Below are 218,963 nucleotides of genomic sequence, written 5' to 3'. Positions count from 1 at the left end.
GCCAGGGCCTTATAGTTTCTGCCAAGTGCCAAGTAAAGGGAAATCTGTTCTCACTGTGAAAGATGGTGTTTGGAGTCACATGGGCAAGTTACATGTCCATCACCCCCACCCATATTCTAGTTAGAACATTCACAAAAAGTCCATAAAGTGGAGACAGGCGTTTTCCAAGGTCCATCATGAGCTAAGTGTTCCTTAATGGGCCATTCAACTTGACTTGTCCCTTCATGTGCTGGCTAAATCCCTTGTGGGCGTTACCACAAGAGCAAACACATAGTAAACATCGTTAATATTCATAACTTCAGATACCAGGATGAATACACATGCATAGAAATAACCTAATCATAAGTACCAGCTATTTCACCTGCATGACTATTCCCAAAAGAGATTCTGAAAAATCACACCACGTACCTGAGAGCCTATGTTCCAGCCCCAGCCCCGCTGGAGTTTTGTTTTCTGTTATGTTCCAACAGAAACGGAGCCAGTGGCATGACTCCATTTGGCTTAACAGGGCGAGGTTAATTTTTAGCTGTTCATGTGTGACTGCACCTTTGGTCAGGTGAATGGGCTGCCATGTTCCTTTGCAGTTAACTTTTTAATGTTCATAAACCTGGTATGTGGTGAGGTGGTTTAAAGCATAACACAGGCTTTTAAGTTTGCAAATCTGTGACCCTCTGCCTCTTTGAGATTTTATTAATTATTATTATTATTTGCTGGTCATAATGTGGGAGGGTCTCCTCTCTGCCCTCTGCTCATGAGGTTATGTATGTGTCTTGTAGCACTTGTCTGAACACCAACTGGAAGGATTTTTTTTTTTCAGTAAGTGTGGACTGATTCTTTTCTCTTAGAAGGCATGTCATTTTTTTCAGGTTCATACTGATTAACACAGAAAACAGGTGGGGCTGTTAAACTTTCTTCAAATTCCATAGAAAATTAAGGTCAGCTCTAAAGGTAAGCCATTGTTTAAGTTTGTTAGCATATGCATTGTGCTGTTAAAGCCGTATAAAGAATGAATGCCCTCTCTAGCCGTGTTCTGCTCCTTTAAGGAGCAGAGTGCAGCCCCACCCCTGGAGCCCCAAGTCTTTCCGGTACCCCATACCCCCTAAAAATCTCTTGCCAGTACTGAGTACTGGAGAGTACCACCCTACTTGTAGTGCCAATCTTTAAAAAAGGGAAGAAGGAGGATCCTGGGAACTACAGGCCAGTCAGCCTCACTTCAGTCCCCAGAAAAATCATGGAGCAGGTCCTCAAAGAATCAATCCTGAAGCACTTACATGAGAGGAAAGTGATCAGGAACAGTCAGCATGGATTCACCAAGGGAAGGTCATGCCTGACTAATCTAATCGCCTTCTATGATGAGATTACTGGTTCTGTGGATGAAGGGAAAGCAGTGGATGTATTGTTTCTTGTCTTTAGCAAAGCTTTTGACACGGTCTCCCACAGTATTCTTGTCAGCAAGTTAAAGAAGTATGGGCTGGATGAATGCACTATAAGGTGGGTAGAAAGTTGGCTAGATTGTCGGGCTCAACGGGTAGTGATCAATGGCTCCATGTCTAGTTGGCAGCCGGTGTCAAGTGGAGTGCCCCAGGGGTCGGTCCTGCGGCCAGTTTTGTTCAATATCTTCATAAATGATCTGGAGGATGGTGTGGATTGCACTCTCAGCAAATTTGCGGATGATACTAAACTGGGAGGAGTGGTAGATACGCTGGAGGGCAGGGATAGGATACAGAGGGACCTAGACAAATTGGAGGATTGGGCCAAAAGAAATCTGATGAGGTTCAATAAGGATAAGTGCAGGGTCCTGCACTTAGGACGGAAGAACCCAATGCACAGCTACAGACTAGGGACCGAATGGCTAGGCAGCAGTTCTGCAGAAAAGGACCTAGGGGTGACAGTGGACGAGAAGCTGGATATGAGTCAGCAGTGTGCCCTTGTTGCCAAGAAGGCCAATGGCATTTTGGGATGTATAAGTAGGGGCATAGCGAGCGGATCGAGGGACGTGATCGTCCCCCTCTATTCGACATTGGTGAGGCCTCATCTGGAGTACTGTGTCCAGTTTTGGGCCCCACACTACAAGAAGGATGTGGATAAATTGGAGAGAGTCCAGCGAAGGGCAACAAAAATGATTAGGGGTCTGGAACACATGACTTATGAGGAGAGGCTGAGGGAACTGGGATTGTTTAGTCTGCAGAAGAGAAGAATGAGGGGGGATTTGATAGCTGCTTTCAACTACCTGAGAGGTGGTTCCAGAGAGGATGGTTCTAGACTATTCTCAGTGGGAGGAGAGGAGAGGACAAGGAGTAATGGTCTCAAGTTGCAGTGGGGGAGGTTTAGGTTGGATATTAGGAAAAACTTTTTCACTAGGAGGGTGGTGAAACACTGGAATGCGTTACCTAGGGAGGTGGTGGAATCTCCTTCCTTAGAAGTTTTTAAGGTTAGGCTTGACAAAGCCCTGGCTGGGATGATTTAATTAGGGATTGGTCCTGCTTTGAGCAGGGGGTTGGACTAGATGACCTCCTGAGGTCCCTTCCAACCCTGATATTCTATGATTCTATGATTCTATGATACTTGCACTACTGCCAGGAACAAAAACAAAGTATAGAAGAGGCGCCCAATGGGGATGTCAAGAGATGCTCCTGCACTGGGACTGAAGTGGGGTCCGAGGGCTCTGTGCTTTGGGCTGACCCAGATGGACCAGGCTGTAACTCTCTGTTCTCTGGCTAACCAAGGACTTGCCATGCTATGTTCCAGACAGCTAATAAACCCTGCTGCTTTCACCATGCTGGCTGAGAGTCACTGCACATGCTGAAGATGGGGGTGCAGTGCTCCCTTTGGGTGTTCAAGTCTCTCTCAGGTGTTCAACGCAGGCGGACTCGCGGAACGGAGCTCACAGTGTGACACAGGGATGCTCCGAGGTTCGGTGGCTTCCCCTAGTGAGAGTGTGTCCCTAAAGTGGGTCTGGTGCACTGAAGGAGTCCTTACAGGGACTGTTCCGGAGCTATGACAAAGGGCAGAGACACTGTTTAAATGAAACCTAAATAGCAAAGTTACTGCTTTCACCTGCCTTGTTATTATAGCCGTGGAGGATCTACAGAGCTCCAACTTCCTTCTTGGCTTCATCAGGAGCATTCAACTCCACCACCTGAATCAACACTCAGCCACAGTATGCAAATAATCAGTAATAATGCGGTAATGTCAGGCCTGTCACGTACTAGTGCATCAACCTGGAGTTTCCTGGCTGGACTGGAAGAGGCTGTTTTGAAGGGCAATACATTGGTATTTGTACATTAAGGTATTCTATGATTCTATTTTATGATTCTAAGGTACCTAAAACATGAACTAGATCTGACCCTATTTAGTGTTTTTGCTGGAAACCCTCTGCCCAGCTTCTGCATACGTGGCTGGAGAGTTCTGGTATTTGTAAGTAGTGTTTGCTTTTATTGGGTGGCTCCACTCTGTATAAATATTAGATTTGCGATTGGTGCAACAGAGAAATAGCTCTGTCTCTCTGGTCAGAAGCTTCTGATGCTGAAATCTGCAGTTAGACCCCTCAGCGACACTGGAACGAGGGACCAGGTGAGTCCTGAGCCTTCCCCTTAGTATGTTCCTCAGTGATGTCACGTAGCAGTAGTTGCAATATAGCAACAGGACAAATAGTAGCTTTAAAAAGCCCAAGACATTGTTGGTTTCTCTACATCTGTAAAATGAGGATAATGCTACTGAGCTGCTCTGTAAAGTGTTCTGAGATCCATTCATGAACAGCGCTGGGCATTATTATTACACAGCATCAGCATGGGTCCGTCTGGCTCCCCAGCACACATGAGCCTCAGTGGGCTTATCCTCAGAGCACCCAGTGAAGTAGGGACAGTTCTCACCCATTTTACAGCTGGGGAGCTGAGCCCAGAGAGAGCTCATCACCTGCCCGAGGAGTGAGTGACAGAGAGGGGAATTGAACCCAGCTCTCCTGATCTGAGCCTTAACAAGCCGCCCTCTCGCATTGGGTAGCTGTGTGGCAGGGCCCTTTGGCTGGGCTCGTGACGGTGCGGCCGGGCTGTGGGCATGCAGGTTCCACAGCATGAGTGAAATGTGCGGGCACCAGTTCTGCTGCAAAGCAAAGGGAGAGACTCCTAGAAAAAGGCCTGAGCTGGGACTTGGGTTCTGATCCCCTCGCTTCCCTTCTCTGGACCTGATCCCAGCGCTGACTGGAGCCAGTCTGAGGCATTCCATTGACTTCAATGGGCTTCAGGTCAGGCTCTATCTGCCTCAGTTTTCCCATCTGCAAAATGATATAACGAGACCTGTCCACCCTACAGGGGCGATGCGAGGCTCCGTTAGCAGAGGGAGTGCAGGGTCAGGGCTTGCTCTGTACACATGATGAGACTTGGATTCCTCCCGGCACCCCGTGAAGCACTCCCCCGGTGCTCCCCTCCCAGCACAGCTCCCCTGAGCTTCCCACCCCACAAGCCCACCACTGAGCCATCGCTGAGCCCTCAGTGCGTTCTGAAAATGAAAACTGCTCCAAGGATGTCACTGCAAGGCCATCCCCACTCTGGCAAAACCCCATTGAACTCAAGGGCTGCAGGCTGTTTTAGTGCCATGGGCAGGTTATGCAGAGAGCCAACGTTGCCCACAGCCTTGGGAGCAGGAGATCTGGGGAGGAGCCACCCCCGCCATCTGTTCTGTGACACTAACTAGCACCAGCCTGGCTATTAACCAGATGATTTACTGTTTTTCCTGCTGCAAAGTCAACAATGAAGCAACTCGCTCTCCTGCTGCTGCTCATCTCAGTGACCAGGGTGGCCCCTTGCTGTAAGTGGCTGTTTAGTTTTCCTCTTCTGGGAAATAATTCTCCCAAACTCTGACCCTGCCTCTCGGGTGATACGTGCAGGGGACGAGCTGGACGGGGTTGCTACAGGGAAGCCTTTGCTGATACACAATTGAGGCAATAACAACCCTAACTGGCAAGCAGCCTCCGTCCACCTGCTCCAGTGAATTTCTTCTGTCCATATCCTGGAGCCCAGGTTTGCAGAGGAGGGCACATAAAAGGTATTACTTTTATTACTCTGTGTTACGGTCATGCCTACGTGCCCCAGTCCTGGACCAGGCCCCTGTGGTGCCAGGCGCTGTACAAACCCAGAACAGCCCCTAATGGCTGACAATCTAAGTATAAAACGTTTCACTCTGAAGCCATTCTGGCCCCATACATAATAATAGAGAAAACTCCTAACTAACCCCAAGTCACCCCCTGTGCAGCCAAGAGCGTGGGTGCTGCTGAACTGAAACTTGCCATCCGTGACCTGCTGGACAACTGGAAAGACACGTCCTGCTCCCAGAGTGGCCAGAGCTACCAGAGCCTGCCCTGCAGCTGCAAGGAAATTAAAGCCACGTGGGACGAGGCTGGAGGTGAGTGCGGAGGCAACATCCCCAGACCTGCAGAAGCTGCTTTGCCTCTGCTGGGTGCCTGCTCCAGACGCAGCGTAAAGGCCACAGCTGGGTCCAGTCAGTTCAGATGCACCCGCGCAGCTCTGTGCTGGGAGCAGGAGCACCTGTCTGCCTGTGGGCAAAGTGGGGAACCGCATTACCAGGGCTGGCTGTGAGACACTCGGCAAGCTCTGCCAGCCCCATTTGCAGCTGACAGCTCCCTTCTGCTCCAGCCTGTCTGCCTTGCCAGCAAACTCCTCAGGGCTCTCCCAGCCTAAACCTCGCCTAGCCAGTAACTCAGTAAACTCCGGCCCCTGAGCTCTGTGGAGACGTCTCTCCGCAGTGCACGGCCCCTAGCACTGCACAGGACAGGAACTATCTTGACTGGAGCCAACAAGCACCTCAGTTCAGTCAAAGCACGGGGTTGGGTTAGATAAACAGTCAAACCAGTTGACTGGAGTAAAGCGAGAGAGGTTTTAAATGAATTCCTGTAGACGGGCTCCAGACAGAAAGGGCTCCCAACAAACAAAAGTAAAACTACACTTTCTAACGGCAAAGACGTAACTTCACAAGGTTTGTTCCAGGCGTTTCCCGACCAAACTTCCTTTCCCAGCAGTGGTTGGCTACTTCTTAGTCAGGATCCCCATGAGTCCCAGGTTCTGCTTTTCCTTGTCTCCTCAGGTGAAGGAAACTTCAATTTATAGCCCAATAAGCCTTTGAAATGGATCCGGCCAGTGTTCCTGTTCCTGCTGGGGCAGGTGCCAGGCTGTCTTTGCCCCGCTGGTGATTTTTACAATGCAAACGAGTGACACGAGACCTCAGCTGTCTGCCAGCGCCCTGCTGCTTAGGCCCCTGCCACGCACAGCAGCTGCCGGCAGAGAAAAGCTTATCAGGGCTCCTGCTGCCTTATCAGGGTCCAGCTGGTCTCCCCTGGCAGAGAATTTCAGAGGCACAAGTGGCACAGAGGCACCCAACTCCCATTGCCCAGTGTGTGCCTCTGAAAATCTCCCCTCCCCTTCCCCCATGGACCGTGGTGTGAGTCTCAGCTGGAGGAAGGGCGTGCAGGACTCAGACAGGGAGGACAGAGGCTGCTTTTGGGGCTGAGCCCCTCCAGCACCAGGTGACATCCAGGCCAGGGCAGGTGCTCAGCCCCTTTGACAGTCCGGGCGTAGCCAGTGGGAGGCAGACTCTTTGCCTGGCTCAGTTCCACCCATCGTGCAGCCCCCAGATCGAGTCATGGCAGGCTCAGGCCCAAAGGAGGGACATAGCGTGGGGACATGGACAGCAGGAGGGGCAGGGGGCTCTGAGTGAGGCCTGGGTCCTTTCCTTAGTACAAATTGCCCCTGGGCCTGATTCTCAGTTACACTTAGGCCTGGTCTGCGCATGGCATCGCAGGTGTCACTGTGTCAGGCCGGGGGATGGTTTTTCCTGATATATTGATACCAATCCTGGCCCAGTGTGAACACAGTTATACTGGGAGAAAGATGCCTTAGACATGGAGAGTCTATTTCCCTTCCCCTAGCCCAGTATAAACCCCCTTTAAGCCAGTATAAATTGTGTCCACACTAAGGAGTTGTAGCACTGTAACTACTCCGGGATCATGAAAGTGCTTCAGCTCGTGTGTGGAAAGGCTCAGGCCCCATCACCCTGTCCTTTTGGAGTTCCTTTAATTTGCATTCACTTCCCGCTGCCAAGGGGGCTTTAGCGTCCCTGGGAATCGGGCTGCTCTGCTCCCGGGTGCAGGGGCACATCCTGTTCCAGTGACTATGGGTTTGCGTCCTGCTGCAGTGCACTAGAAGCTCCTCACCTGGGCGTGTTTCCCATTTAATGGCTGGCTCCGAGGGGGCCTTTCCCCGGCCCTGGCTGACCAGCTCGGTGCTCCCCCTTCCCACCCCGCTCCCTGCAGACGGGATTTACACCCTGCGCACCGAGAATGGCGAGACCTACCAGACCTTCTGCGACATGACCACCAAGGGGGGCGGCTGGACCCTGGTGGCCAGCGTGCATGAGAACAACGCCTATGGCAAGTGCACCACGGGCGATCGCTGGTCCAGCCAGCAGGGGAGCAACAGCAACTACCCAGAGGGAGAGGGCAACTGGGCCAATTACAACACCTTCGGCTCTGCGGTGGGCTCCACCAGTGATGACTATAAGGTGGGATCCCCTTCTCCATGGCCAATAGCTCCCTGCTGGGGAGAGAGGGTGTGTTAGTGGTTGAATGCACATGGGGAGGTGGGGGACACCGGCATGGGGGTTATATGGAGGGATGGCCCAGTGGTCAAGGCACTAGCATAAGGCTTGGTAGCCCTGGGCTCCATTCCCTGCCCTGCCACAGGCCCCCTGTGTGACCTAGGGCAAGTCACCTCGTCTCTGTGCCTCAGTTTTCCCCCGTACAATGGGGGAAGGTGTTTCTTTGCCTCACAGGGCGGGTGTCACAATAAATATACCACAGCTGGTGATGTGCCCCGGTCATGGGGGGTCTGGATAAGTACCAGGGTTGAGAGGTTTCAACTGGGTCCTCACTTTTCAGAACCCCGGTTATTACGATCTGCAATCCCAGGACCTGTCCGTGTGGCATGTAACCAACAAGACACCCCTGAAAGAATGGAAGAACAGGTCCATCCTGAGGTACCACACTGAGACTGGCTTCCTGTCCTCAGAGGGGGGAAACCTCTTCAAACTCTACCAGGTGATGGTTCTGGGCTGGGGGCTTTGGAGGGGCGTGTGCAGGAGGGGCTGGGTGGCTCTGCTGGCCCCAGTGTAGATGGAGGAGCTGGGGTGGGCAAACCCTCAACACTCTATAAACGCTCCATGCTGGGGGACTAGGGGCTGATAATGGGACAAGGAGCCTTCCCCTCGGCACAGGCCTTTGGAATCTGACTGTGACCTTGGTATGAGATGAGCTGGCTGGTCTCAGACAACTGCTGGTGTTCACGTCTCAAACCCGCCACCCCCTTGGCACTGACGTGCTGACAGACACAGCAGAGAGGCTGAACGGTCCACGGAGACTGACCTCACCTCACACCCTGGAGATGGGGGGCCAGTGAACACAGGTGCTCTGGTGCTAGACCAAGCCCTCGACCCAACTTTGAGCCCTTTGGGGTTCAGGCGTCCTAGCAGGGGTATTTGCTCAGTGCCAGGATGGTGGGCAATGGGGCTTGACAGATGGTGATTCTCACCTATTATCACTTACTGCCCACATTGTGCCAGCCCCTAGCAGACTCCCGAGAGACCAGGGCCCCACTGTGCGAGGGGCTGCATGGACCCAGAACAGAACAACAGTCCCTGCCTCAAACAGGCTGCGATAAATCCACCCCAAATGGCACCTTGACATGCCAGAATTCCCTGCCCACTGCTGGGATCACTGCTGTGCCCCAGGGCTGGTCCGTGTGAGCAGCAGCAGCCGTGACAGAACAAATCACCCAGCGAGCATGTGTCAGTCAAGGCTGCCTTGTTTGTGCTGGAGCTGCCCTGACACAGGGATGGAAACTAACACTGGATGCTTGCTGTGCAGGGATTTCCCTACACCCCCGCTGTGGGGGTGTTTACCCCTCCTGAATTTCCCCAACACGCCTCCTGCCCCCAGTTTTGTGAACTAGTTACATGCAGTGTTGTCAATTTAGTGATTGTTTGGAAATGTGAATTGAAATTGAAACATTAATACACATTTTAAAAGCATATACAGTGTATGATAAAATACGTGTATCTGAAAAATTATAATAGATTTGAAATGTATGAACACAGACTAGCTTCCTTATATAGCTGTTGTTTTTATGGCCATGTCAGTGCATTCATTTTGGTGATGTTGGCCAACCTAATAATTTCAAATTATGATTTGTAAACAAAAGTCTAAATGAGCTCTCCCTACAGCTAGTGATGAGCTGGGCAGAAAGGCTTCCGGACCAGATTGTATTTACATTCACACTTAATCTACCCAGGTATCCAGCAAACAGAGCTGTGTTGCCCAAGAGATAGATTTTGCATGGGGTTGGGTTACAAATCACTTGAATGAGGGGGGTAAAGAAATGTTGTTATTCTTATTGTCTGAGTAAAGGGCAGTAGAACTGTACTTAGCCTCTGCCGATTGAGGGCATCAAGAGAGAGGGTGGGGACAGGTGTTTTGCTTGATGGTCTGCCTGAGTCACAAGTACTGTTTGATCTTCCCCTCTCCACTGTTTAAAGACAGAGCTGATTAGGCTCTATAGAGAGTCTTTTGTTCTGTTAAGTGATCACTACAGCTGAAATCACTGAGAATCAGGTCTAAGTGCTTAGACCTGCTGTGGGACAGTGTTTCTGTGGAAGAGATGGCCCAGTCTGCTCTAGCAGAGAGCTTCCCCCACTGAGAGCTCAGCTGAATCACTGAGAGCCGGGTGGAACCTCAAGAGACCAACTCGCAGAGGTCACAGTGGCAGGTGGCAGCAGAAGGTGACGGGGCAGGGCCATTGGCAACAGAGCGATGGAGCCAACGGTGGCACAACGAACACCAGTGGCCATGGCCAGAGCGAACAGTGAGCAGCTGGAGGAACGAGCAAGGTGCCTTCTTGCCCCCCACCTGGGAGGTGAACTCACGTGAAAGCAGCTCTGAACGCTGAGTCTCCACTGGCCAACCGGTGAGTGTTCATGAGGCTGTTAAGAATGCTGGGGACACAACACAGTTCATGCGAACAAACATGGCCGCGGCCTCCTACCGTCTATTTAGGCAAGAGATGCCGCACGCTGCAGACTGGAGGCCGATGGTAAGTGCATGGTCGCTTGTTCATCCGGAAGTTGAACACTGGCTCCGAACAAGACCAGCAAACGCTCACTATCTTTCTGCAAGAAACTCAACAGACGGGCTAGAAGCCTGCGGTGCAACAATCAAAGACTCAACAGCTGAAAAAGTGAAGAACTCTCTCACCACATTCAAAAAATTTGCATACATGGCTGATGAATGCACCAGTGCAAATGGTCACCAAGTATTAAGTCATTGTGTACGTTATCTTGATGTCAGGGGTAGGGCGGTAGATGCATTTCTAGATGTTCGAGTTACAGAAGACACATTGGCTGTGTCTGTGACAGCCCACATCTTAGAAGAGTTATGCTTGTCAGTTGGACCCCAAACAGATGGCTACTTGTGCATTTGATGGAGCTGCAAACTTCTCTGGAAGACATGGTGGAGCACAAGCTTTGCTCAGAGAAAGGTGTAACCCTAGTCCCTGCTGTCCACACTGCAGAGGCCATCTACTCCAAGTAGCGCTAATACGAGCTGCAGACCCTTCAAAAGACATTTAAAAAAACTATACATTTAATGTCTTTATTATATTCTTTTTTCAGCAAGAGTCCAAAAAGACTGAATATCTTGGAAAATATAGAAGATACACTGGGACTGAAGTTCAAATTAGTCTAACCTGGGAAAACCCTCTGGCTTTCTCATGAGCGATCCTTGGCTGTTGTCTTCAAATTACTCCAGCCATTATTACTGGCTTTGGAAAGTATCTACCAAGATTGGGGAAGCGATAGCTCAGTGGTTTGAGCAGTGGCCTGCTAAGCCCAGAGTTGTGAATTCAGTCCTTGAGGGGGCCATTTAGGGATCTGGGAAAAAAATTGGGGATTGATCCTGCTTTGAGCAGGGGGTTGAACTAGATGGACCTCCTGAGGTCCCTTCCAACCCTGATATTCTATGGGATGGATCTAAGTAGTGAGGTTGGTGGATTACTTTTGCTTCTACGTTCAGAGAAGACTATTGCCATTCTCTCTCTTGTAAGTCTACTGTTGAAACCTCTTGGGTCATTAAACAATGCCATCCAGGCATTTGCTACAACAGTAGTAGATCTTTGTCCAGCAATAGAAGCTACATTTGGATCAATCAGAGAGCTATCCATTGAAAAACTACTGGAAGAAGCAAAGACTTCAGTTCAGAAGTTGACTAATGAAGGCATTTATATTGAATCCTTAAGTGAAGAGGACAAGAAGTGTTTGTTAAGACAACTGAAAAAGTACACAGACTTGATTCTTAAATCTACAACAGCAACTTCTAGATTCTACTCAACCTCTTTGGAGCTTTTACAGATCCCTGTCCTATAAAACACGGACAGTTGAGTGGAGTGAGGCACGACCAGCAATGGGGCTGCCATGTGCTCACGACAGAACAGAGAATTTGAACAAAGAGTAGAATATCATACGAGAAATGAATGAAGATTTGACTTCAACTTCTTTTTTATCATCACTAGTGGCTTGACCCGATCTTTATGTTATGTTTCCTGGGCTGAAAGAAGTAGGAATTCATCTCTTGCTACGCCCAGTCACAACAGCTACAGTTGAGCGTTCTCTTTCATCATTGAATAGAATTTTGTGTTTTGAAAGAACTCGCCTTCTGCCTGATCACGTGATTGAAGTAATGAGCATATCAATTGAAGGAATGGAAGTACCAGACACACGAGAAGCCACCAAAGATGAATGCATTGCATTCAAGAAGTTCATTAACAGAGTTGTGCAAAATTATAACAAGAAATCAAGAAGGATGTAGTCGTAGTGCTTCATAGAAGGCTTGAATAGCCAACTTTAATTTGTGTGACGATTTTAAAATCTAATAAAATGGTCATGAAACAGTTTTTACTATGGTGCCATACAGCCCACCTTCACCCTCATGGTCTCACCCCTCATCGGCCCTGACTCCCCTCCCCCCCGTACATTTGAAACGCACACCTCTAATTTCAATTCCTGGGGGAAACACTGTCACTGCGTTTGTGTCTTCCAGAAATACCCAGTGAAATACGGCGCTGGTGTCTGCAAGACCAACAATGGCCCCGTCGTGCCCGTCATCTACGACTATGGCGATGCCCAGAAAACTGCCAACTATTACTCTCCAAACGGCCAAAGTAAGTCTGGCAGTGAGCGTGCGGGTTCTGCCTCTCCCGCCGCACAGCCCTGCCCTGGGCTTAAATTCTCATTCCTGGAGGAATTCTGTGCAAAAAATTAAAAATTCCGCACACAATATTTTAAAATTCTGCACATTTTACTTATCACGCCCGTTTCAATTATTTTGGCAATTTATTTAAAAAAACCTGTCAGCAAGTATGTCTGTAACAATACAGAAACACGAACATTTCCCCCATGAGTAGAGACTCAAAGAAACCCCTATGACAACCCAGATCCTGCTTCTCTACCTCCTGTCCCCCAGAGCCCAACCGGGGGGACAGACAGTCAAACCCCCTTCCTCCCAGAGCATAGCCGCAGGCCCCCCCAGCCAGTATACCCGAACCCCCCACCATTCACAGCCCAGCTGTAGGGCCCCCCCAGCCCAGGCACCCGCCCCCCCTCCTCCTCAGAGCCCAGGGATCCAAAGGGAGACACAAGCTAATGCTGGGTCCCAGGCAGGGCTTGCACAGAGTTTCCTGGGCGCTGTCTCCTTCCCTTAGCTGCTGGGAACCCTCTAGCTCTCTCCCCCTGCCCTGGCAGTGTCTTTTGTGGGCGAGCTGGGCTAGGCTGGATCCAGCAGCCCCTACTGGTGGCCAGCAGCACTGCAGCCCATTTCTGTGAGGGAAAGGAATTTTTGCTCAAAAAACATTAATTTCTGCAAAATTCTGCATTGCACAGTGCCACAGCATTCCCCGAGGAGTATTTCCCGGAGCCTCCCCCACCACAACATGCTATAAAAGCTCCAGGGGGGTTGAAAATAATTACCAGGGCTCTGCCCTGGACAGCTCCTTCTGAATTTAATCCCTGGGCCTGTTGTTCCAGTCTGGATGATCGTTTTAGAGAAGTGATACTCAGACCTCACAGATTCAGGAGTCAAATTAGTGATCAACATTACCCAAAAGAGCCACAGGGGTGTGAATTCATTGTTTCCTTTATTATACTACTATTCATATTTCAACAGTATGAAAGGCAAAATATTTATATATTATTCTCACAGCAAAGAAGTTAATAACGTAGTGCCAATTGACAACTTAACTGGTTAATAACACAGTAAAAGCCTCCTGACTGGTTAATGACTCAGACGGGTTAATAATTAAATCACACAGCGTTTTAATATCAGGTGCTGCCAAGAGCCACAGGAGATGTGTTAAAGAGCTACTGGCCGCTGGCGAGCTGCAGTCGGAGTATCACCGATTTAAAGAAGGGGAAAACAATGAAACAAGAGAGAGCAAATGGAAAATCCCCAGGAGAGAGCATGGTGTGTGTTCCCCACTTTAACTTGCTACATGGCAACTGCACACAAAACAGCTCTTAGGAAGGTAAAGGTGCCCTGCAAGTGACAGAGCTGTGACCAGCCCAGCTGAGATTGGTAATTCCTGATCATCTCTGGGTCTGGAGTTCCTGATCCTTAGTCCCCGGGCATTCCCAGTTCACACACAGGGATTTACAGAAGGGGACTGACTGAGATCGGCGCACTGTTCCTTCTCTCTGCCTCTCCATAGCAAACAATGGTCCTGACCTGCTCTTTTCTGTCACCAGCTGAATTCATCCCCGGCTACATCCAGTTCCGCGTGTTTAACACTGAGAAGGCGGCCATGGCTCTGTGTGCTGGGGTGAAAGTCACCGGCTGTAACACCGAGCATGTGAGTATCTGGCCAGCGTGGGGGTTAGCTGGGGAGCAAAGGCCCAGCTGATCAGCCTTGGGGCTGCCGAGTGTCACTGCTAGAGCTGGCCGGCTGCACAAGAACTGCTTTTAGCTCGGCACTGGCGCAGGGTAGGTCCAGTTTGTGCCCCCTGTGCCAGCAGGGACAGCTGTACCCGTGGAGGCAATCATCCCCCAGGACAGGCCAAGGGGGTGGATGATAAATCTCTCCTCTGGGGAGACTTGCTGGGAGGGAACAGCTCACAGGAGCTCTGATGTCAGAAGCTGCTGTGGGCACTTTGCACCACTGGGAAGTCTTCCCAGGTGTAATTTCTGCCAGCAGGAGGCCTGCAGCCAAAGCATCTGCCATGGGTAGCCAAGAGTGAATCAAACCCACTCACCGTCTGCTCCTGACCTGTTATACCAATAAATTAAAAACCAGCAGGATCTTATTAAAGGGGAAAAGGCAAAATACCACATTTATTGTGAATACAGTAAGAGTCATAGTAAGCAATTAGTTATAGCTATAACATTCCATTCAATCTCATATTTATTCACACATTCATTCATACACACACACAGACACACACACACACAGGTTCTGTAAGGTTATCATAGTTACCAGCCCTAGAGTTGCTCATGCCAAGCCACTGGCCAGGTGGCCTGGACATGAGGAGGGAGCAGGGCCTTGTCAGATGCACATCTGATGCTCCTGGAAGTTGGTTTGCAGAATCAGACCCCAAAGTTCTCACTTTCTAGAGTCCATTTTTATAGGCATTTCTTCCTATGCCAGTCTATGGGAATTGCTTCATCATGCTGTTGCTGAATCAATCAGCAGATGTCACATTCCTGACGGCTCCGTGCTGCCAGATGTTTTCTTGTTCTTTGGTTCTCCCATTCTTGAGGCTGTTGGGTGGATTCCAGTCTGCCCTCCGGGGATCCTCTGGTTATTTCCACTTGACGCCTTCTTCAGCCGATGGACACTGCATTCTTAGGCTGGCACCTCCCTGATCATTCAGTTATTATCCACACCAAGCATCCATCCACATACATCATCTATCTCTATTTTAATCACAATTGTTAACAAAGCGAGATGAATACAATAAAAGGGCGGCGAGTCTCTGGGCGCTGTTTCTGTTGTTACAGAGTATTGCTTTGAGACTCTCTCTGTGTGAGTGGTTGTTGTTACAAAGAATTGCTTTGAGAACAGACTCTGTCTTAGAATGTGCTAACACAATTAGCAGCTTGCAAGTTTCACACATAGAGGGAGAGAAACAGTACCAAAAACCAAGAGACCTCTTAATTAGTAATACCCTGGAATTTAAACAATGGGGAATCAAACTCATTTGTGATTTTAATACAGAACTTCTTTAATATGATCCAACACACCCACAGAGGTCCATGGGGCTCGGAGGTGTAGCTGGGGCCCTACCAAATTCATGCTCATGAAAAATGCGTCATGGACCGTGAAATTGGATCTCCCCCGTGAAAGCTGATCTTGTGTGGGCTTTTACCCTGTACTATGCAGATTTCACGGGGGAGACCAGCATTGCTCAAATTGGGGGTCCAGACCCAAAAAGGGAATTGCAGAGGGTCACAAGGTTATTTAAGGGGGGTCCCAGTCTTGTGCTGTATCTACTCGGCCATGCTGCCTCCCCAGCTCAAGACTTGATTTCTGTTCTAGGGTGTGATACACACCAATGCAGCCCCTTCCCCAGCAGCCCCTTCTCTGGTGCCTTCACAGATCCACAGATACAAGGCCACAAGGGTCAGTATGATGGATCTCCTAGTCTGACTTTCTGCATAGCACATGCCAGAGAACCTCCCGCAGGGATTCTTTCATCAGGCTTTCTGGCCCTTGCCAACCTTCCCAGTGCAAGTCTCCCCCAAACTCCAATGGTAAGGGATAAATTGTGAGCAACTTGGGGAATGGGCCATGTTTTTGTTCTGTGTTTGTACAGCACCTAGCACCAGAGAGCCTACCCAGGACTGGGACTCCGAAGCAGTACTGCAATGCAAATAATAAATAACAACAACAAAACCCAATGGTCTAAACTGGCCCTGCCCCTTGTGCAAATGTTCACACCAGTACAAAGGGAGTGGCAAACGCTGGCATCTGGGAGCACTTTGAACCCACTTTGCACAAGGGTAAATGACTGCACAAGAGTCAGGGCAATGGAGGCTCTGGTCCCAAGAGTTAGGAAGGGATTTAAACCCTCATGCTTCAAGGCATTAGCTGACCTCTGACTGCAGGGAGTCAGGAGGTAACTTTCTCTGTGGGCAGATTATTTGCCAACTGGCTATAGCAGGGTTCCTTGTACCTTCCTCTGAAGCAGCTGGCACTGGCCTGGAGACAGGAGAGCAGCTGGATGGGCCCCTGCTCTGCTCCTGCCTGGCAACTCCTGTTCTTTCCCCAGCACTGCATAGGTGGAGGAGGGTTCTTCCCAGAAGGGAACCCGATTCAGTGCGGCGATTTCCCTGCCTTTGACTGGAACGGCTACGGAACCCATCAGCACTGGAGCGTATCCAAGGAGATGATTGAATCCGCAGTGCTGCTGTTCTACCGCTGAGTCCGGAAAGGCTGGCGTGACCCAGTGAAGGATGCTACTTGGCTCCAGCCAAAGCTGCTCCCTGGGAGGAGAATTATGGCCTCAGCTGTAGACATCTGTGATGCAAATAAAGAATGTGAAGTGGGCTGGGGTCTCAGCGTGATTTACTCCCCTTGAGACACAGAGGGGGCTGAGAGGTTCTGAGCTGTCACTCTTCTTGGGGCTGGATTCTGCCATCCCCTGCCTTCAGAGCGGGGCCTGAGGCTGCAATTCACAACAATCAGCTCAGCAGAGGTGAGGTCAGTTCAGCATCTGCGGCCCTGTTCTCTGCCGGGCCATGGCTGAGTTAGGCAGTGACCAGCCAGCTTTCAGAAAGCAAAGTCCCGTTTATTCACAACAAAAGCATTTCCGAGCAAACATCTCTGAACCCAGTAAACGACATATCCGAGGTCTAGCTCAGCTGGTGGTCACCACTGCCCCCAGGGTGACCATGTCAGGTTTTTAAGTACTTCAGATCCTGCCACAGGTCCTGTCTGGTCACCAATTCAAGTCAGTTCTTGGACCCTCCTTTGATCAGGCTGATCTTTTATACAGTATAATTACTTTTTTTTTCTTATGCCTCTTGAACCAGGTCAGACCAGTCAATGATATTCCCCAGGTGGGCCAAACTTCACAAGCCTTGTTACTGGCATTGTTTCTGTGTTGGAGATTTGTATTAATTACCCACCTGATGTCTTTGTTTCCTTGGGAAAAAACTTTTATTTCATCCATGGAGCCAGGAATACAATCACTAGCCAGCCCCTACATGTACCGATCACACGGATAAAGTTGATACAAAAGTCTTTGAATAGTCCCTGTCTTTGTAGTTCTGCATCTGTCACAGACGTACTTTCTCAAGGTCATCCAGCAATCCACTGACAGAGCCAGGAATAGACCGAAAGTCTCCCAGTCCAATGCTCCATCTACTAGGCTATGCTCCCTCCCCTTGCTATAGGTGGGGCTGGTTGCGCACCCAATTATTATTGCCTCACACTGCCCACGACAAGACCCTGTTCTCAGCTCCATCTAACTTTGCCAGACTTCAACCCTTTGGGCTGGAGTTTTCCATGCCAGCTGTCTGCCTCATGGCAGATTTTTTTTTTTTTTATCATTACTATTTTCAGCCAAATGGTTCAGCAGTTTGTGAGACCAAGAACATTGTTTTCCCCACGTGATGCCATTCTAACAACATTTTAGCTGAACTGCTCTAGCCCGCCATGGAGTGGAGCTGGGATGGTCTTTGGGTCAGGGATGTGCCTTTTGCCAGCCTGGTGAAAATCAGCCCAAAGTCGGCCAGAGTATAAGCCTTTGGGAAAACTGCACTTCACAGGTGCTCAGTAGAAGCTTCTTTGATTGTGACCACTAAATTCCCTGAAGATTCCCCTGAGGCAATCAGAGTCCAGACACTCCAAGAAGAGAAAAGAAGGTTTAAACTCCCAAAATAAGTAGTTAAATTCCTCTGATTGTATACACTGTTACTAGACTATAAAAACATACCAAGGAAGATGTGACCCGGGGTGCCTAGGGTAGCCCTCACTGAAAATGCCAAGGTCAGGGCAGGCTGCAAAAAGGAGAGCTGATTCTCCCAAAACTGGTGGGTAACACTGTAGTTATATTCACCAACCATCACAAACTGTGCTCCTGATCCCCGCCACTGGTTATCAAGAAGCTGAAAAAGAAATCACGCAGCCCCCTTTATTGCATCCCACTTGTCTGGCTTCCTATCAGCACATGGGTCCAGCACAGTGAGAAGTTATTTCAAACCTCTGCTCACTATAGAAAATGTTCTTCTGACCTACAGGGCCAGTCACATTACCAGGTCAATGTTAGTTTGGATCTTACCCAAAATACCACACTGCCAGCCAATCCTTTAGTACCTAGAACTAAAGGTTTATTATAAAGAAAAAAGAAAGAACAGGAAGAGTGTTGTTCAATAGTAAAGCAGTCACATACATACAGAGACTTCAAAGTCCATATATCAGGTTCTTAGCAGTATTGGTGAGTTTGATGGCTTGAATCCTTGACACCTCTGGAATCATCCAAAACTTGGATGGGTCATTCAGTCCTTTGTTAGGAGCTTCATTTTGCAGAGAAGTGAGTCCAGAGGTGAGAAGCAGGATTGAAGACAAAATGGAGATGATGCAGTTGCCTTTTTATATCCGTTGCCACGCAGCTTGTACTTCCTTTGTCCCAAACAACAACTCATAGCACATGACATGGAAAAACCTTGGAGTCCCCTGTGCATAGGCATGCCCCTACAAGTCCTGCTGACTCTAAGGTGTAGGCCCTGCTTCTTTCAATGGGTTCTTTGTACAGCTGATGACCCTTGACGGGCCATTGAACAGGCTAGGCAGTGATGATGCCAATCTGTCTGGGGGTGTCACCCAGAAACACAGCACAAGTTTTGAAATACAGATATACCCTGTATATCTATGACTCACAATGCAAAGCTGATACAAACATATAAACTATCATACTTGGCAAATCGCACATTTCCACTGACATCTTACACAGCATATCTGGCATGATTCATTGCAATTTAATAATATTGGTATTAATAATAATATAAAGTGTCTCACATATTCCATACAGCATCACATAAGGTCTTTTATGAAAGCATGTAATGTTCTAAATTCAATAATTATCATGAGATATGTACATAGACTGTGATTCTGAATCAATGTATTTGTGTCCAGAGAAAATTGTTCATAATCTGTGCGATGAATTCAACTACACCTCACTGCAGGTGGGTGAGCAGTCAAACAGGAGGTGTTGATCATCGTAGTAGTGGAAATCTGGCTACAGGTTTTGCATCTGTTGTTTGGGCAGGGGCTGGTGCTGCTTTGAGTTGGGGGGTCCTGGTCTGTGGAGAGTTTGCTTCTGATGATGAGCTTGGCAAAGTTGGGAATGTTTAAAGGCAGAAGAAGGGGTTGGGAATGATTTCTTTCAGGATGTGCTCCCCATCAAGGACAGGTTGTAACTGTTTGATGATACGCCATATACGTTTCAGTGTAGCGTGGTAGGTGACAACCCGGGGTGTGTAGTCATTGGGGCAGTTTTCTGTATTGAAGCAGGTTCTCTCAGGGTAGCTGGATGGTCCATTCCATGATGAGATTGACTTTGCTGGTGGAGTGTCCTTGTTTGGTGAAGGTGGTTTTAAGTGTGTTAAGGTGTCTATGCCGGACGTTCTCTCAGAGCATGTCCTGTGGTGTCTGAGGGCCTGGCTGTAGAGGGCTGGATGGCTTTCTCTGCCTTTGAATCGAGAACTGCCCCCATGAACTGCACTGACTAAGAGGGAACGAGATTTGACTTGTTGAGGTGGAGCCTGAGGCCCGCCAACAAAGGAATCATTTCAAGACTCCCCACAGCTGCCAGCGCAAACATACAGCATGTGCCCAGCTTTATGAGTTGAGCCAACAACCACTTGGATAGTTCCACAGCCCTCATGGTGGCCAGAAAATGCTGTGCTCTTTCAGAAGATCATCCACACAATGAGGTCATGATCAGTCTCAATGATTCCGCTGTCACCATGGTGAGGGATCTCTTTAGCACCAGAGAGCCCAGCAGAGAGCAGAGCTGAAGACATGAGCCCTGGACAACAAACCCCAGAAAGGAGAAGGCCCAGCAGGGATCAGATTCCAGGAAGCAGAAAACCAAGGGAGAGTCCAGGAAGGGGAGAGTGCAGCGGAGCCAGAGACAGAAGGGCAAAAAGACCAGAGGAGCTGGAGTCTGGGAAGCAGCACAGAATGAATCCTAGCTTGGTCATTTTCCCATCAAGGACAACCAGATTCACCCTCATGGCTAAGACAGGGGTAGGGCATGGAGACGCTAGCACTGCCATGGAAACAAACACACCGTGATGTCTCAGCATGCTGGCACTGTGGTGACTGAGTGGTCACGATGCCTGATTACAATCCTGAAAGTTGTGGGTTTGGCACTTGCTCAGTCTCACAATGAAAGGCCACCGCTAGCTCACCCAGCTGCAAAAAGGGTACCAATCCATCGGGTTGGGCACCCAAAGGCAGCTGGACTTGATCCTGGCACGTCCCTCTCATGTGTACCGTTGGCTATGAAACAGAGATGTCACAACTGCACCTGCCTGCTAAGCTATTGGCTTGGGGGAACTTTAATCCTGGGACTGTAACTTCCAGTGCAATACTGACATAAACTCATGGGAAACCCAAGCCCGCGACTGACCAAAACGGAAATGGACACTGGGGCAAGGACCCCAGTATTTCCAGATCCAACAAAGACAAAAGGCAATGGAGAAAATGAAAAGGAGGAAAGAACGTGTCACAGCCTGACTCAACAATCCAGATCCACACCTTCCACTGGGAAATGTCTGACCCAATAGTGCAAGAGCTGGGGATCCCAGATCAGTCTCATTAGCCACCTGCGGATCCTCCAGCAACAACTGGCTATCATTTTATGGAAGACAATCATCCTCCAATGCCAAGGGATCTCTGATGGTGACAAATTTGCCTTTCTCACATGGCTCTGCTGGTGACTCAGCCAGCCTTGCCAGGCCCTGTTATCACCAAACATGACAGCAGGTGGCGCCACACATCCAACTGAGTTACCTGAGTGCTTTACCTAAGCCACTCTTAGATCAATAATGGAGCACCAGCCAATTTCCAGTTCCCCAGCCTTACACCCCTGCTGGAGTATACAGCCAGTATTATACTGTCTTGCACTGCACAGGGATCTGTACAACGCAAGCTCATTAATATAGTTCGCTTCCCCCTCAATGTGGGAAAGATATGCACTAAGCCTTTGCTAGCTGAGCTGAGATTTTCCCAAACACTTCACTCAAAATCCCACTGATTCAGATAAAACATAAAACAAGTTCATTAACTACAGAAAGATTTTAAGTGATTAGAAGTGATAACAAACAGATCAAAGCAGATTATCTAGTAATTACCCAGATTACCAGTCCTTTTCATACAAAAATGATGGCAGCCTCTGCGTCTATGTCGATTGCTGAGCCCTAAATCACATAACAGCCCAGAACTGTTACCCACTACCCCTAAACACTGAGTTATTAGACTGCGTGGGGGTCACCCACATATTCATTGAACTGAATCTCTGGGGAGTTTACAGTTGTCATAAATGTAAAGGGAAGGGTAACCACCTTTCTGTATACAGTGCTATAAAATCCCTCCTGGCCAGAGGCAAAGTCCTTTTACCCGTAAAGGATTAAGAAGCTCAGGTAACCTGGCTGGCACCTGACCCAAATTGACCAATGAGGGGACAAGATACTTTCAAATCTGGAGAGGGGGAAAAGGCTTTTGTCTGTCTGTGTGATACCTTTGCCGGAAACAGATCAAGGATGCAAGCCCTCCAACTCCTGTAAAGTTAGTAAATAATCTAGCTAGAAAATGCATTAGGTTTTCTTTGTTTTGGCTTGTGAAATTCGCTGTGCTGGAGGAAATGTGTATTCCTGGTTTTGTGTCTTTTTGTAACTTAAAGTTTTGCCTAGAGGGATTCTCTATGTTTTGAATCTGACCGCCTGTAAGATTATCTTCCATTCTGATCTTACAGAGTTGTTCTCTTATCTTTTTTTTTTTGTTCTTTTAATAAAGTTCTGTTTTTTAAGAATCTGCTTGGGTTTTTTGGGTCTTAAAAATTCAAGGCTGGTTTGTGCTCATCTTGTTTATTCTCAAGCCTCCCCAGGAAAGGGGGTGTAAGGGCTTGGGGGGGATATTTTGGGGAAATAGGAACTCCAAGTGGTCCTTTCCCTGTTCTTTGTTTAAATCACTTGGTGGTGGCAGCATACTGTTCAAGGACAAAGGAAAATTTGTGACTTGGGAAAGTTTTAACCTAAGCTGGTAAAAATAAGCTTAGGGTGTCTTTCATGCGGGTCCCCACATCTGTACCCTAGAGTTCAGAGTGGGGAAGGAACCCTGACAACAGTCTTGTCCATATCCAAGAGGGGGATGAATGGAAAACTGCCTTTCAGACCTGCTATGGCCACTTTGAATATTTAGTCATGCCACTTTGACTGACTAATGCCTCAGCAATGTTCCAGCACTACATTACCAATGTGTAGGGCTGTGATTTTGTCATGGAGGTCATGGAATCCGTGACTCCCAGAGACCTCCGTGACTTGAGCCCCCAGTGCCTGGGAGCTGTAGGCTCCCCTGCCACCCATGGTGGCTGGGAACTGTGGGGGCCCCAAGCTCCCAGCCACAGAGGGCAGCAGGGGTGCCCCAGAGCTCCCAACCAGGATGAGGGACAGGGGTGCCCCACAGCTCCCAAATGGCAGGGAGACCCTGAGCTCTTGGCCACCATGGGCAGCAGGGCCCCCAGGAGCTCCCAGCCACTGCAGGCGGTGGGAGACTCTGGAGCTCTTGGGCTCTCACAGTCAGCGGTGGTGGTGCCCTGGAGCTCTGAGCCACCACAGGTGGCAGGGGTGTCCTGAGCTGGGAGCCACAGGCAGTGGGGAAATCTTGCAACTCTGAGCCAGGCCCCCCTGGTGATGTGGGGAGCCAGTAGCTCCCCATTTTGCCATGCATATTTTTAGTAAAAGTCACAAATAGGTCACGGGCTTCAGTGAATTTTTATTTATTGCCCATGACCTGTCCGTGACATTTACTAAAAATATGCATGACAAAATCTTAGCCTTAATGATGCGCTATAAGACCTACTGGGTCAGTTAGACGATATATTGATCTTCTCAGATGATCTGGTCAACACACCAATCACAGCCTTACAGTTCTGGAGAGACTATGATACCCAGTCTCTATGCTAAACTTGAGAAGTTCACATCCAGTCAGACCTCAGCTGAGTTCCTGGGTATCATCCTGTCCCTGGAAGGAATCAAGATGGATCCATGCAAGGTCCAGGCTGTCTGTGACTGGGCAGCCCCCTGCAATGTGTGTGACCCTACAATGTTTTTTAGGCTTCACAAACTTTTACCGGAGGTTCATCTTGAATTTTTCAAAATAAGCTGAGCCCCTCTCTGCTCTGTTCTGGAAGAACGGCCAGTTCCACTGGTTGCCCAAGGCCCAGCACACATTCAAGCAGCTAAAGTTTGCTTTCACTACTTCTCCAGTATTGGTCCACCCAGACATGATGCAAGTTTTCATTGTGGAAGCCAATGCCCCCAGCACAGCTATTTTGGGCAGTCCTCTTCCAGAAGCATGGACGCAAGCAATGCAGCCCATCGCCTACTATTCACCCCTGTTGAGTAAAACTATGAGATCTTGGACAAAGAGCTATTTGCAATTAAGACTGCCTTTGAAGAGAGGCAACAGTACTTGGAAGGGGACCATCATCTAGTCCAAGTGTTTACTGATCACAACAAACTAGATTGTCTGCAGGGCCAAGGCCCTAAACCAACAACAGCTCCAGTGGGCCCTGTTCTTCTCCCCATTCAACTTTATCTTGACCTATCACCCTAGACCTAAAAATGCCAAGCCTGATGTCTCATCCCAGAGATATGGCTCCAACCCACAAGGCCCCAGACCAGAACTAGCCCACATTCTCAAGTTCCATAATTTCCTCATTGCGACTCACTGCCAGGATCTGCTCACGCTCATCCACTCTGCTTATGTCTCTTGAACTCCATCCAACAAGATGGCCATTATCGACTGAGAACCACACGGCAACCAGGAGCGGATCACATTCATAAGGGACTACATCAGTGAGACCTGTGAGAATGGCGACTCTTCAACTCTGCCATGACTCTGCCCTGGCAGGACACTTAAGGCAATACAAAACCCAATGATTAATGTCCCGGTTCTTCTGGTAGTCCCATCTGTGCCCCACAACAGAGACTTTGTCTCTTCCTGCAAGTTTGTGCCCACATGAAGATCCCATGCCAAAACACCTCTGGTCTCCCCCAACCTCTGGACACCCCATCTTAGTCATGGGAGGCCCATTTCCTTGGATTTTGTGGTGGAACTGCCAGAATCCAGTGATTTGATGACTATCCTTACAGTGGTGGATTGCTTTTCCAAAAAGACGTACTTCATTCCCTGCCTGGGTTTACCCTCTGCAGAGGAAATGGCCCAGCTCCAGATAAACAATGTAATCTGTTTTCATGGCTTCCCAGATCATGTCACCTCTGACTGGGGTCCCCAGTTTACTGCCCACTTCTGGCATGAGCCCCCTACATATATTAGGAGTCTATGTGCACCTGTCCTCTGCCTACCATCCTCAGTCAAATGGCCAAATGGAAAGAATCAACCAGATCCTAGAGCAATATTTAGGATGTTACACCAACCATCACTAGGGTGACTGGTCTTCACTGTTACCATACCCCAAATTCTCATATAATAATGCAGACCAGGCATCCACAGGCCATAGCCCCTTCTTTGTCAACTATGGGTACCCCCACTCATTTCACCCATAACTACTCACATCCTCCTCCAATCCATCAGCCTTGGACCTAGTGCACCACATCCAAGAGGAAGTGAAGGAACACCTGGAGAAGGAAAGGAGGACTACAAAAAGCACAGAGACAAGAATATAAAACAAGGCCCCAACTACTCTGTAGGACAATAAAATGGCTTTCTTCTGAACACCTCTGCATGGACAGACCCACTCAGAAACTAGACTGCTGGTTTCTTCGCTCATAGTTGGTTAGTTGAGAAATCAACCTGATCACCTTCGGGCTCCGGCTCCTTCAATCCCTCAGAGTCCACCTTGTATGCCACACTTAGAATCATAGAATCATAGAATATCAGGGTTGGAAGGGACCCCAGAAGGTCATCTAGTCCAACCCCCTGCTCGAAGCAGGACCAATTCCCAGTTAAATCATCCCAGCCAGGGCTTTGTCAAGCCTGACCTTAAAAACCCCTAAGGAAGGAGATTCTACCACCTCCCTAGGTAACGCATTCCAGTGTTTCACCACCCTCTTAGTGAAAAAGTTTTTCCTAATATCCAACCTAAACCTCCCCCACTGCAACTTGAGACCATTACTCCTCGTTCTGTCATCTGCTACCATTGAGAACAGTCTAGAGCCATCCTCTTTGGAACCCCCTTTCAGGTAGTTGAAAGCAGCTATCAAATCCCCCCTCATTCTTCTCTTCTGCAGACTAAACAATCCCAGCTCCCTCAGCCTCTCCTCATAACTCATGTGTTCCAGTCCCCTAATCATTTTTGTTGCCACTTCATTTCTAAAATCCTACACTGAGAACACATTTCCCCAAAGAGCCCAATCACCGCCCCCATCAGCACAAGTACAAGGTCTGGAGGAATACGTTGTTTGCAAAGTCCTTGGTTCTAAGATCAAAGAGGGCAAAGTATGGTACCTGACTGACTGGAAAGGTTACAACCCAGAGGAATACACTTGGAGCCAGCAAAAAAGCGTTCAAGCTCCTCTCATAGGAGCCACTGTAAGAAGCCTGGGCCCACATCACTCTGAGGGGAAAGGGAGGAGGTGGTGTCACGACCCAGGGGTCTCAAATCTTGGTCCACAGGAACAGCCTGTGATGGAATACACCTTTGTATTCACACCCTACACACTAGTGTAATCAACTTTGTACAAGGTATAACTTGTAATGTATCATTTGATGTGACTTGTAATGTGCCAGTGGTCAGTATTGTTCTGATAAAATATTTTTGGCAACATTGTATGTGAAGTTAACAGATTCCCCTGTATGGTATTCAAAACTCACGTAACACCAAACTGGTCAAACAGGCCTGTCTTGAACAAAGCAGGGTGTGTTTGCCTTAATTTTCATTTAAGCAGTAAACAGAGTCATCAGGGAGGAAGAAATAAAAAAGGAAGCTCAAACAGGTGGAAAAAACAGCAGGGAAAATCCTTCCACATCCTTTTTTCTCTCCTAATTCCCAACTGGAAATGTTTTTCAAAGGGGTGCTTGAAACTACAAAAAGGAGCAAACACTCCAAGATACCCCTTTCCCTCTCCCTGCCCATCGCATTCTCTGCACCTGAGAAGACAAAAGGAAACAGCCATTGGAGTTTGGGGGAAGGATCCTGACCAGAAGACTTTTCTCAATAATCTTGCTGGAAGCCTGTGGTGAGAATTTTTGCTTGGATCTAACATAGTTTGCTAAGTTCGGTACTAGTGAGCATTTTATCTTTATTTTTTTTGTAACCATTTCTGACTTTTATGCCTCATGTCTTGTACTCACTCAAAATCTGTCTCGTAGTTAAAATCTGTCTCAGTGCAAGTGCTGGAGGAACCAACTAGGGGCAGAGCTCTTCTTGACCTGCTGCTCAGAAACCGGGAAGAATTAGTAGGGGAAGCTAAAGTGGTTGGGTACCTGGGAGGCAGTGACCATGAGATGGTCGAGTTCAGGATCCTGACACAAGGAAGAAAGGAAAGCAGAAGAATACGGACCCTGGACTTCAGAAAAGCAGACTTTGACTCCCTCAGGGAACTGATGGGCAAGATCCCCTGGGAGAAAAACATGAGGGGGAAAGGAGTCCAGGAGAGCTGGCTGTATTTTAAAGAATCCTTATTGAGGTTACAGGGACAAACCATCCCGATGTGTAGAAAGAATAGTAAATATGGCAGGCGACCAGTTTGGCTTAACAGTGAAATCCTTGCTGATCTTAAATACAAAAAAGAAGCTTACAAGAAGTGGAAGATTGGACAAATGACCAGGGAAGAGTATAAAAATATTGCTCGGGCATGCAGGAGTGATATCAGGAACGCCAAATCACACTTGGAATTGCAGCTAGCAAGAGATGTTCAGAATAACAAGAAGGGTTTCCTCAAGTATGTTAGCAACAAGAAGAAAGTCAAGGAAAGTGTGGGCCCCTTACTGAATGAGGGAGGCAACCTAGTGACAGAGGATGTGGAAAAAGCTAATGTACTCAATGCTTTTTTTGCCCCTGTCTTCACGAACAAGGTCAGCTCCCAGACTACTGCACTGGGCAGCACAGCATGGGGAGGAGGTGACCAGCCCTCTGTGGAGAAAGAAGTGGTTTGGGACTATTTAGAAAAGCTGGACGAGCACAAGTCCATGGGGCCGGATGTGTTGCAGCCGAGAGTGCTAAAGGAGCTGGCGGATGTGATTGCAGAGCCACTGACCACTGAAAACTCATGGCGATCGGGGGAAGTCCCGGATGACTGGAAAAAGGCTAATATAGTGCCCATCTTTAAAAAAGGGAAGAAGGAGGATTCTGGGAACTACAGGCCAGTCAGCCTCACCTCAGTCCCTGGAAAAATCATGGAGCATGTCCTCAAGGAATCAATTCTGAAGCACTTAGAGGAGAGGAAAGTGATCAGGAACAGTCAGCATGGATTCGCCAAGGGCAAGTCATGCCTGACTAATCTAATTGCCTTCTATGACGAGATAACTGGCTCTGTGGATGAGGGGAAAGCAATGGACATGTTGTTCCTTGACTTTAGCAAAGCTTTGGACACTGTCTCCCACAATATTCTTGCCAGCAAGTTAAAGAAGTATGGGCTGGATGAATGGACTATAAGGTGGATAGAAAGCTGGCTAGATTGTCAGGCTCAATGGGTAGTGATCAATGACTCCATGTCTAGTTGGCAGCCGGTATCAGTGGAGTGCCCCAAGGGTCGGTCCTGGGGCTGGTTTTGTTCAATATCTTCATAAATGATCTGGAGGATGGTGTGGATTGCACCCTCAGCAAGTTTGCAGATGACACTAAACTGGGAGGAGAGGTAGATATGCTGGAGGGTAGGGATAGGATACAGAGGGACCTAGACAAATTGGAGGATGGGGCCAAAAGAAATCTGATGAGGTTCAACAAGGACAAGTGCAGAGTCCTGCACTTAGAACAGAAGAATCCCATGCAGACTAGGGACTGAATGGCTAGGCAGCAGTTCTGCAGAAAAGGACCTAGGGGTTACAGTGGACTAGAAGCTGGATATGAATCAACAGTGTGCCCTTGTTGCCAAGAAGGCCAATGGCATTTTGGGATGTATACGTAGGGGCATTGCCAGCAGATCGAGGGATGTGATCGTTCCCCTCTATTCGACATTGGTGAGGCCTCATCTGGAGTACTGTGTCCAGGTTTGGGCCCCACACTACAAGTAGTATGTGGAAAAATTGGAAAGAGTCCAGTGGAGGGCAACAAAAATGATTAGGGGACTGGAACACATGAGTTATGAGGAGAGGCTGAGGGAACTGGGTATGTTTAGTCTACGGAAGAGAAGAATGAGGGGGGATTTGATAGCTGCTTTCAACTACCTGAAAGGGGGTTCCAAAGAGGATGGCTCTAGACTGTTCTCAGAGGTAGCAGATGACAGAACAAGGAGTAATGGTCTCAAGTTGCAGTGGGGGAGATTTAGGTTGGATATTAGGAAAAACTTTTTCACTAGGAGGGTGGTGAAACACTGGAATGCGTTACCTAGGGAGGTGGTGGAACCTCCTTCCTTAGAAGTTTTTAAGGTCAGGCTTGACAAAGCCCTGGCTGGGATGATTTAATTAGGGATCGGTCCTGCTTTGAGCAGGGGGTTGGACTCGATGACCTCCTGAGGTCCCTTCCAACCCTGATATTCTATGATTCTATGATAATAAACTTGTTTTACTATTTTATTTAGTCCAGTGTGTATAACTTGAAGTGTCTGGGAAACTCTATATAAATGGGTATATTATTCCCTTAAAGGAATACCAGCCTTAATATGTTTGTACTGTCCAGGAGAGTGCTGGCAGCGCAGGACATACATTTCTAGGGGAAAATCTAGGATTTGGGGCATGTTGGGGCCACCCTGCAGTATAACCGAGGCTGGTGAGAGCGAGGGTGTAGCAGACAGTCAGGCATGGTTTGCATGCTGGAAGTACCAGTTTGTACTATTACAGCAAGGCATTGTAAAGCACCCAAGGTTGCAAGGCAGGGATGACACAGTCCCCCACTCTGGACTGCACCCTGGTATGTCACACAGCCACACCCTAGCTCTTCACCTGGCCCCACTAAAGTCAGCAGCAGGAACAGGAAGCTGTCTGAACTGGGCTTGTTCCTGCTCCTGGCATCCCGACCCAGCTTGAATCCTAGCCTATGACTTGTGGCTCCCAACCTCCAGTTTGTCCCCTGCCTCTGATCCCCTGGTAGCCTGACCCGGCCTGACTCTGACTCTTGACTCTTGGTTCTGATCTCCAGTTTGTCTCCTGCTTCTGAGCTCTTGGCATCCTGATGTAGCTGACTCTTGACTCCTGTCTCGTGACTGTGTGCTCTGGCTCTGGCCATTAGGTCTGGCTGCCCACAACTCAGCCGTGACAGCCAGACTAGATGATCAGGTCAGGATCAGGAAAACATTTTTGAACTAGTTAAAGTTGGTTATGATTCCCAACCCTCAGGTGACAGAATCTGTGTCTGTCTCTTGTAGGTGTATATCTGGCCCCTATCACTGCAGTATCTGAGCCCTCACCACTTTCAGGATATTTATAATCACAGTCTGCCTGTGAGGTAGGGGAGGGCTATTATAGGTTAGGGGAATGAGGCCCAGAGAGGCTGTGTCTTTGTCTTTTCTGCCAAACGAGGTATTTTTGTTACAGGGCGATAACTAACGAGCCTCAGTTCTCATTGTAAAACCCTAGTGGAGACAAGGCACAGGCAGATTTTACTGTGACATAGCTGGGTGAGGTCAGCACTCCATGCTTCATCTGGGTTCGCCCTTGTGACGGACTGAATCACAGAAACCCCTTTGGGAGTGCCACCTGATGTGCCTAGACTACCTCTGAGCCCCATTTCCCTGCCAGCTTGGGACTTCAGTACCTTGCCTTGTTTGAGCCAGACACACTTGCCTGCCGCAAACACAGATCCAAGTCTGAACCACATCCCCTTACAAGCTGCAGCTTAACTAAAAACAGCTTAAGAAGTGCTCCTGTCTCCAGCACTCAGATACCCAGCTCCCAATGGTGTCCAAACCCGAAATAAATCCATTTTACCCTATATAAAGCATATATAGAATAAACTCATAAATTGTTTGCCCTCTGTAACATGGATAGAGAAATATGCACAGCTGTTTGCTCCCCCAGGTATTAATATTTGCTCTGGGTTAATTAATAAGTAAAGAGTGATTTTATTAAATATAAAAAGTAGGATTTAAGTGGTTCGAAGTAATAACAGACAGAACAAAGTAAATTACCAAGCAAAATAAAATAAAACACGCAAGTCTAAGTCTAATACAGTAGAAAACTGAATACAGATAAAATCTCACCCTTAGAGATGTTTCAGTAAGCTTCTTTCACAGACTGGATGCCTTCCTAGTCTGGCCCAATCCTTTCCCCTGGTACAGTCCTTGTTCCAGCTCAGGTGGTAGCTAGGGGATTTCTCATGATTGCAGCCCCTTCTGTTCTGTTCCAGCCCCTTATATATCTTTTGCACAAGGCAGGAATCCTTTGTCCCTCTCTGGGTTCCCACCCCTCCTTCTAAATGGAAAAGCACCAGGTTAAAGATGGATTCCAGTTCAGGTGACATGATCACATGTAAGACTTCATTACCCACTTGATGAGAGTGAGAATGGCTACCCTACCTCTGTAGCCCAAGAGATGGGTGGAGGTCCCCCCTGGACTGTCTCTGAGGGAAGTCACACCTAGAGTGATCAATAGATACTTTACCAAGGTGATCAATTTTGGCTGCTTGGGGTTAAAATTCACTCAAATCTTAGGTGCAAGAATAATGAAATGTTGTTATCCTTATTGTATGAGTAAATCAAAACAAAGAGGTAAAGTCCTCATGGATTATTTTGCTTTGAAATGACTTTTTGTTTAGAAATTTATTTTATTATAGTATACATTATTATATCTCAAATAGAACATTCAAAACTGAAACAAAACAATTTGATTTTATAGAAATGAAATGTTTCAATTGATCCAAAATGATTTTTTCTTTTTTTGAAAAATTTGGCTCATGGCAAACACTGGAATTGACCAGTTCACCTTGTTCTGGAACAAAACCCAATTTTGAAAGGTCAGAATTTCCTGCAAAACGGGGATTCTGGTTCTTGTGCAGCTCCACATGTTGCAGAATTCGTGGAGGTACGGCTAAGTTTGTGCTGCCACCAAGTGGCACTTTTATCACATCCCACTGAACGTCAGAGCTGGCTGGGGGTTGAGCTGTTCATAACAAATACAATTTCAAAGTATAATTTATAACCTTCAGCAACTGCTCTGAACAAATGCAACAAGAGAACCCAGATCTAGATCTCAGTTACCCTTGTTTAAATCCAGAATGATCCCACTGGAGTCCATGGAATTTTTCTGGATTTATACCTGAGTAACTGAGATCCAAACCTGACCAGCCTTGGGGTGAAAATCGATTAGAGATTGGGGATCATGCAGACAACTTTCCTTCAAAAAGGTTAATTTTTTCACAAAACAAACTTGATTTTCTTTCAACTACCTCTCCTAGTCTGTCGCTCTGTTGATCTATCTAGGAGTATTCAGCTGTGGAGAAGAATGTACCAAGACAGGCTGGGATCTCAGTGACACCAGCGTGAACAGGGGTGATTTCACACCTTTGCACCTGTGTAACTGAAGGCTGGGCAACTCTCAGTTTTTGTATCGATTTAATTCTATTGGTTTAGAAATTGATCAAGTTAACTCTGTGCACTCCCTGGTGCAGAGATGGACAGAGCCGTCTGAAGGTGCTTCCCATTATGGTTTATTACTCAGAGAAGCTGATGCAAGGGTGTTTATAATGGGGTAACTGCATCCACACCAGGGGGTTGCATGCATTAAATTGCATCCGTTTCTAAATGGAACTAGTTAAAGCGATACAAATGCGGGGTGGAGCCAGCTCTGAGGTCAGACACTGGCCCAGAGAGGCTCTGTCTGAGACTTCGCACTTTTGTTCCTGGGTACCTCGTGGAGGGGCTGGGGTCAGACAGCAGAAAGCTGCTCATCTTCCCTTCCAAGGCCCTTCACAGCCACCTACCTGTCGTCTCGCACACACTGTCGAGATATGGTCTCATAGGCAGTGGGTGTAAGAGGCCAGGGGAGACTAAGCCTCCCCAAAGAGCCTGCCCGCTGCCTTTGGAATGCGCCCCCTCTGAAAGGGTGGGAGCCCTGGCCTTGGCCCCGGCCGCGCTCTGCCCCGAGGCCCTGGTCCTGCTCATCCTCTTCCCCGAGGCGCCACCTCTTCCTGCCCCTGTTCCGCCCACATGGGAGCCTCATGGCAGCAGGTGAGGAGGTGCATGCAAGTGGTGAGTAACCAGCTGGCCGGTCAACCGGCAGGCAGGGGGGCCTGGGATATGGGGCAAAGAGATGTGAGCAGCAGGCGGCGGGGCCAGAGGAGTGGGAAAACAGGGGCAAGCGATGGGTTGGGGTGAAGAGGTGCGAGTGGCAGGCGGGAGCCTCGGGGAAGGGGCCGAATAGGGCCAAAGGCGGCGCATGGGTGGGGCGTCTGGGGGAGCAGACTGAGTGGGGGTGGGCCTCGGGGCGTGGCCACAGTCTCGATGCTCTCAGCCTCCCCAAATGAAGGAGTTACATGCCATCCACATGTGGACTCCTGCCTCTCATCAGCCCGTGCTGCCAGCCTCCAGCGTCCACTGGCTCCATCTTCAAACAAGCCCCTTGGTGCTTTCCCCAGCCTGCCCCTCCTGCTTGAGGGGAGGAGGAGGAGCTCCCTGAGTATCCGCACAGCCCCTTCATCATCCTCGTTCCTCCGCTTTGCCCTGATTCCTGCAGAAATCTCACCAACCCTCAGGCGGCTGGTGAGCGGAGACTGCTGCCCCTCACCCTGACCAGTTCTGTGTCATTGCTTCTGTGCGCTCCCCCATCTGTCTGTATCTACCTGTTGTCTCTTGCCCTAGACACAGACTGTGCATGGCTCAAGGCAGGGACCATCTCTCTGTTCAGCATTTGTGCAGCAACTGGCACCGTGGGGTCCAGGCCATGACTTGGGCACCTTGGCACTATGGTAATACAACAACAAGAGACTCACGTAGGGCAGAAGTCCCCAGACAGACACCTCACATGGGTGGGCTCTGCCCAAGGGACACTGCCAGCGGTGGATTCACTTGGACAGGTTGGCGGGCAGGGGGGACATGGGAGCAGAGATCACAGCCCTGGAGCCTCTGAGCTCAGGCGTGAGGTGGGGCAGGGGGAGTTGTATTGGGGAGGGGGTGATTGTTGGGGGACCACCTCCTTCTCAGCTGGGGTTTGTGCAGGGCAGGCTTTGTGCATGCTCACCAGATCCGTCCCCACAGGCAAGGTACAGCCTGGCCTGAGGGTCTCTTCGGCACCTAAGCACTGAACTGCTCAGCCGTGTCAGGGCTGCGGCAGCTGGGCCGCCCATCAGCAGCCGTGCAGAAGTAAGGGTAGCGTGATATTGACTGTTGAGGCACAGAAAGGGATTCTGCTTGCACTTCAGAAACTTCAGGGACACATCTTGCAAACACTTTCATGGCTACTTGATGAGCCATCAACCACTGCTGAGAAAGATACGCTCTACAGAGAAACATGCATGAGCCTAACAGGAAGAAGCGCAGTAGGAAAGGACTGACTGCATGTAAAAAGGTACATTTAAATTTGATTTACATTTATTTTTGAGGCACTTACACTTGTTATTTATAAATGTGAGTGTGACTGGTTTCCTGGGGTACAACCTGGACTATGAGCCCTCTGTCTTACCAGCCTGGGCTCCCTCTCACACTGTGATGCTGTTGCTAAGTCACAAACCTCTGTCAGGTACTGCCCTTATGCAACCTTTCACAGGCAAGGACACACCCAACAGAATGCTTCTCCCTGCCATTCATGAACCAACAATAGAGAGGCTCCAGCCAATTCCCCCCAGCCTTGCACCCAGAACTCTACCATCTTGCGCTAATCAGAAGTCTGACCAGTGTAAATTCATTAAGTTCGCCACTTCTACAAAGGAAAGTGGGCGTGCACCAGCCTTTGAAACCTGAGCAGATCCCAAGCACGTCAACCCAAACACACTGTTTTAGGTAAAATATAAAACAGATTTATTAACTACAGAAAGATAGATTTTAAGTGATCACAAGTAGTGAGCATAGAGATCAGAGTTGGTTACTTAAGAAATAAAATAAATTTCCAGTCTAAGTTCTATAAACTAAACAGGATTTGAGTCAAGCAGTGTCTCACCCAGATAGATAGTACAAGGAGGTTACAAATCTTCAGTACACAGCCTGGAACTCTTCTCCACCCGGGACCACCTCCCCAGTTCAAAGTCTTTGTTCTCCAGATGTATTTCCAGGTGTTGAGTTGTGGGGGGAGTGCCAAAGAGCCACAGTAATATGTCAGCAGCCCCCCATAGGCTCCTGCTCCCAGCGCCTCCTGCCCACTGACAGCCCCGCTGATCAGCACCTCACCCTCCCTCCTCGCATCTCCTGATCAGCTGTTTCATGGTGTGCCGGAGGATCTGGGGGGGAGGGAGAAGAACGAGGGCATGGCAGGCTCAAGGGAGGGAGTGGGAAGGGGTGAAGTGGGGGCAGGGCCTGTGGCAGAGCCAGGGGTTGAGCAGTGAGCACCCCCCAGCACATTGGAAAGTTGGCACCTGTAGCTCCAGTCCTGGAGTTGGTGCCTATACATGGAGCTGCATATTAACTTCTGAAGAGCTGCATGTGGCTCCGGAGCCACAGGTTGGCCACCCCTGGTCTAGGTGCTCCCTCTGAGAAGTCTCCATTGTGTACTGTTCCTGGGATAGTTGTGGGAATGTGGATTCCCTTTCATGGGCCATCAGCACGTCTGGCTCCTCCACTGTTGCACCTCACAGGCTGTTTGTGGGTGTTCCCAACCTCACAATATATTTCACTAACACACACATAGCAAAATATCATAACTCCACATACAGTGATAGCACATACAATCCAACAGGATATTAATGTTCAACAGATCAAAACTTTTAAAATGACCTCACAAGTCATACTTTATAAAGAACATAACATAATTGTATGACAGTGGTGAGTATGGGGGTTCCAGGGTGCTGCTTCAAGGTACAGATTCTCACAGTTAGATATTCAAAATAGAAAGAAACTGTACAATAGAAACTGTACCCCTCTTCCCGTCAACTCCCCTCCTCCCCTCAGCAGAGTCCTCTATTTGGAAACTTGAAATGTGGTAACCTTAGACAGTGGGATTTCCCAGCATACTCAGCACTGGCCTCACATTGCTTCTTGGAGTATGGTGGGAGGTGGGGGAGGGTGCGGCAAATGCTGGGCACTTTGGGAAATCCCCCATGGAAAGCATGGAGGAATCATAGAATCATAGAATATCAGGGTTGGAAGGGACCTCAGGAGGTCATCTAGTCCAACCCCCTGCTCAAAGCAGGACCAATCCCCAATTAAATCCCCAATTAAACCAATTAAAAGGAGGGGCTGCCTTTTGCATTCCAGCTTTTAATACAAATTGCTGAGAATCCGGGTCTGGATCCAGAGTGCCCCAGCATCTGGGGTATTAGACTTGGGGCATTGGGCTGGGTGAGCCCTACTCACATGCAGGCCCTCATTTGGCATGGGATCACTGAGATACATGCTGCACTGTGTGCGTTAGCTGCAGTAGAGTATCAGCTAGCGGAATAGGGATCTACCTCCAGCCCACACCAACGAACGTCACCTGGCCCTGGGGACGAGCCTTCATGGAACTCTGTTTAGGTCAAGGCTGAGAGGGAGGCTGGCCTTGTCCTTGGGGGGGGGGGGGGCTGGGACATGGTAGCCCTGAGGGCAGTTCCCAGCTCTGCCACAGATGCTGTGTGTGACTTTCAGTAATTCACGTGGCCCCACTTCCTCAGCTGCAAAGTCTCTGGTGAGACTATGAGCTCTTTAGAGAAAGGGAAGGGGAAGTGGTCAGTGGTATGTGGGGGAGAGCCTGGGTTTGAAAGAGATTTTCTGTCAGAATTGCATAGTGAGGAGTGTTGCTAAGTGCTGAAGGCTGGGATGCCATTGTCTCAGTAACACCGTTCAGGCTGCTCAGTGCTTCTGTGCTAACAACAGCGAAGGCATACTGCTCATTCAGCAGAACAGCCGTGTTAGTCTGTATTCGCAAAAAGAAAAGGAGTACTTGTGGCACCTTAGAGACTAACCAATTTATTTGAGCATGAGCTCACGAAAGCTCATGCTCAAATAAATTGGTTAGTCTCTAAGGTGCCACAAGTACTCCTTTTCTTTTTGCTCATTCAGCAGACCTTGATGCTACTCATAAAGAACGACCAGCAGCACGGTTCGGTGACAAAGGCAGCTGGCCAGGGTTATTGCCCTCAAGGCACAGTCATAGCGCCCTGGCTCCGTGGTTACAGGTACACTAACACATGAGTGCCCAGTGGCAAGGAGCAGCTCAGTCAGCAGCGGGAGTCTCTGCTGTCCCCTCGGCCACAAGAAGGGTAAAGGTGAGGTACCCCAACATTTATAGACTGAGACAAACAACTGAGATAAACAACTTACTTACCACCTGAAGTATTCCATGACATCTGTTTGTTACCTCCCCTTGTTCCTGATATCTTGGATAAAACGTCCCTATTCAGTATTCTGTCGAACCATCTGATCTTGTACTAGACTGGGGTGACTCTGTACTAGCCAGAATACATTTACATAAATATCTAGTGCATAATACACTAGCAACAACTTTGTCAAGTTCAAGTGCTGGATGCTCATCTGCTTTAATACATGGCCTGACTTTGGTTCACAGCCTCTGGTTCAGGCCTCAGATCTTGCACCAGGCCCAGTGCTCCAGGCTCGATCTCTCTACTACATCCCCTGCTCTTTGTCTTTTTATGGGGAGGATCTTTACCCATTGTGATGGGTTGTCACCCACCAGGGTGCAGTCTGGGAGCCGTGGGAACCGCTTTACCCATCTTCTCACGCAGTTTTGCTGGCCCTTTTCTCACACTTCTTTGCTGGTGACACAGAGCCAGCCTCTCCAGGTCCTGTTATCACCCAACATGACAGCAGCTGGGGCCACACACCCAATTGAAAAGGAGTACTTGTGGCACCTTAGAGACTAACCAATTTATTTGAGCATGAGCTTTCGTGAGCTACAGCTCACTTCATCGGATGCATACCGTGGAAACTGCAGCAGACTTTATATACACACAGAGATCATGAAACAATACCTCCTCCCACCCCACTGTCCTGCTGGTAATAGCTTCAGCAGGACAGTGGGGTGGGAGGAGGTATTGTTTCATATTCTCTGTGTGTATATAAAGTCTGCTGCAGTTTCCATGGTATGCATCCGATGAAGTGAGCTGTAGCTCACGAAAGCTCATGCTCAAATAAATTGGTTAGTCTCTAAGGTGCCACAAGTACTCCTTTTCTTTTTGCGAATACAGACTAACACGGCTGTTACTCTGAACACCCAATTGAATTACCTGAGTCTAGGGGCTCAGGCCCTCAGGCCGGGCAGAGCACAAACAGTCTGATGTCCTAGCTCTGTCAGATGTCGGACAAACACAAGCCTCTTGGCCTAAAGTGGGGAGGCTGGCACCCCAGGGGTGGGGTTGGCAGCAGGAGGAAGGGAGACCCAGGCCCAGCCTACTCCACTGGGTCCCAGCCTAGTATCCTAACAGTAGTGGAGTAAGCCATTGGCCTTCTTGGCAACAAGGGCCCACTGCTGACCCATATCCATCTTCTCGTCCTCTGTAATCCCCAGGTCCTTTACTGCAGAACTGCTGTTTAGCCAGTCGGTCCCCAGCCTGTAGTGGTGCATGGGATTCTTCCTTCCTAAGTGCAGGACTCTGCACGTGTCCTTGTTGAAACTCATCAGATTTATTTTGGCCCAATCCTCCAATTTGTCTAGGTCACTCTGGACCCTATCCCTACCCTCCAGCGTATCTACCTCTCCCCCCAGTTTAGTGTCATCTGTGAACTTTCTGAGGGTGCAATTAATCCCATCATCCAGATCATTAATAAAGATGTTGAACAAAACCAGCCCCAGGACCAACCCCTGGGGCACTCCACTTGATACCGGCTGCCAGCTAGACATCGAGCTGTTGATCACAACCCATTGAGCTCGACAATCTAGCCAGCTCTCTATCCACATGATAGTCCATTCATCCAATCCATACTTCTTTAACTTGCTGGCAAGAATACTGTGGGAGACCATACCAAAAGCTTTGCTAAAGTCAAGATATATCACATCCACCGCTTACCCCATATCCACAGAGCCAGTTATCTCATCATAGAAGGCAATCAGGTTGGTCAGGCATGACTTGCCCTTGCTGAATCCATGTTGACTGTTCCTGATCACTTTCCTCTCCTCCAAGTGCTTAAAATGGTTTCCTTGAGGACCTGCTCCATGATTTTGCTGGAGACTGAAGTGAGGCTGACCGGTCTGTAGTTCCCATGGTTCTCTTTCTTCCCTTTTTTAAATATGGGCACTATATTTGCCTTTTTCCAATCCAACCTCCCCCAATTGCCACACATTTTCAAAGATAATAGCCAATGGCTCTGCAGTCACATCAGCCAACTCCCTCAGCACCCTTGCATGCATTAGAACTGGACCCATGGACTTGTTCATGTCCAGCTTTTCTAAATAGACGTTAACCTGTTCTTTCACCTCTGAGGGCTGCTCACCTCCTCCCCATACTGTGTTGCACAGTGTAGCAGTCTGGGAGCTGACCTTGTCTGTGAAGACCGAGGCAAAAAAAGCATTGAGTACTTCAGCTTTTCCACATCATCTGTCACTAGGTTGCCTCCCCCTTTCAGTAAGGGTCCCACACTTTCCCTTACCTCTTTCTTGTTGCTAACATACCTGTAGAAACCCTTCTTGTTACCCTTCACATCCCTTGCTAACTGCAACTCCAGTTGTGCCCTGGCCTTACTGATTACACCCCTGCACGCCCGAGCAATATTTTTATACTCCTCCCTAGTCATCTATCCAAATTTCCACTTCTTGTAAGCTTCCTTTTTGAGTTTAAGCTCACCGAAGATTTCACTGTTAAGCCAAGCTGGTCACCTGCCATATTTGCTATTCTTTTTGCACATTGGGATGGTTTGTTCCTGCGCCCTCAATAAGGGTTCTTTAAAATACAGCCAGCTCTCCTGGACTCCTTTCCCCTTCATATTAGCCTCCCAGGGGATCCTGCATATCAGTTCACTGAGGAAGTCAAAGTCTGCTTTTCCGAAGTCCAGGGTCCGTATTTTGCTACTCTCCTTTCTTCCCTTTTTCAGGATCCTGAACTTGACCATCTCATGGTTACTGCTACCCAGGTTGCCACCCACTTCTACTTCCCCTACCAGTTCTTTCCTGTTTGTGAGCAGCAGGTCAAGGGAAGATGACCCCTAGTTGGTTCCTCCAGCACTTGTACCAGAAAGTTGTCTCCAACACTCTCCAAAAACTTCCTGAATTTACTTTGCTGAGTCAGCGGCATATTAACGCCTAGGCCGACAAGGCCTCGGCCTAGGGTGGCAAATTTCCAGGGGCGGCAAATTTATAATAGCAGCCAGAGGCTGCTTCTCCTGGTGCCGGTTTGCGCCCTCCGCCCCCGGCCTCACCCCAACTCCACCCCTTCCCCACCCCCATTCCCTGCCCCCTCCCTGCCCCTATTGGTCCCCTTCCTCAAATCCCTGCCTTGGCCCCGCCTCCTCTCCTGAGCGCGCCGCGTTCCCGCCCTTCCCCCCTCCTACACGAAGCTGTTTTGCACACAAGCACTGGCAGGGAGCGGGGGGAAGCAGGACCCGGCGGCACGCTCAGGGGAGAAGGCGGAGCGGAGGCAAGCTGGGTGGGGGGGTCGGCAATTATTTCTGAGCCTAGGGGTGGCAAAATCATTAATCTGCCACTGTGCTGAGTAATATACATTTAAACAACAGTTAAACCTAGTCCAGCTAGTGGTTTCTATAATATCTCTGTAGATGATTGCATACTCAATTGTCCATATATGGTAGACTGAAATGAAGTGAGCTGTAGCTCACGAAAGCTCATGCTCAAATAAATTGGTTAGTCTCTAAGGTGCCACAAGTACTCCTTTTCTTTTTGAAATTAGTTGACCCGTCTGTTACATATAAAGCAGTTCATTTTTCTTTCCTGATGCCTGGGTGTTTCTTTATTGTGTACTGATAGCTTCTGGTGTCTGTGGTCTGTGGGATGCACCCTTAAACAGCTTATGGTTAACAGCATAAAGTTTTTGCTTGTTTGCTTTAATTTCTCTGGTTCCAATAACCCACATTTGACATACAGATTAATTTAGCTTGTTTACACTGTAATAGGGACAAACGTCTTCTATAACACAAGCTATGTTTCTATTCTGATTTTTCCCAATTTTTAGCTCAAATATAATTGTTACAGATGCTTTTGCAGGTTTTGCGTAGACATTCATTTTTACTTCCTTAGCATGGCGCATTACTTATTTTTATACTAAATGTAGTGCTTAACCACTAAAATAGATGCTTGCACTCTTCTGTGAGAAGGTGTATTGCTTTCCCCTGCTGAGCACTGTTTTAGCAAAACAGTTACTGTAGTAACAGAAGTTTTTACCCAAGCTTTTTAAAGTTAATTTGCTAGTCATACCAATTCAACTTTTGTTAACTGTTTGGAAGCATACTTTAACAACCACTACTTCCATTTAATATAACATAAAAGAAAAAAAGTATAAAAATTAAACCAAAATGCATTTTAAATGCAGGTCTATGCACACACTTTGAGGGTACTAAACTTTCATAGCATTTGGTTTTGTCTGGGAGACAAAACTGGTTGAAACTGTTTGGTTAACTTTAACATTTTGCAACATAACCAAACACAGTATATATATTGTTCTATTTTTAAACATTTTTCTATAACATTTTATAACTATATTTTAATATTTAATAAGGGCTCAAACAAGTTTATAAAAACCCTAAAAAGAAACTGACATTTTGTTACTATTAACTTTGCATTAATATTAAGGTTTCCCCTTACATTATTTCCTTTTAAAAAAAGGAGGACTTGTGGCACCTTAGAGACGAACAACTTTATTTGAGCATAAGCTTTCGTGAGCTACAGCTCACCTCATCGGATGCATTCATTTTTTTTTTCCACTGAATGCATCCGATGAAGTGAGCTGTAGCCCACGAAAGCTTATGCTCAAATAAAGTTGTTAGTCTCTAAGGTGCCACAAGTCCTCCTTTTCTTTTTGCGAATACAGACTAACATGGCTGCTACTCTGAAACCTGTCATTATTTCCTTTTGTGATGCATGGCTAGAAAGGGTTAAATAGCTTGCAGGCTGAATGACCTAAAGACCACCTTTAAAGTCATGTTAGAAAGATATGCAAATGATAATTAGGGCCATTCATGCTAAATAGGCTAGAACTTTGAAATGCAAACCTATATTGTTAGAAGTAATACAAATTGTGTGTATCTTAGATGCTGCCCCTAAACAGACAGTTCCTGTCTGTCACTATAATTATTGATTCAGAGATCAAAAGGGAATATTAACATTTGGATAAATCTTGGGTAAAATAATGTCATTGTCCATATGTCTCTTTGAAGTTTGTAATAGACTGCCTAATGGATAAATTGCCCTATGTTAATTTGTGTAACTAATTACTGGAGGTGTTTAGAAAGCAAAAGGTTACATCAAAAGCCTATTGTTTAACCAGGACTGTGTGGTTAAGTGGATGCTAGGACACTGTATAAAAAGACCCTGATCCTGTTCATCTCAGATCTGCTTAGGCTTCTTCAGGGGAAGTTTGAGTCACAAGACTGAGGTCCCAGTTATGCTGGTACACCCTGAATATGAGATTTGGATGTTGGACTATAACCTATGAACTGAATTCTAAAGGAACTCTTTGCAACTACAAAGCTCATCATCTCTGCTGTGAATCTGAACCTCAGTGAATTGAACTCATGTCTGTCTGTATATTTCAGAGGAACAGCCGTGTTAGTCTGTATTCGCAAAAAGAAAAGGAGTACTTGTGGCACCTTAGAGACTAACCAATTTATTTGAGCATGAGCTTTCGTGAGCCACAGCTCACTTCATCAGATGTGTACCGTGGAAACTGCAGCAGACTTTATATACACACAGAGAATATGAAACAATACCTCCTCCCACCCCACTGTCCTGCTGGTAATAGCTTATCTAAAGTGATCAGCAGGTGGGCCATTTCCAGCACAAATCCAGGTTTTCTCACCCTCCACCCCCCCACACAAATTCACTCTCCTGCTGGTGCTAGCCCATCCAAAGTGACAACTCTTTACATAATCAAGTCGGGCTATTTCCTGCATAGATCCAGGTTTTCTCACTTCCCCCCCACCCCCATACACACACAAACTCACTCTCCTGCTGGTAATAGCTCATCTAAACTGACCACTCTCCAAGTTTAAATCCAAGTTAAACCAGAATATCTGGGGGGGGGGGGGGGGTAGGAAAAAACAAGAGGAAACAGGCCACCCCGCATAACGACCCAGCCACTCCCAGTCTCCATCCAAGCCCAAATTAATAGCATCCAATTTGCAAATGAATTCCAACTCAGCAGTTTCTCGCTGGAGTCTGGATTCGAAGTTTTTTTGTTTTAAGATAGCGACCTTCATGTCTGTGATTGCGTGACCAGAGAGACCGAAGCGTTCTCCGACCGGTTCACGAATGTTACAATTCTTGACATCTGATCTGCGTCCATCTATTCTTCTACGCAGAGACTGTCCAGCTTGACCAACATACATGGCAGAGGGGCATCGCCGGCACACGACGGCATATACCACATTGGTGGATGCGCAGGTGAACGAGCCCCCGACAGCGCGGCTGATGTTATTAGGCCCTGTGATGGTGTCCCCCGAACAGACACGTGGGCACAATTGGCAACGGGCCCTGCCGCAAGGATAAGTTCCTGGGTCAGTGGTTCTGTTGTGTGGCATGTGGCTGTTGGTGAGTATTTGCTTCAGGTTGCGGGGCTGTCTGTAGGCAAGGACTGGCCTGTCTCCCAAGACTTGTGAGAGTGTTGGGTCATCCCCCAGGATAGGCCGTAGATCCTCAATAATGCGTTGGAGGGGTTCCAGCTGGGGGCCGAAGGTGACCGCCAGTGGCGCCCTGTTATCTTCCTTGCTAGGCCCGTCCTGCAGTAGGTAACCTCTGGGAACTCTTCTGGCTCCACCAATCTGCCTCTCCACTTCCGCAGGTGGGCACTGTAGTCGCAAGAAAGCCTGACAGAGATCCTGTAGGTGCCCGTCTCCGTCTGAGGGGCTGGAGCAAATGCGGTTGTATTGCAGAGCTTGGCTGTAACCGATGGATCGTGTGGTGTGGTCAGGGTGAAAGCTGGAGGCATGCAGGTAGGAATAGCGGTCAGTAGGTTTCCGGTATAGGGTGGTGTTTATGTGGCCATTGTTTATTAGCACTGTAGTGTCCAGGAAGTGGATCTCTTGTGTGGACTGGACCAGGCTGAGGTTGGTGGTGGGATGGAAATTGTTGAAATCATGGTGGAATTCCTCAAGGGCTTCTTTTCCATGGGTCCAGATGATGAAGATGTCATCAATATAGCGCAAGTAGAGTAGGGGCGCAAGTAGAGTAGGGGCTTTAGGGGACGAGAGCTGAGGAAGCGTTCTAAATCAGCCATAAAAATGTTGGCATACTGTGGGGCCATGCGGGTACCCATAGCAGTGCCGCTGATCTGAAGGTATACAGGTTTCGACCTTCAGGAGGAGTCCAAAGATGGACTACAGGCTGTCAGGAACACTATCCCCGATAATGTCACGGCTAACCTGGTGGCTGAACTTTGTGACTTTGTCCTTACCCATAACTATTTCACATTTGGGGACAATGTATACCTTCAGATCAGCGGCACTGCTGATCTGGGGTACCCGCATGGCCCCACAGTATGCCAACATTTTTATGGCTGATTTAGAACAACGCTTCCTCAGCTCTCGTCCCCTAAAGCCCCTACTCTACTTGCGCTATATTGATGACATCTTCATCATCTGGACCCATGGAAAAGAAGCCCTTGAGGAATTCCACCATGATTTCAACAATTTCCATCCCACCACCAACCTCAGCCTGGTCCAGTCCACACAAGAGATCCACTTCCTGGACACTACAGTGCTAATAAACAATGGCCACATAAACACCACCCTATACCGGAAACCTACTGACCGCTATTCCTACCTGCATGCCTCCAGCTTTCACCCTGACCACACCACACGATCCATCGTCTACAGCCAAGCTCCGCAATACAACCGCATTTGCTCCAGCCCCTCGGACGGAGACGGGCACCTACAGGATCTCTGTCAGGCTTTCTTGCGACTACAGTGCCCACCTGCGGAAGTGGAGAGGCAGATTGGTGGAGCCAGAAGAGTTCCCAGAGGTTACCTACTGCAGGACGGGCCTAGCAAGGAAGATAACAGGGCGCCACTGGCGGTCACCTTCGGCCCCCAGCTGGAACCCCTCCAACGCATTATTGAGGATCTACGGCCTATCCTGGGGGATGACCCAACACTCTCACAAGTCTTGGGAGACAGGCCAGTCCTTGCCTACAGACAGCCCCGCAACCTGAAGCAAATACTCACCAACAGCCACATGCCACACAACAGAACCACTGACCCAGGAACTTATCCTTGCGGCAGGGCCCGTTGCCAATTGTGCCCACGTGTCTGTTCGGGGGACACCATCACAGGGCCTAATAACATCAGCCGCGCTGTCGGGGGCTCGTTCACCTGCGCATCCACCAATGTGGTATATGCCGTCGTGTGCCGGCGATGCCCCTCTGCCATGTACGTTGGTCAAGCTGGACAGTCTCTGCGTAGAAGAATAGATGGACGCAGGTCAGATGTCAAGAATTGTAACATTCGTGAACCGGTCGGAGAACGCTTCGGTCTCTCTGGTCACGCAATCACAGACATGAAGGTCGCTATCTTAAAACAAAAAAACTTCGAATCCAGACTCCAGCGAGAAACTGCTGAGTTGGAATTCATTTGCAAATTGGATGCTATTAATTTGGGCTTGGATGGAGACTGGGAGTGGCTGGGTCGTTATGCGGGGTGGCCTGTTTCCTCTTGTTTTTTCCTACCCCCCCCCCCCCAGATATTCTGGTTTAACTTGGATTTAAACTTGGAGAGTGGTCAGTTTAGATGAGCTATTACCAGCAGGAGAGTGAGTTTGTGTGTGTATGGGGGTGGGGGGGAAGTGAGAAAACCTGGATCTATGCAGGAAATAGCCCGACTTGATTATGTAAAGAGTTGTCACTTTGGATGGGCTAGCACCAGCAGGAGAGTGAATTTGTGTGGGGGGGTGGAGGGTGAGAAAACCTGGATTTGTGCTGGAAATGGCCCACCTGCTGATCACTTTAGATAAGCTATTACCAGCAGGACAGTGGGGTGGGAGGAGGTATTGTTTCATATTCTCTGTGTGTATATAAAGTCTGCTGCAGTTTCCACGGTACACATCTGATGAAGTGAGCTGTGGCTCACGAAAGCTCATGCTCAAATAAATTGGTTAGTCTCTAAGGTGCCACAAGTACTCCTTTTCTTTTTGTCTGTATATTGATCTTTTAACTGTACTCTCTCTCTCTCTCTTTTGTTTTTTAATAAATTTTAGTTTTGTTAATAAGAACTGGCTGTAGCGTGTCTTTGGGTAAGATCTGAAACATTCATTAACCTGGGAGGTGACGTGTCCAATCCTTTGGGGTTGGTACAACCTTTTCTTTTATATGATGAAATAAGATTTACAGAAATTTTCATCATATTTGATGTGGGTACCTGGATGGAGGCAGGAGGCTGGATCACTTTAAGGGAACTGTGCTGTTTGGACTTCTGAGTAACCAGGAAGATAATAAAGAAGCTGTTTTATGCTGGCTTGGTAAATCTAAGTATTGGAATATCCACCAGCTTTATGGGAATTGTCTGCCCCATTCTTTGCAGTTCACCCTAATTGAGTGACCATAGCTGGGTCCCCCCCCAGGTCACACCAAAAAAATAGTCACATGACACACTCAGCATACAACACAGGACAACGTAATACGTACATACAAAACAAACACAATTATTTTAATAATGCTATTAAATTGCACAGAGAAAAGCCCATATGTCAAATATTAGTCAGTGGTTAGGATTAGAAGCAGAGTTAACATTTCTGTTACTTGGCATGTCGTAACTAGAACTTTTAACTTTTAAAACAAAGAGAGAACAGAAGTAGGAGGTGTGGGGGGAAGAGCAACCTAGGAAGAGAGGGAGACCTGAGCAGAGGGAGGTGAATTTACTCTGTCAAGTTTTATCTTAAACCACAGACAGCAGCAGCAAATTTAGCAAACTGAGAAAGGATATAAAAGAAAATGTAACTGGTAGCTAAAAATATTTGAGAAAGAAGGTTACATTATTAGCTCTAAGCAGAGGCGTGGGGCTCTGTGGTTTAAGCCGTTGGGAACTCATACCTCTGGTTTTTATCCTGGCTCTGAGAGGAGAGTGGCAATTTTTACCTCCTCTTGCAAAACCTGAATTTGTTCCTCCAGTGTCTGTTGCTTTTGTTGCTTTTTCTAACTTTTTTGTTTGTTTCTGTTACTTGCCCTGCCAATGTTGGGATGTGTTGTCTTAACCATTTAACAGCCCTGGCCACAGTTTGCAATATTGTCCATTTCTTACTGTTGTTATTTTTCAGGATGACGGTCTTTGCCCTAGCCTTAGAGATTCCAGTCCATGTTTCCCCACTTTGTTTTTTAAACTCACATGGACCTTTTTCTTTCCATTACCCAGCATGTCTAAAACTTATTAAAATCTGTGCATTGAAGGGAGGGAAATAGGGGATTCCCTAGCTCATAATTTTCTGTCATGTTAGGTTACAATCCCTACAGAGGGCAGCTTGTCACCTACTGGCTCAGTGGTCAGGGTCACCGGTGTTGCTAAGTGCTGAAGGCTGGGATGTTGTTGCTTTGGTAACGCCGTTCAGGCTGCTCAGTGCTTTTGTGCTAACAGCAGCGAAGGCAGCCTGCTCGTTCAGCAGACCTCGATGCTACTCATAAAGAATGACCAGCAGCACGGTTCGGTGACAAAGGCAGCTGGCCAGGTTTATTTCCCTCAAGGCACAGTCATAGCGCCCTGGCTCCGTGGTTACACGTACACTAACACATGAGTGCCCAGTGGCAAGGAGCAGCTCAGTCAGCAGCGGGAGTCTCTGCTGTCCCCTTGGCCACACAAAGGGTTAAGGCGAGGTACCCCAACATTTATAGACTGAGACAAACAGCTGGGATAAACAACTAATGTACCACCTGACGTGTTCCATGACATCTGTTTGTTACCTCCCATGGTTCCTGATGTCTTGGACAAAACCACCCTATTCAGTGTTCTGTCAAACCATCTGATCTTGTACTAGCCTGGGGTGCAATATATTTACATAAATATCTAGTGCCTAGAATACTAGCAACAACTCTGCCAAGTTCATGTACTGGATGCAGATCTGCTTTAATACATGGCCTGACTTTGGTTCACAGCCTCAGGTCTTGCACCAGGACGCGTGCACCAGGCTCTCTCTCTCTATTACAAAGGGAGGGGTGCTCAGAGGTAGCTTGGGACCCCCTTTGGGATGCAGACCCCCGTGCTGGCTCTGCGCCCCCTAGTTCTGATGGGGAGGGGGAAGGGAGTGAATTAAAACACTCACTTTCTGCAAGTTTCTGCTAGGACCAAACAGATGTTCACAGAGCAGCACTCCGCTCCCACAGTGGCAGTTCTGCTTCGGCCCCCAGGAAATCCCTTGATTTGCATAGTTGTGATTCACCCAGCTGTGTTATGGCCTGAACAGCACCCAGCCCTGATTGCACAGGGGCCAGCGACTTGTCACTCTTGGTGCTTAAGGTCAGTGGTGGCTGGTGATAGAGGAGGGGCGTGCATGGAGGCAGGCAGATATGTGCCTACGGAGACTAACTGGGGTTGGGCTCCAGTCTCTTTGGGGACATAGGTTTCAACCCCACAGCCGCCTAGGTAGGGAGTGTAGCCTAGCAGTTAGGCACTAGACTGGGACTCAGGAGCTGGGAGTTCAACCCCAGTTCTGCCACTGCTCCGCTGGGTGACCCTGGGCAAGGCCGCTTCCCCCTCTGTGCCTCAGCTGGCCCATCTGTAAAAGGGGGGTAAAGGTTTGGGATCTAGCGAGGAGACACCCTCTGTTCAAATGGGGGGCTGTTGGAAAGAAATGGGGCCAAACTGCATTTTCAGTGTTTCATTTTTAACACCATTTGCCTCTTTGTTTTGACCAGCCTCCCGTGTTTGCTCCTCACTTGAACTAGCGTGGCTGAGTGCTGCTCGCTCCCCTGGGGGTGACTCAGGAGCGACTCCACGGCCAGTCCCGGGAGTAAACCCAGCAAGAGCGAGATCGGAGTCAGGCCTGTAACGGGCTGACTGGGAACCCAACATAGTTACTGGCATTACAGATGGGCAGACGAGCTGGGCAGGCCGGGAGTGTCGGGGTGTGGGTGGCGGTTGGGGAGCCAGTGGGGATGCAGATTCTCTTGGGTCATGTGCAGGGTCAGCAGCTAAACGCTGGCAATGTGCAGAAAGACCAGAGGGAGACGAGTATCAGGGGACAGCCGTGTTAGTCTGTAGCCACAAAAACAACAAGGAGTCCGGTGGCACCATAAAGACTAACAGATAGAGCTTCTACATCCATGGTGGCCAGGATGGTGTTTTCAGGAAGATCACCAATGCATTGTAGTTTCCTCAGAAAGTCGATGAGCACCCTAGGCCAGATCTGCAGTGGGTGTAAATCACTCCATTGATTTCACTGGAGCAGAGACAATTTACAGCCACTGGGGTCTGGTCCTCTGTATCTCGCCTGGTATATACAAGAGCCAGAACAAGGCTGAGCCAAGATCCCCTGCCTGTGCCTGGGGGCGGCTCCACATGTGGGTCAAAGATCTCCTGGCCCCAGGAGGGGCGACGGGTAGCACCCCACCCCCGGGGCTGCGGCAGCCCCATCCCAGGCTGGCTGTGAGGGAGTGCTGAGCTCCCCTCAGCTGGCTCCGGACCCTGGGTTGGGCGTAGGGTGACCAGATACCAAGTGTGAAAAATCAGGATGGGGGTGGGGGGGTAATAGGTGCCTATCTCGGGGCTGGGGGGTAATAGGTGCCTATATCGGGGGTGGCGGGTAATAGATGCCTATATCGGGGCTGGGGGGTAATAAGTGCCCATATAAGCAAAAGCCCCAAATATCGGGACTGTCCCTATTAAATCAGGACATCTGGTCACCCTAGCTGGGCGAAAGGTGCAGCCCTTATGCGAAAGGGAAAGCTGCTTCCTTCCCCTTTCCCCAGCAGAGAGGTTATGCAAAGGGGAGCATGTTTTGCTGCACTACGTGTGTGGGTCGGCTCCTTTCACAGCGTCCAGGATGCTGGGGAGGGCAGAGCTGCTTGTGCTGGGTGAGTAGGGACTGGGGGGCTGGGTGTTGGGGGGCCATGGGGGTGGGCAGGAGGGCTGGGTGATTGTACTGCAGTCCCAGGGCGCTGACAGCCCATGCAGGCTGCACGGGGGAGCAGCTGTCCCAGAGGAGTTTAGTGAGATTCAGAGGGATTCCCCCTGCTGCAGGAACAGAGAGGGGGACTCAGTCTCCATGGCCCATTCAGTCCCTGGCCAGTCTGCAGACAGCCCCAAGGGGGCAGATAGTGCCAAGGAATGGGCCATTTTAGCTGTGGGTATGAGGTTTGGTGACGGCCAGGGAAGACATTTCACTGTCCGAGAGAAGGCGAGACATCAGCCCCATTCACCGAGCCGCAGAGCTGGGGACGCCAGGGGAGCAGCATGTGTCCTGCCCAGCTCAGTGTGGGCTCCCCTGGGTTTGCTGGCTTCTGAGATCTTCACACTCTGGGGAATGAAGAGAGGTGGGCTCTGGTACCAGGAGGGATCTTGGTCCTACAGAGGGATATGCCATGGCCAGTGCCAGTGAGGCAGTGGGGCCGGGCACAGTGGGGTGGGGCGGGTGAGCTGCTGGGGTAGCTGGGATGTGCTGCCAGCAGGTGTCTCACGTGTGACGAACTGGGCGCAGGCCCGGCAGCGCTCCGAGTCCATGGACTCACCCTGAGCCCATCCCAACCGGGATCTGGTCTGTGCTTAGTCCCGATGGTGCAGCTCTAGGAGTCTGGATGCCTGGGCTCTCTTCCCCGCGCTCCCCCAGACTCCACAGGAGGCCTTGGAGGAGCCCCTGGCCCGGGTGGGCTCCATGTCCCCATGTGCAGGGGAGGTGAAGGCTCTGACCGCCTGGGGAGCAGGCTCCCTCCCTAGATTGTGGTGCGAGAAGGGACCTCAGTGATCCCCGCGTCTGAGCAGCTGCTTGACACAGGCCAGAGGACTTCCCATAACAGCCCCCGCGCTGGTGTTGCAGGAAACAGACTGCACTAAGCTTCATTCCTTCTCATTTCTTTTGCAGCCCTTGGCCTAGCTGGTGAGTCCTGCTCATCTCTGAATATTCCTGCCAACATAAACTGCAGGGGCCCCAACCCCTAACGTGCAGGTACCAGGGGGTGCTGCCCCTGCTCTCTAATACTAGACAGCACCTGGGTACCAGGAGGTGCTGCTGGGACATTACCCCACCGCCCCCTATCACCAGACAGTACCCGGCTACGGGGTCTGCTGTGACATTACCCCACCGCCCCCTATCACCAGACAGTACCCGGCTACGGGGTCTGCCGTGACATTACCCCACTGCCCCCTATCACCAGACAGTACCCGGCTACGGGGTCTGCTGTGACATTACCCCACCGCCCCCTATCACCAGACAGTACCCGGCTACGGGGTCTGCCGTGACATTACCCCACTGCCCCCTATCACCAGTCAGTACCCGGCTACGGGGTCTGCCGTGACATTACCCCACTGTCCCCTATCACCAGACATACCCGGCTACAGGGTCTGCTGTGACATTACCCCACTGCCCCCTATCACCAGTCAGTACCCGGCTACAGGGTCTGCTGTGACATTACCCCACTGCCCCCTGTCACCAGACAGTACCCGGCTACAGGGTCTGCTGTGACATTACCCCACTGCCCCCTGTCACCAGTCAGTACCCGGCTACAGGGTCTGCTGTGACATTACCCCACTGCCCCCTGTCACCAGACAGTACCCGGCTACAGGGTCTGCTGTGACATTACCCCACTGCCCCCTGTCACCAGACAGTACCCGGCTACAGGGTCTGCTGTGACATTACCCCACTGCCCCCTGTCACCAGTCAGTACCCGGCTACAGGGTCTGCTGTGACATTACCCCACTGCCCCCTGTCACCAGACAGTACCCGGCTACAGGGTCTGCCGTGACATTACCCCACTGCCCCCTGTCACCAGTCAGTACCCGGCTACAGGGTCTGCTGTGACATTACCCCACTGCCCCCTGTCACCAGACAGTACCCGGCTACAGGGTCTGCCGTGACATTACCCCACTGCCCCCTGTCACCAGACAGTACCCGGCTACAGGGTCTGCCGTGACATTACCCCACTGCCCCCTATCACCAGTCAGTACCCGGCTACAGGGTCTGCCGTGACATTACCCCACCGCCCCCTGTCACCAGACAGTACCCGGCTACGGGGTCTGCCGTGACATTACCCCACTGCCCCCTATCACCAGACAGTACCCAGCTACAGGGTCTGCTGTGACATTACCCCACTGCCCCCTGTCACCAGACAGTACCCGGCTACAGGGTCTGCCGCGACATTACCCCACTGCCCTCTATCACCAGACAATACCCGGCTACGGGGTCTGCTGTGACATTACCCCACTGCCCCCTGTCACCAGACAGTACCCGGCTACAGGGTCTGCCGTGACATTACCCCACTGCCCTCTATCACCAGTCAGTACCCGGCAATGGGGTCTGCTGTGACATTACCCCACTGCCCCCTATCACCAGTCAGTACCCGGCTACGGGGTCTGCTGTGACATTACCCCACTGCCCCCTACCACCAGACACTACCTGGGTATGGGGGGCTGCTGTGACATTACCCCACTGCTCCACAGTACCTGACAATACCTGGCTACTGGGGGTGCTGCTGTGACACTATCCTACTGCCCCTAGTACTAGACAGTACCTGGGTACCAAGGGGGCGCCACTGGGACATTATCCCACTACCCCCTAATGCTAAACAGGACTTGGATGCCATGAGGCACTACCGTAACATCGCCCTCTCCCCAGTGCTAAACAATACTTGATAACCAGGGGCACTGCCTAGGCAGTCAGGTGCCTAACCCCTTTGGCAATCCCAGCCTAGAGCGTACCCCTGCGCAGTTCCCTGGCTCCAGCCTCCCGTGCTGAGGCCATGGGGCTCATCTCCTCCTTTACCCTGAGATCAGCTCTGTCCTGTTGTCTCCTCCCTCTCTGCCGGCCCTACAGCGACTGCACAAAAGGCCACGCTGACCCTTAACCCTCCATGGAGCACAGTGTTTACGGGGCAGAGCGTTACTCTGACGTGCAGCACATCCCGCTCTCCTGGACGGAATTTCTCATGGTATCACAACAACAAGTCATTCAGAAACACAGTAAAAAACAGCTTCAGAATTGAAAAGACAAAGATGAGTGATGCAGGTAGATACCAGTGCAAGGCTCCTGGCTCCGGGCAAAGCGACCCCGTTCTGCTGACCATTTCTGAAAGTGAGTCACGTAACAGCAGGTTGAAGCCTTTCTGCTCTGCTCTGACCTGTGGGGCCCTGTGGAGCTGCTGCCCACTCTGCAGTGGGGCAAACCCAGCTCCTGAAGCAGTGAGTGGAGGGAGATGCTGCCAGCTACCTGCCCACAGCTCCACTCGGGGTCTGGCAGGGATCTAGCCTGCAGGTCAGGTGGCCACTTTTATTGGATGGAAATTAGGGAAAACTACATGAAAAATAAGGGACAATTTAAGAAAACACCATTTCCCTTAGCAGAGCATGTTGTTCTCCCACGTGTACATTTCTCCTGCCCTCTGGAATACAGTGCAATTGTCGTAAGCTTCAATTTAATATTTCAAATGGTCAAGGGGTGTTCCTTAAAATAAGGGACGGGTGGTCACACCCTACGTGAAGGCCTCCCTGGCTGCAGGAGAAAGGCCTTGGGGCACCTGCCCCCAGCTCACTGGAGCCGGAGCAGCAGTGGGGCAGGCATGCTCCCGTCCCTGCAGCCTGGGGAGGCTGCTCCTGGCTTGGGCTGTGGTGGGGGATCAGTCAATAGAATCTGGGTTTGCTCCCAAATTCCACGCTGCAGGCCAGCGGGCACAGCCCCCTCCTTCCCCCTCTGGGAGCTGCTATCCCACCTCCTCTGATGCTGTTTCCCTCCCGAGCTCTCTCTCCAGAGCCCTGACCCTGTCTCCTGCCTCCCCCTCGCTCAGCCTGGACTCACCCCTCTTGCGGTTCTTTGGCACGCCTGCCCCTCCTTACCAGGGCAACTTAATGTCTGTCTTTCTCTTGGCTAGAAAGGATTTTCTTGTGGTTCACTTTTACCTGCGGCCTGGGGAACTTTTTTGCCTGACTCTCTCTCTCCCTCCCTGCAAAGGGTGAGTGTGACTTGCAGCCCACAGCCTGCAGAACTGAGCGCACTGAGTTCCCTGGTGCCATGATCTCCTGGAGCTCCTGCTCTCAGCAGAGGCGGATTAAGGTCTCCTGGAGCTCTGGGCTGGAGCAAGTCGGGGGGAGGAGCCCGGTGCTGGAGCAGTGGCCCAGCCCCTTCTGCCATGGCCCTGCCCCCATTCCACACCCAGCCCAGCTTTGTCCCTTCCCCCTGCAGCCCCCACCCATTCCGCCCATGGCCCTGTCCCATTCCACCCTTCCCCCATGGCGCCTCCCCCTGCTTGTTCCTTTCCACCCCTCCGTCCACCCCTCATTTCCCCCCCACCCTGCGGCCCCGAGACTGGAGAAGTTCTGTGCCTTGGGGCCACGGCGGGCAGCAAGAGCTCCTCCAGCCCCATGGCCATGGCAGGGGGAGATTTTTCTGTGGGCCCCAAATTGGCTGGGGCCCCTGGGCACGGGCCCTGTTGGGCCATGCAGTAACCCGCCATTAGCTCTCGGTGTCTCTCTTTCAGAGTGGCTGATTCTCCAGGCCCCTTACTATGCTGTGTTCGAAGGGGACCCGCTGCACCTGAGGTGCTACGGATGGAAGGGAGCAGAGGTATCTGGGATAAAATATTACAGAAATGAAGCATACATTACTCCACCCTATGTGAACTCAGAGCTGTCCATCAAACAAGCAAAGACAAGTGACAGTGGCAAATATCACTGCACAGGATCAATGAAAACTATATTCATGATTTCTGAAAAAATTTCTCCTGTGGTGTCTATTTCTGTCCAAGGTGAGGAATTTTTGTGAGTGGGGGGCTGGGCAGAGAGGGGGCAGTCTCAGCACACAGGACATACTCAGAGCTGAGCCTGGTGCATCTTCTGTCAGTGGTGCAAGGTGTGACCTCCCACGTATGGTGTGTGCGAGGTCATGTGGTGCAGAGGACCCCGTCACTATTGCTTGAGTCCGGCACCTCTTTCTTCATACAATAAGCAGTGGACATCCTGCTCCAGCTTCCTTGGCGGGGAAGGCTTTGCCTTTACCTAGCTGCCATTAGGAGAATCATAATTTGGCCAAGTGACTTTAGTCCAAAATCTGGTCTCCCCTTGCTTTGACATTGGCGTAGCTGCACTGGCTGCTACAACTGACGTCCCCAGGGGTAAGTGAGGTCAGAATCGGGCCCTTTATCTCTAGCTGTAGGAACAGGAGCGTTACAGCGCAGCAGGCAGGGACGGGCGTCAGCGTAAAATGGATCCATTTTAGGAACGTGCCAAGGTGCCAGTTTGATTTTAAAGCTGAAATCTAACAGACTCGATTTGCCAATGTGATAAGAGCTGTAGCCAGTATTGGAATGGAACCTAAACAGGATAACCCCTTCTACAGAGTCCCATGAGCGCTTAGCTTACTCATTGTAATGCTAGGTTCTTTTCAGGTCAGCTTTTACCTGGGCCAGTATTTCTCAGAACAGGTCACTTGGGTTATTCTTAACCAATCAACAGTTTATTAATTCACTCCGGACCACACCAGTCTACCATTAACACGGCACCAGTCAAGTGTACACACAACCAGTGTTCTAGGCATGCACTGAACACACCAATACACTCTTACAACTGTCATAGACTAGCATTGAGGCTCAGCAGGTGTACCGAGGAAGAGCACAGATCACCAAAATTTCTTATGACATTTATTTACATTCATCAGTTCTTTAGTCCCTCTGATACATTTCTCACACTTCCAGGATTTCTCCAAGGGGGAAGGGTACGCTTTGTCTCGAAGGCACTTATAAGGCTCAGCGTGTGGCCCTGCTAGTTAAATAGTTTGGTGTGAAAGGCACAAATTTAAAATACCAAAAGTGATTGCGTAAAGGTATTGTTTTAAATCTCTCTTAGGCCAGTTTGCCTGGGCTTAGGTCAGAGACCCCTGGCGCATGGCATTAGTTAGTGAGGGCTCACTAAAGAACGCAGACTCAACCAGCTAATCTGCAGTTTGTCATATTCAAGAATAGCAGGAGAAACACATATTTGAAATGAAATCTCACCACTTCTCCTGACCCCGGTAACCCTGACATAGGGGAGAGTCCTTTCCACCCAGCTGGTCTGGGCGTCCGGTCACACTTCTGGATTCAGCAGTTTATTGTTAGGTTCAGTCAACTCTGCTTCATGCTGTGACCATGATGTGTGGGAGAGGGGAGAGAGTCTTTCCCACATGGGGGTTTAGCAAAGCTTTGAGGTCCACATGTGCTCACAGAGTATAGCCCCTCTTATTTCTATCTGGCCCTGGTAAACAGGCACTCAGATTTCAGCTCTCCATTTTTCAGTGCTTCCATCAGTATCCAGCAGATGGTGTTGGGACATGACAAATTTCTTGGATGCTCCTATGCAGTGGAGCCTTGTTGGTCCCTCCAGGATATTAGAGAGACAAGGAGTGCGGTGAAATAGTTGCTTTTATTGGACAAATTTCTCTTGGTGAGAAAGACGAGCTTTCGAACCACACAGAGCTCTTCGCCAGGTCTGGGAAAGGTACCGAAAGTGTCACAGCTAAATATAAGGTGGGACAGATTGTTTAGCATCAGGAATTAACACATTTCAAGGGACCATTCAAGGGGAAGTGGCCAGTTAACACCCCTTCTGTCATAGGGGGAGGAAACTGTAGGGGGGAGGTTAGGGTGTTGTAGATTCTTGTAATAAGCCATAAATCCAGTGTCTCTATCAGTCCATGATTTTTAGTGTCTAGCAAAGTTCTGAATTGAAGTTTCCAGGCTCATCTTTTGAAGGTGTTGTGCAGGTTTCCTTTGGGGACAAGGACTGAGAGGTCAGATATGCAGTGATCGTTCTGTGAAACGTGTTCACCCACAGGTGATAGCGCTTTTTTGTCTTCTGTCATGTTTCTGTGTGAGTTCATTTGAGAGCGTAGTGCAGGGGTGGGGAACCTACAGCCCGTGGGCTGGATCTGGCCCACTGCTTAATTTCATCTGGCTTGTGGCAAGTCTCTGGCCTGTGGCAAGCTCCTGGAAGCAGCCACCATGTCCCTGTGGCCCCAAGGCAAAGGGGTGATCAGGGAAGCTCCGCGTGCTGCCCCTGCCCTCAGCGCTGGTTCTGCAACTCCCTTTGGCCGGGAACTGCAGCCAATGGAGCTGTGGGGGCAGCCGCCTGGCCGTGCCTCTGCCTACAGACCGGACAGGCCATCTGCTTCCTGGAGCCCCACTGAACCACCGGCTGGGAGCCACTTGAGGTAAGTGCCGCATGGCCTGAGCCCGCAGCCCAAACTCCCTGCCCCAGCCCTGAGCCCCCTCCGACACCCAAACTCCCTCCTGGAGCCAGCACCTCGAACCTCCTCCCATACCCCAAACCCCTACCCCAGCCCTAAGCCCACTCCTGCACTCCAAACCCCTCATTCCCAGCCCCACCTCAGAGCCCGCACCCCCAGCCGGAGCCCTCACCCACTCCTGCACCCCAACCCCTTGCCTCAGTCCAGAGCCCCTTCCCACACCCTGAATCCCTCATTTCTAGCCCCACCCTGGAGCCTACGGGAAGCCCCAAGCCTCTGTGCTCCCCCGCGGGGCTGTGTGTGGCCCACAACTGAGTTTTTCTGTGGGTCAGTGGCCCCAGAGAGAAAAAAGGTTCCCCACCCCTGGTGGTGTGATTGTCTCATTTCACCCACATAGTTGTTATTGGGGAATTCAGTGCGCTGAATTGTAAGCATGAAAGCTTGTCTCTCTCAAAAACAGAAGTTGAGGCAATAAGAGATATTACCTCCCCCACCTTGTCTCTTCGATGCTCCTGTTAGTCAGAAGGTTTCATTTGTTCCATGGATTGTATTTCAGTATTAGCCTGGACGATGGACTGGGCTCCTCACTTTTACGTGCTTATACCTCTTAACATTCCTGTCTCTTGCTTGTGCTATACAATAGTTGTCACTTCTAGAGCGCAGCAACCCATTAGAAAGGAAATGAACAACCTCTTATAGTCTTCTAAATCAATGGACATGGGTCAGACATTCTTTGATTGTATCTAATACCTTTCACGTCACATCTTCCAGGGATTATCATTGGATATGACAGGTTTCAGAGTAGCAGCCGTGTTAGTCTGTATTCGCAAAAAGAAAAGGAGTACTTGTGGCACCTTAGAGACCAACAAATATATTTGAGCATAAGCTTTTGTGAGCTACAGCTCACTTCATCAGAAGCAACAGACTCCAATGAGAGACTGCTGAATATGAGACATTGTATCAGAGGAACAAGACAGATTATTCACCCAGAGATAAATCAGGCAAACAAACGTGCAGTGGGGCTGGAGGTGAAGGCAGGGTAGTTTGGATTTCTTGGGGAAACAGGGGGTTTATCCCATTTGACCTTCAGTTTTCCAGGTCTCCCAGTCAGTTGGCTCTAGTTGATTTAACTCCCACAGCTTCCATACTCCTTCTTGGCCCTTGGTTCACACATAGGAGACAGAGGGCACTCTGCATGAGAAAAGGAGTAGTTATTCCTGTCAGTCGCCTGGCAGGGGGTTTCCTTAGCTAGACTGAAAGAGATGGGAGTCAGCCACAAGTGAATGATGGGAGTCTTTGGTTTGGTTGGAAGATTCCTTATCATAGACCAGAGCTTCCTTTCCTGGGAGCTGAGTATTTTAACTTTAGCCTAATTAATGCCCCCCAGACAAGATGTCCCACCTGTTGGGATGGGACTACTGACTCTCATTGGCTTTAGCTCTGAGGAGAAGCTAAGGGTTTGGAATATGCATAAGGGTGAGTGGTGACAATCTTATTTGCTGCAGACAGAAGGGCAGAGAATCAGTGGCAGATTAGCCACTGGGCCAATGGGGCCCATGCTCAGGGGCCTGGGCCAATTGGGGGGCCCCTGGAAAAATGGGTGCGCCCATGCCCTGACCCGCTCCCCCCACTCGACCAGTGCTCCTGCTGGGGAGCAGGGGAAGCCCCTACGCCCCGACCCCACTCCCCAGCATGAGTGCCGGCGGGTGAGTGGGGGTGGAGTGTGACTTCAGGCAGAAGTGGTGGGGAGGGGCCCCCACTTGCTCTGGTCCAGGGCCCCACAAACCCCTAATCCACCTCTGCAAAGAAGGAGCAAGAGCCATAGCTGCTAACAATGTATGTTTGAGAAATATTTTAATATCTGTATGTCTACACAGAGCAAAGCAAGTGGGGTTAGATAAACCTACAATGAAAGACAATACCTAATAATGACCTCATAGAATCTCAGGGTTGGAAGGAACCTCTGGAGGTCATCTAGTCCAACCCACAGCTGAAAGCAGGACCAATCCCCAATTTTTGCCCCAGATCCCTAAATGGTCCCCTCAAGGATTGAACTCACAACCCTGGGTTTAGCAGGTCAATGCTCAAACCACTGAGCTCTCCCTCCCGCTCCTCACAAATGATCATCTGGCACCTGCTACCTTCCTCCCTCAGGGGGGCCTCAGAAGACAAAGAACAAAACATGCATTCAAACGCAAACAACGTTATTTATTAAATAACGGGAGCAATAAATAAATATCAAAGTGGGCTCAGAAATCCTGCCCTCCCCACCTCTGAAACCAGCCTTAGACCACAACAAACAACCAGCCCCCGCAAATCTCAGAGAGCTGACAGGGAGAGAGAACAGCCCGGGGTCCTGCTCTGGCATGACTTCCCCATCCATCTGCACAGAGTCCTGGCCCTACCTCCCCTGGTCCAGCATTGCAGGATCAGCAGTTCCATCTCTGGAGCTCCCAGCTGCCACGATGGGAGATAAAGCAGGAGAAGGTCCCTCCAAGGAGGCCTGTTCTGATGTGGTGAGAGGCTTTAAAAACCAACAGGAAGTCAATGACGGGCTGCTACAGGGGATCAGGACTCCAAATGAGAGTGAAATGTTCTCTCACAGGGAAACAGGTTCATTGTGATGGGAGATTTTAGGGATGGGCAGGGGGTAGATCCCTGTCTGTCGGTCTGAAATGCAGTAGTTTCCAAAGCCTACCCTGGGCTCTGGCGTTGAACACTGCTGGTGACCAAGTTTGATCTGCTTCTAGAGTTGTTTTCGTCTCCGGTGCTGAGGGCAGCAGGCTCAGGTGACCCCATAGAAGGAAGCCCGGTGACCCTGAGGTGTGTCACAGAGCTCAACCCCCAGAAATCGGACACATTGCTTCAGAGATTCTTCTACAAAGACGGCAGGGACTTGGGAGGATCTAGGAGCTCCATTGACTACCACATCCCAGTGGCAGGGCTACAGGACTCAGGATATTACCATTGTGTGGTGCGGACGGTGACCGCAAGTGTATGGAAATGGAGTCCCAAGTTAAAGATTGCTGTTAAACGTGAGTGTCTGGGGCAGGGATGGTGGGGTCAGGTTCTGAAGGTTCCCACCTATCTGGGATGGAAAGAAAACTACATGGAATCTATGCCGAGCTTTCTGTGGCTTCTGAGCCCACATGGGGCCAACCTGCCCCTGCCACAGTCCAGTGGCATTTGCAGGCTGAAATATGAGGTGCAGGGAAGACCCTGATAAATTCCATGATGCAAAATAGAGCTTCAGACCCCAGGACACAGGAACGGCGGCTGGAGTTGAATCAGCTCTGCTCGCGTAGGGCCAAAAGAGCACAGCATGTCAGCTCGTGGGAGAACCCGACCAGGGTGGGGGATGCTGGGGGCTGAGCTCGTGTGAGAATCTGGCCCTGGATACAATGAAATCTTGGCAGAGAACTTGATGCCAAAGCAACGGCTTGGAGACCTCAGGGAGAGAGGCCAGTTGACATTGTCTTAGATTGTTCTAATTTGCTACTTTGACCCAGTTGAGGGGATAGGAGGGACTGACCCAGATAAAGAGCCTGGTTTTTCTCCCATTGGAGTCAATGGAAAAACTCCCCTTGCCACAGTGAGAGCAGGATCACGGCAGAGCCTAGACTGACTGACGGTGCAAAGTGGATCTGGGCATGTTTTTGGCAGGCAGATTAACCCTCATGTGTCAGGGCTCAAGATGATTTGACTATCAGCGACCAGGCTGGGTCCTGCTATGAGGGCAGATTATCCCCCAGCTGCAGGTTCTGACTGTGACGGGATCCCCAGGGTGCAGCCTGGAACTGTGGGACCACTGAGCCCCCTAACTCTCCAGCCTAGGCTGTCTCTCACAATGCTTTGCTAGTGACAAGCAGCAAACCCCTTCAGGTGCTGTGATCACTCAGCACAACAACATGTGGAGCCTCGCACCAAACTAGATTGCATGAATGCTCCCAGAGCCACTCATGAATCACACAGAGTAAGGCACCAGCCAAATCCCCCCAGCTCCCAGCCTTGTACCTCAGGAATATACTGTCTTTCACTGCTCAAGACGAGCCTTTGCACTAACATTTGCAATATATACACTAGCCTTTGCAAACCTGAGCAGATTTACCACACACTTCATGTGGGCCCATGACCCATAGTGTTGTGGGCCTGGGCCCTGCATTCTGTCCCCTCCCCAAATCAATGCTCTACACACAGGACCCCCATCCTTACCTGGGGGCAGAAGTGCTGATCTGTCCAGATGGCACCGAGCTCATCCCTTGGGTCACCGCAGCACGTCCTGCCCTCCTTTGTCCCCCTCTCCCACAGGAATCCCAGTGTCCGGAGTCTCCATGGAGGTCCAGCCCCTCGGGGGGCAGGTGATGGAAGGGGAGCGGCTGGTGCTGAACTGCTCTGTGTCTCTGGGCACGGGGCCAATCACCTTCTCCTGGCACCGGAAGGGCTCCAGTCAGGCTCTGAGGACAGAGACTCAGGTCTCACAGAGGCTGGTCTATGAGATCCCTGCAGCCACGGAGACCGACACGGGGGAGTATTACTGCATGGCCTCCAACGGCAATGCCCCAGCACCAAGCCCAGGGGTGAAAGTTGCTGTGAAGGGTGAGCCAGGTCCCAGCTGAGTGATGGGGTGACAGGGGCTTTACCCCTGCCCGGGTGAGCATGAGAGACTCTCCTTAGGCATAAGGTCAGCAGAGGGGCATTGGGGGGATACTGTTGCTGGCTTGGGCCTGCTGAGAGGGGCGAGGCCCATGGCTGTAGCAGCTGGAAGCCCTAGGGAGGGATGTGGCCTCCGCACGAGGCTGTGAATGGAGCTGGTTGAAATACTTTTGTCAAACTCCCCCACAGGGCAGAGAGGCCCGTCACACGGACCCAGGGGGGTACCTCTGCCGACTTCCAGCCTCCCCACCCTGCAGAGATGGGGCATGTTACACTGCGCCCTCGGGTGGGCTGCTGGCAACCGGGAGAACTGGGGATTGGGCTCTAAATGTGCAAGCCTCTCCTGTCTGAGGTGAAAGCCCCAGCTCGGCAGCCACGGCTGTAGCAGGCTCAGCCACCACTAGGCGTGGCCCAGACACCACTAGAGGGGCCAGAGCGCCAAGCTGGTGGGTGTGGGGTACGCTTGTGCCCAGTGGGATCGCAGCTGGCTGGGGAGGTGGCTGGGCCTGGCTGGGCCTCCGCGTTTCGCCCCTGCCAGCAGGTCCGGCTCCTAGGCGGGAGGGGCACTGGGCTCTGCGCGCTGTCCCTGCCCTGAGCACTGGCTCTGCACTCCCGCGGGAACCTGCAGCCAATGGGAGATGTGGGGGCAGTGCCCGTGGGTGAGAGCAGCGTGCAGAGCCACTTGCCACACCTCCGCCTGGGAACTGGCTGCTTCCTGGGCACAGCGCAGAATCAGGACAGGCAGGAAGCCTGCCTTAGCCCCGCCCAGCGGCGCCGCTGACTGGGAGCTACCGGAGGGAAGCCTGTGCCCCAGCCCCACACCCCAACCCCCTGCCCCAGCCCTGAGCCCCCATCCAACCCGGAGCCCCCCCCTGCATCCCAAACCCCTCATCCCAGCCCCACCCCAGAGCCTGCACCCCTAGCCCACAGCCCTGACCTCCTCCACACTCTGAATCCCTCTGCCCCAACCCCCAGCTTGGAGTCCCCTCCTGCACCCCAAGCCCCTCATCTCCGGCCCCACCCCAGAGCCCGCACCCCCATATGGAGCCCTCACTTCCCTCTGCACCCCAACCCCCTGCCTCAACCTGCAGCCCCCTCCCACACCCTGAACCCCTCAGCCCCAGCCCAGAGCCCACACCCCCAGATAGAGCCCTCACGTCCCTCTGCACCCCAACCAGTGAGGGTGGGGGATAGCGAGCCACTGAGGGAGGGGGAATGTAGTGAGTGGGGGGCAGAACCTCAGGGAAGGGGCGGGGGGCGGGCCTCAGGGAAGGGGCAGGGCTTGGGTGTTTGGTTTTGTGTGATTAGAAAGTTGGCAACCCTAGAGCAGCCTGCTGCCTCAGTGACACGAGGGGTAAATGGGCCGAAGTGCCAGGTCCTCAGAACACGATGGTCCTTCCCTTCGAATGACCTGATATCTGTACAGGGCAGTGCCAAGAAGCCCAGCCAGGTCCCCGGCCCACAGCGCTGGGCACTACACAGACACAGAGCCAGGAGATGCTCTCGCCCAGAGAGCTCCTAATCCTAGTGAATTCCCCGCCCCTCCTCTCAGCAACCTGAGGTACAGGCTGAGCCCTGACCTGCCCCGATTCTCTGTCAGTTCCAGTGTCCCTGCCTCACCTGACCGTCAGCGCGGCCAGTGCCTGGGCCGCCATCGGGGACGTGGTGGAGATCCGGTGCGAGTCACCCCGCGGCTCGGCCCCCATCGTCTATCAGTTTCATCACGAGGGGGCTGCTCTGGGGAACAGGACGGTCAGTTCCCAAGGGCCGGGATCCCTCGCTCTGAATGTGACGTCTGAGCGGGATTCTGGGACCTACTTCTGCGAGGCTGATAATGGCATGGCCAGTGGCCCCCAGCGCAGCGCCTCCTTCCACCTCTCTGTGCTCGGTACGCCGGCTCCACATGCTCTCTCTGGGGGGGTGGGAGGGCGGGATCTCTGCCTGTAGACCAGGGTGATGGTGGGACGAGCTGCGGTGGTGACTGTGGGGAGCGGGACATGGCAGCATCCTGCCTCCCACACGTAGGTTCCTCAGTGCTGCCCTGGTGCTTCTGTGTGGTGGGCAGGATGGGCTCGCTGGGCTGCGGGACTCTGCTCTCGATCCTCACATTGTGGTTAGGGAGCCCCCTTGGGTTGACAAGGTCCAGACACCACTATCTCTGGAGCCTGTTCTCTGCTGTGTGGCCCAGCCTGGGTTACCCCTTTCTGGTGTGTCTGTGACGGAGCATCTCTCCACCCCCCAGCCTTGCTCTCAGGCCGTCTCCCTTGTGCTTGCAGTGCCCGTGTCCGGGGCCACCATCATCGCGGATCGCATGGGGCCAGAGGTCATGGCTGGAGAAAGCCTGAATCTCAGCTGCTCGGTGGAGTCCGGCACCGCCCCCCTGTTCAAGTGGCTTCACAACGCTGAGGAGCTGGCTGCAGTCTCGGGGCTTGGCCTGCCCACGGCTGTGGGGAACACGCTGCATTTCGGGTCTATACAGCTGGGCCATGGAGGGAATTACCAGTGCATTGCCAGCAACCAGCTCAGCCCCCAGAGAGTCTTCCAGGCCCCCAGCGAGATCCTGGCCATCGCCGTGAAAGGTACCTGTAAAATGTGGCTCAGGGACAGGGGAGAGAGAGGCCAGGCTGGGATCTAGACTCAGGTCCAGTTCACTTTCAGGTTTGTAATTCAGATTCCAGACCCCGGCGGGGCTGCCCATCAGGATGGGATGTCCAGGGGGAACCCCCTGGTCAGTGTGTGTTATGTGTCCCCTCTGGGCCTGGTCCACAGAGGAGCTGGGTCCAGTACAGCTCCTGCTAGAGAGGCTTGGCTCAAGGTATAGCAGCTCCTGCTCTCAGCTCTGGAGGTTCCCAGTCCAATGCCTGGTGTGTCGGCCAAGATGGTGGCCATCACAATGACACCAAAACCAGATGGGCTCGCCTCGTGCAGACTTAGACACAGGCTGCAGAGCTCTCACAAGATCAGCTGTTCCCATGAGATTCCAGCTACACTGGAATGGAAGGAAGCTGGGTTTGGATCTGACCCAGAACCAAAGCTACAGAGGCAGAGATTAAAATCTGAGCCTCCTGCACCTTAGTCCTTACCCAGAAATGGAAGGGCTCTGATTGTTGGTGGTGGCCCTGTTCTCTCCGATGATCCTTACAATAGTGACCAGAACAGAGCTTCTCATTGCTAGATCCCAAAGAGCAGATCATGGTCACTGGCCCCATGCTCTCGTTCAGATGGGAATTATTTTGGGGGTTCAAGGGCCTGTGCTGTACACGAAGTCAGACTTGATCACAGAGGCCCCATCTGGCTTTGAAATCTATGATTTATATAGATGGGGAAACTGAGGCACAGAATGGGGACAGGACCTGCCCAAGGCCACACAGTGAATCAGAGGCAGAATTGAAGAGAACTCAAGTGCCTGGCTCCCGGTCTGAGGCCTGGCCCATTGGACTGGGCCCTGCGCCCTGTGGTCACTGGCAGAGGTGGGGTTCAACAGGCTCAGTTGGTTTCTGTCAGGAAGTCTCTTCTCCAGGAGCACTGTGTTTATCTGGGCATGTTCCCTTTGTCTTCTCCAGAGCACGCAAGCCCCCGGGTGGCTGTGCCTGTGACTGTCTCCTTCCTGTTCCTGATGGGTGTCGCTGCGGCTCTGGTGTTCTACTTCAAGTGCTGGAAGAAAGCAGGTGTGTGGCTCCTTCCACAGCGTGCGGCTATCACAATCCATCGGGTGCTCGGAAACTCACAACCGTTTCTGAGTTTCTCTGGGAGTCTCGGCCATGCAGCCGCTCCCGGGGAAAGGGAGCTTGAAATGGTCAGAGCCAGGGCGGATTCCGTCTTCCTGCCAAATTCACACCATGAATTCTAGACCTTTGTCCCCACGCTTGCTCTGCTGTAATTTAGGCCTTTTGCCAAACCCATCCCACAGCTTTAGCCCAGGAGGCTCCTGAATGGGAAAAGGCTGATCCCTTCCGTCACATTTGGTGTCTTGTCTCCTGTAATGAATTACCCATGCCCCCTGCCTTGCATTCACTCCCCCTGAGAGTGACCCAGACCTGATGGCCAAGGTGACACGTCTGGAGAGATTAATGCACCTTTTTCTCACTTGCTTTGCAGAAGGAATGGTTTTCAATGCCCCGGAGAGGTGAGTCAGGCACAGACGGGGTGAAGCATGTTGGGGTTTGGGGCAGGGGAAAGGATGGGTTCAGTGTTGCTTTGATTTAAATGGGTCATGATTTAATTATTAAGTGACCCATTGGTTTCAGCTCTTGGCTCTCCAGGCTGCTTCCCCTCCTTTTTATGTGGGCTCTCTGGACCTGACTCTATATAGCACGTCCACCTGAAAGCTTTGGGGCCCGATTCTCCGTTGCCTTGCACCTTGTGGGTCATTGATCCCAGTGCAATGTGGGTGTAAAGTGCCATCACATCAGAGCAGCAGCGTTTTACAGCCACACTGTGCTGGTGCAGAAGGACACACAAGGGATAGGGCAGCAGAGAAAGGCAAACATGGCACCTACCTTTAAAAGAGGGAGCAAAGAGGACCCGGGGAATTATAAACCTATCAGCCTAACTTCGATACCTGGAAAGATACTGGAACAAATGATTAAACAACCAATCTGTAAGAACTTAGAAGACAAAAGGATAATAAGTAATAGCCAATGTGGATTTGTCAAGAACAAGTCATGCCATACCAACCTAATTTCCTTCTTTGAAAGAGTTATTGGCCTAGTTGATGGGGGGAAGCAATAGAACATAAGAACAGTCATACTGGGTCAGACCAATGGCCCATCTAGCCCAATATCCTGTCTTCCGACAGTGGCCAATGCCAGGTGCCCCAGAAGGAATGAATAGAACAGGGCAGTTATTGAGTGATCCAACCCCTATCGTCCAGTCCCAGCTTCTGACAGTCAGAAGCTAGGGACATCCAGAGCATAGGGTTGCACCCCTGACCATCTTGGCCAACATAGGCACCGACTCAGTGGGTGCTCCAGGGCTGGGGAATAACTTGCTAGGCAGTAGAACTCCTGAAAAGCATCTGGGGGTTGTAGAGGATCACAAATTAAATGTGTCAACAGTGTGATGCCTTGCAAAAATGGCAAATCTCATTCTGGGAGGTATTAACAGGAGTGTTGCATGCAAAACACGTGAGGTAACTGTCCCACTTTACTCAGCACTGGTGAGGCCTCAGATGAAGTACTGGGTCCAATTTTGAGTGCCATTCTTTAAGAAAGATATGGATAAATTGAGAGAGTTCAGAGGACAGCAAGAAACCTGGCCTATGAGGAAAGGTTAGAAAAACTAGGCATGTATAGGCTTGAAAAAAGAAGACCGAAAAGATCAGTCTTCATATATGTTAAGGGCTGTTATAAAGAGGACAGTGGTCAATTGTTCTCCATGGCCACTGAAGGCAGAACAAGATGTAATGGACTTAATCTGCAGCAAGAGAAATTTGGCTTCGATACGAGGACAACTTTTCTATCTCTAAGGGGAGTTAAACTCTGGGAGGTTTAAGAACAGGTTGGACAAGCACTTACCAGGGATGGTCTAGTTTCCTTAGTCCTGCCTCAGGGTGGTGGACTGTAGTTGACCTCTCAAGGTCCCTTCAGCCTGACATTTCTGATTCTATGATATTTTTGTACCCAACTTGACTCACCTTGAGGCAAAAGGGGAGGCATCAAAGTGACAGATTGCTCCTGAATATTTGGGTCCCCACTTGTTCAGCGGTTGGAGACAGCACGCTCACCGCCTGCTTGTTATGCGATGTAAGAACCAGTTTTTCATTACTGAAGCTGGCTCCTTGGATTTTCCTAGCCTCTCCACTGTTCTCAGCTTCCAGCGGTAACCTTCGTCACAGGGTGGGCAGCAACAACATGTGGTCTGGTAGATTGCCTAGGAAGGTGGTGGAATCTCGATTCTTAGAGTTTTTAAGGCTTGGCTTGACAAAGCCCAGGCTGGGATGATTTAGTTGGGGTTGGTCCTGCTTTGAGCAGGGAGTTGGACTGGATGACCTCCTTAGGTCTCTTCCAACCCTGATCTTCTATGATTCTATGATTATGTCTTGGAGTCAAAATATCTGTTTCCACAGGAGCATATTGCTTGGAAACAGCTCTTCTCTGCCTGTTCCGAGACAATCTGCACCTCTGGCTGATCAGAGGCCAGCAGGCTGATGTCTGTTCATCCATCCCCAGAATCCTGTGGCACTCAGGAGAGGACCCCGTCCCAGAAAAAAGGGGTTACAGCACAGAATCCCAGCAGGGGAGGAGCCAAGAACGCCAATATGCCTTTATTAAGGATGTGGTTCTACAAAGTTAGTTGGCGTTGGTCCTGCTTTGAGCAGGGGATTGGACCAGATGACCTCTTGAGGTCTCTTCCAGTCCTAATATTCTGTGATTCTATGATTCTACGAAAGGGGCATGGCTCAGTTGGCAGGGCTTATTCAGGGTTTTTGCCTGTCAGGAATGGGGTGGCCACAGAGGGCCAGGTGCATTTCTGACACTAGATTCATACAACAGTCACATTTAGTGATAGGATGGGGAGGGCCCAGGATCCAAAAGTCGCAGGACCCCTCTCCCCTCCCCCTCTTCCCCTGGAAATGTTCAGGGCTGCATTCTCATTACACTCAAGCCCTGGCCTTGCCCTCGGTGTGTACAAGCTCTGGCCCTCTGCGTTTTCGTGCCTTCTCCATCTCGTGCCGTCTCTTCCTCTCTCTGGTCTATGTCTGCCCTGTTCCACTGTGTTCACTGTGTCTTCCTATACCCAGGGACACACGGCTCCCAGCCCAGCATGAACCCCCTGGCCAGGGGCTTCCTCCACTGGGGAGCTTGGGCCTCCATGCTGAGGAGCCATCTTACGGCAATGGTAAGGGGCAATAATCCGGAGACATGATGCTGCTGGAGGCCTACTTGTGGCCGACACCAGAGAGAGGAGGCGGTGCCCCTGCCCCGAGGCGTGGGCACGGGGTGCCAAGGCTGTGGAGAGCTGCCCTGGTGCTATGGCTGTGCAGCTATCTCTGCCATTGTCCCACACAGCCTGTGGCCCCGCTGGGAGGCACTGGTCAGACATGGCTCTGTGACCCCGGCCGCTGTTCCGAGGGAGCCACGGTTAATACCAGTGTGTGGTTAATACCAGGGCCTTGTTGGCCTCGTCTGCACTAGAGCAGCATTCTCTGCCTTCCCCAGGCTGGGGTCTCCATTTCCATACTGGGCCCCTCGGAGCCCCGATCCCTCCCAGCTGGGACCCTGCCCCGCAATCCAGTGAGCAATGAGCGCATCCCTGGCTGAGAACCCTCAGCGCCAGAGAACTGAGCCGACCCCTTGGAACTGAGCCCGTTTGGGTGCAAACAGCTCAGTGTGTCCATGCTGGGTCATGCTGAGCTGTTGCACGTCCCCACTAATGCCATCCTTTCAATCGCAACGCCCACTGAGTACCTATCCCACAATCCCTGGCATGGGGCTGTGGTGGGAAGACAGTTTGCACCATTTCAGGGAGCTGGCTCCAACCTGGCACCAGGTGGCTGTAGCCTGGTCGGATCCCAATGAAATGTGGCAAGTCGGCGTGCTGCTGGGATGCCCTCCGGGAGTGGGCAGCAGGCACACTATAGCAGCTGCAGGAAGAGCAGATGGTGCCTAGCGCCGGCGCTTGCTCTAGGGGCACAAGGCATACGTGAGATGTGGCTTTGTTTTCACAGTGTGTCCCCTGGAGCCGGAGAGTGGAGCTGTGGAGTATACAGTTGTCAACATCAAGAAAAGAAGTGTGGGTGAGTGGAACAAGACGGTGTCTTGCCTCAAGAGGCAAGAAAGGATTTAATAGAGATGTAAGGGATGAGACAGGCAGATGCAGCTAACGTTTCACTCACTTGCTCTGCGACTCTGCAGGCCAATTAACTGGTCCCAGGTGAAAGCCCGTGCAGGTATACAGGTGTAATTCGTAAAGTGTAAAAAGCCTGAAGTGGCTGAGAACTGAAAAATGGACGGTAACAGACTGTGATTTGCAGTGATTTGACCCTGGTGAAATTCTGAAGAACAAAGAGCTCTTGCTCCTGCTTGTAGCTGTTTCCGTGGCCTCACTCTGACTCAACAGACACTCGAGGCTTCAGAGTGACACAGAAACAATCCTGGAATCTGGTTGTCTAGATTGTGCCACTGACTTCTGTCTGTGTGTGTACAGGGGCAGAATGAACACAGCAGATGATCAGCAGGGATGTGTTCCTTGAGGGAGGAATTCCCTCCACACACGGCTTGGGCACCCCAAGTCGCATTTACAACCTAAAAGGCAACACAGGGTGTATTTCACCCGTACAGATCACTTCTCTCCACCCACCCTAGAAATCCATCCCCTTGGGAGTAGTGCTAGCTGTGTAAATGGCACAGCGACAGGGCAGGACAGTGAAAGACAGGAAGCCGGGGAATACCACATCCGAGTCACTTAAAGGGACGCTGTCAACTTGAATTTTTTTAAATTGACTAATTTCAAACAATTCTGTTTTGGGGGAGAGCCCCCTTTAAACAGTGCATCCCGAGTCGAAAGGAAGAGGGATTCTGTGCTTCCCTGTTGATGTTAAAGGGGGTCTGCTTAGTTAGTCATTTTCTTCTGTGCTTGACTGATTGTTCAAGGAAATTACTGTTTGAGTAACCCCAGTCATGGCTCATCAGTGTAGTTTGAACCTGAGACTTTTAGCAGTAAAAGCATGGGCCTCTATCATTTGACCTAAAAGAGTAAGTCCATAAGCTGGTAGCAGTAGTAGGCTCTTGTCCTCTGTGTGGAGGAGGCATTAGTAGGGGGGACACAGCCCATGTAGCCAGAGTATCACACTGTCAAATGATAAAATAAACACAAAAAATGGAAAAAAGTACTTTCTCTACACTAACTTCTTACAGTTTCAGTCATCTCAGGTGTTACTCATAATGTCATAACTACAAAACCAGCAGATAAATGTGATTTGCAAGTTGAACATGTCCCTTTAAACCAGCAGGAAATACTGAGCTGGGTGAATCTCACGGGCTGGAATTGGGATGCTTTTCTGAATCTGTTGGGTGGAAATTTCTCCTGAGGTTTCTGGCTCTCCTGGCATCCGGCTCAGGCCTGGAATACTGTGGGAGTGGTGTTTCCTTTGGCGTTTTGGCTCCTGTGTCTCCATTTCCCATCAGAATCTAGAAGCACCGAGGCAAACGCAAACATGAGGAATAGAATCATAGGGCTGGAAGGGACCTTGAGAGGTCATCTAGTTGAGTCCCGGGCACTCATGGCAGGACTAAGTATTATCTAGACCATCCTTGACAGGTGTTTGTCTAACCTGCTCTTAAAAATCTCCAATGGTGGAGATTCCACAATCTCCCGGGACAATTTATTCCAGTGCTTAACCACCCTGACAATTTGGAAGTTTTTCCTAATGTCCAACCTAAACCTCCCTTGCTGCAATTTAAGCTCATTACTTCTTGTTCTGTCCTCAGAGCTTAAGAAAAACAATTTTTCTCCCTCCTCCTGTGACAACCTTTTACATACTTGAAAACTGTTCTCATGTCCCCTCTCAGTCTTCTCTTTTCCAGACTAAACAAACCCAGTTTTTTCAATCTTCCCTCATAGGTCATGTTTTCTAGACCTTTAATCATTTTTGTTGCCCTTCTCTGGACTTTCTCCAATTTGTCCACATCTTTCCTGAAATGTGGTGCCCAGAACTGGACACAATACTCCGGTTGAGGCCTAATCATCGCGGAGTAGAGTGGAAGAATTACTTCTCGTGTCTTGCTTACAACATTCCTGCTAATACATCCCAGAAGGATGTTTGCTTTTTTTTGCAACAGCTTTACACTATTGACTCATATTTAGCTTGTGGTCCACTATGACCCCCAGATCCCTTTCTGCAGCACTCCTTCCTAGGCAGTCATTTCCCATTTTGTGTGTGTGCAACTGATTGTTCTTTCCTAAGTGGAGTACTTTGCATTTGTCCTTATTGAATTTCATCCTATTTACTTCAGACCATTTCTCCAGTTTGTCCAGATCAGTCTGCAGTTTAATCCTATCCCCGAAAGCACTTGCAACCCCTCCCAGCTTGGTATCATCTGCAAACTTTATAAGTGTAGTCTCTATGCCATTATCTAAATCATTTATGAAGATATGGAACAGAACCAGACCCAGAACTGATCCCTGTGGGATCCCACTCATTATGCCCTTCCAGCATGACTGTGAACCACTGGATGGATGGGAAGAATGGGAAAAGTGATCTCGGCTTTAGAGACCCTTCAAAGGCTTGCTCAGAACTTGGTTCCAGAAGCAGGTGGTGGGCTGGCAGTGCACGGCTCTGACATCTTGAACAGGTTCACCCTGCTTAGCGTTTATGTCGGTGGATGTAACTCCCCAGGCTGGGATCTGGCCAGTGCCAGGGGGCAGAGTCTTGGGATCCCGAGCACCTCAGTTTTGTGTCTCACACCCATCCCACAGCTGGGGCTGGTCACTGAGGGGCTGGACTGCTGGTGAAGGGGTGAAAGTTAATGCCTAGTCCTGATCCCCTCCTGTTTCTCTTGCAGATAAACCCAAGGGAATTCTGTCAAGGGACAACGTAAGTGCAACACCCCCTGTTCTGCTGCTCCCTCCCTGCTGCTCTCTCTGACCTTTGTCTGCCTCTGTCACCTCACTCACTGTCCATGTGCCCTTTCCAGGAGGAATACTATGTCAGCTACTCTGTGCTTGCGGACCCCAAGCCCACCTGGGAGTCAGCCGCAGGAGTGAGGTCTCCAGAAGGGGGATCCCTACCCGCCAATGACATTTATGAAAATGTTCCCCACCTGTGACCTGCGAGAGACCCCAGCCCATCCCCTGGCCCAGCCTCGGGGAGCCTGACTGCCTCGTTAACCCTTCACTCCCCTGCTTGGCATGTAGGGCATGGAATGAAGCTTGTCCCTGGCTGATGCCCTCTGCATTGGGACTGACAAGCCAGAGCAGAGAAGGAGGAAAATGCTCTGGGTCTGCCTAGTGCTGCTGCTGCCTAGTGAGGCGTCGCGACCAGATGATTTGCTGAGGGGCCCGGGCAGCAGCCCTGATCTCTGTTAATTCCTATGATGGGTCTGTGCCTCTCAGGTATCCATCCCAGGGGGTTGCCAGCTTGGCTGTTGTGCATGGAGGATCTGACCCAGTGGGACTTGTGACAATTGGGCTAGTCCGCCCTGCTGCCAATAAAGGTTGCATTTGCTACATGGTTTGTCTTTGAGAGTCTTTCATTAAAATGGCTTTATGTACAACCCTTGTCCCCAGGGACTGACCCGCAGGAAGTGCCCTCTGCCTGTCCTGCTCGCCTAGCTCAGTGCTTCCCAGCCAGGCATGACCCTGCGCAAGGACATGCTGAATAGAAACTCATCCATGGCTTGATCCTGGAGAGAGCAGGGTCAGTGTAATACCCAGGGAGCAAGTCTGTTCACTAGGGGACTGCAGGAACCTGTAGCTGGGAGAGAGATTTTCCATCCAGCTTGGCTATAAAGACTTCAAGGAGCAGAGAATCCTCGGGCAAGTGACCCGTGCCCCATGCTGCAGAGGATGGTGAAAAAGCCTCTTCCAATCTGCCCTGGAGGAATATTCCTTCCCAACCCCAAATATGGCAATCAGCTAAACCCTGAGCATATGGGCAAGATTCACCATCCAGATACCCAGGAAAGAATTCTCTGTAGTAACTCAGATCCCACCCCATCTAACATCCCATCACAGGCCATTGGGCCTATTTACCATGAATATTTAAAGATCAGTTAATTGCCAAAATCATGTTATCCCATCATACCATCTCCTCCATAAACTTATAGAGTTTAATCTTGAAGCCAGATAGGTCTTTTGCCCCCACTGCTTCCCTTGGAAGGCTGTTCCAGAACTTCACTCCTCTGATGGTTAGAAACCTTCGTCTAATTTCAAGTCTAAACTTCCCAATGACCAGTTTATATCCATTTGTTCTTGTGTCCACATTGGTACTGAGCTTAAATAATTCCTCTCCCTCTCCAGTATTTATCCCTCTGATATATTTATAGAGAGCAATCATATCTCCCCTCAACCTTCTTTTAGTTAGGCTAAACAAGCCAAGCTCCTTGAGTCTCCTTTCATAAGACAGGTTTTCCATTCCTCGGATCATCCTAGTAGCCCTTCTCTGTACCTGTTCCAGTTTGAATTCATCCTTCTTAAACATAGGAGACCAGAACTGCACACAGTATTCCAGATGAGATCTCACCAGTGCTAAAACCTCCTTATCTCTACTGGAAATATCTCGCCTGATGCATCCCAAGACCGCATTAGCTTTTTTCACGGCCATATCACATTGGTGGCTCATAGTCATCCTGTGATCAACCAATACTCCAAGGTCCTTCTCCTCCTCCGTTACTTCTAATTGATGCGCCCCCAGCTTATAACTAAAATTCTTGTTATTAATCCCTAAATGCATGACCTTTCACTTCTCACTATTAAATTTCATCCTATTACTATTACTCCAGTTTACAAGGTCATCCAAATCTTCCTGTAGGATATCCCGGTCTCTCTCCAAATTGGCAATACCTCCCGCAAACTTTATTAGCACGTTCCCACTTTTTGTGCTGAGATCAGTAATAAAAAGATTAAGTAAGATTGGTCCCAAAACCGATCCCTGAGGAACTCCACTGGTAACCTCCCTCCAGCCTGACAGTTCACCTGTCAGTATGACCCGCTGCAGTCTCCCTGTTAACCAATTCCTTATCCACCTTTCAATTTTCATATTGATCCCCATCTTTTCCAATTTAACTAATAATTCCTCATGTGGCACCATATCAAACGCCTTACTGAAATCTAGGTAAACTAGACCCACTGCGTTTCCTTTGTCTAAAAAATCTGTTACTTTCTCAAAGAAGGAGATCAGGTTGGTTTGGCACCATATACCTTTTGTAAAACCATGTTGTATTTTGTCCCATTTACCATTGACTTCAATGTCCTTAACTACTTTCTCCTTAAAATTTTTTTCCAAGACCTTGCATACTACAGATGTCAAACTAGCAGGCCTGTAGTTTCCCAGATCACTTTTTTTTCCCTTCTTAAAAATAGGAACCATGTTAGCAATTCTCCAGTCATACGGTACAACCCCTGAGTTTACAGATTCATTAAAAATTCTTGCTAATGGGCTTGCAATTTCAAGTGCCAATTCCTTTAATATTCTTGGATGAAGATTATCTGGGCCCCCCGATTTAGTCCCAGTAAGCTGTTTGAGTTTCGCTTCTACCTCAGATATGGTAATATCTACCTCCATATCCTCATTCCCATTTGTCATGCTACCATTATCCCTAAGATCCTCTTTAGCTTTTTTAAAGACTGAGGCAAAGTATTTGTTTAGATATTGGGCCATGCCTAGATTATCCTTGACCTCCACTCCATCCTCAGTGTTTAGCGGTCCCACTTCTTCTTTCTTTGTTTTCTTCTTATTTATATGGCTATAGAACCTTTTACTATTGGTTTTAATTCCCTTTGCAAGGTCCAACTCTACTTGACTTTTAGCCTTTCTCACTTTATCCCTACATATTCTGACCTCAATAAGGTAGCTTTCCTTGCTGATCCCTCCCATCTTCCACTCCTTGTAGGCTTTCTGCTTTTTCTTAATCACCTCTCTTAGATGCTTGCTCATCCAGCTTGGTTTACAACTCCTGCCTATGAATTTTTTTCCCTTTCTTGGGATGCAGGCTTCCGATAGCTTCTGCAGCTTTGATTTAAGGTAATCCCAGGCCTCCTCTGCCTTTAGATCCATAAGTTCTTCAGTCCAATCCACTTCCCTAACTAATTTCCTTAATTTTTGAAAGTCAGCCCTTTTGAAATCAAAAATCCTAGTTGCAGATTTATTTTTGTTAATCCTTCCATTCAGTTTGAACTGAATTAGCTCATGATCACTTGAACAAGATTGTCCCCTACAACCATTTCTTCTATGAGGTCCTCACTACTCACCAAAACCAAATCTAAAATGGCATCCCCTCTAGTCGGTTCAGCAACTACTTGATGAAGGAATCCATCAACTATCACATCTAGGAAAATCTGAGCCCTATTATTATTACTAGCACTCGTCCTCCAGTCTATATCTGGGAAGTTAAAGTCTCCCATGATCACGCAGTTTCCATTAGTATTTACTTCATTAAAAATATTAAAGAGGGCTCTATCTATATCCAAATTAGATCCCCCAAATAATTCCTAGAGCAAAGCTTTTAGAGAAACATCCAGTCTTGATTTAAAAATTGTCAGTGATAGAGGATCCACAATGACCCTTGGTAAATTGTTCCAGTGGTTAATTACCCTCACTATTAAAAATGTACACCTGATTTCCAGTCTGAATTAGTCTAGCTTCAACTTCCAGTCATTGGATCATATTATAACTTTCTCTGATAGACTGAACAGCCCATTATTAAATATTTGTTCCCCATGTAGATACTTATACATTGTAATCAAGTCCCCCCTTAGCCTTCTCTTTGTTAAGATAAATAGATTCAGCCTTTTGAATCTAGCACTATAAGGCATATTTTCTAATCCCTTATTCATTCTCATGGCTCTTCTCTGATCTTTCTCCATTTCATTAATATCCTTAATTGTGGCCATCAACATCAACATTGTGGGCACCAGAGCTGGACACAGTATTCAAGCACAGGTCGCACCAGTGCCAAATGCAGAGGTACAATAACCTCTCTGCTCCTACACGAGATTCCCGTTTATGCCTCCCAGGATCACATTAGCTCTTTTGGCCATAGCGTCACGTTGGGAGCTCACGTTCAGCTGATTATCCACTACGACCCCCAAATCTTTTTCAGAGTCACTGCTTCCCAGGGCAGAGTCCCACATCCTGTAAGTATGGCTTGCATTCTTTGTTTCCAGATGTTCACATTTACATTTATCCATGTTAAAATACATAATGTTTGCTTCTGCCAAGCTTATCAAGTGATCCAGATAGCTCTGAATCAGTGACCTGTCCTCTTCATTTATAAACACTCCCCCAATTTTTGTATCACCTGCAAACTTTATCAGTGATTTTATGTTTTCTCCAGGTCATTGATAAAAATGTTATATAGCGTAGGGCCAAGATCCAGTCCCTGCAGGACCCCACAGGGAACACACCTGTTTGATGATGATTCCCCATTTACAGCTAAATTTTGAGACCTACCAGTTAGCCAACTTTTAATCCATTAAAGTGTGTCATGTTTACCACTCAAGAGAGAGATCTTGGAGTCATTGTGGATAGTTCTCTGAAAATATTCACTCAATGTGCAGCGGCAGTCAAAAAAGCAAACAGGATGTTGGGAATCATTAAGAAGGGGATAGATAATAAGACAGAAACTATCATATTGCCTCTATATAAATCCATGGTATGCCCACATGTTGAATACTGCGTGCAGATGTGGTCGCCCCATCTCAAAAAAGATATTTTGGAATTGGAAAAGGTTCAGAATAGGGCAACAAAAATGATTAGGGGTATGGAATGGCTTCTGTATGAGAATAGATTAATAAGAGTGGGACTTTTCAGCTTGGAAAAAAGACAACTAAGGGGGAGATATGACAGAGGTCTATAAAATCATGACTGGTGTGGAGAAAGTAAATAGGGAAGTGTTATTTACTCCTTCTCATAACACAGGAACTAGGGGTCACCAAATGAAATTAATAGGCAGGTTTAAAATAAACAGAAGGAAGTATTTCTTCACACAACACACAACGCACAGTGAACCTGTGCAACTCTTTGCCAGAGGTTGTTGTGAAGGCCCAGACTATAACAGAACAAGATAAATTCACAGGGGATAGGTCCATCAATGGCTATTAGCCAGCATGGGCAGGGATGGTGTCCCTAATGATTTAGTTGGGGATTGGTCCTGCTTTGAGCAGGGGGTTGGACTAGATGACCTCCTGAGGTCCCTTCCAACCCTAATATTCTATGATTCTATGATCCTAAGCCTCTGTTTGCCAGAAGCTGGGAATGGGCAACAGGGGATGGATCACTTGATTATTACTTGTTCTTCTCATTCCCTCCCACTGTCAGAAGACATGGTACTGGACTAGATGGACCTTTGGTCTGACCCAGTATGGCCATTCTTATGAACGATCAGTTGCACACATACAAAATGGGAAATGATTGCCTAGGAAGGAGCACTGTGGAAAGGAATCTGGGAGTCATAGTGGATCATAAGCTAAATATGAGACAACAGAGTAACACTCCTGTAAAAAAAGCAAACATCATTCTGGGCTGTATTAACAGGAGTGTTGTAAGCAAGACACAAGAAGTAATTCTTCCGCTCTACTCCGTGCTGATTAGGCCTCAACTGGAATATTGTGTCCAGTTCTGGGTGCCACATTTCAGGAAAGATGTGGACAAACTGGAGAAAGTCCAGAGAAGAGCAACAACAATGATGAAAGGTCTAGAAAACATGACCTAGGAGGGAAGATTGAAAAAATTGGGTTTGTTTAGTCTGGAGAAGAGAAGACTGAAGGGGAGACATAATAACAGTTCTCAAGTACATAAAAGGTTGTTACAAGAAGGAGGGAGAAAAATTGTTCTCGTTAACCTCTTAGGATAGGACAAGAGGCAATGGCCTAAAATTGCAGCAAGGGAGGTTTAGGTGGGACATTAAGAAAAACTTCCTGTCAGGCTAAGTTCCCTGTAAGCTGTGCGGCTGTGCAGAAGTCTAGTTAGTGCTGTGCAGGCACTCAGGGAACCCGCCCAACCGACCTGCTGTGGCAGGGACACACCATAGGTGCCGACTTCCCCTCTAGCTAGGGAGTGCTCCACTCCCTGCTCTGCCCCAGGCCCTGGCCACCACTCCACGCCTTCCCCAAGTCCCCACCCCACCTCTTCCCGCCCCTGCTTCTCCCCATTCCCCCCCAGTGTTAGACCTGCAACAGGGGCCTCCCTACGGGATGGGGGAGCAGGCAGATACCAGACACAGTGTTGGTATATAATACTCTAAGTACTCTTTATTGCTTACAAAATAAACCTCATTCACTCCACATTCATACCCCAAACATACTACACCAGAGTCTGAAGATCAGAATGACGTCCCAATGGCCAGTCAAGGTTCAGTCGGATCACAAGATGTGAGGAGCCGGCAGAAAAGCCACATATATATCCAAACAGAGCTCTGGATTGTTGAGAGACTCCAAATTGCAAATGTGTCAAGCCTCCATTAGTCTTTTGTCTCTGTTGTCTGTGCCTTTCACCCACAACTCCATGGAGACAGTTCCAGGCAGGCCGCCATAATTCAAGTGTGCCATTTCCTCCAATTCTTATACATTTTATAGCAATACAGCTGGCGTTATTTCCTAATCTGCTGATTCTTTATATATTTCCCAGGGACATAACAAAGTTGTTTTATACAAACAGTTCTTGACCACTTGAAACCTTAAGTTCTTGCTTCAGTTGCCAACATGCAACACACGTACTTATGTCAAGCACACTCCATCACAGAATCATAGAATCACAGAATATCAGGGTTGGAAGGGACCTCAGGAGGCCATCTAGTCCAACCCCCTGCTCAAAGCAGGACCAATCCCCAACTAAATCATCCCAGCCAGGACTTTGTCAAGCCTGACCTTAAAAACTTCTAAGGAAGGAGATTCCACCATCTCCCTAGGTAACGCATTCCAGTGCTTCACCACCCTCCTAGTGAAAAAGTTTTTCCTAATATCCAACTTAAACCTCCCCCACTATAACTTGAGACCATTACTCCTTGTTCTGTCATCTGCTACCACTGAGAACAGTCTAGATCCCTCCTCTTTGGAACCCCCTTTCAGGTAGTTGAAAGCAGCTATCAAATCCTCCCTCATTCTTCTCTTCCACAGACTAAATAATCCCAGTTCCCTCAGCCTCTCCTCATAAGTCATATGTTCCAGTCCCCTAATCATTTTTGTTGCCCTCCGCTGGACATTTTCCAATTTTTTCACACCCTTCTTGTAGTGTGGGGCCCAAAACTGGACACAGTACTCCAGATGAGGCTTCACCAGTGTCGAATAGAGGGGAACGATCACGTCCCTCGATCTGCTGGCAATGCCCCTACTTATACATCCCAAAATACCATTGGCCTTCTTGGCAACAAGGGCACACTGTTGACTCATACCCAGCTTCTCGTCCACTGTAACCCCTAGGTCCTTTTCTGCAGAACTGCTGCCTAGCCATTCGGTCCCTAGTCTGTCGCAATGCATTGGATTCTTCCGTCCTAAGTGCAGGACTTTGCACTTGTCCTTGTTGAACCTCATCAGATTTCTTTTGGCCCAATCCTCCAATTTGTCTAGATTCACCTGTATCCTATCCCTCCCTCCAGCGTATCTACCTCTCCTCCCAGTTTAGTGTCATCTGCAAACTTGCTGAGGGTGCAATCCATGCCATCCTTCAGATCATTAATGAATATATTGAACAAAACCAGCCCCAGGACCAACCCTTGGGGCACTCCACTTGATACCGGCTGCCAACTAGGCATGGAGCCATTGATCACTACCCGTTGAGCCCGACAATCTAGCCAGCTTTCTATCCACCTCATTGTCCATTCATCCAGCCCATACTTCTTTAACTTGCTGGCAAGAATACTGTGGGAGACCGTGTCAAAAGCTTTGCTAAAGTCAAGGAATAACACGTCCACTGCTTTCCCCTCATCCATAGAGCCAGTTATCTCATCGTAGAAGGCAATTAGATTAGTCAGGCATGACTTGCCTTTCGTGAATCCATGCTGACTGTTCCTGATCACTTTCCTCTCCTCTAAGTGCTTCTGAATTGATTCCTTGAGGACCTACTCCATGATTTTTCCAGGGACTGAGGTGAGACTGACTGGCCTGTAGTTCCCCGGATCCTCCTTCTTCCCTTTTTTAAAGATGGGCACTACATTAGCCTCTTTCCAGTCGTCCAGGACCTCCTGCGATCGCCATGAGTTTTCAAAGATAATGGCCAATGGCTCTGCAGTCACATCCGCCAACTCTTTTAGCACTCTCGGATGCAGCACATCCGGCCCCATGGATTTGTGCTTGTCCAGCTTTTCTAAATAGTCCCAAACCACTTCTTTCTCCACAGAGAGCTGGTCACCTGCTCCCCATGCTGTGCTGCCCAGTGCAGTAGTCTGGTAGTTGAGCTTGTTCGTTAAGACAGAGGCAAAAAAAGCATTGAGTACATTAGCTTTTTCCACATCCTCTGTCACTAGGTTGCCTCCCTCATTCAGTAAGGGGCCCACACTTTCCTTGACTTTCTTCTTGTTGCTAACATACTTGAGGAAACCCTTCTTGTTACTCTTAACATCTCTTGCTAGCTGCAACTCCAAGTGTGATTTGGCCTTCCTGATTTCACTCCTGTACGTCTGAGCAATATTTTTATACTCTTACCTGGTCATTTGTCCAACCTTCCACATCTTGTAAACTTCTTTTTTGTGTTTAAGATCAACAAGGATTTCACTGTGAAGCCAAGCTGGTTGCCTGCCATATTTACTATTCTTTCTACACATCGGGATGATTTGTCCCTGTAACCTCAATAAGGATTCTTTAAAATACAGCCAGCTCTCCTGGACTCCTTTCCCCCTCATGTTATTCTCCCAGGGGATCCTGCCCATCAGTTATATATATATGTATCCCAAACTTCCTGTCAGGCCAAGTTCCCTGTAAGGCAGGGAACCCTGCCTATATCCCAGCACTGGAGCTTCCTATATGCTGTGAAACAGCTGTTCGTGGAGGCTGGGAGGTGCTGGGAGGGAGTTGGTCAGTGGGGCTGCCGGTAGGTGAGAGGTGCAGGGGGCAGGGGGAGCTTGGCCTCTGGTGTGCTGCTGAGCAGCACCTGCGCCTATAACGCCCCTCCCCCCAGCCCCAACTCAGCCCCAGCCCAGATCTGCTGCAGCTAGGGAGGGGTGCCTATCACAAGGCCACATGGGTGAAGAGGCGGTGGCTGAGGGGGCACAGAGACACATAGTGACTGGGGGAAGGGAGTGCAGGGACACATGGGGATGGGGGGGAGGGGCTGGCAGAGGGGGTGCAGGGCCACATGGGAAGAAGAGAGTGGCTGAATGTGGGCACAGGGACAGATTGGGGAGTGGGAGTCTGAGTGGGACTGGAGGGACACATGGGGAGGGAGCCGGGTGCGAGGACACATGGGGGTACAGGGACAGATGGGGATGCGGGGAGGGGCTGGCTGAGGTAGTGCAGGGACACATGGGGACAGGGGGTGCAGGGCCACATGGGGAGAAGGGGGTGGCTAAATGGGGGCACAGGGACAGATGATGGGGGAGTGGGAGTCCGACACTGAGGGAGTAGAGGGACACATGGGGACAGGGGCAGATGTGCCTGACTGAATGGGAGAGGCTAGGGGTCAGCCAGGTCTGCATGCGGGAGGCTCCCTACCAATCCCTCCCTGCCCCCCACAAAAAACCTGTTCCATATTTCTCCCACCCACACCCAACAACCCTCCAGATTCACTCCCAGGCTCCTTGCCTCTCCCTCAGCTCTTCCATTACCCCTGACTCCCACAAGCCTTTGCACTGTTTCTGAGGGGGGTGGGAAATATGGCTCTCTATTGTAGTTTAAATCATAGGCACTGACTTCCGCACTTTCCCTGGGTGTTCCACCCGCCCTCTGCCTCCAGCCCCGCCCTGACTCCACCCCTTCCATACAGCCCTGCCCCTGCCCTGCCCTGCCTCCTCCCACCCCTGCCCCGTCCCCATTCCAACCTCTTCCCCAAAGTCCCTGCCCCTATTCCAACTCCTTCCCCAAATCCCCGCCCCGCCTCTTCCCCGCCTCCTCCCCTGAGCACGCCATGTTCCCGCTCCTCCCCATCCCTCCCAGCACCACGCCGCCAAACAGCTCTTTGGCAGCGGCTGGGGAGAAGCACTGGGAGGCAGGCGGAGGAGCGGGGACGCGGTGCGCTCGTGGCGGGGGAGAAGGAGGAGGGGCGGGGCGGCAGCGTGAGGGAAGCTTGGCTCCCTCCCTACTGTTCTTGTCAACTGCTGGAAATGGCCCACCTTGATTATCACTACAAAAGGTCCCTCTTCCCGCCCCTGCTCTCCTGCTGATAATAGCTCACCTTTCCTGATCACTCTTGTTACAGTGTGTATGATAACACCCATTGTTTCATGTTCTCTGTGTATATAAAATCTCCCCACTGTGTTTTCCACTGCATGCATCCGATGAAGTGAGCTGTAGCTCACGAAAGCTTATGCTCTAACAAATTGGTTAGTCTCTAAGGTGCCACAAGTCCTCCTTTTCTTTTTGCGGATACAGACTAACACAGCTGCTACTCTGAAACCTGTAATAAGGGACTGCCTGTTGGCAACCCTAGGGTGGGACGCGCGGGATCCCTGTCCCTCTGCAGGGACAAGTGCAGACACTAGTGCAGAGCAATGGTGAGCTGGGCCCAGAGCTTCGCAGCCCCCTCTAGTGGGGATCTCTGGGTGAGTGGCTCTGGCTGACAATCCAGCACCAAGTGTATCGTCTATGGCGGAGCCTGGAAGTGCCACTAGCTTTGCTGTTCATGTGGGTTCAAAGAGCTCTGGTGCCACCTAGTGGATGCTCCCACCAATGCCTCTTCACAAAATGCTCCTTATTCCCCATGGCCCAGATCCACAAGGGTATCTGGGTACTTACTCCCACTGATTTCAGTGGAAGTTAGGAGCCTAAATGCCTTTGAGGATTTGGGCCCTCATGCCAACCTGAGGATACGTCTACACGGCAGCTAGCAGTGTCATTTCCAGCCTGGGGAGACATACCTACAGCAATGCTGGTTGAGCTAAACACAGAAGTGTAGGCATGGTGGCGTGAGCGTGGTACAAGATAGCAGCCCTGAGTAAATCCATCTGAAACATATTCAGGCAGCTACGCAATCCTTCTGCTCTCACTGCAGTGGCTATGCTGCTGTTTTTAGCATGCTAGCATGACCAGAGCTAGCGTGGGTGAGCCTGGATCTAGTGTGGGTATGTCAAGCTGAGCTGGAAATTACCCCTCCAGCTCCAGTGTAGACATATCCTGAATGGGGGAGGTTTAAATGTCTCCATGCTACACACAGTGGAGAGGGAGAGTCCTTTTAAATGAGGGAAGTTGGGGGCCAAGTATCCTTTAAGTGAGTCCTTAAACACCTAGGTTTTGTCTGTTCTACATGTGAAGCATCCAGGGCACGTTTCACATGGTTTCCCCCCAAGATCCTTGGCATAAAGGTCCATGCCCCATCTGTTGTGCACCTGTCTGCTGCTCTCCACCCCAGAGATAGCTGCATTTTGGACATGTCACTCCCACTACCTGCAGTGGGAGCTGCTGTGCCTGCCTGATGGCGGTTTTCATCCCAAAGTCCTTGTCCCTGGGAGCTTCCAATCAAAGGCCCCAATCCTGCAGGGAGCCCTAGAGTAGGGGTGGAGTAGGGGGCAAGGATCGGTCTGTAAATTACATTGAATAAAGAGGTCTAATCCCGCATGGCTCTCGTGCCCACCGCTCCCACTGATTTCAGTAGGGCCTCTGGGCACCCAAGCAATGCAGGGGCTGAGACCCAAAATGAGAAGAGCATGGTGCAAGTGATAGTCACTGCTAGGACACACAGCTCGTTCTTCAGGGAGGACACACGGGGTCCTGCAGTGGTAGGGGGGCACCCTGTAGGCAGGGGGTGGGGGAAGGCCTCCCATGTGCTGCCCCTTTGCTGAACAGTTCTTAGGAGAATAATCCCAGTTTTTATAGAAACCCTAAAGAGCCAAATGGCAGCAGCAATCCTTGTTCCTGAGCCCAGCAGCACCATTCATGAGAGGAGTTAACTCCCCTGCCGCTCCAAACCCACTGGGTGCGGGAGTGTCAGGGGCAGCAGGGCATCACCATGGTGCCCCTGGGCTCCAGCTGCCAGAGGACATGGGGAGCCTAGAGCCACATGCCCTCTGCTGGAAGGGGGCAGGAGGGCAAGAGGGTCAGTACCAACCCCAGTGCATGGGCTAGTGAAAGTGGGCAGTGGGGAGCAAGGGATGAAAACTCCAATGTCAGGCAGGGGCCCAACGGGGGTGGAGGCAGACCATCCCTGCCCCCTGACTGGAGCTGGCTGGGGTAATGGCAGGGCACGCTCCTCAGGAAAATTCTAGTTGCCCCCTTGATGCCAGGCCCTGCTGGGGGCAGGTTGTGTGCCTGACCCTGGGTGGAGGAGGGTGCCAGGGGGGCAGATGGGGTGCCACACCCTGGTGGGGGTAGGTGGGGGATGCCAGGACCTAAGAAGGGTGCCATGACCTGGCAGGGGCAGGCAAGAGTGCCAGATCATAAAGGGGTTGACAGGCCCTGGTAAGAGAGTGTCAGACCCGGCGGGGATAGATGAGGGGGGCCGGGCCGGGGGGGGGGGCGCTGGGCCTGGCGGGGGTAGATGAGGGGGGCTGGGCCGGGGAGGTGGGGCGCGCTGGGCCTGGCGGGGGTAGATGAGGGGGGCCGGGCCGGGGAGGGGCGCTGGGCCTGGCGGGGGTAGATGAGGGGGGCCAGGCCGGGGAGGCGCGCTGGGCCTGGCGGGGGTAGATGAGGGGGGCCAGGCCGGGGAGGCGCGCTGGGCCTGGCGGGGGTAGATGAGGGGGGCCGGGCCGGGGAGGGGCGCTGGGCCTGGCGGGGGTAGATGAGGGGGGCCGGGCCGGGGAGGGGCGCTGGGCCTGGCGGGGGTAGATGAGGGGGGCCGGGCCGGGGGGGGGGCGCTGGGCCTGGCGGGGGTAGATGAGGGGGGCCGGGCCGGGGGGGGGGGCGCTGGGCCTGGCGGGGGTAGATGAGGGGGGCCGGGCCGGGGGGGGGGCGCTGAGCCTGGCGGGGGTAGATGAGGGGGGCCGGGCCGGGGAGGGGCGCTGGGCCTGGCGGGGGTAGATGAGGGGGGCCGGGCCGGGGAGGGGCGCTGGGCCTGGCGGGGGTACACGAGGGGGACCCGGGGGCCGGGCCAGGGGTTGGCAGGTGCTGGGCAGCGCTGCGGGGACTCCGGCCCCAACCCTTTAAAGGTGGCGGCGGCGGCCAGGCCCGCCCCACAGGGCGGATCCGGGCCGGGCCGATCAGCGCCGCCCCGCGCCGGCAGGAGGCGGCCGGGCCAGGCGGTGGCAGCGGAAGATGGCGGCGGCGGGCGCCGGGGAGGCGGGCCCGGACCGGGAGCTGGACGAGCTGCTGGACAGTAAGGGGGCGGGGAGGTCTGGCGGGGCTCCTAGGGGGCTTCCCTCCCTGGGGACCCCGTCACAGGGCAGGCGGGTGTCTAGACCCTAGAGGGGCCTCGGGGGCCCCTGTCCCCAGTGCCTGTGCCCGTGACACGCCCCGCCTCGCTGTGCTCGCAGCCCGCAAGGCCCAGGGGCTCAACCCCCCGGCAGCGGCTGGAGGAGCCGGTGAGGCTGGGGTGGGTCCCCTGCTGCGCCCTTCATTGCCCCCGGGCTGCTCCTTGTGCTGCGGCTGGGATTTCAGGGGTGATGGGCCTGTCCGCTAAGACTCTGTGGGGAGCGGGTGTGTAAAACTGTGGTAAATAAACGTCGTCTTGGACATAAGATGGGGTGAATTGTGGCCCGGTCCCCTAACTGGGGGCTACTGGGGTAGAAATTACAGTGATTCCTCAGGGCTGTGGGAACCTGGTCTGTGCCTGGGGTAGGGGTTCGCAGCTGGGATGGAGGATTTAGTTGGAGATCGGTCCTGCTTTGAGTCGGGGGTGGGACTAGATGACCTTCTGAGGCCCCTTCCAGCCCTGATGGTCAACAACAGCTGGTCTTTGACCCACTTGGCTCTCTCAAACTGCCCGGTTGGCCTCTGTCAGTATCTGCGTTTGGGAAACTTCAGGGAAGATGCAGTGGGTGACCCTCTTCCCAGTTCTCTTGCAGGCAGTGCAAGGGCGGGGAGTGCTGGTCAGAGGGATGTGTCCTCTGGAAGAGAGGTGAAAGTTCCCAGCTATCTGTGCTTGTTATGGACTCCCTAGCATTTTCACAAGAGCCTGGCCATTTACTCTACTGGGGCTGAGATGCTGCTTAGCTGATTGTAGGGTGTCATCTTAGATTTCCTTGTGGCTTCATTTACATACAAGATATTTTGTCCCTCATTTGTCTTAAGTTTATTTAAGTGGCTGTTAGCTGCCAAGCTTCACCCCAGAGGCAGTGGCATTTCAATGGTTTCTATTGTTGGCATTGGTGGGGGTGGTTTATTTTATATTGCAGTAGGGCCCAGAGGCTAACCAGACTGAGCCCCATTGTCCTGGTGCTGTCTATAAAAAATGGCAGCCCCCGCCCCACAGAGCTTACAACCCAAAAGCCAAGGCATAAAGCGGGGATGAGACAAACAGGCAATTTGTGTTGAGGGAAACAAGGTAACAAATAGTAGGATCTGGGTAATTCATAGTCAGCCGGGAGCAGGGATCACACTGTAAATGTCAATTCACTAACTTTCTTTATGTTTGCAACACAATCTAAGATTGGACCCAGATTGCTGTTACAAGAATTTGTGAATCCTTAAAGGGACACTGTCACACTAAAGTATAGTACTAAAAAGTTTTCTCGGCTAGGTAGTAACATCGCCGATCGATCGCTAAACTGAATGAATGCTAAGAATTTAGGGCCCAGTTCCGCAAACACTGAATACCTGGTGGCTTCATTTATAGTCCTGCTCTCCTTGGGGTCAAGTCCGTAGCCAGTGGTGGTGAAGGTAAACGTGCTTTCAGGACTGGAGCCTTCCTTCTCATTCTTTATGCTCCTGGTTAATGTTCTGCACGCCTCTCAATTTGAATATCGATGCAAAGCAGTCAGGTGGACTTCTGGTTCGTCGTGAGTTTCTGACCGATTTCCTTTGAGGTTTTCTGGTGCCAGCCTCGTGCCACACAGCTTGGTTCAAACAAATCATTTTTTTAAAAAATGAACTTTAAATATTTCACTAGCTCTCAGATTTTTTTTAAAAAATCATCTTTCACAAAATCTGAATGTCGGGTTAAATTTCACCTCATTGGGTCCCTTTAACCACCCCTTGGTGCCTTGTGTCAGTGCATCATCTTGAGCCCTGGGTAGAGGGGGAACTTGCCCCACAAAACTGGGTCTGCAGGGATTATGGCCATGTTGCCATGCAGCGGTGTGCGTAAATTAAAGTACCACGCGTAGGATGAGAACTGGACGTTCATCTCCCTCCACCCTCAACTGTAGCAACTCTAGGATTTGGAATGCTCTGTGCCATGAGGGTAGTGGCTGGCAAGCCAATGGGTTTAAAGGTCAAGTATGACTCCGTATAAGCTGTCTGAGGCTTCTGAGGATGTGTCTACACAGTATTTTGGAGCGAGCCTCCCAGCCCGGGCTGACAGCTGTCTACACAACTATTTTTAGAGTGCTAGGGTGAGCCCTGCTAACCCCAGTCTGTCAACCCAGGCTAGGAGGCTGGCTCCAGAATGCTGTATAGACCCACCCTCACTGCAGCATGAGCATCTTAAATGCTTTCTCCTTGTCACAGTGTGCATGGCTTTCCCTGGGTTGGCTGCCTCGGCTTCCTAGTGGGCTTGGTGTAACCCCTCCTGTCTCCCTCTCTTCTGGGGCCTGCATGGTTATAGCCACTCAAGTGAACTCTCCCTGCTTCTGTCTTTAAGGTGCACTCGGTGATTTTGAGAAGACCAAACCGGTCCCACCGCCTGCCCCTGCTACTGGAGCGGGGGATGCCTGCAGCTCTGAGAAGTCGCCAGGCGATGCAGCCCAAGTATGAGCTCGGAAAGTCCATCTGAGTGCAGGGTGGAGAGGGCTTGGGGAGAAGTTCCCCTTGCTTTACAGATCTGGTAGAGTCCCTTGCTCTTGTGGGCTGGGCTCTTGTCTGGGATTCTTGGCGTCCCATTCTCTCCCCACTCCCCATTCCACCAAGCCTTCCTCCCAAATATGCTGGCCAATCAGGGCTGTAGCTTTGACTGCTGGTCTCTCTCTGGGGGATGAGTAGAGTGGCTTGGTCAGAACTCTGCTATCTCAGGAACTGCCTGTCCTTGATTCCTGTCACTGTGGTTGTGATTGGCCAGAATGTTCTTGTTGCCCATCCACAGAATCAGGCCTTGGGAGCCATATGGCAGGGCTGTTCGGGGTCCAGCCCTTTGTGTCTGGAATTCACGCTTCCTGTGGATTGGTCGGGACACAGTGGAAGCTGCTTCTGTTCAGTCCAGTTCAGTAGCTGGAAGGGCACTCCTAGTGGGTGGAGGTGGTGGGGATTGGGCTAGTCTGGGACCATTCATTGCAAAGGTCACTGTTTCTGATTATTGTGACTTACCCAGATACAGCTGTAGTTGGGACCATGTTTTTGGAGGGATTTTAGTGACTAGAGCGGGATCTGGGAGTCAGAGCTCCTGGCTTCAATTCCTAGGTCTGTCACTGACTTGCTGTGTGACTGTAACACTGACAGACCCCGGTCATTGGCGGGCAGAATCCAACCTGGGATCTCTGGAGCTAAATGCATGAGCCTCTGCTGAATGAGCTAAAAGCCATATGGCTGTTAGCTAAGGCTGTAGAGAACACTCATAATCTCTCTCTCGCTGAGTGTTCTCGGTGCCACTGAATGGGACAGAACACCACACCCAGGAGGTGTGTGGGTTACATGAGCACAGGCAAGTCGCGTCCCCTCTGGGCGTGAACTTCCATGCCTGTAAAAAGGTCCAAATCTCTACCTCAATTTCGAACCCAGCCTGAACATTTTGAATGCTTTGATTTATTCTGTTTTTACAAGTCTTTGTTCTTGCTGTGTCTTTGTGTTTCCCATTGCTGGGAGCAGAACAGCAATTGTGCAGGAACCTGTTACCAGGAGACTCAGCTCCGTTTCACAGACTTGGCAAACTTGGATCAGCACTGGAATTGTCCTGTGGTCCTTCCTGGGCTTTGGTCCTGCCCAGGTGCCCAGGGAACACCCATTTGCATCTCATGGTCCCTGTGGGAAGATTTTGTTCTGAGTGGGGCACAGAGCTCTGTGACACCATGGTTTGCTTGCTTCCTTCCAGCACTCCCTCTTTGCCTCCCAGGAGAAGTTCTTCCAGGACCTGTTTGACAGCGAGCTGGCAGCGCAGGCCACAACAGAGTTTGAGAAGGCCATGAAGGAGCTAGCTGAGGAAGAACCCCACCTGGTGGAGCAGTTCCAGAAGCTGTCAGAGGCCGCTGGCAGAGTTGGTGAGGAGCGGGTGTCGCACTGTTACCCTTTGCGTGGCGTTGAGTCTGCTGGAGGGGGAGCTATCTGGATTTAACATTAGGGGAGTTAGCTGTCCAGTGGGTTAGCACAGGGGCCTGGGAGTCAGAACACCTGGTTTCTGTCACTGGCTCTTTGGGTGGCCACAGGGTAGTTGCTTCTCCAGGTGATACCTTGCTACCTCTCCGTGGCATGGAGGGGCTTAACTGACGGTTGGTGGGCTGTGAGACAATCGGATGGCTTCAGGGGAGCATTGTAAAACTCGCTGTAGTATCAATTGTCCAGCACAGGCAGTGGCTGCTCAAGCATCTCATGTGTTGCCTCATTAAGGTCCATCCACCCTGACCAGAATGGGAAGAGGAGAGTTCTGGCTCAAGAACCCATCAGCCCTTGACTCCTCCGGCTGCCATTGAGGGGGGAAAACTTCCACTAGTTTTTTTGCAGAGTGAAATATATGAAACCAAGGGACAGTCTAGGGCCTTGGGTTAGGAACATGGGAGTGGCCCAACCTGGGGCCATTAGGTGCAGTGTGTGTTTCCAACAGCGGTTGGTATCAGCTGCTTCAGAGGACGGTGCAAGAAATCCAGCCATTATGGGACAGCCTGTCCCATGCACAGCTAGCTCCTGAGCCCAATAGTCAGTGACTGGCTTGTGCAGAGGGTGAATAGCCCTTGCAAAATGTTATTTTTAAATATTTACTAGTCTAACGCTGGCTATGCTCATTATCCATGTAAAGTCTTATCGTCTCTGATTCTCCCTAAACTCTTGGCCTCAGTGATAGTCTGTGGAACTCACTGCTACCCAGTATCCATGGCTCATGTGAAAAAAGGTGTCCTTTTATCAGTTTTGGATTTGCCAGCTGTCAGTTTCACTGTGTAATCCATCCACATGATTTCTGTGAATGAGATTCCCTCTTTAAGGAACAATATTCAGATATCTTCTTTTATGGTGCAAACTCAGATTACTTACCCATGCTACAAAGAATCTGTTTGAATCTGACCCTAAGGTATGCTTCGAAACCCAACTCCTTCTGACCACAAATAACACCAGGAGAGGAACGTATTAAAATGGAGCATTAAAAAAAAATCAAACCACTACCACTTCACTTAGTGATGCTCGCTGTCATGCCAGAGAGGGCCAGGAATAATTGTAGTAGAAAACATGCAGTCCTGGCACATAATACTGAGATGGAGTTTGTTCACTTCGAAGCCTTGCAGAGCTGCTAAAAGCTTAGGGCGTAGCTGCTCTAGCAAACCTTTACTACTTTAATTTGGCTAGGTCTACACTAGCATAGCTGCACTGGCAAAGCAATTCCAGCATAACTGTACTAGCCTAATGCTCCTAGTGTGGATGCTGCTTGTCCTAGCAAACCTGTGCTTTTGATGTTATAGCTTATTCCACCATCAGCATGCTTTTACCAGCCCGACTGTATCTACCTAGATGCTTTTGCCAGCACTGTTATGTGGGCCACAGTGATGTTAGCAGAAGTTTGTAGCTTTACCTCATACCCATACAGCTAGAGCAGCAAAAAACAAAACAAAAAACCCTGTAGGGTCGATGCAGTTATACTGGTTTAAATGCTTATCTAAGTATGCTTATTCCAGTTCAGGAAGCAAAATCAGCTGTCCTTGTATAAGATACCTTTGTGTAAGTATAACTGAGTCCATGCTATGGGTTTTGTTGATATAACTTGATGGGTACAAAATCACCCCCAACCAACATTGTTATATTGGTGTAACTTTTCTAGTGTAGACCAGCCCTTACAAGCATCTAAAGAGAGCAAAAAAAAAAAAAACCATGCAAAGCATATCTGTCGTCTTTAAACAATGCTTCCTTTCATGTCTGGGCCGTGGGTTCAGGTGCAGAGGAGCACAGGCTGATGGGGAGTTTGGGTTTCCTCTGTCTGTAAACCTTATCCCTGATCCATGCCCTCTTCACGTTCCTAATCAAAGGGCAGAAGAGAGTTTACACAGAGCTGAGCATGTTGTTGTCCACAGCCCCAAGCAGCCTCTTCCCAGTGACTGTCAGGGTCTTGAGACTCAACTCGCTCCACATGTGCAGGGAGACCAGAGTCCGCCTTGCAGATCTAAGGGTATAGAGATTTGCCCTCATTTCCAAGGAGCAGCAAACATCTAATCAGCAAGGCACCATGGTCTGTTGGTCACTGCACCACCCTGAGAGTCTGGAGGGCTGAGTTCTCCCATTTCTGCCTTGCTCTGTGACCTGGGTAAGTCACGTCCTCTCTCTGTGCCTGCAGAATTGGGTGTGATAATCCCAAGGCACCTTTAAAGAAGCTCTCTGAGGTCTGTGGGTTAAAAGAGCAGCAGAGAAAGTGAAGTATTGTTATTACGAAGGTCGCCTGGGTCCGCAGTCCCATCTCTGCTATTGGAAATTCTCTCTGTTGCGTACATAGAAGCGCTAATAACTTGGAGCCGTAATTTAACCTGGTAATAGCATGAGTATTTGTCTGATCTAGCATTTCTCCCTCGATCTCCACAGGAAGTGACACGACATCCCAACAAGAATTCACCTCCTGTCTGAAAGAGACGCTCAGCGGCTTGGCTAAGAATGCCAACGACTTACAGGTAAAGCATCTGCTGAGGTTCCCGGAGCTTGGTCATGTTCTGACCCAGTTCAGATGAGGTGACTTCCAGTCCAGACCCTGACTCCTCTGGGGCTGAGATCCTGAAGGGAAATAGCTTGAAAGATGCCAGAGGAGGAAGCAGCAGGTTGCAGAGGTGTTTGGGGCACAACAATCTGGCTTCTGCATCACAAGAGAGCATTCACTTGTCTTGATGGTGGCACAGTAGGGGGTGCTCCTCCCTCTACCAGGGACGTTCTCTGTGCACTAGTCCTTGCGCTGGTTGCCTGCACTCTTTCCGACCCCTGTGATGTGCTGGATGTAAATCTCCTTATTTGTGGGGTTTGGTTTCCCTCTCCAGAACTCCAGCATGTCGGAGGAAGAGCTGGCGAAAGCCATGGAAGGCCTGGGCCTGGAAGAAGGCGACGGCGAGGGGAATATCTTACCCATCATGCAAAGCATCATGCAGAATCTCCTGTCCAAGGATGTGCTCTACCCCTCCCTCAAAGAGATCACGGAAAAAGTAAGGGGCTGGGAGCTGGCAGAATGGCACGACCCCACCCCCGCCTCGAGGGTCACCATATCTCCATGTCCTTTGCTCCTAGTACCCTGAGTGGCTGCACAGCCACCGCGACACCCTGCCTGAAGAGCAGTTTGAAAAGTACCAGGAGCAGCACAGCATCATGGGTAAAATCTGCCAGCAGTTCGAGGCTGAGCAGGCTACAGACAGTGACGCCGAGCAGAAAGCTCGCTTTGAAATGGTGTTGGATCTCATGCAGCAGGTGAGCATGTCCTCTTTTAGAGCCCACCTTTGGGGGCCTGCACCCTCTTTCTAGCCGTGAGCTCTGCTGAGGGGGTCTCAGTCCTGGCGTGTCAATTGGGATGGGGCTTTTGAGAGCATTTGTCCACTAGGAACCAGACTGAGAGCCCAGACTCGCGTCGCTCAGGCCACAGAAGCACTGTTGGTGACATCCCAGCTCACTCCTGACCTCTGCTGGGCCAGGATCCAGCCACTGAGGGGCGAGGCTTTGCCTTTCCTGAGCCATCCCCTCATGCTGGGCTGTACAGCTGGACACATGCTGCTTGGAGCTGCTCTCCCTTAATGCTCTTGTCTCTCTTCCAGCTCCAGGACCTGGGGCACCCTCCCAAGGAGCTGGCTGGAGAGTCGGTGAGTGTGGAACGTACATTCCTCCCGTAGACACGGCCTGATTCCCAGCCCTGGTCTCAGCACCCTTAGCCCCCATTGCAGTCAAATGGGAATTTAGAGCCCTCTGCTCCTGAAGGGATTGGGCCTCTAGTCTTCAGGCTCATCTAGGAGTCTGCTGGGAGATGGTAGAGCTGTCAGGTAGCCCTGGACCCTTCTCTAGCTGCTCCACTATTCTATCCTTTGGTTGGTATCTAGCAACAGAAGGCAGCACCTCCTTGCTACTGACTAGATCAGTGCTGAGTGCCTTTTGGGCTGGCAGGGACGTGAAAGGATTGACTTTCCCGATGGGATCAAGCAGTGTCTTGATGGGATACAGGAAACCTTGGGGCCACTGCATATTCCTGGCAAGGAGAGCTCTCTAGCGGCTAGAATCCGAACTCAGTTCTGTGTGCTGGTTTGACTCCTGGCTCTGACACCCGTGTGCTGTGACCAGGGGCAGTCCTTTCTGTGGCTCCATTCTCCAGTGTAAAATGGGGGTAATACTGGTTCTGGGGAGAATGGGACATGTGCAGCTTCGTTAATGTCTGGAGGGCTTTGATGAGGTGCTGCCGGGGACTAATTCACACTTCTGTAGTCATCTGCTGTACTGACAGGTAGAGGCCTAATTAGTCAGGTGTAACCCTTTGTCACCTAGTGGTGCTTATTCCCCTGCTGGCTGGTTCCAGCCAAAGGAAAGAATCAGGTGGGTCTGCCCAGGAGAACAGTGTTGCTGGATTTTAAAAGGAAAAATCTTCCTGAGCAAATCTACCAGCTGCTGTTTCTGTGCACCCTACTCAGACTTGTGCCTCTGGTAGGAGGGTGAGTGGCTGGGGATAGCTCAGTGGTTAGAGCACGAGCCTGGGATGTGGGAATTCCCCCATCCACCACAGACCCCCTTCTGGAACTTGGGCCAGACATTCAGCCTCTCTGTACCTCTGTGAAAGCAGGGGTAATAAGGTAGTGAGGTGCTTTGAGATCCACTCATGAAGAGCCCGATACATGAGCAAAGCGTTTATTATTTCTTGTTGGGATGCCATGCTGGGCCAGCACTGACCTGGGCCCTGCTTCACTGAGCTGGGAAACGGTTCCAGGGACCTCGATTGCACATAGCGTTCGATTTCTGCTTCTCCGTGCAGCCAGCAGTGTTGTTCCTGACCAGACTGCTCTGCTGCCTTACCGCCATTGTGCTCGTGCATTGGCATGCCTCTCCCAGAGGGCCAGGCTCTGCAGCTAGGAGCAGGCCTCTGGGGCAAGTCCATCTCCAAGGCTCTGCACTGGGGGCTGGGGTTAGAGGTGGCTGATCCAGAGCCAGTGCAGCGTTTGTGGCTTTCTCCCCCCACTGGGCAGCATCTGTTGTAGCCAAGCCTGGCCCAGGTAGATCTGAGCTATAGACCCTGTCCCTGGTCTCACAGCTGGTGCCTGGGACATGCCTGGGGTGTATGGATGTGCGGGGCTATATGCATGGGACAAGCTCTCCCTTGCCAGAGCTGGCTCCTTACAAGGCTCCTAGGTGTCTCTGCACTGGGCATGTTGGGCCATTTGCCTACTGTTGGTCTAGCACCTGCAATGTCCCTCAGTGCCAGGAGCACTAGTTCAGAGGGATCGCTCTGCCCTTTCATGGCGTTGTCAGAGCGAGCTGGTAGAAGTGTTGGCAGCTGGTCTGCACTCGTGCTCTCACCATTCGCACCAGCGCTGGCAGTGGGAGAGCTCTGGAACATCCTTGGAGCAGATGAGCAAGTTTCCAGCCCCACTGCAGCATTGTTAGAGCTCATGCCCCTGGGAGGCTGCTACAGGGCTTGTCTGCACACAAGCTGTAGTGCTTAACTGTCCAGGTCTAGTTAGTAGTGCGGATGCAGTTAGATCGGTATAAAGGTGCTTATCCCAGTGTAGCCTATGCCCAGAAGGGAAGGGAAATAAACTATTCCAGGGGAAGGCACCTCTAGACCAGACTTCCCCACTAGGGGCTGTCCTGGTATCACTATATTTGTAAAAATCTCACATGTTTAACTGGCATCGTTATGCTGGTATGAAAGGTGTGTGTAGACCAGGCCATGGCCATTCTGGAGTAGTTTGGGACTGCTGGCTCTCCCCTGCTCTCTAGCTGTGCAGTGAATTGCTCTCGAAGGCTCTCTGCGCTCCAGTTTGCTGGGCTTCCCCAGGTGCTGAGACAACCGCTTTCCCTGCAGCCTTCCCACCGGGGGAGTTTCTGCCTGGGGCCCTTTCTCACAGAAGAGGGCCTAACTAGGGGGGTGGGGATGGGGAGAAAGCCAGCAGTGCGCTAAACCCCATGTCCTCCTGGATTCTGATCACATGCTCACCTCTCATCTTCCTCGGAGTCTTTTCCTGTTGCCAGTGATACCTGGAGGGGGTAGGAAAAGGTGCCCCCTGTGGAATGCTGTGTGCGGGGCTTAGCGCTGGTCGCTGGCAGGCCCTAGCACTAACAGAGCCCAGGAGCCCAACAATCTGTTTGCGAGCACGACAGGTGCAGTGACGTTTTGAAATGTCTGCGACTTCCAAAACAGCCGTGAATCAGCCCCTGGCTCTTCCCCTTAACTGGGCATTACAGAGCAGCTGACGCTGGGTGGAAAAACAATCTCTAGGAGCTGTTCGCTGGCACAATACGTTGCCTGAGAATAGGCTGTTCTTAACCCTTCGCTGACCATGGAGCTGCAGCCTCATTGAGGGTGGAGGGGAATTATGTTCCCCAAGCCATGTAATCTTTAACCCCTTAACTGCTTGTCCTCTGCCTGCCTGTGCTGCGATTGGTCTAATGCTATAGCTCTTGTCTAGGCAGCATAAAACTCTGAGGTCTAGCACCTTGTCCCTCTCCTAGGAGAGCTGGAATTCCTTTGGGGAAGGAGGTATGACAGGAATAGGACCCAGGAGGCCTATTCCAGGTTCTTGCTGATTGGGAGACACTCTTAACCTGTCCATGGCTCAGTTTAGCCCTCCAAAACAGGGACAATGCTATGCATCGCACCACTGCCCTCTGCTGGCTTAAATGAGAACTGCTCAGTGTGTCATAGGTGCTACACTGCTGGAAGATGGAGAGTCTCATTTAGCGCAGGTGAAGGGGGTGGTACTTTTGCCTTGAAAGACATGCTTAGAAGGACTTTGGTTCTGAGAGAACATGGATCTTCCCCTACATCCCTTGTCAGTTTCTTGACCATAATCTACCTGGAGCAATAGATTTTACTTTGTCCATTGCCTGTTTTGCTCCCAAATCCACATGGTGTGATGGGGGTTCTTGGGAGAGGATTTGGGGGCAAGGCTGGCCCAGGCTGTTTGGAAGGTACCCTCATGCCAGGGCTTGCTGCGGAGCCCATGCACAGTGGGCTGGGTGCCAAGTGTCAGGATCTCTGGCAGCCAGAGCGAGGAAGCTGTGAGCTTGTGGCTTTACTGCAGTAGGAATTCAAGGCCGCCTTAGGAGTGCATTCCTGGGGATCAGAACAGAGTACATTTCAAAGCCTGCCTATTTGTAAGCGTAGCACTTAGCAGCTGGGCTGAGACGTGACATCACCCCTCCTGTCTGAAAAGCAAAACCTTAGGGTCCATTTGGATCAGGATCTGAGCTTTGCTCGTTGGGCCCCTCTCTGCTTAGCTGTTAATTCCCTAGAGTTCTCCAGGAGCAAACAGAGCATGTGGAGAACTGGCTAGGGAAACACCTGCTTGGCTAGTACCTTTCTCTGTTTGCATAAAATCCATGAGATCTTGGCATGTTACGCTGTGATTGGATGGGACTTTGCTCCCTCCCCTTGGATCATATGGCTGTGGGGTGGGAGAAGGGGTGCAGGAGAGGATCCCTGAAGATCTCCCTATCAGTGCACCAGAAATTGCCCAGCACACCTGGATTGCAGAGGCTTGGGGTTGTCAGGACAGCTTTAACCCAGCCACCTGGGTGTGGGAAGGTCCTGAAGGAAGCCAGCAGAATTCCTGGAAGGTCATTGTCACCATGTAAGTGCCCAGTCCAGCTGCTTCTCGCACCGCACTGCCCAGACTGTGATGTAGGGCCACTCCTAGGGGCCAGGGATACAGCCACTGTTCCGACTCCCCCTCCCACACACCCTGAGGAGATGGGTGTGTCCTGCGGCCTGGTGCTCAGAGGGCGGACAGCTGGCTGGTGTTTCCACACTCCTCCCCAAACCGACTTGGCCCAGGAGCTGAAGCAGAAGGAGCTGCTGAACTCTGTCTGATAGCACAGCGACAATTAACGGCATGTAATGCTTTATTGATACTCACACTGGTAGCAGCCTAGAGCACTTTGCAGGCACAGCCTTGCGACGTCGCTGTGTGGTAAGGTGGCAACGTCCAGATCTGCAGGCAGAGCTGCTATGTCATTGGCACCCCAGATGGCTTTTGGGAAGTGCAACTTCTCTGGTGATGGCACGTTAGCAGCTCTGCTGGGGGCAGAGGCGTGTGTGTGTGTCTGTGTGTGTGTCACTGCTGGGTTTCTGCCAACTAAAGGAGAGGGCCAAGGAAGCTCCTTGCAGGGGTGGCTCCCAGCGTTGGATGTCAGCAGTGGACCCTGGCTAGCAGGCTGCAGAGCAACAAGTCTGGGAGGGGAGCCAGGCCAGGCGCTGAGCAAAAGGTCATTCTGCCTGGGGGCAGGAGGGAGGGACGGCTGTCAGCTTGCTCACCTCTGCTGGAGGAATAAGTGAAGCATAAAGGGAGGCTGCAGGAACAGAAGGGGTGAGGGGGAAGCTGTTCTGCGAAGAAGGGTCGCTTACACTCCCTTCTGATGTACTCTAACCCTTTATTAAGGCAATAAAAACACATAGGTCCACTCTGCGCAGTGGCCAGAGATCCTCTGCAGTCACTAAAGCTGTACTCCGGACAGTTCTTTCTAAGAGGCAGTGTGGCCTAGCAGATAGGGAGTCAGGGGAGCTGGGTTCTGTTCCTGGCTCTGCCACCTGCTGTATAACCTTGGACAGGTTGCTTCCTGGCTCTGTGCCTCAGTTTCCCCTCCCACCCTGTGACTATTTAGATTGTAAAACAATTGTGAAGGATGGTGTCAGTGTTTGCACAGCACCCAGCCCACTTGAATATGAGTAATGAGTAACTTCCTGTAGGCAGGCAGGTCCATAAAGGCCTGGTACCAGTGTGGGGTGGAATGCTACCGTGGTGCTGGGATGGAAGGGAGGCAACAGTGGGTGGTTTGAGGCAGCTGGACAGTGTGTGCCATGGGCAGCTAGGCGACCAGCGTGGCACAAGGAGGCCGCTGAACCTGCATGCTCCTGGTTGGAGAAGGGGGGCATCAGGATTTCCATTACAGCGGGAATGTAACTGATGTCCGTACTGGGCCATCTCCCTGCTGGAGTGCAACCTGGGCACAGTGCTGACCCCCACCCCCAGCTGGTCCATCTGCCCAGCTCTCTGATGTCATGTCTGTCTAGCTCATGGTTGGCTGGAGGCCAATACAGGCTACGAATGGGGGTTAGATTCTTGCAGTTGGTACCTAGGTGGGATGAGGACTTCAGCTGATGCGGGTGCAGGTGTGCATGGGGAGCTTGTACTGCCACTGCCCAGGTCACACCTGCTGTATGGATAGAGCCTCTTCTGTCCAAGTGCCCATCAGGTTAGGCCTGGTAGCTCCCAGGTGCGTCAGTATTACTCCTGCCCCTACCCCCCACCTACTGGGGCGAAAGGAAGTGGAGCCACAGACGCGACGTGAGTGTGAGTAGTCTTGCACTGAGCCAGCAGCAGAGCCAGACTCCGGGCTCCTGGGTTCTAACATCTTGCCCACATGCCGTCTGTCCAGCACCTCTTGTAGCACTAGGCTCACAGCCAGAGGCTCCGGCCTAGTCGCACCGAAGCCGGACAGCGGGTGGCCATGCCATGCCTTCCCACGTGCTAACCCTTCCCCTCCTTTTTCCCCAGCCACCTGGGCTGAACTTTGACCTCGATGGACTCAACCTGTCAGACACAGCCAGCGCCGGAGGGGACCAGTGTCGAATCATGTGATTGCCACCCACGCCAGCCGACCAATAGGAAGGGGTGATGGGTGTAGGTTGGGGGGACAGCCCCCTGGAAATGCTGCAGTGCCTAGAGCATGCCGGGTTCTTTAACATATAATTAAAAATCCAGATAGGATGGCCTCAGTCTGTGACTTTCAGAAAGTCTTACGAGATGCCAGTTGACGAGAGAGTGCGCCCTGCAGAGACGCCTGGAGTGCTCTGACCACGTGGTTCCTCCCTGGTGCCTCTGGGCTACGAGTCCCCCAAACTGGTGCTCTCATTCTTCATAATTAGCCTTTGGGGTGCTGGAGTCCTGGTGGAGTGGCCCCAGCTGTTCAGGGGCCCCTCGTGGTGGGGGTGGGGGGAGCAATTGCCTTTTGACTGTGTGGTTTGAAATCTAATCCTCGTTCAAAGGGATAACCAGTCCCCTCGGCCCAAGAGATTCTTATCCAAGTCTCTTCCTGCTGCATCCGGTCCCCTACGACAGGCAGGGCTGGGGGGGTCTCACTGCTGGTTCTAGGGAGTACTGCAGAAGCTGAGCTAACTCCTGGGCTGGTCTCAGCCTCCCCTGCACACAGGCTCTGTTAGTGACTGAGCCAGCCCAGGTGGGCGGCGCTGGCTTGAGGGCAGAGAGGGGAGGTGGAGCTGGAGAGGTCCCGCTGCAGGGTAGATGAGCAGCTTAGTGTAAGTGTGTTAGGGTTGGGGGGCCCTAAAAAGGCCTTTGTCACTCTTGTGCCATTAGCAGCACTTACACACGCTCACTGGTGCTGCTGAAAGGGGGAGCCAGGCCTGTACTGAACTCTGTTCCTTTTCTCACGCTCACTCCCCTCGGCTCTGGTTTCAGCGGGCAAGGGCTTTCTCCTAAAGGCCGGTGCCCTGCCAGTGGCCGTCTCTGCTAGAGCAGCCGCTGTCTAACTCCGTCCAGCGGCGGAGCATACGTTGCACGTCCCCTTCCTCAGACCCAAACTCTAGACCCCAGCGTGCCAACACAGTCACTGCCCTGGTCCCCAGTGACAGCTTGCTGCATCCAGTTATCTCTCTACTGCAAGTCAGATTCCTCTGACCACTGATCCCCTCTGAATAATGAGACCAGGCCTCCCAGGGACTGAAATCTGTCAAGAATTTACGCTGCCCAGCTGGATTTGCTATCAACTACCATCCAGCCTGCAGGCCCCACGCAGTATGTGCCTGTGAGCTCCCCCACTGAACTTCTCCAAACACCTGCTTAAAGGCATCTGCACTGAGCCCCCTGCGAGGGAAGCTAACACAGAATAAATTGCCACCTGCACACAGCTGTCTCTCCTCTCCCTCATCCAACTCTCTAATAAACACCCGGTGTTAATTAACTCAGATCTGTACCTTTCTCTCTGCCAGCTGCCAGGGTGACAGGTGGGGACTGCATTCTAGGGGAGCAGCTCAACTTGGCCCTGGCTAAGCTTAAGAATGCAGACTCCTTCAGAGCGGCTTGTGAAAACCCTGCTGGCTGCTTCCAAATCCTGAAAGGGTGCTGCCCAGCAGGGCCCTCCGGGTACCTGGGCTTACGAGGGGGAGCTAGAGCAGAAGTGATTGCCAAGGCAACGCTGGCAGCTATCAACTCCGTGGTGTGATTTCCCCCCCTGCCCCCCCCATTGGCAGAACCTGATTGTACACAATTGGCTGTCTAAATTCCCTGAATAAAGGTGGTGACGCTTTCCCTGGCTCTGTCCTCCATGTCTGTCTCGATGGGGTGGGGGATCTGCTGAATGGGGAAATGAAGGGGCAAGGAATAGAGCACAGACACCTGTGGGGAGGAGTTGCAAGCGCATACGCCCTTCTCCCCACTCCTTGAATCTGGCTCTCCCTAGCCAACTGTACAGAGCAATACAACCAGGCTCACCCATGGTAATCCCTGCCCAGGACAGGGACACCTTGGGCTCCTGCTCAAAGGCTCCACTTTTCCCTATGGGGCCCTCTAAGGACATGTTGAGGAGAGGAACGTTTCTTTCTGAAAGAACTGGCACCTGAGACTGCTAATCTGGCAGCAAGGATATTTAATCTGTGCGGGGGTGGTACTGTATGACAGGAGAGTAGCTAGCGCTGTGCCTGTGTTTAAGAAGGGGTGCGGGGAGGGAGGGAGTGAACAGGGCAAATACAGATGTATTCGTCTGACCTCAGTAATAGGCAAGGCTGTAGAACAAATGGTGAAGGAAAAAATAACTTTGTGGCGGTAAAGGGGTAGGGTGACCAGATAGCAAGTGTGAAAAATCAGGGCAGGAAGTGGGGGGTAAATTGGCGCCTATATAAGACTAAAGCCCCGAATATCGGGACTGTCCCTATAAAATCAGGACATCTGGTCACCTTCTAGAGGGGATGTAATGCAACAAGGGTTAACCCTATGGAGATCATGCCAGACTAACCTGATTGCCACCTTTGAGAAAATAACTGGTGGGTTTTTTTTTTTTTTTCAGATAAGGGAATTGCAGAAGATCCAACATACTTGGATTTCAGCAAAGCATTTGACTGGGTGCCAGCTGGGACACTGTTAGTGAAGTCAGGGGAGATGGGTTGTGCTAAAAGGCGGATTATTGGACTGAAGGGAGGTGACTATTGGAGTTTCTTAAGGAGTCCTCTTGGGGCCAGTCTTTGTAGTAATGACCCTGGCAAGAAAAGTAGGAGCGTGCTACTGAAACTTGCTGCTGATACGAAGTTGGGCATTGTCATCAATGCAGAGGAGGGCTGGACTGTTAGGCAGGAAGATCTGGATGACCTTGAGGCCAGGAGTGACAGAAATGGGAGGAAGTTCAATAGTGCAGAGTCATGCACTTAGGGTCTAATCAGAAGAATATCTACTACCAGCCAGGGCCTCATCAGTTGGAAGCAGGAGGAGGAGAGAGCCCTGGCTGTGTGTTGATCACAAGATGACTATGAGCCACCAATGATACGGGAGCAGCGAAAAAGGCAAATGCAATCCTAGGGCATATCAGTAGGGAGAGAGAAATATTAATACCATTGTACAAGGCCCTGGGGAGACCTCAGCTGGAATACTGTGTCGAGTTCCTGTCACCCATACTGGAACAGGTGCAGAGAAGAGCTACTAAAATGATCAGGGGACAGGAGGGCCTGTCTTAGGAGACTGGAAAAGCTTGGCTTGTTTAGCCTAGCAAAAAGAAAGCTGAGTGGGGCTATGATTGCTCTCTATAAATACAGCGAGGGTTGGAGGAGATCCCAGGAATGGGGAAGAGCTATTGAAGCTAAAGGACAATGTTGGCACAAGAACAAATGGGGATAAACTGGCCGTGAACAAGTTGGAAATTAGAAGAAGGTTTCTAACCCTCGGAGGGGGAAGGTTCTGGAACAGCCTCTGCGTAGGAATTGGGGGCTGGGAGCAAACAATTTTAAGAGAGAGCTGGACAAATGTAGGAGTGTGATTGTGTGATGAGGTTGCGTGTGATGATAGGGGCAGGGCTCAGCAGCCCTGGGGCTCACTTCTTATGTCTCTAAAAGCTCATGTTTCAGTATTTCTGCAGGCTGCCTGTAGGGGTCAGGAAAGGATTCTCCTGCTACCCCTGCAATGTATTCTCTGATTTTTTGTTTTGTTTTATATCACCTTCCTCTGAAGCATCAGGGATGGCCACGGCTGGGGGTGGGACATTGGACAGGGAGGGCCTGACCTCTGAGGTGGCATCCAGCATTCTCTCAGGTGCTTGGCTGGCTGGTTCTCGCTCACCTGCTCAGAGTCCCCCTGATTGCCATATGTGGGTGTGATGGGTTACCGCACCCACACACACTCTGGGGTGCCACCTAATGTACTGGGGTACCACTGAGCCTCCCTGTTTCAGCAGCCTGGGCTCCCTCACCCTGTCCTGCTGTGCCTCCTCCAGCACACACACAGGTAGGGACACGCCCAGCTGCAGAAAGACACAGACACTGAAATAAGAACTGCGTGGAAAGGCTTTCAGCTAGGGAATTGTCCAGCACTCAAGTGCACTCCCCTCTGGAGAGTCAACCCAAAATTGTAGTGTTTTGCGCTGCACCGAGAACTGTACAGTGTAAGCTAATTGAAATTTGCCCTCTCCCTCAATGTGGAAAGAGATAAGCACACTTTTGGCCCCCCAGTTATGAATTCCACCAACTGGTTTAGAGATAAACAAAAACAAGTTTATTAACTACAAAAGATAGGTTTGAAGTGATTATAAGGGATAGGAAACAGCAAAGCAGATTACGGAACAAATAAAACACACAAATTAAGCTTGATACATTAAAGAAACTGCTTACAAGTAGTAATTTCTAACCTTAAAGGCCAGACACCTTTTCCAGCCTGGGCTCAGCTATTCTGCCCCCCCACCCCCCTTCTCTTTGTTTCTTCGATGTTTCCAGCAGTCATCCTGGGCGGGATTCAGTGAAGAAAGAACCTAGATTAACTCACTTCCCTGCCTTAAATAGGATTTACATATGGCGGGAATCCTTCTTTCCCCAGTTTGATCCCCACCCCCTATTAGTGGAAGATAGTCCAAGATGGAATCCAGTACCAGATGACATGGTCACATAACCCTGCAGTGTCAAAGCAGCCATGAGTGAAGGTTATTTGCAGCATCCCTGGAAACTTCTCAGGAAGGTGGGAGATTAGCATCTTCAAAGTCCTAGTGTTCCCCCTAATGGCCCATCCAGGCTGATTGCATTTTGTCTGGTGGGCATTCCCCAGGTATAAACACAGTTGTAATAGGTACATAGCCAATATTCCCAACTTCGGATACAAAAATGATACATGCCTACAAATAGGATAATCATAGTCAGTACATCATTACCTTTCCAATGATACCTTACATGTCCCATCTTGCACAAAAAAATCTTAGTTATGCCATATTCATATCATGACCATATCTCTATGGTATAGTGTCACAGTGGGGTCAGGCGGGAATTTCCCCCCAACTCAGATTGGCAATGACCTGGGGGAGGAGGGGTTGCCTTTCTCTTCAGTATGTGAGCCACTTGGCAGGATTATCTAGGTATTTCTCATGGAATCATTTCCCTGCCATTGCAGGGGCCTCGGACACTGGTGCACCTTGGTCTCTCCTATTCTCTGCCTGTGGCACATCATCTCGTCTCGTGCGGGCTGGAATACTTCAGTCTACTTTGGTTGTTGGGTTTAGTGTGTGGGTGCTGGGTGGGGTTGGTGGACCGTGAGATACAAGAGGTCAGATTAGACGATCTGGCCACCCCTTCTGGCTTTAAACTCTGACTCTACTTACCAGTGGATTGCAGTTGCCTCTCATGACCGCTGTTTTTATTGTGAGCAGTTCTTAAAAAACCCGTGTGACCGGGTCCTAGGGGGGAGCCAGCTATGGTCACTCAATTAGGGTGAACTGCAAAGGACGGGGCAGACAATCCCCGTAAACCTGGTGGCTATTCCAATACGTGGATTAACCAAGGCAGCATAAAAAAGCTTCTTTATTACTTTACTGGTTACTCAGAAGTCCAAACAGCACAGTTCCCTTAAAGTGATCCAGCCTCCGGCCTCCATCCAGGTACCCACGTCAAATATGATCATTTCTGAAAATCTTGTTTCATCATATAAAAGAGAAGGTCCTACCAATCCCAAAGGATCAGACCAATCCCAAAGGATTAACCTCCTAGGTTAATGGATGTTTCAGATTTTGCCCAAAGACACGCTACAGCCAATTCTTATTAACGAAACTAAAATTTATTCAAAAAACAAAAGAGAGAGAGAGTATGGTTAAAAGATCAATATACAGACAGACATGAGTTCAATTCACTGAGCTTCAGATTCACAGCAGAGATGGTGAGCTTTGTAGTTGCAAAGAGTTCCTTTAGAATTCAGTTCATAGGTCATAATCCAATGTCCAAATCTCATATTCAGGGCGTACCAGTATAACTGGGACCTCAGTCTTGTGACTCAAACTTCCCCTGAAGAAGTCTAAGCAGATCTGAAATGACAGAATCAGGGCCCAAGGATCTCTTTTGACAAGTTGGAATTCCTTAGGAAACAAAAGGTAATTAGGATTACTTTGAAGGAGATCCATCACCGGTACTTAGCTATACAAATTAACATAAGGCCATTTGCTTGTTCCTCCACCATTCACAGATTATTTACTATACATTTCAAAGAGAGATGAATACAGAGAAATCCCGTGTTTGCAATTCATTTAAATGCTCGGATGTTCTTTTGACCTCTGAATTATCAGAATACAGCATAGACAGGGATTGTTGATTACATTGTGGACCCTACTCACCCATATGTAAATACACAAAACACAAACATTATCTCCCCACAGGTCTTTTGAGGGTTATTTATTTTGCAGGATGTTTAACCCTTTCTAGCCATGTGTCACGCCCTGTTTAATGCCTTGATTATCATACACATTGTAAAGAGAGGTTTCAGAGGAACAGCCGTGTTAGTCTGTATTCGCAAAAAGAAAAGGAGTACTTGTGGCACCTTAGAGACTAACCAATTTATTTGAGCATGAGCTTTCGTGAGCTACAGCTCAAAGAGAGTGGTCACTTTGGATGGGCTATTACCAGCAGGAGAGTGAGTTGGGGGGGGGGGGGGCAGAGGGTGAGAAAACCTGGATTTGTGCTGGAAATGGCCCAAGGTATACATCTGATGAAGTGAGCTGTAGCTCACGAAAGCTCATGCTCAAATAGATTGGTTAGTCTCTAAGGTGCCACAAGTACTCCTTTTCTTTTTGCGAATACAGACTAACACGGCTGTTCCTCTGATACACATTGTAATCACTTTAGATAAGCTAGTGATCACTTTAGATAAGCTATTACCAGCAGGAGAGTAGGGTGGGAGGAGGTATTGTTTCATGGTCTCTGTGTATATAATGTCTTCTGCAGTTTCCACAGTGCATCCGATGGAGTGAGCTGTAGCTCACGAAAGCTTATGCTCAAATAAATTGGTTAGTCTCTAAGGTGCCACAAGTACTCCTTTTCTTTTTGCAAATACAGACTAACACGGCTGTTACTCTGAAACCTGTTTAATGCTGATTACTGATACCCGGATGAAACTCCAGGGGCTATTTGAGGATGCGGAAAGGAATACCCACAGGACAGGGCTGGTCAATGCTCCCAGAGGTGTGTGGGGATCTTTAATGATAGCCTGGGAGTACAATGGAGTAAAATCTCATTCCGTGGGCAAGTTAGTGATAGAAATGGAAGGGGGGTGGGTGTCATTTCAGTGTGTTACCCTCTGTGGTGCAGTGGGGCAACTCGCTCCCCACACCCTCGCTCCAGGTCCTTAAGTAGTAGAACTGTTGATAATAGGTCATTGGAAATGGGTCAAGTAGGGGGTTGTTCGAAAGCCTATTCTCCCACTAATACAATGGTACCAACCATGACAAGCCTAGAACAATTGCACAGATGTATATTTGAGAATGTTTAAAAAGCAGGATTTATTGAATTCTACTTTATGCAGGGATGCATTGCTCACACGTCAAGGAACACTGGGCTTTAGTAATCCTCAGGAAGTTAGCCTCAGCATGTCGGAGTGAAAACATATATTCCTCAGTGTTGTCCCTCTTTAGGCCACCAGCACGAGATGTTTTGTCGCCCTGATCCTCATCTGCATCATATTCACACATCTCCACACAAAGCAGGCTGCTGGCCAAACTTTTGCAGGGTGGTGAGCATCTGGTGTTGGCATGTGAGCATTTGATTAGCTGAAGGATTGGTTTGGGAGTGCATGGTGTTTCATACATAACTGGTGTGATCAGTTCATCCTCCAAGACCCATCCCTGCCTGATAGGAGAGGGTAGTTTTGGATGTGCTTGATCATCCTGGAGCCATTTCATTGCTTGATAATTTGCCCAATTGATAGCAGGTATAAATGCACCCCTTGCAGGGGTGAAAGTAACTTAAAGGACTTACCGGTACTCTGGAGTCCTGAGCAGGGGGCATGACCTCAACTGGAAGAGGGGGAGCCTTTAGAGGCCCGGGCCCTTTAAATCGAGATTTAAAGGGCCCCAGGCTCCGGCTGCTGTAGTGGCAGCTGGGAGCCCCAGGCCCTTTAAATCACTGCCGGGAGCTACCAGCCACCTGAGCCCTGCTGGCAGAGCCCCGGGGTAGCAGCGGCGGCCGGGGCTCTGGCGGTGATTTAAAGGGCCAGGGGCTCCCAGCTGCTGCTACCGCAGCGCAGCCCTGGGCCCTTTAAATTGCCACCACTACCCCGGGGGTCTGGCAGTGGGGCTCAGAAGGCGATTTAAAGGGCCTGGGGCTCCGGCCGTCGCTGCCACCCCAGGCCCTTTAAATCTCTGCTGGCTCCGGCAGCAGGGCTCTGGTGGCAATTTAAAGGGCCCAGGGTGGTAGCGGCAACCGGAGCCCAGGGCTCTTTAAATTGCCACCAGAGCCCCGCTGCCGCTACCCCAGGGCTCTGGCAGCGGGGTTTGGGTGGCGATTTAAAGGGCCCAGGGCTCCGGCCACCACTACAGCCCTGGGCCCTTTAAATCGCCGCTGGAGCCCCCAGGGTCCCGGTCACCTCTGCTACCCAGGGGCTGAGTGATAGGAACACAGCTCTGAGGGATACGTCGTGGGACCTAATATAAGGCAAGTCTTGCCCACAGCTGGCCTTGTCTCAAAGTCTTCAACTTTTTCTTGATGCTTGATGTACTTCCTCTCCAAGCTGGCCAAGTTCAGTTTATGGGTGCATGTAAAGTGACACAGAGCATTGTGTTTAGCCAGGTTCCTCACAGTGGTGTTTGCCAAAGATTCAGCCACTAGTCAGTACTCTTTGTCTCCCCATTGATACCTAAAACTGATCAAGACCAAAGTAAAAGCAAGGATTTTGGAATAAATTCCTTTGGGATTGTAATTAATCATGTTACATAATGTACATTAGGTATGTGTATACCATTTGCAGACGGATTCCAGTAACATCTGCTGGATGCTGACATCTTAATCAGTGCCTCCTGTTCAAGCTGTCCTATAGTGACTTGAGTGTGAGTGCCATCCTCACGGCAGGCTGTGAAGAAGCAGGACACAAACCCCACATTGGCTGTGAATGCTATACTTAGCATTCACCAACTATTTATTAAGTGTAAACTCCTCATGGCCTATAACAGCCTAACCATGGAGTCACAGACAGTACTCTGTGACTCTTGGGTACTCTGACCTATCTCACCATGCACGTAAGCTTACCTTTTGTGATAGAGGGTCCCTTACCCCCAAACATCCCAGCAATATTCAGGTTACATCCAGTCCCAAAGGACAGGTCATTTGCACTTTAGGTCTCACATCAAAGGCAAGGTTTGTAGCCAATCCTAAATAAACTATCCAAAGATGTATTAACCAGGAAGAGGAAAGCCAGAAGCTGGGAATGAACGACAGGGGATGGATCACTTGATGATTACCTGTTCTGTTCATTCCCTCTGAAGCACCTGGTGTTTCTCAATGTCAGAAGACAGGATACTGAGCTAGATGGACATTTGGTCTGATCCAGTATGGCTGTTCTTACTTTCTTATGAAATGAAAGTTATTTACAAGGTTAAAGCAGGTAAACATAGATACACAAATGAGTTCTAATCTTAAATTTCAAAAAGTAATAGAAGCTTCTAGGACAAAGCAAGCTCTATATGTCCTTTAGGGCTAACCCAGGCCAAGCCCTGGAGATCTTTCGCTTATGCTTAGTAATCCTTGCCTCTCGGGGTACGCTTACACAGGGACTAAAAGCCCACAGGTCAGATGACTTAGGCTTGCAGGGCTTGGACTCTCGAGCTGAAAGATTGTTGTACAGCTGTTCAGGCTCGGACTGGAGACCAAGTTCTGGGACACTGCAAGGGTGGAGACCCCGGAGCTTGGGCTCCAGCCTGAGCCTGAATGTCTCCACAGCAATTTTTAGCCCTGCAAACCCGAGGCAGCTGACCTAGGCCAGCTGTGGCCGTGCCACAGGTCTTTTGTCCCTGTGTCAACATACCCTCAGAGTCCAAGAAGCATAAAAGATACAGTTCCTCCTTGTTGGGGCTTTTTATTTCTTCCCCCTTTCTACTTTGAGTTGCAAATTCAGCTCTTGGGAGGAACTCACTTGCATGTCTCCTCTTTGCTGACTGCTTTCCCTCCTTGCACCCCATAAAGTCTTTTGTCATCTGATGTTCCACAACAGTTGGGTGTCACTGGGCCTTCTGTGTGGGGCAGCAGATAAAGCCTCCGGCTGGAGACTCAGATTTCACACTAGTTAGTTTGTCTCTTTCCTTTCTGGTGACTTGTACATGCTTTCAATGCCAATCTTTCAATAGGGGATATGGATGTTATAAGTGAGATTAATGCAGGCAGCAGTTGACAAGCCTTCAATAAAGTCTAATCACTTAGCATATTTTTATAACTCTAATACCTATTTTAACAATATTAACCCACGGGGGAGCCAGACCAATTCCAGCTCTGTGTGTTTGTCAGCGTTCGGCTGAGAAATGGGGCCTTTGGATGAGTTGTCCCATGGCCTGCCAGCATCATGCTCATTACAACTCTTGTGACATCATATACAAAGCTGGTAATCAATACCACTGAACCGCGTTGTTGCTTTTTGCCGATGATGGCAAATCAACTTTCAGCACTCCTTCCACTTATAGTAATCTGTACCGTTACAAAAATTATGCTGGTATCATGTTCAGAGCATTAACTGGTAACACGATGTTGTCAGGCAAGGGCCGCAATTTAGCTTTGGGAGGGCGGCAGGTTTGACACACACGTTAAGGTATAATTTAAAAAACTCTTGATTTCTAAACATTTTCTTGGATGTGTATTTGCATAGTTGTTCTAGGTTTCTCATGTTTGGTACCACTGTGTTCATGGGAGAAAGGGCTTTCGAATGATTCCCAACTCGACCCATTTCCAGCGACAGTGCATTATCAAAATTTCCCCTTACCTGGGGTCCTGGAGCTAAGAACAGGGGCAGAGTGGGCAGTGAGTGCCCCGGCCATGCCACAGAGGGAGACATTGTGAAATTATGATTGTGTAGAGTTTTATGAATCAACTGACACCCCCCTTCCCTTCCGATCATTAACTTGCCCACGGAATTACACATGCTGCTATGACATGACCAGCAGCAGTCAGGACAAAAGATTCTACCTCTGGCCAGAAGGTTGCTGCTGGGTTGTGTCTGTGAAGTCTTTCAGTGATTGAAAGAGTCTATTTGCCCAGCCTCCCGACAAAGGGTCATATGCTTAGCAATTGTAACTCTATTGAACTGAGCAGAGCAGGGCTAGTTTTTGACCAGCTGAGGATCTAGCCTAACATCTTCACTGCTGTTTTATCGCTGTCCCTAAAATCAAAGTTGTTGCAGGATTTGCAGGGATTTAAAAGCCAAACCCTCTTGTGCCAGCCCCCGGGGTTACTGGTGTCCTGCCCTTTTCAAAAAGGAAAAGAGTGCCCATGCACCTCGCAAGTGTCGCAGCACGTGGACCAGCAGCAAAGTGGAAGATCATAGAATCATAGAATATTAGGGTTGGACGAGACCTCAGGAGTCATCTTGTCCAATCCCCAGCTCAAAGCAGGACTAACACCAACTAAATCATCCCAGCCAAGGCTTTGTCAAGCCGGGACTTAAAAACCTCTAAGGATGGAGATTCCACCACCTCCCTAGGTAACCCATTCCAGCGCTTCACCACCCTCCTAGTGAAATAGTGTTTTTGAATATCCAACCTAGATCTCCCCCACTGCAATTTGAGACCATTGCTCCTTGTTCTGTCATCTGCCACCACTGAGAACAGCTGAGCTCCATCCTCTTTGGAACCCCCCTTCAGGTAGTTGAAGGTTGCTATCAAATCCCCCCTCACTCTTCTCTTCTGCAGACTAAATAACCCCAGTTTCCTCAGCCTCTCCTCGTGAGTCATGTGCCCCAGACCCCAAATAATGTTCATTGCCTTCCACTGGACTCTCTCCAATTTGTCCACATCCCTTCTGTAGTGGGGAGACCAAAACTGGACACAATACTCCAGGTGTGGCCTCACCAGTGCCGAACAGATCCAAAGCTTAGATCTGGATTGCAAATGTATGTGGCCCAGTGCATGTTAATATTTGTCAAATCAGGTTAAGGGGTTGAAAGAGTGTACTACATAATGAGTGTGTGTTCTTGGAAAGATGTTATGACTTATTTACATGACTTTTCCCCTGCTTGACTTTTCCTTGAAGGACATCGAGCCTGTTCTTCCCTGTGTATTTGTAGGAGGAGGTTTCCTTAGAGCAGCAAAAGAGCTTTCTCTGCCCCTCAGTGAAAGGCGAGAGATGTTGGAATACCGATTTCGAAGTCCTAGCGTGTGGGGGAGAGGGAGCAGGCATTGTGTTGCAGAGGTCAAAGCCATGGGGAGATCTCTCTGATCACAAGACTCCTGAGACTACAGTTGGCGCTAGGCCCCATTGGGCACGGCCACTCGAAGATCACAGCCATGGAAGCAGCAGAGGCCACAGCCCAACAAGTGACTGAATCAAATTAAAACACGTTATTATTTGGTGATAATACCTAGCTCTTATCTAGCACTTTTCACCAGGAGATCTCAAAGTGCTTTAGAGAGGAGGTCAGTCTCACTATCCCCATTTTCCAGAGGAGGCAGCTGAGTCACAGAGAGGAGAAGTGATGTGCCCAGCATTACCCAGCAGCATCAGTGGCAGAGTGGGGAACAGAACTCAGGTTTCCTGAGTCCCAGCCCAGTGCTCTAGCCACTACATCACACTGCCTCCCCAAGAATCTCTTGTTCTTGGCTCCAGGATTGTGGCCCTGTGGCGGAGTGGGAATTTTTCATAATATTTTGGATGAGTATTGTGTGCCTCAGTTTCCCCGATGAGCTACATGGTTAACTAGATGGGGGGGAAAGATTGTTTACTCATTGCAGAGATACAGGTGTGACTGACACCCAGCTTTCTGGGGCCCAGGACCATGGAGAGTCCCGGAAGACAATTTGGTATCCTACCAACTGAATGACCGTGGATAGCCCATCCTCTGCAGGAAGCCACTCGATTGTGACTAGCTGGAGAACAAAGGGCTTGGAGGAGGTTCAGGTGGAGTGGTTAAGTGTGGGCTGCTGAAAGCAGGAAGCTTCTGAACAGAGACTAAGAAAGGTTCAGAAGAGAGCTCTGGGTTGTGAACTAACCCAGATGGACTATGCTGTAACTTTCTATTCTCTGTGCTAACCAAGGGCTTTCTACACTGTGTTCCAGACATCTAATAAACCCTTCTGCTTTTACAATGCTGGATAAGAGTCACTCCATATTAAGGAAACTGGGAGGGGCGGGGGATTGCTCCCTTTAAGTGTGTAAGTCTCACTCTGGGGTCCAGTGCAGGTGGACTTGCTACAGGAAGCTCACAGCAGTGAAGCAGGGGTGCTGAAGTCTCTGATGTTCATTCCCAGGAAGCAGTGAAACCAAGAGGCTTACTCCAGTGAGAGACTGTGACCCTAAGGGGGCTGACGCCCTGAAGGCATTCTCCCAGGGACTGTTTCAGAGCCGTATGAGAGCACTGGACCTGTGGATCCATGACAGGCGCCTCCCCTCGAGCCCACCAGCCAAGACCGCCCCAAGCTCCTTCCAGATGGGGCTGTCATGCGGGGAAGTCCGACGCTAGAGGGTCAGGGATCCCATCATGGGGAAAAGAGAGTAGAAAGGGAAAGGATCAGGTTGAAGGGGCTGATCCATCCCTTCTGGGATCCCAGTGCAGAGGGTGCAGCCCTATGGCGTGTACCTGGCCTCCTGGTGGGAGTCTGTTTGGGGGAGGCCTGGCCTGTGATTGACCCAATCAGCAGTTGTTTGGGGCCAAAGCACGGGAGGCGGCAGGGAGGGCAGCCACCCTGCTGCTTACCGCATTGGCCATGCCAGGGGTGGAGGGAGTCAGTGAAAACGCAGGCCCTGCTCGCAGCACCAACATACAAAAATAGAAACTCTGGTGGCGTGAGAAATGATTGCCCTGCCCCCGCGTGAGGCACTTCCCAGTCCCAAAGCAGCGCGGGCAGCCCCGGGCTTACGGGCAGCCCCATAACAAAGCAGCAGGCCTAGCCCAGCGCATCAGTCCAAGGCGGAAAGGGGGGTGGCCGCCCACCCGTGGGATGGATGGGGACAAGGTGCTGGGTGGCTTGAGCTCCCAAGGGAGCACAGCTGAGGGGGTCTCCCGAGGGAAGAGGCTGAAGTCAGGGAGAGGAGCAATGACCCTACAATATCCCGGGTTGCAGTGACCCTACAATAACAGAGCGGGGCTCCCCCAGGCAGGCTGCACTGGAAACCTGGGGCTGAGGAGGGGGCGGCCCTACAATGACACTGCAGGCGGAGGTGATGAGACGGGGCAGCTAAGGGGGGGGGGTCTTTAATACCGGGGACCCGCCAATAGCACAGGGGTCTAATGGGGGAGGGGAATTTACAATCACGGCGGATCTGGCGCGGGCAGACCCGTCCCTCACACGGGCCCCCGCCGGGCCCCACCCCCTCGGCCGCGACCCTACAATAACAATCCCCAGGCACTGAGGGGAGCGGGTGTCGCGAAGCCGCCGCTGCCGTAAAGCGCGGGCGGGAGCCGCAAAGCGTCCCCGGCGGAGGGAGGCGGCGCAGTAAGATGGCGGCTGGGCCCGGAGCCGGTGGCGGGGGAGCGGCTCGGGGAAGCAGGATCCCGGCCTGAGCGGGCCCGGGGCCGCCGGGAGTAGGGTCCGTCCACGTCCCCCGGAGCCGCGGCCTGAGCGGGCCCCGCTCCTGGGACCCCCGGCACAGGCCCGGCCCCGCTCCCCTCCCCTCCCCCAACCGGGCCCTGGCCCCGGCCCCGCTCCCCTCCCCCAACCGGGCCCCGGCCCCGCTCCCCTCCCCCAACCGGGCCCCGGCCCCGCTCCCCTCCCCCAACCGGGCCCTGGCCCCGGCCCCGCTCCCCTCCCCCAACCGGGCCCCGGCCCCGCTCCCCTCCCCCAACCCATAGCCAGGACCCGATCCCCTCCCGGGACTGGCCTGCTCCCCTTCCCCTCCCCCAACCTATAGCCCGGCCCCGCTCCCCTAACCCTTTGCCAGAGCCCGGTCCCGCTCCTCTCCCCCTCCCAGGACAGGTCCTGCTCCTGCCCTGAACCCACTTCTCCCCTCTCCCGTGCAGGCCCAGGGTTCCCAGCCATTAGAACCAAGGCCTCCCTTACCCCCTGCTCGGGCTCGTCCTCTGTGGTTAGGGGATTGCTCCTGGATCTTCCATCCCCAGTGCAGGTGCCTGGCGACCCAGCCCAGCCTGCACCTGCCCAGCTTTCCTTTCCTGGCCCCGCAGGGTCATGGCTATGCTCTCGCTCCCTCCCCGCTATCTGAGAAAGGCTGAACCTGCCTGATTCTCCAGGTTTAGCTTTAATGGTGCCCAGTGTATGGGGAGACTTGTGAACTGTATTTGGGGGGCAGGGAGCAGGTGTCTTTTCTGGGGTTCACCGAGGGTGTCTGTCAGGCCCTCGCCAACCCACACTCTAGGCTTGCATGAAATACTCTTGCTACATTTAATCTTTAATTAAAACAAACATACATGTACTGGGAGGAATGGGGTGGATGAAGTCTGGTCTGAGCTATCTTTACTTCAGAGTAATAAGGTGCAAGAGGGTGAGATCAGTTATAAATGACACCTCTTAAATTTAAACTGTAATTTTTCTCAGTCTCTCAGCAAATCTACAGAGCCAGTTTCCCAGGTGCTGCTGGGCCTGTGTGGTGGATAGAAGTAGGAAAGGTGAGTGCCTCTAAAACTGTCTTTTGTTCAGTCTAATGTATCCCAGCCTGGGGCCAGCAACTTTCTTTTCTTTTCTATTCTTCTCTGGTTTTGTTTGTTTTTTGGACTGGTGAGTAAAATATATGGGGTTTGTTGTTTTTCTAAGGTGAGTGACTAGATAAGCCTGGGCTAGTAAACTGCTGCTCATTTGCTTGAGACTGTGTTCTCTAGGAGTTAAAGCAGCAGATTGGGAATCAGGACCCCTGGGTTCTGTTTCCTTTTCTGCCACTGATTCTTCATAAGAACAAGGGAATTGCCATACAGACTCATGCCAATGGGCAGGTTAGTTCAGTATCCTGTTTCCAGCATCACCTGTAATAGATGCTTTAGAGAAAGGTGCAAGAAACCCTTTAACGGACAGCCTGGAAGAAACTTCCAATGAACGGGTTATACCATAACCCTAGTAATTTGGCTTATGTTGTGCAGCAGCAGGGCTTATATATATGTATCCTTTTCTTATCCTGTGTAATGTAACTGGATGTTATCCATGTAAGTGTTTAATCCTATTTATTATCCTACTGAGCTTTTGTCCACAGTGATTTCTTGTGGCAATGAATTCCGTGTGTTAATTGTGCTGTTTGTTTTTAAGTTTTAAACATGTTGCCTTTTATCCGAATTGGATATCCCTTTCTTGTAATGACTCTAGAAATGGGAAATAGTATTACCTTATCTCCTTCTGTGCTATTTCTTAGTTTGTGTCTCTGTCGTGTCTCTTCTTATTTATCTTCCTTAAAGTAAGGAGTTGTCAACTTTTAGAAAGCTGCATTGCTATAACCAGACCGGTATAGTTAAATAGGTACAACTGCCCTCCCCCTCCAAATGGGCACAGTTCTAGCAATAAAGGTACTGATACTAGTATAACTCTCCTCCTATGAGAACAGGGAGTAACGTACCGGTGTATATGCCACCTTTATAGTTGCATATATTGCATTTATGCTAGGTCTTCTACCTGAATGACTAGCTAATACAAAATCACATCCCTAAGTGACGTAGTTCTACTAGTAAAGCTTACAAGTATAGATAGACTAGGTTTATGAGTCCCAGTCTTTTCATTCTCCCTTCGTATGGAAATCTTTCCATGCCTCTGATCACTCTCACCTACCTATCTTAGAACTTCCTGAAATAAGGTGGCCAGAAATGAGCACAGTAACCCAGGTGAAGGGGGTCCCATTGACTTCTCAATAGCTTTATAATATTTGCTGTCTTGTTGCCTGTACGTCAGAACACACTAGAGTTTTTTTTTTTTTTTTTTTTTTACAGCATTGCACGTTGAAGTGTCCAAAAATGATGCCCAAGTCTCTTTCCTGAGTGGCTAATTAATTAAGGCCTGGTCTGCACTTGACAGTTTGGCCAATCTTTATTTTGGTTAGAGGGGTGAATTTTTTTTTTTTACTGAAATCACTGTATCCACACGAGCTCTTTTGCAGGTATAAAAGTGATTTATACAGGTACAAATATATCTCTATGAGAAGGAGAATAGCCCTACTGAGGCTATAGCTACATTACTGAGCCTATGCTGACATAGTCCCCTAGTGTAGATGCAGTATACAATGACAGAAGGAGGCGTTCTGCCAGCATAGGAACACCACCTCCCATTAGCTGGGCTGACAGGAGCACACACTGTTGGCATAGCTTTCCCTACACTGAGGGTTTTGTCACCATTGTTCTGTCGCTATGGTGTGTGGTTTTTTCTCTCCCCCCCTCCCCCCCCCGACCTAGCTATGCTAGTATAAGTTTTAAGTGCACACCAGGTGTGGGATAAAGCACCTTTATACTGTGATAACTGTGCTCTCGCTAAGGGGTTGAACTGCTTTGACTATACATGTACAGCTAAAGGGGTACAAGCCTTGTTTGTAGATAACCCATAGTATGTGTGAGTAACTCAAGGATTGTTCTTTCTAGTGTACGCTACCTTGTGTTTCACACTGAATTTCATTAGCCATCATGCTGCCCAGTTGCGTGATGTCAGGCAAATCACATCTTCTCTTCTCCTGCCAAATGGAGTCCCTGATCTCTCCAAACAGGGTGTGGGTGAACCTGAATGTGAAGGGTTCTGATTCTCTCTCTGACAAATGGGGGAGGGGGATCTCTCTCTCTTACAGTTTGGCAACACTTGAGAGGTTGGTTGTGTCAAAGCCTCATTGAGTTGAATTGAGTGCCTTGGATATGGCATGTAAAGTGGTGGTGTTCATTGACCAAGGCTGTTCCATTGTGCTTCAGAACTAGCATATTGTGCAGTAATTTAAAGGTGTCCGGTTTGTGGTGGCTTTGAGGTGCTTTATCTCTAAAAGGAAAACCTTCATTTAATGGGTTATATTCCCCCCCCCCCCCCCCCACACACACACACACACTCACACACGATTTTTAAGGAAAAAGATAGCCAAGAGCTGATTTGTGTGCCCCTCAAGAGAGGGTGAATCGAAATTAAAGTGTGTATATATTACTCAGGACGCTGCCAGGTTTAAAAAAAAAATCATACAATTTTCCCAATTAAGTGCATCCCAATTAACGGAAATCTGCATGTTTTGTGTGATCTTCAGGACCTGTGTTAGCCTCATAGCTTCCCTAGTATGGGGAGGGCCTTTCTAAAAACATGCCCACTGTTGATACAACTGGTTCTGCTCTCTTGATATTAACTGCATTTGGGGCCCTAAGAGGCAGATTGCTGGTGTTTCTAACACCATCTTGATTCGATCTGCTTGTAGTATGCTTGTATGATATGCTGTTAAAAATGCTGGCAACCTGTCTACAGGAGAACCTGGTCCTGCACAGAGCACCATGCAAGAGGACATCTGGACTCATGCAGTTCTCTCTGCAGAATCGTGTCTTAAGGCTTCCAGTGTTGCTAACATTTGGAGATCTTTAGAAAATGTTCCTGTTATAAATAGGATATTGATAGTGAATGGCAATGACTGATGACTAATCAGTACAGGATTGGCATAACCTTTGCTTAACAGTGAGCTCATTTAGCTAGTGCCACTAGGGTAAGTGGCCTTTATCCAGGTTTTCCATGGGTATGACTTTCTATTGAACCTCTGGTTAGTTAATATAGAAAATAACAAATAAAGATGTGTGTTTGGGAGGGGTGGGGGAAACGAGGAGATTTGCATAGTGGTAGCACTTAGGGTCCCCAGTCGTAGATCAGGATCCTGTTGTGCTAGGTGCTGGACAAACACATCAAAAAGGTGGTTCCTGCCTTGAAGAGCTGACAAGCTCAAGTAATGTGTATCAACACAATAACGGATTTCCAGTCTCTTCAGGCTTTTTGGTAAAGTCTCATCACTTAACTGAGATCAGACTCTACTGGGAAGGCTCAACTAAGAGAGGTCTTCTGTAGTTGAGAAACAAAGTCCCCTTGAGTTTACTGAATTGCTTCTTTTTATGTGTCAGAGGCAGCATTTGTCTTGTGGAAGAGGCCCCAAACAGGTAGTCAGAGGACTTTGTTTCTACTCCCAGTTCTGTCACTGACTTGCTCTGACATTGGGCAAGTCACTTCCCCTCTCTGTGCGTCTGGTTCCCCGTCTTACAGATGGGCGTAATGATACTCATCCGTCTCCACAACACACTGACATCTGTGGATGGAAGGTACCATGGAAGTACGGTTTTTAAAACTAAAAGGATTTCCTAAGCATCTAATGTGCTCTCTCCTGTGGGTAGGCAGTAAAACTAAAATAAACAGCATCCATGGAAGTATTAAGTCTGGTCAGTTTCACTGTCAGGTTCTCATGCACTAGGACAGTATAAATCCCCATCACTCTAAGGCAAGGCTTAAGACCAATCAAATTATTTTCATTGAAATTAAAATAAAATCATGTAAATATCAGTTGACATCCCCATCCCTCTTATTTCTGAATTATTTTTGTAATACTGAGGGACAGTGTTGTATGAGTTGTAGCTGGGAGAACTTGGGAAAGAGAATGAACAGTATCTGTCTGGCTGGAATGCCATTAGCTGCTCTGCTGGCTGGCCTAGGAGCTATGCCCTAGAAAAGAATGATGGTGGAGAGTTATGGCAGAGAGCTGGCATGGGGTTGGGGCTCCAGCCCTGTGCCTTAACCACAAGACTAATTTTCTCCTCCACGATCCATTTATTAGCATTTCGTAACATGGAAACCCCTCTTCTGGTGAGCATAGCAGTATTCCTTCTGCATGGTGTAAGTGCAGGATGTGGGGAATCCTCGAGTTTTTAATGGATTCACCCTAAACCTGTGGTTTTCGTACTGTGTTATTGGGTTTCGCATATTTCACACATCTGAAATGTAACTGAATGCTCAATAGTAGAATGTGTCCTTTGGAAGGTGGGGGTCCCCGCGGGGCTAGCTGCAGCTATCTACTGAGAGTCCGAGTGCTGCCTTTTTTGACATACTCCTAGAGTGGCATGTTGGGATGAAAGGATTATTAGGCTGTGTAAGATCTTGATCAAGTTACATTTTGGGCCTAAATCACCTGACAGCCTCTGTTGTACTTAAAGGAGCACTGTCTTAGGTTGCCATACTCCAGTACTTAGGAGAAAACCCTGCTTAAATATAGGAGCCTCAAGTGAACAAATACAAGGCGGTGAGAGTGTACAAGAGATCCAGTTATGCCAATACATAGGGTTGTGTTCACAATAGTGATCTGTCTGCAAAGACCCATGGGGTTTTTGCTGTCTGGTAAAGCAGACTGAAATCAGGATGACCCTGAAGGTAGGGAGTCTTTAGTAGACCAGAGAAAAGCCTGACATTTTTCATACTGCTGCCCTATCTCCACAGCCATCGTGCCTGTGTGGTCCAAATGTGGCTGCAATACTGTGTGTTCTGGCAGAGCTAGTCCATTAGTGTGTTTATAGCTACATATCCATTATAATAATGGATTGTTCAGTAACTAAGGAGCTATAAATATCAATTCAACACTCTTAAAATGGGTTGGTGTGCAGTATTTTAATCCTGTTGTTGGACTTTGTATTGCATACAACTGAAGTGTAATTGAGTGACAATCGTCACTTGCAAGGTGGGGGCAGGGGCTAACTGGCTTCCTACTGTTGGACACTACTAGATTGTAGACTTCAAAGAGTGCAAGTATGTCTGATATAAAACAGAACACACGCCAACTTGCACACAATGTCATTTGATTGGAACTAGGAATCTGCCTTCTGGAAAGAGCTTACAACGTGCCTTGCATCCTGTTTTCTCAATTTTAAAAATATCGGGTAGATGTTGTTCATAGTGGTACTGGGGCCTTCACCCCACAACTTCTATTCTAGTTAATGGAGCTTGTGGCTAATGCCACCGCACTACTTCAAAAATCTCCCCCATCACCTTTCAATGGGGCGATCTCAAAGTGCTTAAGCCTCAACTTGGTGAACTAGGCATCATCCCTGTTTGACGACTGGGGCGCTCAAGGCACAGGGCCAGGAGGTGACTGCAGCAGAGCTAGGAATAAAATCCAGTTCTCAACTCCCAGTCTTGTGCCTTAACCACAAGACTAATTTTCTTTTTCACAATCCATTTATTAGCATTTGGTAACATGGAAACCCTTCTTCTGGTGAGCATAGCAGTATTCCTTCTGCATGGTGTAAGTGCAGGATGTGGGGAATCCTCGAGTTTTTAATGGATTCACCCTAAACTTAACAACACTTGACATAGATCTTCTAGAAGCTATCCAGTGGTAATGGTTCACTTACTGGGAGCTGGGCTGGAATTGAGGGCATCCCAGAAGTGAAAGACTCCTGCCCATCTTTAACAAGCAGTAGGTTAAGGGAGGAAGGATGATCTCTTGTCTAAAACACAAGCGCTAGATATTCCATGCTCTAGGTCTTTTACTGACTTTGGGCCATGTCCCTTCAGCTCTTTGCCTTTTTCTCCACCTGTGTACAATGGGGCTAATATGTGCCACACAAGGCAGTTGGGGGGCTAAATTCAGTGACCCTTGTAGAGTGTGTACACATCCTTGGATGGCAGGTATTGGAGGGTGAATGCTCTTTCACTGAGGGCCTGGTGTGGGAGGGATGTCTAAAAGAGTTTCCCATGTGTTGCAGCATCATGTGCATTGTTACCTGCCTGTGTAATTACTGTTCCTTCAGCATCAGAGATCTGCATGGGGCTCACCCAGCCAGAGGCTGTTCTAAAGCTGGCAGTGTTTAGGGGAACAAGGTGTGGTACATTAACGTCTTCCTGCACATTGTGGTTTGACCCTTGGCTTCCTTGCATTGGGAGGCTTACTGGCTTTGAATAGAATCTAGGTATTGTGCTGGGCAGGGCCCTGGCATTGCCGCCTGGTAGTGGAATCTAGTGTATGGCAATATATGTGGTATTGGAGCCTGCTGGGGAGACGGCATCTCTTCAGCTTAACAGGAAGAGGAGATCGTCTGTCTGTAATTAAAAGGTAGGTGGTTCAGGTTTAATTGAGGATCCTGGTGTCTGTACATGGGGGCCCAGAGTGTAAGCTCTTTCGGGCAGGAGTTGCATCTTTCTGTGTGTTTGTGGGACACCAACTCTGATCTGATGCTCTGGGCACTACTGGAATGCAAATAATACATAGCTGATCTACCGAGACAGTATGCTTAGTCCCTGTCAGGTCAGGGAACAAGTGAGTGCTTTCCCTTAATGACAGTTTCCCCCACCTAATTTCTGGTCTAGCCATGTAATCTGCGGGATCCCAAGCTGTTAGAAGTGTGTGTGTTGGAGTGGGAGCAGAACAGGAGTTGCTTTCCCTTCTGGCTCCACTAATAGAGAGCAAGACTTGTTTGGGATGCTGGGCCCCAGGTGCCCGCTTAAGCTCCTGCCTGTAGAGCTGGTTTTAGAGTGTTGCATTGGTGGGTTTCCTAGTGTCCAGCCAGTACTCAGCTGGAAGGATCGTGCTGTGTTGCAGGGATCGAGAAGGCTTTGCACGCTGGTGTGAAGGGATATCTTCAAGTCTCTGACAGGGCGCTGGGGACATCAGCCCTTGGGCATTTGAAAGCTAGTGTAATTACCACCTTCAGATGTGTAGAGTACAAAGTTTTGAGTAGCCTAACATTTCGGTTCCCCCAACTCTCTGAAGACTGAAGAGTTCCTTAGATCTATAGGTTTCAGAGTAGCAGCCGTGTTAGTCTGTATCCGCAAAAAGAAAAGGAGTACTTGTGGCACCTTAGAGACTAACAAATTTATTTGAGCATAAGCTTTTGTGAGCTACAGCTCACTTCATCGGATGCATTCAGTGGAAAATACAGTGGGGAGATTTATATACATAGAGAATGTGAAACAATGGGCGTTACCATACACGCTGTAACGAGAATGATCAGGTAAGGTGAGCTATTACCATCAGGAGAGCCAGCGGGCAGGGGAGGAACCTTTTGTAGTGATGATCAAGGTGGGCAATTTCCAGCAGTTGACAAGAACATCTGAAACGCCCATTGTTTCATGTTCTCTATGTATATAAATCTCCCCACTGTATTTTCCACTGAATGCATCCGATGAAGGTCAGCTCCCAGACTGCTGCGCTTGGCATCACAGCATGGGGAGTAGATGGCCAGCCCTCTGTGGAGAAAGAGGTGGTTAGGGACTATTTAGAAAAGCTGGATGTGCACAAGTCCATGGGGCCGGACGAGTTGCATCCGAGAGTGCTAAAGGAATTGGCGGCTGTGATTGCAGAGCCATTGGCCATTATCTTTAAAAACTCGTGGTGAACGGGGGAAGTCCCAGACGACTGGAAAAAGGCTAATGTAGTGCCAATCTTTAAAAAGGGGAAGGAGGAGGATCCTGGGAACTACAGGCCAGTCAGCCTCACCTCAGTCCCTGGAAAAATCATGGAGCAGGTCCTCAAAGAATCAATCCTGAAGCACTTGCATGAGAGGAAAGTGATCAGGAACAGTGAGCATGGATTCACCAAGGGAAGGTCATGCCTGACTAATCTAATCGCCTTCTATGATGAGATTACTGGTTCTGTGGATGAAGGGAAAGCAGTGGATGTATTGTTTCTTGACTTTAGCAATGCTTTTGACACGGTCTCCCACAGTATTCTTGTCAGCAAGTTAAGGAAGTATGGGCTGGATGAATGCACTATAAGGTGGGTAGAAAGCTGGCTAGATTGTCGGGCTCAATGGGTAGTGATCAATGGCTCCTTGTCTAGTTGGCAGCTGGTGTCAAGTGGAGTGCCCCAGAGGTCGGTCCTGGGGCCGGTTTTGTTCAATATTTTCATAAATGATTTGGAGGATGGTGTGGATTGCACTCTCAGCAAATTTGCGGATGATACTAAACTAGGAGGAGTGGTAGATATGCTGGAGGGTAGGGATAGGATACAGAGGGACCTAGACAAATTGGAGGATTGGGCCAAAAGAAATCTGATGAGGCTCAATAAGGATAAGTGCAGGGTCCTGCACTTAGGATGGAAGAACCCAATGCACCGCTACAGACTAGGGACCGAATGGCTAGGCAGCAGTTCTGCGGAAAAGGACCTAGGGGTGACAGTGGACGAGAAGCTGGATATGAGTCAGCAGCGTGCCCTTGTTGCCAAGAAGGCCAATGGCATTTTGGGATGTATAAGTAGGGGCATAGCGAGCAGATCGAGGGACGTGATCGTTCCCCTCTATTCGACATTGGTGAGGCCTCATCTGGAGTACTGTGTCCAGTTTTGGGCCCCACACTACAAGAAGGATGTGGATAAATTGGAGAGAGTCCAGCGAAGGGCAACAAAAATGATTAGGGGTCTGGAACACATGACTTATGAGGAGAGGCTGAGGGAACTGGGATTGTTTAGTCTGCCGAAGAGAAGAATGAGGGGGGATTTGATAGCTGCTTTCAACTACCTGAGAGGTGGTTCCAGAGAGGATGGTTCTAGACTATTCTCAGTGGGAGGAGAGGACAAGGAGTAATGGTCTCAAGTTGCAGTGGGGGAGGTTTAGGTTGGATATTAGGAAAAACTTTTTAACTAGGAGGGTGGTGAAACACTGGAATGCGTTACCTAGGGAGGTGGTAGAATCTCCTTCCTTAGTTTTTAAGGTCAGGCTTGACAAAGCCCTGGCTGGGATGATTTAATTGGGGATTGGTCCTGCTTTGAGCAGGGGGTTGGACTAGATGACCTCCTGAGGTCCCTTCCAACCCTGATATTCTATGAAGTGAGCTGTAGCTCACAAAAGCTTATGCTCAGATAAATTTGTTAGATCTATACTTTACTCCATTGGCCGAGTGAGCATTCTAGGTGTAAGGAGCTGTTGCCCTCATTCCAGTGAGACCTGAGTTGGTGGATAACAAAGATCCCATGATGCTTTCTTCCACAGTCAGGATATTTTCCCAGATTCATGGCCAGTTTCATCACTTAAATCTTTCTAATCCCAGTGTGGCGTTTAAAGACCAGAGCCGCTAATTGTATTCTCCCTGCAATTTCAGGTGAATATGACTGCCTCCTTCCCTCAATAATGACAGGTTTCAGAGTAACAGCTGTGTTAGTCTGTATTCGCAAAAAGAAAAGGAGTACTTGTGGCACCTTAGAGACTAACCAATTTATTTGAGCATGAGCTTTCGTGAGCTACAGCTCACTTCATCGGATGAATGAATCGGATGCATCCGATGAAGTGAGCTGTAGCTCACGAAAGCTCATGCTCAAATAAATTGGTTAGTCTCTAAGGTGCCACAAGTACTCCTTTTCTTTTTCCTTCCCTCAAGCTGTTCTACAGTGTTGCTGTAGATTGGTAAACAGCTGCCATGTTTTACCCCAGAGGTGGTTGCGTTCCATTAGGTAGGGAAGTAATTTCTTTCTCCCCTGGAGGCTTGTTTTCTCTGGATGCCAGTTAACTCAGGGGAATGAACACCTTTGTAAAGGCCAGTCCGGACATTCCCAAATGTTTGTTCCAGGATACATGGTTGTCTACCCTAAGCCAGTGGTTCTCAACCTGTGGCCCACAGATCCTTGGGGGTCCACAGACTCTGTCTAAGGGATCAGAAGAAGCTTGTCATTACTCCAGAACAGTGGTTTTCAACCTCTAGTCTGTGGACTAATATTTCCAAAGGTGTCTACACCTCCATTTGAAAATTTTTAGGGGTCCACAGATGAAAAAAGGTTGAGATCCACTGCCCTAAGCTGATCCCTGTGGGCAAACTACAAACGCTGATAGCTGGGGAATATCCAGACTAGCCTTTAGAAATGTTAGCTACTCGGTGATGTTAATAAAAAGTCTCATGTAGACACACTCTGTATAAAAGAGGCTATTAAATAGGACTAATGGGGAAAAATGGGTTAAAATACCCACCTCCCTCCCAGCTTTTTACTCTGTGCTGCTCCTCTTTTGTATATGGAGAGTTTACAACTTCTTGCCCAATGCAGGAGAACCCCCTGAGGATTAGGGCAGGTCTACACTTAAAATGCTGCTATAGCACTTAAGTGAAGATGCTCCTATGCTGGCAGGAGAGCTTCTCCTGTCAGCGTAGTTAATCCACCTCCCTGAAAGGTGATAGCTATGTTGATGGTAGAAGTTCTCGTGTTGACACTGTGCTCTCTACATGGGGGGTTAGGTTGATATAAATCCACACCTATGAGCGATATAGTGATCCCAGTATAGGTCTGTAGTGTAGATCTGGCCTTAGTCCTTGGCTGTCTTCTTTCTGGGCCATCTCATTGCATTTATCCCAACTCTCTTCCCCCTGCTGGCTTCTGCTCATCTAGGCTCAAACTCTTTTCTCCTGAACCCCTGAGAGGCTACAGCTGTCCTTTGGTAGAGTCAGAGGTAGGAAACAGTGCTCTCTCTAACTGCTTTGTTAGGCCAGGGATCCTGGTAGTCACCTTTGACCTGAGCAGCTTTCCTCCTCTGTCAAGGTTCCTTCCTCACTCTGAACTCTAGCATACAGATATGGGGACCTGCATGAAAGACCCCCCTACGCTTATTCTTATCAGCTTAGGTTAAAAACTTCCCCAAGGTACAAACTTTGCCTTGGCCTTGAACCCTATGCTGTCACCACCAAGCGTTTTGAACAAAGAACAGGGAAAGAGACCACGTGGAGACGTCTTCCCCCAAGCCCTACACCCCCTTTCCTGGGGAAGGCTTGATAAGAATCCTCACCAATTTGTACAGGTGAACACAGACCCAAACCCTTGGATCTTAAGAACAATAAAAAATCAATCAGGTTCTTAAAGAGAATTTTAATTAAAGAAAAGGTAAAAGAATCACCTCTGTAAAATCAGGATGGTAAATACCTTACAGGCTAATCAGATTCAAAACATAGAGAATCCCTCTAGGCAAAACCTTAAGTTACAAAAAGACACACAAATAGGAATATACATTCCCTCCAGCATAGCTTATTTTACCAGCCATTAAACAAAAGGAAATCTAGTTTATTTTCTAGCTAGATTACTTACTAACTTAGCAGGAGTTGTAAGGCTTGCATTTCTGATCTGTTCCTGGCAAAAGCATCCCACAGACAGCCAAACCCTTTGTTACCCCCCTGCCCCCTCCAGATTTGAAAGTATCTTGTCCCCTCATTGGTCATTTTGGGTCAGGTGCCAGCGAGGTTATCTTGGCTTCTTAACTCTGTACAGGTGAAAGGGTTTTGCCTCTGGCTAGGAGGGATTTTATAGCACTGTATACAGAAAGGTGATTACCCTTCCCTTTTATATTTGACATCCTCTATCACCCTTCTCTCCATATGGTCACTGGAGCAGGGTCAGGACTTGTTACCTTGGCTGTGTGTCTGCAGAGCTACACTTCAGAACAATCTGTTTCCCTTTCCTGGGAAAAGGCGCTTGAATGCTGCACCTTCCCGCTGCTCCATGGGATTAATTTGAGGGCGGATTGGCTAGAACAGCGTGAGCATGTAGTATTGTGGCCTTTGGGAACCGGATGGAGCATCAGAGTGCAAAGGTTCTGCTATGGTTGGAATGTGACAGTTGATCAGAGAAGGTGGGAGTAACGGCTCCATAGGGTAATAAAGAGGGGGTTGTGCCTCAGCTAGGGGCAGCTGGGGTAGGAGACCCCAGGAGAAACCATGAGTCCTGTGAACTGAGGAAGAGCAGGCTTGGAGTGCAGGCCGGGCTAGTGCTGTGAGCTTGCAGCTCTAATGACCCACTTTAAGAAGTATGGTTCCAAAAAGGGGTCTTACATCAGCCCAGTGCACCCCATGAAACTAGGGAGAGGCAGCCCTTGGCAGATCCTCTGCCCATTGCCTCAGCACAGATATGTCTGAGCCACCAGCTTGCATATGTGAGGGGAGGGATTGTTCTCTAGTAGTTGGAACATAGAAATCCTCCTGATGCCTGACTGGGTTTTATTCCCAGCTCTGCTGTCTGGGTGTTGTGGCCTTGAGAGTGATGCCCTCTCTTTATGGGTGGGCATACGGGAGCTCAGGTGTTAGTGAAGACTGCTTTTTGTAAATTGCTTTGAGGGCCTTGAGTGGAAGGGGCTATACATGGCTCAGGTGCAACTAACAGAGCTTTGAGTAAAACTTGATTGATCACCTGGAAGTGAGAGTGGAGGTTATACCATGTATTGGGACTTAAAAGTGGTTATACCACATGTGGAGACAAGAACCATGTGGTAAACTATATTGACCATGCACCGTCAACCATTTCACCTGTCTGTTTGCCCATCCCCACTGACTCAAGCCACTGATGGGTAGCATTCAGTCCTAAACCTTGAATCTGTCTCTGGTCCTGTATTTCACGAACCGTTATGTCTACTAGTGGCCACTTCCCCTTCCTTGCAGTGGTGTAAGGCATTGGTTTATGCCCTTTTCAGGCTGGACTGAACAACATTACTCTGCATTACTGAAAAGCTCTTTCAGAGGCTGTTAGAACTAGAGTGGCTGTCTTCTCCCACGAATGCCTCTGGAGCTGGACTCGTGGTCCAAAGGCATCCCTCTCTAGCTTTACAGAGGGGATGTGAAAATGAGTGCTAGTAAAAACTTCCTATAGAATGTGTGGCTTAAATAGAATACATGATGGCATGTGTCTAAGGGTCTGACACTCATTTGGGGTGACCTATGTGGCGCCGTTGTGTCCATCTCAATGTCCGTAGAGCAAACCTGTATTCCACACAATTGTGTACTACAGAGAAGTAAGTAAAGTAGCTTCCATCACTAAATCTTTCCAATGTGATGGCTACCTGCCCATAACAGATAAAAGTGCCAGCATGTTAAATGAAGAGTAGCAGCCCCCTGATGCTGACAGATGTCTTTAGGCATCCGTTAAAGCCATTCCTTTCTGCAGGCTCCACCAAAAGTGTGTCCCTGCTAATGATCTACTTTCTGGAATAACTTGGAGTAAAGTCCCTTGTAGACCTGAGAAGACTTTGATCTGCTCTCTTTGTTTATAAGATGTTCACATCTACATATTAAGCACAAGATGTCTGTCCTTCCCAACATGAGCCCAAACTTACCTTCACACCATAAGCAAAAGACCTCTCCTCTCCAACCTCTTGCTGCCATGCCAAAAGATGCAGCAAGCCCTGGCTTTGTCAGATCTGGGGGGCAAGGTAGACTGACATCCAGTGCCCTCCACTGACACTGCCCTGCCACGAGCCCTCAGAGAGTGCTCCATGCTTTAAGCAGCTCACATCTAGTACAGCAGCTCAAGGAAGGAGAAGCATAACTTGGGCAGATAGGGTTCATGCCAGGTGCCTAGGGGTTAGTCGGCCCAGAAGAGGATAGGGATTGCTTCCAAGGAGGACAGCCAAGGAATACCCTAGTGAAGGGATTTGGTAGAACTGGCAAAAGATCTTTAGTTGCCCCTCTCGAGGATTGCAGACTAGGCCCTCCTCTGCAAAAGTTATAGTTTGCTTTCCTACTTGATCTTTGTTGAGTGCTACTGTTTAATCTCCATTATTATTATTACTGAGTTGTGTATTCAGCTCTGTACACCCAGACCCTGCCCGAAGGAGTTCCTAGTCTAAGTACATTGTAATCTCATTGTCAAGTTAAACTGTGTTTAACTGTGTATGAATCAGATAGCTAATAGCCCATTTTAGACAGGCTGACACACAGTCTCTCCAGCTAGAGAGAATCCAGCCTGCCTTAAATACAAATCAGTTTAGAGAGGCCTCGCTTTGAACGCCTTCAACTACCTAAATGTAAAAGAGGTGGCTAATGGATACAATCTGTTTTCATCTTCACAGCAGCTGAGTTAATACTGCCAGAGGAAGCAGGAGATGGAGAGGCAAGAGGGAGCAAATCTTTCCTCCTCAGAAGTTCCTTGCTAGGCAGCTGAGCGTTTTCCACTTGTGTCCTTATTTCTTAGCTAGGTTTATAATTAGAGCAGATACAAAATAAAACAAAAAACAAAGTTTTAAGTACCCCACAGCGGCAGCTCCTGTGGCTCTTGTCCCATGGGACTAGGCCTGCCTCAGTGCAGTGGGTGTTGTGACCTGGCACACTGGGTTGCAGCACCACCCAAATTTGGCCAAGCTGTCCCTCCATTGTCTTGCTAAAATTGAGCTGTGATATGCCCTGGTGTGCCAGGTTGCAATGACGGAAGTGGGGAGCTGTCACTAGGGGATGAATGCAGGATGGGCTTGTCCCCATTCCCTCTCTCCCCTCTTCCCAGTATGGATAAAACAAAATAACATGAAATTCCTGAAAAATAAAATGAAAATTTATTTAAAAAAACTGAATTTCGATTATAATCCCCTGGGGTGGGTGAGTGAGAAGGAGTCAGATTAATTACCCAGTAATGATTGCCTTTCCTCTTGAAGTAACTTTAACTGCCAGGTTCCACAGTAATGTTCACCAAGTGGAATTGGAGATAAGCTATTAACTGGCTTTCCAATCTGCTCATTGCTTGAGAATATCATTAACAGTTTCAATGTCGAGTCCCACTCCAAAAAAACTTCCAGCTAAGATTGTTCTGGTGGTTTAACGTAATCCTTGTATGTATCATATATCCAGAAAGTTACAATAAAAGCGACACCGTCAGCTTGAAATCTGGTTAGATTAAAAGTAGTTGTCATACACCTGCCCTGCCAGTTGCTGTCGTCGTGTGTTTGTGTGGTTTTTCTCTTAGTGTGCTTTTCTCCTGCCTATCCTGCGTGGAACCACCCCATGCAAACAAGGAAAATGGATTAGAAAAAACAGGTGAAACTTTTTGAAAGTGACTAATTTTTTTATGCTTAAATTGAGACTTTTAAAAGGGCCCGATTTTTTTTTACGAAGTGCTGAGCACCCACTTCTGAAAATCTGGAGTCTCGAGTTGTGCTACCCAAAATCGAAAGTCACCATTCAGAATGCATAGACAGAAGTGACTTCTAAATTTACTACTCTTTAAAGAGCACATGGGGAAGAAGCAGAGCATAGTTTCTCTTTATTTAAAATGACCAGAATCTGTTTATTTTGTTGACATCAGTTTGAAATATTGCCCTTGTGATTCAATCTCACTGAGAGTAATCTGGGTAATACTTCACTGCTATAAAAATCCACTGAGCCAAATTCTGTCCCTTCCTGGCACTCTGAAATCTCACTGACTTCATTAAGCTGCAGGGGTATAAATCGGGGCAGAATTTACTGTGATATAAGAACGGCCACACTGGGTCAGACCAATGGTCCATCTCGCCCAGTATCCTGTCTTCTGACAGTGGCCAATGCCAGGTGCCTCAGAAGGAATGAACAGAACAGGAAATTCTCAAGTGATCCATCCTGTCACCCATTCCCAGCTTCTGGCAAACAGAGGCTAGGGACACCATCCCTGCCCATCCTGGCTAATAACCTTTGATGGACCTATCTTCCATGAATTTATCTAGTTCTTTTTTGAACCCTGTTATAGTCATGGCCTTCACAGCATCCCCTGTCAATGAGTTCCTCAGGTTGACTGTGCATTGTGTGAAGAAATACTTCCTTTTGTTTTTTTAAACGTGCTGCCTATTAATTTCATTTGGAGGCCCCTAGTTCTTGTCTTATGAGAAGGAGTAAATAACACTTCCTTATTTACTTTCTCCTCCCCAGTTGTGATTTTACAGACCTCTATCATATCCCCTCTTAGTCGTCTCTTTTCCAAGCTGAAAAGTCAGTGTCATTAATCTCTCCTCGTAGGGAAGCTGCTCCATGCTCCTAATAATTTTTGTTGCCCTTTTCCAATTCCAGTATATTTTTTGAGATGGGGCGACCATATACAGTATTCAAGGTGTGGGCATACCATGAATTTATATATAGAGGCAATATGATATTTTCTGTCTTCTCTGTCCCCTTCTTAATGATTCCCAACATTCCATTAGCTTTTTTTGACTGCTGCTGCACATTGAGTGGATGTTTTCAGAGAACTGTCCACAAGGACTCCAAGATTTCTCTTTTGAATGGTAACAGCTAATTTAGACCCCATCATTTAATATGTACAGTTAAGATTGTTTTCCGGTGTGCATTACTTTGCATATATCAACATTGAATTTCATCTGCCATTTTATTGCCCAGTCACCCAGTAGTTTAGTGAGATCCCTTTGTAGCTTTTCGCAGTCTGCTTGCGACTTAACTATCTTGCGTAGTTTTGTATCATCTGCAGATTTTTCCACCTCACTGTTTACTTCCTTTTCCAGATCATTTATGAATGTTAAATAGTACTGGTTCCAGTACAGACCCCTGGGGGACACCACTGTTTACCTCTCCCCATTCTGAAAACTGACCATTTATATGTGTATTGATGACATCTAGTAGATGCTTTCACATAGATTAGTCCCAGGATTTGGGACAATGTGTGTTCTGCACTAGTATAAGAAATAATCTGAAGGCCCTAGGGGTATCTAGTGAAATCCGTGCTTGTGAAGGATAATTTATGGAAACTGATGTTCTGTGTTTGTTCCAGTGTATGCTGTCCTGACCCTACCCTATCGGTGTGTCTAAGCACTGACTAGAGGTGTGACCTCGTGGCTGTAGGCGGGGCGGGATGGGATGGGAGTTTGTTCCCTCCAATCCATCTAATCTTTGCCTTTTCCGCTGAGACTACAGATCAGGCCAACTGAAAACTGATAGCGTGCAAAGATCCACTTGTGTTCCCAAGATCTGGATTGAGATCCACTCACTTCATGTGGGCCACAGAGCTGCCAGCAGGTGGCGGTACCCAGGGTGGAACAATTTAAATCAAGGCCATTGAAATCAATGATCCACCTTGGCAAGAACATTTGTCACTTCTGACTTTGATTGGAATTGTGACCTAGATCGTTTTTTGTTGGCGGTTGTAGGGGAGTTTATCAACTGAGCAAATAGTGCCACTGTTTTTGCAGGGTGTCCCATTGAACTATATCTGAGCTGCTGCGGAGGAGGAAGCAGGGGCTAACTGACATGATTCCCACAGCATTGTGAAACCATTGCCGAAGCAGAAAATGTGCAATATTTTTTTGTGGTGCCATATTCAGGCATCACTGATGCTGATGGACAAAGTAGAGAAGTGCACAGAGCTGCATTAATTACAGGTTCCATTAACAGCACTGGAAATGGCCGATAGTAAAGAGAATACTGCCTTTTCTCAATTCTTCAGAAAATAAGAGACTCAATGCTATTTTTAAAAAAGTCACTAAAATCCAGTAGGAGGGGGATATCCCTGTGGTGTAGACCAATATAATACAGTCTGCTTTGAAGTTAATGCCTAAAAGCAGTTTTACTAATTGTGGCTCGATGGAAAGATTAATATTGAATAGCTCCTTTGCCTCTAGCAGGCTGCAAACTGAAATTTCTCTGCCATGGGAAGAGCTCTGGGTGCTAGACTAAGTTTTTTTTTTTTTTAAACTAATGATTAAAAATCATTTTCCCCTCAGGGAATTAACACTAAAACACTTGGCTGAGACCAGGAGGCTGGAATATTTAATTCAGGAATTGGGGGGGGTGGGGGTGGGGAAGAACCCTGTAGAGTACCTGACAGGATAGCATAGCTACTACCTTGGTAACTTTCCTGTTGGGTTTTGAAGGGATTCTGGATATGCCTGGGTGAGTGGGCTTAAGATTTGCTTTAAGGAAACTAAAAGTAGCCGTTGCCAGCATGAGATCCCATGGAATGTCACTGTGGGGTAACTAAAGATCTATTCCACAATGCCCTTGGAATGGAGGGAGCTGGAAATGCTAGAGCACTATTTCTCTTTTGTTTTGGATTGATCATGTGCTCATGTAAAATTAAAATGTTCAATTAATTGAGCAATGGCAGTAAGTGTGAGGGAGCTTCCAACCTCACAGATAAGCTTCCAGTGCACTGGAGTTCCCCTGTGCTCTGGGAAAAGCATGGGAGGATAAATGAGTCCTGAAGGTCGTCTTGGACTCCAGACTAGTGAGGGGGCTAAATTCCAGAGCAGTGGGCCTTCCAGTGGGAATGCCCGGTCCTCCCACTACATTTGGGTGGGAGGGATAGCTCAGTGGTTTGAGCATTGGCCTGCTAAACCCAGGGTTGTGAGTTCAATCCTTGAGGGGGCCATTTAGGGATCTGGGGCAAAAATTGGTCCCGCTTTGAGCAGCGGGTTGGACTAGATGACCTCCTGAGGTCCCTTCCAACCCGGAGATTCTATGATTATATGATTACTGAGAGCGTTTGAGGTTTGGAAGCACCTCGTGCATAGGAAGGTGTTTAGAAATCTGTGATTTGAGGTAAAAAAGCTTCTTGACTAGCTTTTGACCCTACAATCTGTGATGTCAGCACTTACTGCACCTCAAAGCTACCCTTCCTCAGCTGTATTTCAGATCTAACATGCTTAATTTTGTGATATGGGCATATGAAAGTGGTCTCTTCAGTTATGGATGGATTTTGTGTAGCTGTTGTTGCAGAGCTAATGTCAAGAACTCCTCATTCCTTTGAGTGTAGCTGGGGATCAGGAGTTGGATGGAAAGAGTTTGCCTTGTGACAAGGTACAAATGAAAGGGGAGTCAGAGGACCAAGGTGGAGAGACTAGGGAGGGTTCACATAGGGAAATATGGTGGAAGGCTTTAAGAAATTAAGCAGGTGCATTGGGTCATGGGGCCTTCGCTTCTCTGTTGGGTCAAGGCAGTATTCATGGAAGAATGCAGCTGGAGGACTGTACAGACGTGGAAATGGTTGGACGGGGGCAGAGGGGAAGAATTGTCCCCTGAGAACCAGAGCATTGCAGAAGTTATGCTTGTTAGTTTTGGACTGCAATGGTAGCAGCCATAACTGTACTATGATGTATCTTCCACTGATCTTGTGCACTAAACAGGGTCAGTATTTGAGTGGGAGACATCCCAAGGAATATTTAGGTCATCTAGAAGTAAGTGTAGGTATTCTGAACCCATATCCCAACGTGGTGTAAAGGGTGCACTGTGATGCTCCAGTTATCACATATCAGAGGAGAGATAAAGCTGAGCTCCTGACCACTTGTGGATATTAACAAGTTGTGATAGGACTACCAAAGACTTTGTATGATGGCCCCAATGTTGTGGCCAAATGCCACCTTGACTGATGGCATTACGTTTCTGAAGTGTCCTCTGTAGACAGTAAACTGCTATCCAATATTGCCGTTTTTAATAATGCACAGTCACCTTCCATCCCAGAAGTGGCCAGCAAAGTTGTCCCCCTGGATAGCTTGGAGATGAGTTTGGGATCCTTTGAGGTAAAAGGAGCTATGGAATTTGGAGGCATTTATTGGGGAAATGTGGCTTCCTCCCCCCCTCCCCCAGTGTATTTGAAACTAGCACATTGGGTATAGATTCATAGATACTAAGGTCAGAAGGGACCATTATGATCATCTAGTCGGACCTCCTGCACAATGCAGGCCACAGCATCTCACCCACCCACTCCTGCAAAAAACCTCTCACCTATGTCTGAGCTATTGAAGTCCTCAAATCGTGGTTTAAAGACTTCAAGGAGCAGAGAATCCTCCAGCAAGTGACCCGTGCTCCATGCTACAGATGAAGGCGAAAAACCTCCAGGGCCTCTTCCAATCTGCCCTGGAGGAAAATTCTTTCCCGACCCCAAATATGGCCATCACCTGAACCCTGAGCATATGGGCAAGATTCACCAGCCATATCTTGATCTCTGCTAATCTAACTCTAGCAGCCTTAGAGAAAATGTTAGGGTTCTAGCCGTTTTATGATGCATTTGATAGTACATGTCCTGTGATAAACAGTCCAGTGTCGTTTAAGCAGTTCTTCCCTGTTTGGGAGGTGGGTACTGTTTCTCAGTACACTGGGCCAAGCCATTGCAGTTTGCTGCGAAGGGGGGCGCTCTTCCTGGACCAAGTCTGTGTTAGAAAGCCGGGGCTTTTACGAAACAGTCTCAGGGGATCTCTCCTCTTGCTGTTGCCAACTCTTTTTTTTTTTTTAATCTCTCAATTGCAGGTTCACCCTGAACAAAAACAAGATGTCGGATAAGGGGAGTAGCACGGAGGGAAAAACGGACATAGCCAATGGTAAGGGTAGGGGGTGAAGACCCGTTTGAGTTGTCTGCGCTTAAGGCTAGGGCTCAGTGAACAACAAGAAATTTGGGATCATTTAGTGATTGATCTGAGCACGTTCACAACCCTCTAAATTTGCCGGTTGTAAACCTTCTTCAGATGAAGAGCTTTTAGTGTCAATTCTGGTACAAAGCAAATATTGGCTGTGGCACCAAAATGCATTTCATTAAATGAAATGAACATGGTGACCAAACAAATTCCTCTCTGAAGCGTTCCACAATGTGATTCGGGTGCTCACTGGCCCTCCATTGACGGGTTTGGTTGTACAAGATATTGAATAGCTTTGGTTAGTGAACACCCACAAAAATGGTAGTCTGCTTATGAGCAGCAAAAGAGGCTACATTTGCCAAACAAATCACTTACCCTGTGAATTGTTCACTTAGCTCTACATAAGCTGTTTTAAAGTGATATGGGGGAAACAAATGTCCTATCTAAGCATCCTGCAACGGGGGGGGACCCTCGTTCTGTCCCTATATCCGTGTTTTCTCTTCCATCACTTCACTAACAAAGTTGCATTAGAATAGGATCTCTGGACCAATTCCTGGTTCCACTGAAGTCCGTGACACAACTTCCATTGGCTTCTAGAGACCCAGCATTAGGCCCTCTGTTCCTAATATCTGCTCCACTGTTGTCTCCTCCTTCAAAATCCCTGGAATCAGATGATGGCTGGATCATCTTCAGGTGGAGGAGGATCGGCAGAGAAACCCTTAAAAAGCAGAACTGGCCTTCAGATAGCCTTTGTCATGAAGAAGAGGAGTATGTCTGTGTAAGCAGGATTGTTGCCTAATACTGTAGAGAACCCCCCCTCCCCCAGAAGCATGGCAAAGCTAGCTGTTGATTCAAATGCCAGGTAATGTCCTACATCTGCCTAAACCCTGCTCCTCTGTACATGGGAGTAGAGATTTGTTAAAACCCTTGTGCAAGGTATTGCAACGTGGGGCAGATTTCATTTGTTGCTAAATGAGTGGAGGTTACAGAATCCTGAGCTTGTTTATAGCAGTCTGTGAGCCTGTTAATAAATGCAAGAGGAAGAGGGTTAATTGTATGCTCCGGGGGAGATGGGATCCCTGAATGAAGCTGCAATTAAAAATGTAATGCATGGGAGCGAAACAATTGGCCAGAGGCTTGTTCCTGAGCTAGTGTTGCCCAGAGGGATGTCCCAGTGATTTAAACATCAGGTGTAAAATACAGGGGGTTTCCTAGAATAGAACCACTGCTTTGAAAGTTCCATCTTTCAGGGAGCTAGATGCGACATAAATGGTTCTGGGTCTGTGGACCAGACTGTAACTCCACGTCTTGGTCACTCTGTGTATACGCTGGCGATCCCATGGCCCTTTGTAAGAGTAGGGATTTGGCTGGAATTTTCTCCCCCTTCTGTTGTGCTGGCCTCTACCCTGGAAGTGACTGCATTTCAGTGGTGCTTTTGGGTACATGAGAATCCTTTGATGCTATAGAGATGTGAAGTTATTTACCCTAGAATAAATCACATGGTCTGTCCTGTGCAGGGAGCTTATCCAGCAGCCCCGAAGAAATGTCTGGAGCAGAGGAGGGGCGAGAGACTTCCTCAGGCATCGAAGTAGAGGCCTCTGACCTCAGCCTGAGCCTCACTGGGGACGACGTAGGGCCCAACCGCACCAGCACAGAGAGCCGGGACACAGACACAGAGAGCTCGGGAGAGGAAAAGGACTCTGACAGTATGGATGACACAGGCCACTACTCGATCAATGAGGAGAACCAGGCCCATGACCGGTCCCACTCGGAGGAGGAGGAGGAGGAGGAGGAGCAGCAGCGGTCCCGGCGGCGTGCCCAGCGCAAACGTGCCAACCACGATCAAGACTCCTCGGATGATGAGCGGGCGCTGGAGGACTGGGTGTCCTCGGAGACAACTGCTCTTCCTCCGCCCCGCTGGCAGGCTGTGCGTGCCCTCCGGGAGAGGGAGCTGGGCTTCAGCTCACGCTTTGTCTATGAGGCCTGCGGGGCCAGGGTCTTTGTGCAACGTTTCCACCTCCAGCACGGCCTAGAGGGGCATGGCGGCTGTGTCAATACCTTGCACTTTAACCAGCGTGGCACATGGCTGGCCAGCGGCAGCGATGACCTTAAGGTGGTGGTTTGGGACTGGGTCAGGAGGCAGCCGGTGCTGGAGTTTGAGAGCGGCCACAAGAGCAACGTCTTCCAGGTGAGAGGGGGAGGGGCTGAGTGTGTTGGGAGAAGCGGGTAGCTGAAGGGGCTGGTAGGGGCGTCTCCCACTCCACTTAGAAAGATGCCAAGAGCTGAGTTATTCTGCTACGTTTGTAAAGGGGTGAAAGTAACTGACCATGTTTGTGTGCTGCCAGAGCAGGTGTCTCGGTGCCAGGACTCCAGGGTCCTATTGCACCTCTGCCACTGACATGCTGGAAGACTCTACATTAATCGCTGTACCTCAGCTTCTCCCGGATGTTAACTGGGGAGAATGCTAACTTCCCTGCTGTGTTATGAGTCCTCTTGCTCCTCTTGTAAAGGGTGTAGGTGCTGGTGACTGCAGTAGATACGTTGCATTTTTTTTTTTTTTTCTTTTCAAAGCCCCGGCAAGTCAGACGAGCTTTCCCTGGCGAGTGGGAGAGCCAGTGCCGGCCCAACTGAGCTTTCATAGCGTCTCTGGCTTGTACAGCTATGAAGAGCCTCCCAAAGGCAAAGTCTGCCAATAGCACCTCAACTGAGTCTGCTCTGAGCTGCTTCCCAGGGGGTTCTGAATGGCAGGAGATACTCTGGCAGTCCAGTCTGCTGCCCCTCCTTAGGGGAAGCTGGGAGCAGTGATGGAAGCAGGAGCTGTTTGTGGAGAAGGGCCTTAGGGAAGCAGCCCCCATGCTTGCAGGAGGCTCTGGAGTGCCAGGGAGAGCAGAGAACTTTGGCTTTCTAGCAGCCAGAGGTTGCTGTGGGGAAGGGACTTCATGTTTTATCCCACCTGCTCACCAGAGGCTAATAGGAAAGACCAAGTCCAGGCGCAAACCTGTGGGCATCCCTGCATCTCCACCTCTCCGTACCTGCTTGAGATGGAGGTAATGCTGGGCTTCTCAGCCAGGGCATTGCCACTGCACTGTGCAGGGCATCTCTCTGGCTAGGATAGAATTGCTGGTAGAATTGTTCAAACCCTGTTCAAAGTACTGTATAGACTCCAAGCCAGCCTTTGCATCCCCCCTTCCCAGGAAGGACGACAGTCCTCCTAGTCTTTATCCTACTTGCACATGGAGAAACTGAGGCATGGAGCGCCAGTGACCTGCTATCGGAGGTGGCATTACAGCTTGGGCCGCCCTGTTTTTTTGCCTATATGCTCAGTCCATGGATCATGCTGCTGCATTTGTGGTGGAGGGTGGGTGGGATTCCAGCCCCAAGGACTGTGGGAGGGCAGCTGTTCTCACCCCCAGTAGAACGCAGCATCTCCTTTTGCTCTCCTCCAGGCCAAGTTCCTCCCCAACAGTGGCGACTCGACTCTAGCCATGTGCGCTCGGGATGGCCAAGTCCGGGTAGCCGAACTCTCTGCCACCCAGTGCTGCAGAAACACCAAGCGCGTGGCACAGCACAAGGGAGCCTCACATAAGGTGAGCAAACTAGCTACTGTTTCTGTCTGGTGCCAGGGCGTAGGGACGGATAGGGCCCGTAGCAGCCAGGCTTCCCGTACATTAGGTGTCAAAAGGAATTGCTTATCCCTGTTTGACCATGGAACCAGGCAGTACCCTTCTCCATCCCCTATTTTCAGTGTATATAAACCTCCATCTAAAATTAAAGCATGATTTGAAAGGCCTTTGCCTTCTCCTCCTCCCTCGGTATGTAGGTTTCCTCTGAAGCTGATGTGTTCCTTTAACTCAGTTGCGTGTCTCTGAGAACTGGCCCGTCCCTTCTCCAGTCACTGCTAAGGGAACGCCTGCCCAAGGAGATGGGTCTCACGTTGCACTTCAAAGGTGGTAAGATTTGGACTCCCTCATTGTCCAGGGCTTTCCTCTGAAGACGCCTGGCGCTGAGGATTGCCTCCTGGGCTCTCTGTGGAGCACACTATGGCACAGGGTCACAGGTCCTCCCTTTTCACCTACTCTGGCCCCTCCTCAATGCACCTCGAACATCTTTCTGTCTTGATGGCTCCTGCATGCAAAGTAGATGAGTCCCTGGTGCCGGCTAGGACTCCTAGCTTTGAGGTCAGAACAATGCAGGAAGTACAGGTTGTCCTGGAGCCTTTCAGTTTGCGTTGCTGCATTTACCTACATTGAATTTAATCTGTGATTGTACTGCCCAGCATCTAATCTCCTGTGGAGTGCTTCTGAAGTACTTTGCAATCCTAATTAAAGAGTTGTGCCTTTTCTTTGGTCTCCTCCCCTGCCAGAGGCTGCCCAGTAATAATTCTCTTCTGGATTTTATGAGGCTTGTTGCTACACCAGTTTTTATGGTCCCTGTAGCAGGAGTGTGTTTATCCTGGGGGGGTGTCGAAGTGTAGGCCAAATGCAGCATTTGGAGTTCTATAGCATGGCCTGCGGCCCATGAAAACTGCATATCCCAGCATGCTCTTGTCTCAATCCAAGTTGGGGCTGCTCAGTCCAGTGCAGGATATTGACTAATGAGCTTTGTCATCGGCAACGAAGGCCGGATGGGCTGCAGTCTGCTTGGTCTATAGCACAGGCACCTGTACATTTACCACTGTGTCCTGCAATTGGGCAAGGTGTGGAAATGTTGGCAGGACAGACCTCAGTGGCTCTTTCAAGAAGCATTTTTGTCAGACGTAAAGTGCTGATTACATTTGCACAGCTGGTCACAGAGGAGCAAGCAAGTGACTGAGACCTAATCTCAAGTTGTGAACTCCTGAAGACAGCAATGGTGCTGCACAGACAGAGGTACCGAGCATATCAATCTGAGCCTCTGGGCACTACTGAAATAACCACCAGCGGCCTCTTAATACAGGAGGGGCAGGCAGTGAAGGGTGTGCATCGTCTTATTGCAGTCCCATCGAAGTGATGTGCTAAGAATAAACCTACCCAGCATGTCTAACTGCGTAGGAAATTGAAACTGACCTCCTTCCGCCTGTCTTCCCTTACAGATATTAAAATGTGACTTAACTGCCCTAACAACCTGACTGAATCCCCCCTCTGGCTCTGCTCAGCCTGCTGTGTCCCAGAACGCACTGCAAAGTGGGTCCAAGTGGCCAGCTCTGCTTTCTTTGAAGCAGGGGGTGCAGTCTCAGAGCCCTTTTCCCCCTCTTCAGTCTCAAGGCAGATGCACCTGTCCCAGTCCTACTGACAGACTAAAAATCATACATCAGCCTGTCACAGGTTTTGTGAGGCTTAGTCATTGAAGTGCTTTCCAATCTCAGGAGGAAGGGAGGAGGGTATACAGGGGGGAAGGAGTCTTGTCCCACTTGTTGGTTAAAAAGGGAGCCAATCCCAAAGCATTTATCTTCCAGTTGGCCCTAGAGCCGGATTCTCCATGCACTTTCTTATCAGCTGGCGAAGATGCTGTGGTCTTCACCATTGACCTGAGACAAGACCGCCCTGCTTCGTAAGTATCTTTCCTTGACGCTTGCTGTTGATTGCTGTGAGATCCTGGTGAATCAATGAGGTTTTGAACTCCTAATGGTTCCTGAGGCCTCTGACGTTCTGCTGTATGCCAGAACATTACCTCGGTGAAATGTGTAGTGGATCATTTTAAATTGGCCTGTATGTTTTGCTAGTTGTCTGATGTGCAAGGGTTTTATCAGGCTGACCTAGAGACAGCCAACTTTATTGCTCTCAAGTAAGCCTAAGCAAACTGTTTACTCTGCTGTAAAGAATCTTTTAATGACTAAATCAGTGTGTCCCCTTTGGACTGGAGGGCTCAAGGTGTTTGTTAATGGCCCGGATAGACCGTGTTTACACGACTGGTCTGAGTCCTCCCTGCTGCTTTCTGATTCTCTGGCAGATGTTTGGTGGCCCACATGACATGAATTTGGCACACTGTCTGCATTTGTCAGCCTCACTGAATTTAGGCCACTGGGACTGACCTCCCTTCCCCCCTCAAGGGGCTCCCTCCCTCTGTCATGATAGCCGCAGAAGCTCAAGCTCACACTGCAGTGTCTTTGCACCTGTACTGTGGCTGCTGTCAAGGCTCAGTCCAGGGCTGAACCGCATGTTTGTTTTCTTCAAGACCTACCAATGTGACTGAATATGAAGGAGGCTTCTCCAGGTGCGAGATACTCCATTACCCAGTCTGTTTAGTGAAGGGTCTGAAGTGCAGTAATTAATCAGTCTTGCACTTGAAGCTTTGAGTGTGAGCCTCTTGCTACACTCTCTGTTGTAGTTAATTGAAAAATCATAATTGAACTGGCAGGTTGTTTAAGGTTTTAACCTCCTATCACATGTTGCACTGTCCTTTTTTGACAAATTTCCAAAATACGCAGGTTGCTTTTAAAGCAGGCTTCTAGTTTAGTAATAGTCCTTTTCTGAAGCACTAGAATCTCTTTTTGAAGATCTGATTTAAAATGAAGGGTTTCAAAGTCAACAGCATCTGAGCGTGTCGTCTTACATAGACTGTTCTTAGTTTGTATACGTCACATCTAGATTGCCTACAATTTTAAAACCATCTTCTTTGGTTATGGAGCAAAGATTAAAGGGACATTGTTTAAAACAAAAATCTTAGATCTTAAACCTTTAAAACCTTCTGCTTATTACAACTGAAATAATACTAAAATGGAGCTGCATGGTCAGTGAAGCTAGGTATGGTCAGTTTCACATTTTCTGTCTAGTTTTCCTGAAATAGTGTCTATGCTGCTGTTTGGATTTAACACGCCAGGAGATGATTTGAATTGTCATCACTTAAATATCATGAAATATTTCCATTCATACTAGTTTCTACAAAACCTAAATATTAGGCTTGTACTTGTGTTCTAAGGTGCCACAAGTACTCCTTTTCTTTTTGCGAATACAGACTAACACGGCTGTTCCTCTGAAACCTGTTAAAAAAGTTTGAGTCTTATCCTTCTGGCTAGAATAACCTTAGCACAAGTGTTTCTGCTTTTGGATAAAGTCTGGTGCCCTTTAGCTTGCAGTACATTATTACCAATTGTACAGATGCATCAGCCTCTGGTACAAGTAGCAAAACGCTTCACATCCCCTCTATTAAATTCTGTTTCGAAGGGAAAAAAATCAGAAAATGACTTCACTCCACTGTGTGTTGACTAGGAACAGCAGCATAAAATCATAGTCATGTGCTTTCTTCAGTTTGAGCCAGAAATGACTTGTTTCTTACTCACTTTTTAAGAGTAAAAAAGAGAAATCTGTCTGCTGAGTGAGCTTAGAGATATGCCTGCAGTTCCCATCTGGGCATTGTTAACACATGGATCTTATTTTCCTCCTCTTTAAAGGAAACTGGTTGTGACAAAGGAGAAAGAAAAGAAAGTGGGTCTCTACACCATTTATGTGAATCCCTCTAATACGCACCACTTTGCTGTGGGTGGCAGGGATCAGTTTGTCAGGTAAGTCCATCTCCAGAAGATATGAGAGGCAGAGTCACTGCTCCATATTGGGCTAGAGCATTTGGTTTAGGCGTGTGATCAGTGCCCTGGAGAAAGCCGAGCAGCTCTGAAGACTCCTGTAACTACATCCCTTCCATAGTCTTCCAACACACTGTGTGGTGTTTCATGGGCATTGCTGCTTCCACAGGGCATCACTGGGGCCAAGGAGGAGTCAGAAAGGGATTAGTCTTTTTTTTTTTTTTTATCTGGATGATATCTACAGTTGTATCTAGGTTATACACCCATGTGCTATGGTGCATAAACCAACCTCTCCTGATGGGTTGAAAGCAAGCTGCCATTACAGGCTGGTTCTTCTATTATTAGTCTGCTGGTGCCTTCCTCGGAAGCATCTGTTTCTAGTCACTGTCCAACAAGGTGCTGGATTAGGAGGATCACTGATTAGATCTGGCAGTTCCTATGTTCTCCTACTCAAGTATTTTGAATCTGCTGTATTTAAAACACGAGTTCCAGCCTGTATGACTATTACTCCCTTCATCTAAATCTCTCCAAGAGCTTTCACTGCACATGAGCACAAATCAACCCGCCTCAGCTCAGAACTCCCATTCGCTTTTGTGTGCAACTTCGGTGTCACACTTGAATCTGCCTGTTTACATGCAGCCTCACCCTAAGAGCATCAGAACGGCTAAACTGGGTCAGACCAATGGTCCATCTAGCCCAGAATCCCATATTCTGATAGTGGCCAGTGCCAGATGCTTCAGAGGGAGTCAACAGAACAGGACATTTTATTGAGTGATCCGTCCTGCGTTATTCAGTCCCAGTTTCTAGCTGTCAGAGGTTTAGGGACACTCAGAGTACCGGGCTGCATCCCTGACCATCTTGGCTAATAGCACTTGATGAACCTATCCCCATGAACTTACCTGTTTGTGTGGTGGTGTGTTTGTTTTTTTGAACCCAGTTATACTTTTTGGCCCTTGCCTTATCCCCCGGCAACAAGTTTTACAGGTTGACTGTGCGCTGTGTGAAGAAGTACTTCCTTTTTGTTTTAAATCGTCCATCAATTTCATTGGGCGATCTCTGGTTCGTGTGTTATGGGATGGAGTAAATAACGTTTCCATATTCATTTTTTCTCCGCACCCTTCATGATTGTATAGACCTCTCTCATATTCCCCCTTCAGTTGTCTTTTCTTAGCTGTATAGTCCCGTCTTTTTAATTTCTCTTTGTATGGAAGCTGTTCTGTACTCCTAGTTTTTTGTTGCCCTTCTTTGTACTTTTTTGTATTCTAATGTTTCTTTTTTTGAGATGGGGCATCTAGAACTGCACAGAGTATTCAAGGTTTGAGCATACCATGGATTTATTTAGTGGCATAATATTTTCTGTCTTATCTATCCCTTTCCTACTCATTCATAACACTCTGTTAGGGTTTTTTTGTCTGCTGCTGCATGTTGTTCTCTGAAAACATCTGCTCAGTCTGCAATGACTCCCAGATCTTGCATGGTAACAGCTAGTTTAGATCCCATCTTTTTGTATGTAGAGCTGTGACTGTTTTCTAATGTGCATTGCTTTCATCTGCAAATCTGAATTTAATTTGCCATTTTGTTTCCAGTCTCCCAGTTTTGGGAGATCCCTTTGTAGCTCCTCACAGTCTGCTTTGGACTTACCTTGAGTAATTTTATATCGTCTGCAAACTTTGCCACCTCACTGTCTACCCCTTTTTCTAGATCATTTATGAATGTCTTGAACTGCACTGGTCCAGTACAGATCCTTGGGGAACCCTACTATTTACCTCTTTCCACTGAAAACTGACCATTTCTTCCTACCTTTTTGTTTAGTATCTTTTAACTAGTTAATGATCCATGAAAGGACCTTCCTTCTTATCCCATGACACCTTACTTTGCATAGGAGCCTTTGGTGAGGGACCTTGTCAAAGGCTTTCTGAAAGTCTAAGTACGCTGTGTAAGGATCACCCTTAGTCAAATTTGTTGACTCCTGTTAAAATTCTTTGAGATTGAGGCATGATTTCCCTTTTCAAAAGCTGTGTTGACTCTTCAACAAATCGTGTTCATGTGTGTCTGATTCTGTTCTTTGTATAGTTTCAATCAGTTTGCCTGGTACTTAAGTTAGGCTTGCCAGGCTCGCCTCTGGAGCTTTTTTTAAAATTCGGCATCACATTAGCTATTCTCCAGTCATCTGGTACAGGTTTCAGAGTAGCAGCCGTGTTAGTCTGTATTCGCAAAAAGAAAAGGAGTACTTGTGGCATCTTAGAGACTAACCAGTTTATTTGACAATAAGCTTTCATGAGCTACAGCTCACTTCATCAGATGCATTCATCGGAAATCTTATGCTCAAATAAATTGGTTAGTCTCTAATATGCAACAAGTACTCCTTTTCTTTCATTTGGTACAGAGGCTGATGTAAATGACAGGTTACAAACAGTTAATAGTTCTACATTTTCATAGGAGTTCCTTCAGAACTCTTGTGTGATACCAGCTGGCCCTGGTGACTGTGTGGTGGTGGTTTTATTGGTTGGTTGGTTGTAAACCTTGTTCCACAATTATACACAGCCTCATCCTGTCCTCCACAGGCTCCCCACTCCTGCTTGCCCCAGACCTACTCCACAACCCAGGGGTTTTCCCTTCACCTGCTCAACTAGCACTAGCCACCTCTGTCCCCCTTTTTCGGGGTAAGAGCCTTTTCCCTTTCTGCCAGCTGGCAGGAGATACAATCTTGTCTCTTGCCACATGGTGTCTGAGTTGCATCAAATCTCAGCTGAAAACCTATTTTCTCCCTTGCCTATCTTCTCCCTACATTCTCCCTTATCTTGCTGTTTAGCTAAAACTCTCTGGGGTGTAGTTGGTACAAATGTAACTGCTCCAGCGTGATGTAAGGAGACAGTAAGCTGCAGGTGTTGCCTTCTATCAGATGAGACTCAGATTTAAGGCCCCAACCTCTCATTGTCATTAAAGATCACATGGCTGTGCTCACAAGAGCTGGTGTGTCAGCCTCTATCATGGCCAAATCCCAGTTCTAATACTTGCATTTTATCTACGTTCCCTCTAGAGTTTCAGTTGACTGCAGTCTTAAACAGCTGCCACATTCCATCTCGGAGGTGGTGCATTTAATTGAGGGTGAAGTGACTTGGATACGTCTAATCTGCATAGTTAGAAGCTGTAGGGCACTTGAAAACTCATTTGCAGAAAAGCACTTAATTCGTGCAAGAGCTTTGTGTGTTTGAATTTGGCATTAATCTTACCGGCTTTCTGTCTTCATCTAGGATTTATGATCAGCGGAAAATAGATGAAAATGAAAACAATGGCGTGCTTAAGAAGTTCTGTCCTCACCACCTGGTAGGAAGCTGCTTTCATGGTGTATTGGAATTCCTTCCCCCAGTTTACGGGGGTTAGGGTTAGAGGGTTATTCCTCAACCATGGCCTGCAGTATCCCGTACACCCTATATGCTGCAGGTGTGGCCTGGGAAGGTGGGTCAGGAGAGGGTATGTACTGTTGGTGTCTAACTCTTCATTTCCTTGTTCTTGTGGGTTTGCCAGGCTTGGGGTGAGTGGGCATGTAGCAACCCTAATTGCTTTACAGCAAAGAAGCTTGTATATACTGGTCGCCTAGGTTTTTAATGATTTGGGGGTTGGGCTTGGAGGGGGCGTGAACATCTGTAGTGGGTAGAGGTGCAGCTGCTGGTGGCTAAAATGTTTTCCACTAGCTGTGCATGAACCCAACTATGTAGGAGAAAATTGACAGAAAAACACAGCTCCGATGGAGAAGGTATTGTGTGCCCAGCCCTTATCAATGAAGTTTGCATGTTCTCCGCCCCAACCAATCAGGTTTGCGTGCACAGCACATAACCATTCAGTTATGTGAAGAGCAGCAGAAAAGGGCCCCTAAATCTGACACTTAAATCTATGAAGTGTTGATCCAGATCTACTCAGGCTACGCTGTACTGTAGAGTCTTATGGGGAAAAGTAGGGTTGCCAAGAAAAAGTTACACCCAGAGCCCAGTTTCAGAGACCTCCTATCTGAAAATTATGGAGCAAAACCCAACAGACTGCCTGGCGTGTTTCACCCTTCGAATGTTCTAACGCTGTATGAAATGTTACAAAGATGGGCTGCCTAGGTTTGGAGAGAAACAGGCCCCATTTTGAAATCTGTTGTCGAACACAGCCAGTCGCTGTCAGGCACCACCATAATAGAGTATGGTCAGCATAACTGCATCACTGAATTAGCATTTTGGGAGCAAAGGAAGTCTGACTAGAGCTGTCTGGTCCCTCCCCCTTGCTTTTAGGTAAACAGCGAGTCCAAAGCTAACATCACCTGTCTCGTGTACAGCCATGATGGATCAGGTATGTAGAAGCCCTATGTCTTTAGGGCCAGCACTGCCACCACCTCCCTCTGCTCCCGTGGGCTCCTGCTCAGTAAGGCGCTGAGCAGTGGGAATATCATGTCCTTGAGTGGAAGCCTTCATGTTTGGACTTCTTGTGTGTAGTCCTAAAGGAACAAATGTTGGGAGGGAAGAAACATACCCCACAGCTAGGACTGCACAGCCACAGACGTCTGCTACATGGGGGCAGGCCCTGTATGCTAGTGACTGCAGTAAGGACCTGGGACTTCTGGGATCTAGGTTCTGTGTGCAGCTGAGTCAGATTCTCTGTGCTCTAGGATGAGTCACTTAACTCTGCCTCATCCCTGAATGTCAAATGGGAAGGACACCGGCCTACCTTCTTTACAAGGCTCTGAGATCAGCCCTGGCTCTTGGGCTGTGGTGCAGTCTGCTTTGGGGGGTCCTGGGAGGTCTGCTGGCATAAGCTGCTGTATTGCTTGCCCATCCTAGCCTTTGTTTCAGGGCAGACTGTCTAGCATGTTAAAATCCACAGGCAGAGGCTAATGATCCTGTGTGCACGTCTCTTGTTCTGTGGCAGACCTCTTGGCTAGCTACAATGATGAAGACATCTATCTTTTCAACTCCTCTCACAGCGACGGGGCAGAGTACATCAAGAGATACAAGGGACATCGCAATAATGCCACAGGTAAGAACAAGCCATTAATGGGCACCCCTGTCTCCTTCCTCCCTGATATTGTTCACTAATGAGCATGCACAAACCCCTTGGCCTCTAAAGTGGCAGGGATGCTTATGCCATTAAAAACCTCTGAGGCTTTTAAACTGAGATCTTTCACGATCACTAAATCTGCAATCTCCACTCTGAAGAGGTTCAGTGGATAGTGCAGTTTTGAACTGCAGGGCATCAGTAGAGCTGCGTGAGGAATAAGGTCCGTGCCTGTTACTGCCTTGTTCTTAGTCCCTTATTTCACAAGCACCAAATTCACATGTTAAAATCAACTCTTGGGCTTGTACAGCATGAGCGTGTATGTGGGGGGGGATGAACAGATCCATGCTGGTAACCTTGGAAACTTGTTGTCAGCTGGGTATAAAGTAAACAAAATCTCACAGGGAGAGCTGTGTGGACTTCAGAGCTGTCCTTGAGCTCTCTGCTTGCAATCTCTCTCTCCTTTCAGTGAAGGGTGTTAATTTCTACGGCCCGAAGAGTGAGTTCGTGGTGAGTGGCAGTGACTGTGGACACATCTTCCTGTGGGAGAAGTCATCCTGCCAGATTGTGCAGTTCATGGAGGGTGATAAAGGAGGAGTGGTGAGTGCCCTCTTCTGTTGTATGTGCCAGACTCCACAGCCATGCTGCAAAGCCATCTCTTGTCCAAAATCCTTTGAGCTCCCACTGCATTAGATAGAATTTTTAGATAGCGAGTTGGGAGTTGTGATTCATGGATTCTCTTCTTAGTGGTGAGGGCCGTATGGAAATTAGGAGATTTGGGTTTTATAACTAATTCTGTCACTGATGTACAAGGCACGCCACTGGACCCGCAATGGGGTATTTGTCCACTTCTGTGAAGCACTCTAAGGTATTTGTAAAAATGCTAATTTTAACAGTAAATGCAGCTTCTTGACCCTCTACATAAGAATGGCCATACTGGGCAGACTAATGGTTCATCTAGCCCCGTATCCTGTCTTCCAACAGAGGCCAATGCCATGTGCCTCAGAAGGAATGAACAGAACAGGTAATCAAGTGATCAATCCCCTGTCGCCCATTCCCAGCACTGGCAGTCTGAGGCTAGAGACACTCAGAGCATGGGGTTGCATCCCTGATTATCTTGGCTAATTGCTATTGATGGACTTATCCTCCATGAACTTGCCTAATTTTTTGAACTCCGTTATAGTCTTGGCCTTCACAACATCCCCTGGCAACAAGTTCCACAGCTTGACTGTACGTTTGTGTGAAGTACTTATGTATGTTTTAAACCTGCTGCCTATTTCACTTGGTGACCCTTGTTCTTGTGTTATGTGAAGGAGTAAATAACACTTCCTTATTCACTTTCTCCTCACGATGTTCTAGCCCTCAGTCCTCTTCTCCCCCCCCCCCCTCCCCCAGTCATCTCTTTTCCAGTCTGAACAGTCCCAGTCTTTTTAATCTCTCCTCATATGGAAGCTGTTTCATACTGTTAATCGCTTTTGTTGCCCTTCTAATCACCCTTTCTCTTGCTAGAGTCCTGTGAATCACTGAGTAGCATTCCCTCCCCCCAGGCCATGTCGTGCAGAGCATCTGACAGAAGCTCTCCCAAGAGCCCATCAGCACTGCTTCCGAACTGACGTTACATTGTGGCACAATGCATTAGAGCAGCTAGATCGGGAAAGACTCATTCTCTTCCTATGCTCCCAATAAAGGCCAAACAGGTACTCCTGAACTGATCATGGTGGCAGTGTCAAGAAGTCCTCTGAAGCTTGTAAATCACTGGTATAGTATGATTTAAAGTCTTTGGCCCTGATTCCTGCTCCTCCTTTCTCTAGGGACTAGGATGTGAAAGAATTGGTCCCATTCAAACCAGGCACTCAAGCTGTTCTAGGGACATGGAGTAGTTCTGGCTGTGAGGGATAGAACCTGCTGCCCCACATGCTTGACGTAGCCCAGAATGTTGACTATTGGACTAATGTGTTATTAACCTACCTTTCCTCCCGTCCTCCAAACAAAATCTTATCCCTGCATGCAAGAGCAAGGCCCCACCTCCTATTGTACACGCCCCTGCAGCTAGGTTTTCATCACTTGACACTTTCCCTCTGTGGCTCTTAAAGTGCTTCAGAAAGTAGAAGTATCATTGTCCCCATTTTACAGACAGGGAAACCAGCGTCCAGAGCGGAAGTGACTTACCTAAGTTCACCCAGCAAGCTAGAGAGCTGGGAATAGAACCTAGGTCTTCTGACTCCCAGTCCATTGTCCTCTTCACTAGACCCTCCCCCTTACCACAGCCTGTGAAGGAAATGAAATGGATGACATTTGACCACACAAGCTTCCTGTCTTGAGGGATGTATTTTAGCTAGCTTGTTGGTGTTTGCAACCCAAGGACAGCTGTGTGGGGCTCGTGCCTGAGGCTCGGTGAGCGAATGTTGAATGGAGTCAAGTGGAGTGACATGCAACTGCATCAATGGGGAAAAATCTGAAATATTTAAAAGTTGCGTATCTGGTTGTAATTGAGGTAACTACGCTTAGAGAGACTTACCTGGACAGTTTCGCCAACCAGGAGTATGAGACGTTTACCAGCAGTAACTTTCTCAAATGCTATCTCCACCCTATTGCCCAATAGCCAACCTTGCGAAGATCTGCCTAAAACCTATGTAACTCCTCTGTCAGTGGGTTCTGTTTCAGAGGCGGTTTGGTAGAGCTGCATTTACAGCGACCTTATTAATCCTGTGGTTTAACCATGGGTCACTGGGAACCACTCAAGAAAACCATGCAATTTTCAGAGCAAAAGTGTTCCAGGGAGCATTGGAATCCTGGCTGTACCTCACCACAGGCAATGAACATTGTAATTGCATGGCCAGATGGAGAGACGGTGGCATCAGGGAGTAAGGCGGCAGCAACAGCTATGAACAAGTTCCTGTTCCCTGGGCCTAGCAAATTGCTGTGGTTGCAGATAAACACTGTGCCCCGTTGGGCTCAGTCATTCAGTCCCAGCTCACTAGACAAGTTTATTAGCATGTCGTTGCTGTGAGTCAGAGCCGAGGTAGGAAGGGGCCATAACTGTTCCTGTGGAGGACTGAGCCTGGGCGTTCTGGGATTTAGGGCTGATACCAGCCTTTGGAGCTCAAACTGTGCCTTGCTGCGTAGTGCCAGATGTCCTAGCTATGAAGGAGTCTGTAGTCAACACACAGGCTTGTTCCTGCAGGGTTGCCACTACTGCAGTCCTTCCATTTGTGATTCTCTCGAGCCTGATACGGCTTCTGCTGATGGCTAAGGAAACCAGGGGTTCCTACTGGCAACTTTAGATCTATTTTGCTGCGTTATACGTGCAGGAAGCAGGTTGGTAGTGGTACTTGAACAGGAATGGCAACAAGGGCCAGTTAGTGCCAGTCTTAGGGGTGACACTTAGCCTAGGAGAAGGTCCCTCCCTGTCGCTTTCTGGGAGCTTTAATCTATCACTTTTCATCAGCACTTAATTTTAGCAGTCTGATCAAGCAGAGCACAGCGGATTCTGTGGGTTCTGTATTTTGAACAGGGCCCCAGAATACTTTCTCAGAACACCTCTAGCAACACCATGTTGCTTTCTAGCAGTAAGGGTGGGCAGGTCACCCCCCAGCCCTGCAAAAACCGAACAAACCCTAAAACCTCCATAACCGTGGTTGGAAGCTCCTGTGATTTTTATTGGTCTGTCCATGTTGAGCCTTAATCTGCTCCTGTCAGGAGCTCTGAACTATTTGCTCCAATGCCGAACCAACTCTGTTTAAAAATGGTCTTTCCTCTGCTACCAGTTAGCACTGTCTTGGCCAGTGAATCGATCCGAGCTCCTACCCAGTGGGAGGCTCGTCAGTGTTTTGTTAACCAGTGGGGCAGAAAGTCCTGAGAACCTCTAATCCTCAGTGGAAGTGGCAGCTTTGAGGCTGTAAATTACAAGGAATCTTTCACCTTCTCTCCCTGGAGTGTTGCTTTGACTGTCCCTAACTTTACTGCAAAGACAGAGCACCAGCCTAATTTATCCTAGGTTGTTGGGAATGGTCTTCGCTGCTTGGCTGCTGGTGTGAGACCCACATAGTAATACTCTGCAGTTATGTAGCAGCTTCTCACTAAGGAACTCTTACAGACCTGGGCAGTCCTCTCTTGCTTCCTGTCTTGCAAATATGGAGACTCTCCCTCAAGCCTTCACTGCTATCCATGGGGCAGCACCACCTATATCGACTTCTCTAGGTCCTTACGGTGGCTGGCTGGACATTCCATGTGAGTCCATCTCTGGCACGCTTATTGTGCCATCAAAACGGTGGGTGCCATGTGATTGCAGGCCTTTTTAGTGGCATTCCATGATAAACATGTTTTGGAATTCGTTGACCTTCCATTCTGATACATCCATACCAAGGAAAGGCATGGGAACAGAACCAGTGCTGATGAAGATGGTTTGTGTTTTTGGCTTTAAATAGCCTCACTTCTGATCTTGTCCTGCCATTTAATATGGAGCAGCTTGCAAAAACGACAAGAATTGAAAATATCAGCCTGGTGGTCTTCACCCTTCCTCAGCACACGTTTCATTTCCATACAGTTACGTTGATATGACCGTGGTTCTGTAGATCCACAGCTTCATGGCAAGTTAGGTGTCGCATCGTTCCCCCAGAGGCCTCTGAAAGACCCAAAACATGGCAGCAGCTGCTGTTCTACAAGTGTCCACATCTTTACACCATCCTCCGAAACTGACACTAACAACGTATCTGAGAGTTGCCATGGACCGTTTACTACAGAGCTGGTTGGAATCTAGAGCTGGATGCTGCTTGATGGTAAAAGCCAGGGACTTCGTTTTATTTGGATTAATAACCCGAGTAATGCACGCTGCTGCTTGCCCAATTGGATCAGCCATCAGCTACAGCGATCCACCAGAGCCAACTGGACAATGTCATCAGTGTAGTCAAGACCTTGACATAGAATGGCGTTGAGCAGTCAGTGCTACCAATAGCGGCCTCCTCAAGCTTATCCATCAGCCAATCAGTGCTGATATTGAACAAGAATGGTTAAAGAACCGAGCCTTGCAAACTCCCATGGAGATAGGGAACTGTGCCGTGTATCTGCCATTGACTCAAACACAGCTTTCTGTTCCGTTTTAGAGCTCTTCTGTTAATGGCTCTGTCTTCCCAGGGATGCCCAGACGCCTCATCAGATCCCACACGCTTGCTCAATGCACAGAATCAGAGGCCTGATGGAGGTCTATTAATAAGTGCTGCACACGGCTTATTAAATTGAGCCATCTCTGGTCAAGAGTGGAACCACCAGGTCTAAAGCCACACTGAGCTTCCCGGCCTTTGCCACAAAGTGCACCATTGATTCCAGACCTTAACATGGAAGTGAAGAATTTCCCTGGGTCCGCAACAGCTTAATACTTCATTGCTCTTTTCCTTTCAGTCGTTGGGAATATTAGTGCAGCCAGGTGATCACAAAGAGCCTATGCAGCCACAGTACAATGCTCTTGCAGCTCAGGGATGATCTTGAAAACACTTGGTCCCTTCCCACGCTTCAGCCTGTGGACTGTGATCCGAATCTTTTCTTGGCTGAAGGATGGAGACCCTACCAGAACTTTCTGCCCTTCAAATTGAAGAGCGGCTGCAGGCAGCCACTCATCAAGGAGTATCTTGAAATGATCTTCCTGTCAAAGCAGCTGATTTCTGAAGGCTCGGGCTGATACTTGCATCCCAATCCTTCTGGACAAGCCGGTGCCGCCACCTCCTGCAAAATATCACAATGGTGGCAGCTTGTTCCAAACTGCCTGATTTGACCACCAGCACTCCTGATCTTTCTGACAGAATGACATGACGTTCAAAAGCCAAACCCATTCGGCTTTGCTTTTGTAGCCTTTTTTTGTTCTTAGCTACGGCTGCCTTGAGCATTTCCTCACGGATCCAGGGAAGATGATTGAAGGGCTGAGACCCAAGCACTGAGCAGCAGCAGTCAGCACTGATGACTTGAAACAATGCCATTCCTTATCAGACAGAAGGAGTGAGGCCTCTGTTTCTAACACTTTGGCGTTAGGCAGTTAAGAACAGAGAGCCATCTGATAGCTTGGTTGCAGTGAGAGCTTTCAGTTGAATCAGACTAATTTTGGCCTATCTGTTGCTGTCTTTGAAGTCAGAGGCACACTTTTGCCAGCAGAAGTCAATGGTCAGTGTCAAAGTTGCAGCACCTTTGTGAACTCGCACATCCATGACCACTGAGCTTGTTAACTGTTGGTGGACATGATCGGGAGCAGTCCTGATGAAACCATCTGGGCTGGAGTAGCTCAATCTGTGAATCGCTGGGTGACAGAAGAGCAAATGAGAGATCCCACTATCATTGGCAGCTGCAGATTCCAGCATCACTGCCTGTTCCTGTCCTTCTGCCCAATACCAAACTTCCTGAGCATACTTGCCTTTGTCATTCTTTCCTAGCTGTGCGCTGAAGTCATGACGAAGTCTCTTCTCAGACTAAAACTTGTATTTCACGCATTGTTGGCCTGGGCGTTCGTGGGACCATACACTGCAGTGATGGTAAGATGCCCACTGTTGGCACGCAATCGGACACCAGTAAGTTGCTCATGAATCACTTGCCAGTCCTGCAGTGCCCAGTGGGTGACAATACAACAGCCACCCATCAGCCTGCCAACAAAAGCATGTTGTCCTGAACTTTTCATAGTGTCCCATCCAGCGTGTTTCAGGTAAGGTGTGGCTATCGCTGATCAGGCTGTGCAGCTGCATGGGGAGGGTGGCTTTAGCTGTTTCAGACAGTGTTAGAACGGTCCAGGCACCAGTTTTACATTTGCACTCTGTACCTGGCCAGAGGGCAGCAGGAGAGTGTTAGAAGGGAGCCTTATTCCCTGCAGAGGGAAGAAAGGTTTTGCTATAAATTAAAGCATCTGAAGCCAGTCACCTGATAAAACCCCCCCTGCTTCAATCAGATAAGGGAAGAAGTTGAAGCAGGAGTGGATTGGTGTTGGAACAGTTTGGAGGGAAGCAGAGGAGAGTTTGGAGAAGTGCTGCGGTGGGCTAAGAAGACCAAGACCCTAGGTAAAGGGATGCCTGGTTTGTGCAGAAGGAGGGCAGGAAGCCCCACAAGCTGAAGGGCAGGAGAGGGAAGTAGTCCAGGGGAGGGAACTGCTAGTTCAAGCGCTTTACCGCTATTCCTAATGCCCCTGGGCTGGGACCCAGAGTAGAGGGCAGGCCTGGGTCCTTCCCTCTCCACTCTCCTCCTCTAGGACAGTTAATACCCCAGTTCAGGGGCAAGAAATGGTGCCCTGAACCCTCCCCAAGAAGAGAAAGCGCAAGACCCATCAAAGTAGTACCGGCAGTTTGCCACATGTGGTGTCAGGAGTGGGATCTACACGCTGGCGACTTAAGCCAGGGTTAGCCAAAACCCTCCCGTCCCTAAGATGGACGATGTGGTCAAGGACCTAATACAAGCCACCGCAGCCCAGCAGGAGGCTACCCGGGTTCAAGCAACTGCCCAACAGGAGGCGACTCAGATGCAGCAGGAGACTACTCGTCTGAGTCAGGCTGCCCGGGACCGAGCCCTGCTGCAAGAGCTGATGAACCAGATGAAGGCCCTTATGGAGCTGAACCACAACTGCGACGGGACCCAGACCATACAAGCCAGCCACTGCCTACAGAAAATGACACAGGAGGATGATGTGGAGACATACCTCCTGGCTTTTGAAAGAGCAGCCCTGCGGGAGGCCTGGCCCCAAGATCAGTGGTCTGGTATCCTCACCCCCTTCCTGTGTGGGGAGGCCCAGAAGGTGGTCTATGATATGGCTGCAGAGACTGCAGCAGATTACCCCCAGCTGAAGGCAGAGATCCTGGTCAGATCCGGAGTAACGAAGGTATTGCGAGCCCAGAGGCTCCATGAGTGGCAGTATATGGGGGACAAGACACCCTGATCTCAATTGTTTGACCTGATCCACCTGACCTGAAATGGCTGCGCCCTGAGGCCCTCAGCTCTGAGAAGATGATGGAGCTCCTGGTACTGGACCAGGATATGAGGGGGCTACCACCAGGCCTTTGGGCTTGGGTTGGCCAGAATGACCCCTCCACCTTTGAGTTGGTCTCCCTCATGGAAAGACAGTTGGCAGCCCGTGAACTGTTCCAGACCCCAGGGGGTGAGACACAGCAAACCAGGAAGCCAGTCCCAAACCCAAGGCCCTGGACTGTCGAGAGCTCCAGGAGAACCATCACTGGGAGGAACAACACTGAGGAACGGCCCAAGGCCAAGAAGGGACCTGGGAGTTTGGGAAGAGAGGACTGGGGGAGCCAGCCAAATAGCCCCAGGCAGAGGGTGGCAACTGGAATAAGGGGGCGGTGTTACGAGTGTGGGGAATTGAGGCATATAGCAGCCCAGTGCCCCAACGGAGAAGAGCCTATGCAATGTAATCTGGGGATCACGGGGAGCAATGTGGCCTAATTGGCCTGGTAGGGGTCGCAATGACCTCGCATGGGTATACAAGATCAGTAAAAATGAATTATTGTTGAGACCATAGCATTAGTAGATTCCAGGAGTGCTGTCACGCTGGTCTCGGAAGTTGGTGGGGGCAAGATCAACTAACCCGGGCCAAAAACACAGGGGTAACGTGTGTTCATGGCACCGTAAATTTCTGCCCCACAATCAGTACAGATTGAGATCCAGGAGAATACTACCAGGGTGACTGCAGGGGTGGTCCCCAGGCTCCCCTACCCTGTCTTAATTGGTAGGGGCTTCCCCAGGTTTGAGAGCTTACTCCCCCCAGTAGAGCCAGGGGAGGGTAGCAAGCCCCGGGCTAAGACGGAGGCACCTACAGATAGTCTCACCCTGATGTTTGCCAAATTTGCCCCAGAGTTATTCATCCCCTGGAAAACCCTGAAAGTCTAGGCAGGAAAGGACGACAGATAAAAGATAAGGAACCAGGATTCTAGCAGAGAACCAGAAAACCAGAAAACCTACCAACAAGGGAGAACACATTCAGGAGGCCAGGAGATAATTCAGGCCACTGAGGACTCCGAGGCGGTTCCTAGTCCAAGTAGGGGCAACCTAGGGGGTGGAGTAGAAACAGACCCTCTGGAATTAGGTCAGATTGGTACCACACATGAGAATTTCAGGCAGGACCAAGCCAATGACCCGCTATATGCAAATGTGAGGGACGAGGTAGTGGAAGTAAATGGCGTACCTGTGGAAGGAAAGACCAAAGGCCCAAGGCCATATTATGTGCTCAAACGTGATCTGTTGTACAGGATAGCGCAAATACGAGGGGAAGTAGTAGAGCAACTCTTAGTCCCACAGAAACATACAAGAGCAGTGCTAGAGTTAGCTCACAGCCATCTATTTGGGGGACATCTAGGAGTAGACAAGACACTGGATAGAGTCCTAGGAAGGTTTATTGGCCAGGAATACGTGCAGAGGTCCAGTGCTATTGTACCTCCTGCCCTGAATGCCAGTTGTGTAGCCCCCGACCTCACTTGCAGGCCCCATTAGTACCTTTGCCTATTATTGAAGTCCGTTTCGAGAGGATAGCAATGGACATAGTGGGCCCACTGGAAAGATCGGCACGGGGCCACCAAAACGTACTAGTCATCCTTGACTACACCACGCGGTATCCAGAAGCCATTCCTTTAAGAAACCCCACGTCCAAGGCAATAGCAAAAGAACTACTCCAGGTTTTTGCCAGAGTGGGCATCGCTAAGGAGATCCTGACAGACCAAGGAACCCCGTTCATGTCAAAATTAATGAAAGACTTATGTACCCTACTCCACATCCAGGCCATATGGACCTCTGTCTACCATCCACAAACAGATGGACTGGTTGAGCGGTTTAACCGTACCCTTAAAAGTATGATCCGGAAGGTGGTAGCACAGGACGGAAAAGACTAGAATGCCCTTCTGCTGTATCTAATGTTTGCTATATAGGAAGTCCCCGTCCCCCCCCCCCCAGGCATCCACTGGTTTCTCTCCCTTTGAACTACTATATGGACGCCACCCACGTGGAATATTAGATATTGCCAGGGAAGATTGGGAAGAACAACCCAACCCAGGAAAGAATGTCATTGAGCATGTGACACAGATGAGAGAGCGAATAACTCGAGTAAACCCCTATAGTATGAGAACATTTGGAAAAAGCACAAGAGGCCCAGTGGACATATTACAACTGTTGGGCAAAAGTATGCAGATTTCAGCTGGGGGAACGGGTAATGGTACTAGTACCGACAGCAGAAAGCAAACTCCTAGCCAGCTGGCATGGACTATATGAAATAGTGGAAGCCATTTGGGGAGGTGGACTATAAGGTCAGTTCACCAAAGTCCAGAGCAAATCTACCACATCAATTTACTGAAGCCCTGGCGTGACTGAGAGACGTGCCTGGTCATTCGGGAGCTCCACCCCAGACAGACAACCCACAGGGGCAGGTGAAGATATCTTCTAAGTTAACTCCAGAAAAATGAACAGACGTCATTGATATGATCCAACGGAACCAGGACGTGTTCTGTATACAGCCGGGCCGTACAACACTGGTCCAACATCATATTGTACCCAGTCCTGGAGTAAGGGTGACGATAAGACCATAGTGAATTCTTGCCTTTCAGCTTCTGGTAATTAGGATAGAAGTGAAGAAGATGGTGGAATTTGGGGGTTTTGAAGAATCCCACAGCCAGTGGTCCAGCCCTATTGTCCTAGTCCCCAAGCCTGATGGCACCCTGAAATTTTGCAGCGACTTCTGGAAGTTGAATGAAGTATCCCAATTCAATGCCTATCCGATACCACACATTGACGAGCTAGTTGATCAGTTAGGCAAGGCCTGATACCTAACCACTCTAGACCTGACCAAAGGATATTGGCAAATTTCCATGGCCGAGAATGCCAAGGAAAAGACTGCCTTCTCTACACCCGATGACCTGTTCCAATACACTGTCCTCCCTTTCGGACTTAGTGGGGCCCCTGCAACAATCCAACGATTTATGGACAAATTGCTGCAACCCCATGCCAAGTATGCCGCCACCTATCTAGACGACATAGTCATCCATAGCCCTGACTGGGAAACTCACCTCGGAAAAGTAGAAGTGGCGCTAGATGTCCTGCGGAAGGCCGGCCTCACTGCCAACCTTCTCAAATGCGTGATGGGACTAGCTGAGGCCAGATACCTGAGGTATGTAGTAAGGAGAAGTTTGGTGAAACCCCAACGGAACAAAGTGGAGGCAGTACAAGGTTGGCCTCGACTAGTCTGCAAAAAGCAGGTCAGAGCATTTCTAGGGATAGTAGGATACGATCGGAGATTAATCTCTCATTTCGCCACAAGAGCAGGGCCATTGACGGATTTGATAAAGGCTCAAGGCCCCGAGATAGTAAAGTGGACTGATGAGTATTTGCAGATTTAAGGACCGCCCTCTGCTGCCATCCAGTACTCATAGTCCCAGACTTCGAGAAGGAATTCATCCTACAAACAGATGCCTCGGAGGTAGGGCTAGGAGCCGTCCTTTCGCAGATGGTAGGGGAGGAGCAACACTTGATCTTGTACCTCAGCCGGAAACTCCTCCCCAAGGAACAAAAGTGTGCCATCGTTGAAAAGGAGTATCTTGCGGTAAAATGGGCTATGGAGACTCTCCGCTACTACCTACTGGGGCGGTGGCTTACCCTCGTGACAGACCATGACCCACTCCAGTGGATGCACAGAAACAAGGAGAAGTACGCAAGAGTGACTAGGTGGTTCCTATCCCTGCAGCCCTTCCATTTCCAGGTACAGCATAGGGCTGGAAGCCAATACGGCAACGCTGATGGCCTATCACGACAGCACTGCCTCGCGTCCCAAGTAGCCCAACCCCATGGTGTTGAACAGGGAGGGTGCGGGGGAGGGGGGGAAATAGGTGATACAGCATGGCCAGAGGGCAGCAGGAGAGTGTTAGAAGGGAGCCTTATTCCCTGTAGAGGGAATAAAGTTTGCTATAGATTAAAGCACCTAAAGCCAGTCACCTGATAAAACCTGCTTCAGTCAGACAAGGGAAGGAGTTGAATCAGAGTGGATTGGTGTTGGAGTAGAGAGCAGTATGGAGGGAAGCAGAGGAGAGTTTGGAGAAGTACTGCAGTGGGCTAAGAAGACCAAGACCCTAGGTAAAGGGATGCCTGGTTTGTGCAGAGGGAGAGCAGGAAGCCCCACAAGCTGAAGGGCAGGAGGGGGAAGTAGTCCAGGGGAAGGAACTGCTAGGTCAAGCAGTTTACTGCCATCCCTAGGGCCCCTGGGCTAGAACCCAGAGTAGAGGGCAGGCCTGGGTCTCTCTCTTTCTACTCCCCTCTTCTAGGACACTAGTGGGGCAGTTAATACATCAGTTCAGGGGCGATAAATGGTGCCCTGAACCCTCCCCAAGAAGAGAGCGCAAGACCCATCAAAGTAGTGCTGGCTTGCCACACTGGATATGAGACTGGCCCTTTCACAAGGTTTCATTGGTTGTTTTTACCCATGTCAGAGAAACTCTTCCCTGTTTTGGCTACAAGGACAGTTGACCAGATTGTCACAGGTGGTGGCTTCAGTATAAACACCCTCATGATGTGAATATACTGACCTTAAAGGGCTGTGTAGCTGCCATCATAATCCTTAAAGAGAAGGGAGTGGAGGCAGGACCAGTCCTGGGGTCCCAAACCCTTTTCTCTTAGCTCTAGCCTGTGTAGCTTTTGGACAAAGTATTAGGCGGGCTGCCGTAACTGGCCTCTTGGGCTTAACACTGGAGAGTGTGTTCACCCCATGATGTGGTAACTGATGGTCTACGTGCTTCTTCCCCCTTCAGCTCTGAGCCCAAGCAGCCGAACCTAGCACTGAAGAGCAGAATCCAGTGTGGCCATCTCAATGGGAGCACTAATTTGCTGCTGTTCAGTGTTGAGTTTCTGGATATTCCTGGTGGGTAGGAAGGGAGTTGGTAGTGGGGGCTGGGTCCTGTTTTCAGCTCTGTCACAGATTTTGCTGTATCCACTTGGATGAGTCAGACATTATCTGCCTCGCAGGCTGCTGAGGCTTGATTAGTGTCCTGGCAACTTTCCGCACAAAAGACCCCATATAACTAGAACCTCCAAAAGTAGCTCTTTTAACAAGGCAATTGCTGCCCTTCCCATGAGCTTCTGTGCCACAGCTTACCCTCCTGGCTACTTCGCTGCCCTTACCAGGTATAGCTTCCTGGGCTGCTGTTTACCACCTCCCTTTGCCTGTGTAACACCCCCTCATCCATTCAGCAGTGTGTTCTGGTGCACTGACCCTGTTAGCACCAGGAGACCGATTTCATGGCTGTCCAGTTCCAACCCAGTGCTGCTCAGGCCCATGTGGTCTCCAGTACCACTGATCTTGTACTGTGCTGGGAGCTGCATCTGGTGGTAGCAATATGAAAGCTGAGGAGTGTTTGTTTTCCTACTTCAAAAACAGACTCCAGCGAGAGACTGCTAAATTGGAATTAATTTGCAAACTGGATATAATTAACTTAGGCTTGAATAAAGACTGGGAGTAGATGGGTCATTACACAAAGTAAAACTATTTCCCCATGTTTGTTCCCCCGCCGCACTGTTTCTCAGATGTTCTTGTCAAGTGCTGGAAATGGCCCACCTTGATTATCACTACAAAAGGTTTTTTCCCCCCGCTCTCCTGCTGGTAATAGCTCACCTTACCTGATCACTCTCGTTACAGTGTGTATGGTAACACCCATTGTTTCATGTTCTCTGTGTATATAAATCTCCCCACTGTATTTTCCACTGTATGCATCCGATGAAATGAGCTGTAGCTCACGAAAGCTTATGCTCAAATAAATGTGTTAGTCTCTAAGGTGCCACAAGTCCTCCTTTTCTTTTTGCAGATACAAACTAACATGGCTGCTACTCTGAAACCTGTTTTCCTACTGTATCCTCACAGTGAGCCTAAGATGTTACAGCACCACGCAGGGTCAGATGGCACAGAGATCTAGTTCTGGTGGTACTAGGGGTCTCCTGCTTCCTGCATTCTTTATTCTCCCTGAAATTCCATGGGGATCTGATCCTGGCTTCTACTCGAGCCTGGCCTAGGACACTGCATAGGCTCCCATCCAGAGCCAAGAGAGATGCTAATTTCCTGCTGTTGCAGGGCTGGATTATAATGGCAATGAGAACTGGTGCTGAGCAGATACACTGTTGGGCAATACCTCTCCTCTGAAAGGGAGATTTGTGAGTAGATTACATCTTAAGGGCACTAGAGGATAACAGCCATCAGGCTGTGAGGACACCCAGCAACGGTTCCGAACTGGAGGCTAAAAGCCCGAAAGTACACACCCAACCTTCGTAGGTTATGGATGCTTTGCAGTAGATAGCACCTTTCCTCACAACTGAGCATGTTAACCATATCTCCCAAGGTCTCTTTTGAGGTATATGTTATCCCCATTTTACAAAGGAGAGGAAAAGTGACTTGTCCAGGGTCCCACAGTCAGTAAGTGCCAGAACCAAGCCTAGAACCCAGGCAGCCAGATTCCCAGCTCCATGATTTTTGCCTCTGCACTAGGCTGCCTGCCTTGTCCTGAGAACCTGTTCAGTCTAGAGCCTTTGGATGGCTCAAGCTTGTGCTGAGTGAGAAGCCCTCAGTATTATGAGGGGAACTGGTATCCTGGCTTCCAGTTGTTTCCTTGGGTCCCACGTCAGAGTTCAGCTGTAGTCCTTGGCAAAGATTTTGTTTGTTTTTTAAATTGGCTTTCCATAGGAGGGAGGTGACGTCATGCCATTACATTGTGAAGTGCGATGAGAGAGGTGGGGTGTTGTAGGAGTTTATTACCAGGAGCTGATCAGAACAGCTCACTCTGTTTGGCAGTGTCCACAAGTAGTATATTGAATTAAAGCCAGACCTCCAGGGGTAACTGAGCAATATAGTGGGTTATAGTTAAACTCGTTTTCGTGGTCTGCTTTCTCAGTGCCACACACCTGCCATATTTCTTTGTATTGGCCTCAGACACTTGCTTTGCTACAGATGGGGTTTATTGGCTGGGAATCCAGTCAGCTAGCGAATGGTGCTGTGACATTGGAGCGGCAGCTAGCTGTGGGAGACAGGAGTGCGTCTTGCTTTCCCTTTAGCTCTCTTGTTCATTGTTCTTCCCTCCCTCAATCATTCCTGCTTATGGGCATTCTTGGAAGTAAGTGCAAATGCCAGGGTTTTGAAAACTGATCTCTCTAGCCTTATCCTCTGGATGGCTTAGCCATCTACGTAGCTGGGATGCATTTCAGGGTTTATGGTTAATTGCCAGGCCTCTGTTTTATGTGTCTGACTGGGCCTCCAGCACTGTGTATCCCAAACAATAAATTCTTTGCTCCTCACTGGTTCTCAAAATGCACAAGAGAGGGGAAAAGCGACTTGTCAGGGCCCTCTGTATGTGCTATAACCAAGTATTTTCATGTGCACTAGCTGAGCCAGTCACTTCAGGTTCATTGCCGAGTTCCCATATCCTAAGTGTTGACCTGTGGGATGCTGGAGAAGGTACAGAACCCATGTAGGGCAAGGCCATGCAGTTGAATCACACCCATTGGCGATGGGTGGATGGGGTGGAGGGCAAGCTCATTTCTCCTCAGTCTGCACAGGATTATTCCCTACAAGGCACTTTATCTTGTATTCTCTAAGTTTGTATTATGCGTCCAAAGTGATGGACCTTCTTCCGTTCCCTGTGAACACTGTTCTTTGGAACAGTACATTTTGCTGTCGGGAAGATACTGTGCATTGAACCGTGTATGAAATACTCATAGAAACATTGAATCCTGACTGTGTTTGGAAAGCTCTCTGACTTATCACGGAAGCTTAATCAAAAAAGTCTGTCACTGATAAAACTGGCTTGTTCATGTCAGGTGTTTTATTACTGGTGTAATAAATTACTAGCGCTGTAATTACAGATGCAGTAAATCATAGGAGTGATGTAAAATAAGAGGTGCTTTTTCCTACCTGTAAAGGCCTACTTCAGGTGTCTGATTTCACTGAAACACAAAACCTGTGTTTTCAATGGGATGACTGTGAATGAATTTCAGAGATCACCCCTTGTAGTGAATGTGCAGGTGTCCATTTCTAGTTCTTCCTGGTCAATACCAGCTCAGTATTGCACTCGGAGATCTCGGGAGGTGCATGTTGTTAAAACTAGCTTTTACTTGTTTAGAAAGTAGAGCCTTGGTTGTTGCTTTCACCACTTTACCGTGTGCAGTGGCAGGTTTCCGGTGAACAGGCTGGATGTGGATTGTATTGTGTTAGAGCCACCATGCATCCTGTACTCATGCAGGCATGTGTTAAGTGGGTGTGTAGTGGATTCTGAATCCGAATGAGGCTCTTGGGTAAAGCAAATCCTATTGTAGATGAGCTTTGCCTTTCTTTCTTCTAGCCCTTGCCTTGTACACCTCAGCTTTTTCCAATATCCCAGCTAGCAACACTAATCTGTGGACAAGCAGGGCCTGTCTGGTCAGCACCGCTATTTAGTGAGCCCTGGTCTACACTGGGGGGGGTCGAACTAAGATACGCAACTTCAGCTATGCGAATAGCGTAGCTGAAGTCGGCATATCTAAGATTGACTTACCCGCCTGTAAGGACGGCGGCAAGTTGACTGCTGCTGCTCCCCCGTCGACTCCACTTCCGCCTCTCGCGAGCTGGAGTTCTGGAGTTGACAGGGAGCGCGTTCAGGGATTGATTTATCAGGTCTCGTCTAGACCCGATAAATGGATCACTACCCACCGATCCCGGGGTAGTGAAGACCTCCCCTGAGAGACCCATCTGTCACTTACACTGAATGAGGTGTTATCGCTACATCTCTCCATCTAGACTAAAATGCTGGTTCCACTTTTTAGTTAGTGTTGGACATACTCTGTATTTAATACTTAGGGTTAAACGAACTATCTAATAAGCAGATGTGTTTTGCTGTCTCCATATAACCTAATTTTGAATCCAGGGATCTGGACTGAAGACTCGTTTCCAAGCAACTTTCATGAAACTATTAAGCTTTTGCCTTTTATACTTCAATGTGCTATTCAGTGTGTACTTCGCCTCCCCTGTTCTTGAGCTAATTCACTGGCGTGTTGAATATTCTCCTCTGGGTTTTAGCTTTCCCTTCCTTTGTCACCATATTAGACTCGCGGAACATGTGACCTTGGATGCCTGCTTGTCTGAATTCAGTCATCTTATGAATTATTTAAGATGTAGCAAACGGTTTGGGTATAACTTAATTGGCGAGCGTTAACTCCCCTTGAGCTCACTCTTGGTTCTGTCTGCTGCCTACCCTTTTTTTGGGTGCACTGTCTGGAAGTGTGAGTTCATTACACTCGGCTAGAGCAGCTCTAGGAGAAACTAGACTACAGACTTCCCCCCCGGAATGGGTCTGAAACAAACAGATCCACAAGTGGTGGCTGCTTCCTCTGAGGGCCCCTCTTCCATGGTGTCATGCAAGAAATAATGTTCACGATGGCACTTGACTAATCCCAGCAGAAAGTCAGAGCAGCCTTTTGCTGCTTCCCACATCAGAGGCATTTGTTTCAGCACCTCTTTATTGCTAATCAAGTGCGGTGACACAGCCTTGGTACAGCGCACCAAACTTGTGAGTCAGCCATCTACAGCTCTACGCTGCCGCAAGTGAATAACTTGGTTATGCCTGTGTAGGGCTGAGAACTCAGGCAGTTTCCTTGTCTTCAGCACTCTATAAACCATTAATGACTCAAGCTTCATGCTGCTCTGAGGTAGGACAGATGGAGAAACTGAGGCACAGAGGTCAGGTGGCTTGGCCAGGGTCATGGGGCAGGATTGTAGCATAGGTGGGAGTAGAATCTAGATCTTAGATTGTAACTGTAGGGCTCATTCTACTGAAGAGTGTGCTCAGAACTGTGCAAAATACTTAGCAGCTTATCTGTAGATTTCAAAGCTCTTTACGTACTGCAGAGTGTTGAGCGGTGCTGTCCCCAGCTTACAGATCGGGAAACCAAGTCAGAGTGGAAGTGATTTGCCCACCATCACCGAGCCAGTGGCAGGGCCAAGAGTAGACCCAGGGGTTCTAATATAGAGTGTGCTGGGCTGATCTGCGCCTAGACATCTGCCTCCGTCCTGTGCTTCACGGGTCTGCCGGGCTGCCTTCACTGACTCTTTCCCGTGAGCCTGCTCTCACTGCAAGACTGTTTCCATTGCAGGTAAACTGCCTGGAGCCTCACCCTCACCTCCCTGTCCTAGCCACCAGCGGGCTGGATCATGATGTCAAGATCTGGGCACCGACCGCGGAGGCGCCCACTGAGCTCGCCGGACTGAAGGAGGTGAGAGCTGGCGCTAACTAGTGCTGTCTATGCCTCTGGGTGCCAGTGTGCTGCTTGCCTGACTCTTGGGATGAATTGTCATAAGAACGGCCCTACTGGGTCAGACTAATGGTCCATCTAGCCCAGTATCCAGTCTTCCAATAGTGGTCAAAGCCAGGTGCCCCAGAGGGAATGAACAGAACAGGTAATCATCAAGTGATCCATCCCCTGTCACTTTTGTAATCTCTTAAGTGATTCCTTTGCTTTCCAAATCACCATCTGCCCCGGCACCTGTTACATTAGGAGCTCTCAGTCCCTTTAGTCAGTATTGAGGGCGACAGCTAAGTAGCTACCAAGTCAGGTACCAGCAGGCAGCAGCACCTGGGCAGTGTTTGGATGGGAGATCTCCCAAAACTGCTGAGATGGCCTGAGTGGCTTTGGCGCTCTTCAGCATCCATGTATTGTGGGGGCTTCACTGTGGGAAGTGCAGTCGCTTAGGGGACAGGTAAAACCAAAGGGCCTGACCACGTTTGGTCACAGATCCCATCTTTGAGCTGAGCTCCTGGACTATGCATATCAGACGAGCTCCGTTCTATTCCCTACGTCTCCAGCGGTGTGTTTTCACTGCCAATCTAACCTGCCCTGTGCTGCTGACAACACCAAGGTGGAGCTCCTTGTGTGTCGTTGGTCTAATGCTGTGAAGGGCTTCAGGAGCTCTGACTGGAGAGCACTGTGATAATATCAGGGCCATGTCTGCTCGGGCCAGACTGCTTTTGCTTTTCAGTTGTTCTTGCCTTGCTGCCCTTATACTCTGCTGGGAGGGGGCTGGAGAAAGGAGCTAGGAAAGGAATTGTCCCGGGATAGCTGCACTTCTCTTGCCTCCCTGCCAAGCTTTATGAGTTGAGTTTGGAAGTGGAGTCCTCTGTCCAGCTGGTGCTGCTCTCCTAGCAGCAACCTAGGAGCTGCATGTGGATAGCATCCTCCGCCAGGGAGGGAGAGTCCCAGCCATAAGGCACTGCCTACTTGGATCCCAGCCGCAGCTTAGGTGGCACCCAAAGGACAGAGGCTGCTGGCTGCTCTCCTTCCCTGGCGTTGTTTTTCTGGATCACATTGCTCAAGCTGATGACTCCTGATGTTCTCTTGGTGGGTCGAACTCTGTCGCAGAATAAACAGGCTTGATCTGGTGCCAGAGCGATGGCAGGCAGTGACATCTCTGCACTGCAGCTGCTGTCTTGTCACTCTCTGGTGCTCTTGTTTCTAGGTGATCAAGAAGAACAAGCGGGAGCGAGATGAGGACAGCTTGCACCACACTGACCTGTTTGACAGCCACATGCTGTGGTTCCTCATGCACCATCTCCGACAGAGACGTCATCACAGGGTAGGTGTCTGTCCCGCTTGCCTGTGCCCCTCCTGCACCCCTTGGCTTTCTGGGGTGTCCTTGACCAACACTAACGAGGAAGGACCTGAGCATTTGCCAGCCCACATTGCCCTCCTGAGTCACCAGTACTATCCGTGTCTCGCTCCAGCTAGTGTGGAGCAGAGTCCAGAAGAACCAAGGTGGTTTCTGATATGGCTGATCCTCTCCCCTTTCCGATTAGCGTTCCCAGACTAACGCCCTTTTCTTGTACTCCACCATGAGTCTAGCCAGGATTCTGTTCCCAGGAGACTGGGTCTGAGTTTCCCAGCGTGTAACAGGTGGATGCCCTTTCTCTTGGAAGGTAGTGTAAGCTAGTGCCTAGCTCATAGGGCTGGGACTCCTAGGTTCTGTTCCTGGCTCAGCCATTAACTGTCTGAGGATGGGAAGGGCCAGACAGCTGGGACAGCCTCCTGTCGCTCATCTCCCCTGCAAACCTTTCCCCACTCATCTCCTCCTTGGCTTGTTTACACTTTGGGCTGCCCTCTGTAGGAGTTGCTGCAGGACTTGCTGTTTGCAAAGGGATCCGAGCTCTAGACTGAAGGGGCGGGGCCCGGTTGAAGGGGCGGGGCTGACATCCTGTTTGTTCTTGACAGCGCCGAAGAGAACCCGGAGCAACAGACGGTGACTCGGATGAGTCCCCCAGCTCCTCTGACACCTCGGACGATGAAGAGGAGGGTCCAGATCGGGTGCAGTGCATGCCTTCATGAGGCCACCGAGGACAGAGAACCCCTTGGAAGGATGGGGTGAAGGGAGGAGACAAAAAAAAAAAAATCTCTACTAACAAACACTTTCAGCTTTTTATTGGAATGTTAAGGAACCCCCAACTCCTCCTCCCCCCCATGGTCCCTGGGGTGACCAGCTCAGCAAGATTGCACTTTGGACTTGCCTTTGCTTTAGGGGCTTTAGGAGCCCTTGCCAGGAAGGGGAGGGGGCGGAGTGTCAGAGCAAGTGAGAGACAGAGCATTAGCCCCTGGTCTCCCCATGTGGAACTGCCTGGAGGAAGGGGGCCTGTGGAGAGGCCTGTGTTCTTTTGGTACTAGAAGATTTTTCCGGAGGAGGGTGCGCTTGGCTTCCATGCATGCCTCTTCTCAAGAGCTTCTCTTGAGCCTGCATTGAGTTGTTTTTCTTTTTTTTCCCTTCCTCTCAAGCTGTTGGTGTGGGCCTGAGAGGCATTCTGCAAGCTTGTGCTTTGAGGGGCACGGTCTCGTGCTTCTCTTGGTTTGGATTTTCCCCCACCTGAGAGATCTTTGACTCTGCTTCTCTCAAACTGGGGACTTTCCTCCCTTTCTGTGTTGGGTTCTCCCCCACCCCAGTGGTTCCTATGAAAGGAATATCTGATCTAGAACGTCTCCACAGAGCTTGTGTTTTGGATCACTCATGCAGAACCTGTTGTCATGCCTACTTCCTGCCCCAGCACAGGGGTGTTTGCAAAGAGATGCTTGCCTAGTTTGTACATATCAGTGATTTGCACTTGGTTTTGACCCCTTCTCCAGACCCTCTTGACAAATAAATAGATAGCTAGGGCCCAGATCTTGCTGTCCTTACCCTGGTAAGATTCCAGTGGAGGGGAGTTATTTGCCAGAGGAAGGGTGGTAGGATCAGCCTCTTAGTGGAGAGGGGAGTAAAGGAAGGTCCTTTAATTTTCTGTTACTTTTAAGAAAATCTATTGTTTTGGGAGCTGTGGCCAGGAGGTTCCCCATCACTGTTTAGAGGCCTAATTTTATATATATTAAACACCAAACAAACCAAACTGAACTTGGATGTTATCAAGTTAAAATTATTGTAAAAGTTTAAATATATATTATATATAAATGCAATAAAAAATTGAGCGAGAGCCGGAGGGGCCTGAGCTGCAGTGGTGGGGGGACGGGGACTGTCTGTCTGTGAGCGTCTCTTCCACACCACACTAGACTCAGCAGCTTGGAGCTTTTCCATGGCTGCCGCTCTTGGTTTCAGAGCAGGCTGTGCTCTCCTGTTGAGGTCAATGTTGTGGTCCTAGCTGGAGCAGGATTGGCCCGTTGTGCAGTGCTGGGCCCCTGCCCTGTGCCTCTACTTGTCTTGTAGCCGCTTGGAGAGCAATGTCCCCCTAAGGCCAGTTCCCCACCAGGCTGGGAGCAGAGCAGCCACGCGGCTTCAGCGGCCGGGAGATGCTTCTAGGCACCCAGCTGCCCTACGTCCTCTTAGTCGCATGTCTGTACGCACAGACCGGCCCCTGGGAGCTTGGTGCTCTCTTGGGTGGTAGACGCACCTTCTGCTCTCCTCCACCAGAGCAATGGATCCTTCCAACCCAGCTACTGTGTGCTACTTGGTTCTCCCCTGGCCCTGACCAGCGGGCAGAGCTCTGGGTGTTCGTATTTCTTTTTTGGACACCTGGTGCACCGGGGTGTGGGCAGACTCTACCTTGGGCTTCCTGCCCCTGCCACTTCCCTTCCCCTCCTTCTGGCTTTGCCAGGCTCTGCACCTGCCTGCCAGATAAAGGGCTTTGTCCGCTCCTGCAGGGGCAGAGTCTCTGTTTACCTGCTGGCATGGGGGCAGGGAAAGAGGGCACCTTTTTCCTTCTGCCCTGCATTTGCCAGTCCCTCTGAAAGCACTACGCATCTCCAGTGTGGGCAACGTCCTCTCCACAGGTCCTAGGGCTTCCCTGCTGTCTCACCATTTTCTGCTTTTATAATGTGTGAGGGCAGGGGAGCGTGGGGAGGCAGAAATAGCCCCCAAGGTTCCTGTGTCCCTGACTGGTAACCTACCCAGTGCCCCAAAAAGCAGGCTCCATGTCCCACTGCACTCTCTTCTCTTTCTCTCCCCTACCCCTCTCTAGCTGTCCATGACCCTGCCCTGCTCTCAGGCAAAAGGCTCCTGGGGTTGGCAGTGGACCCTACCCCCCTCTGTTCTCACAGCCTGAAACCCCCTTTCCTAGGCTAGTCCTCACTTCCCTTGACACTTCACTAGCACTGACAGGGAATGGGGTTCCTGGCTCCTCTGTCTGCATGCAGCATGGGTAATATATGGTCTCTCTGCTCTTCAGTGCCCAAATGTCAGCCATGCCCCCAGCCCCCTCTCGGCATCTCTTGTACCACCCTGGCTGGCCCTGTTCACTCCTATCTCGCCCAAGTCCCCTCCCCTCTCTCCGGGCTCAGTTCCCCCCTCTACCAGGGGGCAGGCTTGATGCAGGTTGGGCAAGTGATTGGGGCTCAGCCAGCTGCTGCTTGCACTTCAGACACGCTCCTCCCCTTACCTTACCTAGGGGCCCCCAGCCTGGGGTGGGGGCGGTGTGTGTTGGGTCTGGCACGTAGCTTCTGCCGTTCCTACCTTCCTGGCTTCTTCCCCACCCCTCTGCAGTGGCAGGGCTGGGTGCTTTACCCTGTCAGTGAATTTAGCCTGGGAGCTGGGGCACATGACTTATGAGGAGAGGCTGAGGAAAATGGGCTTGTTTAGTTTGCAGAAGAGAAGTGAGAGCAGCCCTCAACTACCTGAAGGGGGGTTCCAAAGAGGATGGAGCTCAGCTGTTCTCAGAGGTGGCAGATGACAGAACAAGGAGCAATGGTCTCAAGTTGCAGTGGGGGAGGTTTAGGTTGGATATTAAGAAACGCTATTTCACTAGGAGGGTGGGGAAGCACTGGAATGGGTTGCCTAGGGAGGTGGTGGAATCTCCATCCTTAGAGGTTTTTAAGGCCTGGCTTGACAAAGCCCTGGCTGGGATGATTTAGTTGGGGTTGGACTATGATTGGAAATATGGGGAAACTGAGGCACAAGCAGGTGTTGACCCGTGTTATTGCCATGTCCAGTGGTGCTCTAGGGCTCTGCTGCTAGAACCAGAAATTAATTCCTGCTCCCAGCCACCCACTGCCCCAGCTTGAACCTGCAGCCCTGAAACATGTTACTGGGGTGTTATACCTCCCACCACTGCTCCCCTAAATAACTCTCAGTGCTGGGGGCTGGCTGCTTGGTTCTCAGGTCTGCTCCTGCCTGTGAGTTAATGGGCTGCTGGAGCTGTGGGCCTGTGGTCCCAGCTGGGGGCATGGTTACATCTATAAACCCTGCCCTTGCCTCTGCTGGGCTGGGGGTGCTGCCTATTGCCTCGGTCGCAGGGGGCTCCCTTTAGCTTGAGCCCACTCTTCTTAGCCTGTAAGAGACAGGCCCTGCCCCCAGAGAGCTCCCCTGGGGCAGGTAGTGCCCGGCCCTGAGCCCTTTTGGGGGCATCCTAATCGTGCTATGAATCCGAGGGCCGTGGGAGCTGTGTGGCTACTGTGCCTTGTTCCAGACACAGCCTCCGCTGCCTTTCCCTTGGCACGTCCCTGGTGCCTTTCAGCTTTGTCCCTTTGCCTCCTGCTGCAGCCATCCCTCCTCCTTCCTGCTCTGGTTTTGCTTGGGTGGCTGTTTTGTCCTAGTTCCTTTGATTTGCTAAACAGCAGGAGCGTCTCCTGGGAATGCAGCTCTGCTGGGTCATCCTGCACCAGCACTCCCCTGCCCAAGGAGAGCTCTGGAAGGCAGCCCGGCCTCAGGGGAGGGACAGGGCTGATCCGCTTGCCAGGTGCTGCAGGGACTTGCAAAACCCAAGCACACAACACAGATGGGAAGAGTTACAGACGCTAGAGACGGGGAAAGGCCTGTTTCATAGGAACCTCTGGAACTACCTGCCCCAGGATGCCACAGGGATCCAATGTCCACACAGTGGGTCCCCTGGTTCTCTGGGTAATGAGACCACCTGTATGCACATCAGCCAGGATGCTGGGCTGAGGAGTTCATTAGGCAGCTGGGAGAGGCTCAGCGTTACTGTGTATGGGGCGTAACCTCACTGCCCATTGACTCTCCCCTTTCATTATTGCACCCTGTCCTGGAGGCACCATGTGAGATCCAGGCCCCATTGGGCCTGCACAGACACCCAGAGAGAGAGCCAGTCCCTGCCCCAGCTGAGCTCAAGGCCCCCTCAGGCTGGGCCCTGCTTGGGCACAGAGTGTGAACGATTACTTGCCCCGAAGAGGACTCGAGAGGGCTGGGAGGAGCCCCAGGGTGAGGCAGTGACTGTCCCAAGATCAACCTGCATCTCAGCAGTGTGTCACCACCCACTCAGGCTTGTGCTCACCCCACTGCCTCAGGGGACAGTGCCATCTGATTAGGGGTCTGGAATGGCTTCTGTCCAGGGAGAGGTTGAAAAGACTGGGCCTGTCAAGTTGGAAAAGAGACAACCAAGTCGGGGGTATGAGAGAGGGCTATAAAATCATGCCTGGTGCCAAGAAAGCGAACAAGGGCGTGTTAGTTACCCCTTCACCTAACACACAAATCAGAGGTCACCTGCTGAAATTAACAGGCCGCAGGTTTAAAACAAAGAAAAGGAAGTATTTCCTCACGCAACGCACTGTCAACCTGTGGAACTCCTTGCCAGGGGATAGTGTGAAAAAGTAAAATGGGGGTCAAAAAAGAATTAGGCCACTTCCTGGCAGAGAGGTCCATCAATGGCTGTTAGCCAAGGATGCAACCTCTGCTCTGATTGTCCCTAAACCTCGGACAGCCAGAAGCTGGGACAGAAGGACGGGATGGATCACTGGGTAATTGCCCTGATCTGTTCATTCCCTCAGAAGCCTCTGGCAGCAGCACTGTCAGAGACCGGAGCTACATGTCCCATCGGGCTGTAGGGCCGGTGGTATGTTCTGTTAAGTGGGACGTGTGAGAGTGGAGTAGCTAGACACATGGGCAGAGCCAGTTTGCAAGCTACCAAATTAACAGGAGCAGCAAAGCCCCCACTCCCCCGGTGAATCCCCTGGCTGGGCCCATGGGAAAGGCAGCAGTGGTCTCACACACACACATGCACCATAGTCAAGACAAAACATTTTTATTTGATCATTAGCACAATGACTGTTTGTACATCAGATTTGGATGGACAATGCAAAGCGGACTCTGAGTTTCATTCGGCTTTTGAACCATTGGCTCTAGTTCCTGGCTGTATTTTTGAGCGGTGGCTGCAGTCAGGGGCGAGGAGCTCTGCTGGAAGGTGGGGGGCACGTTAAAACAATCAGTGCACATAAGGAAGAAAAATCAAAACCGCAACCTCACAGACGCATCGTTATTCACTTTTTAGGATGCCCGCGCTGCCCCCTGCTGGTCCCAGGGCCAGGCTTCTGCCCTTTGGGCTGCAGCTACCTCCATGCCTGCATGGGCCCATTCAGCTGGCCTAGCTGTAAGGGGGTGGGGGCGCAGCTCCTTGGGGGTCAGATCACTGGGACCACTCCAGCATGGCAGGATCTGCTCTCCTCACCCCCGGCTGCATTCCCACTGTGAAGGATGGGACTGGGCTGTGGAGTAAAATGCCACTGAGCATGGCAGAATCTGGCCCCAACCTCATGCCAGGGCCACATTTGGTGCTCCCTGCAAGCTCGTCACACCAGCACCTCTGGACAGGAATCTGGCCAGAGAGGAGCTTCTGCAAAAAGAGTTAGTCCCTTAGAAATGCTGGGCCAGCCCATCTCCTTCCTGGGGGGAAAGCAGGGCCAGCCAGCGCCTCCGTGAGCAGCTGTTCTGCTAAGCCCAAAAGTAGCTGGATGGGTTTTGTGGCTGGGTTGCTGGGGGGTGAGGGGGTGTTCCTGGAAATGGCTGTCAGGTAGCTGGAGTTAAGGCAGGTTCCAGGTCTGAACAGTCAGGGTTGGGTGTCTCCTTTAAGAGGCGCAGGTGTCTTTAAGGCAGGTTTGTTGCTGCAACAGGGAGAGGGATGGGTGTGCAGGGGGAGTGGGGCAAATCCAGCATAACGTGCAAGCCCTAGTGAGACTATGCCAGCGTCAGGCCACTGGGGAATCCAGGCAAACACCCCCCCACCAAGTCCCCCAGCCAGAAATTTCAACAGACATTTTAAAAAACATTTTACAAAAGAGTTGTTATTTTGCGTTAAATCCAAGACCTGGTTCTAGTAATACTGTTTATTTTAGCAAAAAAACCCCCCCAAAACCTTCCTCCTCCTCCATCACTAGTCCTGGTGTGTTTTTTTATGGCAAAATAAGTTAACACTAAACAACAATAAGGAAACACTCAACATTATAGTTACTATACATATATTTATAATATATATGTACACACAGTTAGCACGGTCTGAGCATTAGAGGCGGAGGGGGAGAGCTGGCAGAAAGCAATCAATAGCAACCCAATCCCCTTCTGTGGACCTTGTCCCCTTAGCCCAGCTGGGCTCCTCTGAGCCTCCTATGCCCCATCTGAGACGACTCAGTGCCAGGCGGGCAGCGCAGGGTGAAATGCCAGACCCACTGCAGGACATCTGACCCTGCCCTGACTGCTCAGGGCAGGGCGCCCCCCATGGGGTGACACTGGGCAACACTTTCTGGGAGTAAGAGCCCAAGAGAACACCAGGGTTTGTCTATATTCAGCAGTCTTGATAAAGAATACTAATTACAGCTGAGATTCAACCAGTAATCAGGCTCCCAGAGGAGTGAGGCTCCCTTAGGGAGATCCTTAAAGGGGAAAAGCAAGGCTGGTATTTAGCACCTGCCCCCTGGATGGGGGAGAGGGGAATTAGAAACAGCAGCTGACCGTGTCTTGCGTGATATGAAAGTTTCAAGGCTTCTTCCTAAACACTGCTAGGAAAAGCAGGAACCTAGCACCCCCAAGTTTGTTGCACTCATCAGCTGGTAGGTTTGGGAGCAGCCACTCCATCCTTTTGTTCCCTTTTGTTTTAATTAATACTGGTTAGCAGAGGGCAGGTATTCGGGCCTGAGTGCTCCTTTATACTGAGGTCCCTTTACAGCATAACTGAGAAGTCAGACCCCCCAACAGGGTGGTGCGTTAACACCATTTATTAACCCTTATGCACCCAATCATCCCCATGTCACAGATGGGGAAACTGAGGCACAGAACAGGACTTGCTTGAGCTTAGTGTCAGTGGTTGGACTTGAACCCTCAACCTCTTGACTCCCAGTCTGTTGCCTTGCCATGCAAAGAGTCCACTGCTAAGCTGGGCCCTTCTGCCAGCTCTCTCCCTCCCCCGTGCCCCACGGGGTGCAGCTCTCCCGCAGCCGGAGACCAGGAATGAGAGGGAACCAACATGGAGTTTGCACTATGGCCATATCCCCAGCCTCCGAGTCACAATGGCAAAGCCGCCACCAACCAGCCTCGCTTCCTGGGGAGCGGCAAAGTTTTGCCTCGGATGGGCCAGCGCTCTGCCCAGTGCCGTTAAACAGAAAATAAATACCGGCCGGTTTGCCTCTGCAGGGTGACGCCAGCTCAGGCTAAGGGGAAGCAGATGAAGGTGAGAAAGAAAGGAGGCATGGGGAGGCCCTGTGGGGAACAGGCCTTCCTGCAGTGCCGTAAGGAATAGCGATGCAGGCCTATGACACACACACACCCACGCTGGGCAGGGGCACACTAAGGCAGACACAGATCTGGCTAACAGGCAAGATGCACACTGCGGATTTTAGCTTTTATTAAATAAAATATATTAACATAAATTCTTTTCAATCGGTCACCCAGAAGACCGTATTGATTTCGCACGTGTCTGGCTCCCTCCTCTCCCAGGGGCTGCTAGTTACCAGCCAGCTGTTAGCATGAATCACGCCTCACCTGGCCACTCGAATCTGAGCTTCCCCTGCACGCTCTCCACACTGAGTTTATAAGCCATGGTGCTGAGTGCCTAAGGTGCTGGGTGCCATTAGTGTGTGCTGAGCTAAGGGCGTGCAGGCAGCTCAGATGGCAATGGGATCCGATCCAGTTCAGAGGAAGATTCTATGCAAAGATCAACCCCCCCCACACTCCACTCCTTATGCCTGATTAAGTGCAGCTGGTGTAAACCAGCAGCAATTTGAATGGGCCTCTGCCAATTTAGCCCAGATGAGGACGTTGCACAGCTGTAGGCATTAGGGAACAGAAACATCCAGAGGGGTCTCCACGCACTGAAGGGAAGAGGGAGTCCACACAGAAGAACCTTTTGGCTCTGGGATCCATTCCACAACCACTCTCCCCGGCCCCTCTAGACACTCAACGTTTTCCTTGCCCTAGTTTGAAAAGCATCTGGATATTTTGTGCTTTAAATAAAGGGTTTTGTTCTCCCACCCCACCCCAAGCAGCTCCTCCCCCCACCACTCAGCCCCCAGTGCAGGCCGGGTTGGGGGTGCTGTGCAAGAGCCACCATTTCTCTGATTGGCGGGGAGGGGCAGTTTCCCCTGGGAATTGTCACCATTTTGGGTGCAAATTTTAGCTCTATTTGCAACGTAAACCGAGTTGGGCTCTGGGAGATTTTTGCGCCCAAATAGGAATCGTGTCTTGTGGCTGAGGCACAAGTCGGATTTGCTGGCAAAATGGGCTCTATTCTATTTTAGAAAGTGGTGCGTTGTCAGGGCCACTCCCCCCCACACACTTCTGAGACCTTGGCCATGTTTCCTGACTCTAGACTCAGCCTGGAAACCTGAAGAACCTTGACTGCAAACTCTCTGTCAGTTTCAACTAGTCAATTTCAATTGCTATTTGTAATTAAACCCACTGGGGCTTTACCAGCAGCTCAGGCTTCTAGCCACAACCCACTGCCAATGCACAAGGATCCTGGCCTCCCTCCAGCACGGGGGTGGGAGGCTTGGGGTTGGGGAACAATCTCCAGCTCGGAAGCAGGAAGGAAAGGAAGCTGGTCCCCACTCCCTGCCTCAGGCTGTAGGTTCCCAAGTGCAGCTCCCAAGTGATAGCTCCGCTCCTATGAAGGGGGAGCCCCCAGGGAGGTCACTTGGCTTTGCCTTCTCCCCTGGCACTAGGGGAGCGTTCGGCACTCCCAGGAGAGGGTGGAACATCATGACGGCTGCCCCAGAGGGCACTGGATCTTGGTGGCTGCCCCAGCCCCATATCACGACAGCTGATCACATCATGAGTGTGGACTCCCAGTTACGATGCATGGGCTCACCTGCTAGCCCTACACGCTCAGGGCTTCGTCCCCTGAAGTGCTGAGCACCCTCAACTCCTTCAAGTCCTTAGGAGATAAGGGCAGCTCAGCATCCCAGGACAGAGTGGGCCCAAAGGGCCACACTAGAGGTACCCAGGGCAGCTCAGCACTTGTCAGGGTCAGCTGGCTAATGGGGAAAGGGGTGTTTGGGGGCAGGTTTAGTGTTGGGGTCCCAAATGGAGAAGGACCCCAAAGCCTGGGAGCCAGGCTGCTCCTCCCTCCAGTGGCCCCTGCTGTCTGGAATCTCCCCCCTGCCCCCGCCCCTGGCCCTGAGCAGCTGCTGCCCCCGGCCATTTGCAAAGTGGAAGGAACTTTGGCTGAACATTCCAGAACCTTCAGGCCACCAATGTTCCGTCCAGCAAAGGGGTGCGGGGCACGGGCAGTGCCACCCCCACCAGCAGGGGGTGATGAAGAGCAGCCGCCCGGCTGGAAAGGAAGGCCTGGTGGAGTGAGCAGGGAGGGCGTGGTGAGTTTCCATCCATGATATGGAGGAAAGGCACAGAGTCAAGAGCGGATAAACGGGGTCACGGCAAAGGCCTCCTCCCCCCCAAAACACACACCCCCGTACCCCCCCTCTCCCTCCCTCCCCGGCACTCATAGCTGCTGTGAACAAAATACAGATACAAGCACTGACGCAGGGTGACCCTGAGCAAACAGAGCTGGGGGAGACCCCAATGGAACATCCCCCTCCGAGGGCCCATGTGCTCAGGTCCCGCTGCCTTTTGTTGGCACCCCCAGAAACAAAGCAAACTGGTACCAGCTGAGCTGGGGCATCTCCTGCCCTCCCCCCCTTCCCAACTCTTAGGGGACCCCATCCTCTCTCCATCTGGGACCCTGATCTGTCAGCCACATGGCTGGTACCCACATGGGACTGGCCAGCTCCAGCTCCCTTCGCAGCCTCATTCACAGGGCCCACCTCCCAGCCCTGTGACGAGGGGTGGGGAGAAATAATGGGGGAGGCGAGGGGCTACATGTGCAAAATTCACAAGCACATGTAGTTGTGGGTAGGTCTGTGTGTGCGCAAAGGCACAAGTGTGTGCATATGTGACTGCACAAGTGTGCAAATGCAAGAGGGCGTGTGCTTGGGTGTGCGAGCACGAGCGTGTGTGCACGAGTGTGTGTGTTCACGAGTGTGCCTGTGGCTGTGGGCACAAAGGGTGCTTTTTTGCCAGCACGTGTGCACAAAACCCCAGGAGAGTCTGTGGGTGTGCTCTGGGGGCGGACTGACTGGAGAGAGGATGGGGAGCTGACACTGATGGGGTGGGGGCTGGTATTTCTACCCAATACCCCTGCCCCAACCTAGGCCCTGGGCTTTACCCAGGTCTGGATTCCCTACCCTGACCCCAGGGCTGTCCCTCACCCACCGTGGGGACCCTTCCTCAGCTGTGATTGGGAGGGGCCTGGCAGCTCCTTCGCATGGTTTCTGGGAGGGCGCCTGCCCGTGCTGGGCTCCTCGGTGCAGGGAGTGGGGAGGGTGCTCACAAGCTGGGCCCAGGCCCCGGGGATTGGACACAACGCTCCAGTCCCTTCCCCCCTGCTGCGGCACGGCCTCCCCGGATGCTTTTGGGGCACGGGTCCTGGAACAGTTGAAGGGCCTGATCCTGAGAGGGACTAGAGCTGCGGGGGGAGGGGCTGCTGGGCCCGTGGGACAGCTCCCCCCGGTCACACCAACTGGGTGAGTCTGCTCTCCCCAAGCCCTGCCCCGTCAACCCACAGCTCCCATCACACCAGAGCCCTTTAACCGTGCTGGCCCCGCCCTTTGCTTCACAGTGAGTTACCCGCTTGGGGACCCCACTGCCCCCCCCGCTCTCCCTCCATTCCTACTTTCCCTGCCGCCTCGCTCTCTCTTTTCCTTCCTCGGCTTGCTCCGGGTTCTCCTCTGGGGGATGTTCCCTTCGGATCCAGCCCCATCTCCCCTAACAAGGGGGCATGCATGAGTCGAGTGCAAACCCGGCCTGGGGGAGTGGGAGGCATGGATCTCTGCTTGCATAGGAATGTCCGCCCCCCCCGCCCCCCATCCCACCCCGACCCAAGCAGCCCAGCCCCTCTCCCGGGGCTCATCGGTATCAGCCCTCCCATCCCAAAGGCCAGACACATGCTGGGGAGGGGGGGCATTAAGACTGTGTTAGTGGCCAAAGCTCTCCCCCCACCATTGGGTGGCAGAAGGTGAGGAGTGGCGGGGGAGGGGGGGCAAGCCGGGCTGGCGGGGTGGGGATGACGGTGTCAGAGCGGGGGGGGGGGGGGGGAGTGGTGGGTCTGGCAGCCGACCCCTTCTTCCTCCTCCACCCCCCCACTCAGGCTTTCTTGGGCGGGGGGGCCAGTTTGATGATCTCTTCTTCCGAGGGCTGCCGGATGATGTCTGCAGAGAGACAGGGGAGGAGAGTGAATGCGGGTGCTGGGGGGGAGGATTTCCTCATTGCCCCCCCCCCCCAACATTTAACCCATAGGCTGGCCTGCCATGGGCTCTGTAGGACTGTGAGAGACGTAACCCCTGGTGGCATCCCACGCAGCCGCTAAAGGCCTCTTGCGGCTGCTGGCTAAGAGGCTGCCATGCACGCCGGCAGGGGCGGCAGTCCCAGGAGCGGGGTTCCAGGCCTGGGGCCCTGCTCGGTTCTGGACACGTCCTGGGGTTGAGCGCCGGCAGGTGGCTCCGTGCCCCTGAAACAAGTGGGGGCTCAGACTGGGGAACCCCAGGAATGGCCCCTTCCTCCGCCGCCCATAGACCCACGTGGGGCTCTCCGCGGAAATCGCACAGGGAGGAAAGATGCATCCTTGTGACCCCGCTGCAGCCAAGGGGCTAGTGCCAGGCAGGTCCCTTGCTGCCCTGTGGGACTGTTCGGGTCTGTCACACCAGCTGGGACAGCAGCCCCCGCCTGGCTGGGTCGCCCAGCCCCAGCCAGGTCCAGGGGAAGAGTTAAATCTGGGCAGTGGAAGGGAGGGCCCATCCCCTAGCCCAGTGCTCGGGTTCCCAGGTCCAGGCTAAGTGCCCCTGGGAGAGGGGCGGCCTGGCCGTCTGGATCCTTACTGGGAGGTCTAGTCCTCCTTCAGCAAGGTCACTCAGCCCCCCACCCTCCCCCGGGGTCTTGTGTCCCATGGGTGGGGGATGGTCTTGCCCTAGCGTGTGTAGGGGGGGCTCTGACCTTTGTACTTCTTGGCGCTGGGGATGCGGGTCAGCTTGGTGTCCACCTCGTCCTCCTCGGATATCTTCAGCACCTGGGTGCGGTATGCCACCACCACGGTCAGCAGGTCCGGGCGCCGCGAGATCTCAAAGATGTGCTCGATGTACGAGAGGTTGTCTGTGTGGGCACAGCATGGGGGTGAGAGCCCAGCGGGGATGGGGGGGGTGAAAGCCTGGCGGGGGGGGGGGGGGGGGAGAAGGGGTGAGAGCCCAGCAGGGGCGGGGGAGGGAGGGCGAGAGTCTTCCCCACGTGCACACGGGTGCAACTGGCTCCCCCAAACCCAAAATCGGGGACCGAGACCCAGAGGTGGGGGAGGGAGCCCAACGCCCAGCTGAGCCAGAGAGCAGCTGTGGCAGCCGCTCTCTACTCAGGGTCCCGCACACAGGGAGGATGCGGGTCCCGCACACACGCAGGGACCAGACCAGACGCTGCCTCGAACAGAGCCGGAGCCAGAGCCCCGAGGGCCGGCATGACCGCCCCGGGCTGGGGGGTCAGACCCCAAACAGTGTGTGAGCCCAGCCGGGGGTCATGTTGTCCCATCCCCTCACACCCAGCGCCTCGGCTCACCGCACTGAACCCACCCCGTGTACTGTGCGTGTGGGCACAGGCCGGTCATGTCTCCTCCCGCTCGGGAGGCAGGTTGCACTGACCTGAGTTTCCTTTAACAATGAGACAGGAGATGCTGTGCTTTCCCCGGGAGTGGGAGAGAAAAGCCACAAGCGCTCAGCATGGGCACCAGCGGAGCTGTGGGGGCGGCGGGAGGCCAGGGCTGGGCTAGCAGCGGGCTTGAGGGATTGAGGGGCATCGGTAGAGCTGTGAGCGTGGTGGTGGGGGGAGGGGGGAGACCAGGGCTGGGCTAGCAGGGGGCTGCGGGTCAGGATTATGGGGCACCAGCAGAGCTGTGGGGGGAGCCCAGGGCTGGGATAGCAGGGAGCTGTGGGTCGGGATTGAAGAGCATTGGCAAATCCCCTCTCTGACTGGGACTGCAGGGAGCCAGAAAGAAAACGACCCAGAGGGGCTGATATTCTGAGCCCAGCAACAAGGGCCTTGGCAGCTGTTCTCTCTCTCATCTGAAAGACGGCAGCACCTCCTGCAGCGCAGCACCCACCAAGCTGCTGTGCCTCAGTTTCCCCATCTGTATAATGGGGACACCATCACCCTTCCCTTGGGAAACTGAAATCACTCAGGTTTGTGCTGCGTTTTGCCTCACTGCAAACAATCCCAGCCCTGCCTAGCACTTCACGTCTCTTTCTGGGCTGAGCTCACTTGGAATTTCATGGCTGCCTGGGGGATGGCTCCTCCTGCTCCAAACGCCCAGGCTCCTCTTGCCCGAGCTACAGGAGAATCCCCACTGGCACCTTGTCGTACAGAGCCTACGCTCAGCTCTGCATCCAGGCTGCAGTGATAACTAGCCAGCTCCTCACAATGCAAAGCCTGCAGGAAGGGGACTGACCCCCCTCAGACAGACAGGGAAGGGGCTCAGTCTGTCGGTGCTTGGTGTGCATGCTCTCCTCTGCACCCTGGGGAGCAGAGCCTCCCCCCCTTCAGATGCACACACACACGCCATGTACCACTTTCACCTCCCTGTAACACATCTCATGTCTCCTGGCTGGGCCTGCTGAGTCACTGTCTTTCCTGGGAACTGGGACAGGCTGTTCCCAAGGCTGCTGGGCTGGGCTGCTTTCACCTTCAGGTCTCCCTGGGTGGGGAAGGAGGGCTGGTGGAGACCCTGGGGCAGGGGCTGGCAATCTGCTTCCTGGGGTGATGCAGCTGGTATTCTCCCTGCAGCTGCTGCAAAGCGCCATGTGGATGCAGGGGCCACCTCACAGACACAGAGCTCCTGAGATCAGCCCGTGGCTGGTGTGAATTGGCCATTTCCACCAGGAGCTGATGTGCCGGCCCCCACAAAGGGCTGTCCCAGCATGCACTGGGCTCCATATGGGTTCCCAGGGTGTTGGGTGGGTCATGTCACTTTGCTCAAAAGCCCCAGTGAGGAACTGGGTGGGACACCTCCATTAGCCCCCCTTGCACATGGATGGGAGCCCTCCTTCGTCTGCAAGCTGCAATGTGGGTGATCCTTTGGCAGGTGGGTGTTGCCCTATAAAAGATGTCATTAAAGGTCCCATGGCACGGGGGGGGGAGAAACCCAGGTGTCCTGGCCCCACTCTGAGAGGGGAGAATCAGATCGTGGTTTCAGTTGTTCAGGGAACTATTTTTCACTCCCAGACCTGAACTCTTGTGCTGCGTTGGTGAAACAAACTGCCAGGTCCCACCCCAGAAGTGGCTGCATCTCAGTGCTGGGCCAGGGGATCCATGCATGTGAGCTGCAACCCTTGGACAAAGGAATGAGCTATGGAAATATCCATCCTCACCAGCCATTCGCTGAGGGCGGGCTCCAGCCCCAGGGCATAAAATACCCCCGAGCCGTCCCTCAGAGAGAGAGAGAGAGATACAGGGGAGTGGGCATTGATGGAGAGGGACGGATCACTGAGGCATCCATCCATCCATCAGATCTATCTGTCCTTCCATCCCCAGCTTCTATCAACAGGGACCCAGCCACTGGGACAAAGCCCTCAAGAGGAGTGGACCAAACAATAACCGTGTTGGGCAGCACGGACACTGGGTCAGGGAGTCAAAGCTCACCAAGCAGCCTGCTGGGCGGCCCGTGGTCCAGGATCAGGGGTCAGGCACGAGGGGCGTGAGCAGAACTGTGTGTGGTGGCAGCACAGGGCTGGGCTAGCGGGACTGAGCGGCGTGAGCCGTGCACACGCTCACCTTTGTCCAGCTTGTTGTGCTTCTCCAGGAAGCTGAACCAGTCTTTGCTTGTGGTGATCTCCTCGTGCTTCTCACTGGGGATGTCCTCCTTGCAGGCCGACTTCAGCTGGTCCAGGTCCTCGTTGGTGATGTTCTCCGCCAGCTCCTCCAGCAGGCTGCAATACTCCGCCATCCCGCTGCAGGGGGAGCACACGGACAGCAGCCCGGTTAGACCCAGTCCCGGCAGGCCAGGGTCTCCACCAGCCCTCCTCCGAGCCAAGAGCCACCTCACCTTGCCAATGCCACCCGGGTGCAGCCAGCTGGGAGGGGTTTCAGCCCAGTGCCCCGGGCAATGAATTTGGGGTGGTCTAGGCCCAGGTCCCACGTGTCCACATCAGAAACGCCATTGGCCCAGCTAACCCCTGACCCCAGATACATTAACACTGTCACTGGGATCTACCACTTGGAAGTGCCTAGGGGCTGAGACAAGGGCCCCACTGTGCCAGGTGCTGTACAGACTCAGTCCCTGCCCCAGACAATCTGAACAGAGAAAACAGACATAGGGACTTCCCTAGGTCACCTCAGGACACCCAGCCCAGTGCCTCCCTCCCTCTCAACTCCACGGCACTTCTCTGGTGCAGAGGGGACCAAGGACCCACTGGGCCACAGAGACTGAGCCCCCAATTCTGCTCTAGACAGGTTCCTTCTGACAGGCCTGCTGGTGGGGGCGGCATGGGGGGAGGGCAAGTCTCTGGGGACTCGGCCCAGGATCAGGCCCACAGACCATAAGGCTCCTGTCCTCGCGCAGCTGCCTTTAAAAATGAAACCCTTGGCGGAAAGATTCAGCAGCTCCGTGCCGGGAGCCGGCAGCGCCAGGGTAGGGAGCGTCCGGGCTGCAATGATGAGGGAGGGCAGGGATAGCAGCCCCCGCCCGCTGACCTGGCCTCTCCCCCCCCCCCCCCCCGAAACCTGCCATGGGGATTGAGACACTCCCCCCCCTACACCCCGTATGGTGCTTTGAGATCGGCGGGGGTGGGGTGGGGGTTCTGGGTAAGGCAACAAACAGGGAGCCCAGCTTGCTCAGTCACTTCGCTCCAGCTTTTCAGACACAGCCTCTGACTCCGTGTGCCCCTGCACTGCTGAGTGCTCGACATGAGCCCCTGCTACAGATGGGGAAACTGAGGCACGAAGGGGGTTGGGATTTCCCCCGACTTGCCTTAAAATAATGGCAGAGCTGGGAACTTACCCCTAAGCCCATCCCCTGGGTGATGCCGGCCCCCCCTGCAGACAGTGCTAAGCATACGCAGTGCTAGCCAAGTCCCTGCACTGACCATCTATAGGGCTTCCTCTGAGCCTGCGAGAACCCCAAGGCCTGTCCGTGCCCAATGGCCCCCACACAGAACCCCTCCAGGTTCAATTCCACCTGCTCCGAGCAGGGGGCGCGTGAAGGAGGCTTCCAAGGACCTAGGTACAGACACAGCAAGCAGGAAGAGGGGAGCAGGTGGGCAAAATTGAGCTGCCTAGGGGGCAGGGGAACAGGGCTGGGAGGCAAGGTGTGCTTCACCCAGGAGATGGCAGGGCCAAAGCCCTTCTATACTGAGGTGTATTCCGTGCCCCACCCCCCCCAGCCGACCCCCACTTCTACAACAGCCTTCTACTGCCGTACAGCCGGAGGAGCAACTACAATGGCGGAGGCCTGTGCTTTGGGGGTTTGGTTCCTGCTTGGTGTACTAGGCCTGCAATGCTGGGGGCCCAGGCTCTGTGTTGCTAAGGGACCCGCTCTCCAGCAAGGGAACAGACTGGATCCAGTCATGGTGCGGTCTCTGGGAGGTTGCAGAAAACGTCTGATTGGTTGAACCCCTTGGGTTTTGTCTCTGTGTCCAACACCAACTGGGGGATGCTTGGAGCCTGGGGATACTCCTCTGATGGCAGTGAAGAGATCAGGACTGCTCCCCTTAGAGAGGGGATGTGATAAAACCCTGAATGGGATTGAGAAGGGAGATCCAGGGCTGCTGTTCTCCCTGTTTCAAAACAGAGAACGAGAGACAGTCACTGACATAGGAAAGGGGGAAATTCACAAGTGATCAGAGGAAATGCTTTTTCACAGAACCGGTGATTAGCCTGTTCCAATGGGATGTGCTGAAAGGTGAAAGATCAGACTGGAGGGAGGTTACCAATGGAGTCCCTCAAGCATCAATGTTGGGACCGATCTGAGTCCATATTTTTACGAATGACCTTGCAGGAGCGTGCTAATGAAATCTGCTGATGATTCAAGGAGGGGAGGCATCGCCCATACAGAGGAGGGCCGGAATATTATACAAGAATTGTTAGATCATTTTGGAGACAGGAGTGACACAAATGGGATGAAATTCAATTGTACCAAGTGCAAAGTCATGTACTTTGGGCCTCATGATAATAATTTCTGCTACAAGCTGGCGGCTTATCAGTTGGAAGCGACAGAGAAGGAGAGAGAATTAAGTTTAGAATTTAGAGAATGAAAGGAGGGTAATATAATTAATGCCAATCAACATGGGTTTATGAAATATAGATCCTGTCAGACTAACGTGATATCTGTTTTTGATGAGATTACATGTTTTGTTGATAAAGGTAAACAGTGTTGTTGTAATATACTTAGACTTCTGCAAAGTGTTTGACGTGATCCCACATTACATTTTGATTAAAAATCTAGAACGATATAGAATTAACACTGCAGTCAGTAAATGGATTAAAAGCTGGCTAAATGATTAGTCTCAAAATGTAACTGTAAATGGGGAATCATCATCAAGTGGGTGAGTTTTCAGAGGGCTCCTGCAGTTCTTGGCCCTACCCTATTTAACATTTGTATCAATAAAATCATGCCTGATAAAGTTTGCAGCTGACACAAAAATTGAAGTGGTAAATAATGAAGAGGACAGGTCACTGTCACAGCGCAATCTGGAGCGCTTGATAAACTGGGCGTAAGCAAACAAAATGCATTTAATAAATGCAAGGATACATCTAGAAAGAGTGTAACCGTACTTACAGGATGGGGGACACTACCTTGGGAAGCAGTGCTAAAAAAGATTTGGGGATTGTGGTGGATAATCAGCTGAACGTGAGCTCCCACTGTGATGTTGTGGCCAAAAGAGCTAATGCGATCATTGGATGCATAAACACGGGAATCTCGAGTAGGAGCAGAGAGGTTATTGTACCTCTGTGTCTGGCACTAGTGTGACTGTTGCTGAGATCCTGTGTCCAGTTCTGGTGCCCACAGTTCACAAAGGATGTTGATAAATTGGAGAGGGCTCAGAGAAGAGCCATGGGAACGATTAAAGGATTAGAAAACCTGCCTGAGAGTGACAGATGCAAGGAGCTCGATCTATTTAGCTTAACAAAGAGAAGGTTACGTGGTGATTTGATCACAGCCTGAAAGTACCTACACTGGGAACAAATATTTAATAGCGGGCTTTTCAGTCTAGCAGAGAAAAGTCTAACACGATCCAATGGCTAGAAGATGAAGTGGGACAAATTCAGACTGGAAACGTGGCATGCATTTTTAACAGTGGGGATAATTAACTACTGGAACAACATAGCAAGGGTTGGTGCATTCTCAGGAGAGAGAGAGAGAGAGAGAGAAGTATTAGGGCCAGTGTACAAGGTGCAGGGGAGACCTCCTTTGGAATACTGTGTCCAGTTCTGGCCACCCATGTTCAAGAAAGATGAATTTGACCTGGACAGGTGCAGAGCAGAGCTGCTAGGAGGGACAGGGGAATGGAGGCCTGTCTCGGAGAGGTTTCAGAGTAGCAGCCGTGTTCGGCTGTGTTCGCAAAAAGAAAAGGAGGACTTGTGGCACCTTAGAGACTAACCCATTTATTTGAGCATGAGCTCAAATAAAGCTCATGCTCAAATAAAGCTCATGCTCAAATAAATTGGTTAGTCTCTGAGGTGCCACAAGTCCTCCTGTTCTTTTTGTCTAGGAGAGGAGACTGGAAGAGTTGGGCTTTCTTAGCAAAAAGAAAGCTGAGATGGGCTATGATCGCTCTCTCTAAATACACCGGGGGGTTAATACCAGGGGAGGAGAAGAGCTTTTAGGCTAAAGGACAATGTTGGCATAAGAACAAATGAATATAAACTGAGGAACAAATTCAGGCTGGTAATTAAAAGACTGTTTCTAACCCTCAAAAGAGGGAGGCTCTGGAACAGCCTCTCCTAGGAGTTGGGGGCTGGGAGCAAACAATTAACTTTAAGAGAGAGTGGGATAAATTTATGAGTGTGATTGTACGATGGGGTTGCTTGCGATGGTGGGTGGCAGGGCTCAGCAGCCATGGGCCTCACTTCTGGTTCATGTCTTCTATCCCTAAAAGCGCATGCTTCAGGGTTTCAGCTGGCTGCCTCCAGGGGTCAGGAAGGGATTCTCCCATCCCTGCTGCCCCCACAATGTATTCTCTGTTTGTTTTTTATATCTCCTTCCTCTGAAGCATCAGGGATGGCCACAGCTGGGAACAGGACACTGGATGGGGAGAGCCAGGGCTCTGGGATGGCATCCAGCATTCTCTCTCTCAGGTGCTTGGTTGGCTGGTTCTCACTCACCTGCTCAGGGTCTTACTGATCACCATACATGGGGTCAGGAAGGAACTTTCCCTCAGCTCAGATCAGCAGTGACCTTGCGGGTGGGTGTCTAAATTTGGTTGTTGGGTGTGGGTGCTGATGAGGTTGGCAGCCTGTGCTATGGAGGTCGGACTGGATGATCTGGTGGTCTCTTCTGACCTTAAACTCTATGGTGTTAGTAGTGGGATCCATTCAGAGACCAGAGACTTTGTGGCTAACCCCTGTCTCTGTGATTGGACTGATATAAAATTCCCCGCAGCCAGAGCTCTAAAGGCAAGGAATGGTCTCTCATGGGGGGGGGGGGGGGGGGCGAGGGGTAAGATGTCCCCTTGGTCACAGGTTGTTGGTGGGCAGCCACTGGGCAGTATTTTCCAGATATTGCCCTTGGTAACAGGATCAATGCGAGGCAGACACGCTTGGTGTGTAATGAAAAGGAAAACAAGATCCCGAGAGATTTCTGAGCCAGCAGCTGGACCCTCCTTAGCTCTGTCATCTCCCCTTCAGCAATTTCAGCAGACACCAACCGGTCTTTCTTATGCACAAGATTAAAGGGCAGGTTTGACAGGTCTGCCACCCGCCCACGCAGCTCACTCTGAGCACCATGGCCCTTTGGGTGCAGACTCCAGCAAAGTTTTGGGAGCAGTGGGCTGTCAGGCAGCTCGTATAGCAGGCCTATGTGATAAGCATGTGTACAAGTAGAGATGTCTAGCGCTGTAGGTTTGTCTCTGTAGGTGTTTGCCTATGGATACAAGTGTGTGCACCTGTGGATAGCTGCCTGGCAGCTGAGCATGCCCAGAGGGCATAGGAAGATCAGTTTTCTCCAAATCCAATAACAGCCACTCCTGGAGCTTTCTATCCTAAAGCAGGAAGTTCGGGGCTGCTGGATTCCCCATGGTTCTGAACCTATTCCATTGATCTTTCCTTGGCCCCAACGAACTCCCCTAATAACCCCCACCCGAGCTCGACATTGCTTCCAGGTAGGCACAGACCCCTGAGGGGTCTGTTATCTCCAGCCTGAGGCACAGGTTAGAGATTAGAGTTCAAATCCCGGGGCTTGCTCTGGGATCCACCCAGAGATGTGGGGCCTGGAGCCCAAACAATCCCCACACATAAATGCGTGGGCAATTTTCACTAGTGGGCATGGGGTGTTTTCACCAGTGGCAATGGCTTTCCTGGCAAATGTGGCCAGAGCCCAGGGTTTTACTGCTGCTGAGTTTTGTTCCAGGAGGCAGAAATCTGCCAATTCCATGGGGAAAATGTCACTGGTTTTGTCATCCAGATGAAACTGCCCAGCAGGAGCTGGGGGAGGCGTGGGGGGGGAGGGTGAGCACGAGTATGTGTGCGTGTGTGCCTGTACACACACCGAGGAAGGGTTTGTTCATTTTCAACAACGGAGGGAAGGGTTGGAATGAACTGCCCCTCCCCTGCATTCTTGCTCTCTCTCATTATTCTGCTACCCTGTTATTTCTGCTCCAATCCAGCCATTAATGACCTAGGGATCTGGGGGAATGGCCGGATTTTCAGACAGTTTTGGGCAGATTAAGGCGAGGCACCGAACCAGCGACCTGAATAAGAAAGACGCCCCCGCTGATAACCACGCCATGTGGTGACACTTGTTCCTAGCTGGGAGGCTGCTCAGCAGGGAGGAGATGCCAGGGCTGGTGACCAGACCCAGGCATTCATGTTCCCAAGCAGCAACACACGGAGCCCATGGCAGACACTGGAGTTCTCCCAGCTTGCTCACACACCCCACTGCACACACTCATGCACACCTACACTGCTATTTTAAGGGATACGCCAAGCCCTGCACACTCACTAACTCCCCCCCACAATCATACCCATTCCATAGCCCTGTCAAATCACACTCACACCCCGGCACAATCACACCCATTCCCGCAGCCCTGTCAAATCACACTCGCACCCCAGCAGAATCACACCCATTCCCACAGCCCTGTCAAATCACACTCACACCCTGGGTCAATCACCCAGTCTCACAGCCCTGTCAAATCACACTTACACCCCACCACAATCACACCCATTCCCACAGCCCTGTTAAATCACACTCACACCGTGGCACAATCACGCTCATACCCCTACTCACTTACACTCATACCCCCCATCAGTACATGACACACATTCCTACACAATTATTCTCCAGCACACAACTCTGCAAAATTCCACACACTCACACACCCCTACACAATGACATACACACGGTAGACACCATCACTCTGATGCACTCCTCTTCTGAGTTCAGACACAGACCCCCCCCCCCCCAAACTCGCTCAAACACACACCCAGCACAATGACACAAAGCCCAAGTGGGCGCACACCCAGAGCAAACAGCATCATTCTGCTCTCCCTAGCCCGTCACTCCCCTGCACACACACCCTGACACAGTGACATGCACCCTCCACAGTCGCACGCTCATACCACGCCACAGTCACTCAGCGTGTGCGCGCACATATGTCCACGCGCACACACACAGCACAGCGAGCCCACTCGGGCTGTGGCATCCGTGGGATCGGGCCGGCTGGGCTGCGACTCAGGTGACGCTCATTGGTTCTGACAGAGATGGGAGCTGCACAGAGCAAAGTGCTGGAGACGCCGCGACACACACAATCATGTCACACTTCACTGCACACTCACCCCTGTCCACAGGCGCCTCCCCTCCCAGAGTGCTGAGCACCCCAGCTGCCTATGCAGAGAGACACAGGGATGAACCGATTCTGCCCAAGCACTCACACCTACCCTGATACCCCCAACACCCCACCGTCTATTGACACCCCCCAAAGGCAACGTATCCTGGCACGCCCAACACACCCACACACAAAACCATCTACCGACAGCCCCCACGGATAAGAGCCCCCAGACAGAAAGACAGAGACACGCTCCGTCTAATACCCCCGAAGACATATCCCGACACCCGCAGCACACACAGACGTACTGACACTCCCCAGTACACACACATCACATCTGATGCCCCCCCGGAGTAGAATGAGACCAACACCCCCCGCCTCGTGACAACCCCACCGCACACAGGTATTTATGGAACTGTGTCTGGCTCCTTCCCCTGCACCCAGGCATGCTGCCCCCCAGCCTCATCCCTCTCCCTTTCCAGCCCCGTGGGGCCACAAAGACATCGGCCGAGCGAGGGGTGTTCAAAGCGGGGCGGGGAGGGCAAGAGAGGAGTATGAGTTAGGGGGAGAGATGAAAAGGGTTAAATCCACCCCGTTGGGCAATGGCAGAGGGGGAGAAGAGTCTTCAGAGCCCTGACAGCGAGTCCCCCAGGGGAAGGGTGGGGAGCCCTGTCGCTCCATGACAAGAGAACAGATCTGGCTGCAGGGTATAGACCCCCCAAGGGGGGCCACTGGGAGTTCTGGGCTGCTGGGGAAGTCTGTAGGGGTGACCTCATGCTGGGCTCTGGGCGTGGGAGGAGATGGGACCTAAGGGGGCTTCCCCAGGCCTGAGATCTGGCAACAGGGCACAACATCGCCCCAGAGCCCAGCCCCTCCACCACCCCCCCCCCCCCGCGCTGAGCCACCTCGTTTCCTCTTGGTTGCCCTGGAAACAACTGCCATCCACCATGACGGTAAAGACGGTCGCCATGGCAACCACTATTTCTTTCACTTAATGTTTTCTTCTTTCTCTCCTTCTCCCCCGGGCAGCACCCCACCCCCCCCAATCCCACACACCTGGTGCCTGGTGAAACATGTGGGGAGAGGAGAGCGGGGATTAGTTCTGTCAGGGTCCAGCTTGTCTCTGACCTTTCCTGATGGAAAGGGAGCAGGGAGCCCAGCAGCTAGCCAGCCTGGCATGGGGGCAAAGTGGGACTCCATCCATCCATCCATCCCCAGAATCCATCTGTCTGCCACAGAATCTGTGTGTCAATCCATACGTCTGTCCACGGTATCGATCCATCCATTGTAACCAGCCAGCGATCACCTATCACGGGATGGAATCTATCCATCACGTCTGGCCACCAGTATCCAATGCCCCAATATCCATTCCTCCATCTCCAGAAACTACCCCTCCCTTCCTCCATCCCCGCATCGTTCTCTGGGATCCATCCAACTCCTTCATCTCTCTAACGTCTCCCTCCATCCCCATGTCTCTGGGGCTGCGGTTTTTTTAGCACTCTCACCCTGGTCCCAGCCCCAGCCATGATACACACACCCTGATTTTGGTAAAGATTTGGGACAGAGACCCCAGGTTTTGCCGCTAACAGCCCAGCTGGGTTTATTTTGTCCCTCTCAAGAGGCATTTCCTGAGCTAAGAACGTCTGTCCTTGGCACAAACACTAGAGGGTGCTGAAAGCTGGATGCCCCTATCTCTACATTGTCCAACAGAGCATCATCCCCTCTGGAATAACCAGATTCACCGAGAACAAACACTGAAGCCAGACTGGGATCCTAGCCTGACTCCCACAGAGGGTCCCTCAGCGTAGAAGAGACCCAAGCCACAAACCTGGAGCCAAACACACCTGCGCTGGGTGGTGCCCGAAACCCAGGCCTGCACCCACAGCCAATCCCTACAGAGCCCTTTGCCCTGCCATACCCACCCTCTCCTTTTGCTGGGAAGAGCTCAGAGCGCTCAAGTCTGGGAGGGGTAGACCAGAAATGTTGGATCCAGGAGCAGGACTGGAATTTTATACACAATTGAGGGCAGTTAGCTAGACAGAGACACCCCCATCCCCAGATAACCCCACTGTCTTCCTGCTCGGTTCAGGATCTCCCTGTTTAATCATTCCAGGCTGTGGTCCAGCCAGGCCCCCTGCCCTTACCCGTCGCTGGATATCTTCTGCCTTCTAGCAACAGCCTCCTCCTTCCTCTCCAGCCACACCCTCTCCCCACTGCAGACATGAGAGTCTCCTCCTCTGCAACCCCCACATCCCCCGCACCTCTCCACTGACAAAGCTGTATCTGTTTCACCAGACATCACGTTATCTACCCAAGTGTTGGGCTCAGGGATCCAATCTAACCCCTTTCTAGAGTCTGGGACTGTTGCTACCAGCCCCATCTCACTGCTACATGAACTGTTCATTTCAAGTGGCCACGACTCCATCTCCTGCCACAGGCCGCTCATGCCCCAGCTGTGCACAGGCCTTGGGGGAAGGAGGGCATGTGTAGCATGTGCACACAAGTGCATTTCCTGGCCCCATTTTCTCTCCATAGAAACCTCACAGGCCACCCCCTTTCTCCGGGCTGCTTTTCTATTCTCCGGGTTCCACTGGGAAGGGGAAATTCCTGTTGTGTTTCTTTAAAGGGAAACGTTTCCCAGCTGGCCTGTCTTCCTGAAACAATGAATCATTGGCTCGGCTCTTGGCCCGGTCTCCTGGGTTCTTTTTTCCGCTGTTGTTGCAAGCAGAGTTTTTTGCACTCTGTATTCCGGGCTGCCCCTGCAACTTGCAAGTGTGGTGCACAGGGGGATCCTTTCTCTGCTGGTCTCTCCCATTCACGCCATCCCAGGGAAGGTTTCCTCCCCATTCATCCAAGCCTTTCACTTCTCATTCACTCCCCCGCATTTCATTCTGACTGTTTTTCTCTCTTCTCCCTTTTCTTCTCCCACTCTTTTTGTTTAGTTTATTCCTTTCTCGCACTTTTGTCCCGCCAGGGTAACACAGCCCTTCAGGGATAATAAACTGCCCAGCCTGGCTTCCTGCCCGTTTCCCAAGCAAGCTGGGTGGCACAAAGAAAAGAGCATGGTACAGAGCTGGCTGGAAGCGGGGCTTAGTGCTGTTAGAGGAGGGGGCCTGTGGGTTAGAACTCCTGGGTTCTATTCCCAGCTTTGGGAGAGGAGTGGGGTCTAGTAGTGAGAGTGGGGACACGGGGAGTCAGGTTCTCTGCCTGGATCTGGGAGAGGAGCTGTTCCTATCTTTCCTGAGGGTAAGCTGCCCCTATGTTAGTGCAGTACATATTCATTAGTGCAAAGAATGCCCAGAAAAGCTCAGCTCAGTTCTCCTAACCCAAGTCAGCCCAGCGCAGCCCATGCTGTTCCAGCTCTCATCTGCCTTTCCCAAATCAGTCTGGCCAGGCCTTGACCCTTCCAGTCCCATGCCCCAAACCCTGAATGGCCAGTACCCTCTGAGCCAAACTCGATTGACTTCCATGGGCATTTGGACCCAAAACAACTGCTCCCGGGGTGACATGGATGTACGTGTCCCACCTGCATCCCAGCTCATGGCACTTCTCTTTCACTTTGTAAGTTCTGCAGAAAATCCTCTGGGGTTAATCTCTACAAGCTCTCAAATAGACTGATAAAGATGACCCTGCCACTCAGCCCCCAAGCCATTGTAGGTTACTGTGGATTTACACAAAATTTACAGCAAACAGACAATAGCCTTGAACCAATAGGAAAGCGGTCCACCAACCAATCTCAAAGCAAGATGCTCCACAGCACCCCCTACTGCCCATTAGTGTCATATGCCCTGCACCTTCTCTGTGACGGCAAACCCACCAAACCGGTGGATAAGCTTTGGCTAAGTCAGGGCACCTGGGTTCTGTTGTCAGCTCTGCCACAGACTCGCTCAATGACCTTGGGTGAGTCTCCGTGCCTCAGTTTCCTCGATCTTCCTTGTAAAGCTCTTTGAGATCCGTGGAGGAAAAATCAGGCCCAATAGCCTCCGGCTGCAGGAACTGTGGTGCCGGGGTTAACAAGTGACACACTTTGTCAGTGATGGGGAGGGCACTTTGTTTCATTTATTACATGTCAGTTGTATGTTATCACATGTGAGATATGTTACAGCATGTTCTGGGGTTACACGTGTCAAGTCCATTATTGTACATAAGTTACAACATATGCTTTCAGTTACTGCAGCCCAAATGATATTACCCATGGTAAATTATCGCCTGTCTGTTATGGCATGATAATGTGGTCATTTATGGAATGATAGTACCACGGTATCACATGTGAGATCAACTATAGCATGTGCTGTTGGAAGTCCCATGTCATTTATGGCATATGCTTTTGGTTCTCCCAGGCCAGTTGCCACGTGTCACGTTAGTTAGCATTGGATTGTTATGGCACGTGGGGTAATATATGGCACGCCAGCTGTGTACGGTGACATGTGAGCTCAGCTATGTGGTGTAGGACACACATTAATCAGGACAGTGTGGGTCTGCTATGTCATGTGTGATCATGTAGGACATGCCAGTTGCATGCTACTTATGGGATGTGCTGCCGTCACATGTGCAGTCACAGCATGTGGCATCATTGCATGTCAGTTGCAGCACGTGCTGTCCATGATCCCAGTTCAGTTACCGTGTGTCAGGCGGGTTATCATGGGGCCATCACGGCACATGAGCTCAGTAACTGCATGTTAGTTAAATGCCAGTGTGTTCCCTGAGGCTAAGCAGCTATAAATCAGGCCCTTCTAACTGCAGCTTAATGCATCTCCAAAACGATCCTCATCTATCGCTATTTAACTGGATCCCCATAACAGTCTGGCTCAGAGACGACAGCCCCCATGGGGCCCTGGAGGGAAAACAAGCCCACACTCCCTGCCTCAGCCTACTCACGGGCTCCCCAGGGCCCGTCCGAGCAGCGGCCCCTGCACACCCCATGACTCAGGGCAGTCAGGACAGTGTTGGCTTCTCCAGCCACCAGAAGGGCCTGGAGCAGGCAGACAAGATGCAGGGAACATAGAGATCAGGGTCTCCCCATCTCCCAAACTGCCGGGAGGCCAGGGCCCAAATCACAGAGATGGGGGGAAGGGCTGCTGCTGCTACTGTAGCCCGTCTCTATGCTCCACACCCGGCCCCATCGCCCCATCCTGCTGCTGGCAGGGGGCAAATCTACAGCGAGTGTTTTTCTTAGAGCCCTGTCCCCTTCTCCTCTCTGTCTCTGCCTGGGGAAGCTCCAGCTCCCCTTTGGGGGCTCAGGAACAGGAGGCCCCCCAGAGCCAGCCCCAGAGGAGGGGAGCTGGGGGGAGAGCACACTCATTCCACTACAGAGGTGGGTGAAACCTCCAGTAGCAGGAGCCCATCTCACCTCTGTGCAACCCGCTGCTGTTTCACATGGTGACAGGATTTTCCTTCTCTTCCTGTCCCAAAGTGCCAAGCAGCTGTTACACAGCTGCCCCACCCCACCCCAGAGGTGGCTGCATTTCAGCAAGGAGGGGAAAGTGACACGTCTGGGCAATAACACTTAGCAATGGGGATGGGGGAAGGAGTTTAACTGAGGGGAGGGGTGGGTTATGAAAAGAGAGGCCCGAGGGCCCAAGCAGCAGCAGCAGGGAGGGGCATGGGGTGAGGAAAGCTGATGGTTTCACTTTGCTCCAGACAATCAGGCCTTTCAAGCTCCTGGTAATTGAAGCCATGAGACATCAGCCTGACACTCGGGAAGAGGAGAGAATGGTGGAGCTGGAAGGAAGGGGGCTGGCTGGGGGATCGTGAGGAGCAGTCTGCAGAGGCTCCGGAACGGCATCCCGGGGATTGTCTCCCCCTCCGATACTCCCCGCAATTCCAGGGGAGTCCCAGGTACTGACCATATTCAATCAGCGGCTGGGCTCTAGATGATTAAACCATCGCTCCCAGGGAGAGATCACAGTGGTGATGGTGACACATGCGTGGGGCATAGGAACACACAGTGGGACACACAGTGACACCACTGACAGACAATCCAACCTCAGCATCACACTGCCCTAGAACCCCAATGGCCCAATCCAACCTCACGGTCACGCTGCTCTAGAACACCCACGGGCCAATCCGACCTCACTGTCATGCTGCTCTATAACACCCAGAGGGCAATCCAACCTCAGCATCACACTGCCCTAGAACCCCAATGGCCCAATCCTACCTCACGGTCACGCTGCTCTAGAACACCCACGGGCCAATCTGACCTCACTGTCAAGCTGCTCTATAACACCCACAGGGCAATCCAACCTCAGCATCACACTGCCCTAGAACCCCAATGGCCCAATCCAACCTCACGGTCACGCTGCTCTAGAACACCCACGGGCCAATCCAACCTCACTGTCATGCTGCTCTAGAACCCCTGTGGGCCAGTCTGACCTCAGCAACACTGCTATAAAACCCCTGTGGGCCAATCCAACCTTATTGTCACACTGCTCTTGAACACACATGGGGCAATCCAATTTAAGCACCACACTGCCCTAGAACCCCAATGGGCCAGTCCAGCCTTGTTGTCACTTTGTGCCAGAACACCCAGGGGCCAGTCCAACTTCAGCATCACATTGCTCTAGAACTCTTGTTGGCCAGTCTGATCTCATTATAAGACAGTTGGGAATTTTCATCATCCAGGCCTTTGACTACTAATTTAAAGAGCCCATTAGTCAAAAGAGCTAATGTGATCCTGGGATCCATAAACAGGGGAATCTCGGGGAGGAGCAGAGAGGTTAATTTACCTCTATATTTTGCACTGGTGTGACTATTGCTGGAATCCTGTGTCCAGTTCTGGTGTCCACAATTCAAGAAGGATGTTGATAAATTGGTGAGGGGTCAGAGAAGAGCAACAAGAGTGATGAAAGGATTTTTTAAAAAGCCCTACAGTGACAGACTAAAAGCGCTCAATCTCTTTAGTTTCACAAACCGAAGCTGAAAAGGTGACCTGCTTACATCTTTAAATATCTACATGGGGAACAAGTATTTAATAATGGGCTTTTCAGTCTAGCAGAGAAAAGTCGAACATGATCCAATGGCTGAAAGTTGAAGCTAGACACATTCAAACTGGAAATAAAGGGGTAAATTTGTACCGGTGAGAGCAATTAACTGTTGGAACAATTTACCAAGGGCTGTGGTGGATTTTCCATCACTGACCATTTTAAAATAAAGATGGGATGTTTTTCTAACAGATCTGCTCTTCTATTTTGGGGAAGTTCTCTAGCCCGTGTTATCCAGGAGGTCAGACTAGATGATCCCAGTGGTCCCTTCTGGCCTTGGAATCTAGGCATCTTATCACAGATTTGTTCCCCAAAAAGGTACACATGGGGGGTTTGAACCCATAATACCACAAGCAGGAGCCACCTATGCCACTCAGCATCTCACTTCTCTGCTCTGTTGCTCAGTTTCTCCATCTATAAAGGACACACCCCACCCTCTGTGCAGGGGCTGGGAGACTTAATACATGTTTATACATAAATTATATGACAAATGGATATGTTACAGTGCTCTCACACCTTCTAAGGATCCTGAAGCATTAATGAATTAAGACTCATTCTCCCCCAGGGAAGACAGGTCAGTAAAGAGGTCAGCAAATAAACAGCATCAATAAATACATTGCTCAGTGAACGAACACATTGGAGATTTAATTGTTATCAGTAGCTAAATGTGTTACAGTCGCGGGCTGAATGGATCCATTCCATCCCAGCTAGTCATAATTCCAGTGACTAATGCGATGTGATTTGTTCCTTTGGGGGTGTGTTTGTAATCTATATTCCAATTCTCAGACTGAACTGAGATAAACTCCAAGCACAAATCTCCCACGGTAACATTATTTCTAGAACTAGCTGGAAACGGGAGAGAAATTCTGTGATTGGGACTTTGAAAAAAAAAAAAAAAAACACTCTACACCCTGCCCCCCTCCCCTTTTTATTTAATTTTACAAAAATTTGAAATGTGAAACATTTCAACCTGGCTCTGTAGCTGGCAAAAAATGGGGGAGGGAAAATTCTCTCTCTCACACACACACATACACATGGCAGTCCCTTCCCCAAAGCTGTGCACAATGGAGATTTCTCTTGGCCAGGGCATTTTACAGCATAACACAGCACTTGAGTCAGGTGACAATGGTAATGACTTACCTTCTTCCAACACTGAACAAGGAACTTGATTAGAATGAGGAAAACAGGGTCACAGAATCATAGAATATCAGGGTTGGAAGGGACCTCAGGAGGTCATCTAGTCCAACCCCCTGCTCAAAGCAGGACCAACACCAACTAAATCATCTCAGCCAAGGCTTTGTCAAGCCGGGCCTTAAAAACCTCTAAGGAGATCATCCCTCCAGATGATCTGCCTCTGCTTCGAATCTTCCCTGGCCCTGCTATTCAGACTGCTGGCTTCCTCCTGGGGACTGGCAGACACAGGACAGGTAGCCTCCCAACCAGCAGCTCGACGCTGCTGGGTGTCTAGCCTGGTTGGTGGTGCCTCAGTGGTGCTAGACAGTGCCTCCTCCTGGCCATTCAGGGGCAAAGCCAAGTGGGGCCAAAATCCCTTTGGAGGGTGAGGATGACCCTGGAGAGATAGATGGGGACTCAAAGCATCTAGTGGGGGAATAGGGAGTGAGTGGTGGGGGAAGCTGGAGTAGATCACATGGACTAGGGGATGCGGTGGCCTCCCCCATGGGGACACTGGGACCTGCAGCGTCCCTCACAGCACAGGGTTATACTGGACAGACCCTGTGGTTCTTCCTGGCTGTCCAGTTCCCAGCCCACACTGCCCAGTGTCACCATACGGGGGCAGCCTGTGTGCTTAGCTATGGTGGAAAGGACCCAGGATGGCACGCCAGTGGGAGGAATTCAGCTGGCGCTATGGTGAGCAGGGATTACTGGTTCAGTAATAAGACAAGTGGGGGGAAGGGGAGTGGGGGGGCAACCAGACCCTGCAATAGGCAGAGGAAGACCATGAAAGGGCAGAGCCAGGTGACCACCCCCTTCTGCCTCCATTCAAGTCTTACATTCAAAGTACTTCATGACTATGCATGAAGGGGCATGTCTCAGGGAGCCCCATTCACAAGACAACGCTCGCACACACCAGCTGGATGCTGTGATGAGAGTAATTATGTTTTCTCCCCAGCCAGCCTATTTTCTCAGTGGAGTGACAAGGAAAAAGAAAGAAGGAGTTTGGTTTATGCTTCCTGTTTATCCAGCCGGATTGGGCACGTCCCCACTAACATCCAAAATTTAAATTTGTTCTCCCTGGCTTAGGCCCTGCCCGCATTCCTGAACTGCTTTGCCACAGCCCCTCCCTCCGGAGAACGGAGCATTGTCTGGGAGCCAGGACTCCTGGGTTCTACAACAAACGGGGGAGTGGAGTTGAATGCTTAGCGCAGGAGGCCTCCTGGGTTCTCTAGTCTAGAGGTTAGAGAAGGGAGACAGAGCTAGGACTCCTTTCCCAGCTCTTGGGCCTGTCGCTTCCCCTTCCTGTGCCTTGATTTCCTGCTTCCTGATTTGCAGATAACAAAGAGCTGTGAGATCCTGAGATGAAAGGCACTGTAGAAGCACAGAAGACTTTGGATTTGGGGGCCAGAGCTCAGCAGCAGCTCCACTGGTGAATCTTGAGATATGGGGATGGGGGGGGGGGGTCTGCGGCTGAAATGTTTGATTCTCCCCAGTCAAAACATCTCCGCTTTCTTGGGCCAGCAAGGGTGCAGGGCAGGAGACGGGAGTGCTGGAAATAGCACAGCTGCCCTGAGCCTGCGACTGGGGGAGGAAAGGCCCTAGAACAGGGGGAAGATCATGCCCAGGGCAGGGCAGAGTCTGCAGCTGGTAGGGGAGGGGGATGGATCCCACTGCTGGGTGTACGGGTACAGAGCACACCAGGGATGCCAGGTAGACAGACCATTGTGGTTCCTCTGGGGTGGGGGGCAATTGATTCCCTGTCAGAGAAGCCGCCCCACACAGACCCCCTGCAGGTCAGTCTCTCCCCAGCATGAGGTGTGTCCCCCCTCAGCCACTCTCCTCCCTGCCCTCCCCCCACCTCTCAAGCTGCTGAAAAACAGGGGGGCTGGTTTGACAGAGCAAATTAAAGTTTGCGGCCCTGGATGAAATGTGAAATGGGCTGAGTGGCCTGAGGGAAGTGGGACAGGGGTGGGGAGGGGCAGGCATAGGAGGGACCCCCCAGGGGACTGGAAGCAACAGTGGCTGAGTTTCTAGGAGCAAAGAAATCGCCATGGCAACTGCCGAGCCAACATTATTTTAACCCTGTCATCCCCTCCTCACTAGCTAGATAGGATCAGTTCCCTTCTCTTTGCCTGGAGAGATCCTGGTGGCTCCAGGTGCCATCCTTACGCACCTCCCCCCACAGCAGGTGGGTACAAGGCTGGGGCACAGGTGCACACACTACCTAGGGCCAGGGTAGTACCCAGCCCAACCTCGGCTGTGCCCTGCTCTGGCAGAGCAGATGGGCTCAAAGATAGAGGGGGTTTGGGGGTGGGGGAAGTCTCTAGGTACCAGTCTAAACTGCATGTGAGAGAGAGAGAGAGAGAGAGAGAGATCACCATGTTCCACTGGATGGAAGCAGAACTGTCCAGCTGTGTGTCAGAGACCCCACACTGCTGACAGCCAGTGGAGATTCTCCTTTAGTTCGGGTGTCAGGTTTTCAGCATAAAAAGCCCTGGGGTCACTCCCTGGGAAGCTGTGAGTAGCTGCAGGTCTGCCGCAGTATTTGCCTCTTATAAATTAGCAGACTGGGGTGGGGGTTGGGTGGGGTTGAAAGGGGTGCTCTACCTCCCACCCACCCTTTTGCCCCCAGGATGCAGGAGATGGGGGAGGGGAAAGGAGAGAGGAGGTGCTTGGAGTGAGTGGCCAGGGATGCTCTGGGTGCTCAGCAGGAGCTGGGGAGCTTCAGCCAGCCAGTCCTCAGCCAGGTGGGGAGAAATACCCTCCAGCTTTTCAATGCAGTGGTGTAACTGAACCAGCCCCCGTCCCTGGCCCCCCACCCCCTCCTCTATATCCATGGTCCATGCTTCTGCACTGTGTGGCCCTCACTGCTGCTCCAGCAGTGTGTGTGTGGGGGGGGGGGGTTGGGGGTGGTACCTCAGAGCCCGGCAGGCCTGTCCCACCTGAGATTTCCAGGGAATTCGGTCCCCTGGAGTGACCCGCTGTCCTGAACAGCCCAGCAGTGAGCACCACCTCTGTCACAGCTAGAGATTTGCCCGTTCCGTGTTCACAGGTGGATCACAGTGCAGGCCCCAGAGATGCGCTGCCCCAATCCTGCCTCCAGCATAATATGCCTCTCAGCTGGGGCAGGGACGGTCTCTCCCTGGGTGTCCGGACAATGCCCAGCCCAAGGGGGCCCTGATCTCAGCTGGGGCAGTCTGACGGTCTCTCCCTGCCTGTCTCAGCTGCTGACATTAGAATGATCTGTGCACTCCTTTAATGCTATCACAGTCCTTGGCCCAGCCCTGCCTGTCAGCTCCGCAAGCACAGAGGAGAGGGGACTTCACACTCACCTCCTGCCTCCTCCAGCCAGCTGAGCTAATGACACACCACATTAATGGGCGACCTAGCATCTGCAAGACAAGCCAACCTTCGACCTCGGCCATACCCCACCGGCCGCTCATAGCCAGACACCGAGTCTGCCAGCTGGCTGGGGGCCAGGGGCAGGAGATTTGACCCAACGGCTGCTGCAGCCGTCTATAAACACAAACGAAAGACGGGCCAGTGGCTAAAGCACAGGACTGGCATTCGCAGCTCTGGCCCTGGCTCGGAGAAGGAGGAAGCAAAGAGCAAAGGACTTGGGGGTTCTGTTCCTGATTTTGCCACGACTGGCTGTGTGACCCTGGACAAGTCATTTCACAGCAGGGACCTTTCTGCTGAGGTGAGATGGGGCTGCCCACTCCAATCACCCCTGAAATTCTGGCCCCACTGACATCATGGGCAAACACTCCCATTGATTCGTAGATTCTCAGGCCAAAAGGGACCACTCTGATCATCCCTCTGACCAGCGTAACTTAGACAATTCCCAGAGCCGAGCTTTTAGACAAATATCCCCTCTTGATTTAAAGATGGTCAGTGATGCAGAATCCCCCACAACACTTGGGAAATTGATCCAGTGGTTAATTAGTCTCACTGTTAAAAATTTACACCTTATTTCCAGTCTGAATTGGTCTAGCTTCAACTTCCAGGCGTTGGATCGTGTTCGCCCTCTCTCGGCGAGACCAAAGAGCCCGTTATTAAATATTTGTTCCCCATGTCGATATTTATAGACTATGATCAAGTCACCCCTTCACCTTCTCTTTGTTAAACTCAATAGAGTGAGCTCTTTGAGTCTCTCGCTCTCAGGCAGGTTTTCTCATCCTTTAATAATTTCTGTGTCTCTTCTCTGACCCCTCTGCAATTTATCAACGTTGATCTTGAAGTGGGGGCTCTAGAACTGGACACAGGATCCAAGCAGCGGTCGCACCAGCGCCAGATACAGAGATAAAATAACCTCTCTTCTCCTACTCGCAATTCCCCTGTTTATGCCTCCCCCGTGCAAGATCACATTAGCTCTTTTGGCCACCGCATCCCAGAGGGAGCTCATGTTCAGTGGATTATCCACCACGATCCCCAAGAGCTTTCTCACAGTCCCAGCTTCCCAGGATCGAGTCCCCCATCCTGGAAGTATGGCGACACTCTTTGTTCCTAGCTGTGTACATTTACATGTAGACATATTAAAACATATCGTTTGCTTGATTGCTCTGTCAGCGACCCGCCCTCTTCATTTACCGTTCCCCCAATCTTTGTGTCATCTGTAAACTTTATCAGGGATGATTTTAGGTTTTCTTCCAGGTCATTGATACAAATGTTCAATAGGGTGGGCCCAAGGACTGATCCCCGCAGGACCTTGCTGGAAACCCACCCACGCGATGACTATTCTCCAGTTACAATTACATTTTGAGACCCGATTTTAATCCCTTTAATCTGGGCCATGTTCATTTTATATCCTTCTCTGTTTTTTAATCAAACTGTCAGGCTGCACCAAGCCTGACGCCGGGCAGGAGTCTAAGGGTAGTCCATCTTTTGGGTTTGCTGGGAGCAGGATGCGCCTGCCCTCACACTTATCTCGGCCCACCCTGAGCGAAGAAAGAAGAGCCCCCCAGGGGTGGATGGGGACATTGCCTCCCACACACCCCTGGGCTCCCATCCTGGAGACAGTGGGAATCCCAGCTTCATTCCATACTCTTTATCTCCCCTGGACAATCTGCTTAGTGCGGATCACGTGGCCCCGACCTGCCGTGATGGGAATTGCTCTGCTACCAGTTGACCCCATTTGGGCAGAAGTAATCTTCCCACTTGTTGCTCTCCTGGATGCTGGTGCTGCCCTAAATACAGTGGCTTGCGGGGCTGGGAGAAAGATGACAGCTGGGGTGGGGCCTGGCGCTCTGATAGGATGTAGCACAGGAACGGGGATGCAGGAAGCTGGTTTGTAACCAGTGGAAACAACCCAAACGGGGCTCTCGCTGGTTTCCTTCCTCTCTCCCTCCGCATCTTCCTGTCTTTGTCCCTCGCCATCCATCACTGCACACACAGGTGTGCGAGGAGGGATGGGGAGCGAGTAATTAGAGCAAGGCAGCTGGACTCCTGGGTTCTAGGCCAGCTCTGGGATTGGAGTGGGCTCTAGGGGTTAGAGCAGGTGACTGGGAGTCAGGACACCTGGGTTCCGTTACCGATTCTGCCACTGTACACTCACATGCCCAGTCCATGATAAACATCCTCCTAGTTACTCCTCCTCCAGCCACTAACGCGCTGTATGTAGCAATGACACCTGGCATTCGAGATGCTCCAGGTGCTTTGCAAACATTTTTTTAGGTGTCTGGAGATTTAATTATGCAGCTGCTTGGGGGCTTTTCCTTAAATATCCGGAGGCTGGCTTTCTCCGGACAGTCCCGTGTGATGCAGGCGCTTTCTGCAATGTGTCCGTTTCTTTGGAGAGCATCCAGCACAGAAGACAGATCGGACCTCAGCCCCCAGCGAGCTGCTGATCTCGGAGCTGTTCGGCACAAGTCCCAGTTTGTGGGATTGCATCGGGGAAGTCATTGCTGTCCCCCAGAGGAGCTGAGCCCCCTCGTTCATATCGATCCTGCGCCGGGTGGGTTTGTACGTGGATTTAACCATGGCACATGCCCTGCCACACTTTGTTTTGCAGCGAGTTCCGAGATTGATTCAAAAGGGTTTTTTTAATCTCTGAAGCAGGAAGAGCTCTTCCTCCGGCTGCTTGTTTACAGATTTGCAGATGAGCATCTGTGGGGCAAAACCACGGCCAGCCGATTGCGGCCAATGAAGAACCGATTTAGCCTTGGCAGATTCAGTGACTGTTGCTTGGCTATTTGCAGAATTATTTTGGGGGGATGCTAACACAGCTTGCTCTGCCACCTAAGTCCAAAACTTCGGTGCCACCGAGATCCTCAAAACCCTTGTGAGACTGGTGCCCAAGGTTCTGCCTCAGTCCCCCTCTACCCTGGCTCCCCCATCTGTGACACGGGAGGGCAGTGCTATCGATCGGTAGCTGTCCCAGTCGTGGAGCAGGGCCCCAGGTGCTGTACAAACACAGTCTCTGCCCCAAGGAGTTGACAGTCTAAGGGATAATCCTCCCCTCCTCACAGGGATTCAGGAGAGCCGACGAGGTGCCCACAGATGGGTGTCCGAGCAAGGCGGGAGAACTGGCCCTTTGGCATGTAAAAGGCCATTAGGGTGCGTTCACTTCAACAGCTCAGGCTGGGCACCTACTCACGGGCACACTGGTCTCAATGAAGCGAGACAAATTCCGACTGGAAATAAGGGTCACGTTTTCAACTGTCAAGAGAGCGCTGAGGACCGTGAAGAAGCCGGTGTCTTCCAAATGGCTCTCTCCCGGCACTGGCCTCAGATGTAAACCTTGGTGCACATGAGAGCTGCGGCGGCAAAGACCAGGGACAATCTGACCACGCGGAAGCCAGGGAACAACCCCAGATGGGAATGTGCAGAGCCTGGGAAAACCTGGACTCTCCTTGACTCAGTGACCCCTGCCAGCACCCCGTACTCCTGAAGAGCCAGTCGAGATAAGGGACACCACGTGGTCTTGGCTGCGGTATGGAGTGACCAGGTACAATGGTGATCAAGGGTCACGGTTGATTCTCCATCACTGGCCAGCTTTAAAATCAAGACTGGATGTTTGCTTAGAAGATCTGCTCTGGTTCTAACAGGAATTAACTCAGGGCCATTCTCTGCCCTGGGTATCCAGGAGGTCAAACTAGATGATCACAGTGGTCCCTTGACATCAGACCTCACGACTCCCAGCTCAGGTTTCTGTGCCCTGCTCCATGCTGTGCCCTTCCTCCCCCCCCCCACCCCCAACATCCCCCCAGCACCTGCACAGAGCAATTCTCCGAGGAGGAAAACACCTCCAGAAGCAGCAAAGAGCGTGTTGAGCCAATTCCTCTGCAGGAAGTGCTGGAAGAGTGCCCAGGCCCTGGTGAGGTGCCATCCCAATGGCAAAGCATCATTTGTTACACAACCAATTGCTCCAGAAGCAATTTTTAAAAACAACAAAAACTTATGCGCTGGAGTTGGCTTATTTTCCATGTAATAAGCTGTAAATGTGTCATGTGGCTGGCTCGCCCACGGGACAGTGTGGGGTGTCTCTGTACAGGCTCCCCCCAAGCAGTTCTGTCAGTGCCTCTCAATCCTGACCCACAGCCCCCTGCTATCCCAGCCCCAAGCTCGCCCCATCCCCACAGTTCTGCTGATGCCCCTTAATCCCGACCTGCAGCCCCCTACTATCCCAGCCCTGGGCTTCCCCTCCCCCAGTTCTGCTGGTAACCCTCAATCCCGATCCATGGAACTTTTCCCATTTTGAATTCTGACAAACAACAGCAAAAACTGTTGCAAGAATGTTGTTTGTTTTGCAAATAACAAGGGAGGCGAAGCAACACCCCTGAGGTCGCACAGCCAGCCCTGGGTAGAGCTGGCAGGAGAACCCAGGAGTTCTGAGGCCCCAGCAGCCCCTAACCACTGCTCCACACTGCCTCCTATACATCAGCCAGATGTTTGGTGGCCTCTGCAGCCACAGACTATTTGTGCACGCCGCCTGCTGCATCATTCCTGTGTGTCCCGCAAGGCTAGGTCGTAGCAAGGGACATGAAAGTAAGAAGCTTAGCGCATCCTCTTGGAAGGGAGAGGACGATGCAACCCATCGCCCAGCCAGGCCCTACTTGGGAGCAGTTTGGCTCCATGGCTCACTGGCTGGCCTGGAAGTCAGGAGATCTGTGTTCCATCTGTGCCACTGCCATGCTGGATGGCCTTGGGCAAGTCCCTGCCCCACTCTGTGCCTCAGTTTCCCCTCCCACCTAGATTCCCTTGGGAGACTTTCCCCAGCTCAGACTAGTTTCCCTCACCCCCTGCTCCTGGTTACAGCATTCAGCGAATCCCTCTCCCTGCCTGCAGACCCTTGTCATGCCCTCTCTCTGTCCCATGGAGCCAGCTCTCATCTCCCCCACTCCACAAGCCCATGATCCTTTCTCTGAATCATTTTTCAGCCCTCTTGAGCATGTCAATATCTTCCTGTTAACAAGGCACCAACCATGACCCCCTGAGAGCTCCCTGGAGTGAAGGCTGGGATTCTAGGGCCTGATTCTCAGTCAGCTCCCTACCTGTGCCAGAGCAGGAGGCTTTAAGCCATCTTTGCACTCTCCATATTCTAGGGCTGTGCAGTGTCAGTTAGAGCAGCCTCGGGGCTGCTCTAACCTACACTCTGCTCCCCATAGTGCCTCTATGGCCCCAGCAAGCAGAGAACTGGCAGGGTCCAAGGCATTCCAGCCATACCCCCTGTGCTGAGGTTGGGTGGGTTCAGACCCTTCATGCCACCCCAGGGGGATTCTCAGAGGGCCATTCCCAGCCACCACTTGCAGAGGGGCCTGAGTGTGACTGAGGAGCTGTGGGACCCCCCCCCCCCCCCAAGCCCCATTACTTGCCCAGCAATGGCCCCCGCTAGCCTCTCTTCTCGCCAGCACAATGTGCTTCCCCTCCGCTCTCTGCACCAGGGGGCTGGCAAGGGGCAGGATGCAGCAGAGCTGAGTGACCCTATGGCTCCACCTCCTTCCATGCTGCTTCCTCCTGTCCCCCTCCCGTCCCCATCGCAGGCTCTTGGCATACCTATTCCCCAACCCCCACAGGACCAGAGGCCTCCCAGGGCAGCTGCTTCCTTGCGAGTGTCACAGTGCCCAGAGGAGCAGAGATTTTGGACCCGGGGCTCAGCCACCACCAGGCACGTGATGCTGGGAAGGGCCCTGGGTTTCAGCCCCTTGAGGCTGGGCGGGGAAATCTGGCTCAGTGGAATTCCCACTGTAGCAGATGTGGAATGTTTAACCTGACCCTGGACTGAGATCCCCCGTGTCTGCTGAGAGCATTGGCAGGTTCGAGTTTCCTCCAGACAGCTGGAAATAATATCAAGTTGAACAAGGCAACAGAGCCGATTCCCTCTCTCCCCCCACTTTCCCATTCCTTCGCTTTTTCCCCATCTTTCTTTTCTTCCTCTGATCTCGCTCCGTCACCCTCAGCTCCAAGAAGCGGTGCCCCTCGTGCTCTTCTCACACCCCTGCGTTGTGCTCCCCACCCCCCCAACACCTCTCCCCACACACAGACACTTTGGCCAGTCAACACAAATCCTCCAGCAAGCAGGCCCCCCCCGGAAATGGAATGGAATGTCCGGTCGGCTGCTGGAGCCATGCAGAAAAGCTCAGGGACACAAACAAAAGACGAGCAGAGTGGGGCGGTTGGTGAGCGCCCCAAACAATGGGCCTTTTGTTTGATGATTCCAAGCACCCAGCTCCCCAGGACAATGGCAAGTGACTGGCACCCGGAGAGAGAGAGGCCTTTCAGAGACAGGCCTGATGTGTTAACTGTTTCTGGGACAGCAGTTCGTTCCCAGAGGAGGCTAGTCACCATGCTGCATGCTGGGGAAATTCAGAGGAACAGAACTCAGATCCTCCTGCTCCAAAAGCATAGCCCCCTGCCGGAGAATCACCATCAGCTGTCAGCACTACAGGGCCTATGACACACAGAGGAGCAGCTCTAATTTATCAAGCAGAGGGCAGTGGGAGTGCACTCATGCACTAGCCCAGCTCAGCACAGGACTTTGCAAGGATGCAGTCACTTCTCTCCAAGCACTTTCCAAACATTCCTGAACTGAGCCTGCCAAAGCTGCTGAGCAACGGGACAAGTATCATCATCCACATGTTGAACAGATAAGGAAACTGAGTCACAGAATGACTCACCCAAGGGTTTTCTGAAAGCCTACAGCAGAATCAGGAATAGAAACCAGTTCTTACCGCTAGCCCCCTGCTGAAGCCACTAGACCCCAGTCCCCTCCTAGAGCCAGTGGGACCCAGACGTCCTGATTCCTGCTCCTCTGATACAATGATGAGACCACTCTCCCTCCCAGAGATGGGAATAGAGCCCAGATGTTCCTGCCCCCCACTTTAAGCCCTAGATCCCACTTCCTTCTGCGAGTCCTGGTCAGAAGGAAATATTTTAAACCAAAGGGGGAACTACACAAAACAGGAAGGGTTTTCCCAGCCCATTTCAGCACAGGTTAAACATGAACCCGCTGGGCTGGCAAACCCACCCTATTCTGGAACCACTTTGCTTTTTTCTCAGCTCTCCGTAGAAATGGATGACAATTTTTGGCCAAAACTTGGGAGGTAAATGCCAATTCAACCAAACAAATGTTTCGCTAATTTTGTGTCACTTGCACTGAAATTGTTCCCTTCAGAACAAAACAAATTTGGGGGTTGGGAGGGGAAGGAGCGATCGGTTGGGTTTTTTCTCAATTTAAAAATGACTTTCAAAATTTCCTTCAGTTGCGTTTGGAAAAAATGCAAACCCATCTAACGGTGCTCAAAATCTAAATGAATCACGCGGATCTTTGTCAAAGCAAAAATGTTTTGTTTGACCTAAAATGGCAGGTTGGGGTTGGTTTTTTTACTTCTAGTTTCACCAGTAATTTTGAAAATGTTCATTCCCATCCGAACCAGAACCACCCCCCCACCCCCACCCGCCCCCGACTTTTCAAAACAACCAGTGCGTAAGGAGGGGAGGGGGACAAAGCGAACAAAAAAGAAAACAACAATTCAGCCAGCTCTAGTGGTTACTACCCTGTTTTGCACCTGCAGCCAGATAACATCTCCCCAACCTCCCCTTCTTGCCCCCCACCAAGGAAAAATTGGGACAGGTGGTTCAGATTCTCTCATAGTTTTGATGCCAAAAGAGCCATTTGGGCAGATTTCCCAGCAGAGCGACACTGGGGAAGGGCAAAGTGATTGGCCAACTCTCTGTAGCGGGGAGATGGTAAGCCCATTGGTGGAATATTTTTGCTATGCAAATCACCAGCAGTGTCATGCTTCAGGGCAGAAGCCAAGGGGTCAGGAGGGAACTGACCAGGGTGCAGCAGGTTCTCCCATCACTGTGTGGTCTTGTGCTCCTTCCTCTGAAGTGGCTGGTGCTGGCCGTTGCTGGAAGCAGGATACCCAGCTAGATGCGCCCATGGCCACAGCATAGCAGTGCAGGGGTGCAGCAGTAGGGGACACTTTGTGGGGACCATGGCCCTATTCTGAGGCTACATCCGGGAGCTGCTGCTGGGTTAACCTCTTCTGGGCTGCCTGCCATGCATGACTTCCTTGGATAGAGGAGCCAAGTGGCGTTGGGAGCTGTCAGACACTGAGTTTCCACATCCTCCCCTCCACACATGTAATGGTTTCTCCCAGCTGAAAGCCTTGCAATGAAGATAAAAGCCCTACTAGTGACAGCTGTTGGGGGAGCCTCCTTTAGCCCATGTGGTAAGGCTGTGATGCTGAGAAGAGAGGGGCCCTGTCAGGGAGAAATTGTTGCTTGGCAGGCATAGACCAAGCTGTGCCCAGGAAGACCTGCAATGCCCACGGCGCCAGTACCAGGTCATACACCAGATGAGCTGCCAGCTGGGACAAGACACATGGGGAGTGTTATTAGGTCTATACACATAGGGAAGTGGGGTCTCCTGGGTTCCATTCCCAGCTCTGACTAGCTCTGTCACTTTGGGCAAACTCACGGTCTCCCTGTGCCTCAGTTTCTCTCTGTGTAAAATGGAAATAATGGCATAGGCCTCTACCAAAGAGGCCTTAATGACTGTTTCTAAAGCACTGGGAAGTGCTCAGATGACAGACGCTGTGGGAAGCATCGTTCTAATCACAGACGCAGCCCAGCCTGGCTGGCGTCTGATGCTTTCACCTGGGAGACATTAGTTAGACTCCAGGTGACCACACCCTGTCCCCGGGAGTCAGGACAATCACTCCAGACGAGTGATACGCAGGGCAGGGTCAGATGACAGCAGCCTTAGCGGCAGGTATGACATACACAGGTCGATCGATAGATCACATCAAGGAGGTGTCTGGGGATAAATAGGTCCATCAGCCACCCCACCCAGAGGAAAATCTTGCCTCTTCCCCCACACAACAGTCAGCGCTGCTCTTAGATGGGATTAGAAAACACCATCCCTGATGGACAAACCGGGTACAGTTGCTCCTGAAGGGGGGTCGGAATCTGCTGCTAACCCCTCATCTCTGCCAGCCCCCGAGACCTCGCTCTGGAAGCACAATACCCGCCCCACCATACTGTGACGGTTACAAAGGGCGGGGGGGAAGATTCATTACTGAGGCTGACGGACAGAGACAGGTCCTTGGGCTCTCGCTGGCTCCCGGCCTGCCTTACCTATCCCTGGCTGGGTTTAGCAGCCTTCCCAGCGACCACCCAGTGTCCCCAGGGTGAAGGGGGCTGGATTGAGGGGAATGTCTCGTCCATTTCGCAGAGTCTTTGGCAGGCTTCTTGGTCCCTGCCCAGACTTGCCCAGATGCCCATAAACTGGAGGCGTGGCCTGCCCTGTCTTGTGCCAGCAGGGCCCCCAGAGGCTCCTCTCTGCCTGCCCTAGGGAGCCATACTTCAGCCTGGCCAGTTAGCACTTTTGATCGTGTGTCATTGCTTAGGGGGGATGGGGAGGGCAGTTTCACTAGGGTTTGTCCCACCTCCCAAATCCCCAGTGGCCATTTTGGTTTGAAATCCGTGGCCTGGGGACTGGCAGAGCAGAGGAGCCAATGGCCCCATTCGCTGTTGTGGGAGAGACATTTCAGCCCAGTCAGGACATGGTGGGGGGAACCAAGGTCCCAGCGACTCACAAAGAGAGGAAGGTTCATTTTCTGCTAGGCGAGGGTGTGTGTGCGAGGAGCTTGTCTGTGTAATCAGTGTGGGGGTGGGTTGGGAGCGGGTACACAGTGAGCGCGGCAGGTGTGTGATAGCGTGCGGAGTAAGCGTGTGTTGTGTTGGGTGGGTGTGCATGTGAAATGAGCGTGGCGAGCGTGCACTGAGTGTGTAATGAGTGTGACTGGAGAGTGATTGTGGTGAGCGTGTGCTGTGGGGAACAGAGGGATGTGTTGGGTGGGGTGTATCTTGCACACGGGTGTGGCGAGCATGAGTGTGCAAGGTTGTGTGTGCAGCAGGGGTGTGTTGTGCAGGAAGGTGCGTGTGTATGTGCAGCGAATGCAGCAGGTGGGTGGCTGTCTGGATGAGGGTGTCACACTTGTGTGTGCAGACACAGTGCGTGTGCAGTCAGTGTGTCGTGGTGTGTGTCTCCATGGAGGTCAGGGAGGGTGCATCTCAGGGAGCCTGAGTGTGTGATGAGCATGTTGTGTGTTGATGCATTTGAGTGTGTGGGCATGTCTGGCAGCAGAAATCAGGCCCAGTTCTGGGAGGGGGTGCTATGGATTCAGTGCCCGCTCCCCATCGCCCTGAACAGAGTGAGGCTGCATGGAGGGTCCCCCTCTGCCTTTCATCAGTGTCCCACCCGGGTCCTGCCCAGAGCATGGGGCAGAGGGGACGGGCCATCAGGCAGGGGCATGGGCCATCAGGCACTAGGGTCTGCAGGAAGAGTGGGGATGGGCTGAGTTTCAGGCAGCAGGGTCAGTGGGCAGGGCAATGGGGCACTGGGGATGTTGGCAATGCTCCTTCCTCCTTTCCCAGCCTCTCCCCTCCCTGCTCAGCAAGGTTCAGGGCCCTCTGGCCGGCTGTTCCCTGCCCCTTTCACTCAGTGCTGCCGCGTTTGCCCTGGTGCTGCCAATATGGGTGGGCTGCATGGCAGAGTTATGGACTGAGATAGCCTGGCAAAGCAGCGCTGAGCAACGCCCCGGGCCCTGGGCACCCTTTGCAGCCATGTGCTCTCAGACCCAGCCCCCATGGGTGCCCCAGATTCCTCCCACACACACACACACCTGGAAGCCTCCCCCCAGGACAATTCCTTAGCACCCAGACAGCACCAATGTAAAGGTCTCCAGCTGACATTTACACCCAAACCAGCTCCAGGGGAGGCAGCTGCTGTTTCAAACACGGGGGAGAAGGGAACCCAGCAGCCGGGCTCCAAACAGGGGCGGGGATCCCAGCATTTTGCTGCATGGACAGCATTCCTAATGTGATTGGTTAGATTAGTGGTTTTCAGCCTTTTTTCATTGTCAGACCCTTACAAAATTTTGAATGGCGGTGCGGGCCCCTTTGGAAATCTACAAACCCCCAGGGGTCTGCAGACCACAGGTTGAAAACCACTGGATTAGCTAGAAAAACAACGAGGAGTCCAGTGGCACCTTAAAGACCAACAAATTTATTTGGGCATAAGCTTTCGTGGGTAAAATCCCCCACTTCTTCACAAGCATGCATGCATTTTTTAGCCACGAAAGCTTATGCCCAAATAAATCTGTTAGTCTTTAAGGTGCCACCAGACTCCTTCTTGTTTTTGTGGATACAGACTAACAGGGCTACTCCCTGATACTGGATTAGCTAGATAACTAGAGGAACATTAAAGGGCTGCGTATGGGGATGGGATATAAGGGGACATACATATATGCAGATGGATAGATACTGTCAATGTGTGGCTAGAGATACAGCCAGCCAAGGATTTACCCCACTAAAGTGAGTGATCGAGGTGCCTGGCTGGGGAATGAGGGACAACCCTGCTAACAGTCTGGGACAGGAGAAGACGCTGGCTAGGAAGGTGAGCAAATAGCCACCGGTCAGGAGCTGACAGAGACACTGACAGGGAGGCGGCCGAAGGGACCAACTCACAAGAGAAAGCAAATGACAAAGCTACACAGCTTGTGGGGCTGGCTGCCCACGGGCTCCATGGACAGCAGAGAGGTCCAGGGAGTGGGGAGCAGAGCCCAGGGCTCACAGAGATAAGGGGCAGGGCACATGGGCGTGGAGCTTTTGGAAAGGGCAGAGTGATGACACAATGATGGGAAACACGGACATTTTGGGTACCGGGTTCCTCCACCATTAAACTGGTGAAATTCTCAACTGTTTCCCCTGTGTTTGCAGCTTCGGTGCCCCCTTGACATGTGGATGGCATCTCTGACATGTCTGCCTCTAGTGGCTGGTCAGAGGATGAGGATAAGGCCCTACTACTGCCGGCTGCTAACAGAGCTGCTCCTTTAGCTCAAGTGGTAGAAGACCGTGTCTTTAATGCTTAAGGTCCTGTCATGGCCCTCCGAGAGGGCTGTTATGACAAGTTTGGCACATACAGGGGTACAGTGGGGAGGGCACAGTGCTGGCACTCAGGAGACCTGGGTTCTGTGCCTGGCTTGCCTTGGGCAGGTCACTTTCCCTCTCTGGGACTCAGTTTCCCTTCCCATACTTGTCTGTCTGGTTTATTCAGATTCTTGAAAGCAGGGAATGTGTCTGTGCAGTGCCCTTGGGGCCTCTAGGTACTGTCAGACAATAGTCAGAACTCCAGCTGGCCTGCAGCAGTTCCTGACAGTGAACACAGACGGCTGGCAACAACAGAAGGAGAAAGGGGTCTACTCCCAGCAGTCAGACTTCTGAGGGAGTGACTCGCATCCCACAGGAGAGGATGGGGCTCAGGGGTTTTAGCCGGCTGATCCGCAGGTCCAAGAATCCAAAACAGCCAACTGCAGGGCTGGGTAAAACTGCACCCCCTGCCCCCTAGCTGCACAAGTACCTGCCCTCCTGGCAAGAGTCACGGCAGTAGCATGCACATGATTGTGAGAGCATTGGGGCACAGCCCTAGCTGTCTGGGTGGGAGAGGAGCTGGTGATCACACTGGGATACAGACGGGGCAGCAGCCGCATGGGGATGGGGAAGGGGTTCTCTGCCATGCACCACAGCCTGTGTGCTGATGAGACATATGGAGGGGATGTGATGAGAGCCGCGAGCAATTTCCGATGCGATTGTTTAATCGCCAAAGGCCCTGAGGGTGTGGGGGGAAGATGCCTGTGAAAGGAGATTATAGAACCCGTCACATGATGCAGCCTGGCCAACGCCCGCATCACACTCACACTTCCAATCTGTCCCCTTTCCCCTGCACTCCTTCTCCCCATCTCTGCCCCTCTCCCGCTCGGCCTGACAGCTGCGAAATCTCGCCTTAACCTCTCTCCAGTAGCCCACCCTGTGCCCCTTCATTTGGCTCCACACCAGGACGGGGCATCGCGACCGGTCTCTGCACAGAGGCTTGGATGGCTGCTCTCGAGGGGTCTCCGCAGCACTGCCTCGTGGTTCGGCTCAGAGACAAGCAGCCCGGATCCTGGCGCTGGAGTTAATCTGCCAGCTCCTGCCCCATTAAAGCGTATGGAGCAGGCTTGAGAACACAGGCTTTCTGCGCTGCTGGCTGGAGTGTGACCAATGAGACCCAGTCTCTGCTTCCTTTCGCCCCTTACCCTCAGCAACGCTCCTCTTCCTCCCACGATGGCGGAGCCATGTCCTGCAGGAGGGCTCGGGCTGTCAAAGCAGGGGTCATAGCTACCCTAGGAAGGATGCAGCCAGTATCCACCAGTGCAGGGCTGGGAGATTGGGGAGAGGCTGATGGACGGTGGGCGTTGGGGGAGGGAGGGAACAAGATGACAAGGGCCCTGTAAGCTCTTTTGCTCAGGGTGAGCACGCTCAGGCCCGTGGGTTTCCCCAGTGGTGTGGGGTTTAGGAGCCCCAGTTTGGGGTGCCTTAAAGAGCTCAGATTTTCAGGAAGTGCTCCCTGAAAACCTGCATCTCTGTTGACAATCGCAGCCACAGCAACTTTCGCTGGGGGGCAGCAGGACAAGTGACCAGTTCCCCCGCCACAGACAGCCAAAGAGCCACAGGATTAGAGTCTGTGTCAGCTGCCAGGAGAGAGGAGACAGCCCTGGGGGAAGGGCACTGGGCTGGGGGTGGGGACCCAGGATTTTCAGCACACTGGGCACAGAAAAGTCAGTTCATGTACCTGGATGGGAGCGAGGTCTTTGGAAAGCCCAGCCCTCAGTTCTTGGGAAGGCAGCCTGCCCACTCCTGCAGGGCTCCAGGGCAGAAATCCGGTGCCAGGGCCACGGCCAGGCTGTGGGTAACTGCAGGGCTGGATTACCTGGCATCCTGTGTGCACGAGTTTGTCTAGACCAAGAGCTGGAGTCTCATTCTAGAGACAGGCACTTCCACTGCTCTCTGAACAGCTGAGTGTCTGCTGTGGGTGTGCGTGCCGGGAGACGGTGGGTGCATGGGGGGCGGGGGAGGGGGGGCAATTCTAGGTCTAGATACACAGGGCCCTGGATTCTCCTTTACAGGACAGAGGGGGGTTGTCAATTATAGTTCCTGCCAGAGGGGTCTGCAGGGACCTTGGAGCAAATGAGGACCAGGCCCCAAATCTTTCCCCAAAGTCACAAGTCAGTCACCCAGCACCAGAGATGTTTCCATCTCAGGGGCTCCTGCTTGGCCACTCACATGCAGGTGGCTACAGCCCAGGAATGGCAGATTCGCAGCAATCAGGGGAGTCCCAGAGGATCGACAATAACTACACCTCCCACATCTTTCATCCAAGGGCAAAGGCTCTCTAGAAATAGCTCCCTGCCTCCCAAGGAGAACTCAGGATCATCAGCCTGATGTGATGGGCAGGTAAACAGAGGCACAGAGGATACGACATGCCCAAGGCCACACACAGAGTCAGCAGCAGAGGTGGGGATAGAACCCAGGTATCCTGACTCCGCCCTGTGCCTTAGCATCTAGACCCTACTCCCCTCCAGGGCTGGAGATAGAACCTGACTCCCAGCTCCCCCAGATCTAACCCCTGCACCCCACTGCCTCATACTGACCATGTCTCCCAGCAACCCACAGTTGCCTACTAGTGGCCAGAGATTAGGCACAGTTAGGAGCATCACCCCAGGGTACCTAATGCACTCGCAGTAAATAGCCTTAAGGGGCAGACAGAACAGCTGGGAAAGTTGGCATGGTGGTCCACGCCCTGACGCTGTGAATGGCACAGCATCCAGTGCATCCTTTCCCCCTTCTCGTCCCTACACAGCTGGCCTGGAGAGGGTTTTCTGCTGGGAAGATAATGCCGCCGCCACCACCACCTCGCTCTGCGTGAGCACTTTTCATCAGCAGCTCTCAGTTTGCAGTGGGGAGATATTATTCATAACACCGTTGACTACCTGTGTTACGGCAGCCAAGAGCAGGGCCCCATTGTGCCAGGCACTGCCCCGGGACAGAGTCCCTGCCCCAACCAGCTCACAAGCGAAACAGACACAGGAGAGATGCTGCCCCCATGTTACAAATGGGGGGCTGAAAGGAGGCAGAGGCAGGGACTGAACCCTAATCTCCCACAAAATTCGCCCTTTCCACAGTCCCAGGGGTTCCTATGCAGCCTCCTGGGCTCCTGTTTGCCCTGTTGCCCAGAGAATTCCTTTGAAAATGGGTCCCAAGGCCGCCCAAACCTCTGCCCTGAAACAGCCTCCCTTCCCCAGCAGAAAAGAGCCCGATGCAACAGCTTCCCTGGCCAGCCACTGAATCACGCTGGCGGGCGGTGACATGGCTGTTCCCTGGCGTGGGCATTGCCTGCCTCTAGATTTCACCACTTCCCCTCTGGGCAGCCCCAGCCCTGCGATCCCCTCCTCCTCCTCCAGATCTTTGGGGGAAGCCCCCTGCAGCTGGGCTGGGGCACTAGCAAAGGCAGCCACAGAAATGGAAACTGACCATGGGCGGAGAGGAAGGGGAACCAACAACCCCAGGGAGCTGCCAGAACAGAAGCTCTGGGGTTTGGGTCCGGGGCGGATTTGCAGCTCCAGTGGGGCGGGGAGGGACTGGCCTGGTCCCCAGGGGAGAGACAGCAGAGAGATTTCCCAGGCTCGCCAGCTCTCCGGAATAGGAGCTGTGTTTGTACAGCATCGAGCACAGAGCAGGCGGCACTCCGCGGGCACTTCCCTAATTCCCAACACCCGGGGCGGGGGGGCTGCACCAGCTAGGCACAAGGGGGAACGAGGAGCCTGGTGCTTTCGCGGGGTGAGAGAGACCAATCTTTAACCCTTACAGTGCCGCCTCCAAGGTCTGCTCCCAGCTGTCCCGGGAGCCAGCTCAGCGCTGCTCGGAGACCCCCAGAGCCCCTAGGGCGCCAGCGCCGGGCAGGGCTCCTTGGGGGCGGCGGGGACCGAAATCTCGCCCCTGCCCTTGTTCCGCCGGGAGCGGCACGTGCGAGGGTCCCGCCCGGGCTGAGCTGCGGGCGGGGGGTGTCCTGCGGGCGAGGGCGCGTCGGGGCTCATCTCCCCGGCGCAGGGTGGGTCCCTGCCAGCTGCATGTGGCCGGACGCTCAGGGGAGTCTGAGCTCCAGAGGGAGCCCGCGGCTGGCCCGGAGCAGGAGCTGGGAGAGGCCCGGCCCTTTGCCGGGGTGCGAGCCGGGAGTCAACCCCCGATTCCTCCCGCTCCGGGCGGCGCGCTCCAGGGAGACTGGGCCAAACCTCCCGGGGCCAGGCGTGACTTTGGGAACCCGCCGACGCCCCCCGCCCAGCCCGGCTGCAGCAACTTACCGGCTCCGGGGCTGGCTCTGGCTCCAGGCGCTGGGGGAGACCCGCAGGGGTCGGGGGCGCTGCGCCGGTGCTGGTCCGCTCGGGGCTGGGGCTCGGGGCGGTCCCGCCGCGCCTGGATGCGGGCCGGGCTCGCCTCCCGGAGCGCCCGGTGATGTCAGCGCCTGAGTGCGAGCGGGGGAGAAGGAGCCTTTGTCTGCATCCTCCTGGCTCGCCGGGCTGCGGAGCGCGGAGCCGAGAGATCTCCGCCAGCGGATTTAACCCTTCGCATCCCACGCCCCTGCCACAGGCCGCCGCCCCTGCGCCCGCCCCCTTCGCGGAGACACCCGAGTCCGGGGCTGGCGTCCCCAGAGCCCCGGGGCGGGGGACGCGCGCCTGGTTGGCCCGACGGGGAGTTTCGAGGGGAGCACGCGGTGCTTGCTGGGATCAGCCCAGTGCCCTTGGAAATCCCAGGCTCC

General features: G+C 50.9%; 5 protein-coding genes across 9 annotated transcripts; 4 read left to right on the top strand and 1 right to left on the bottom strand.

Annotated features, from left to right (window-relative positions):
- The first annotated feature begins 2,582 nt into the window (after positions 1 to 2,582).
- Positions 2,583 to 16,652, top strand: LOC125626041 (intelectin-like protein). 2 transcript variants are annotated; one of them, XM_075122874.1, is made up of 8 exons: positions 2,583 to 3,289; positions 4,743 to 4,806; positions 5,251 to 5,400; positions 7,325 to 7,572; positions 7,949 to 8,107; positions 12,155 to 12,275; positions 13,855 to 13,958; positions 16,375 to 16,652. In XM_075122874.1, exons 2-8 carry the CDS (start codon positions 4,749 to 4,751, stop codon positions 16,525 to 16,527), a joined length of 993 nt encoding a protein of 330 aa, XP_074978975.1. In that variant the 5' UTR covers positions 2,583 to 3,289; positions 4,743 to 4,748; the 3' UTR covers positions 16,528 to 16,652. The 2 variants fall into 2 exon arrangements, with proteins under 2 accessions (XP_074978975.1, XP_048684680.1); XM_048828723.2 differs by lacking the exon at positions 2,583 to 3,289 and adding an exon at positions 3,449 to 3,573.
- Positions 16,653 to 52,752: 36,100 nt separating this feature from the next.
- On the top strand, positions 52,753 to 72,859 carry FCRL6 (Fc receptor like 6). The gene is made up of 12 exons (XM_048828820.2): positions 52,753 to 52,895; positions 54,295 to 54,561; positions 59,786 to 60,070; positions 61,344 to 61,631; positions 63,289 to 63,576; positions 63,965 to 64,267; positions 65,252 to 65,356; positions 65,787 to 65,814; positions 68,431 to 68,528; positions 69,358 to 69,426; positions 72,194 to 72,225; positions 72,326 to 72,859. The coding sequence occupies exons 1-12, from the start codon at positions 52,817 to 52,819 to the stop codon at positions 72,455 to 72,457; spliced, it is 1,974 nt and encodes a 657-aa protein (XP_048684777.2). The 5' UTR covers positions 52,753 to 52,816; the 3' UTR covers positions 72,458 to 72,859.
- A 12,737-nt stretch (positions 72,860 to 85,596) lies between these two features.
- PEX19 (peroxisomal biogenesis factor 19) lies at positions 85,597 to 101,141 on the top strand. Of its 2 annotated transcripts, none has more exons than XM_048828355.2 (8): positions 85,597 to 85,743; positions 88,168 to 88,274; positions 89,569 to 89,713; positions 92,229 to 92,314; positions 92,672 to 92,833; positions 92,916 to 93,092; positions 93,434 to 93,478; positions 99,374 to 101,141. In XM_048828355.2, the coding sequence occupies exons 1-8, from the start codon at positions 85,683 to 85,685 to the stop codon at positions 99,455 to 99,457; spliced, it is 867 nt and encodes a 288-aa protein (XP_048684312.1). In that variant the 5' UTR covers positions 85,597 to 85,682; the 3' UTR covers positions 99,458 to 101,141. The 2 variants fall into 2 exon arrangements, with proteins under 2 accessions (XP_048684312.1, XP_048684311.1); XM_048828354.2 differs by having other exon boundaries at positions 89,548 to 89,713.
- Positions 101,142 to 113,920: 12,779 nt separating this feature from the next.
- DCAF8 (DDB1 and CUL4 associated factor 8) lies at positions 113,921 to 169,426 on the top strand. 3 transcript variants are annotated; one of them, XM_048828351.2, is made up of 14 exons: positions 113,921 to 113,966; positions 115,023 to 115,093; positions 135,327 to 135,397; positions 136,948 to 137,618; positions 138,877 to 139,017; positions 140,865 to 140,959; positions 142,800 to 142,910; positions 146,183 to 146,255; positions 147,203 to 147,260; positions 147,837 to 147,944; positions 148,432 to 148,562; positions 166,077 to 166,196; positions 167,437 to 167,553; positions 168,186 to 169,426. In XM_048828351.2, the coding sequence occupies exons 3-14, from the start codon at positions 135,349 to 135,351 to the stop codon at positions 168,297 to 168,299; spliced, it is 1,788 nt and encodes a 595-aa protein (XP_048684308.2). In that variant the 5' UTR covers positions 113,921 to 113,966; positions 115,023 to 115,093; positions 135,327 to 135,348; the 3' UTR covers positions 168,300 to 169,426. The 3 variants fall into 3 exon arrangements, with proteins under 3 accessions (XP_048684308.2, XP_048684307.2, XP_048684309.2); XM_048828350.2 differs by having other exon boundaries at positions 113,926 to 114,060; XM_048828352.2 differs by lacking the exon at positions 113,921 to 113,966 and adding an exon at positions 114,314 to 114,594.
- A 3,977-nt stretch (positions 169,427 to 173,403) lies between these two features.
- PEA15 (proliferation and apoptosis adaptor protein 15) lies at positions 173,404 to 218,742 on the bottom strand. The gene is made up of 4 exons (XM_048828356.2): positions 218,509 to 218,742; positions 183,463 to 183,638; positions 180,649 to 180,804; positions 173,404 to 179,867 (listed from the first exon to the last, which is right to left on the bottom strand). Exons 2-4 carry the CDS (start codon positions 183,632 to 183,634, stop codon positions 179,803 to 179,805), a joined length of 393 nt encoding a protein of 130 aa, XP_048684313.1. The 5' UTR covers positions 183,635 to 183,638; positions 218,509 to 218,742; the 3' UTR covers positions 173,404 to 179,802.
- Positions 218,743 to 218,963: the final 221 nt, after the last annotated feature.

The sequence above is a fragment of the Caretta caretta genome, chromosome 24 (genome assembly GCF_965140235.1).
Source record: "Caretta caretta isolate rCarCar2 chromosome 24, rCarCar1.hap1, whole genome shotgun sequence".
Lineage (NCBI taxonomy): Eukaryota > Metazoa > Chordata > Testudines > Cheloniidae > Caretta > Caretta caretta.
This window is presented reverse-complemented; position numbering and strand designations above follow the sequence as displayed.

Coding starts and splice junctions, on each gene's coding strand:
- DCAF8 (XM_048828351.2), top strand. CDS start 135,349: ATGTCGGATAAGGGGAGTAGCACGGAGGGAAAAACGGACATAGCCAAT. Junction 142,911..146,182: donor GGCAGGGATCAGTTTGTCAG/GTAAGTCCATCT, acceptor GTCTTCATCTAG/GATTTATGATCAGCGGAAAA. Junction 167,554..168,185: donor GACAGAGACGTCATCACAGG/GTAGGTGTCTGT, acceptor TGTTCTTGACAG/CGCCGAAGAGAACCCGGAGC.
- LOC125626041 (XM_048828723.2), top strand. CDS start 3,523: ATGCTGAAATCTGCAGTTAGACCCCTCAGCGACACTGGAACGAGGGAC. Junction 4,807..5,250: donor GACCAGGGTGGCCCCTTGCT/GTAAGTGGCTGT, acceptor CCCCCTGTGCAG/CCAAGAGCGTGGGTGCTGCT. Junction 12,276..13,854: donor TTACTCTCCAAACGGCCAAA/GTAAGTCTGGCA, acceptor TTCTGTCACCAG/CTGAATTCATCCCCGGCTAC.
- PEX19 (XM_048828354.2), top strand. CDS start 85,683: ATGGCGGCGGCGGGCGCCGGGGAGGCGGGCCCGGACCGGGAGCTGGAC. Junction 92,834..92,915: donor TCAAAGAGATCACGGAAAAA/GTAAGGGGCTGG, acceptor CTTTGCTCCTAG/TACCCTGAGTGGCTGCACAG. Junction 93,479..99,373: donor AGGAGCTGGCTGGAGAGTCG/GTGAGTGTGGAA, acceptor CTTTTTCCCCAG/CCACCTGGGCTGAACTTTGA.
- PEA15 (XM_048828356.2), bottom strand. CDS start 183,634: ATGGCGGAGTATTGCAGCCTGCTGGAGGAGCTGGCGGAGAACATCACC. Junction 180,805..183,462: donor GCACAACAAGCTGGACAAAG/GTGAGCGTGTGC, acceptor GTGCCCACACAG/ACAACCTCTCGTACATCGAG. Junction 179,868..180,648: donor CAGCGCCAAGAAGTACAAAG/GTCAGAGCCCCC, acceptor GTCTCTCTGCAG/ACATCATCCGGCAGCCCTCG.
- FCRL6 (XM_048828820.2), top strand. CDS start 52,817: ATGAGTGATGCAGGTAGATACCAGTGCAAGGCTCCTGGCTCCGGGCAA. Junction 52,896..54,294: donor TCTGCTGACCATTTCTGAAA/GTGAGTCACGTA, acceptor TCTCTCTTTCAG/AGTGGCTGATTCTCCAGGCC. Junction 54,562..59,785: donor GGTGTCTATTTCTGTCCAAG/GTGAGGAATTTT, acceptor ATCTGCTTCTAG/AGTTGTTTTCGTCTCCGGTG.